This window comes from Bombus pyrosoma, linkage group LG9 (genome assembly GCF_014825855.1).
Source record: "Bombus pyrosoma isolate SC7728 linkage group LG9, ASM1482585v1, whole genome shotgun sequence".
In the NCBI taxonomy this organism is placed as follows: domain Eukaryota; kingdom Metazoa; phylum Arthropoda; class Insecta; order Hymenoptera; family Apidae; genus Bombus; species Bombus pyrosoma.
Window position 1 is genome coordinate 13,040,252 of NC_057778.1, and position 227,999 is coordinate 13,268,250.

At 41.7% G+C, this 227,999-nt stretch overlaps 4 protein-coding genes across 5 annotated transcripts; 3 read left to right on the forward strand and 1 right to left on the reverse strand.

The window, feature by feature from the left end:
• Positions 1–2,655: 2,655 nt before the first annotated feature.
• On the forward strand, positions 2,656–9,981 carry LOC122570645. The gene is made up of 4 exons (XM_043733223.1): positions 2,656–2,820; positions 4,228–4,406; positions 8,544–8,660; positions 9,873–9,981. The coding sequence occupies exons 1-4, from the start codon at positions 2,656–2,658 to the stop codon at positions 9,979–9,981; spliced, it is 570 nt and encodes a 189-aa protein (XP_043589158.1).
• Positions 9,982–14,045: 4,064 nt separating this feature from the next.
• On the forward strand, positions 14,046–15,495 carry LOC122570613. Its single transcript, XM_043733154.1, has 4 exons — positions 14,046–14,338; positions 14,899–15,092; positions 15,169–15,279; positions 15,357–15,495. Exons 1-4 carry the CDS (start codon positions 14,171–14,173, stop codon positions 15,493–15,495), a joined length of 612 nt encoding a protein of 203 aa, XP_043589089.1. The 5' UTR covers positions 14,046–14,170.
• Positions 15,496–19,650: 4,155 nt separating this feature from the next.
• LOC122570582 lies at positions 19,651–38,161 on the forward strand. Its single transcript, XM_043733080.1, has 5 exons — positions 19,651–19,704; positions 26,980–27,130; positions 27,371–27,711; positions 36,887–36,997; positions 37,921–38,161. The coding sequence occupies exons 2-5, from the start codon at positions 26,993–26,995 to the stop codon at positions 38,159–38,161; spliced, it is 831 nt and encodes a 276-aa protein (XP_043589015.1). The 5' UTR covers positions 19,651–19,704; positions 26,980–26,992.
• Positions 38,162–54,891: 16,730 nt separating this feature from the next.
• Positions 54,892–218,246, reverse strand: LOC122570483 (acetylcholine receptor subunit alpha-like 1). 2 transcript variants are annotated; one of them, XM_043732851.1, is made up of 7 exons: positions 215,911–218,246; positions 166,713–166,988; positions 124,514–124,558; positions 112,814–112,923; positions 92,825–93,005; positions 82,677–83,726; positions 54,892–72,003 (listed from the first exon to the last, which is right to left on the reverse strand). In XM_043732851.1, exons 2-7 carry the CDS (start codon positions 166,968–166,970, stop codon positions 71,800–71,802), a joined length of 1,848 nt encoding a protein of 615 aa, XP_043588786.1. In that variant the 5' UTR covers positions 166,971–166,988; positions 215,911–218,246; the 3' UTR covers positions 54,892–71,799. The 2 variants fall into 2 exon arrangements, with proteins under 2 accessions (XP_043588786.1, XP_043588787.1); XM_043732852.1 differs by lacking the exons at positions 124,514–124,558; positions 166,713–166,988; positions 215,911–218,246 and adding an exon at positions 119,924–120,024.
• Between the last annotated feature and the right edge of the window lie 9,753 nt (positions 218,247–227,999).

Here is a 227,999-nt window from a genome sequence, read left to right on the forward strand (position 1 = left end):
TGTTGATATATCTTTTGCAAAAGTCAGGTCCCAACGTGGTACCATATGTGACGTGAGTGGATTTTAATCGAACAATGATTGCTACACATGGAATGTTACTGACAATGAAGACAAAAGCATAAGCACTATTGCGTGTTACTAATGTACTCAATCGCGTGCACACACAGACACACACACACACACACACAAGTGAAATGTAAGTATTCTCAACATCTTTTAATAGACAATTTAAAATAGTCTTCCGGCTTCACAGAAAGATAATAAATGTAAGTTGTAATTATGTCTTGCTACAAATTGAGTAAAGTATGCCAATAGTCATGAACGGTATTGTATATTAAATGACAATAAAAACAATTACCTATCTCTATATGTGAGTATAATCTATTCAATGTCAATAATTTCTCTCATTTTCTATGCTGGTTTATCATTTTCCCTGTTTATAAAATTCCTATCGTGACAAGTTCCATTATTTTTTAACCACTATCCAAAAAGAAATCGCAATGCTTATAGAACGACCTAATTTAGATTGGTTTTACGAGGGTGTTAAAAGGAGATTACTACAATTATGAAAAAAACGCTAATCAAACTGGCAAAGTCCGAGTAATTCGCGACAACTCAGAACGATACACGGTAATACTACGGCAAACCTTGATGCTCTGTCGAAAGGAGCGAGAGGAAGAATTATATCGCGGTCATAAACAAATTCGCAATTTCGTACAGCTTGAACGGTGGCCGGTTCCAATTATATTTTTGGCCAGCGGTTCCAGTGTGAAATTTCACAATTTCCTAGGTCGAAAAGAGGGACGCCAATGCCCATCGTTCTAATTACTTAGCGGGCTCGCGGAACGATGATCTGGCGTGATCTTTCCTTTATTTCTATTAATCCCTCCTGGCCGTGGATCATATCGCGTAATTCATTTTCGCCTGCCAGTAGCCGCGCGACGCCACGCCACGCAGAACGGACAAGCTCTTTGCTCGTTGCACTAGGTGCGCTATTTATGCGGACGATATCGGCGAAAATCCATTTACGTTATTCATTCAACGCGCCTGCTTTTGTGCGCCGATGTCGATTAATATTTAACGGCCACGCTTTTTAATATTTCGCTTCTCGTAATCTATGTCGAAAATATGGATTACGCGAGCCTTTTCAGCGTGGGAATCCTCCTCCTTGCCTATTCGGGTTCTATAGTCCGCTGCCGTAATTAAAGGAAAGCAAGAAAGACAAGGGATGTAAGAGCGATGGAAGGGATGGATAGAAAGGGTGTGGTTCGTTCAGGGTTTCTTAATCAACTGATCAGTAATGATACGTAATAGCAATCTAAATGTTTTTCTCTAAACATAAATTTATTGTGCTAAAAGGAAACAGAATAGAGAAAGAACGAGGTAATCGAAAATAATCGGCGATTACTTGTATCATATGTTTATAAATTACTAGTGGATCTTATTGAGATATATGTAATTTTGTGTGCTACGGCGGATCAGCCGCGTAGTAGTGTTGCACATATATGTGCGCGACTACGTGTGTGAGTATGTATGTGAGTATGCGCGTGCGCAGCGTCTCGAAGAAGAAAAGAATGTCACTGTTCCGTGCGTATGGTAAAAGTGAGAACAGAAGAGCGCTAAAACACGTGTAAAGGGTATCCATGAATATCTTGTAAATCATATCTTAAATAAATACAAAACTATTTTATTATCATTTGTACACGTAATGAAAGTGTTTCTATATATTTATTTCGGCGATTACGATCCACAACTCTCAACAAATCTTAACCAAATTACTTATAATAAATAGCGTCTATTATTTATATTTAATATACACATTCCGTTATGGGAATGTTAAAAAGGTGTATCCGTAGAAGAAGATAGGTAACATACGATTTTTAAGAATGCGTTCTTCGACGTGTATTCCTTTGCAACAAATTGCAGATTTCGACAAGCGCGTAAGAAGCTGGAAAATTCGCAAATCTTGACAACCAATTGTTTATAGTTTTCATTTTTTTTACATTAAATTTATCATTGGATTATGGAAATTAATCATTGGATTAGTAACCAATGATTAAAGACGATACACATGGGAAAGTTAATAATACACTTCGTATCGTACTGTTCTTTTCGAAACATTCGAGCAAGTTCGCTGTAAATCTTGCGAGTGAAGTTTCGGGTACGAAGATTCGGTGGAACTTTCAACAAGTTGACACTTTTTCGAGATTAATCTTCCGTTAAGTAGATCTTCCCAGAGAGCCACCGTATCCCAACAAAGTAATTTATCTGCGAGAGATTGAAAAACGTAGTTTAGGGACAGAATCTCTTCTACGGTTAGTTGTCCCATAGTCCTCTCCGAGATACAATATCGTTGGAACACAGTTCCTTAAATGCACTAGTCCATGTCGCGCCGTAAAAAGTATATTCAGGGCTAGTTAAAATCGAGCACGATCGTACTGCTACATTTTAACGACTAATTTAAGGCGATTTAACGATGCCGCCTTAAACTGTCCCGCTAAACGACCGAAGAACGGTCTAATCACCATTACCTGTCATTATATCACCCGGCATTTCGAGTCACTTAACGTCTTCTTCGAAGCAAGGAACACGTTCACCGATTTCTCTTGCGTTGACCGAAGCAATTGCGCACTGTTTAACGAACCACCAAACACTATGTGTCTCTTGTTTTTTATACTCTGCATCGAACTTTTGTATTCTAACGCCTTAGTCTCTGGCGAGTGGACGAAGGGAGAGGAAATGAGGAACAAAAGCGTTGGAAGGTCGAAGAGAGAGTTCGAGGGCGAGTACCTGGTGTTTCCGGAAGGCAGCAATATTCAAGTGAGTCTACTTCTTGATGAAACTTCCTGACTATCCTAGAACATCGTTGCTTCCCTTTAATAACATCGTGGAAAACTCGGTTATAACGTTACATCCTGTGAATCACGCATACACGTCCGTTCTTGGCCGCATCTTAACTGGATAAGTTGCCGGAAGTTGCGCTGTAAACGATGCTCTGATAATTTCTAATAAGCGGCCTGGCCTGAAGCTGGCTGCGTTTCGGCCGTGAGTCCTTTAGCTTCGTGTGTTCGGAACGTTCCCATGGAAAATTCAAGCGCTAAAAGGAGCTGAAAGCAGCTTCTCCTTGGAGCGTCGGTAATTGGGTGAGATAAATTGTTGATAGGAGCGGAAATTCGAATGCGGGCTAACGTTTAACAATCAATAAAGCGTCGGTGTGACACGGTGAACTTTGACACAGTGGACCATCTTCCTCCACACTTTGCCGTTTCATTGCATGCATCTTTCCTCGCCGATAAAACTTCATTGCTTCCCATTCATCGGAGTACTCGAACCACATTTTATCGACGAACGAACCACTTCTTTCCATTTACCAATTGCTGTCGGCATCTTCTCACTCCAGAAATTACATCCACGTCTCATCCTCTACTTGACCACAGGCGTGTTTCTCCATTTCATCTTAAACAACTTGGCAAATTTCGAGCTGGGTGTTGCATCTAACATCCCAAGAATGCCCGTTTCTGCCCACAACGTTTGCCCGTATCTAGACATACAGTGTGTCTTTATATGTCAGCGAAATTGCTAAAACGTACTTTGAATCAAATAGATGGAAAAAGTTTATACGAATCCGTGATATATTACAGAATAAAGGAGATCTTTTAAGACATAAAAGAGTCTTCTTTTCAATTCAAATTCTTGTTCTTTTGTCATTAAGATTACTTACTTTTTTGATATTAAATTCGAAAAACACATACCTTCAACACTTTTGACATTTAAAATGTATAATTTATAATATATCAAATATATCTAATGGCACACTCGAGTCTTTCCACATTAGATTAGATAGTAAAAGAATTAAAATATAGTTATTACGATTTCAAATTTCACGTAGTCATGTGAATAATAACTGACACTTAAGACAGTAATAATTTCGTTAGGAAAGAAAGCAAGAAAAGTTTAAAGCTATGAAACCAAAAATCACATTCTATAAAATGTATACGGTGGATATGGCTCCTTCCAAGCTTTGTAACTCCGTAGTAAGCCATTTTCAAATACAAGTTCATATAAATCTTTTTCGTCCGTTCATTCTACACAATATGTTGCATTAATCTCACACCAACCTCTGTAAAGACATTTCGTAAATCCGCAAAGAAATCATCAAATAAGACTTGCACGTATCTCTCGAAAGAAATCATTCAATGACCGATGTCAAATGATGATTGTGCGCAGTTGGTGTATTGCATGACCATCACTACCTACGCGAAGCCTGAGGGAATGTTCAACATCGGATTGACGGCTGGCCAGGCATGGGAGTTGCCCTCGAAGAGCACGCTGTCGAACACGTTCGGGGATTACCATCGTCGAAGCAGAAGGCAACTGTACCGTAAGATGGAGCTTCTTTTGGGAAGGTAAGTGGCGGGAGAAAAGGAGAAGGAAGAAAAAAGAATTTCTTCCGTTTTTTGTCTACCCGTCTGTCTTTCCAGCCTGACGAGGCTTTCTCGAGCCCTTTGCACGCTTCGCCGCTCGATTTTCGTGCGATGAAGAATTCCAGACAAGTTTGTCGGTCGTTCCATGCAGTCCGCTCGAACGATTCCTGAATCCACGAAGGGATCAAAGAGTTATATTTACGAAACTGTTTGCTGGCTTTTGCAACGTGCATCTGCGCCGCTTTACCAATTTTCTTGCTGGCTTCTGGAAACGTGTTTTTCCTTTACAATTTTTTAATGAGTTTGCTCGCGGAAATTTTTCCACTCGAAAATATCGATCTGAAAATTTCGAGGTTCTGTGGTTAATGGAAAATGTAGTCGCGAATTTCTTCTAATCGATTATTTGACGAGAATTTTTTAAGAGCTCTTTTGTCAGTTTTCTGCAAATCGGAAAGATCGCATTGGAGAAAAGTTTGTTGGTTAACAAAATACTCGCGATCTTTTTTCTTTAATGGATTCTTTGACAATAGTTTTTTTTAGATTTTGTTCCTGATGACTTTTCCCAATCGAAAGGTTTAGATTTGGGAAATTTTTAGCCTTCCTGCTAAACGAAGAATATATACGCGAGTTCCTGTTCGAGAATCCCATAAGGGGGATGATTGTTTCGATGTAAATCACCCATTGTTAACGCACTGTTCTGAAATAGCTTCAACTTCTTTTCACTGATAACAGAGCGACAAGGAAAGCTCTTAACGAAGTTGGTCGATGTAGATTCGATGCGCTTTTACGCTCGCCGCGGTCACTTAGATAGCAATTTGGATATCGTGGCACTCTTCCAGAACCTGGTGCCGCCCTATGAAATTAAATCCTCGGCTATACAAGATTGTGAAGGATATCGAAAACGCGATTAAATCGGTCGCGATCTTCAAAGGGGATACTGGCAAAGGGCCCCATGCATTTACAATTAACCCGATCATCTAGAACGATGCTAGTCACTTTTCTATTTTATCAGCGAACACGGCGATACATAAATTTATTTGACGATACAATATTTATCGTAGCGTATTATATTTTAAATATTGTGAAAGAAATTTTAATGCAGCCAACTTATACGTAGAATGATAAAAAAGCAATGTATCATCAAAGTTTATATAAAATATAATTATTATATTACCTGTTCATTAAAATTTCTCATAAAAGAATTCGAACCTTTGATCACGCTGTTTGTTACGATTTGAAACTTCTAGATGTGAGCTCTATCGAATAGAAATCAGAATTGGGCATTATTCAAATGAAATATTTAAAAATTAATTATTTATTTCTGACCTGATATTTTTTATTTACACTATTCGCCTGTTAATATTCATCTCCATTAATCTGCAGGTAATTTCCATGTGAACTGCCCATGGAAATCGGTTTTACTTGCTTTGGCATTGTTTTGCCCCTACGAAAGGCAAGTCTTTCTTGCAGCGGCGTTCGAAGGGCTCGCGTCATTGTTCCTTTCCCCAGAGGGCCTGTTCGTTGTAGGCCCTGGTTAAAGGGGCGTTCTGGATGCAAAACAATTCCGCGGTCTCGAATTTTTACTGTCGATAGAGCCGGCCTTCTCCACAGCCACTTGTCCGATTCTCGCCGGATAATCGCGAAAAACGACAACGGGAAGCGAGGGAGGGTTAAGTGGCCGGCTCTCGAGCCAGGTGCTCTTTTTCCTCTCTCCTCGTCGTCAACAAACGTTGACCCACGAAAATGGCGAAAGGCGATCGCGAAACGTCAACCGATGCAACCTTCTCTGCTTTTCAGCTGGCTCAAAGCTCTCTATTTCCCTTTTTACGTCTCCCTTTCTCTTTCTCTTATTCCACCTCGACTACCGTTTCAGCTCTTTGGACGCGTCCAGAAGAAGCTGACGGACGGAACAAAGCACGGCGCTGCCAAACTGAGCTTTCGCCGTTCGTTTCTCTGTCGATGGAACGGAGGGAAAAGAGAAAGAGAGCGAGAGTGGTGAAAGAGCCGTAGGTTTTTGGCGGACGGTCCGCGATTGTGCGGTTCTGAATCGCGTTAACGATAAAGCGGCTCCTTTCTTCGTGGTTCGAGCCTTAGCTTGGAATTTCGACCGGCGAACGAACGAACGAGGCATCAGAGAACGTGGCTCGCTTTGTTTCCCCGCGAATAATGCTGCCTTAGACGTGTGATTGTGCACGAAACCTTAAGAAGTCGATTGAGCTGGAACTCGAGGGTCGATCAGCCGAACCAAAAGCTGCCGCTGATCCATTCGCCAATTGTTTCGATGTTTAGAATCCACGTGAAAATCTTCGAGTCATAAATGCCACGCGATTCCATTATTTATCCAAGAGCATCGCTTTTGTATCTTAAACCTTTCATTCCTGTTAGAGTTCGACGTTAGTCTAGATTTATGGCAAGAGACTATTTTCGAGACACAGATTTAGTTTTTCAATCATCTGGCTGTCGATATTCAAACGTTACGTGACTTGATACTGTCTACGTCCTAAGTTGAAACGCTTTTCAGTTTTCTTCGGTTCTGAAACCCATTACCTGGCATTTCAAAACCGAAGGAAGCTAAAGTATCATATCATATTCTTTACGCGATGCTTGATTATTTCTCGTTTAATCTAAACTAAAATAGATAAATTAGAAATTAAAATTAAGAAATGCTTAGTCATTAGAACTTCGTATATTTCAACAGATTTACAAAAATTTAAATAAATATCATTTTGAAGCAACTTGTACCGGTAAGCGAATCGAGTGCTGAAAACATATCCGATAGCGTTCCGGTGTTGACAAACGCCGGAGATTTCTCCGGATAAGCGAAAGAGGTGCATTACGCGGAAGCGTAACTGGAAAGAAGGCGTTATCGATCGATTAAAACAACCGTTCGACGCAACGGCGAGTCGTCGCGCGGTCGGGCATCGCGTGTTGCTTGCATAAATATCTTCGATTGCCCGATATTGGTAACCATTTGTCTAGTTGGTGTATCGGGTTCGGCGCGACGCCGACAAATGGTAGTCAAGATTAATTTTTATATTTATGCTCGTTTCATTTACTGCCTGCCGCGTTTCCAAATCGATTTCTCGTTCGTTCGCCTCGTTACCGGCTCCCAACGTTTTGCCCCTAGAGACAATAAATACGCGTGGTGAATCGGTAAACTGTCACAGGAAATGCTGTTCCAGCGTCGTTGAAAATTATTTTCCCGACACGTTTATCCTACCCTTGATCGTGCAAGATGCTACGTGGCAACGAATTTTCTGATCGCAAGGACAGCGTAGATATTCAGTTGCACTTGATCGCTGTTCCATTGTTCTCGAAGCTGGATGCTGCTAACCAGATGCACATGGTAGCTTCAAGCAAGTTTCTCTCGAAGGTAATGCGAGCGAACGACAACATCGACTGCATTAATTTTAATAGCAACCTCGGTGTTTCAAATATGCCGTGCGACGATTACAGAAGAGATCTCGATGTCTCTGGCAAAGATTATGGTTTACGGTCAGAGGTACAGGGTGATACAAAATTAACACGGTCACTGAACTTCGATACTCGATGGGGATCAGAAACGGCATCCTTCGAAAGTTTCATTCGGTAATTTTTTTGCAGTTTCCGCGAAACATTTTGTACGTATATTTCCATTTGTATCACAAAACATTGACAGATGCTCAACTAAAAAATAAATATCTTACATCGATTGATATCACAGTTGCCTCCAAAATCCTCCAAACTTGAGTCACCTGACACAGCTCGACTTTATCTCGAGATTCGCAGCAGGTTGCAACGCACAGCGTGGCGAGTGTACAGCATCGGATTATCCGAATCTTAATAGGAAGGTCGTGGTGCTTTATGTATAATCGGCAGTATTTACTCGCGGGGAAAACGGTGGCAAGGGCGAGGTTAGCTGGAAAGGGCGGAGAGAGAACGGTTGTAAACGTTCGCTGGTTTACACCGAGCCACTTCGTGCTCGGCCAGTATCAAGGCACGATGGTATTATTGCGAACTTAATGAATAGACCGCCGACTCACGGACAGCCAAGCGACGATAACGAGCCTGATAATGATAAACGATCCGTGTGTCCCTTTAACCACCCTCTAACCATCCTCTCTTGTTCTATCGTGCAAGCCAAGGCAAAGATGGAAAGGCCTGCGTCCTGAAGGCAATCTGCAACGCCTCTAGAAGGAGTCGGAGTGAGATCGGGAATGGCCATTTCCTCGCAGAGATCATGCACGCTGTGTTTTCGTGAGTATATTTTAACGTTTAAGTTAATAAGCAATTTGGATTTCGTCGGTCTCCTTAATGAAGCAGATAAAACGTAGATCGCTTAAATACATTCGTTGTAACGCCGAGAGGATCGATCAGTCTGTCGTCGATCGAAGATGGAAGATCACACGGGGCGAAGTGCGATCGACGGAGGAAGATTGATCGAAATAACATCGAATAGCAAAGAGATGACGGACCGAATGGAAAACGCTGATTAATCAAACGTTGATCGGCGTGAGGGAAAGTGAAAACGTCGAGAAGGTGATGACTAGAGTGAGCACTGGTGAATGGTTAAACGATGATTAGCGAAAAGATTGATTAAGGAGGAATATCGAGAAGCCGGTAAATAGCGGAAGACGAAGAAAATGAGATGCGTTGATTAATCGTGGATTGATCGATGAAGAAAACACCGAGTGGACAAACTGAACGGAATATAATTTTTCTTAACCATACTCGGCTTGAAGAAAATAAAGGAAAAAGAGGACGTACACGAAGTGATAAAAGATGGAAAGAAGTTAACGAAGATACGAGGGAAAGGAGGTGACGGATGCATTCGCTATCAAAGTGTCATCGTGTTCACGTCTTTCGTGAAGTTATCCTGAAGAAGCAGCTCGAAGCTGGCAGCATGACGGTCGCGTTACACTTTTTCGATAACACGTTGAATTTATTCATGACATCCGGTGTGACGTTTAACGTCGTCATCGGACCGGCTGCATCTAGGAAAAGTTCGAAAGCCCGCCGAGGCTCGCGCAATTCCTTTCCACAACTTTTCCCGTCGTTCCGTTTTAATAATCGTTATGAAGTTTCCGGCGCGGCAAAAATCCGCGAGCTCTTGCACGGCCCCGAGGCCAGCCAGCTTGTTGTTCTATCCGGAAAAAGGCTAGTTCGTGGTGTTGCTTCTGATAATTACCAAGGTGGTGCGAAATGTTCGAACTTCCCTAGATATTTCCGGGTCGTTTCGATTAGTTTCAAATTTCACTGAGCTAAAAGGCGAGCCATAAAAAGGCTAATCTTTTAGACTTTTACGATCCGGTGTCTTTTTCGACTTTTCGTTCTCGTGCAACTTCTCCTTCGGATGATTACGCGAATACTTTGTAGATTATTTACTCATCAAGATATACTCTTCCCTCCCTTTCATAATTACTCTCGCTCGCGCTGCACCGATAATTCAGCGAAGTTTCCTCGTTTCAGGTTACCAGCGAGCTACGACGACACTGATTCAATGACCGAGTACGAGAGAGCTTACTTCCTAAAAGAGAATTGCAACGAAGCGCAGCGGAGATGTCCGGATGTGTTCTAAGAGAGAACGAAATCCTTCTTCTTAATTTACCAAATAACCATGCCGAGGCTATGGTGTCCGAAGAGGTTGCTCGAAGACACTCGAGTTACATTTAATTACGTATACCGCCCAATGGCCGTAACTTGTGCACTGGCTATTTGATTAACGTCGAGAGCTTGCAAGTGAAACTAATCACAGTGCCATTATAATATTTTCATCTGTTTATAAGTAATGCGAATATATGGAAATTATACATCGACAATAGTGTTTGTTAGAAATCTAATGAAACTTTGCTTCGTTCATCAAATACAAATTCTATCACGAAGATGTAGGGTATACGTTGCACCGTTCTTGTGTCACAAGCCTTTTTGAAATAATATTCTTGTTTACAATCGTTTACATTTTCAAGTCTTGTAAAATATTGCTTATGAAACGAGAAATCAGATCTCATTCCAACTACTATGCTCTACAGAATGACCAGTGAATTTGACTGGTACTGGTATAAGTAGCCATGATACAAAATTACTTACATTTTAGAATGAATAAAACGAGATTAAAGTTTTTATTTTAATACCTTTAGCTATTCCTGCAAAAGTCATTACATCATTGCGGAGAAAAAATATAACATGAAGTGGGAATTTTAAAATAAAGCTGTCAAATCAGTCATTTTGACTGGCGTGGTAGTTCTAGTGTTAAGACTTAAACGATAAAATAGCTGATAATTTGTTCTCTTTATTATGTTATATAATTTATTATATAATTTAATTGTAGTATTTATTATTTAACTATATTATATAATCAAAATAACAAAATTTCGTACAAGCTAAACACATGGTTATTAACACATGCGATATATTAACATTACGATGAGTATTTTTACAATTTTGAAGTCAACGAAGAAATATGGATATATGTATAAAAAATATTTTCAAATATTTTCAAAAACCAAATAAAAGTATAAATTCGGTTACATGTTTATCATCGATTGACTGTACTGAAAAAAAAAAATAGGAATTATAATTTATGTTTCTTTCTCTGTAGTCTTCGTTTGGTGAAAACGAATACTTACATCTAACTACAACAAAGTTACTCAAGTTCTTTTCGAACATCGAACCACAAAACATCGATAATTAATACGGTAAGTCGCCGAAGACGATGCGAGTCGTGGGTATTCATTGAGTAAATGGTTATCGGCGGATTCATTAGTCCTACGACAACACCGCGCGTAAGCTGGAATAATACCGTGCCGTGTGCTCGAGCGCGTATCCTTCCGGGGATTGAGGGCTGGTGCATGGTTTCGGTATTTTGCTTACATGTACGCGTATCTCGCGTTCGACCTCAAGCGCTGTGTGTTTGCACGCGCACACATCCGCCATAACGCAATTCTCATCCTTTGAGAACGGTAACCGAGGCTTACGTTCCTATCACGCATCATTAACCCTTTTACTGCTACGGCTCACAATATGATACATTATACATGCGAAAAATGCCAAAATGAAAAAGTTTAAAATTGATTCATTGAAAGAAACCGATCTTCACAGATCTGGTCGGTACATCGTTGTTTAGCGATCTCGCAAAGCGAGCAACAGGATCCACGGAAATTTGATTAATCGCGCGTGTGCTTACGTACGCATTTAATGGCGTTAAATAACCGGTTGTTTAATATGTATGTTTAACCCACTGTACGTACCTATGTGTGTATCACACCCAAAGCGTACCAATTTTTCTATTAGGTTGTCCGGAAAGTGTCTTTCTTTTACAGACATATGTTTTACACATCTTTATACAAACATGAAACTTAATCTGTCGAACGTTGTGATCTTTAGTTTGATAGAACCAAATGGATCATACGTAATTCGATAAAATAATATAAAACGGAAAATGTTTTGCATCCATTATTTCCTTATAAAACGAAAGAAACTTCTCGGACGACCTAATACATTAAATTAAATTAAATGTTTCTGTGTATACATATTTGAATAGTAGGTTTCACTGAAATTTCGATTCAGGTAGTTCACAATTGGAACAAAAGGTTTTTAAGTCTTTGTCATTTAACGTTTGAAGTGAACAAATTTAAGAATGATCATTAATGGAACTCTTAAATCAGTGAAAAACGACTACGGCGTATAAGACAATGCTGGAACATTTTCATTGAAAATTTGTAAAATACCGTCGCAGAAAAACTAGCGAGTGTTTCGGCTTACAGGTCTTCTCGTGTGATAGAAGGATCAGCTAGAATCTGTGGTCATAAATTGGACGCGTATCCATAACTCTTATCTTAGAAAAACAATAGTATTCGGTTTCAGAATTGCGGCAATTGCCGATCTTCCTCGTGCCATTTTTCCACCGAATCTTCGATCGATCTTACTGTATTTTCCCTAAATTGCGTTCCATTATTGTAGAAATTTGTTCACCGAAATAGCTAAAGTATAAAGTGAAGTACTTTACGTATAGTTTAATCGAATCAAACGTTCGCAGTATCATAAGGCAGTTTTCCATCCATAGCCAGCTTACGCGTTTTCCAGTTCACCGCGGAAGAATTTCAAATTGACATTCTCGACTGTTGCGAAGAATTCCCCAAGGGGTAGGTGGATCTCCATCCCCATAGCTTGTGTCGTGCTAGATCAGGCTATTCCGAAATTTCGCAAATCTCCGAAAATATATTCAACGACGACGTTTTCGCGTTACCCAATCTTCAAGATATCCTGATCACTTCCTATGGTTTCCGTTTATGAGGTAATTTCACTTTCGGGCCTTCTAGTCTCTATTGTCCCTTTCTTTTCTTTTTCTTTCCACCGGAGAGTTCCACGACGAGTGATTTATCCGACGTCCGAGACGATCTGATTTTCCCGCCTTCTGTCTACCCAGTGACTCCTAATTAGACGAGTCGCTGCATTTTAAACGAGCAAGGGGAATCTCCGAAATTACAGTCAGCCTATATTTCCGCGAATAAATGAATGGCCGATGCCTAAACGGGCCAACGTCTTTTATGCGAGAGGTTGTAATTATGAACGAACGTTCCGCTCCTGTTAATTACTTGACTATTTTGGATGCATGAGCCAGCTATATTGTTTCCATTGTTGATTATGCCAGGATAATCTTGTTATTATAACAATAACATGGCAACCATGGTTGTTACACAATTCAGTACATCCTCTTGGTGTTTGAATAAGTAATAATTAATATTAATAATAGTCGGTAATGTTATATACGTTCTATTATTATAAATTATAGGAACAAAGAAAACGGAAGATACTGTAAGAAAGTGTGAAGCTTTCCAAGTAATCTGAAGGGTCGTTCGTTTCCTCTTACACACTGTGTGAAGAGAAAGCGACAAATACTTGAGGGTGCCATGAATTAGGTGCTCCACGGCTCTGCGTCGCATCGTGGACCGAGGAGATCGACTGTTTTGCGGCTACGAACAGGACTTGCTCGGATGTTTTTACGTTAATCTCACACGCCTTAGGTAACAGAGTTCCTTATTACGAAATGTATCTATCGTCTACGAAATATACGAATCTCCTAAAAGAGTACCTCGTAATATTTTATATTTAACCCCCGTTTCCAATTATTTTCCATCTAATCGTATTTCCATAACGCTGAAAAATATCTCAAGTTTGAATAAAATATGAAAAAGTCTCTCATTTCAATTCTATGTTATAAACGTTTTCTGAAAATATAAGAAGTTTCTTTTGTTTGCTGAAATGAGAATAAGATTGAAATCTATGAATCCACAACTTTAACATAATTATAATTATAATTAGTTTTACGATATATACGAAGATGCTGATGTTGATTTTACATTTTGCCAATATTTATCCTGATCCGAAAGGAAAGGAGTAAAAGGAGTCGACGAATTATCTTCACGCAACTTCAAAATCTTGTTATTCGCTATATTGGAATGAACCGATCTATACGACGATCGAGAAGTTGGAAAAAGTTCACGGTCCACGGCAAAGACAAACCGGAATCACGTAACAAGAGACAACGAGCCAAATCTGCTAACTGGAACTTCAAACAAACGTAGTCAGCGCGAGGCGTATTCGCAGCGTGGCGAAGCAATAGTCGGGCGACGCGTACGCAGGTCGACGTAACCGTGAAGGATGTTGCTGGCTTTTCTGAAAAACTTGCTCCTCCTGTTCCTCCCGGGAGAGGTCTGAGAGCTCGTTCACCATCGTGAAACGCTGATTTCAGCCCGTGATTCGAAGAAATGAGGGCCCCGTGGCTGCTGCTGATTCTCGCTAGGATCCTCGAGATGGTCCTCGGGGACCACGTGTGTCACCGTAATCACACCGACATCAGCATTCCCGATCAAAGATCATCGGAGATTCTGTCCAGACGAAGGCGACTCACTTTTCCAATGGGCAGCACATTTGTGGTAAGTATTGGCTATTTCGTTTCGGTCATTTAGGGCTGGTCAAGGAGCGCGTTTGCTACGGAATACGAAATGAGTCCCTCGGACTACATGGACCTCTGGTGGAAAATATATCTTTCTCCACGGAGTATGAAAGAATGGTGAAGTGGTCACTTTTACAGATCGTTTGTGATTTATTCTTGAAACGAACATCATAGATATAAATCCCTGTTTATAAATTACTGCACACTTACTCACTTTAACTCTTTCAACTTGGCAAGCATTTTATTATTTCCTTACAACAACTCAGTATTTAAATATTGACTTTAAGGCGAGAAAATTGACTTTATCTACGTTTTCTTGATTAGGAAGTATTGGCAAGAAGTATGAGAATAAAAATGTACGCTTGTATAATTTATACGTGGATGTATTACCTAATAATTAGTAATTTAGATTTTGTGTTCTAAAGCGTAATATCATTCGATCCTGGAGAAAGGATCATCAATTATATTATACAACAAACATTCAACTGTACCAAATATTCAGTATATTGTACTAAGTGTATTTATATTCTTATCGTTTAGCTGACGCTGTCCATATTGCAACCGATTCAAATTAAACTACCCAGCAACTGGAATCTCGATTTCGAGTTCGATGTAATTTGGCCGATACCGCAGCAAGAGAATTTCCGGAAAAAATATCACAAGAAGAGGCCGTGGATGGTGAAACGACGTCATCGTCGCGAATTGTACGGCACTTTTGAGACCGCGTTGAATAGGTATGTTTTGCGTACATTCGCATTCGATGGCGCGTCTTTTGTTTTCATTTTGAAGCACCAGAGCAACTTGTTTCAGTCGGAACCTACCAGGAAAACAGTGCATTCTCAGGACGATTTGCGAGGCAAAAACGCTGTTGAGTCCACGAGGAGTGTCATTTGTGGAAGACGTTATTCGATTGATATTAAGGTACAGTTTGGGTAAAATGTTGTATGAAATAGGCTTCGTTAGAATTTACCAGAATATATGTTCCTCTTTCTTTTCAGCAACGTTGAACGTGTGAAGGAAGTGGATTCCTACGACGTTGCTTACAGAACAAAGATGCCATGTGACGTTATTTATCCTTGTCCATTTTCTCTCTTGAAGCTGTTACTCTTTAACTTGTACTCCGACGATCTAGGTTAATAATAAACTTTTTTACTCGACAAATTTTCCTGCATGAAAGACACCTTTCAAATCCAACGATTCATCAAGTTTCAGCTGTAAAGCAACGCACGATACCATTTTGCGTATATTAAATTTAACTCAATCGCAAGAAGTTCGAATTATTGCTCTTCGCCTGGAAATATCAAAAATGAGAAAACGATTAAATCTGATGTAATTGCAAGGCGCACCTACCATTCTATCTTTTACGAAATTGCCAAGAAATTAAAGAGATTGAATCCAATTCAACAATTAAAAGCACGATTTATTCTGTTCCTTGTGAAAGTAGCAGAAACTAGATTTAGATCGACCACAAGGAGTTTTCGAAACGTTTTTTGATCTGGATAAATTATAGAGAACTCGGTGTTTCCTATTTTCCGCGAAGTCGACAGGAAAATCGAAAGTAAAATTGGACGTAAATCAATTTTATCTTAAAATAGTATATGTTGTAATAGTAGTAGTAAAATAGTAAATGTTCGTGATAACTTAGACCATTCTATATCCCATGAAATCATCAGAAAAGCAAAATCAAATCGAAGGGACGAGTTCTAGGCAAATCGCGCCAGAGTCAGCATTTTCGAGTTGGTCGCAAGCAAAATTGCTTTGTTCGCTTCCCGATGGACGTAGAAAGGCTGCAAGACATTCAGACAACCGATCGGAAGACCAAATTATCCAAATACACCTAAATCCCTACGCTGTCATCGACGAAGTTCGGTTTGGTCCGTCGTGCAGACGCTGCAAGCCCTTGAGGCACACACGTCGCGTAAATCAGCGGCGGCTCGACCGGTGAACTGATTAATACGGATTCGGTCTGTACTCGACTGATCCTCGTGGCATGAGCCCCCTTTAAGCGGTCGCGACAACGCGACGCGATGCACGTGTCGTGCTCCAGGTGTTTCTGACAAGAATCATTGCGACGCTGGAAACGCGACCGACGGCGATTATTACCGCGTTCACACCACAGCATCGCTGTTATGCTTCGATTTGCATTTCTTACACTTTTCTCGAGTTTTTCGTTCGTGTCTCGTTGTAAGTTGAAGTCACATTTGAATATCTCTAAGACGACTGCGATTGAAAAAATCGTAATCTTGGATAGTTAAATATGAATTTATGCAGCCAGATTTTTATTCGAGCTTTGGGGCTGAATAGCTTGCAGGTTGTACCGATTATTTCAACGTGCTCAACCGCGTAATACGTACGTGGTCCTTGACGGCAACACACCATGTGTGTCCTACGTGATTTAGCCGATACATTCGACGATATTACGCGTGTGTCCTGTGATTCAGCAGACACAACTAACGTTATATACGTCTTGGAAAACAATTGACAAGAATCGGTATTCAGGAAGACGTAGATGTAAAAATGACCGCAAACGCGTTTTGATGTTATTTGCGATGACTTTAGAAATAATGTCGCTTTCCTTTTGCTTGGAAGTGATAGAAGAAGAAACAGCAAGTTCCATTTTGCACGGTACGGCGGACAAGTTTTTCAGGACGTCGAAGTTCTTTTTTAAAATTCTCGTCAACGTAATTTCGTCTTATACTCCTATTCCAGTCGACAATATTAACGTTCCCTGTGTGTACATCGATTCTCTTTTATATCATATGCCACTAATGGTGGATTAGGGACGTTGATCTCTTCGAAATTCATGGCACAAGGACTGACTAATTTTTTGTCTTGGCGAGCGCTAATTTTTCTCAAGTTCCTCCTTAAAGTGTTCCACTGTCTTCTCGTCGTGTGGAACTTCGAAACGAGTCCCGACGGGCTTCTTTCCACCGCTACGCGACCTAATTTTCCAGCTTGCAGACGTCGCTATCGACAGCTCCAAGAAACCGTTCGCCACCATATCTCCCTTCCGTGAATAGTTACACAATAACAAGACGTCCATGGCCATGCTTGAAATCCAAAGTGGTCATCTTGAACATCTTCTATAAAGATAATCAGGGTTTTTTTCTACTCAATTAATACGAATAGAGAAATTTTACAAATGACGTTTTCGAAGTTATTAATTACGAATATTAACACGTTTAGTAACGAAGCAAATGTAACTTTGCAAACGAATTTTACAAATTACAAATTAAACGATTACATCGTTTGATTGCTCTATTTCACATAAAATTATGATATTATTAATTATTCAATTATTCTGAAAAAGGATTCGGATAACAGATAAGTTGAAATATATTCGATAAATTTTCAAATTCGATTCTCCCAAAGACTCGAATACAAAATTTTATTCTACATTTTCGACTTATTCTTGCACGTACAATCGCTCTTTAGAGCGACCATGTTGTGCGAGGATACACTGTATATCCCTATAGTAGATTATTTAATGAATTATTGAAATTAGTATTTATATTCTTGTGCAAACAAGTCGTTTTTAAAGAAATCTTGAATTGATTTTCATTACCTGCCTACTTATTTTCGTTCCCTGTATGTTTAAACTGTATGTTTAAATAAATCTCTTTCGTGTTTTTAAATCTTTATAAATCTCAATAAATTGTTTCAAGCGTATAGTTAATTCGTAAGTAGGTCCGATATATTACGGGACACTGTATATTCTTCCTTTCACGTTGGATCGTCAAATTCGAGTAGCCAAGAGTTCACGGTGATAATCTAGAAATTAGAACGCTGAATACACCGTCAAATTAACCTACACATGGTAATCAAATTGGGTCTGTTTGGCGTCGCCGTTCGGACTAGCGTGCAAAGTCGAGCAAATTATCGTTTCGATCGAATTATCACGTTAACGAGGAACACTGTGCTGGATTTTTGTCACGGTCTCCTTCCCAATCACACCGTTCAATGTTTGTTAAATTCATTCGTTTCAAAATATTCGTTCAGCTACGTTCTAAATGCACGTCGAAATCCTAATACGATCCGCAATCTTTTCTTTCGTAAAAAGTTCCAAGTTTGGGAGTACGTGGTACGGGATCCTTTACGTCGAACGTAATCGACACGTGAAACCAATGGTAAAGGTATCGTGAAACGTAAACCTGGAATTTTCTAAAATTTTCGACGCTACGTTCTACAAGCTTTTCTCTTTCATAGTTTTCGCAAACGATAATTTAATATTTTACGGGATGTTAAAGTAATTACTTCAAGAAAAACTCTACACCTTTTCTTTTGTATATTCGTGACCTGGGCATCGCTGTTGCGAAGAGAGTAGAATTTAGTGAAAAAATTGAAAATAAGCAGAGGCCCATATTATCGTGTCCTTGAATATAAATTTTGTTTTGGGTTACAAGGTCTAGAAACAAAAGAGCCATAAGTAGATTTCTATTGCTGTTTCTTGTAACCTTCAGCTAGAGCTACACACCAACTAACTCAACTTTTTAGTAATGTCCTTTACTATAAATATAGGAACGTGCTCCTTATCATACTCTTCCTATTGTATTGTAACACTGTAGGAGTGAAAATCTGGATTAGCATACACTATACTTGTACTTGTACTTGTACTTATACCTATACTTATTTCAATATATTTTTCTATTACAAATTCACCCACTCGTTCCTCTATCAGTGAACATATATAGTTCGTTAAATTATTTAAAAATAATTCTCATGAACCAGGGTTGGTTACTGGTTTTGTAATAATTTTTCTATGTACACACTTGTCTATATGAACATATATTTTTCTTAGGGTTCAGTGAAGCTAAATTCTCAAAACAATTTTCTTTCACCTCGATAAATTTATCCCTCAAGAGGTCCAAGTTTTTCGCAAATTGCAAACGTAACGCCATTTCAATCTCTGTTACAGCATCTAATATCAGCGTCAAATATTAACAAGAACACAGTTTCACGGAGTGAACGATTCCTGGACTTTCCAAACTCAAATTTTCCAATCTAATATTTTCTATTAAATTGCGAAGCCTGAAGTGACGTTACTTTCCCCTTGATCTCGCGTGGCTCGCAGGTTCTAAAATTCTGATCGAGCCAGGCGAAACGTACGAGCAAAATGTCAACGCAAACCAATAGCGGTGGCAGCAATTAGCACCCTAGTCTGCTTACGGTCGTTCGACCGTCGGAACTCGTTAATTGTTGGGCAAACAAGGCGCCGTGGCGCGCGGTTCGTTGCTAATAAACTTGACAATGGCCGTTCTGCTCTCGAAATGCAATGATAACGGTCGTTTGACACGGGACTGAGTGTCATTCGTCGGTAAGACATCACCAAGAAGCAAGTGGGTACCGGTGAGTAAACTAATTTCCATAAGATTGCGTCGCGAATCATCACGGCCGCCTTTTTTCCGTTTTTACGCGTTCAACCGCGGTGAATGGACGAGAAATGAGGTTCTACGATCGCTCGTGGCTTTCGACGTTTCTCCGCGGTCATTGTGACTCGAACTACGTGGGATTTGCTTAACAGGCAGGAAACGTAACGTTTCAACTCTGTTTCATGAGGTAGCTGAAACAGGAGAGAGGATCGTTGTGTTTTTTTTAGACTGGTTTGGGTCAACTTTCAATGGCATTGAGACGAGACGGAGGAACAAGGATCGCGTCTACTTGGTCAATCCTGGAGACAGATTGTTTAACACTAGAACTACCGATAGTTAACACGAAGCTATTTTTACCAAAACCAGTCAAAATGATTGGTCTTTAAAAAATACGTAATAATAGAATACTTTTATATTTATTGATTTATTGCTTTCTTACAGAAGGAATTCCATGTTATGTAGTACATTTTCAGTATTATTAATCCATCTGGGACCATGATCCCTAAACGAGGGTTGACACATTTATAAAATTGTAGAACACTTTGACTAGTGTGGTATTCTAGTGTTAACATCTAGCGATCTAGCGATCGATGCGGAATTTTCCTGATAACTGATATCATCATATTGAATGATACGCAATAACAATTTTAGAAATGTGTGGGAAATTGTACAAAACGAGGAAACTGGTTAATTGGGGTTCGATAAACAGATTGCAGGGCCCTTTTACACTTTGAAAGTACCAGTCATTTTGACTGCTATTGGTATAAGTATCCTTGATTATCCAAAATTATTTTGAGTTTGAATACATAAAAAACAAAATAATATTCATTATATTATTCTTAGTTATCGTTGAGAAAGTCATTACATTATTGCGGAAAAAATATAACATGAAGTAGGAATTTTAAAATAAAATCGTAAAACCAGTCAATTTGACTGATGTGGTAGTTCTAGTGTTGAAACGCGAGAATACACGAGAATTTGGAAACATTTTACTTTTTGCTACGGTATCTTCCGGTAGACAATTTTTTGCACCTCCTGGTATATTACAATTTACATATAAATGCTTTGTTATTTGAATAATTATCAGAATATCGCAGCTGATGCTGAGAGACATAGAAAGAAATTACATAGAAAGTCGCATTACATAGAAAGAAAAGATTAAAGGAATTCCATTTTCTAAATTACGACCTTCAAATTCGTAAAAATAACAAGTTTCAGATTCGTTGTTTTTGCAATTATCAAAAACATATACACCGCCTCTCGAAGTTTATTCTCAGTGAAACTTTGACATTAGACTACGAATGCATTGTCTGCACATTTGAATGAAATTGTTGAATGAAAATGTTAGACGTTAATAAGCGATTGAAAAATTACTCCTTCGAAAATGAACGGGTTGATGAGGTTGACGAAAAAAAGGGAAAAGGAAAAATACCGAGAGGCGTGTAATCAGCGGCGACGAGTATCTTTATCAATTTCGTCGTTTCACGGCCGGCTCCCGTAAATTGAATTCGACGAATGAGCGGTGAAATGGTTGCAATATCATATTTCTTCGCCGGTCCTTAACGATCCAGCATCTCCGTCGTGGCGGAGAACGAAGGAGAAAGAAAAAGGGGCTTGGGAGTCGATGCCACGGTAATATGGTTGCCCGATAAGCGAGATCACGTCGTCGTTGCCATCGTTCTTGCCGAAAGGCTACCCCCGTGTTTTCCAGTATCGGTCCCCGTCACCTATCGATCATTTCCTCCGCCCACTCTTCCACGCCGGACTAACAATTTCCTGTTTCCTAAAGAGTTTACCGAACTGAGTTACAAGATACTTCCACTGGGAGGATCGATCTTTCCTATCCTCTATGCGGGAGAGTCTATTCTCTGTATTTCGCGACCTCCTTCTCTTTCTCCGTTTCTTTCCTCTCCTTATTTCCTTCTTTTATGTATTTTAAAGAAGCAAAGAAGATTTTACAAAGCAGCTTTTTTTTATTGTTGCTGAAACATTTTTATTTCAAATTTGAGCGATGAGGCATTTAAACGCTTCTTTCTTCATTTCTTTACGTTTCTCTCTTGCGAAAGGATAGACGCTCCTTTTGCTTCTAAAGTGAATTTCCCACTTTCATTTGCCATAAATTTGAAGAGATACGCGATCAAATGTTTCGTTTCTTTCGTTTCTTCGTCTTCCACCGTTTTCTTTCGAAGAAACTAGAAGTTTCATCGGGTTCTAGAATAAACTACAGGTTTTCTAAATTTCTTTCGAATTGGAGGAGAATGGCTAAACGTTGCTTTCCTTCTTTTATTATTTTCAAAGAAGAGAGAAAGTTTTCCAGGTTCTAAGACGAATTCCCATTTTTGCTAATTTGTCAGGAATTTCAGGAGAGAGATGCTCAAACGAACGCTTCTCCCTTCCTTTTTCGTCGCTTTCTTCGAAGGAAAGTAACAGATTCAGTGAGTTGCAACACGAGTTCTCGGTTTTATCAATTTGCAACGAATCAGAAATAAGAGACGTTCGAATTGTTTCTTCTCCTTCTTATTTATTTCCTCCTGAGGACGATAGAAGGTTTTTTACGTTGGAAAGTTGGTTTCCATTTTTGCTAATTTGTCACGAAAATTCGCAGAGACAAATGCTAAAACCGTTTGAAATACACGGTGATGTTTTCCCTCACGCTTCACGGATTGATTTATAGCGGGATACTTCGTCGCTGGAATTTCATTTAGAAGTTTACTTGTTAGTTACTCGTTGCTACCTTAAAGGTGGATCCGCCATCGAGCCGGAACGAAAGTCCTGCCGCTCCATTCTCACAGAGGCGTCGCGTCCTACGCATGGCGAACGATCAATCATCGATATTGTTTCCTCGATTGCGTGTTCGTCCATCAGACTTTCGGTTTCACGTTTGTTGTTTAGCCTGATTCTTCAAAAAAAAGGACAAAGAAGTAATGATAATAATAAATAAGAAAAAAAATGAAAAAAGGAGAAATGAAAATGAAAGGAAATCGTGGAAATTTTGTGCGAAATTTCATTGGTCAACGGATAAACGGAGAAAGATCAGTGGAATATTTGAAATTCATGCAATAAAAGCTTCCATCGCGCTCGAAAATCATCTGGTTTGCGGGCCGTGGTTCGTTTATTGCATCGCTTAGCGACATTTCGCCGTTGCTCATTTTTCTTCGCCCGCGTTTTTGACGGATCGCCGCGACGATTCACGAAATTGTTTCATCCCTTGAAATATAGTCGCTTCCCCGTGAAGCGAGGATCGATATGACCGCGCGTGTCTACATATCAGAATCAGGTCTCCCATAACTCGGCATCAAAGTAGAAGTTTGCGCGATTCGGATCTAAGTACCTACTCCAGATTTAGCTAAAGTGAACCAGCGGATCTTTCCGATGGAACTGCTTTCTTTTTCTCCCGTTCATTTATCTATGCTCGTCGCAATTAAATTTAGAATCGATTTTGCGACAATGTAGAAGCGAGCTGTACAGGATTTACAGCCTATTCCAAATGGTCAATATTTGTACGCCCTTACCGATCGACAGAAACATTTTTCCACATACGATGAAATCGCGTGTGCAGTATTCAGATGGTACGCGAAGTTACATGGATGGTAAATCGAACGATCGAACGATCGAACGAACGAACGAATGAACGAACGAACGAACGAACGAACGAACGAACGTAGGAACGAACGAGGGTGGAAAGTGGTTGAGAAATTTCAATCGTTTGTGTTGACTCGTCTAATAGATTCCGAAGAAGGGGCAAACCTGAGCGCCGTTCTGATTCGATCAGACGGGACTTTCATTCGATTTGATGTTCGCCCTGCGCTCGTCCAAATTTAAATCGCAGCACATGCGATTGGATTCCATTGTTTAAGTTATCGAGCTTGCCCTCCCGTCGATACCGCCATTTTAATCTTACTTCTATTTATCTTTCCCTCTTTAACCTTCTTTTTAAAAGCAAAGGCATTCTCAATTACGTTGCAATTACGTTTTTCGCGTTCTATTTACAATGACCAACTTGAGGGAACAAGTATCCGCGACACGGATTTGTTATCTGAGTTTTCAAGACCAGTGCCTTACAAAGTGTCGATCGATTTTGTTATATTATCCGACGTTTCAATAGCTTTCGGTAAATAAACTGCGATAGAATCGAAGGTTTTCGAGCGTCAGAAGCGACGACAATTTTCACGTTACCGATTTGGAACGGAATGCATATAAAAACCGATGGAAAATACAACATTTCCTCCTTGCTATATATATTGGTTACGTTTCCGTTGTGGTTGGTAAACCATTTTCACCTGTAAAACGATAGAAAACTAACTTCCTGTATCTGCAACATTTTTTTTTTATTTACAAAAATCAAATTTGAAGAGCCCAGGGCAATTCGAGTCTGCTTAATCGGTTGCAACTAATACTATAGAAGACGAATCACAACAGAGATGTAAATATTATAGAAATCCGGTTAAAAAAATGATATATCAATGATATATTTTGTTCACCATATAATAAATTATGTTAACAATACAGATTTGCAAAGATGGGCATGCGTTGCTGAATTTAATTCAGATTCTAAAAATAGCATACGCTGGCTGATGAAAGTATTTGAATATTTAGCATAGAAAATTTGTATGCTTGTACTATATATGGTATATTTTGAAATGTACTTCCATGTATGAGGATTCTCGCGTACATTCTAGGAACATCTCTTCACAATCGATATTCTACACTCTACATTGTGGACTAAACGTCCAATGTCTTCCGCTTAGTAGTCGATCACGAACGTCATCTGCATGAATTCTCATCCGCATGTTATGTATCGTCGCGTTTCCAGCGACTGTTCCACCATTATGACAAATTACCGAGTGTATAAATTTCCGAAAAAGCTTCCTGTCTCACCCAGTTCGATACGATGGACGATAAAACACAAGGTCCAGGAAGTTATGCAGTGGTCCTTTTCGAACGCAAATCTTCTGGGATTTCGCTTGTTCCTCGCACTAGGACAATGGAAGGGAAATCCGGTCTGTCTGGCACTTGAAAAAACCGGCTGCTCATGAAAATTCACGCTTAGGGGACTAAAAAAGGGCGGATAAGAGCGGAGGAATACGGAATGGAGGTGGAAGAAGGATCGAACATTCAGAAGAATGAGTGGCGGCGAAGAAACGGCTAAAGGAGGGTAAGGAAGACGAAGTAGCAGGTCGAAGTAAAAGGCTGCAGTTGCATCGTACGAGCCATTAGGAGGATGGATCGAAGTGTAATCGCGCAAGAACGCGTCAATCCAGAAGACATACGCTGCCCTCTCGTCTTCCTGTCGCCGGAGACGTCGATTCGCGAATTAACGTCGACTTCTCGCGAACTCGCACATGCTAGTTCATCGACGTCGAACTGAGAAATCGCGGTTCGCCCGTGAAATATGCAACCAGCCAGACCGACTGCTTGAGAATTCCCTGGCGAAATATACTCGGACTGAATTCCAGGCCCCCGTTTCAATCTTCCGCTATTGTAACGTGCTCTTTACAATATTAACGGGTCCACTTATCGAGCGGTGCCGCTGAAGTGTGACAAATTATTGGCCCAAGAACAGAGCAGCACCTAGCTGCAGAGAAGAGGAGGAAACGCGAAATCTCGCTGGGAGGTTTCCATCATCGTCATGGAACCGCTGCTTTCAGCATGTATCGGACCTAACTATCGATCTTTTCCACTAGGTCGACGATGACTGTCCCCATATCTGAACCACTGCTGGGTCAAACGTGAATTATCTAACGTCTGTTGTTAAATTGTCCGATCCCTTGAGACGTTCAACGAGTACTACGGAAAATCTTTGACGTGAGACGCGTGAAATATAAACACACGAGAGGAGGTTGGAAAAATAGTAGGAAAGGTTCCAGATTCATCGCAAGCATGAGCTTTCGCAAGGAATTTTAATTAATCTTCGCGTCAATGATTCAGAAATCGCTTGAAACAGTCTGATACGGCTCTGCTATCGAAATTTGACTGCCTCAAGTTGTAACGAGATATTCGTCTTACAAGAACTTAATTAATATAATACGAAAACGATAGAAGATAGGAGCTACTAATTGACTTAAACCAAAGTTCGCCTAGAGATCATTTCTAATTTCTACAAACATAGTGAAGAAGATAAGGCAGATAAAGTCGTAGAAATCCACTTTCAAAAGAAAATATGGAGGAAAGAGTCGCCCAAAGCAGATAACGGCAGTGACACAGACTGAATCAACAGTCTTAGGTTAAAGCAGCCCAGTGATCAGTCAAGTTAAAAATCCGCGAGTCGTGGGTTTTCCATGGTAGAGTTAATCGAGTCTCGAGCTTCGGCAGTCAATTCGGCGATCGATCCAGGGGGGTTAAGCTCGTTCATCGTTCAAGATTGTTTCGAAAGTTAGCGTAAACCAATCTTCCACCGACGATCCCTCTTCTTCGTCAGCCATCGTTGTTGTTAGAGCGGACAGTACTTACGATTTCGGTGGTCACGCTGCAAGACCATTGTCAACGTACCTCGTATCTCTCTTTCGTTTCTGGCAATGTCGTTGAGCAATTTCCCAGCGAAATTATAATGAGACTTTCTCGTAGAGAGTTAATAATTAATTCCTTTACAATTTGTCACGGGGGGGGGGGGTGGTTCCCCGTGAAGGTTAATCCAGTCGACGGAACAAATAAAATAATTTTCCTGTGACTCGAAAACGTTCCGTTGACTAGGAAGGAAAATTGCTTGTTCGTCGTTTGCATCACCACTTGAAGCTCGGGTTAATGAGATGTCCTTCGACGAGAAGGGGTTATACTTCTCTTTGGCCTGACTCCGCGTCAACTTGAATCTCGTTTCGCTAAATCACCGACAGTTTATTTCATTCTTCGTAAACGATTGATGTGGAAACGGACGAAGGTTGCTTTATTACAGTTCCATTACTCGCCTCGTCCGTTGTTTGTAATTAGAACGCAGTATGAGACGGCTAAATGGAGCTGAATGTGGTCGATGTAGTTACTGGAAAACAATAAACGAGGTAGGACGTGTTATTGGAAGGGCGGGATTTGTAGAAAGGCAAATGGGGTCTCAGTTGCTTGATTTCACGCTGATAGTTTCGGTACCGCGGTTCGTTTGCTCGGGCTATTTCCTTCTCCCACTTTTCAATGTTAATAAAGTTCCACTGGGACGATGAGTACGTGTACGGGCGGTGGCGCGTGCGATGTAGGTCAGTCGCTTCGAGGAATCTTTAAAATGTCCCAACGACCAGGCAGTAACGTTTCACCTCTTCTTTTGCAGAACCACGCGAGACATGAGTCGAAACGAACGTTGCTTCCTCCTTTTAATAATCTGCGTCCTGCTAAGTGATTATCAAGTGAACTCGGACCGGGACGCTCGTTTATCGAGGAAAAAACGATACGTCGTTTTCCCCGAAGGCTCGACTTTCTCTGTAAGTTCAATAAATTCTTCATCCTCTGTCCCCGTCAAACTTAGTTTGCTAGTAATACAGCGACGATGGTTGCGGTTTCCACATCCATCGTGACCAATTGTATGTTAAAATTTGCAATAACGCCAATCGTTGTGCACTTCGTAAATAATGTCACGTGGGTCTGTTCATCGTCTTAATTATCACGATGTACACGACAAAGTGATAGAATATTCACATCGATGGTTTTGCTGTTATTTGCAGATCGCTCTATGTCTTACGGTGCATACTCTGACACCGGACGATAACATTTTCACGGAGGGAGTCAATTGGGGTATCTCGTATGACCTACCAAACGAAAGCAAGCCGGCTCTAGAACCCCTTTTGCAATTAAGACACGATGAGATTAAACCTCTGAAGAAATATGGTCATCATTCGACGGTGAACGCGATCAACAAGAACATCGTGAAATATTCCGGATGGAACAGAAACGATAAGTATTACGTGAAACCAGGGAAAAGCAAGTACCACAAGTCAGACTACTATTACTTGCAACGTAGACATCGCAGGCAACTTTACAACAAACTGGAGACCATTATGAACGCGTAAGTTGCTGAGCAGAAATTTTGTAGAAAGTAGCTGAGATTATAGGCAAGCAATCATTAAATGTAAAATAATAGGAATGTTGAGAATTGTGGATCTTGATAACCGAAATAATGTTATAGGAACACTAAATTTACACTTGGAATTTTATGAACGATTTCTAAGATATTCATCGATACACGCGTCTCAGCACTTTCTTCCATACCCGACTGTTAACCGACTGAACTGTTTACATTCATCTGTTTTCGAGACGCTACGCACACACATACTTCCACACACTGATACTCACATACAAGTATCTCTACTACGCATCTAACCTAGTCCAACACATAAAATTATACATATCTCAATACGCCTCCTTAATTTTTGTGCTGCATATTCATTTCCTTTTATAAGTCAATCAAACCATTTTTAGAAGTAATCCAAAATTCTCAAATTTGTTTCTCCCTAGAGCCTTCGTTAAAATATCAGCTACATTGTTTTCTGAGTCTACTTTTATAATGTCAATCTCTTTATTTTTGTAACTTTCATTCACAAAATGGAAGCGAACTTCAATGTACTTAGAATTTTTTTATTAAGTTTCCAAATTTTGATATCGTAATCGCTCCAGAATTATCTTCGTAAATTTTTATTGGTCTCTCGATCATTATTTTGAAATCTTTCAATAATTTCTTTACAAATTTTATTTCGCTCATAGCTTCTGATAAAACTACATACTCGGCGGCTGTTGATGATTTTGTCACGCTACTTAGCTTTCTCGATTTCCAGTAAATTGCGTTTCCGAAAAATCTTATGATAAATCCCGTAGTGGATTTTCTCCAGCCCAATCAGCGTCAACAAAACAATCAATAACTTCAGCATTCAAATTTCTTTTATAACTTAATTTTAATTTTCTAATTAAATACAAGTATTTCAGAATTCTCAATGCATATTTATAATGGGCCCTGTCGTAACTATTTTGAAATCGACTTAAATAGTTTACACTATAGCTAACGTCTAATCTTGTTCCAGTACTAATATATAATAAAGCTCCTATGAGATTTCTATATCTTATATCGTCTGATGCTGATTGTGCGGGTTCTAAACTTAAGTTTTGTTCCATTAGTGTAAAATATAGTTTACTATTTTCTATATCATATTGTCTCGCTAATGACTCTATATAACTACTTTGGTCTAAGTTCATCTCACATTTCTTATGATCGTATTCAATGCTTATTCCTAAGTAAGTCTTTACTTCACCTAAGTCCTTCATCGCAAATTTGTTTGACTATTTGTTTGTAATTTCATCGATTTTTCTTTTATTTTTTCCACGTACTAATAAGTCGTCTAGGAATAGAATTAAGTATGTAATATCATCGCTCTCATACTTCATATACAGACAATAATCACTCTCACTTCTTTGAAATCCTAATTTTTTCATATACTCATCGAAACATTCGTACCAAGCTCTTGAACTTTCACAAAATTCATATAACGCCTTTGATAATTTACATACTTCCCCGCTTTTATCGTCGTAACCCATAGGTTGTTTTACAAATACTTCCGATTTTATAATTCCGTTTAGGAATGCTGTTTCTACATCTATTTGCATAATCATCAAACCATATTGACAACAATAAGATAGTAATAACTTCATTTACATTTTTGCCACTGGAGAGTATGAATCTTCCAGTATTTCCTTTTGTTGGAAGCCTCGAACAACTAGTCGCGTTTTCTTACGATTACCAGATTTATTCGTATATATCCATTTCAAATCTAATACTTTTTTGTCTTTTGGTTCCTCTACTAATTACCAGGTTTTATTTTTGATTAAACTATTCATTTCTCGATCCATTGCTTCTTTCCATGAACCGCTGTCATCTCCACTTAAAGCTTCTTCGTAGGTTTGAGGACTGTCTGCGCTAACTACATTCACATAAATGAAATATGGGGTCGTTTGGCCATGTCTTTGAGGTTTCTTTCTTTCTCGTCCTGACCGTCTTAGATTATTTTCTATGTCCTCAAGTTTTTCTTCTGATTCGTTACTTAAATTTCTCTCCTTTTTTATCACAACCTGCTCGACCTTCTCGTCATTTATTTCACTTTCATGAATTTCGTTCGAATCCGAATGTTCGTCAAAATCTTTTTCCGTTTCATTATCTGATTCATCTTTTCCTTGAAATCCTACTAACTTATCATCTTCACCTATAAATTCTACGTGTCTTGTAATTATGATTTTATTATTAACTAAGATCCTATATCCAACGTTTTCATAACCTACAAGTATTCCAGTGTCTGCTTTTCTGTCCCATTTCGAATTTCTTTTAATTTCAGGCATTCTTACGAAAACTCTACTTCCGTACAATCTTAAATTATTTATATTCGGTTTCCTTTTAAAAAATATTTCAAATGGTATTTTATTTTCATATGTGTTCGTAATGGTTCTATTTTTTAAGTACGCCACGGCTCTAACTATTTCCGACCAATACTTAATATTCAGCTTTGAATCATGTAAAAAGCATCTAGCGGAATTCATGATTGTTCTATTGTAGCGCTCAGCTGTTCCATTTAACTTGTGAACATAAGGTGGGCATGGTTCTACGAAAATTTCCTTTTCCCTAATTAGATTGTACATGTCTTTGTTCATGTATTCTTTTCCGTTATCGCATCATAGTCTCTTTATCTTCTTACCAGTAAGATTTTCAACTTTGTTTATATAATCAAGGAAGCAATTGTCAACTTCATCTTTTGATTTCAAAGTATAAATCAATGCGCACTTACTGTAGTCGTCTATAAATGTTAAGAAATATTTAGATCCATCAAACCCGGTATTATTATGAGGTCCATTTGAATCGGTATGTACTAATTCTAAAATCTCGCGTGCTCTACTACGGTTATTTTGGAAACGTAGATTGTGCATTTTATTTTGGATATATGTACCACATTTTAATTGTACTTGCTCAAATTTTTCTGGCATTCCCCCAACTAATTTTTTCTTACACATTGTATCTAAATAATTAAAATTTACATGTCCTAAGATCTTGTGAAATTTTTCCTTATTTGTCATCTTTTCTTGCCTTTCAATGTAACTACTTATTTTATACAAACCATGATCTTTTAATGCGATCCCTATCAACTTTCTGTATTTGTTATAGGTCTTTGAAGTATTTCGTGCTGAGACTATCTTATTTTCATTCGTTACTCTCGCATAGCTAATCAAATTATTATCCATTTCTTTCACGTAAAATACATTAGATATTATAATTTTAATCCTCCTTTTGTTTACTTCAAAGTAAGTTAAAATTTTTCCGATTTTTGTTCCTTTTAGAATTCTATCGTCTCCTACCTTTACATTTGTCGGGTTTTTTAAATTTTCGTACTCAACAAAATAAGAGTCATCATTTACAATGTGATCTGAACATCCACTATCCAATATCCAATCTATTTTTCGCGTATCGCTAGTATATACTGTAATATCATTCATACTATTACCGTGCTCTACTCGCGTTAGGAAGAATCCAATTTCTTGGCCGTCGTAGCCTTCATTGTATGAATAATTTGCGTCGTGTTGACTTGTCCGGTTGTAGCGTTGTTGCCAGTCTCTGCTTCGTCCTCGTTGGCCAAATCCTCGTTGACCATATCCTCGTCCTCTTTGGCCAAAACCTCGTCCGCCGCAACCCCTATCCTGCTGCAGCTGATACGCACCTCCTTGGCATTGCGCTCCTCCATTGTTTCCGCCATTGTTTCCGTCTCTGCACGTAATTTCTTACCACGTGACAGTACTTTCCACAGCCATGGCACTTTATGTCCCTTTTTTCAACTTTGAATACATTTGGCCTTTTTCTATCACTTTTACTCTGGTTACGCGTTTCTCACATTGTAATTTTATTTTTTAAAAATTCACAAGTTCGATCACTTTCTTTCAATGAGTCGATTAAGTCATCAATATAGCTCAATGATTCTGGTAGTGTTTTCAGCATGTAGTCGAGTTTTTCACGTTCACTTGCGTTTGCACCAGCACTCCTTAATTCATTTATCGTTTTTTTCAAATTCCGTGAAAAATGAATTTGATTCTTCAAAGTCTTTCAGCCTCATCCTGCCGAGTCTACTTCTTATGCAAATTTGCAATGCTGTTGATTCCTTCATATACATTTCATCAAATTTTTTCATTATTTTTAAAGCCGTGTCTTGATCACCAACAAATTCTAATTGCTCATTTGTTATACTACAATAGATGTAGTTCATCGGCCATTGATTCTTTTCATTCCAGTTATCCTGCGCATCCGTATCCATTTTCTCTCGTGTAGCCGGTTCATCACATTTTTTACACTTTAAATACATTAATATTCTTTTCTTCCACATTTTGTAATCACGTCCATCGAATATTTGAAGTTTAATTTCATCGTCCATTGGCATCTTGATTCGTTTTTTTATTTTCACCCTTCTTTTTCTTTTTCAAAAATAGTTCTCTTTATTATCCAGATTCCTTTTATTTGTTCTGCCAATAGCCTTTTTATCTCTTCAGAACTTATTTCCAATTTTTTTTTAAATCGACTTTTATATATTCTTGAATCTCGGCAACCACGATTTTTGCAACCATGTTGAGAATTGTGGATCTTGTTAACCGAAATAATGTTATAGGAACACTAAATTTACACTTGGAATTAATATTAGAATAATTATATGTCGGAGATGTAGAGACATCGAGCATTTCTTTTGGAATACTTGGGCTCGAGGTGACGCAACTTGTCGCTGAACGTAGCCACGGTCACGGGATGAACGTTTTAACCTGGCAGAAGAAGTACCGATATTGAGGGACACGCTGTATTAACGGACAAGCCCCGGCCAGGAGCAATGTCGGCTCTATGCAGGACTGCCTAGCAACGGCGCCTGGAATTTTGTTGATATTCCTAATCAATATGTAATTGACAAATGAGATCCAGGCAGTCTTTTATTGTGATCTCCTTGGAGAGTTTACTGATATCGGAGAGTCAGTCTGGAAGTTACAGAGCGACACAGCTAACGTTATTAGCGATACAGAGAAAATATAAACTATTGTACAAAGAGTTACCCGTTGACCGTGGATTCGTGTGAACCCAAGAATATTGTTAAAAGCTTGAGTTAAACAATGGTAAATCCAAATGAAGAATTGATACGCGCCCAAAATTCTAATGATGATTCGGCACAAAATTCTGATAATAATTCGACATATATATTTATTTTATGGACGATTTCTAAGATATTCATCGATACACACTTGCACGCGTCTCAGCACTTTCTTCCATACCCGACTATTAACCGACTGAACTGTTTACATTCATCTGTTTTCGTGTCCACGCACACACATACTTCCACACACTGATACTCACATACAAGTATCTCTACTACGCATCTAACCTAGTCCAGCACATAAAATTATACATATCTCAATAAGGAACTATACATGATGTCCTGTTTTACGGTCCTTAGACCGCGGTTTTTTATGGAAATTCCGATTGTTGAGAAAATAATTAAACAAGAAGAACCTAGACAAAGCTCTGTGTTACCTATTAGATATAGTAATAGATACTGTAGAGTTCGAATATTTTATATATTTTTGTGTATATTTGATTCGCAACCGCTCGTCATTCATAAAAATTCTGCCGAATAATTTCGGTAGTCGTAAATTTGCTTAATAAGCCACAAAACGGAGAAAATATTTGACGTTGAGCTAGGCAAAGAGTGAAAATGTGGATGAAAAGTAGCTGCGGCTTGCGCGTAGTCAGGCAGCATAAAAAGAGGGGCGGCGCGTAGTCAACGAAGTAGAATAGGGCCGTCGCTTGTCAGACGGTCAGAATGGACTTAAGTTAGAGCGATGTCTAATGGTATAAAAAGACAGTAGAGTGCGTGATTCGTCGTCTAGAATGAAGTAGCACGTTGTTTTGCTGAGTGAAACGCTTTCCTACATCGTTGGACAAGCGCTGTATGACGTTTCTTCGCGTGCTCTAATGGGGTCGAAGAGAAATAAAAACACATGGAATACTACTTTGGCTGTCAAATAGCCGATGTATATTCCGTGCCAAAGCAATAGGGAGTTTTATTATTGAAAATAGTCGGATATTTTCGTGCGCTAGTAATACGTATTCACCGTAACAATTTCCATATTTGCCGGATTTGCTATACTACGATTGTTTTCTGCCGCCAGAAGTAAAAGACGCGTGGATAAGTTAGCTAGAAGAGTGGAAAGATGATAGCATACAGGATAAAAAATTAAACAGAGCCTTTGCTGACTCCTATAAAGTATCCTCAAGAGGATGTATCCATTTTGGCGGCGTAAAAGCGGCGATCTTCTCCCATTTGAAAATCGTAGAGACGAATAAATTTTCGCGCCGGGCTGAGTGGCAGCCTCTATAATAAAATGTAACGGCGGCTTTAGGAGTCTGGACGTGATCGAACGATCGTCGTCCGCCTTTATGGAGAGCCGTCGAGCCGTCTCAGTTTTTTCCCGTGTCATCTGCGATGATGTATTTCGGTCGCGTTAGTGTAAAACGTCGACGTATTGACGGACAGAAGGGAATTCGTCGGATGAAAGTGTCTAAGCGCGTCGAAATTGACGGTAAGACGAAGAAAAATATCGGTTCCATTGCTCTTGCCCGACTTGCTTCGTGAAATCGCAACTAAACAAAACCGAGAATCGTGTGCCAAAAAAATTCTATGTAATATTACGTCAAATACGTTCTATGATATTTTGTTTCTATCTCGGCCAAGGAAAATAATCAAACCGCCTCCCTCGTCTTCGTTGGACATAAAGTATCCGGTTATAAAAAAAAGAACACGAAGAAAGAAGAAAAATAAAGGAAACCTACTTCTGCTGTAGTCGTTGGCCCTGAAAGAGAGAAATGATCCGGCAGGATAATTCAGAAACAGCTCCAACTAGTATCCCAGCAGCGATTCTACGTTGAACGATGCGCCGTCTTCTGTCTCATACCAACCTTAACCAGCTTTAACACTACTGTGAACCGTCTCCTTGAAAACCACTGTTGCGTTATGTTACGCCAACTACCTCTATCCAGCGTGTAGAATCAATTTTGGGCGCAGGAAAATGGCTTCCTATTTGTTCGCGTATTCCGTGCTTTCACCTGGTAGTGGTGCATTTATCTTCAGCGAGAAAATTGTCAGAAAGCTTTTACTATCCATCGTGTAACTATAGGGTGAAATCAGAAATGTTATGAATTGGTTATTTCTACGCAGAAATGGGAGTGTGTAATTGTCGAATAGGAATTATGGAAATTAGCGTGTGACTGCGTTTGTGCGTTAATCAGATACTTGGAGTGTCTGTTGGAACGGCCCATTGAATCACCTTTGATGTATTATGATGATAATCGTACCAAATTGAAGGGCAGATGTATCGTATAGTATTGGGTTAATCGCAGTTTCACGTATGCATCGGATGGGCATGCGTTTTAGAAGGCAATTTACAAGGTAATTCCAATAAACTGGGCGATAGAACGTAGACAAGCCTCGTCAAGAAAAACCATAATATAACAGATGAAACAATTTGAAGAGAGAGGTAACACGCAAGGAGATCGCCTGCGCGAACTCAGCAACCATCCTAGTAGTAATCTCAGCCAGTTTCTTTCGACTCGTTCCTACAAGGCTCTGTTCTCCCTTTCAAGGAATCTTTCCGAATTAATGGCAAGCATTTATCCGAATTGGTGATCACAGGATACGACTTTATTTCATGCGGTCGTACGTTTCCTTCACGATATTCTCTTCTTCAACCCTCCGCGCTCTCAAATAAATATTACGCATTTCAATAAAAGTGAATATCGAAGAATATTTCGCAAACAGGGTAAGTCCAAGCCCCTGTTACAGTATCGTGAAAAAGTTTTACAAATAAATACAAAGATGCTTGGTATTAAAATAAGATTTCTGTAAATAAGTGCAAACAAGCTTGATATCGTTTTAAATCTATTTTTCTTGTTGAAAAAAATACGCCAATACGTAACGTTAAGAAATTAAAAAGTCATTGGGAATTTATAAAAAGAGATTAGGGCTAATTGTCAATAACCTTCTTCTATCGCAACGAATAACACCTTCGTTATATTTCTAAAAATTTAATTTGTCATTTTTTGATACATGCCGACGTGGATCATAGGTCGCAGGAACTTTCATACTTTATCCTGCACAATAACTTTCTAAGATCGATCGCAACTTGGCGACCACTCAAATCAAGGGTGAAATTATTGGGGAGCGCGCAACGAATTTTTGAAACGTTGCTTCAAAGGAAACTTTAATCTTTCTGGAAGAAGGGTCGGCCAGATGAGAAAACATCGTGCCGCCCCTTTTATCCGTCCCCGTGCAACCAGACGCTTGTTCATCGCCGAAAGGATACATTAATACGCGTTCTGCCATCCTCCACACTCTCTCTTTTCTTTCGTGTCGAGTAAACCTAAAATGCGTTACCTCGAAATCGCCTCCCTTAATTCTCACAACATTTCTTTCACGTTTCAATAGCTGAATGGCGACGAAATAAACACAGTCTGCATTTTTTGCTATTCTTCATTCTATTAAAAGGTTCACTGTCGATCTAATTTACATTTCTTATATTGCTATGAATATATTAGCAAATAATTTTGCAACAAAATCCATTTTTATATTATTTTATATAAAAACATATTACTTTTACATATACAGTGCATAACAGAAAATTCGAATTACTACGTGTTTTCATATGAGTATTAGTAAACATTTTACTAGACATTTTTCGCTATGCTGGAAATAATTATCTATTTTAAGATACATAATCTTTCTTATTAATAATAATTAATTCTTATTTTTAACAAAATACATTTTTATTATAAAAGTACGATTGAATCGAACAGCTACGACTCCAGCCTTTATCTATCACAGTTACGTACATCAGAAGATTATAACGCGACTAAATCGATTAACATAAAATATCTTTCATTTTTCTTCTTTGAATATTTTACTTACTTATCTATTTGAATACTGAATTTTTTATTTTATATTCTGCGGGTTCCTGCATCTTTAAATCTCTCACAAATGCACAGAAATCCGTAATTTACTCATCGTTTCTAATTTTCCTTCCACATCTATGTCGATATAACATAAGAATAGTCGGTAACTCGGATCACGATCGAGATATCTTCTCTCTTCCCGATTTATTTCTCCATTCTAATATTCCGGTTCTTTCAGGATGAACTTCGAAGGGAGAACGTGCGTGCTTCGAGCGCTCTGCGAGGCCTCTCAGCGGCTGATGCCCAAAGGAAACACTCTCATCGAAGAGATGATGAGGATATCATTCTCGTAAGGTTCACAGAGGGCAAAGGGAAAAGGAGTAAGAAAGAAAAGGAGTTCCAGCGGCGCGCGGATTCGAAAGGTTCCCCGCTTCCCATCCGCGATTCCTTTCTTCCTCTTCATTCGGATTCGAGGGAGTGGGCTTTAGTCGGGGATCGATGGGATTTCGGAATAATCTCGTTTCGCCGGAGAAAGAGGCGGACCGAGGCAATGGAGACGAATTTTATTAAGCAAATAAGGTTAAAAGGTTGCCCTTCGTGGATATTTCACGCATTTCAACCCCTACGTAGCCTAAGTCACGCTATTCTCTCGTTGCTCGTGCAAAAAATCACGTCGAATTCTATACATACTAAGATCACTTTCACGCATTTCGTTAGACGTTTCTTGTACTTTTCTCGTTTTTAGAGCAACTATCAGGAACTTCATAATTGAAACGAACATCTAGTCGTTGTATAATGATAAATTAATCAGCTCGGGCTAAACTTATAATTTGTTACGATCTAACAAACTAGTTAATAGATTGGCCAAACTCTGCTTGTCTTTTTCTGCTGGCGCTACCAACTAATCGGAGTAATAAATATTTACCGCTGCTACTGTGAAAACATCCGACTTTGGGAAGAACTTTCAAACGCCACTGTAGCGACATCCGCAAAAGGTTAAATACACCGTACAAAAGTATACAAGAAACAAATAAATATACATGAATGTTGAAAATTTTGCAGCGATTCAGTGCAATGAATATGTGAAAAAACACTGTCATTCTACCAAATTGATCATTCGAAAATTCCTGACATTGTTCGATATAAATAGTAGTAAGATCCCATCGATCCGCTTCGATTTCTCGTAATCCGCCACCGCGCGCAGTTGGCAAGTTCTTCGAAGTCGCAGAGACAATCGACAACCTTCCATTTCCTTCCTCCTGATTGTTACAGCTTCCCTTTGAAGCGGCTGTTCGCTCATGAGCCGGAGGAGCATCATGCGTATAGCAGAGCTCACAAAGCAGGCCATGAGGGCCATGATTGCGCCTCCATGTACGCCGGATGCAGTTTCTCCCTGATCGACATGGCCCTCGGGAAATACGACACGTCAGCGACGCGGCGATCTCAACTTCCGCCAGGATATGCCGATACGGCTGAATCTTTCGGAGACTGGGCCAGGTACAACATGAAATAACACGCTGGCTCTATGCCGCTAGAACTCCAAAGGGGTGTTTTCACGGAATATCTAGACGAGAAGTCGGTTTGATTTGCGAAGCACGTCTCGATATTAGCACGTTCCGTACTGCGCGACTTTTTCGTTCAAGCAGTTTGATATTTTGCCTATGGCAAGAAGGGAAGCTACGTATTATGTGTATTTTACTTTTCGATATGAATGTGTGTTTTCTCATGAGACGTAGAACTGGTCTATTCGCGTAAGAAATCGCAAAATTAAATAATTAGTAATTTGGCATTAACCATTATGGAACGCAATTTATTTAATAAATGTGAGAATTTGAATGGCGCAGACGGAATTGGCGCGGAACGTAATGTGTTAATGGCATCGAATACAAAAGCTTACAGTGATCGCTGAACTTTAATGGCACTGTAAATAACGTCGATGATAATATCCAGGAGTACCATTCCCCTCGAACGTTCTGCAAAGAAGTTGAAAGGAAGCGCAGCAGCAGGGGAATAGTATCGCGTGACGTGTAAGTAACGCGAGTTGGTCTCAAAAATAGCAATATCCGGAACGTAGTAGCGTACACAGCTGCATTTTCGGTAATTGGATGAGCTTACCTATCGGCAGAGCAAGAGCGGTAGATGGAATCGAAGCAAGGGATGAAATAAACGAGTGTGGATAAGGCCTGCTATGGCATCCGGCTGTGTTCAGTTCACCAGTTCCAATCGATAATAACGATTCTTTGTAATATTGTTACACCGTAGGTCAATATATTCGATATAACAGGATTACGTACTTCGTCGAGCCGAATATTACACGAAATCGGGAAAACTGTTTCGTACAGGCAACTACAAATAGATAATCGCGCGAATAAGTCGGCTTAGCTGGTTTCGTGGCTTTGCCGATTTGCGTGATCGCTAGGTGTTGTGGCGTACACGCCTGCTTCGATTTAACTACGATAACAGATGGAAACATTTGTTAATAGCTCGCTGTAGAATGCGTCGTAGTTCGTTCCAACCAAGCAATTAGAGATAAATATTGATACGAAAGTTTGAAACGAGGGACTTAACAAACCTGAATCCTCGTCGAATCCGTTACACGAATATCCTCTCGTTTTTTCCTTCTCTCTCTGTCTGTTCTTCCCTCTCCTTTCTTTCTTCTCTGGCCGTTTTCATTCCTTTCGGTTCGGTACTCCGCATGCACGCATCGATTGTCACTGGTTTCCGCTTTGCCACGCGGTGACGGCGCGTCCACGGTAACGATAAGAGATGAAAAATTGTTGTATGTTTCTGGCCAGCGACGCGACGCCGTTTCCAGCGATGAACAACAGCCAAAGCCCCGGGACTCGTTCCCGGAGAAATTGATTTTGGATTTATTCGGTGACGTCATCGGACACAGCCTCACCCTCGACGACGCACGATAATTCTGATACGTAACGGATCGCGTTTGCATCGTTGGACATGCGTGGGTCTTGGCTTTCTATTCGTCTTGTTACGCTCGTCAGAAAAGTTGTTGAGATTTTGTCCTCGTAACAACCGATACTCTCAACGTTCGTTACACAATGCTCCATTCGTTCGACAATGTTTTGTTCTACGCGACCACAGTTCCACGTATACTCGAATCGTCGCTCTGTTTGACGAGGAAATGGCACGAACAGAAGATAAGCTCAGTTCGTTGATTTCCAAGCAGACCGCGTAGAACGGATGGAGTAGAACGAGTCGGCACATAGTCAGACGTGAAACGTACGTAGCCTGTACGTTGACCCTACGTCGCTGAAGTAGAATAGCACAGTAAGTAGATGAGTGAGTAGAATGGTCCTATACGTGGTCGGGCGTTCGATTCTTGTAAAGCGACCGATACCCATGGATGGGAAACGAAGTGAAAGAAGGCTCATATTTTCCAGCTTAAGCTAGTAGAACGCGGCCCATGTAGTCAGACGCGTCATACAATGTTCTTAAATCGATAAGTGGAACGAATTTGCCCTGCGAGCTCGACTGTATGCAAGTCGATAGAAAAATGAATATTTGTCCATTGTCATTCGTGTTGTGCAACTTGTCTGAAAAGTATATAACCTGAAAAACTACTGTCTTAATCCAAACATTGACAGTATTTGTAAAAGTCCTTCATTTTATTCCAAGTATCTTCCTTTAGCATTCTTCTGGATACTTACACACTTGAAAGGTGTTTTTAGCGAACTTTTTATTGGAATTTCGAATCTCCGAAATAGGAGGAACGGGCGAGCACACACTGGCACCTACGTGCGTATTTCTTAATCGAGAAAGTCACATGCAGCAGCGGTACGATGAGTACATGAATTATACGAAACGCCGGACATATTAAATTACTGTCACATCGATTAATATGATTTACGTGATGTACAGTCAGCCACGAAAGCTTTTGATACCTCGTGAAAGAGGTCCATTTTTATTTAAATAAAAAATATAAAGACGTATATTGATTTACCATAAAAGTGATATTACCATATTGATTTCTTAATATATTTTCATAAAGCAATAATAAAACAGTTCTCAATTGTTTTGATATAGAACGCACTAATTTTGCAGTCAAATTTTATAGCATTTTATTCCAATTAGAAAAATTGCCTTTTTATACGTTTTACACAAATTTTTGTGGTTAACTATATATATATACATCAATAAGAATCTCTTAAGTTGACAGTTTCAAACACCTAACTCAAAAGTCAAATAATTTCTTAAGAAACATTCTTTCTTTCAGCCAAAAGTTAAATGGTATCAACGAGATAACAACTTAATGTTATTAAAAATGTAATGAATTAATTTTTCGTTTTTGTAAATAAAAGCGAAAATATTACTTATACATAATTCGTAAAATGTCATTGACCTGTGATCGTTATAGAACTTACTTAAAGCAACGACGAACTCCGCTATTTGCCAGTCAGACTGTGCATGCACGAAGAGCAAAGGGAAAAGAAGAGATAACAAAATGATCGGTAAAGAAGGAGTAGAGTTAGTCGCTTTTCTTGTCTCATCCGCGGAATAAAATTCAGTAGCAGCGAACAGATATCGATTCCGTGACAGTGACACCGCCCCAGTTCGCGAGCCAAGCCGGGCGTGGTGTAAGGCCGCTTATAACAACCCTCTTTTCCACGACACTACCGATTCCGTACGGTTAACCACAATTCCCCCGGGTGAAAGAAGCAAGAGCTACTTCTCTTCGTCCTTCCCTCCCGTCTCCACGGCCTCCGTCAGTTTTTTCGCCGCCACGCTTTTCATCCGCCGTAGCGATATCGGCGACGTCGTTTTTTATGTATAAGACGCGTTTCAAAGCACATTTTTGGAATTACCGGTATCGCCATTCGCTGTAGAAAAGCGGCGAGCACAATAGATCCATAATTTAAGGAAATCAACCTTTTGACCGCGCAACGTCTGATTTGCTTGTTGACAAATTCTGTCCTCAGCATCGCGTCTTTTGTTCACCTGTTTCTTTCTCGTCGTGGCTGAAACGCTTGAAAAATGCTGTTCGCGTTTCTCTCCTGCCACGACAAACAGGTAAACCATTCACGGAGAATCGCCGCGAGAGTTTGTTGGAAATGATTAATTTCTATTAGCAGTAAATCATAACCGATTATCGCCCCTATTACGGATTGGGTAGAATTTAATTTAGGAAATTACCCCCGGGACCGTGGCTAATGCACGATCCCGGAATCGATCGATCCAGGAATCATCGCTGTCAATGACGAGCTCTGTAGAGACAGCAGTCGCCGCCATTTCGCGGACTATGTTCGTCGTTCGAACAAATAATGGTTCTTTTGCCGCGAAATTATGAGATTCGATTGCCTGGCTTTTTGGCTGTAAAGAATACAGTTTTCTCGTTCGTTTTCGTTGTCACCGATGGAGAAAGTTTTCAGTGGATTCGAACATCGAACGCTAGCTCGAAAGAGCGCCCGTTGGAAAAGTTACCGACGTAACTGGCTCCTCCGATGAAAGTTCCGCATGAAAAGTTCAACCACGTAAAAGTGGTGTACCGTATCGAGACTGATCACACGATGAGAGACTCGCGAAATCGCTCGTTGGCAGATTCGTCCTCAAATCTACTTTCCTATCGCTGGAACATTTACATGGCTCGCGAGACGGTATATCTTTGAACTTTTATTTCCACATTAATAGTAGACATTCTACGAAAAAAAGAGAAAAAAAGACGATAGCAAATGTATTTTCCAAATCTACGCGTTACATCTCCATTTTATTACACTTCAAAGCCTGGTTTTGCTAGGAATATGCCAATTATTTTAGAAAGGGTCTTTCGTTGATTTTTCAAAATTCTCTCTTCGGATACCAACAGGTAACTTTCTATTGAATAATCCAAATATCAATACCAATTTCCAGTTACACCATGTATCTGCAAACAGGCCATATGGAATGGGACGCGTGTATATGCTACGGATCGCCTTCGCTAACATTCGATTAGCCTCTTTACGAACAATGGACGACGTGACTATCATACTCAGACAATGCGCGGCAGCGGCATGATCGTTCGAACATTTAAACGCGCGTAACGATATAAATCACATCGGGCCAGACGAAATAGAATGCAAACAGGCCGGTTACGGCCCCGCACGATACGACTTCCGCTTGCAAAGATGTCGCAACCGAATCAAGCGAATCTTGTCACTTATCGAAAGATTATAATCTGCCCTCGTTTTTCCGATAAGTAAATTCCAATTAATTTCACCGGGGGCAAGCAAATGGCTGTCGCGAATCAAAGTCAGGGCTAACATTAGTGGAACGAGCGTCTGTTTGATTATCTGTTCGCTGGCTGAACAATGACGCGACGAGATGGGAAGTTCAATCGGTTCTCTGGCTGGTTTCCGCAAAGTGCCGTCACCAGAATCGATATCTCGATAGGATTCGAACGTATGTGGGAGCACGTGAGAGTTTTCTTTATTTTCAACGCACGATGAAAAATTTCGCGGAGAAAATCAATTTTAAATCAGTGTCAATACTTGGACATAATTAATTAATATATACACGCTATAATGAATATGACGGTACAAATATTCTTTGTAGCTACTGCGTATGAATTTCGGGTGGATAATAATTTTCGTTTGGGTAGGAACCGTGTATATCCGCGGCCCGCGTTATCGCAATTTGAAACCGAGCGAGTTAAATTTTCTTTCAATTAGAGATCCCCTGATATTCAAATATTTGAAATAACAAAGTTATATATTCGTTCGCGGATTAAGCAAACTTAACCCAAGCCGACAGTGGTTTGTTAACCAGCATGGAAAATGGATCTTCTTAAAAAGGCGTTCGTGTTACTTTTTAAATTATGCTTTAAAACACGAAACACGTAGCTTCGTTTCTTGCCACTTTCCGCTTCATAAAGGATTAAAGTACTGCGCCCATGCTTGACTATTCCCCGCCGCTTAAGGTCCAAATTGAAAGGGAAAGAATTGCTGGCCGGTCGACGTGACGAGAATTAGAAAGAAACGCGAGGCGACGTTACACGTATTAAAAGTGATAATTAAGCAACGAATGCGCAAACGAGGCTACGACAACCACGAGAATTCGCTCTTGCCTCGCTACAGTATAATCATTACGATAATCAAATATTCTCTTTTGCTAATATATCCGTTTTGCTAATGGGAGAATTATCGAAGAAGTTATAGATATTGGATTTTGTAGATGTTAATAAAATTATAACACTCGTGCAGCTTAACACTTCGACTGCAAAGTTGGTCATATATGACCGGCCACGGTTTTTCCTGTGACGCCACGGTGGTCATTAGTGACGGGAGCGCTTGAACTTTTTACAATTGTAAAAATTGTATGAAAATTGACAGTTAGGGCATTTTAAATATAACCGATAAATAGAAGGTACTGTGGAATAAAAAGTGCCCCACTGAATAATGAAACATTTTTATTAGAACATCAATAAAAAATAATGAGAACAAATCTTGTATCTAACGGTGCACTGTGTTTTCATTCATGCCTTTGAGGGGTAATCTACGAATATTATTATAAACACACCTTAGAAAATAATCGTAAATGCTCTTTTATAATCATATAATTGAAGTTAGAAGTGTGCACATACCTTACTATTATATATATTATATATATAGAATGAGCAAATACTGTTTATTAATATCTTCCACACGTTTCAACAATATATTCTGGATATTCTTCGTTTATTGAAATAAATTGAGCCTCGTTATAATATCTCGCTATCAACTGTTACCAAGGCGCCACGGTGGTCACCCGTGACCACCGATAAGATAAACGGTCCATTGGGGAGGAATGTTGTCTTACATCATCAATTTATTATTATTTTGCCATTATATGCTTTTAATAATAAAAATACTCCCGTGGCGTCCTGAGCGAAACATATGATTTCAGCGTGGCAGTCAAATTGTTAAGACACTCGTCTAATCGTTACAAGGAAGTACATGTAGTTTTAAAATTCCGTACCATGTGAATCAATGCTACGTTAGCGAAATTATCTTTATAACTACATTTGGAGCTAAATATATATCTTTTAATATCACTTACCTTTACAGCATCAATTACTGTCACTGTTCTATAATCCGCCGTTTTTTTTTCTTTCTTTGAAATTTAAGTTTAATGAAATTATATCCCCAAATATACTCTAAATTAAAATTCCTATTATCACCATTATCCGATACTTATATGTAATTTGTATTTTATTATTAATTCTCTTGGGCATATTCATTACACAGTACGAAGAACCTTCTCGAATGAGAATTCTTAATAAGAAAAGAATGCAGACAAAGCGAAGTGTTCGCATCAAACCAGTCTCATAAATTATTAAAATCAGCATATTACAGACAGGATTAAACTGCCTGAAGAATCTCAATCTAACGACGAGTTAAACCACACAACGAAATAAATTCTCCGGCAAACACAAGCCGGAGAGAAAGAAAGCGTGCAATAAACATTTTACTCCGATGCTGACGGTTTCTCGTTGTTTTCTGCAAACAACCCAGTCCCCGAATACACGGCCCGTATCCATCGTAGCCGTTTAAGGGCTTAATAATCTGTCTCGACGGGAACAAAAGGGCATGGCCGACCCGTTATTATCCGGCCTCCAGCCTCGACCCCCATGCCGCCACCCCTTTCCCCCGTGACGTTTGATTATTCATTCACGCTTCGAGCCACGGCAAAGCTGGAATCCACTTTTAACTCGCTATGGAACAAGCCACGAAAACGTTCATTGCGACGACCATGGATATTGATTCTTTCAGGCCTCACCGTTGCCGCAGTACTTCTTCCGACAAATTGCTTCTTTTCGATTAACTTCGTTTCGTGAGACGCGTATCGCCTCTACGAGCAACTCGATGATTGCCTTCGACCATATCTCCTTGCTATCAACCTAAAGTCGAACACCGGAGATCCTACATTTGCCACTTCCCTTCTTCACTACCTTGATTAGGTCTACGTGATGCTGCAACCTTATTCTTAACTAAAGCAGACTTCCGGTATTGCAGTGTGTCTTCTTGCGATACTATTAGATTTCTTCAGCTTCTTTAGCAGTCCCTGACGATTAAATTGGAATGTGCAGAAATTTCGTTTGTCTAGTATACTATGTTTGTCGATTATATACACGCACACAGCGATGTCAGATCGATGGAAATTATTCTTGATCGCTCGAATTGCTGCCAAATACGTAGATGATCAGGTATTATCGTTGCGTGTGTTTGATGGCGACAGTTAAAGCCTACGTGCTCAGCGGCAGAAAATCAACGAGGCGCTCGGTTCTCAACGATATCCGGGATATTGATTAAATATTGGAGGACTGAGAAATATTTCCGGAACTTCGTACCAAACGCATAATAACTGGCGCTCGTTATTCCGCATATTGTACCATAAGTTGTGATTGTCGTAAATAAATGATAATTAAGAAGATTACCAGCAGCCGCACATGTGCATACAATTATTAGCTGATTTATTTAATTTACTATTGCGCTATATCAAAGAATAGCCCGGTATTTTCATGACCCGGTAATTTACTCGAGTCGAATGTCAATGAAAATGTCTGGACCTTGGTTAGGATTTATATTAAAAGATTAACAGTAGAAGAATATGTTAGTGTCTTTGATACGTCCTCCGGTGGAACAACGAGCAGTTGGAAGCATCGTGAACAGGTCACAGGAAGACGAGACTTTCCTCGGTCGAAATCTGTTTGCATTTTCCTGACAATTGCACAGTCACCGGCTTATTGCTTATTGTTACCGCCGCGAGACAATGAGCCGGATCGTTGCAATCTAAACTTTGTCTCGTTTGTTGAACAGGTTACAATTTTATTGTGTTGCAGTCGAAGTTCACGCAGTTTCTAAGCGCTGTACGAATAGTGGTAGCTATTACTTTTATGTATTTAATTCGAGTACAACGAATGCAAATATTTCGAGTACTTACAGACAGACTGTAACAGCCATGACAAGTGAATTCTTCCAATTTTCCTATGACTTTAAAATCACCGAAAAATCTTTCGAATAATCGATAAGACAGCCGAATAATCGGAAGAAAAGGATTCATAGAATAGCTTAACCTTTTCCTAAAGAGTAGCTCCTTCAAACAAATACGCTTAACTCGTGAAGAGGACTCGATAGGTAGTTGGAGGGCAAAGAAGCAAACGCGTAGAACAACTTGTCTTGAAAGCAACATTTCTATTATTTAAAAAGAGAATTCGAATAATCACAAGAGCAAAGTTTTAAAGAACTACTCGAACAAGTTTCGACCAAATCTTTTCCACCGTTAAGAATCTCCTCAGACTAGCATTACCTCGTGAACCACCATCGCTCTCACAATGTGTTTCGTTATTACACCAAGTTGCACGCGCTAGGTGGAATTACTTACTCGCGAGCCGCGCATCAGTCGATTGTCCTCAAAGGACCGATTCCTTGGTTAAGCATAACGAGATTCGCTCGATGCTGGTAAGGTTACGAGTAATCGTCTCGCGATCATGGCTGTTCGTCTTGATGCTTCGTAGGTCGTCGTGAGTGCCGAAGTCTGCAAGTTTCAAAGACAAACGCCGTCAGTTTATTATGCGAGAGGAGAGAGAGAGAGAGAGCGAATGAGAGAGATGGAATTTGCTACGAAAGGGTGTATCGAGTAACTAGTTGCTCTTGGCTGCGCGGCCCTCCATCGTGGAACAGCGACACAAAAGGGAATCGCTTAATGACACCGAGCATCTTAACTTCGCTCGTAGCGGAATACTAAGCAGTGAAACGCAATAACGCATCTGCCGATTCTTGGTTCGATATCACGTAGAATATTCGAGTATCTCGCTGAGCAGCCGATTTGAAAGGAAACTGTCGGCTACAATGATAATACTTGGCGATGATTATCTCGTAATCGCTGAAGGAAATAATTCCTGATTTGGAAATAATTTTCTTCCTCCGGTTCTGTCAGTCTTTGTTCTCTTCCTACTTTGTATCTCGGATCAGTTTGACTCGGTTTTCCCAACTAATTCGTGCACTACGCAGCTCCTCTCTCGAGCAGACATATTATAATGGCGAAGAGTATATAAATAAGAGTATGTCGTTGTATCAAATTCAACAAATCTGGTTTGTAATTATTAAATAATTCGCAATCAAAATTTCTCCTTCCATGTCCATAGTGTTTGAAAGTACTATTGTCCCTTAAGAAGTTCGAAACGTGCAAGTTTTGATTCACCGGATAACTTCCCCAATTCGAGGTTTTAACAGCGAGCCGAGGCGTTTGATAAGAAAACATTTTACACTACAGCTCTAACTGTTCGTTTCGCGCGATTGTCCAAAACTGGCACGTTTGACGTTCGACAGAGATCAGCCAGTGAATCTGAAGCGGCGACACACGGCAATTTTGATAAGCCATCGAAGAAAAAAGTCGCCTATCGATTCGAACGAAATAAAACAGCCGCTTGCTACCAGTGCGAGGAATTACGAAAAATGATATGCAACGAGTTCGAAAACAAATTACCCTGAAGATCCGTTTTTATAGCTAGCGCCCTTTCCTGTGTCCCGTGAAACAATCCCCTCATAAAACCAAACCATCCCAGCACGAGCCTTAAACATGGTCCATCCGTTAGAATATTCCGCAAACGAGTATCGTGAACGTCCTCGATAAAACCTTCCTCGAGATGGAGAAGGCGCGACTGTCTCTGTCGGAAGGGGATATAAAGAACAAAAAACAGGGGGACAGAAGTATCCGGCGACGATTTAGCAACGACGGGGAAGGAGGATTCAAATTCGTGTCGGAATCCAATATTTCCGCGAGCTTGCAGGGAAGTCGCAAGGAATGTCGCATGGAACGATATTACGGCGCGTTGCTGTTGCCTCGTGTGAGGGATGGAAAACGGTGGTAGAAAAGGGAGGCAGGAGGAGTGAGGCGATTCGGCGTGTTGTACGAACGCCGTGGTGCAAACCGGCGGAAGCCGAGCAAGAAATAGAAGAAGTCTGGAAATCCAGATAACCGGGCTCCTTTAAGAGAACGACAAAGGGTCTCGAGCGGAGAAGTATGTTGGGAAAGCGCTCGAGAACGAAGAAAAAGAGGGGGAAAGCGTCCATCAAAACAGTTTTACAGCGACTCGGTTCTCGAGTGGTCTTCCTTATGCTTGATACTCTTGCCTAGATGTGCGTGGAGACCAATAGAGACCTTCGAAGAGGTATCTCGATATATCGAAGAAAGTGTGTATCGTTTAGAAAGAGAGCTAGTCGTTGGATGGACTATCGGTTACTCTGTATCGTGTTACTTTGGGGCAATTAGCGCTGCTTTCTTTGTAGAATCGAGAAATGTAGAGAAAGGTTCTTTCGGTTGCCATGATTTTTTTAACCGATCGGTTAGGTTTTCAATCCTTCATTCGTATGATTATTTTATTATTAGGCTGTTTTTCAATTTTGTCATTTTAATGTATATTGAAATGCTTTGTAAGTTCTGTCCATCGAATTTTGCAAATTGAAGAGGCTACTAGAGGCAATAAGAAAGGAGACTTCTCGGTGGTTTAAGCGAAGTGCCAAAGACAAATGCAACATCAGGATGAAAATCAAGTTGTTCAAACGTGCTATAAATACGTTTCAAATTTTTCACTATTGTTTCATTTTGCACGTTACACGGCACTATGTTACTTGTGTATTATCATTTCTCGTGTATGTTTTATATCAGTTGCAACGACAGTAACAGCAATGCGGATAATAATAAATTTATCGACTTTAGAAAGCATCGGGATAAAATTCAAACTGCAATGTTCAATGAGTGTCATCCAGGGCGTGAAGAAAAAATTTAACGATTCAACTAGTGTTAGCGACACAGTCGCGACTAACTTGTTTATCGCGCAACTTTTAATTATGTTTGTGCTTTCAGCAGACCCGTCCACCGATTTCCGATGAAACTTTACGAACTTCCGACTCATCCGTCTAAAAGTGTGAGGGATAACTGTTTAGATGACTTCCTGCCGATAAAAAGTGGCGAACGCCAACCTGGCAACCGTAACTTCGCGAGATAACGCTGTTGAAGTTTGCTGGGGACCTCCTTCGTCGATTATATCGTCATTTCTGACTGCGAATTTCTCCTTTCATCGTGTGTCTCTTCTCGAAACTGATCGAGCTCGTTAAAGAACGAGCAGTCTTATTCGCTTAGCAAAATCATTAGCGTGATATTTTTTTCGCAAATCGATCGATGAAAGATAAAATCGTGGGAATACCAGTTTTTCTGTGTCGAGATTTTTTCTGCGTTGACGAGTCACTCGTCGGATAAAAGGCACGATTTAGCATGGGAATCGACTAATAAACGGAACGTTGTTTGATTAATTGATCGGCTCTGGCCGATGGTTGTGGATTTCCAGGCCGAGTAGACGAGATAGAAATTATTTGCATATTTATATGGACAGCGCCGATCGTTTTGGGCGAAATTTATTCATTAGCAAAAACACGTTTACATAGCGTTACATAATTACGTGTGAGTAATCAGAGGTTGAACTAATTAAGTGTGCATAGAGAGTGTAGTAACTTGTTCTTTCGAAAGCTAGTTTTTCGAAATACCATTTGATATCCTTGTTAATGAAAATGATTATAAATTGTGAACGAATAATAATGGCTGCGAGTTAGCAAAGGCGAGAGTGAAAAGTGTATTAAATATTACGAAGAACTGCTTGATATTAATAAGATGCGAAAATCGTATACAACTGCATCGACTTATATCTGCGAGAGTGATCCTCTCCAAGCGGCACGATACTTTTACCGCAGAAATATTTTAAGCGAAATAGTTACGATGCATTCGATTAAGAAAGATCGGAAATGCATCGAATATTACGGCCAGGAACCTGACATTAATATCATTCGAGAAGCGCACTCTTAGAGACTAGCTTTTAAAAAAGTCTTCGTGTTTCCAGCAGAGAAAATATATTCGATGAAACCATTCCGATGTATTAATTTGAAAAACGTGCACGTATGTCGAATACAATGGGAATTAGTTGGAAATCAATGACACGTAAAAATTATATGTAACTGTATCGATCCGTACATTTAAAAATTGCTGTTCCAGAACGATGAAATACTTTCAATTTAAGAATATTCTCATAATAACTGCGTTATAATATTTCCATGCCGATATTCCTATTATAATTTCAAATCGATATCTCGTCGTATTCTACAGAAAATTCCATATCAGAAGATACATATAGGCGGAAACAATATTTTTAACGGCAGCATTTTCGGTCATTAAATTCAGGAAACAGTGTGCAATACCGTAAATGTTATACGGTAATCCGCGAGATACAAGAAGCGCATATGACTGTAACAACTTGTATTCTGGAAAAGTACCTTTTTGTATTCTCCTACGGTATCGAATATCGCGTGAATAAGATCCTACTTTTATAAAGTATCCCTTACAGAAGGAAATAATATCCTGAGCAGGAATGGTATTTTTAATGGAACCATTGCGAGGTATTAGTGTTAAAAATAGAGGGCGCAGGAACCACGGAACGAGTAGAAAATTTCGTTATTTTAATGGTCCCTTGGGGATGGTCTGGTTGCGACTTGAATATCGAGACACACACATTCTTCGGGGCGCGAGGTAAAGGAAGATCTTGCCAAGTTCCGTCTGACCAACACAAATCGTTCGCGAACGTTTCGACTGCAGGAAGTTGCTGGTAACTGCGCGCCAAACGAATATCGTCATAAACCTAACCCGCAAACTTCCATTCGTGCCGTTCCTTTCGCCGATACTCGAGCCAACCAACGTATTTGCCATTCTCGGCCAACTAGCGACCGACCCGGAAAAATTATTTACAGATGAAATTGCCGTAAATGGCAGCCGTAAACAGCCCTGCAACTTTTCCGTGGTTTGCCCTGCCTCTTTCTCTGCCAACGATTAGCCGATTCATGAACTCGAGAACTCTGGCTGTCATTTCTTCCGGTTAGCCGCTGTTGCGGTATCGTTTTGTTGACTAACTTTACGAGAGGTTTCTACAGCGTTTCTCGGTGTCGAGAAGTGCGATGTTAAATCGAATGTCGTCGATCTTTGGAAGAAAAATTCTCTCGACTTTCCTCCAAGAACTTTTCTCGCTTACCTTTCCGCTTCATTCCGGGTTCGCGACGCTTTGAAGAGAAATCTGCGAGTTCCACGAAAAAGAAAGGCAAAGCTATACAAATGGTAAAAGAAGGAAAAAGAAGAAGCGGGGAAGGCGGTGAAATGCGAAAGACGAGAAAGAGAAATACGAGAAAAATGGGGACGAAAGATATGGCGCTGTCTTAATAAGATTCGTTTTAAAAATCAGTAACTGGGAGTATGGTGATTTTCGTGGAGGGGAAAAGCACGGGGATTACCCCGTGAATGCCAAATCAGCGTTCGAGCAGGAAAACGCAAGGGACGTATTAATCTCGACGCCGAGAGGACTTGTTATCCGACGTGTATGATATCGTTAGCTTTTTCACGCCTCTTATAAACCCGGAAAAGAAAGGCGTATTTGATTTATTAAATACGTTATCTCGAGGCAGAGTCTGGAAAGAGAGAGAGAGAGAGAGAGAGAGAGAGAGAGAGTAAGGAAAGCCAGAGGAACCCGAGTAGCATGTTCCAGCTGTAGAAAAATATACTTAAATCAAGCGTTTCCGTGATGCAGAAAAACGCCATCCTGGGAATATTAATGCCGATGTCACGAAATTCCTCGGTAGAAAACTAGAACTTAGAACGATCCCAGTCTCTGGACAAATGTTTTCCGGTGAATTTTCTGCCTGCCACGGGTAGATTGTGAGGGACGAGGATTTCCACAGCGAAGATTGAACGCGGCGATATACTCCGCTTCTAGTTCGTTTTACCCTCGGACGATTACTTTGTAACCGCAGTTCAGGGGTGTTTCGGGGATAGGGAGGTTGTTCCGCCTCCATTTTAGCACGAAGCTTTTGTCGAAGGTAAAACGCAATATAGAAATTGAAATCGATTTCATCGCAAACCTTGATCGTCGAACATTTAAAAGCTTGTAATATAGTGTAGGTAATTAGGAATGCGGAGGAATATTGCATTTTCGCAATGTAACGTTCTCGTGGAGTATCGAACGAAATCATAACGCAATGAAACAAAGAATCTGCGCCGGTTTCCACGTAGACGCGCCGGACTAAGTATTATTCAAAGAGCCACCTTTGTTCTATACATTCTTCCGCCTAGGAGCATTTAATTAAAACGAAATTGTTCCTGTGTTGCGATTTCATTCGGCGCATAGACCTTCCATCTATGTAATGAGGCAACTTCCACAAGCAATCGGCTTTAATTAACTTAAATTTATTATCCAGGCGCAAAACAGCGAGAGAGTGGAAGAAAGAGGGAACGATAGGCGGCAGCGTGCAGCGAAGGGAGAGAGAAGCCGACTTGCGTTTCACTTAAAGGCTGGGAAAAAAAAGACTCCTTAATTGTTCTTTATACACTCGCGCCCCCATAGTTTTCTGTCTTCCGTTGCCTGGAAAACTCCATCTTAATTCTTTCGTCGGGACGCATTCCTCCGGATCCCTTTTAATTTCCGTTCTTATTCCGCAGAAAGTGAAAATGGAGCTCGATCGCGCTCTAAATTGAACGAGGAACGACGAACAAATATCGAAAAATATTGGAAATGGAATAAATTTCCGACGGTTGTTGAGTTAAATTACATTGTGATTAACGTAACGTTAATGCAACGTTAAATTACATTATGAGTTAATTTCGCCGTTTTAAAGAACGATTTCGGAGAAAGTGCAAAGCGCAGCTGGCATTATTGGATGACTTCCGATAGAATAGCCGTCGAGAGATGCATCAAAGGATGGGGGCCGGTTTCTTGAAGTTTGATCGTTAGCGGAGAAAAATGTTTGTACGGCTAATAGGTGGCCTTATTGGCTGTTGTTTAAGCTAACGCAATTATCTTTCCTACAGGATGCATGTGTCGGTCGACCTATCCAACTTAAAGTTCTTTCATCAGGCAGAAAGCGAAACAATTAGCTGGATGTGACTTTGTCGCGGTTCAATTTCGATGGAAACGGCGAAGCGTGCGATTGATAACGACGAACGTCTTGAAAGAAAATTCGTGTCACTTGGAAACTCACCTTATTGCTAACTTTTTCACTCGTTGAATGCATACGGAAAACAAAAACCAACAAATTTTTGTTTCCACTTTTACGCGTCTCGAACAAGCTTGACATAAAAAACCAACAAGTTTTGAGATACGTAGATTGAACTATTCTCTGTAACCCGTGTTTGATCAACACACGCAGTTTTTACTTCAACTTTACCCTTTGTTCTCTCATCTGCAAACTTTTGACTTTGGAACTTCGATGTTGCCTTGCGTCACACGTGAAACGTCCTCTGTCGCAACTGTGTACGGAACCGATGCTTCACCCTATTGCTGCGAATCTACCACATCCTGTGGCAAAGGGGAAAAATTGATTTGATCGTCGACTACGGAACGTCGTTTCTGCCGAGATATTTGCAAACGAGTTTCCTTCTCATTGATTCCATCCCCCTTGCTCCTTCTTCGGGGAAGACCAAGTTGCGGAAAGTCAGACAAACAAAGATCGTTCGGGGGAGTAGATGAAAGTCGACAGCGTTCTGTCGATCCATCCAACTTCTCGATACTGTACCATACCTACCCCCGTCCATATCTTCTATATTCTTCTGTCGACTAATTTCTTTCTCGCCCTCGTCTCTTCTGGGAATGTCCCCGCTCCAATTGTTTGCTCTGGCAACAACACGATCCAGGAAAACAGGGAAACGTGTAGAAAGCGAGGGAGCTGGTAGAGGAAGAGAGTGGATTTGTACGAGAGGACGAGCGAAATTGTGCGGCAAGGGATACTGGCGTGGCGTCGAATGTTTCCGCTCTCGTCTGTTCCATTTTTCGGCTGGTATTAGTGGTAAAAGCTGTCGATAATGGATCCTTATTAAATAGAAAAGAAAAAAAAAAAGTTAGGCGGAAAGTAACATGTCATACCTCTTGATGGTTTCGCTGGCGAAAATCGGGAGTGCTTTCTGCGCGGATGCGAAATTTCGGAAAATGGACGGCCGACAGGATTGCGTCGGTGCGATTTTAATTTCTTCAATTCGATTAACGATAATCGATGCTAATTTTCCACTACTCTCTGCCATTCGCTATTCTACGGTTGTTCTCGTGGAAAGGATATTTGGAAATAATAGAAACCGAAATTCGAAAGAACGAACAATAGAGAGAAACCGTGACAGGTTACATCTACGACGCCACCAATTTTTTCAATACGTTTATTATTTTTTAAACAATAATTTTAACCGCTCGTTTATTTCAATCGTTTTACATACGTGGATAGTTGTGTAGAGTGTAGACGTTTCTTTAGCTTACAAATAGGTTAGTTTAGTTTTTTTTATCCATACATAACGTGTGTATGTCTATGTGCGTGCGCGCGTGTGTATGTCGTGTGTACGTGTTTGTGTGTATGTACGCTGTGTATGTTCCTGTAACCGTGTGTACGTGTGTCTTTACGCCAGTGTGTACGTACGTATGCATGTATGCGTGTATGAGTCGTCACGTGTGTTCTCTGCTCTCAGAGTACTGGCTCTCCTCCATTAATTAGGTAATTAATATATTACATAGCGTCTCTGCTTCCGTTCTCTATCTCCTCTGCAAACCTCATCCCTCCCCGGAAACGATCTTTCATCCCCGCTATCGACTCTCTTCCCTCACCCTCGGCCTTCCGTTCATCACCCGGCCCTTCTCTCCCCTATTTCCCTCCCACGTCAGCAGCGGAATCGCAATTGAGGAATTGTAAGACGGATTTAAGTGCCATTTGCCCTTGCTTGACAGGCGACTGGAACGAGATCGAGCGCGCTGCGACGTCGAGCGTGTTCGTGGATCGACGATCGAGCGATGTCCGCGGGAGGAAGTCCGAGATAAATGACGTGTTCGTTTTTTTTTTTTTTTATGTACAGACCTAGAAATGGCTGACCCTCGCGAGCCTCGATTGCGTCGCCGGATGCGCGGAGGGGATCCACAGCTCGTCGCTGGACCGATTCCCGACTACCATTGCAGCTGATAAAGTAACGAAAAGAGGAAAAGAAGAAAACGAACGAAACTCGTACTCGAAAGACCAAAGTCGAGAGATAAATGACAAATTCGGGAGGGGTTGAAATTTCGCCGGCAGACAAATCGTCCAGCCATCGATCGCATCCCCTTCGGCTAGTCCGTTCACTAGGCACTACTGTCGCTGAGTGTGATGTACAAAGGGATTCGTAAAAGTTACTGTACAGTCTATCGTATGCGTCGGTGGCTCCGGGGGCTCGCGACGATCGCTTCGAGGTGGTAAATGATTGCCTTGGGCGCTCACTAACGGAGACGCAGCTCGATCGGCGGCCCCTGCTGAAAGATCGTAAAGATCGTTCCTCCTTGCAGCGTGTTTCGTCATTCTTATCGTTGTCGATTACGATCGTTTCATCGCCAAAGGAATCATCCAGCAGGGGCTATCGCGGAACGAATAGTGAAAAGAGAGAGAGAAAAAAAAGAAACGCACGGCACGACAATACGGACACGATGGGCAGGTGGCACTCGGTTTCGGAGACATGACAGACACAGACGCACGAGAAACAGACAACAGACAGACAGGCAGACGAACAGCAGGCAGACGGACAAGACAGACAGACAGACAGACAGACAGACAGACAGACAGGCAGACAGATAGACAAACAGATAGACAGAGAGATCGGCATTGTTAACAACGGAAGATTCTCGGTGATTCGTTGTTGTTTATTTAAAACAAATTTTTCATTCGTTCTCCGTGGATCGTCGGTTTCCATCCATTCGACACTTCACCCTGATTCTTCTCTTTATCCTTCGTTCGTCCGAAGCGTCGATTATCGGCGCACTTCGCCGACTCATCGTTACAGCGATCGTAACAACAGTCAGCGAATTGCTAACGATAATAAATAATCGTAACAGTCGCGATAACAATAATGATAAGTACAATAGTAATGATAATATTCAATCGCGACGAAGGATCCTCGTGAACGTACAATATTTAATGGCAACAAACGTTTCCTTCGACATTCTCCTCACTATTTCTCCGCCAACTTTTCCAATATTTCCTCCCTTCGTATGTACATATGTATATTATTAATCGTTCCGCCGCTTTCATGTAACGCTATAAATCTGCGAAACGCGTCGCTACGTAGCGACAACCGATCAAACAATCATGACAAATTGCGATTCGATTCCCATGCGCTGATTCAAGCCGCTACCAGTTTCACCGCTCGCAGCGACGAATCTCGCCGATGTCTCGTCGATTTTCGACTAAAAATTGTATTATATAAAACATTCGCAGTCTACCGAACACCGGTAGTTTTAAAATTCCTTTTCTCTATTTACGCCACGTTCTCTACCTTCTCAATGTTCAAACCACGCTTCGAATTTTCCATCAGGAGCAGTAGCTCGTGCAAAATAATCAGTTGCGGATTTCAAATGAATTTGACGACTCCTTTGACCGCAGCGTTCTCGATAAGATTGCTAAAATGTCGTAACGTTTCAACCGGAAGGATCAACGTGCAAAAAAGAAATGTTTCTGCAAGCGGGTTTCCAGGCTTCTTTCTTCCCGCTGGCGAATTCGTAATCCCTAATTCGAGAGGCGAATCGCGAGACATTAATCCCGCGAACGTGCTCAAAAATCCGACGATTATGAATTTCAAATGATTCCGCAATAAATCTATCGCCCCTGACTCCACGTCGAAGCATGGTTCTGCGATTAGCAAATTGATCGAGCTAAAATCGCGTCGATCCCTCGCGTTCTTCATTTTCTTTCCCTCCTCCCTTTCCGTCTGTCTGTCCCGTGTGGGAAAAAGCAAACTTCATGCACACGCTTAGGACGATATCGGCGATTCGTCGATAAGATCTCGTTCCAACGTGACGCGTGCACTCTGTCGACGGCGGGCTTGAAGCATCTGCTCGATCAATCGATACGTACATATACATATACATACGTACATACATACATACATGTATATATATATATGTAATTACGGACGAAAGCGGTCAGAGACTCTTCAAAACGCGAGGGAACGACCTATTTCGCCGAAAATAATCGACCAGCGATGCTTTACGGGGGCTCGAGCTTCCGGTGAGCCACGCGTCGCCTTCCGCTTCCACAGAGCACCAAAGGGTCGATCCTCGTGGTCCAGAGTCGCTGAATGCTTTTCGAAAATTAACCGAGACGCGATCGAATAAGAGAATTTACTCGCCTTCTGTATTATTTTCTGCCGCCGTCATTCTCGTTCTTCCTTCTTTCTTCTCCTCGTTTCTCATTCAAAGATACGATGCTCGTTCACACCTCTGTCTCTCGCACCATGCACACGCGCACCAGGTTAATAACTTACTTATCAAATTCTTCTTTTTTTCTTTTCTCTGTTTTATTTGCGTAATCTCATCGCTATGTGTGGTTTCATCGTACAATTCCGCTCACTCGCGGTCGCTTTCAGACAAACGGGTTACGTTCATTCGGCTGTCAGGCACTCGGTGTGTCAGGCATACAGACCGGTCGCACGTTAAATACGTATAATCAAATATTTATTCCAAGCCGACTTAATATAGGATAACAGCTTCATCTCATTTGTATATCTCGTTTTAGGTCGTAAATCTAGAGGATTGGCACGAGTCCGCCGTACGAATCGATTAGTTAGAAAAAATCTAGAATCTTCTTAATTACCCGTAATTTTATCGTAAACATTTAACTGTAGATTCGATACGTTTACTTCCTTAATAACACACGTTCGTCGTTCTACGTTCTTACGTACGGATATAACAAAATGTTCGTATGGTTTTTTTTTATTTTTTTATTTCATTTCCTTCGTTTCCACCCTCATCGGTAACACAACTCATCGTCATCGTTGATCATCGTCGTCAACATCGTCGTAATCTTCTTCGTTTCTCCCACATCTCCTCTTCCTCCTTTCTTCCTTTCCTTTTTTCCTCCGCTTTTTATACATAAATGGCCTTCGTGTACGTGTGTATGCGTATGTGAGTGAACCTGTAACGTATGCGTGTTTGCGCCCACCCTCTCCCCGTTTACGAACGCTCGCGACTTTTCCCTCCGTGTGAGATCACGGCAAACAGAAGAAAGGAGCGAAAGCAGGAGGCGACCACGGGAACGAAATCGAAAGGAAGGAGAGACGAAGCTCTCAACAGAGAATGATCTTTTCACCCCCGACGGAAGAACAAGCTTGAGGGTGGTCACTGAACGAACGAGTTCGATGTGCGCTCGTTGAAATCGATCGGCTATAACCATGCCTTTTCCACCGTTCTGTTTCGTGTTTTCTTAGTTTCTAAGGAGACAGAATACGTTCAACGAGGGAGGGCAACTTGTTTTCCCCCTTTCGGTCGCGGCGCGTATATGTATAACTGTGCACGCGTGCATAGTTCGTGTTTCAATCAGGAAATCGATCTAAGGAAAGTATTGGAGAGATTTTGCGGGCATTTGAGGATAGTTTGAATTCATTCGTGATTACACTTTCGTTTCTGTTTTTATACAAAACCTATATTTACAGTCGACGATCGAGAACGAAAGCGATGTCAGTCAGAAACGAAGCTTTCCTCGAACATACGCACGCGTACAACCTGTATAATTGTTTCTATGAGCTTATGTAATGATGCGTGTCGCGTATTTTGTGTTATTCGTGTGCGATCTCGTTATTTTACGTCGCTGCTTTTAACCACACCCCTGGGAAACGGGGTGCCATCTCTGTCGCTCTTCAGTTCCTACGCAACAACGTGGCTCGATTGATTCCCGCAAAAACTTGATGACCGCCTTTTGCGTGCACCAGTTCCCCTCTACCTCTAATATCCTTTTTCAATCTCTAATAATCGCTCCTTTGCATGCTATTTTTTTTCTTTTTTCTTTTTTGAAACCGTAGAAAATGTGAGGCGTAGAAAAAAATGTCCCGCGGCACACTCGACGAACACGTGCCGTGTTTTCCCTTCTTTCCCTGTCTGTTTCCCTTCTGATCGAGCCCCCTCCGACAATTTCGTTTCTGCATGGACGAGGGTGGGTGGAATGGGCGAATGCAGGGGTAAAAGCCGAAGGTTTCCGTCTATCTTCATCGAAACGTTCGTCACACGTTTCTTTCCTCTCGGTTTTGTTTCTATTTCTTTTCCCCTTCGTTTCTCTTACTCATTCTGCTACAATGGAAATTCTGCCCGTGCTACACCTTCGTCCTTCGTCCGGCTGAGAAGAGGCGCGCGACGATTCTGCTCGCACCCATTTCCTCTTGCTTCTCTTGTCTTCCTTCTTCGTCATTCTCCTTCGAAATTTTCCGAGGAACAAACCTCGACAACAAATATTCACGGATGGCCCTCAAGGTGGCCGGAGCAATAAGTGTCTGATTGTCTTAACAATACTATCAGTTTTACACGAATTTCATCGGGTCCTCCCTCTCGTCAAACAACGGTCGTTCGCTTTATATTTGTCCGCTTTTAATTTTCCATCACGTTCCGCCTCTCTTCTCCTTCTTGCTTCTTACTATTTTCTTGTATTCTTTTTTTTCTTTCATCTTTGGAATTCGATAACAATACACCGTATAACGTTTCGTAATCGTCGATAGTAGAGTTAGCGCTCGATATACTTGTTAAGGGTACTTTTTAATTAATACTCGATATTTTGTTATTTAGCGTTTATTATTTTCTCGTTTATTTACTCTTACGTTTAACGTTACCGTAACTCGTTTATTGTTAAATGGTAGTTTATTACTGCGTTTTTTACGTGCTATCATTACTCGTTATTACTATGCTTCATTTATCCTTACAGCGTTAGCGTCGTTATTAGTAAATCGTTATTTAGTTATCATTATTACTATTGTGTTATCATTAATAATCTACACACTCCCACCCTTGAAACTCCGCCATCTTCCGACTCACCGTCATCCTACATCGTGCGCATCGATGGTGTCGCGTTCCTCTTCCTTCTTCGCAATTTTTCTACAACATGTTTCTTAAAAAAAAAAGAGAAAAAAAAATAAATCCCCCGATATTCTTCGTACCATGTGAACACAACGAGAAACATCAACGGCAACGACGTGGCCGGAAAAAACACGAACAACCCACCCCTGTCCGCTTCAGTTAACACTATGTTTCAACACTAGACGATAACATCATCTTACTTTATTTTATATATAACACGTATGCAACGTTGAGCAAAGATTTCGATTTAATCCGTTCGAACATACGAAGAGATCCCTAACTACCACCCCTCCGTTACCCATCTCATCTCCTACCTCTTCCTGGCCAGAAACTTCCTGGCCGGTTTCAGCCATCGCGAGACGCTGTACGCGAGTTTACTCCTCGAATTCGATCGACCTGCTTTCGAGGGCTGTGCACGATCGTTGGATCTCGCGTGGCCAAGTCGTGTGACTTCGATGATTATTCCGACGAGCTCCCACAGGGGGTGAAGCGTCTTCGAAACAGACATTCGCCCCTCCCCCTGCCTGGTAGCTCCAAATGTAGCTGTCTTACGTGTATATATGCGCGTGTAAATGTGTTTGTATGTCTGTGTGAGTGTGGTACCCGCGGTCCACCCTGGTGATGGCTGTAAATTCGTGTCGTGGAATTCTTCCGGTGAACGTGTTCGACAAACGAACCCGTTTCGGTCAACGCGGTTCTAAACAGATCGACGCGGTGGCTTCGTTCGATCGCCGCGTTGTAGAGGAACAAGACGATGCCGATACGGTCGTTGAGATCAAAGACAATTGGAAAAGTATGAAATTACACGGTAGAAAAATACTGTGTGCCTCGAATCCAATGAAATCGATACGAGTCGAACGGAACTGGGGCCGATCAGCGTCGACGGGTTTCCGATCTTCACGGCAGAGCTCGGGCGCTGTCTTAACACGATGGCCACTGCTGCTAGAAAGAAGCTCGTACGAATATCGATCTTTGCTTTTGAAGTATAATGCCTGTTATTAAATTGATAATCCTATCTTACTGAACGTTGTTTCTTCTCTTAATTACTCTGTGTAAAATATTACGGTATTCATATTTTTCATTTAATTTACCATCGCTTCACACGTGTTCCTTATTAGTATACCATTTTTCTGTAAATCAGTCTGTTTATAGAAATTGTTAGTTTCTAGATTTGAAATTAAAATACAAACATTGTATTCGATTATAACTCTCTTCCTCGGAATCGAATATTCTTAGAGGTAAAGCGTAACACAATTATTAAAATCGAAACTTTCAGGCGTAAAGCGAAATTCCTTTGGAAGATTAATTTTAAACCATATCACACAACTTACATACGGTAGCCCTAATTCTAACAATTGTACGTATTTCGAAGTATTTAGTAATTCTTATTTACAAATACTAATAACATCGAATCGTTAGACCTTGCCATTTCCACGATAATATGTAGTGTGTTTCTACTTCTTTCTTTTGATCTGCTTTTTTATTTTATTCCGCGGCTATCTCTGTGCGGCTAATAGAAAAAGTACAGAATATAGAATAAAGATCAACGATCGTGCAAACATTAATTACAGCGCCGAAGCTTATCCGTGAGGACCGAAAACGCAACGCGCTCACCGCGGAAAAAGAGCCCGAAATGGTCTTTGTTCGCCAACCCTTTTGTTTCAAAAGACGATAATTCATTACGTGATCTGGAAGCCGCGCCCACCGTTCGTTCCGGTTATTCGCCGGCTTATTTCCCTATTCCGTTTTCCGACGTCTTTGCACAACATGGGAGTTGCGGCAAAACATAGCTGCCATTCCGCTGTGCCGTGCCTTTCATCGCCCGAATCCGCTTCGAACGTACGTACGAGCGCGGCTAATCGAATTTGCCACTTGTTTGAAACGCCTGCCTCTCGCGTAATCGTTTGCACGCTAGTACTACGAACTCCGTGTTGCACTTCAGAACGTTATTCGCAAACCGTTCGTTCTTTTTTTTTTTTTGCAAAAGAATTACTTCATTTTAACAGTGGAGCTACCGACGACTAAAATATCAAATTTGTGCCAAGGATAACGTGACGTAGAGGAAACAATGGGCCTTTATTCATATACTTGGATGAAAAATCATTGAAATCGTGAAAAATACATTGTTGCGAATGTGCGAAATTACCTTGAAATCTTATTAACTTGACAATTTGACGATTTCGATAGCCCTAATGTTAAAACAAATAATAGTTTGCATTAAAAGAACGGTCGACGAAAAACGACGAAAAGCAATTTTATAAATCTGCTATTTCCGAATTTTTGTACAAAGAAAAAGAATTCCAATGATACGCTTGGAAAGGCAGTACGATGTGTGTCTCATCTTCGAAACTCTCGTGTGATCGACGATATCTATCTATCGAAGAGAAGGGAACCGCACGTGTGCGCCAACAAAGATGAAAGAACGCATCGAGGGCGGAAATTCCTAACGTTTTCGAATGATAAAGGCAGATCGTCCAATTAGTTGCGCCCTTAACGCGTGTATCGCGATTTTTGTGTAAAACGTGGTTCGCGTCTGTTCTCCGGTTGTTGTCGACGGCATTTCGCGATCTCTTCGCGATCGTTCGTTACGTTAATAATCTACGTTTCTGCTCTCCCTTTCTCCTCTTCGCTTTTTTCTGTTTTTCCTTTTTTTTTTCTTAGTATTTTATTTCACGACATGGATTACGGTGTCTCGATGAAAACGTGAAAAATTGTCCCGTAGCAAAGAGATGCGGCCTTGTTCGATAGTGATTCAATGGTGAGGGTTCGCGTACGACTATGGAAACGTTCGATGGTTATGATTGTCGAACTGACGTTAAGAACGTTTTTCAACGGATATGAAAAATGAACGAAATGGAGAACGAAACTTTCACAATGCGAAAACGTAAATTGGTCGGATTCAAACGGATAGAAAAAAAGAAAGAAAAAAAAATAGAAAAGAGAGCGGAGGAATAAAATAATGTCAGTCAAACGTTCAGAAATTGAAAGCAATAAAGAATGTAAAGGGAAATTTCGGGGATTGAGGAAAAACGTAGAGACAATGGGATTATTCGATCGGACGACGCAGTGAACCGCGCACTGGATGAAGTACAAAATTCCCGTTCGCGAAACGGAAACGAAAAATCCCTGTTGTTCGTCGTACTTGTTACGTAAATTCTCTTTATGGACGGTTTAACATTCTTCTTTCACGTTCCCACGTTAAATCGACGGTGTGTCCACTGGACGACGTATTCGGCAAATTCTATGTATATATAAATGCTGGTTCGCCCGGTTTCCCTTTCATCGGCTTTCATTTGCGGATCACCCCGAGAAAATCGTCTTTCTTTGTCAGGAATGCCCCATGGAAGACTTTAAGCTTCTGACGATACACAGTACTTGATTTATTTGAGCGTTTCACGACTGTGACCCAGAACATGCGGTTCTGCACTCGGAATCGACCCATTGGGCATCCGGACGTAAAACGGACCGACGTAAAAACGGAGAAGCCTGGACGATCGACGAAATGTGCGGCGGCTGAGCCGCGCGATCGGCCGCCCGGTGATTTCAACGACCGGTCACGCGTGTCCATTTGCATTCAATTTAATTTCCAAGCGAGTATTCGTTGCCAAGCCTTTCGAGATTATTCTCGCCGACAACACTGAAATCTTCGAACTACTATTACTACAGCGTATTAATCGAAGAGAATTCGATCGAGTTTACGATTGTTCTTTGTAGAAAGAAGGTGCGTCTATCGAACGATAAATCGTACACGAGTAAGAAAGATAATCAGAGCGCGGCGTCGATGTGGCAAATAAAAAGAAAAACGATTTCTCGATCAGCCGATTATTAAATCTCTTTCTGTGTCGCGCTTCGATCGCAAGTCCTGGCACGAGGGTCACAATCAGAAGTGTCTACCTATTAGTTAATTAACATGCTTACACGAGATTATCACTTACGCAAAATTGTCGGGTTTGCTTATCAGGCTATCGCGCGCGAGTTTTAAACGTTTGTAAACACTTACTCTGTTAATCTACGCACAGTCACACGTTATGTATTAATCTCCGATCCAACGGTGTAGTCGGTGTAACCATGTATCCGAGTACGGACACGCGAGAACAGCGAGAAACTGGAAAAACACGAAGACAGGAAGACGGATTTTTCATTTTTTTTTCTTTTTTATATTATATGTTTTTTCGTTTCTGTTGGAGGCACGTTTTCCGATCATGCGTTTTCGTACTTCTTTCTTCTCTTCCACGTTCTTTCATTGAAAATCACGAGAATTTGGAAAGGAGAATTACGATCGAACCGGCGAACACGAACGAATGGAAGAATAAGGTGACAGAGCTGAAACGCAGTCTCAAATTTTAATCAAACCTCTACTGGCTAGTTCCACGGAAACGTGGACACGTCCGTGATAATCGAGAGAGTCTCCTTCGTCCCGTGAGAACCGGCGCACGTTCACCGAATCACAACTCGCTCGCTTTAATCCATTTGCCTGGCGTTCGTTCGCTCGTTTACCTTACATGCCCGCCCTAATTTCTAGCCTCGGGGTTTACACTGCTAATGAATCGTGCGTCTACGAAGGCCCGAAGCGACTGAAAAATTCAATTACGACGCCCGGTTCAGCCTGGCCGACCATCCTTTTCAAGCCCTGGCCAACCAGGGTTGTTCAACGTCCACAGGCTGAAACGACCGACGGAATAACCTGCTTCAGGATCTCCCACACGGACACCTCCGTACGGCTGAAACAGAATTATTTCGCGTCCCGGATCGTTTCTATTCACCTCGAGAGATTATTCACGTCCTCCTCGACCGGTCTATTCAACGGGCACGTTGGAAAGATGCGAGATTTCTCGGTGATACGGCGAAAAATCCGCGATCCACCGGTAGAAACGGATTCTTACGACACTAGCCTGGGGTTTAAATTAATCCACTGGTAAACGTTAATAAACGCGGTTGATTCAATGGTAGCATGCAAATGAGACTAAATTCCAGAAACGGAATGATCCTGATATCTGGCATTCTGTCCGACGATTCTGTTTTAAAGCATTGAATAACGACTGCGTGATAAGCTAAACGAATGACCGACGAATACTCTCGCAAATGAAGTAATTACATTTCCCTGGCTTCTATTTATTTATCTGGTTTTTCAAGAAAACGTGTCGAATAGAGAACGAAAGATAAAAGTATAATCGCGGAGAAGAAAAACCGGCAGCGTAATTAGAAACGCCATCGAGTCGGATGATAATATACGATAAACCATCTGATTCTGTTCGTTTCCGCTGGTTCGCGAGAAAAACGCGTGATCGGAATCGTTCGACGATTTTTAGGGTGAAAATTCGCTGCGCAAGGGACGAACAGGCACGACAACGTTACGAGGCTTCGACTCTCGTTGGCGCACACGCGCACTAAACGATCGAACAACCCCTCGATCAATGGATTGTAACGATGCGCGATTACGACGTGGCTAAAACATAACGTCTATGTTTGTAATGTTATTACAATGTACACAGTTTAACCTAATCTTTCGTAGTAATTTTTCAAGCCTACGTCATCGATCGATGGGATCGTAAAATGGAACCGGCGTGGATTGATCGAATCGACGACGACTGTAGACGAGAACTTTCCGTTGATCGTTCGTTTTATTCTTTTTTTTTTTTTTGTCTTTTTGCTTTTCCCCCGTGTTACGTTTCATTGTCATGGATCGATTATCAAACGTTTTATTATCAACGAGTAGCAACTTAACGTACGACAACAACTATCGTTTAATCATTAGCGTAAAACTCTTAAATCTCTTCGTTTAAACCGCGTCCTCTCTTTCCCTGTCCAACAATTTCATTCTCTCTTTTAAGCTTAACTCTTCTTTGCTACTTTTATTTTCACGTTTCTCCTGTTCTTAACGTTAATCGTATCAATTATTGTTGTCGCAATTGTCGAGGAAGCGATGGTGTGGCAGGGGGAGAAGAGCGGTTCCCGGCGAAACAATGGACGTCGTTGCGCCATTGTTTTGTTATTGTTGAAATTACGTTCGGTCGCGCGTTTCAGCGATCCGTACAGGCTGCGTCGATTAACTTTTCCACGCGTTACGCTATTCACCCTTCCCTCCTTCTCCCTCTTTTTCCACTTCTTTCTCTTTTTACACTTTTAATGGAAAACTAACATTCGAATGAAGGCACGCCGGTTAGCAAAATTAACGGCGAACAAAAAGAATCTCGAGATTTTCGTGGTCAAATTCTGCCCTCCCGTGAGGACAAAATTGCTTTAGAGTGATTAACGTAAAGTAATTCTTTAATAGCCAGGCGTTTACGGGATTTCGGTAGAAAACAATATCAGTGAAATTTCAATACGAGCGCGGTGCAAATTCATAAAATAAATTTAATATAACGGCCGCGGTAACGACAAACGCTCGTAGCGTCGCTCTTTCAAATGAAAATGCTCACCAAATGCGTCGTTGCTTGTTTAATACCAACACACCGTTACTTTGTAATCAACCAGGAAATCCGTAAATCCGTAAATCCATGTAATCGAGTGTCAGGTGAATTTTCGTGAAAATCAATCGCACGACAATCGGATTGAACGAGCTTTTTTAAACGCAGTTTCTACCATTTTAACGTTTGTTGGTGGAAAAAAAAGGGTTTTGTCGTTGCGCGTGTAATTCTGTGACTCATTAGCCCGAGGTCGCACCACATCGTACATTACGTAGCCGTGTGACGTTCGCGTAATAACGTCACAAGGCTGGCTGCGTGGCTGCGTTTGAAGTCTGATTTAAACCGGGTCGTAAATTAATAACCCGGAACAGGAAGTCAGAGACGCGGCCGGCGAACAATGGCGAACAATGGCGAAACACTGCCGAAACACTGCAACACGACAATTTCCTTAAATACACAAAACTCGCGAATGGATATAATTACATTGGCAACACTGCGACAAGGACACGCCCGGCCTTACCTTTCCACGAATAAACTTATAAAAGAGGAATCGTGCAACTGCAATTCTCCGAACAAGTCCAGGCAAACACTCAAACACGACATCCAGGAAAACGTCGAAGTAAGAAACGAAGACCGTGGAACGCGATCGATTCCTTGCAACAAGCGAACAACTGTCAAAGCTTTTGAAATCAGGTAAAAACCAACTTGGATTGTTTCGATAACGCCAAAACATACCTCTAAAAAATCATACATCAAATCGTTGTAGTTTATATTACGTCATAAATCATAAACGTTTGCGCTTGATGGCAGTTTACCGAACTCTCGACGAACAACGGTTCTCACGTAGGAAAGTTAATCTCCGCAACGATGGCCGAATGGCGACCGAAATCGCACCTGTACGACCTGTACTCTCGCGTGTTTCTTCTCTTCCACCCCTTGAATCCTCGGAACACGTATCACTTCGATGATCGGTGAATCGGGATCATCGCGCCTCCTGATTAGCACACTCGCGTGTTCACCGTGTCCATGGATTGGCGTTAATATTACGTCCCACACTGCACACCATTAGCAACCACCACCATCAGCATCACCACCGGCTCCCACAGGCTGCCCGAGTGAATCGTCCTCGGTTATGCGATTTATTAGTTTAGTTTTTCGTATGATTAATCTTCTGTTTATACCTAATATGCACATATTAAATATATTATACCGTTACCTTTACGTGAGCAAATAAATTGATTATTATACCGGTTCGCGGAGAGAGGAAGTGCCTGGGTGGCGTTTCTTTTTTCTTTTCACCCCCTGGGCTGCTCCCGCTTCCACCTTCGTCTCCTTCTTTTCTTCATTGTCAATATACAAACAATGTCTCTCTGTGTGTGTATGTATCCACGAGTGTACGCGTTCGACGCGCTCGCGCGCCCACCCACGAGCTTCGTGTGTCTCGTTTCTTTATTTTTTTTTTTTTTCTGCTTTTCTTCGTTTTCTTTCTGTTCCTTATAGAGCACGTGGCCAAACGATGGGCGTTCGACGGTGGATTATTCCGTCAGTCGATAAAGTTCGAGTCGAGCACGCTTTGAGCGTTGCGTTCGAACCGGAGAATGGTCGATGCTTCTGAAAGACTAAATGGCTTAAGCGTGAGTTCGTAGAACTTTGAAGTTTGTTTCTTTTTTTTAATCCGGAAGTTCTGGATACATTGAAAGACTGCTGGAAGTTTACGAGACGTTAGAATGGTTGCTCGAGGATAACACGGAGGACTCGCGTGAACGTAGAAACATGAATGTACCAAGGTTGTATATCGAAATGAGGTTCTCTGTGGTCGAGAGAAACAATGTTTACCGGTAGGTCGAGCAATTCTAACGTCTCGAAACGTTTGGGATTTGTTTATTCATCGGACCAGCTGATCCTATCGCATATTCCCAGAAGCAAGTGGCTTATCATATGTGGAATTTCACGAAAGGCGATCTCAAACCGTATCTTTGAGTCTATCAAAGACGAGTAATCGTGTTTCCGTTTCTAGATTCCAGCGTAACAGCTCTGCCGCTTCCGAACAGCATCCGACAATCGTGTTTTCGTTGGAACACAGAGCTGAAAACACAGCGTTCACCCGTGTTGAATCTGCTGCACCGTCTTCATCTGTCGTCTGTTGGTCGTTTCCCCCGCCGTGTTATTCGCATCGATTCGCTTGCACGAGCCAACTGTAAAATCCATGGAGGAAGTAACGAAAGCTCGGCGAATCTCTGACTTCGTGCAGGCAGTAACGGTGAAGAATGGCAGTTGATGGTGCTTCCTAGTCTTTGACCTAACTTTCTTTCGTTTTCTTTTCCCCGATCTTTCCCAAGGTTTCCTCGATCGACCATGGAAATTAGGATGTAAAACAAAATCGTTGAATGAGCGAGGAAGCTCGAACGGTGAGTTCGATGATGGAAAAATCCTCCGATAACGAAAGCGCATAGACAAAGTTCATCGGAGATTTGAACACAGTCGATAGAATCACGGATGGAGGTAATCGATTAGCTTGTCTACGGTATCTCGAGAGTTCATCGTTTGGGTAGTATCAAGATCGGCGAACGATGCTGCAAGGCAATTAGCGGCTAAAAATTCGCCGAGTTTTATCGCCATCATCTCGAAGTGATTTTCAGCCATGCGTTCCACCGCACCACACATGAGATGTTCGTTTATCTCACACGATAAAAAAGAAGCACGGAGATGCTGGAATCTTAATCGCTCGTTCTCAAAGAAACGGAGATATAATTCTCGTCTAAAATTCTCATTTTATCAGACTCGGTACACTCTGGTACGGCGAGTCTTCCTAAGGAACATCCTTTGCTTTGTTTTCTTCTCTTAAATCTATCGATAACGCTTGCTCGCTTCTAAGAATCGATCGGATCGATCAGGGTCCGTTGCTCCTAAAGTTGGCAGTTGTTTGCGAGTTTCTATGCTCGCGATTCTCTCCAGTGTATTTGTCGAGAATACGCACGACGAAGGAATCGCTTGTCGGATGAACGATTCGTTGGTCGAGAGAACTATTTGAACGGCCGTTTGATTTCTGGCTCGAACGACGTACCAGGCCGTGCGCTGGCTCGCGATTGAACATCCGAACCACGGGATTCTGCGTTCGATCGAATCATTTGCTTTAGTAACTGATGAGGAACTTGGCGGTGATTAAAAATAGGATTACAAGGAACGAGTTAAAAGAGTTTAAAAAGATTTCGATAAAGATTATGCGCGCCGTTACTTGGTTCGACGATCGGGTTGAAAGTAAAAAAGGGGGAAAAAGTGTAGGAAAAGAGAAGAGTGGAAGGAACGAGGAAATTTCCAGTTTTTTCTTTCTCCGAGTCCCCCGTTGCTCGGGCGAACAGCACACGTTTCCTGGCACGATAATCACCGGCTCGACGACGACGACGACGAGTCTCGTTCTTTATCACCGTTAGCAATTCTCCGGCCCGAAGAATTCACCTTCGTCGTACGTTTCTCCCGCGAGGTTCCCTATGGTTCCCAGCTCGGTTCGTGTGCTCGGTTGTGCGTGTGGCGTGTGTCGTGACCGCGCGAGCGCGGCGCACTCCCGTGATTATACGATGTGTCGAGAGATACATGCGGATGAATATCGCGTTGAATATGCGTGCTCATACGCTGTGAGATCGTCGAGTTATATCTACGCACGTAATAGATGTATAATTCTTTTTCTATATACCTATGTACACCGCGTACACACACCTTGAACGGATACGCACGCATGCGCGTTTCTCTACCTCGTGTTTTTTTTCTTTTCTTCTCCCGATGCGTTTTCTTTCTTCCTCTTCTTTTCCTTCTTCTCTCTTATTTTTCCTCGTTTTAACTCATCTCGTTACGTATAAATGTTAACACGCTGGATCCTGCGCAAGTGTGAACCCGTATGTGTACGTGTATGCGCGTGAAGATGTTGTCTGTACGTTCGTGTGTGCGCGTGTATATGTAAGAATTACATGTATACGTTTCCCCTCGTAGCTGCTCTTAGTGTACGTAGATGCGTGCGTGTATATAATGTGTATGTGTTTGTTTTAAACGTCTTCTTATATAAAATCGGCAGTTCGGGCAGTTCGACGTCTCGCCGCACGACTCTAGCCTTACGTATGAAACCAGATTTACAAAAATACGTTGCGCGTGTGTTTCGCGTATTTGGCACTTTTTCTCCCCTCTCTTGCCCCCAATTCTCTCTCTTCCTCGGTCTCGTTCGTTCAATCTCGCTCATCCCTCTCGCACCCATTCGCTCCGTCATCCTCTTGCTTCCCTTTCACACGCTTCCGATCACACGTCCATGCACAGGATTTTCTCTATTTTTCTTTCGACAAAACTCGTACGCTCCATTTCGTTCGCGTTCTCCCCCCTTCCCTCCTCTAAACCAGTTCGCGCCCCACTCTCGTCTCCCGTTCAAAAGAGTTTCAGTATCGAAGTCTGAATATCAGATTTATCCATAATTCGGAGAGGGAAAGATCCACGCCATCTTCCTGAATCCTCGTTTCTGCCACTCGTTGCCTCCTACTTTTTCCTGGCCGTGTTCTTTAGGAGGTCTCATCATCTCTGGCAGCACCGATCGAGAGAGGGTCCTCTTGCATGTCGACGCGAAAATCGGCAGTTTCGATGATGGGCGGCGGCCGCTGAACGACAACAACGACGACGATAACAATGACGACGACGACGACGACGACGGCGACGACGGCGACGACGACGACGAGAACGATAACGCGTGCAACGGGAACGACGACGCCGGCGACCGCGGTGGCAACAACAGCGACGATGATGCCCGCGACGACGGCGACGACGGTGAAGCAGCTGCCGCTGTGAACGCGGCACGAAGCCGCGCGGAATCGTCGACTAGTCCTCCTCGGGACCCATGTTCATCAGCATCATCTTCTTTTTCGCGATCTTGCTGTACTTGATGTCGATCGGCTTCGTGGTATCGTAGAGACTCGGCGCTTGCAGGATAATCAACACCGTGCCAAGCACGCAGGCCACCGTGAATATGAAGAGGAAGATCCGGTCGAGCACCATCGCCACGTATTTCCAGTCCTCCTCCACCTAAAATCAGAAATTTGAAATACAGTAATTCTTGTAACTTCAAACAGACCAAACGAATCTCTGCCTAACTTTTATTTCTTTATCTAGTTCGTAGAAATATAAATTTCAAGTATATAATATTAGGTTGTCCGAAAAGTTTTTTTCGTTTCATAAGGTGATAATAGATGAACAACAATTCCTGTTTTATATTACTTTATTGAATTAGGTATGATCCATTTCGTTCTATTTTTATTATTATGTTCGTGCATAATTCAACGAACTAATATAAAACAAAAAACATTGTGCGTGTATTGTTTCCTTATAAAACGAAAGAAACTTTTCGGACAACCTAATATAATAGTAATTCTACTTTCTCTTATAATATTTTCAATTTTCAAGTCTCTTTTATCCCCCTGCCCCTTTCTGTCTTCTTTTCCCTGCGTTTACGTAACGGAGACATAATCCCATGCGTAGAGATAAACGACGTACGTTACTTGTGCGCTTGGCGAGACTAACGAGAGAAAGAAACTACGCGAGGAGATAGTTGAGAATACCGTGAGACCTCGTAACGGCACGAGCTTGCCAACATTATCGTAAATAAAATATCTCGTTCGACAAGTCGATCATCATCCTTCCCATCCAGCCAAGCACAACATTCTTTCGTCGTTTCGAAGCCGGTTCAGGGAATGAGAAACATTCTTTTCAAGTTTTCTTCCTCCGTTGAACGTCCAACTATCTACTCTATGTAGCAAGGATCCATGTGGCTCTTCGTCATCGAGCTCTCTATATCTAGCTAAAAGATGAGTTGTATTTTCGAACTTTCAATCGAGTACCCTTACGACTTGTAGGAAACGTTGAGAAGCAGAGAGGACGAGAAATAGAGTCGATCTCGTCCGTCCTGGAAACTGGTAACACAGACTGGAACTGATCCCTCGTTCCATGGGTGTATCGACTTCTTTCGATTCCCTCCGTGACAAGGGAGGAAGTGGACGATAAAACAGACACCCGATACTTTTATGATATCTTGCCCAGGAACGTCGCTCGGTATATCGTTCCCTTTTCAATTCCGTACAACCTTTTCGTGCGTCGTTCCACGTCGCTTTCTTCGGAATCGGTTCACGCACGGCGCGCTTTTATCTCGATAAACGAGCTTACTCCGCCTACAGTGATCCTATAACGAACTCGATCCGATCATTCCGATACGATACCTTCGCGATGAGACAAAGATCGAATGATTTACGCGGATACCAAGGGATGAAAATCAACTGGGGTCAGAAGAGAATATGAAGGGAGGAAACGAGATATACGAAGAGGAAGGTGGAGGGAGGGAATTACGGTGATCTAGAAAGTTTGTTTAATCCAGGATCAAGGTGGGTAAAGTTCTTTTCGCTGGCACCCTCATGACATTTACCTTTGGCGAGCGGCCAATTCGCTGCTGGCGAAGAAAGCTCGCTGTTGGTTATATCGTAACGCGTCGAGATCGTGGACCAGTCACAGAACGTAGTTTGTTTCCTTAGGTTACTGCAAAAGGTTTGTTAGGTCGGCTAAAATGTTCTATTTCTTTCGGACAAATCAAAAAATGATTTGCGGTCGATTGCTTCTCCTCTATTGAGGGAAATCAGCGAAATGAAGCTCCTGTACCTGGTGTCCACGAGGTGGAATTTAAGATTCCTTTAGGATTCGCGAGATATTCGCGAGATGCGAAAGAATAAGTAGCTTTCTAGCGGGGGAGAAACAAAAAAAATGAAAGATAAGGAAAGAGATTTCGTCTATCTACTCGCTATCTCTGGTTGGTTGCTTTTATTCCCAGCTTCGTTTATTCCAGTTGTTCTCAGCCATCTACATTCCAAAATCAGCTTCAGATTCGCCAGATACCGTCCGATCATTGCAAACGTTTCCTTTTCCCGAGACTATAGAGGGAAACTGTTATAGAATGCGAACGATGGAGTTCGGTCGTCTCGTTCTATCTCGCTATCTCTGCTCATAGACCAGGCAGCCTTAAAATTTTCCCGCAGTTAAGTTTAATGTAAGAAACAAAACTGAAGCTATGGCGGTGACAATCGAAGTGCAGAATATTCGCACACGGTGACGTAAGCGGAAAGAAACACTTTTGTACGAAAAAGTAAGTAGAATGAAACTTTTTCGTACGAAGTTTCGCTTAGGGAAAAACTCACTTTAAATATTTGCCTCATAAAGCGCCTGGTATCTCCACTTATCTTTGTGTTTATCGTGTTATGTAATGAGAAATACACGTTGAATAGGATATTCATGTACGATCAATTTTAGTCCCTTAGAAATTATTTTCCATTTATACCCTTTGTATCAAGGTTCTTCTATCATAAACTACTAAAATTTATTGTCCTGTTTCGCTGCGTACCCTCTTTCCATTACTTAGACACGAAGATATTCGTCTATAGCAAGAACCGTCGACACTTTTCAAGCAAATCCTAAATTTTCTCGAAAAATCGCCACGTATGACAAATTTCTATTTCGTGTTTTCATCCCTCCTCCCGGCCTTTACCTCCGGTTGCGCCATCAGTCACAGAACATCCTGTACATGTATAGAACTATACATAGGTGCTTGCAATGCTTTCTCACAAAACACGCGCGATAAATCACAAATGACGAAGTACACTTCAGCCGCGTAATTCTACGCCAATATAGTCAGGTTTTGCATGGATGACGAATCAAATACGCAAGCATTCAGCGGTGCGGTTTTTTTTTCTCTCGGGCTCGTGCTTTCTCGAGGCAGGATATTAACCGAATTAAGCACGTTTAACACGGGTCATGCGGCCAGAGGGTTCAGCAGCCCCGAGAATACAAACTCACAAAGCCCTTTTCATTCGTCCCGAGACCTTCCGTTCGGTCGACCACGAGACGTTACGTTTCCTCTTTCGGTTGTCCCGTTCTGACGAATTCACAACGACGGAAAAGAACACGTCACGAATCACGATAATTTTCTTTGGCGGATTCGCAAATGAAATTGACCCAGAGTACGAATATACATCGATCGGATTGATTCGGAATACGATTTTTTACATGTCGCCGAGGATTGAATTTTTTAAACATTTTACTATGTACATTCAGCTCTGAAACCTAGACATGTAGTTGCAAATCACGCAGTACTTAAACTTTTGAGTGTCGTTTTTGTTACCTTTTGTTCATTACGAAGGCATAACAATAAATTACAAAGGCGCGATAAATATAGTTTTGATTATACAGTTTGTTCTATAAATTGAAAAGTTACGAATCTACAGCCTTAAATATACGGTTTTGTACGGGTCTTCCATTCAAAGATAAGCAATGAGTATCTTTTGTCAGTTTTTTGCCACCACATCAAAGGAATGCTACGATATTCAACTGAGGCAATTTGGGCGGAGAGCGTATCATTGTTTCGTCGTTCAATTATTTCTGCCATGGACGCCTCGTGTTTGAATTATTTCTGTTGTTACAAAACCGAGTTCTCTTTATCAACGAGTTAGGAAGCTTTAGGTCAGATTTATTATGCACATATAATTCCGCTGTTATTTCTGTGTTCTTTCAATACGCGTTCTTATTTATTTCCTTCCTTTTTACTTCTTTTTACTTTCGGTGATGATTACGAGTCAAAGAGTTCCTAACTCTTCATACCCCAATATTGTGCTGGTAAAACATTTATTTTAAAAATGTGTCAGAAGCTTTATGTGAGTAATATGTAACCTTTTCCGGTAAAGTTCTTTCGTTTCACTTTTAACCGTTTGAGCCCCAAAGGTCTTTGAAAAAACAGGCTCGAAAAATCGCGAACAGCGCGATAGCGTTCGTCATATTTGTTATTTTATGAAATATATCTATATTATTATATATGCGTACTTATTAATTTATAAATATTTCAAGTTTTGTTCAATCAAAATTATTGAGAACATAACAACGAAATACAAAATACCGTCAGTCGTCCGTAGCGTTCGAATGTACTGGGACTTTTTGACACAAAATCCAAACAGCGCGATCGCGCTGCTTGGGACTCAAAACGGTAAATAAAGATCTATCGTCACAGAAATTGACATTTTCTCCTTATCTTCCAAGGTTAGTTAAGAGTTACTATCTCTTCTTCTCCTTAAGCATATAATAAATTGATATGTTTCTGTAATTAATTGAAGCGTTGAACTCATTGCACATAGTAGCATTTATCTTAACACTTTGACTGCCATGCCGAAATCACATGTTTCGCTCAGAACGCCACGGGAGTATTTTTATTATTTAAAACATATAATGGCAAAATAATAATAAATTGATGATGTAAGACAACATTCTTGCCCAATGGACCGTTTATCTTATCGGTGGTCGCGGGTGACCACCGTGGCGCCTTGGTAACAGTTGATAGCGACATATTATAACGAGGCTTCGTTTATTTCAATAAACCATTCGCATTCGTTATTTCGTCGTAAGCGAAACATTCAGAATATATGGTTGAAACGTGTAGAAGATATTAGTAAACAGTATTATGATTATTTTTATGATTTCGACGAAACATTCCGCTGAAATGGTAGAATGGCAGGTCCGTAAAAAAGATTATGTTTGTGATAAACCAATGGTAGTGGTAGATCACAACAGAGGAAACTATGCTGTAGATTTATCAGATCAAATGATAGCATATTCTACACCACATATAAGAACCTTCAAGCGGCATATAAAATTAGATTTAGAGTTATTGTTAAATACATCAATTTCAAACGCGATGATACTCTATAAACAAGCAACAAAAAAGTCAAGGTATCAGATTTTAGAATGGCACTCACAATGCACCTTACACAGTGCCATTCACCAGAGCCGTCAAATATACTTTTCCGACAAAAATTGCGACACGAAAATTTTGCAGAGAGTGCTACAAAAAAATTGTTAAACAGTTAGGATCAAAAATTGCTAAAATTCGGACCAGGAAGGTGACCACCTATTGTTCAGATTGTATTGATGAACCACATTTATGTTTAAAGTGTTTTAACACAGTGCCCCGTTAGATACAAGATTTGTTCTCATTTTTCGTTTATTGATGTTCTAATAAAAATGTTTAATTGTTCAATGGGGCACTTTTTATTTCGAAGTATCTTCTATTTATCGGTTATATTTAACTGTCAACCCTAACTGTCAATTTTCATTTAATTTTTACAATTGTAAGAAGTTCAAGCGCTCCGGTCACCAACGGTCACCGTGGCGTCGCAGGAGAAACCGTGGCCGGTCATGTATGACCAACGTGGCAGTCAAAGTGTTAATATTATTCAGTGATAATACAGGAATAAATTATCTGTATATCGTTTCATTACATTATATCGCAACTGCAGTATATTTATTATCACAACTGATACGCAACGATAATAACATACGAAAATACCGACCTTAACGAATTCATGGACGCAACGGACGATGCACCTGTTCTCTCGAAAGTTACGAGTTTGACTGTCGACCCATGAAATTCGTTCAAAACACTCGTCTCGCCGCATTAGGAACAGTTAATTCCTCGACCGTTTGCGGTTCGTCCTTCGCGTGCACACGAAAATATGGAATACACTTTGGTCCGACCGTTTTAAAGGCTTATTTGGAAATTAAACCGCGTTGAACAACGGCGTTTAAATTGAATTCTTCTACGATTTGACTGCCGATTGATTACAGGCATTCATGCATTTTTCGTTTATCATTGTTGCATGACAGCAATGAATTTTCGATGTTTCATTCGATACGTTTGATGGTATCTGGGAAAAATATCGAAGCTTGCGAGGATTTTTCTGTGAATAACAGAACAAAGAAAATACGTGGGAGGGAGGAATAACGGAGAAAGAACCGTTCCATAAAGAAATTGAAGAATGGCGATTCGATCGATGATGCTCCCCATAAATTCCAATAAAAAGCGAATACACGATCGGAAGATCGGCATCGCGTGAGATATAGCGCGATACCAGACCAGATTATTCGACAGTTTTCACTGAATATAACATTTTCCTTACCACTTTTCTCCCGCCATCTGATAAAGAATCGAATTTCAATTAAGAATTTCAAACTACGTTTGATGCTATCTAACAGTAGCACTACCGGCACTTAATATGTCCACTTAGACATACTAGGTATGCATATACATAGAAGGTATATCCATGATGGCAATAAAAGTGATACGGCAAAAATGAGACTCGTAATAAAGTATAATAAGTGCAATAAAATAAATAGTATAATAAATGCTTTCATATTTGAACTAATAGACAGATAAAAATGTTTGGATAATGGAATAGAAAAGAGCTGTTCTATTGTCAAGTAGAAAACGACGGTTCTAGTCGGGCCATAAATACTGTCAATTCAGCAAACACGCAGAGAATCAAAATCTGCGGACACAAAAAAGCAAAATCCTCTCTGCAATGCGCACAGGAAATCACAGTCGCACGCACAGGCCGCATTTTAATCGCTGTAGCACGCGTGCATTGGCGTGAATGCAAACGCACATTTGGCAGCGAGCGGAACTTCGCCGCAGTGCGTCCGCGCGACAGACAGTTCCCGTCGATAATTTATGAACGCCAGCGCTACTTTCCGCGTCCCTGAACAGGGCAACCCCTGTACGGGGTTTGCTCCTCCGAAGCAACCGGAAGTCACCGGGTTGATGCGGCCAGCGCGCGGAAATCGAGGCATCTCCGGGATCGTGACTCGAGAAATCGATAGATTGAATTTCAGCTTGGCCCGACTTGGCTCCGTCCAGATGTGGAGTATCTTGTTGAAGATACTAGATGGTCCGAGATAACTATGCGGCAAACCGCGCCACGATATGCTCGAATATCGAATTTCGGGACAGCGAAAATTCTACAGTGTGTTTAAAAAATCGCGTTACGCAGGATACTTTGTGTAAACTGAAGACAATTGTAGAAATGATCGATGAGATTTTCAATCGAACGCAGAATGTGTCCATGTCGTCGTGATGAGCTCTCTGGCGTTTATAACTAAATTATACGACGACATTGATATTATTTATTTTATTAGTTCAGTCTTAAACCTTGAGTGATATTCGTTAATTGAATTTATCATGTAATTCCATTTAATTGTAAAAAGTAAAAGAGGTAAAAAGTAGAAGAAGATGAAGAAGAGAGGAGGAACGACTATCTACGATAGTTACTGATGATAGGCTTACCGCGTTCGAGTTTCGTGGAATACGTTCGTATTATCGGAAAAATAGAGAATAAGTCTATGCTACAATTTACAGTATAATTAGAATTTCTAGAAACAGCAATTTTTCTTCCCAGTGAATTATCATACTTTTGTCTGTTGAACTTTTGGACAAACTTTGCCAACCATGTAACTATAAAGTGTACTAAAAACTACTCAAGAGTTGAAAACTCCGTCGTCCACCAGCCTCGTCCTGTCGAAACAGCCAAGCTGCAACTTCCGATAACCGCTCGTTTCCTGACGAACTTCTTCCTTGGAATAACAGTCACGGACGACAACTTTCTGTCATCGATGTTTTAACGGAAAGAAGAAGAAACCGAAAGGTACCGCGATCCACGATGAAATTTCCAAAGAAACGCGGAGATTTTGCTAGGTAAGGGAAGTCCCGGAGGAACGAGAATAAACTCGATACAGGATGGATGCAGGAAAGTGTGCCACGCCGCTCGTTCTGCGCAAATACGAAATAGTAAGCATAAATTCGTTCGAATTTACGGCCGGCCCCCGGACAAATGTTTCAACTTGGAGACGCATTCTCCCCGTGCTGAGACCGCGTCAACGTCAAAACCAATTTTCGAAGTTTTCCATCCACAGAACTACTTTGCCACACTACAGAGCCACGAGCAACTCGCCGAAAGTTTCTGCTAACACGCGCCCTATCGTCGCTCCGCTTGTAATTTTTCGAAAATTTCCTGCAAGAACGCCGTTCGTATTCGATAACTTTCTAACTTCCATAAAATAGCTGTACAAACGGTATAAAAGAGTTAATGAAAAAATATAAAGGATAGTGTCTTTTAATCGTCTCTGAACTTTGCCCTCGTTTCTTCCGGTAGAATATCCCATCGTAAGTCAGACAAGGTGCGAAACTTTTAACCAGCGAATGGTAGACCAATTTTCTTGATTTATTCAACGATTTCGCTTGGAATAAGTTGCTGCTTTTCGCTACAATGTTTCTTTCAAACTTCATAAAAAATACACCTGAAAATATATTTTTTCAAAGGTTCCATGTATCCTGCTCCCCTTCTTTCAATTTCACAGTAGCAGAGCTCGCTGCTTGGCGAGTCACGCGTTTCTCACCACCCTTTAACAGGCTTTCCTTGCTGCCTTACGTACGTCGAGAAGTTTAACAGGTTGCTAAGGGTGTATAGTATGGAGGAAGATTGATGGGAAACGATCGCGACCGACTTTCCACCAGCTTATCGAGACTCTTTCTCCTTTCCACTTGGTCGGATGACAGCGTTGCCTGTCAGGACTTAGCGCCCAAGTCAAAATGGACAGGCAACTGGTTTACTCATCCACTCGTGACAGCACACGCAGTGCAAGATATTTACTTTCGATGGTAAAAGGATTCGCCGGCTAATAGAAAAATGTGAACCAGCAGAGCTGAAGTTTTTCTTCGAAGATCTCGTCATTTGTGATTTTCTACTTTCATTTTACGAATTTCGAAATATACATTACGAAACTCTGATTAACTTTTCCGATATGATTACTCTATCGCGCACAAATATTCATACATACATATACACCCTATAGTAACATAGTGCAAGAGATAAAGTCTATCTGTCGTTGTTCAATATATTATTATTTTAGGTGGTACAATATTTTTCAGGAAAAAGCCGATATAGCTGGCTGAAAATCCTAACTGAAAACTTTTTTCGACAATGGCAATGAAGCCTGACAATGGCCACCTCTATGAAAACGGTTGTTCGAATCTGACACTTGCGAATTAATATCGATGACGGAAACCGAGTTGGACCCAATCGTTCGATATAACGTTCGGCTATATGGTTGAATAAGAGTACTGTACATAGTGAAACACGATTGATTTGCGACGCATCAGCCATAATTCGTAGCGTGGTAACAGGGTACTTGACGTACTTCTTGTTTCGCTTAGGACAAATTCCTGTGTTAAAATGCATACGCGTAATTGCTAACTGCAAGTTGGCGACCGGTTATTCCTTCGCTGAAAGATCATGTTTGGTATATCTTCGTTGCGGTTATTGTAAGTATCCATCATTTAGGGTTCTATCGACGAATTATTAGTTCGTCTCGAGAAACATAGTTAGCAGGATTCTATCGTTGGAGCAATACTCGACGACGGAAACATAACAAGGTCGTAAAGTCTAAGTTGGTGTTATAGTTCACGGGCTTGAACGACTGGATGAGTAAATTAACCAAAGTATTTTACACCTTTTACCTAATAAAGTAACACGTGAAATATCTATTTACACGATTTGGGTTGTAAATTGTACCTAACTTTCAACTTCACCATTGTATTAGGTTGTTCGAAAAGTTTCTTTCGTTTTATGAGGAAATAATAGACGCACAACGTTTTTTTGTTTTACATTATTTTGTCGAATTACGTACGATCCATTTTGTACTGCCGAGATAAACACTGCGACATTTCATAAACTTGGTTTCACGTTTCTATGAAGGTGCACTGTTGTAAAAAAACACGTTTGCGAGAGAAAGACACTTTCCGGACAACCTAATATTATAAGTTTTATTATTGCGCTATATGTTTACGAAGTCGTAGATCTTTCTTTCTTTAATATTCTGCGTATTTATGAAATAAAAACGAGAGTGTGTATTCCACGATGTGACTTTTGAATTAATTAATTTAGAATCACTCGCTGAATGAGATCTCGATCATTGCTGCATTAATCAGCGCGTGAAAGCGAAGAAGTTCTACATTTTCCAAGCGAAATGAATTCGATCTTGATATGTTTGAATTGTTAGTTTCCACGCGAGGATATTCGCAGCGAGGCACAAGAAAGCGTATAAATCCAAGCATTCGGAACTAAAGCTATTAACAGCAATCGGATCCTGATGTGTTTCCTGCTGATTAATACGATCTGATACTACTGCTGTCGGCCTATCAGATTTCAAACCACGGTTCTTGTAAATGATTCGTTATAATTCGCTTTCACTGACCCTTGCCTAGTTGCCTGCCCCATGATCACACCGAGCGAGCGGTGATTTGCACGCCCCATTACCGATCCCGTCACGTGGATTACTCGTAAAGATTAAAGAGCGTTGCCCGATCAGGCTACCGTCCAGATCAATACGCTTCTCTTTCTACTCGATATTCTTTCGGTAGGTTCACGGGAACGAACGAGCTGGTATTATTTCACGCGCACTCTCCAAAATGGAGTATCGATCCCACAGCAGTCACGATTCGTGTCGAACAGTTTCTCAACCTCGAGAATCATCGTGAAATCGGTAAAATAGATATGGAACACGAGACTCGCAAATGAGAGACAAGGCCAAGCCTTTCAATTTCGGTTTTTCTTTCAATTTCGTAATTGTAGATATTTCCGATTAAAAGGGCCCAATTGAAAAGATCAAAACTTAACTTGTGTTTCGGAACCGGCAGTTCTAATATTTACTTGCGAACTAGCCTGCGCGCGTTAGAATAAACTATTATATCCTTGTAATAGTAATTCATCGATATTGTACGAAAGACCGTAGTATCATATGGGAGAAGACTGAAGTAGGAAAAGATGGCGATAAAATATACTCACGCTCTCAAACTTGTCCTTGTTCTTGGCATGCTGAGCGATAAACCTGGCATCGTCGACGGTCTTCTCGATCTCGCGTACCAACGGCTTCTCGAATGTGGGGCTAATGTCCTCGTGAACGTATGCGGGGCTGGCCGGGCCGAACAGATCGTCGTCAGCCCCCGGCAGTGGCAGCGAGGGTAAGGGTTCCTCGAAACAGGGCGCTACGGTGCCTACGGTGGCCACGGCACCGAGGTCGTACCTAGTCGCTGATGGTGGCAATCCGTGTGCAGGTATCTCGTACTCCCCGCTGAACCTGTTGCCGTAGTACGTATCGTACTTATCAGTCTCTTGTACATGGAACACATCGGTGAGCATGCCTTCGGGCGGTTTCCCGTTGGTCGCTTCGACGTCGTCGTCGTCGTCATCGTCGTCGACGGGCTCGCCGTCGGCATTCACCACGGCGACACCGACGCCGTTTCTCCCCACCACCACCTCCTCGTCGTCGTCGTCGTCGTCGTCCTTTTTCGGCCTCTCGATCAGAAGGAACCGCGGCAACACTTGTATGAACACCACCCGCACCCATTTCGCCATACGATGAGTGACGGGCGAGCGAAAATTCACGTTCAACACGGCTATCGTCACCACCACGGATAGGGTGACCAGTACCATCGTGAACAACAGGTACTTGCCGAGCAACGGTACCGTTAACGACGTGGGCGGTATGATCTCGGCCAACAATAGGAAGAACACCGTCAATGACAGCAGAATCGAGATCGACAGCGAGACTTTCTCGCCGCTGTCGCTCGGCAGGTAGAACACCAGCACCGAGAGAAAAGATATGCCCACGCACGGTACGATTAGGTTCACCGTGTAGAAGAGGGTCTTGCGGCGTAGGGTGATATTGAACACGATATCGGGGTAGGGCTCCTCGCAGCATATGTAGAACGCCTCGTTCCTCTCGGCAGGCACTTTTATGATGTCCCACTCGACGGAAATGTAGTAGTCGGTTAGGTCGATCCCGACCTCAATTTGGTTCGAGTCTTCGGTCTGGGCCAGGTGTCGTAAGTCGACCTGCGGACATACGTTCGACTATCAGTTTCTTTGTCTACGTCGGATACGATGAGACGAGATGACGCGAAGCAAAAGGAAAAGAAAGAAGAATAGGAAAAATGAGAAAGGAAGAAGAGGAGGGGAAAACCACTGATTTTGGATTATGCTATTATGGTTAAGCGACTAACGTGATTACAATGGTTATCGTTGAGAGCGTAGTTGCATATAACAGTTAAGATGAGGAGAACGTTGTAGTCTGAGAAAAGTCTACGTTGTCGCTAATGTTATTTGTCGTTGAACATAGTTGGATGATACAGGCAACTTTATCTACGGTAGTTTTCTGCAGCGATATAAAAGAGTTGCTTACTTCCAAAAGACCTTTTGTAGAGTAAGTTAAATCTTCCGGCACAAATACATTCCTAAACAACTGCGTTTCTATACAAACTTCTTGACAATCGGATCAAACTAGGTAGACTGATGTTATTATGATTGTTCCTTTTGGTCGCAGATAGTCGAAACAGCTAGAAGATCGTCTACTTAATTCTTCCTATCGCATCCTAACATCGGAACGTGCAAGTAAATTATCCAAGGTACGGGGAACGGTAATTGGTTCGTTTAAAGATTATCATGGCGCAGTGTACCGTCTAATTGAGGCTTCAGATAAGGAGCGTTACGCGAAATCAGCCATTTGACAGAGGGTTACGTATATAGGTTCGCGCGTGTACGTGCCTGAGAGTGAAACAGGGGGCGAGAAGAGAAGGACTGACGAATAATAAGGGTATTTCGTGAGATGTTGCCTAACTGGGAAACGAGGGATGCTTAAACTAAAAATAAAACGACTCCGAAGGACGACGTCTGTTTCCTCTCTCGCCGTTACAAATGTCTCATCGAAACTCTATAAGACTCGCGATGCAGAGTATCTTTTTGATTTTACTTTCCGTGGCGAATCGGATTGTTTAAAGACGAAGACGAGGAAAGTGGACGAGGAAGGAGCAAGGATCAGCCGGGAAGAAAAGTCGGAGTTAGCGAACGAAAGAAATTGGATAGCCCTAATGGGTCGCCGGGATAGGCGGTGGGTTTCACTCGGAGTTGTCGAATCTGAGAATAGGAATAAACTCCAAATCTCTCTTCCATCGAACTTCCGCCGCTAGCTAGACGCTCCTTGATCCTCTCCGGACCACTTCTGAGATCTTCTGATAGCTTCGCGAGGACATCTCCGCGCGTTAAACCACACTCCTTTCCTCCGTCCTCTTCCTCCTGCCGTATCATCTTCCCGCCACTGATCGAACAACAGGAACCTAGCCACTGAGCTGTGTCGTGTAATTCCAGGAAGAAAGCAGAACCTTCTCGAGTATTGCTTTCGATGCTGCTTTTTCTTGATACCCCTTTATGACTTTTAGTTTTAACATTTTGTCCTTTGCTTGGTCTGTCTGGTCTGAACGAGTCTAGTTCAGTGACTTAGACTGTCGCTGTTATATTTTACTACTGAAATTCATTCCGTGAAAGTATCCTTTACTCTCTTGAAGTTTTCTAATTATTTGTTGTTGAATTCTGGCGGTTATTTTCGGCGCTGACATTCCTCCTTTCCTCTTGGTATTTTCTAGTACGAATTTTTTAATCCCAGGAATTCTTTCTAATGTTGGAAATCCCCTTCTTATGTCCTTGTAGTGCTTTTTAAAAACTTGCTGACATTCTTATACCTTGTCTTTTTCTACTTTTCTTTTCATTATCATCCACTCTCGTGCTATTAACGTGTTTCTATACGAAATCCCAGACGAATTTACGTTAGAAGAGTCAGCTGGCAGATTACAGAGAGTTCTGCAAACATCTCTCGAATCTCTCGATTCGATTCCTTAATTTACGATCTACAGACAGATAATCGTCACTAATGGGAATCGACGTCAGGAAGGAAATGCGAAGAAGCATCTTAACGATTATCTTCGGTCTTCTAGAGAACTTGTTGAGCCACGATTGGCCGTCTTGAAGGAAATAAGGAAAACGATGCCATCGATATGTCCAAGTAGGTCGAGTCTTCTACTCGATGTCCTGTACACTTCCTTTCGTCCAACAGATCATCGTGAAAAGCGAGTAACGAGTTATAGATTTGCTCTGTACGGATGAGATTTCGAACAAAAATAGCGACACTAGGCGAGGAGATTCAAAAGGAATTCTGCTATTATCATTTCCAGTAATATTTCTTTCACGATATCTAATAATTCCGTTGTTACTAGGTCAAAGTTCAACGTAGAATTTTTACCTTGGAAAATTGCGTTCCAGTATTATCGAAAAGTTGCTCACCTGCAATGCGAACGCTCGTATTTCGTCGAATGTCAAACGCTGTTTACGCGTTCGACGTATAAATATGGAAGGAATCGATAGCTCCGACTACGCCAAGTATTTGCACCATTCGGTCGCAGGAATAGACGCGTAATGCACTTAGCGATAGCGTTTATGAGCGGACACCTTTACTTTCGATAAAATTTCGGTCTCGATATTGCCATGCCTTTATCGGCGTCAAATTGCAAGCCGTAAACGAGTCACGATATTTCTCCAAATAAAATGTTTCTCGAGTTGCCTAACCTAACCCCAACCTAACCTCAATTAACGAACCTTCTTTCTCGCGAAACAACCTGACATATTAGGTTATCCGAAAAATTTCTTTCGTTTTATAAGGAAATAATACACGCACAATGTTTCTTGTTTTATATTAGTTTCTTGAATTATGCACGAACATAATAATAGAAATAGAACGAAATGGATCATACCTAATTCAATAAAATAATATAAAACAGAAACTGTTGTTCATTTATTATCACCTTATGAAACGAAAGAAAATTTTCGGACAACCTAATATTTCAAATACCTTTCGAATAGTTTTCATCTTTCTATCCAATCCATGAATTTCATTCGCGACACTTAAAATTGGTTAAAATTAAATTTATTATTAAATCAACCATCAGTGGCATCGTTGTTAACACTATCCGGGAAATGTAAAGCAAACAGTCTACATGTATCTTCGTATGTATTTGCCGTGCACGCAGATTACGCGAGAGGTCAGGAACCTGGATGGAAGCCGTAGGATACAACCGCGAAACCAAGGAAACTGGAATCGAAACGCGAGGAGCGGAAAGCCGCGCTCGAGGGGGCACGAGCGGCTAGAACGACGAGGCTGCCGGAATGGACGTTCACCGGCGCTACAGAACGATTTTATCGTTCTAGACGCGGGATTTATTTCCGCAATGGTTGTTCAGCGGTGAAATCCACGAACAGCTGGATTTGTTGGGATGGGATAAATCTGTCCATCCACAGGAAGGTGCCTTGGTCAACGGGAGTCCGCAGGAAGATGAGAAAAGGATTTCGATCTGGCTGAAGCCCTCGTGATCTTCCACTATCGCAAAATTATTCTTCCCTTTTCTTTACCTTTTTGTGTCCCTCGTGGAGAATCTCGAAGACTACGCGTCCGAGAATATCGAGAATCACTTGCAAATCCATTGGGTACGAGAAATCCTCGACCACGAGATGGTCAAATGGAAACCTTTCTTCAATGACAGCGATAGATCTTGGTGCTGGCGTTAATGCACACTCCCAGTAGAATCTATTTAGGATTTGAAATCCGGTTCGTCATTTTAGTTTTCGTCAGTTTTAATGGAACATTCAGCGCTTTAGTCTGCCAATTGTTTTTTTTTTTTTTTTCATCAATCGATCTGTGACACGAATAGACCAACGATGATTCTTGCGCCTCGATGTCCTTTAAACGCAAGTTTATATCGATTCAGGCTTGAATATCGAAGGCAATCGATAGGGAAAAGGGAAAAGGATAGCTCAAAAGGCACGCATCCGTCAACAGGCGAGAAAAAGTTTCATCAGAGTCCTGGGGGAAACGCTGGCGAAGCGAGAAGACTCGTCAAAAGCAGGGCCGATGAATCATGACGTTTTCCCGATGCCTGGCTCCACGCTGCAATCCAGTGTTGAGAGATTATACGTCTACACGAGCGAGCAAGGGCGTGAAATATTTCACGCGGTAGAAGCGCACCCCTTTTAGGCTGCCGGAGATGTTTAAGACACGGACGGATATTTCGAAGCTGAAGGCCGCTATGCGTAGGCGATCAATTATGCCACATAGTCGGCAGATTCTCCCTTCCAATGATAAAATTTTCAACGACCATGGGAAATTCCATGCATCCGTACGATCGAAGAAAACGTTCGATTAAAGAAAATTTCGTGTATTCGTTAAGTTGTTCCACTGGTTTTTCGCATTTTTATCAAAAATTTGGTGGAAGAATATGGAGAAGCATTGTGAGTTTAATAATCAACGTACTCTTTGTCGTTTCTATTATTATTACTTAAAGTTATCACTTAGAATTTGATGAAAATTGTGTGATAAAAATTCCCCTTCTGCAACTGCAAATAACATTTTCGTCGTATTCTTGCGTCTAAATCTTGTTCTCGTCTATTCGTTAGAATGTACGCCTACTGTAATCATAATGGAAGAAACAATTTGATAAGTAGAGAAACGATATTTGATTACGACTGGATTACGAAAAAACGGATAACTTGGAACGATCTAGCAATGAAAGAAAAATGTTCGAATTTCAGCCATCGCGAAAATTATCATGGGATACTTGGAATCTATTCTATGTACGCTACTTTGCCAGCGAAGCTTCAAAGAAAGCACAGGAAGAAAAGGTTTCCAACAGTTTCCTCGAAATGGAATCGATGAATCGCAGCGTTTTATTGACGTCTGTTAGCACGTGCCAACTGTATCGAGAGACAGTGGAAAGAAAGGCAGCGATATTCTGCGATGGAACAAGGTTTCTCCGCCAGAAGGAAGAAAGCTGGCGAAGGTAATCGATGGATCGGAAGGTTTCATCGAAAACCGTTCTCTTTCTTTTCTCGCGTTACCACACGTCGTTTCTTCTCCTTTAACCAAATACGAACAGTCATTTCGAACTGGAGAACTCTAATCATCCGGATGATCCTCATCGATTTTTCCAGAAGAGAGAACATCCTGACTATAAGTACAGTCGATCAATTCGCTGGTACTCGCGGTTCATTCACTAGTCAGTGATGGTCGATCGCTCGGAAGAGATAAACACGAGTCATAGCGCGCTGATGACAAGAAGTGTTCTTCTCTTGCATGAACTTGCTTCCGTCAAGGTAGATGAAAACAGCTGAGAATGAATTCTATTCCAGCGAAATCTTTGATAACTCTTTGTCTGCCAGATTCCTTCGAAATGTCGCGCTTGCTTCTCGACTTTAGATATGTTTCCATTATTGCACACGGGCTTATCAGGATCCAGAACGTCGCTGGTACTTTTGACGGCCAACAGCCGTTGAGAGGGGTTGAAAATTAACGTCGTGACTTCGAAACTAGCCGTCTACCGCTAAAGAACAAGTCAAACTTCGTACTCGACTGCTTTTAAGAGGCAACGAAAGAAGAGGACAATTTTGAGTCGAAGATCGCGCAACGATCGCCATCCAACGAGGAAAGATACCGGAAACTTCCACTTCCAGATATCTAGCTATGGAAATCTGAGTTCCATTCAGCATCAAGTAAAAATCTGCCGCGCAGAGAAAGTCGTTCGAATTAATCACGTTATTTTTAATATAGACAAGTATAGAATGAGAAATAAGAGGAAATTTGGAATTGCTATTTGTATGTATATTGGTATCAACAATTCTGAAAACTTTTTAAAACATCGAATAGATGCAGACTGGGGTCGCCGTGAGTCACTGACCTCAAGTATTTTCTCCGGACCAATTTGCACTTTTATTTATATCAGTTAAAATTAATTACCCTTTTTATTAGCATTTAATGAATATGTATGGTTTCCACGGCTATAATGAAACGCTAATATTACATATGGACGATAGTGTATGTGCTCTCGCTTGGAGAAAATAAAGTGGACCTTCAAATATTTGCACACTTCTGACACTAAAAATACCTCGGCAGATAGCTAGAAACTATTTAACTTTTTCTTCTCCTACAAATTTTTGCTTATTTTCCACCGTTTCAACGCTACAATCCGGACTAACTACGATTCCAACATCAACAGTCTAACAATTCCTGCCACGTGCAGTTGAGAGAAAGAAAGGGTCGGCCGACCATCGGTTAAGTAATTCATCGAAGATTTGCGGTAGCTCTGCAGCGGCATAAATTATTCGAACGCAGCGAAACACAGAGAGCATTCGAACCGCTTCAGAATTCGCAGGCTCGCAGCGGGTTTACGCGGACCGGAACGGAATGAAAGAAGAATCGCCGGGGAATAGAACTGTCAGCGTAACTTCTAACATAATAAATAGTTCAGACGCGACGTGATAAGTTCGGAACAACGTTTTCTTGTCCCGATGCGAATGAGCTTCAGCCCGAATTCTATGACCCTCGCGCCTTCCGGTTCATCTATATTCTACGCGATAAATGTGTATCGGCTCGCTGCGGAGAGGCTTGGTAGATTGGGGCTTCCGGATCCGTGACGTTGGATCGACGAACTCGAAATCGCATCTAACCTAAGCAACGACGGACTATATGCAGCATTTTAAGGAAGTCGTGTTGTCGTCATTAACATTTTTAACATTACGGAGTTTACGCATTTATGGGAAACTTTAAAAAATGTACGAAATGCATCGTCCAAAGTTCACTATTCGTTGTATTTATAACATTGTAATGTTTGTAATATATTAGGTTGTCCGAAAAGTGTCTTTCTTTCGCAAACGTGTTTTTTACAACAATGCACCTTTATACAAACGTGAAATCAATTCTGTGAAATGTCGCGGTGTTTATCTCAACAGAACAAAATAGATCGTACGTAATTCGACAATATAAAACAAAATAATATAAAATAAAAAACGTCGTGCGTCTATTATTTCCTCATAAAACGAAAGAAACTTTTCAGACAACTTAATAATATTCAGTAGATATTAAAGATACAGATCTTTGAAACTAAAATAAAAGCATGAAAAACCGTGGTCTACTTGCCAGTTTTGCAGGTATTGGAAAACAGTCGGAGAAATAATATTATAGAGACTATTTTACCAGATTAAATAAGTAATTTTCAAAAGAGAAGAAATGATCGATAATCACGACCAAGATCGGTACTTTGAGTTGAAAGTGTTACGTCTAGTTCGATTTAAACCTATACACGTGCGACATGATGTTTCTATTAGGTGCCTTATTAGCGATGACCGCGTTAATTTACTCGCGCAAGTACTGGCAAATTGTATAATTTTAGGAATCTCCAATATTCTTAATATTCCTTTTGGTGATTGCCTACTGTACGTGAATCACAGTACCCAACAGAATGTCAGGTTACAAAAAATCTGCCAGCTAATCTCTGTCACGAATCCTTTTGAAACATTGAACTTCCCTCGTGAATGTATCTTTCGAATAATCGACACTAGTCTGGGGGATGAGAAATACGATTGGGTGTACGGTGACCCGCAGAAGAAATTTTTATCGAAACAAAACCGCAGCAAAGGTTGAACGTGACCGGATTTACAATTCGATCTCTTTCAAGAAATACTTCGTTGGACCGTAAGTGGACTTGAATCGAAATATGACCGGCTGCTTAATGCAGTGAAATTCTCCAAGGAATATCAAAATATCATCGGATCTGTGACGTTGTCGGTCGAGAAACTCTTGCAGAACGCTATTGGAAGATTACAAAACGTTCTTTCGCTATAATCGAAACCAAAGAGAGATTAGCTATTGGAAGATTGATCAATTTGATTAAATCACGAGCCCATTTAGTAAAGAGCTCTATAAAAACGACATTGTCGAAAACGCTGGCGAAATAGCAACGAAGGAAGAAGCAAACGAAGTAGATCGAAATATAAATGTAATAAATTCATCCGACAGAGGGAAGCAAGTACACGTTGAACATCGGTGGGGAAGCTCGTGTTCTAAGGAAAACTCGGTCGACGTTCCATTGATGCGTTCTTGCATATCTTGGTCGCATTGTAACGCGATTCAGCGAGCTAGCCTGCTTTTACTCCCGCTCTTCTTCAGTTCTCTGCTCCTGCTTCAATACAACCTGTCCACCGGTGCAAAGAAATTTCTTTACTTTTTCCCGATTTCCCATCCAACCTTCTCATCGTAGAAGCATCTTAACAATTTTTCCACGCTTCTTCCGTTCCGATGCTACTGCTTTACGTATGAATCCACAGAATGTTCGAGTTATTTGGACAAATTATTTTTAAACCATGCACATTCTCTGGTCTGATTTACCGGCACTTTTTACTCACGTCACACAGTATTTGGGAACAATTGTTTGACTAGGAAAAGGTCATAATTTTCATCATTTCCTACAACCTAATCTTCGTTTCTTCTTTATGTTTTCAAATCCTTCGCGATCTTTAATTGCAACGTCATTTATTTATGAAAAATGTTTACATAGAGTGTGTGTACATCGAAGTGAATAATTTTCACTGGTTTAAAAAATACTCGTCATAGAAGCACGCGACGCTCTGTTAAATTACCCGCAGCCAATTTGACGTTATGAAATTTGCTGCTATTAGTTCCGCAGTAGGTTTCCATTGACTCGAGGGTATCGAAGGAGAGGGTGACAGTTCTATTTAGCATAAAGCTTTACGTCCAATCATGAATCCCTAGTCACATTTTCTGCGCAGTAGTATGCATAACGATTTACTCGGGGGAATGTTTAATGCAATTGGAAATGGTTGGCGAATTTCGATAGACCGATCGGTTTTTAAAGGATACCATATATACATCGCAACATCAGCAGTCGACGCGAATGAAAAGCTCGTGGAAGAAAGGAACAAGAAGCCAAATTCGAAACAACGTTACGCAACAAGACCATTGTCATTTACGAGCATGACGAAAAAATATACGAATACGTGAAAGGCTGCAGTCATTGATACGCGTGATTCCTTGTTTCAATTTTATACCGAATAGCAGCAATAGGGTTAAAATGAGGCGCAGCAAAATTCATGGTGAGTTTCACGTTGGCCTAACAAGGTAATCTGGCTGATTAAAAACTGTTTTCTCCCACAACTGCTTATATTGTAAATTATGATATTATGGTTGGTTTTTTGGTTAAATACTTGGACGATGATTAATCGAGGGTGAAACGAGGGCGAATCGTTGGTTGAATCTTACTCACCGTGTACCCGTCGTAAGTCCAAGAACCAAACTTCATGAAGCAAGTCTGCTCGTCAAAGGGGAAGTACTCCACGTTGATCTCACAAAATGATTTATAGATCGCTGGCGGTTTCCACACGACCAACCCCGTATGGTGCAAAATTGCTTTGGTCATAATGGTCACCTCGTAGTTGCCATCGGCGCTGAAAACAAAATTAATGTCCATCCTGATTTATGTTCCGTTTTTCACCGGCTTCGTTAGGGGCAGTTTCAATATGGAATTCGCTATATCACGTATCCTCGCGTTAATTAATCACTCAATTCTACAGCTACTTGCAATCTTATCCGAAGCAATCAATAAAATTCTATTCTAATTTTATTCTTTCATTCCTTTTTCTTTCTTTCTTTTCTTTTTTTATTTTTTCTCTTATAAAGAATAAATTTTGATTCGAAGATTAGAGAAAGCAGAGAACGAAAGAAAGAGGTTTCAACGGTATCAGAGGTAAAAGATAGGAAAATCCTCGAGATAAACAATAGAAAATAAGTAAAGAGGCATAGGTTGTAGAGTGTACGGTCTACACCGATGTAATAGAACTCTGAAGGAATAAATTCGACGAGATAATGCGACCGGATTTCTAATATAATACGTGCGGCTGTTGTAGCTGCAGCTGTCGTTGCTGCAATTGCACTTGTTGCGCTATTTTCACTCCGGCGTTCTACCTTATTATTACCCGCTCTGTCGATTACTTCACGTAGAATTTTTCGTAGAAATCACGTCGATCTTCGTCGTTTTATGGCCAATCTAAACTAACTCGAACGCGAATATTTCTTACATCTTGGCACGCTATTTCGATATTCAAACTTCGGTTATAATCGAGTTATATATCGAGTTAGATCGCAGAGCAGCGTATTCCATTTGTCATTTTTATTCATCCTTCATTCGTAATAATGATATTTAATAATGATCTTAAACGTAGCCGGGGCATTTTGCCAAACTATTAAAGCGCCTCATTTAACAAATCGTTGACTGGCCACGACACCTTGCACGTACATTAATCTTCGCAATTATTAAATTAGATCGGCTGATAAGTTCATTCAATTAATGTGTTCAAGAAATATATTCCATTTTTTCATTTAACGAGCAGGTTTTTAATGTTTCAACAAAATCTCTGCGACAAAATTAGAACGAAAAATCATGTACGTAGATATATCGATAAGGATAAATTTTAGAAATTTGCGAACCGTAATAAAATGTTATTAGTTCGTTGATTATGCAAACAACTGGTGACACATATCGATTTTGGATGAGACACTCGGTAAAAGTCGTGCGTGCTAATATTCCATGTTTTATTGAAAGTTTCCTTGATAAACGAATCAAGCTTTTTTCAACCGAGGAAGATAGTACAGAGATACGATGATGAAAAATCGCGATGAAATATGGAATGCGATTCCCTCGACGTTGTAACAAAGTAGACAGTTCAATAAATTCACGGACGAGAAAAGGGCGGTCGTAGCAGTAGCGAGTAGAATATTGAAAGTCAGAAAATCGCGTTTGAATCTTAATATGGGTGCGGTGGAAGCGCGGTAGGTCGGTGGCAGGTGCGCGTGCCTCGAAGCAGATAGCTTTGAGGATGAATGAACGCTACTGGGAATTGGAGTTGCACACGTGCAACGAGAAATAAAACTTCGTTGTAGCGAGCTCGGCTTTTTATCCTAACTGAAAAATATATATGGCCGACGAAAGCGTGTAAACGAATTGTTTCGATACACGCTTGCGATCTTATGGTTTTCTCCGGGACTGACGTTGGTCAATCTGCCAACCTTTTAATTTCTCAATAGATCGTTAATTGCAAGTGGAAGGAACCCTGTGATTATCGTGTTTAGATCGTGTAATGTTGCAGGGAATATTGGTTTGGTTGAAAATAAGTAAAACAGAGGATTTTAAATTATGTTCTTTGCAACAGACATATATTTTATTCATCGTGGTAAACTCGTTTTGTGGCTGCAAATAGATAAACATTTTTGCAGTTTATTCCGACGATATGCGTAAATAAAGAATAAGTAAAACCATAAATAGAACGGATATGCAAAACGAAGAAACTGACAATGAAATGCAAAATGTACAAGCGTTGGATGAATATTAAATTCGTCGAGCAAAAAATATGGTGCAACGGGTTGTTTTCATTTAAGAGGTCAGAGAGTGCACGATGCATCGAATATGGAGTTAAATTCAGCTAGGATTACATACTTGTCTACGACTAACGAATGAAAAGCAGACTATTGTGACAGGGATAAAAGTCACAGTGGTAACTTCGTCATTCTACTTGCAAGTGATTACCAGCAGCGAACGTCATTGCGCATTCGAAATCGCGCCGAGCGTAGAGAATAGTTTCGCACTGCCGATTCCGGTTGTAATCCGCTTTGAAGACACATGCAAGCGGATTTGCAACGTTTAGCATTAAACCGGGACCTCTTGATCGCTGCGCGGGCTTTGTTTGCTACGAAACTTCAGTATCGGATAAAGTTTCCTTCCCTCTGTCCCGTTTCATCCCTGTAATCAGGTTACGCGAACCTGGTTGCGTTAGTGTAGATCTTTCGCGCTCTGTCGTTCGATAATAATCGTACCTTTCATGTCGATGCTACCCTTACTCTGCTCGTCTTTAAACAGTGTCAATATTTCGATCGTTTCTATCTATGAAATCATGGTCTCTCTATCAAGACGGAACAGTTGTAGGGATTATCTGACAAAGGAACCTGCGATATTTCGATACCACTGTCCCCGGTTACCTGCACGGCTATGATTTCTTGCCGCAGGGCGATCCGATATCGCATTGTACCTCGTCATCGATAAATAGTTGGCCGGGCTCACAGAATTCACAAAGCATCCTCGACCTAACGTCCCTTCGTAAATCTATCGACGATTCGATCGGGTGTTGCAACTCTAGCGAAGCTGCGTCGCGACTATATCGTTGATTATAGGGCTGAATGGCGAATGGGGACGTTCTAATTCGCATAAGCACGGCTCGATACACCGAAAATTAGCGAGGGCAGGTCATCGTGGCGGGGGTTTATCCGTGCAAAATTGCCTGCAGTCCGACCGGAAGTCAATGCTCCCGAGCGGCCGCTACGCGCCCCCCAAAGAGAACAATACGTTCGCGTGGCAATAATTCCATGGCGAGGGCACGAAACTGACGTTCTAAACGCACCGCGTCTCCGGCCTGGAATCTACACAGCCTAGACCTTTGTTCGTCTATTCGTTGCCAGAGGAACTCGTTGCCTTAAGTGGACGTTGGGTAATTACGAAGCTGCAGCTTGCGAGGAGATTTCGTGATTTCGAACCGTGACGTGGATATTCTACATGTTTCCGACACTTGGCGGAGACTGGTTAAGTAAATTGTAAAAATCTCAAGATGGTGCGAAGTGAACACGATGTCGAATCAAATGAACTAGTTCCGCTTGCGTTCTTCTCTTCTTCCTACTACAATTCACATCAATTGTCTTATTCCGTGAGTCTGCAAACGTGTTTCAGCATCTTGTCGGAAGCCTGTTGAAGCTTGTTTGAACCCGATCGTCCATTGATAGTATGTTCTATCTTGAAAGTTGCTCGGCCGAAACGTGGTGGAGACGGATATCTGTATTTTTGATCGCAGTTGCGTTTTCATGGATGAACAAGGCGAGGCGTTTGCGTAAATGTTTGTGCAAACGGATTATTGAGATATGTGTAATTTTGTGTGCTACACTAGATTATCCGCGTAATAGTGACGCAAACATATGAGTATGAGTGTGTGGAAGTATATGCGTGCACAGCGTCTCGTAAAACAGATGAATGCAACTGTTCCGTTGGTAGTGTGGTAAAGAAGATGATGAGACAAAGAGAGTGCTGAGACGCGTGCAAATATGCATCGACGAATATCTTGTAAATCACATATTAAATAAGTTTGAAACTATATTAACACTTTGACTGCCACGTTGGTCATATATGATCGACCACGGTTTCTCCTGCGACGCCACGGTGGTCATTGGTGACCGGAGCGCTTGAACTTCTTACGATTGTAAAAATTGAATGAATATTGACAGTTAGGGCATTTTAAATATAAGCGATAAATAAAAGATACTTTGAAATAAAAAGTACTCCATTGAACAATTAAACATTTTTATTATAACATCAATATAAAAAAAAAATGAGAACAAACCTTGCATCTAACGGTGCACTGTGTTTGCATCCATATCTTTGAGGGGTAATCTACGAATATTATTATAAATACAACTTAGAAAATAATCGTAAATGCAGCTTTATAATCATATAATTGAAGTTAGAAGTGTGCACATACGTTACTATTATAAGTAGAATGAGCAAATACTGTTTACTAATATCTTCCACACGTTTCAACAATATATTCTGGACGTTTTGCTTACGACGAAATAACGAATGCGAATGGTTCGTTGAAATAAACGAAGCCTCGTTATATGTCGCTATCACCTGTTAGCAAGGCACCACGGTGGTCACCCGTGACCACCAATAAGATAAACGGTCCATTGGGGAAGAATGTTGTCTTACATCATCAATTTATTATTATTTTGCCATTATATGCTTTGAATAATAAAAATACTTCCGTGACGTCCTGAGCGAAACATGTGATTTTGACGTGGCAGTCAAAGTGTTAATATCATTTCTACATGTAATTTGTGTGTTCCTGTACATTTATTTCGCCAATTAAGATCCACAATTCTCAACACGGATATCTGCACCTAACGGAATTTCCCATGGAACCAAGTTTGCGACGTTTGCTTGCACGTGGCTATCGGTTGGCCGAACCTGGCGTTATACCTTCTACATCGGGAAAATCTGGATAAGAGATAGAACGTTATTGTAACTAATCTGAGGAACGTCAAACATAAACCCGTGGCCCGGCGAAAGAACAGGACATTGAACGGTGGAAGTCGTGCCAAAGAAGTTGGGGATTTTCGATTAATCATATCTTTTTTTCGTGGACAGCGTGTGTCAGTTCTTGCTAGTAGACGCCGCGTAAATCTTCAAACTAGACGTCCCTTTTAAGCGTGGTTGTCTACTCGACCGACATCGAACACCCATCGAAAAAACTACATTGTCCTCCCCATTGGTGGACGCCGGCGAGGACATTCAATTTTTCGCCACCCCTTGCCTCGGCATATTCCATTTGTTACTGGAACAGCGTCTACGCCACCGGATAGTTCGATCTATCTCATCCTTCTATTAGGTAGATATATCTGTGTGAACCTTCAAAACACAGCCTTCCTGCTTAGAAAAACTTGGGAAGTCTATGCTCCCTTCCTCGTGTGCTTAAAGTGTTCATTCGCGCTTCGATCGTATCGCTGAAATCGATTACTCGTTTCACGAGAAGATAACCGGAACCTTCGATTTTGCTTGTTGCTGAAGTCACCTAGCGAAAGGTGTGTAATTGTTACCACGATGAAACAGCTGAATTCACATTTTTATGAACACAATCTAAATGAGTAGAGATTTGTTTCGCCCATTTAATATTATAATAGTTATTAAATTTTGAATATTTTGGTCAGGTGGAATGTGTTAATGTAATTCTAATCTACCTATCTTTTATAGATCACAATCTTTTTCCATTACGATTAAAGAAGAAGAGATGATCTGTCACAGAATCGATGTTTCTCGTTAGAATCAGGAGAAAGGAACAAAGTTGGAGAACTTGGTTGCTTCAGGGGGTTAGCCTCGTGCATCTTCCCTTAAACCTTGAGATTCAGTTTGCCATTGAGCGTGACTCTTGGGCTGGAGCCACAGGCTGAAACGTTCCCAGTAACGTGGCACACTGTTCCTTACTTAGACCTTTCTTTGTACCTCAACTTCGAAGTGAATTTATCAAAGTTCTAAGCAGTATATGTTCGAATGAAAATTAATGGTTTACGAGGTGGATCTAAATGTATATGTGAAACGGCTGCGTGTAGGAATTTATCGGCGAAATAAAATCTTAATTTTCTTTTTAAAATGAGCGGCCTCATAAACGGGAAATTAAATCTCAGCGTTTTACATTGCCCGCTTATGGCACGCTTGTGTAATCTCATTATCTGGAGAACAAAAGTAATTAAGAGCCCATTTCCGCTGTTTACAAATTTAGAACAAACAACCTTGTTTTTTCTCTATGTTCAGCAGAAGCTGTGCGTCTTTTAGATGGCGGCAAAAAATTCTACACGCGAGTACCGTATTCGAGATTCATTTTTCTTACATCGATATCGAAAGAATTCGCGAAATCGATGAAATTTCTAGCTGAGTTGTGCGCGCTGACTTTGTACGCTACTGGAACGCGCCGCGAGAGATGGGCACGGTCGACGGATCGATATAAGTTTCAGTAGTACAACGTGATATTCTGCAGCCCGTTTTTGTCCTCCCTCCGCCGAGCAGGCTGATTCTAGCCAATTAAAATCGAACGAAGTCGATAAATTCGATGTTCGCAGCGACGTAAAATACGTAGAACGAGACCGAAGAAGATGAGGATTCTTTGCGATGAAACTTACATTTTATTAAAGCAGCTTTTTCTTACGAGTTTCTGAAGTTCATCTGCAGCCATACGAAAAACTTACAGAGTATACGTAAATCTTCATACGACTCAAAATTATCGTTCCTTAATTTCAGAAGGTCGTCTTTCCTTCACTCACAGACGCAATCTTTGATTTTGGCTCCTAACGTGGTAATAAGTTCATGTTTCGCAGATTATCAGTATATGTCCAGCTCTAATGCCAATTAAATTTTGTTTCTCCCTCCTTCTGCTATGTGTGCGTTATGCGATTGAAAAATAACTAGACTGCGGATATTTATAGAAACATACGAAATAATAAAGATTTATTTCGTCTGCCAAGTATTATAACGAGTATTACGTACATTTTCACATACTACGTGCATCTGTGCATTGCCCATAAACACACAAGTTACGATTTAGTAGAAAGAATTTACGTTTCTGTGAAGCATATACGTTGCTCGAAGAATGACCAACAACAGTTAGTCGTTGCAAGCATATAAAAAACCGAGGAACGATATAAATCATAGCAAAGGTTAATACGAGGTATGAAATACAGAAGATCTGCCTTGATACGTTTAAAGACAGCCTCGAAGCACAGGGTCAGGTAAAAATTCTCTCCTGCTGCTTCGGTTGCGGATGGGTTCAACGACTGGCGATTGCAACACGTACCCTTCCGGTCGGCTTCGTACATCTTTGCGAGAACAGAGTCGATATAAATCCCAATGAACGATGTCAGGAAGCACGTAGCAGCTCCCCTTCTAACGTAGAAACAAGAATTATTGAAGGAAATAAATCGTTCAGTAGCGAATCTTGGATCAGTGATCCCTGAGAGTAAGCGAATATTAGCGTTCAAGAATTTAGTGCGCAGTATTTCTCTGTTAAAAATTACGCGAATGCAAAATACATAGAAATAGGCGTTATTTTTATTATTATGTTATTATATCCTTCTTATTCATATCGGAATGGGTTATTATTCGAACGCTAATTGAAATAATCGCTGATTGTAGGTAGGTATAATTTGAGTTTCTATAATAATACGTATAAAACTATTGAATTCGGGGCACAATGCGGTTCGCTGGCCAACCCGCAACAGTCGTAACCAGCGGAAAGGGTGGTCGTTGGCAATTTTTAAATATTCAGTAGGGACCCGAGAAATTTCTATTGCCTGCGCCACCGTTTTATGGAAATAATGTGGATTCGCGTAATTTCGTTCGGCCGACTGTAGCGTGCGAAATTGAAAAACGCGAAACCGCATCGGCCGAAATGTTCAATACCGTTCAACCAAATCTAAACCAACGAAAGATAGGTCATCAAAATCACAAACGGAAAATGCAGTCCTATATAATTTTGTATACTCGCTTTATGTTGTTTCAAAGAGAAAAGAAAAAGACGGAAATGTATAAAAAGAGGCGACGTATTGTATTGGTTGTTCCATTTTCAAAATCTTCGAACACGGACAATTTTATTATATTCTTTCCTTTTTTTTTTTTTTTAGAAATGGCGGTGTTTCGCCGATACCACGGCACGGCGAGGCAAATAGGGTGAAGGAGCGCAGAACGTTTGAAAGCGAATTGAAACTGAGAATACAGAAACGAGTGGCTCGTCGAAAGAAGACAAACGGGCCGGTTGTACGTGATGGCCTCGACTGCAGTTGGTTCACCGGCGAGCCGAGTAAAAAAGATTATCGTGGATTTCGCGAGAATGGTCAGCGATCTGTGACAATAGCGGTTTGTTTCCTCGCGGCTGCCACTCTATTTTCGTTCACCGACTCGAAGAAATACCCAGAGGCAAGTGGCGAGAATTGCATCGCGCAGAAAACGCAATTCCCTGCATCGTGAAACGCTTCCTTCGCCAACAGAAATTCTATTTCTCGCGAAATTTAGAAACCAACGAGAGACCTGCGGAATTCTTTCTCCCCTGGGAAAAACCTTTCGATCTACGCACCGTGGCGCGTCCCATCTCGCGTTTCACACAGTCTTTCCTAATTACATAATCACTCGAAGAAGGCACAACAATGAGTTTCTATCTCGAGCTGCAACTCAACAACAACGTTCAAACAACGCAGTCGTCGCCTCTATCCGAAATTACTCAAAGAGAATTAGCTGAGTTCGCTGCGAGCCCGGCTAAGCACTCGTTTCCCTTGCCCTTCCGTAATTTCTGCCACATCTGCATCGTGTTCCACCCCACGCGAAACTTCAGCCAGCAGCGAAATAACCCCTTGCAGCTCTCAACCGCCTTCGATAACGGAGTTTCGTACTTAGAAACCGAAACACACCAATTAGCAATCAACGTGTATCAGCTGGCATCCAATTTACGACGGCGAGACGCTTGTGTTTATGCGAGAAAATGTATAACGCAGCGACGCGTTTACTTGGCACCGGAGGCTGGTTTCTGGGGAACAGCAGAGGGTGGCAGCCAGGCTGCAGGTTCGGGATCCTAACAGGGCCACGTGTACTTGGCATATTTTAGGTCAGTCGGCAGCTAGGCCGCTATGATGCGGCTGGATGTCGGGGCGAGCACACGACGTCGACGTCAACGACGGGAACACGCCGTCGGGAGGTTGACGAAAGCACCGACGAAGGAGAGCGCTCAGAGATACAAGCGACAACCACGACGATAGTCGAACAAGCGTGTGTTTTCCCGCTCGACGACGAAGATAATTCCATTTTGTACAGCAACGAGCACGTTGCAGTTGTTTCGGGATTGTTCTTCTCCTCTCGGGATCATCTACTATGAGCAAGATCGAGTGAGAACATCGTCTTCGGGTAGTTGGAGGTTGGGTTAGTGGCGTGAAAATGGAAGGTGAAACCGTGAGAGATATCAGGTGCACTGGCACAGCTTTTTCTTAGATAAAGATGTAATTACGTAGTGTATCTTTCGGTGGATTTATATAAGTGTGGTTGATTTGCTAGAAAACTGACGCGATTGGTAAAAGTAAATTTTTTAGGAAATCTCAAAGGAAGTTTCAAATAAAAAGTTTTAAGAGAAAAATTATTACTTGCGAGCGTCTACGTATTTGTAGGATATTTCAACGTGCAAGGATACACAGAATGCATGAAATGTTTAGAAATATCTAAAATATTCTACATAGGTTTTATTTCTTGTGTATTTTATTAATCCATTAAAATCCAGCTAACTATTACGGTTAAATAACATTTCATTTATAACTTTGTTTCTTTACACATTAGTGAATTTTGTTTTTTAACGGTATGTTCATGGAACAAAATTAAGAGAGTTTGTTTACTATTTTTGTCATCATTGTTTATCCTCGATCCGCTTCCTATAATTTTATAAAGTTCGAAAAAATTAAAATATTTCTAGCACGATAAACTATATTTCCTAACATTGTAGGTATCGTATTCCTGATTTCTGCAGCGGACTTTTGCAAAGTATTTGCTATTTTAACTAATTTTTGTATCTCATAGGAACAATATATAAATTACTGAATTTTAGATTTTCCTTTCTTTCCGATGTTTCAAATATCCCAAAAATTGTATTTTCTTAACAACCCTGCGACATTTATATTAAATTGGCGCAGAGAGAACCAAGGACATTCAAAACATTTCAATTTCGATTCGATTCAGAAGAAAGGCGATAAATCACAGATGATAAAGCGTCGATCGATTAATTCGAACGAGGGAAGAGGAAACAACGAGAATGCGCGGACTCAGGCGCGATCCTACGAAATCGTAAGTTTAGTTAATTTACACAGTGAAAGCGGAAGTCCGTAACGGGGCTGACGCGTGACTTACGAGCATTAAGTCAGAAATTTGATAGTCTCGCGAACAGTTCAATTTCCTCCTAATTTAACACAGCTCCAACTACGCGCTTGTCTTATGTTTCAAACGTTAAATGTATCACTGTGTACGATAAGCCGTCGGTGTTTAGGGGATTGTCGCGTGCCTCGAGTCATCGCGCACCTTATGAATCATAAACTTAACGGCCCCGTGTCGTCCCGTGGACAGGACGACTTCACCGAGGTAAATTCCAAGAAGAAAGGAATAGCAGTGTAATTCTGAAAACATATCCTATGACATTACGAGCGACAGTATTGTTTCACTGTTCATTGATATCGTTGTCACACGCCTGGTGACTTGAGAATGTATTAGGTTGTCCGAAAAGTTCCTTTTGTTTTATCAGGAAATAGTAGACGTACAACGTTTTTTGTTTTATATTATTTTGTCGAATTACGTACAATCCATTTTGTTTTGTCGAGATAAACACCGCGACATTTCACACACTTGGTTTCACGTTTGTATAAACGTGCATTGTCGTAAAAAACACGTTTGCGAAAGAAAGACTTTCCGGACAACCTAACACTCTGCAGAATGGCGACGAGTCCATTCTCTTTTCTCTCTTTTTTTTTTTTTTTTTGCATGGAAATGATCACGGTATATGAAACACGATTTGCGCAAGATAACAGAAAATTAGAACTGGATAAATGTATGATTAAACGCAGCACTCGTCAACTTGCTTATTATTTCAAGAATCAAAAGCTTGTTTGTAACTCAACGTACAATCCGGCGTAAAAATAAGTGGACAGATAATGGAAGTAGATATGAACGAATTATGCTCGAACTAGTAGATACTAATGTTATATAATAAAGTATTGTTTCTTATATCTGCTTATAGTACATAGATAATTTGGTAAATAATTGAAATTAATATTTACGTTCTTGTGTAAGCAAGCAGCATTTAACGAAACTTCGTTGCTATTCATTTTCACTACCTGTCCATTTATTCTAGTCCCGACTGAATCTACAGTCTATCCACATCTCAATACATATCCGAACTTCGTGCTATCTATTTGCCATGTAGCTGCAAACACCATTAATATTCCTTTCTGTGTTTCTAACAGCTTCGAAAACTGCAACTGTATCACTTTAGATTTCGCTTTGGATCATTGTTATACCGGTAATCAAGCTACGAACTTATTCGAGGCACATGGGGATGCGTTCAGTGTTAATTGAAAATCCGTCTGTTACAGACTTCGTGGTAGGAACTGCGGATGAGGTTTTAAAGGTTAAACGCGTGACTGGAGGAACTGGGAATTGGCAGAATATGCGCGAGGCGAGGAAAGTTGTATCTCGCGAGTAGGTCCGGCGTGGTTACTTTGAGGCCGCGTTACTTCGTTAACGCGCGTTCGTGGCGCGCGCTGCGACCGGATTACCGCGTCTGGGACGAGCTGCAGGCGCAGTAATCCGGCGATAATGGAGTAACGAGATTCCGGCTCACGTACGTTCCCTGCATATTTTAACTTTGCATTTCGCGCTGTCCGCCCGCACGTACGCCGGCGGGTCATTGTACCGAACCCTTTTGCCCGCTTCCCTCTGACGACCGACACCTATTTACTCCCGTTGATTACACCGAGTGTACCTCGACACCTGGTATCGGTCTCTGTTGCCTTTGTATCGTTTCCTTGTGCTAGCAACACTCGTCCCTCTCTCGATCGCCTTCTGATTACTGCGTTTAAGCTAAAACGATGGTTTGGCAATTTTAAACAATCAATACGAATATAAATTATTTAACACATTACTCACGGGTCACGAGATATCTCGTTTTCACGTTTTTTCGATTGAACCGATGACTTAAGCAACCAGAGACAAATGTTTTTGTTACGTTACCAGGGTAATGAAGCCTTGCGCATTCTTGTGACAATTGATTAGCAAAACAACTGAATGTTGACATTGCAAGCATGTAGAAACAATCAATCAGTATAGCCAGTACATCGGTAGATCTGTACCCTATAAAGTGTTTTATTGTTGTACATTTTGTTATTTCAAAGTTCGTGTTTTAATTTGTAAGGAAACAACTTTTTAAAAATCATTTACATTTTCAATCTGTTACTGATAAGTTATAACAAAAATTATTTTATGAAATAGGTTCTAACATTATAAAAGCAGCAAAATGACACATAGATGTAAAGAAAATGAAAGTCAAAGTGAATTGTTGTTTGATGATTTATCTGATGCACCAAACAACACTTGCGACGAAAATGAATTCAGTGATAGCAGTAACATTCTTGAATTAAGTGATGCGATCAGACATGGAAGAAGATCGAATAAAAAATATAATACCGAATGCAAATTAAAAATTTGCATATACGCACCCTATTGCTTGCCAAGCATGCTTCTGGAGCGTAAAAAAATATGCGGGGCCTGGGAGCGCTTTGAGCGCGCAGAGCGCCGTGCGCAATGTGTTAATAACAAAAGCACGGAAGTAGTGAAAATAATTAATTCGTAATTTCTCACAGAAGGATATTTCGTGATTTCTTATTACACGTTTCTTCTATTATGTATTTTTCCATACATCTTTCGTTCTAATTTCGTTCGTATCAGTTTAATATGTTTTCCGTCACTACGTAACATAATATACTTGACAGTTGTATCTATTCCGTACAGTTAGTATATTTACTTGTTCCGTTTGTTATTCTTTGTTTTTTATCAATCATAATCGCATTTGATGTTAAATCCTTTCCAAGCTTCACGACGATTCGCCTTGAATATTTCATCCATTTTCATTCTGGCCAAACTCCTTCTGTAGCGAGAGACTATCGGACAATTAATTATACCGCTGGCGGAAGGATTTCACGTGCGCGCTTATTCTATGCAAAACGAAGCCCTCGTATTCCACTGCAACCTAGATCTAGCAGCTAGCGCTGATTACATTCACGCCTGTGTCATTTCCATATGGGATGCCTGATCGAAAGTTCCGTAATCGCGAGGAACCCGACGAACGAGAACGAGAAGGACGATTGAACGAGCGCGTGATACGGCACGTAAAAAAGGGCCGCATACGAAAAAACACTTTGCCCACCCTTTATGCGGCTTTCTTTATACGGACCGAGCATTTGCATCGTTGATTGCGCCCCGACGCTTCGCCGAGTTTATTGGATCCTGTCCTATCTGTTTCGAGCCAATACAAGAGCCGCGGGTCTGCGCTTTTTCGCCCGCTATTGGATCACTTTCAACGAAAATCGTTTTTCCTCGATACAGGGCCGAGATGGAGCCGCCAGAGAAATAGTTTCCATGTAATTTCAACTTTTCCCTCGGTGCATGATCCCCTTCCCCGTGAAACTAGTTCCACTGTGTCTGTCTTTCCATCCCTTTCCACGTCTCCTCGGCACCGATCTCCACCTTTTCGATTCTCTAATGCGCAATTAACCACGTGGATCAGTTCGTTCCATAAATATTCATCGATCTTCTTCGACACGATTAAACGACAGCGGCGTTGTACCATCATTATCAATTCAACGTCGATATTTTCATAATGTTGAATTGTTAATCATCTCGAGTTCCGAACGATTTAACAACTATCGTTAGTTGCTTCATCTATCGTTACTTCTGGATGAATATCGCAATTGCCAGCGGCCAGGCTTAGGATCTTTCCCTACAATTAATGAAAATTAATGTGATAGCTGGAATTGGAATTTTAATCTAGAAAGTAATGAAAAGTAAGAAAAGAGTCATACGCGCACATCGCGATCTCCACCTAATATTAATTATTTCTAACAGGTGGATAAAATTATTACGTACCGATCGACATCCTAGTCATGTTCGTTTCATTTTCATTTTCCAGCTACTCGGGTATATCCGATACGGCCGCGTATTTCCAGGTTTTTCGATTAAATCCGCTGGTTCTCGATTAACCACGAATATTGTTACTGCTATTGTGCTGCTTCGACGGACACAAACCAGATATCCCGGATGCTTCTGTTCATCGGGTTTATCTTGGCCCCGAATGAAAATCGTATTTAACGGCGCGAAGAAATTAAGTTTGATAAACGAGACCGGATTTCTTGTTCCAACACCTCGGGTCAGACTTTCACTTAGTTACCGCGGATATTACGTTCGCTGGCACGTGTATCTTCCAGGAACACGAATCTTCTAATATAACGCCGCAACTTTGCCGTATGTACTTCAATTAAAGCGATGGAAACTGAATATTTATGAGGGAACCGTACCTCGGAGACGTTCCACGAGAAGAAACCGATAATTTCATGAAATTTATGTATACCTATTTGATACTCCGAGACTTGAAATGCTTGCAACTTATTCCTTTTTCTATAATATATGAATCTCACGTTATGGAACGCCCTACAAAAATGTAGCATTATATTATATCAAGTTACGTATCTTTACGAATGAATATAAAGACACGTGATATTGCTTTCACTGCGTCGTTCTTACAACAAATATTTTATTCAAGTTAGTAATTGCCTAAAAAATTTCTTGATTAATTTGAAATAACTAATATCTTACGTGAATTCTTTCGCTCACTCAACAGTAACAATATTTTGGAAGGGACGCTACTGCGTATATTTTTAATAAACTTATCTCTTATTTTTAACAATTCTCTTTGCAACCTTTCAAAATACCGACTCGTCCTTTTCATTTCTTTTCATTCTCAACGTTGTGAATTTTATTTATTACAGTATTTACAACAGATTTTCCAACCTGGAAAAGGTGTACAAATACTATCGTCAAACACTGTGTATTTTATCTATCGCTATAAGATAGTGCGGATGGTCCAGGGCTTTAGCACAGTGCTGTATATTACACGGTATGTCCCATAATCGATAAGTTCAATTATAAACGGAGCCGCGAAGTCGCGCGGTACGCCCATCGACAGCGAGTCGGAATATCGAATTCAGATTTATCAAGGTGTTAATATTGAATGCAACTCGTACAATGACCTGCGGTTTTATTTATGACAACGTCGACTGCAGTGAAACGCGTTATAGATCGGTCGTTTCTTAATTAAATTTCATCCGACGATCTGTCCTGGCCCCTCGATCTCACCAACGTACACCCTCAGCCTCGTCGCGACTTATCGATTTTCCGCGGCAAAACTTCGCCACCCTACTCCCTTCCACAACTTTTTCAGTCCCCTGAAAGAGCCTTTTTCGGCGGAACTTTTCACCAAACTTTCTTTTCATGAAAAACTCCCTGCCGCTAATAAATGTCTCCATCCAATGGTATCTAATTTACATGTGCGCATATAAATTGCTTTCATAAGTTCTAAATTGTAACTTCAACGTTCTCCAACGATACGGACCCTTGCGTTATTGCGATGTCCATCGCTTTAAATCGTGTGTATATTTTAAAGAAACGTATGGCAAACGAGAGAAATCGTAGAAGCTTTCGTTACATCAGGAGGGATTTTTTAAAAGCCAAAAGACATTACACGAGCAGACGAATACCTAGCTTATCATCTTTAATATAGGATTACGATTCACACGTGTGGCCAAAAGCACTGTTCCTCTGCTAACAACCCACGTTAAACATCCATTTAACAAAGACATTTATTCTCCTCGTTCTCTACAAGCGACTTTTTAGTCGTTCCATTTAAGAATCGTTCAAAGTTTGCAGGAAACTTGGCGAATAATTCGCGCCCACTGCCACCGCTTGAGAATTCTTTAAACATCGCGAAACTATTCGTCAAAACTGCACTTGCCGCTACGTGCTCCGTTCCTACCACCACTCCGCCGTTCCCATAATTCACACAAGCCTCGTGTTCCGTTTTTCAAAATTATAGAACCGCTCGTAAACTCTCGATTTAGTAATAAAGTACGTTACTACGTATAAACGATTGCCTACATTTTCAATGATAATTTGATAAACCAAACACAATTGGGAAGCTTCCTGAAAAAGTCGTAGCTAAGATAATGACATTTTTACACCTGGTCTTACTTCAATAATCGAGACCTGCATTTGTGTAAATGTACCTGAAAAGTTTCTTGGTATTTAACCCTTGAAATTGAACGAGATTATTAGCCGTTCCGATATCGCGCATCTTCAAGCTTCTCGTAGAGTCTGAAGAGTCTGGGTACACGGGAACGAGTGCTATGCACGTCGAGTGCGCGGCTCTTTGGTTGAAAATGTTTTTATTCGTCGTTTTAGAAGAATGTGTTTAGCCGAAGGGCAGCGCAACCACGCGCACATTCATAAGAAATAGTATAACAATGAGAATTTGGAGGCGCCGCCTCATCGACGATTAAGTCGATTCAAAGATAACGCCGTAAAACTTATCGCAGAGGAAACTAGAGAAATGAGAAACGTCAGACGACTCACAGTCAAATTTACCGGAGCAACTTGACTCCCATTTAATTGATACATCGTCTAAGCTTAAGGCAACCTTCTCACGCTGGTCGGCAATGGATGTTGACCTCGAACTTCCATCCGAGAACTTGCAAGTACGAGTGGATTGTTCGAGACTCGGTGTCTCGCAAATTCAGGCTGAAACTTTCGTGTCTTATATTCTTCACGCTCGATAATTCATCCTTTTTCACCGTTCCCTCTTCTAAAAGCGGCTGAAAGCAATCAACAAACTTCCATCCCTCGTTCCATCTAGACAATAAAGCCGTGACCAAGTTATTAAACAGCGAATTGCCTTCGACAGAGGGGTTGAAGTTAAAATTCGATAAAATGGTCAAAGAGGGGCGAGGAGAGGGAGCGAAAGGAACACGGTCACCAGGTCTCGGAAACGTCAAATGGAGCGAACACCATCAAAATTCATCTTGTAACAATATCCGCATTATGCGGCGTATCTCGATATCACGAGATCACCGAGGAATCCCTTTCAACTCTTCACGACCACGTTTCCTTTGACATTCGTTTCAAACAAGCCGCTCCCCCTTCGTCTGGCCCCATCTTCAACGACGACGGTGAATTATTAATAAGATTCGAATATTCCATACAAATTACTCCCACCTTGGTGGCAGAGAAGATCGAAGAGGCGGACGACAAACTCGCTCGTAGGATACATTTGCATGCTGTCGGGCTGCACAAAGCCCCGATACTTTTTGAGCCTTTCGAAGCGCTGCGCCGTCGGGACAATCGATTCGTCCCCTCCACCCCTGTTCTTCTCTGCCGCTGTTCGAGTAATTGAAATAGCGTAATGTATGTCGAGAGTTTCGACTTTCGAGAACGTTCTTTATGACTTAGCATTGAACGCGTGGCCGTGCCGAAGCCACTCCAGTGCGTAATTGAAAATAAAACTCGTGGAAACGCCGACGCGTCTCCCAGCAGCCGTGAGACCTCGCGTAGGAGAAAACGCTGCGCGGCTGATATAATGAGAGGCGCACTCGTCGGCGCAAACAGGGGGAAAAAGTTTGATCGTACGTTTCAGCAAAGAGGGAACGATCGGGCTCTTCGGCCGAGCACGAGTCAAGCACGTTGCGCCTTCGGGCTGGAAAATAGGCGCAAAATTTCTGCTCACGCAGTTTGCTTTCAACTTCAGAAGAGTTAACCTTCTTTAGCTGAGAAGCATCGGTAACGAAACGGTTTCGAAAAGCCAAACGGTTTACTCGAGCTTGACAATTGAATCGTGAGAGACACGCGGACATCGATAAATAGAAAATGCCACCTTCGTTCAAACCAAGTTAACTCGAGTTTCATCGACGACACTAGTATCCCGTAACTAGCGTAGAAGCAATTAAATTCTTGGAAAAGTACGAAAGAAGTGGATTCCTTCGTTCAAATTACTTTGAACGTGTAGCAAAGTTTGGGAACGTTGTGTTGAAGTGGAATTCAATTTCTACTTGGGACAACTAGCTGTAACTAAACTAGCTTCCATTCCATCACTTGTATCATCGTTCGCGCTAACATCTCGTAAGATTTTCAGACGAGATTTCGCGTGAACTGCTTATATAGGAAAAATATACGACTACATTTGTTAAATGATCATGAGCGGGATTTGAATTTGAATACAAATTCTCCTTTCTAGGTATGGCAACGTGCTAAGTTAATGCATATAAAACGTCGCTTCTCTAAAGCTCGAATTCGACGGGGCAATACGCATTACGTTTTATTAAATTTTATCCTATCGTCAATTGCTAGATTTTTCGAAATCATTTGCACCGTTTAAAGAAATTCATAAGAATTTTAGTTCACCGAGTAAGAATCTTCCTACTTACACGCTCGTTGCTATACGCCATAATCCAGATACGTTGATACAGATAACCAATAAATACACCCATAGAAACGATCGAGACCATCTTAATTTTACCTGAATTGGCTTAAGAGCACTCGATTTCTTATCCTACAGATACAAGGAAGAATTCGGTATACGATAGTCGAGCACGAAGTCGGCCGGGAGCCATTTAGGCTACAAGAATGGCGTCATGACGACTCGACCCTACTTCCTCGTAAAAGTGTCGTCCTTGGGGCGAAGTACATCCTATTTCTCAGCGTTAGCTCGCCTCGGTCAGGATACGTGGAGCTCGTGTGTGTCCCGTTTCGGTCGTGGATTTTCAAAATGGCCTTAGCGGGCTCTCGGCTGAAAACGTCACGTACTGGCGCGGAATATTCCACCGCGGTTTACGAGATACCGTGCTCTGCACTTTCCACTAAAATCCTATGAAGTATGACTGGACCAAGATGAAGGACGCCGCAGCGTACCGTGACCGTATCCCAATACATTGGGACCAACGTCCGAAAAGAATGGGCAAAAGAGGATCAACGTGGGCCAGATTAACGCGAAAAACCGGCTGAAATATCCTCAGCCCTTTTGGATAACTGTCTCTCCCCTTCTAGACGATAATTCGCGCGGTATTTCTTAGACTATTATAAAGCATGGGTCATGTCTATACTTCAGAGGGTAAATCTACATACTAAAAAGTAAGCAAATAAACATCACATAAAAACATGTCCTACGTATTTCAGTTTTCGTGTTATGGATGATTAACTGTTCAAAGTATCCGAAGCTTAGCTGTAATTTCAGCGAATGTTTTTCATGCTTTTTTATCGATTGCTTCTCTTTCATATTGTTATGTATTTGTTGTAAATTATACAGTCGGTCGATAAGTTCTTATCAAATATGCCTGTCATATACTTCTCCTGTGATCATCATTGGCAATAAGTTGATTAACCCGTTAAGATAAATAAGTAAATAAATAAATATATTATACTCTTATCTCGCGACACTTTTTAATTTGAGTATCCGGTAAAATTGGAGTATCGTTAAACGTGAACGTATCGTCTTTATCGGCGTGTTTTATCGTGCCCCGAGCACGTTTATAAATTGCAGCGAAAGGAAATTAAAGGATGGTTAAAGCCGGAAAATCGAGCACGTGTAATATCGTACGCGACATCGAACGTATCGAACAGCTGTTTAAGCTAGTCCTTTCCGGTTATAAAAATAAAATCGTTTGGACGAACAAATTGCATCCGCAGTCTGGCTTGCACCCGGTTTCGTGCAAGACGTCTTGTGGCAAATTGCTCTGCTCGGTCACGGTCGTATATTTTATCGGTTTTTATCAGTGAACACGACGCCCGGTCTTGTCGAAACGGCTAGCGCCATTTAATGCGCTTAATTTTGTCGTCCAGCCGTTAAAACCCTCGAGACGTCTCTAGTATTTCTCCATTGTTATATCTCGAAATAAACCAATATCGAAATTCTATCTCTCGCAAGAGTATCAATTTCACCGCTATCGGATTTAATCCGGTGAAAAAGTCGCGTGACCAGACGTAATTAGATCGACTTACTTGTTGTAAAGAACAATGTCCGGCAACCATATATGCTCCGACGGCACGTGGAGGGTGTCGACACCGCCATAATCATCCGGGTTCCACTTCAGCTTGTAATCGTTCCACTCCTGCAAGCAGAAACAACGCAAAAATAAGTCTCGTTTATTTTCGTTCTTCTACCATGGTAACGGATACAGAGTGGAGAAAATGAATACAGCGAGCATATTTTAAACAGGCGATCAATCTCGATAATCGCACAGTGCTTCGACATTTTTAATTACTTTCTACCAATTCCGATTATAACTCACGAGTTAAACTTTTGTCTGTGAAAAATAGTAATTGTTCGGATCATGCGATATGTACATAACTGAAACACTTAACAGGAGGTTAAACCAAAATTATGTGAAAATTAATTAAACTATTTTGGATCGTAATTGAGGCAAAGCGTAGGTAGGTCTGTGTGTGCAATTCATCTCGAAGATGAGGTCGAAATACGTCAATAACTATATAATAGAAGGTGTACGAAACTTTGGACAAATCCTGATTACGTTAGACTCTGCCGTTTGGTGAACTAATAATTCCGTTTGAAGCCAAGAAACTTGCTACTCTGGAAAATAGCAATACAGCTTCGCACGTCGTCCAAACTTGCCTCCATTGACCATACTTGCACTTCGAATCGAATTATCGTTCGCTGTACTTCAAATAATTACTCTCTATAAGCTCTCCACCTGATCTTCTTGAGAATCCTTCAGATAGAAACCTCTCCTTGCAAATACTGGATCATTCCCATTTAAAATTTACGTCTCCAATTAGACTTTGAACGATTAAACGCCATGACAAGATGAAACGTGTGAAATTCTCGCGAACTCTCCATCAACTGTCCCTCTTTAAAGTAATCGTTTCGATAAACCAGCGCATTCGTAACAACTTTCGCACAGTTTCACGTAACATTAAACAAAACTGACCTCCATTCGTCCATTCCGCGTTTCTATCGAGTTTTCGCCGCGTTCAATATTCATGTCGTTGTCGGGTTATGCGTGTCAATAAATGAAATAAATCGGGTTTTCCTTATCGCTGACTCCATTTCTACGCTTATACACTACAACTATTGGCATCTCAATACGCTAAAATAAAGTACGACCTTAATATCAAAAATACCGAAATATCGTTTACGTGAAAAATATTAAAATATTAAATAAATGTAGCGAATTACTATGCGAACGCGTGCGATGAATAGCAGGTCGCGGTTGATTCTTTGCCGATCCGAAGACCAAGAAGCGAGTTATAAGTGGAATAAAGAAACAATTTCCTTCTCTGACTAACTTCGCGAATACTTCGTATGATAGAAACGAAGAAATTGCGGATTTAGTTGTTGGATTGTAAGGAATTTTCTGGCAAGAGGTCTGCTCGAGACGACAGGTCTTGTATTTCCTGTATTTTCCTCCAAAAAATCTCGAAACATGCGAACTGCAGTTGCCTAGAGGTATCTCGAGTTATGGTTGACAGCATACTGACGCTAGTTCGTCGTTTTCTGGAACGGTATCTAGGAACCTTTGAAATCGAGTACCAACGATAAGCGACCGTTCTTTCCGTGATTTTTCTCCACGTTGCTACAAGTACCATCGACAAACATAAACGAAACATAGACAACGAAATGTTATAGAATCGATAATTTGCCACGTTGGTAAAAAGCAGTAACGTACGTTTCATGCGTAATTCTAATTCATCAACATCACGCGCAACGATCGACGGAAATCGTAACAAACGATCGTTGATTCCCAACCGCGCGTTCCACCGAAACGATATCGATCGTTACGAGGTACGTACGGTGAGTCGGTGTCCAGTTTGCCATCCCGTTGGTCGATGAATTCGATGATTGTAAATAATTGCATTTGCGCGGACGAGCTGCATGGTCGACGAATTAAACTCCGCCGATGCGTTCTCCGATGACTTCGGGCGGTTCGCTTGATTTTTAATAACATTTCAACGCATCGAAACCTCCTCTATTGATATTCTGTTAACGAAGCGAAACGTTCAAGGCGTTTCATCGACCAATGGTTCCAAACTATACAGATTCTCATTATGTAGATTGCCATGTTTCTTAGGCAAATTTTCCAAGCAAGTTGGAGAATTCAATAAAATCGGCTTGGTCCTCGCTTGAAATACACGAGAAGGAATTAGGAGGCTCGTAAAGGTACACACATGTGCGGAACGATCCCGGAGACGTATCGATTCCCACGGGCATGAATTATTCCGCCTACAATTAGCCAAGTTTCGTCCTATTCGGCAAAAATTCTGCGCACGATTCGCCTAGCTCCGTTTAAATCAATTACCGTTGCGTGAATGCCAGCGAACCATTTCGAAGATTTTTAAAAAGACACAAATAACCCGTAACCATTTATTTATTTATTTTTCCGTTCTTTTTTTTGGAATATTACTTTTTAAAAACCATACAGGTTATGACAATATTTTACACGTAGAAGGGAACAAAAGAAATGAAACAAGTGAAATACGTAGCGATGACACGCTGCGATTGAAAAATAACGCAACCTGAAAATGATTGTCAGGCCAATAAACCCTTTGCTCGGGCAAACGGCGGACCATCATTGGCGGAATATATTCGCTCGATTATAGCGTGCACGGCGCGGAGTCGATTCAATTGCGCTGAAGCAATTAACACTTTGTCCACCGCGGCTGCCACGCGATGTACTCATTAAATTGAACGACCGAAATTTCCTCAGGAAGCTACGACCCCGTCGTTGTTTCACGAGGCCCGTTTGTTAGCCTCGTCGGAAGCGGTCGCTCTTCCTCCTGCCAAAATTTCTGCTGCGTCGCAAAGTGGCAATAGATCAGACATTATAACCACCTTTCGGACGCACCGCGACGCTTTAAACAAATTAGTATCTGCGCCGGAAATATCAAGCAGAGGAATGTCTTGTTTGTGATTGTACAACAGGCACTCTCCTTTCGTATTTTATATACATTTTACATGTATGTTTATGTATTTCCACGTGCGTTCTGCGTACTTTTGCATATTCCCCATAAATGTCCAACTTGATGTGCCAATTGTCCGACTTAGGTCCTGTTTAATCGCTGCTAAACTGTTCCCGAGACCAGTACGCGCACAAACTATTTACGACAGCTGTTAAAACTTTATCGAATCTGTAAACGTGCAGCAATTGTAAAAGTCGTTGGCTCAAATCGTCCCTTTGAGTCGTCGGCTCTTAAATTCCAATCGGTTTCTTTGAGACAAGGAAAGTAGATTAATAAAAATCCGGCCAGTAAGACCGTTCGTCTGAAAAGTACGACTCGCTGGCCCATAAAAATTTCCTTTTCTCCTCGGCGCGGCGATAAATTACGCGAGGAGAAGCACGCCGATACAAGAAGGACCGTACGAGCTCGTAAAATCGCGACCGGTCGCGGCGACACTCGGAAAAAACGATGCCAATTTGACGCCGTCGCCGCGAGGCAAACTACTTTGGATATCGCTTTTGAAACTGCTTGACAAATACCGCTTGTTAGTCTTCCATGCTAGAAATGGATATCGCTTTCGGGCTACCACGGGGTCGTATTTTATTCCTCCTTAGCCTCGTTCAGTGAAATTGGGACTGTCAACCGTTTTCAGAATGTTTTGTACGCGTTGATTCAACGCCGGTGAATTTCTTGCGAGTCCAGAATCTGCTATAATAAACTTTGTAACGCGAAGATAGAGGAACAGCGCTCGGTTATATTCGACGGAAAGTAATGGCTCGACGTCTCACTTAAAGGGTGGATTTAATACGTTCCACGTTGGGCGTGTAGATACGCCTACGAACTTTCCGTTCGGTTGGTTACTTTTATTACTAAACTAAGCGTGAAATATTTTATAAAATTACACACCAACCATTGAATATAGATAATGATGCTTTTACGACGCATTTCGAACGTTATACATAGTTCTATAGTATTACGCGTCTGTGTATTTTAAATCTTATTTTATCAATTTACCGTTACATTGTATTTTGTTAACGCGTTACACCCCTAAAGAGCAATTAGTTTATTTATAGCGACTGCTAATTCGTAGATCTTAGATTGAAATTAAAACAAGACCCAAGGTATCAATTCTTCTTCCCAAAATCGAACATTAGCAAAGTAACGATTATTCATACATGTATTTTCTTATGTTAAAGTATATAACGCATGCCATTAATTGCTACGTTAATGAAACATTATCAACCAAGTATACTTATCTATGATAATTATACATGGCTATTATGAAATACGTAATGAGTAGATATTTTAAAGAAAATAATAAAACTGAAGCCTTCTCCGATGCGTCGAAATGTTTTAATAAAGGGCGGCAATATGAACAAAAAGGTGATCGATGAACAAAGAATCCTAAAAATCGATATGGCAAGGGATGCGTTAATTACTGTTCACAATATCTCTGTTCAAAAATAGCAACTGCGAACGTAAACGAGATTCGATACGGACCAGAACCTAAGTTAAACTGTTTGGTTGGCGGTGGCCTTATCGTTTTCAGCAAATGCTGTCGCGTTATATCGGAAAGTCATCGGCCTCGAAGGAGAAAGCTAGTAGCTCTCCGTGGGGCGGGAAACTAAAATTGCGCTCGATTTAGAACGACAAGGACGTCGAGCTGTCGTGTAACCCTTTAAATTCATGGATATCTAGAAATTTTCGTATTTCCGCGGCAACGTCACGAGCCTGTTCCCTTAGTCTGCTGAATTTTCGATGGATTCGCGAAAAGAGAGGGAATTCACAGCCGCGGCAGCCGATGTACGAAGATTGCCAGCTTATTCCGCCGTCTGACGATGCCAACAGCACGAAGAAACTGACTCACGCTGGCACAACACGTTCCATCGGCTTTTACAACGGTTATACGCATCAGGCGTGTTTCGATCGATTTGTCGAAAAGAATGCGAAATAATAGCGCGAACGGCGGATCAAGCGATCTTAAGTTCAGGGCAAATCTACAGCACTGTTTTCGTTAAGAAACTGGAGGATTGCCAGTAGAAGTGACATTAATTTTCATGAAGCAATAAACTCTCGAAACGAGATTATTCGAAATTGCCTTTAAATATCCTTTCACCGTCGAAATTATGCGACTTGGATCGCAGTTCTTGCAGCGTTTTTAGTTCGAATGGCGGCTCGGTTACGCGAATAGAAAAGTAATGGAATTTATGCGGTAACGATATCTGCAATTAAGTTCGATTCTTACTGTGTTAAGCATCGAACGATTCGGATTCTTCGCTCATTCGTTATTCTTCCAAAGTTTTCGTAGACAAAAATACTACGTGTTATGAACAGCGGAACTTTTCTCTGCGATAAGAAACCACGCTGGTTCGAGGAGACAGAGAGAAGGGTGGGATTTTAATCGAGCGAGTGGAACAAGACTGTTTGTGGTCTCACTGTTGGTGCTCAGCCCTACAATCGGTCGTGAAAGCACCTGCAAGTGCTAGATACACCAGCTACTACCAACAATGCCGAGATGCTAGAATAAATGCGGCCAATTTTACAGATATTCGGCTGCCTGCTTCTTCAGGAGTTGCAAGAGTCGATGGTTATTCGTGTTTAACCAACCGCCGGGTTAAACGTCATATCGAAGCGTTCCTTTCGGATTACAGAAACGAAATTGAGGAGAATTAAAGATAAGAATTGTTGGATGAAACGATGATGACACGTAATCCACCTGCCTCCTTTGAAAAATTGACTTTGAACCAATATTAATATTGAGATATGTGTAATTTTGTGTGTTACACAGGATTAGTCGCGTAGTAGTGACACACATATATGAGTATGGTGTGTGTGTGTGAGTATTTGCGTGCGCAGCGTCTCGTAAAACGGAAGAATGCAACTGTTCCGTACGCATGATGGTGAAAAGATGGTGAGATAAAAAGAGTACTGAGGCACGTGCAATGTGTATTTACGAATATCTTGTAAATCACATATTCAATAAATATGAAACTATTTTAATATCATTTCTACATGTAATGTGAGTGTTCCTATACATTTATATTTATATTTATATTTATTTCAGCGACTAAGACCCACAATTCTCAACAGCTAATTTTCAGTTTTTGTATATACTTTTCTATTATCTCACTTTCGTACGACGTAGCATCGCGATGGTTATTTGAACAATATCAGGATACGATACGTCGCCGATCTCCATTGAATTTGTTATTTTCCCTTTATGTTACATTATCGTTGAACGATCATTTCAGAAACTAACCAAACAAGAAATAAATATCAGAACTCTGGCGTACCCGTTTCAAAAGCCTTCACCGATACGGAGAAGTGAAAGAAAACGAATTCTCGCTACGTAATTTTAGCAAAGTCCCGTTTCTTCTGTATTCCAATTATTAAATAACCGCTACGCGAGTCAGCAACACAAGCAGCATGAACACTTAGTTGGCCGAGCTACCCATTCTATTATTAAATTCACAGTCGTTCTACGGTCAACGATAAAACGAACAAAGAGGAACGTGGAGGAAGTTTTCCGTCGAATTAAAAACTCCTCTTTCTGCTGTTTTTTCTCGAACCGTTCGTTTCAAGGTATCGCGAGTAATCTTCTAACCGCGCTTTCCATCGTAAAAACATAAACGAACTGCAAATACAGAGTCACAAAGGGCCAAGGAACGGAAAACTTGTCGAAATTGTATCCCTATGTAAATATCATCGGGGCAATTTTCACGATGCAGCATCCCCTTTGACCGCCAAATATTGCCGGAACAAACGGGCCTGAGAATCGAGATGCAACGACCTTGATAAAATCGAGCACGAGGCTGGCAAAGTGTATCGGAAGCCGATTTTCATAAGAACCGCGATATGCTCACGGAGAAAGGCGTATTCAATGGAACAAAACTTTCCACTTTTCGTTTCAGCATCCCTTTGACCATCCAACGAATTTCAATTAATTCTTGCACTTCATTGGAATTGCCTTTGCCTGCGTTTCGTCTGAACTCCGCCAGGAAAAGTGATTCACTTCAGGAAAGTTATTAAAAATCGATACTAGCCCGATTAACGCTGTGGTGCTATAACTATTCACAATTCTGTTCACGTTATGCTGGGAAACTGTATACTCCACGATCGTAATTTAATTACTGAACAAGCTTAAGTTATAGTTACATTGAATGCACGTTCTAACGAACAGTCGTTCCGGCAAATGAAACGTATAAGGTTCGAGATGCATATCCCATTGACTAAGGATAGACGTGTCGTTAAATGTGTCTTCGAGTCTCACGTTGTGAAATGTCGACTGGGAAAAAAACAGCGCTCTCCGCGATTTATAACGTCGCGATGATTGCAATTAGTCCGTTTAAATGCGCTCCATTTGTTCGAACACGACTTGAGTTGGTGCCCGATTAAACAAACTTCTGGTAAATGAATTCGCCTATCTGAACGTGAACTATTTACTATTACGCGAATTAAAAATTGTAAGTAATGAGAACGTAAGTATTTTTCGCACGACACGTTCAAATAAACGGAATTCTGCCGTACATTGAGTACAAATTATAGAATTTTTTTATCAAATTACATTATTAAGTAGAATAACGTAGGTAATTAAACGAATAATTGAAGTAAAACAGTACTTCAACGTAATTTTATATTAGAAAGTAAAATATAGATTGCGCGTGTGGAAACATATTTAATTTATATATTTAATAATTAATTGTTGAACAATGGTATATGCTAAGAATAAAGTTAAGAAAATGTATAGATTGTTATAAAGTATTAGGATGGCTTGTAAAAATGAAAAAACAGCCGTCAATTTATAATAAAAATTACAAAATTGATAAATTTGATTGTGTTATAACGAAAAAATCATTTTTCATGATATCGGCAGAAGTCGTTAACTCTCGATCAACCATTCCAAGTGCTGATTCGAAAAAAATATACCGTTAATATAAAATACGTGTACCACTAATTGAAAACAATTCCACTGCTGATTTAAAACAATGTGTTATTCATTTCAAACAATTATACCATTAAAATTTTTTACGTAATTAACACTAATTGAAAACAATTCCACTGTTGATTTAAAACAATTTGTCATTAATTTCAAATAATTATACCGTTAACTTAAAACAATTTTGCTGTTAATTTATATTTATAACAATTGTGCTGTTAATATATAACCGTTGTTTCATTAATTTATAAAAATACACTGTTAATTTAAAACCATTAACATTCCATTACTTTTTAACAGTCATTCCATTAATTTAAAACGATTATACTCTTAATTTAAAAGAATGATACCATTGATTCGAAACAATGTCACTATTAATTTAAAACAATAAAAGCATCAATTCGTAACAATTAAATTAATGATTTATTTTATTTTATCTAATATTAACTACATCTTTCAAATCTTTTAAATGGTACTTTATTTCTATTTAATTCTATTTTTTTATTTTAAATACAATACTTATTTTCTCGTTTAACTGCTTCATATAAAATCCTTGCCAATGTAAAATGTAACTATTAAGTGACTATGCATGGAATTTAACTCTTGGTATTCGCTCAGAGACATGGGATCGAACCATGTTCGTAGATTTGAGGAAGAAAACGCAATCAAATCAAAGGCAACGAGATCTCGTCATTCAATCGTGCTTGATATGATTGATAAGTCGCATGGTTTAGTTATTTTCTTTACTTTATTTCTGTTAATGAGTTCAATATTGAAATATAGCTACTTGAGCGCAGGCACGAACTTAAATCTCGCAATATGTATACGTGTAACATTCACGTATACTTCAATAACTAATAACATTCGATTTATTTCTATTGAAAGATACTTGAAAGATATCTCCACGCTCGTATATAAACTCGATAGAGTTATTTAAAAATTCTATTTTCCTTTTAATGAATTTCAATCTATTCTCATAACTTGTAATATTTTCTGGTTTTGAACACATAATTAATAAAATTATTTGAGAATCAATACAACGCTATTAAATGTGTTTAACAATTTCCTATATGCTGTACCCTGTTCCCTTTAGGAAATTAGACATCACATTTTAATTAACAATAATATATAGTATTACGTCAACGGGTTACATATTGTATGAATTGCAACTTGTACGATAATAATCTGTACTGTCGCGCGCTTTATATAGATAGAATATCATATAGATAGAAAATCATATTAAAATCAGATGTTCTACAAACCTTCTCAATACCAGCAGATGCTAATTAATAAATTTCAATCTCTCAACTCGCTACTTCTTTACTATCAATTACTTTCACATCTTCTGCTTCCAATAACAAAAATTACAATTACTCGTGAACTAAATATAACACAAGCATGTTTAACAAACTTTCATATAATCTATCCATTTCTCCAATTGTACATTAAATTAAAACAGACAAAATCAAGTATAACGTAGGATAGATATTTTATCGATAAATAAAATTACTGATTTATGATGTATAATGGAAGCCCAGTGTTTCGTACCGCGACCCAGTCATTACACACTCGTCCATTTCTTCATTCGCAACAGTCTTTCGAGAAAAGCAGTTTCTAATATTCTAAAGCTGCCATTTACCTTCATTCTCTGTCAATGCTTCTCCTCCTCATTTAATTTCGGGTGTATATTTCATTTCATACGCCAATGTATTATCTAGAGGCTGAATACTTACATTCAGAATTAATGAACAAACCCATAGCAGAAGATATTTCGTCTAGATAAAGAAACAGAGGTTCAGTTGTCCATCATCAACGATCGAGGCAACAATGAGGGGACTAAAACGTTGCAGCCACCCCAGTAGCGTACACACGATTGTTTACTCCGGCATCGGTGAACTTCCAAAATAAGCAACGGGGAGGTTCGACTTGCCTTGCCATCTCCAACAATGGCAAACAATTTCTCGCGACTGATAAAGAACAGCCACTTCGCTTGGCAGATGATCCTGGCCGACGGCATACTTTTCCCTGTCGGTGTGTTACGTACGTGTCCCTCCCCTGTCTTTCCACCGGCCAGATGCAAGAAAAAGAGGCGCGAGATCTATTGACGCGGACAAACGACTAGTGGCCGGGCCAAAAGGAAAGAATGCCGGCGAAAAACCAACAGGCTGCCAGCCAGTTGCTTGCCGATTCCAGCAGACGCTTTGAAAAAAATTCCTCCAGACTTGCACCCAATTTCTTGCACCCTCTTTCACTCCCGAAACACTACGGGTCGCGATTCATCGCTCAACTCTCTGCTGTGTTGTCTGAGGATAAAGAGGAATCCCAATTACAATTCTTGATTCAACTTCAACGTCGACTTCTTGTTTTGTGTGACAGTGTTCGTGGATGGTTCTGAAGGGTCATTCGGATATGTAAAAATTCCAATGTACACCTACTTTCAGAAATACTGTGACATTTAAAGAAAAGCAGAGTAAGTAAACTTGACAAATCGTTAGACCTTATCTAGAACACTGGACTGTAGATAATTTGTATGTTCGATATCACCACTCATATATGACAAGTCGAATATCTTCTTTGTTTATATATACTGTTTTAATCAATTTTGCAAATAATGTCGCAGTTTGTTGCCGCGTAATTGGAATGATCATTTTGTACAAATACGAAATTCGAAGCGACTAATTATCTAAAAACTGTAGCAGCAAGCTCCGGAAACAGCACATGTTGAAACCGTGTCACAAATCGCGCGATTGAATTTTTTAACATCGTATCTGAGATTGAAATAAAAATTGCATAAAGGCGATGGAAGTGTAACACTGCTACCAGCATAGAATAATGGTGCTATTCGCTAGACACGCGAATTCTCTCTGTTATGGTCGCTGAATTCGTGAAACGAAACGCGAAGTGAAAACAGAAGAAGAAAGCGGAGAAATGGCATGGATAAAAGTGTCTGCAGACATTGAATCGCATGGAACGGGAAGAGGCCTAAGAGGGAGAGAAGACTGGCAAGAAGTGGTATGTCAATAAGGATCGACTACCGTTTCGCGATTCCGATTTCGAATGTAGTCAACAAGCACGAAATGAAATTCGTCTGCTTTGAAATTCCAAACCTAGCAGAAAGGAGAGATATAGCAGCTGATGGTCAAAGTGACGCGCGTCCTCCTCTTTCGCAGCGATTCCGAATTTCTCCCTGTTTCCCCGTTCTCTCGTCCGGCTATAGTAACGGCAGAGGAAAATCACGTTTCGTTCTCATCTTTCTGGCGATCGTTTTCCACCGTGAACGACCGACTTGCACGGATTTCGCTGGCATAAGGTCCTACGACCTATTCCGCCGGCTCCTGGGAATCGTTTCGCGAATCGGCAACGGTACGGTTCGTTAAGTTGAGTCGCGGCGTTTTCGCTCGGGGACAACGCCACGGAAATGGAAACGCGGCCATATATTTAATTCCAGCGGCGCGAACGAAACCAGCCACGAGTTTCCTGAAACCTGCGCGTTCAACCGTCAAACAGAATTTAGTTCTTTTTCTTTCTTTTCTTCTTTTTTCTTTTTTGCTTCCCATAGTTTGTTCTTTTGGCCACTGTTGTGCGCCCTCGGCGCGGTTAATTTAACGAGCCGGCTTTTTAAAAGCGTATATTAACTCGGCGAGTTTCAATTAATACACGGCTGCGCGAACCGTGGTTAATTAGCATGTAGGCAGTATATTACCAGGGCATAATGTTCGAGGGAATGAAAAGGGAATCATTCGAGAATGATACTTAAAATTGCGAAATTAAAATTAGATGTATATTGGTAGAAAGTGTGTGGTACTCACTTGTTCCACCCAAACGTTCGTCGTCATGATCTGGTTCTTCAGGTTCTGAAAAAGAAAGCAGAAAGAAGACACTTGAGGATCGGATGTCCAGAAGCGTTCTACGGTCTTGAGGGTTTCTAGTTACCGGAGGACGGATTTATTGGGTTTTGCAGATATTGGAACGATAGGCGAGCAACGAAGAGAGGAGAAACGAGCCTCGAGCAACCCAACAAATCATCTTACCTCCGGTGTATACGCAGGTTCAATTTCTCGCCGCTCAGAGCTTCGAAATTTTTCGTGAATCTTTCTTACCATGATCGACAACGTCAACTGCAGTTTGGAATAAGCTCAAAAATAATTAGATGCCGATTTATTTGGCAAAGTGGGATAGATCTCGGGCGTGATACTGGCCCATCGCGATAATGAGATTTCCAAAGTGTTCGCAAAGAAGTTTGCTGAGTCGATTAACGCTATTCTGAGATCAATCTGTTTGATCTTTAATCCATTAATTAATTAAAGAGTGAAATAATATGCAGAAGATGAGTGAGCGCACAAATATTTTTTAAATAGTGTCGTACATTTTTTTTCGGAAATATAATGTTCAGGTAGTTTAAGAGTATTACGAGGAAAATACACGACACGGTTTCAAAAATCCAGATGGCTTTAATTAATACCAGCGAATTTTTGTTTAAATACTTGTTTGTTAAATTATCAGAACCGACTCAAATATTGTGGCGATACTATTTATTGTATTAAACGCTATTACTTTTATTGTTTCTATTTTATTTATTCGTCATTAAACACATGTGTGTTGCCAACTAGTTATGTCCGGTTGTATTGGTTGTCCAAAAAGTTTCTTTCGTTTTATTAGGAAATAATAGACGCACAACGTTTTTTGTTTTATATTATTTTGTCGAATTACGTGCGATCCATTTTGTTTTGTTGAAACAAACACTACAACATTTCACAGACTTGGTTTCACGTTTGTATGAAAGTGCATTGTTGTAAAAAGCACGTTTGCAAAAGAAAGACACTTTTCGGACAACCTAATATATCAAAAGTTGGTAGTAGAAAGGTAATTTCATTGGAACAGCAGAGTTAAAGAATACTCTGTATCGCTACTGTTACATCTACTATTTCAATTTTGTTTATTTTTATTGATCACTGAACACGTACCATCGCCAATTACTTATTCTCCATCTCACGTCAAAAATACGTAGAAGGAAAGCAATTTCAGTCGAACAGCAGGATCAAAGGGCTCAACGATCCTTGGTGATCGACGCTCGATCTTTCTCTCTTGGAAAGGCGGGCGTCGTTAAGAATGCGCCGAGCAAATCCCTTGATCCGGCAATTAGATTCCTGTTTTCGACAAACGTTCCGTTTTCCTTCGAGCGGAGCGCGAGGTTTTAGCGAAGACACCGCCAGCGAGGATTTGCCAGCGTGATCCGGCCGCGCTTCTGCCTCCTCTCTACCCCTGTTTTCCCGGAAAACTGCAGTATAGGAAGAAAAATAAGAGAGGAAACGAAGATAAGCCGTCGCGTAACAAAACCTACGACCGTTTTCACAAAGGGGCGAGAATTATGGTTCCAATGGGGACGCTGTCACGTGGATTAGAAGAGATTGGTGCTGCGGACGCCTGGCGCAATTACACGCGGTAATTCGGATGCTTTTGTGCGCAACACTAATCGTGAGGTATAAAAATTTTGCCCAGTGAACAATTATTCGACATTTTTTCTATGTAAATCCCCGATAAATTGATGAAAAGTCAACTCTTTCTCGTTTCATTCCGTTTTGGAATTGGTGGTCCGGATATAGGGAATATTTGGAATTTCCACGATGGGAAAACCGGTTCGAACACAGCCGTCAGATGCGATCGCGATCGTATAAATCGTTTTTATACGCGAGCGTCCTGCTTCAAATTACAGCGGAAATTGTTATTCCGAGCGGGGCCGAGATACGGCCACTGTCTGTATGCTGCAATTATGCAACGTAAATGAATTCGCCGTGTTGCCGCGGGCACGGTTTATCTCGCGTGCTATTTAAAACGTTAAGAAAATTTGCGTTATTAACGTAGAAATATGAGACTTAAGTATTTCCAACGTGTCGTGAACGCGCTAGTTTGCTTAGCTGCCGCCTCAGCTTTTGTTATGCGGTGAAATATGGATAACAATTTGTTGAAAGACGCTAGAAGTGTTTTTTAGAAACCTGAGAAGCATAAGAACCAAGAGACAGGCAGGCATAAGATAAAATTCACGCAGATCTTTGTACGTTGCAAGGTAAAGTACGTCTGACAACGAATCACCTTATTTTGCTGTTCGTTTCACTTGCCAAACATTGTTACGGCGCGAACAAACGATAGGTCAAGTAATAATCTTCAACTACTTTGCGAGTGTTCGAATGAAACAAAACTCAGGTGTCGAGCATTAATTATAGTAGAACTTCGTTCTTAGAATATATAATTCGTTCTATTGTATATTATATATATTATAGTATATATAAACGATATTTTTATAGAGAATGTGTTCAAACGTTTGTTTCTAATTTGAGTAAATTACACGTGATAAGTATTGAGGTTGACTGATAGAGGAACAAGTTGATGAATTTGTAATAGAAAAATATATTGAAATAAGTATAGGTATAAGTATAGTGTATGCAGATCCAGATCCTCACTCTTACAGTGTTACAGTAGAATAGGAAGCATGATAGAGAGCACGTTCCTATATTTATAGCAAAGGACATTAGGAAAAAGTGAACCTTAATGTGTATCTCTAGCTGAAGGATACAAGAAACAGCAATAGAAACCTACTCATAGCTCTTTTGTTTCTAGATCTTGTAACCCAAAACAAAATTTATATTCAAGGGCACGATAATATGGACCTCTCCTTATTTTCAATTTTTTCACTAAATTCTATTCTCCTCGTAACAGCGGCCTCCAGGTCACGGATATACAAAAGAAAAGGTGTAGAGTTTTTCTTGAAGTAATTACTTCAACAATAAGAAAGGAACAGCTGAACTGTTCAGCTTCAGTTTTGCGAACATCAGCTCCTATTATCCGAATCAGATAAAAAGAAGAAGAGCTGGAGAGACTAACTAATGGAGCTCTATCATCAGAATTTCTCGACTATCCCAATTTTCGTCCCCTAACTTGTTCGGATATATAAGATTATGCTATAGATACTTTATGATGTAGTGAAACATGTAGTCACGATATCTCAACCAATTCTGATAATTCAACGAGAAAGCTATTTTTCTCAAACTCAAACCAATATCCATTGATATTCGGACAAGATCTATTAATATACAACAGCGTTCGAAGGTATCTTCTTTCTTAAAAAGTAGAAACCACCTTGCGTTTCAAGTAATTTAAACGTTTTCGCTGGATGTCGAATGGAAGACTGGAAAAAAGGAAAATGCGATCGTTCCTTATTGTCGCACCGTTATCCTCTAAAAGAATCGCGCTACTTCGGCAACGATACGTGACGGCGTAAAGAGTCGAGCCTAGGTTGCCTCGATACGCCCAGGTTATCTAAAAGGTCTGACGTGTAAACGCATTGCCTGGCCCCGTTCATTGGCTGACGATCCTAAACGAAGCGCTGCAGAAAACAGCCGCGTCGGTTTACGTGTAGCCGGTCTAATGTTATGGAAATTGGATGTCGAAAGAAAACAGAGGGGTCGGCATCGAGCTTACTCCGGAGACGTACGAATAGAAGAATACGAGGAAACTGTGTTTTCCCGGGCCACCCCGGTTGCGATCCATTTTCCGCCCGTTACACCCTATCTTCTTTTCCCTCGCCTTCTTCTTCCTCCCTCAGTCGCGTGTAATTTCAAGTTTCACTTTCCCCGTCTCAGCCGTCGTCGAGCCTCTCTTAACCGCGTTTTCTCGCTTTTCAGTCCCTTATCTACCGTTCCACGACTCGACCCACCCACTCACGCGACCCCTCTTTCTCTCGTTTCGATGTCGTATCGCCGCTATCTATTTGCCAGTTTACGCGGTACGTTCGGGTCGATTTCAAGAGCACGCGTGTGGCCAATTCCAGCCGTTTAACGACACCTCGGCGAAATTTTGGGGACAGAGACGCAAGAGGAAAACGACAACAGGCGGAATCATCTTGCCGGGGTCATTACTTTCTCTGCAAGCGTTCGAGCCCTGAAGGCCGTGGAAAATTTTCAAGCGACGGATGCTCGACTTTCTTCTTGCCCGAATACAGAAATTATGCACCGGGATGTGCATAATGCATTCCTCGGTACGAAGTAAGCCGGCGGACTTGGTCACCGGGAGGAAATATGCAGAAAGGGCGTGGTGCCTTTTCCGGCTGCTAGCTTTTTCCTGCCGTTATTAGCGAATGAAAGCGTACGTCGATCGTGAAACATGATTGGTTTTTATACTCTGCGCAGGAGATATAAAAGAACCCTTGCATCGAACAAAAGCTAAAGTTCATATGTTTCCAGGGTTAAAATGAAAGTTATACCTCATGTTTTATGGAATATATGTATGTAAGCGACTAGATCCTGGTCCAGAATCATACGATGTCAATTTGGAACTATCTTTCTATATCTTTCAAAAGTATAGGTGTTAATTTTAGCAATTACGAAGTAGTCTTGGCTGATATGGTAATTGGTAAAATAACTGTTGAATAAGAAACGAAGGAACTTCAATATCGCACGATTTTAATAAAATAGAAACAGAATTTTAATCGAGCACTCTCCCAATTGTTTCTCACTGGCTATCGATATTTTGATTCGTTCGATTCTTTACTACTCGCCCGTATAAATTCTTGCTCTCTCAATTCTTGTTTGCTCTAATATATTAGGTCGTCCGAAAAGTTTCTTTCGTTTTATAAGGAAATAATGGACGCGCAACATTTTCCGCTTTATATTATTTTATCGAATTACGTATGATTCATTTTGTTCTATCAAGATAAAGATTGCAACGTTCGACAGATTAGATTTCATGTTTGTATAAAGACGGGTCTGTAAAAGAAAGGACACTTTTCGGACAACCTAATATTTAACCAGCAAATCGGATGTATGGTATTCGTTAAATAAATCAACTCTACGAAGTTCGAGGGAGCCTACGCAAATTTTTACGTATGCATGGGAAGACTAACAGTTAGGAAAAATATAAAAACTTATCTGATATAACCCATATGTTCGTATAGTATGGTTTTCTATAACGTAGAACATATCGTACGTTGTACAGGGGTCCACTGTATTTTGAATATTATTGCAAAGACGTCTCTTGATCCGTGTAATAAAGTGAGACCCGTGACAATTCGACGGCGACAATAGCTTCGAAGCGACGAGATACGAAAGCGTGAGCACAAAATTGGACATGGATTTATTTACATTCGAAGGGGGATCTCGTCCCTTTGACAAATCGAGCCTTATCGCCTGGAACAGCGAGCGTAAGTTCGTCGCTTTCGCAAGGATCACCGGCGGAAGAGCGCTATGAGAATTCCTTGTAACGTCACCAGGGCACGTCGTTGTGTCTTGAAAACGGAATCGTGATACGAATCGCGGACGAGGAACGCATCGTCTAGATAAAAGGAGGAGAGAGCAGAGGCATCCTTGATGTTCAGCCGACGTGGAAACCTACCAGCTCTTGTGGCAATTTGTCCCGAGGAATTTCATCGACACCACTTTCCTGCTTAAAATGGCACACGAAACACGGCCAATAGATCGTTCTGAGAGCTCTTTCCTACACGAAAACTGAAATTTCTTTCACAAGCAAACAAGGAACACCCGGCAACTTTATGATTTTCAATATTCTCTCTTTGCCTTCGCTTTCCTTTCTATCTCCTTTCCAACCAGTCCTTCAGCTGTTGTTTCATAGGCGAAATAAGAAACGCAGAAAATGAGAAGCTTTTGGTAGAATCAGGCAGAAAAAAATGAAATGGGGAAACGGAAAACAGAATCAGCCTGCCTAAAGTATCTGCGTAATGGGGCAAATATTTTCTGAACGACCGTGGAGAAAAATTCTATTAGTTAGACACAAACGAGTTCCCCTGTGATATTACACGGAGGATAAAAAGAAGCTATCACGAGGGACAAGGCCGCGGAGGGCGTTCCCTGGCTGTTGTCTGGAAATTAGGAGAAGATGAGTAAGAGCAAAAAGTGCGCCATACGTCAGACGGATTCCCTCCACGCCTATAAAACCGTCGCTCGATCTTTATTAAGGCAGAATGAGAAGAGATACGCTCTGGTTACAAAGGGAATAACTCTGTTTCTTAAGGAAACACTTGCCGAAGAAGCGAATCTCTCTAATGCTCGAATTAACCCACTGCTTTTAGCAGAAGGCAAAAAACGTGTCTTAAAATGACACCAACAAAGGAACGAAAATCTGGGTAGCAAGAGGGCAGAACGGAAGTTCCATCGTAAATCAGCCCGTGGTTTCCCTTATCGACCGCCTATCTACCAGGGCTAAGCGATTTTTGAACATCTCGCCGGCAAGAACGGCACCCAGACTGCTGATAAAAAAGGCTGGCCAGCTGGCGCGAAGGAGCTTTTTGTTCGGCCCTCCTTTCAGCCTTTTCCACGGCGACGCCACGACGCCCGCCATCTCGTTCGCATATTCAGGACTCGCTGGCTGTCTCCATACTCGTTCCCCGAGCCGTGAATTTATTCCAGGCCGAAGGAAAAAAAATCTCTATTCGTCATTCGTGGAAAAATTCGCGTATACTGAAGAAACCAGCTCGCTCGAATATTCGTTCTATTGTACCTGCTTCTAGACTCTTCCACTCGGATATTAAAGAATAACTTTAATTTCCAATGTCCGATGCAATGAGTTTCAAATCGTTAAGATAGCGGCGTACTTCTATTTTCATGGAAAAAATTTATTTCGTGTTTCTGAGAAACTTTCGCGTCTTTGATAAGCGTACAAGAAACGATATATTGGATTGGCAACTAAGTGATTGCGGATTTTGTCATTAGGTGGTAATAAGAAAATCCGCAATCACTTAGTTGCCAACCCAATAATTCGTTACAATAGGTTTCCAGAAAATAAAATTCATAAAGAATATTTGATATTTCGCTCGCTGAAGGAAGAAAGTCTTGCTGCTGGTGCACGCGTTTTTCAAATTATTTCTTCATGTACTTCTGTAAACTGTGTTCAACATTTTTTTAAATAATCGATAATACTTCGCCGAAGCGGAACACTTTCCATGAAATCTACTCTTCAACTTTTCAAAGCCTTTTTACGATCCCGCGACTACGGAAGAATCTATAAAACAGTACGGGAACACCGTAAACTTTACGAACAGCACATCCGACGACGTGGATAGTAATTTAATTCCAAAAAGTACAAACTGACCAGCAGAACACGGATGCAGAAGACGAACGTTAATTGTTTAAAATTTTGTGCTGAGATCGACTTGATAATCGATAAATCCAGTTTATTGGAAGAAGCATCGAAATGTTTTTATATCCGACGGTTATGTCTTTTTTCATGTTATGGCTTTTAATCGTGTCTCAAAATCCCATAGAAATCTTTCCTGCTGAGACATCACCAATTTTTTCAATTAATATCGTTGAATTCTGTTTTGTGACACATTGCAGAAGCCTAACACCCACATTAAGACCACAAAAATCATTTGTAATATTAACAAAATAATTGATATATATATATATATTTATCAAATACTTCAATGTTTTTAAATTTCATAAAAGTATAAACCCTAAGCGAAAAAGAAATAGTAAAGAAACGAATATCAAGCGAGTTCTTGAAATTCCTTTTTATGCCAGTAGTAATGTAAATTCAATAAAATTCAGTAATATAAATTTATAATAGCGCAAAGAAATTACAAATGAAATTTTGCGGAGACGCAACTGATGCTTGTGTCACGATTTACACGCGAGTATGCGTGATTCGATGCAAGTTCAGATCGCGGAGAACGGAAATTCTTGGCGTTTCCGATCCCGTGAACTGCCACTCGACGAACGTCCCAGGAAAAAGTATTACGTGTCAGGCAACTTATCTCGCGTCAAGGAACTTCTATTGCACTTGGTGAATCGCACGGTGACACTGAACAGCCGGCTCGCGTGCTAGAGGTTTCCTCTGCGTAAATATCGCGGAAATATGTCATCCGAGAACGGCCTTCGTGACACTTAATTGCTCACCCCCAATTAACCCCCTAACGCGTGGCTCCACTCAGCGCGCAATCGTGTCCTTCCCATCCTCCTGCTTTTTACTAAATTCATAGCATCCGAATGCTCAGAGGTATTCCATCCAATTTTCATTTCGCCGCAGTTTATTCCTAACCTATTTCGATGCTGATTCTTGCCTTTTCTTCTCCTTTCGTTTGTTTGCTATGCTCCGTATTCCTTCACTTTTCCTTTTTCCTTTTTTTTTTTGTCGTTTCTTTGATGTTTCATCGGAGCGAAGAGAACCTCTCGTCATGCGAGTCCGTGTGCCTGATCATCGACGAAGTAGTCTACTGAACACGCGTGATTTGATTATACCACCGTTTACGAGTACTAGAAGGATTCTAAAAGACACGATTAATTTAACGAAGGAGGAATTAAGGTATCTTTGCGAGGATTATTATTTTTTTCGAAAGCGTGTATTATAAAAATCCGGTATATTTAACGCATTCTCTGTGTTACTGTGTTAGAGAATCGAAGCAACATTTATTTGCTCGTCCATAATTTCTCCATAACTCTGACAAATCATTTTTCCGAAACTTCATTACGTGTTTCGAATCGTTATCTATCACGCATAAAATATTCCAGTCGACTAGTCAAAAAAATATGGCTCAGTCGTTATATTTTTTACGAGATCGGCGAAACGTCAACTTCAATGAAGATGTATGTTCCGCCACATTCTTATTTTCATACATATGCGACAATTTTAATAAAAACGATTACTTTTGTTAAGTAAAGCGAATAGCGATAAACTAGCTAATGTTTAACGTAAAAACTAGCTAATGGCTAACGTTTGCAAGCACTCTCGGTGTTAAACAAAAATAAGCAACCGATCAAAGGGACCCGCATTCCTTTGGTCGATCGATTGCGACCGAAAAGCCAACAATTACCAGAGCGCGAGGAAAAAGGCGTTGTTTGCACGTTGCAAAAGGCATCGGCGAAGCAAAGCTGTGCCGGAATGGCGTGCGAACGGGGTTTCGTAACAAAAGGCAGAGCTTCCGCCGGGTTGGGGCAACAAAGACAAATTAACTGGCGCTAGTAGAAAAGTTTTAATTGCATTCGGCCACCGAATCAACTCGATGCTTTGACGATCTCTCATTCTCCGCGACCAAGCCGTTCTCCTCTCTCGCCTTTTTGTCTCTGGGTGTTTCTGTGCCCGCGTACCAAGTCCGATTTAGTCGCGATGGAAGGCGACACTTTCCTCGTTGGTGTGGGAAGATCGGCTTGAAAAAGAGCAGATAAAAGGGCGGAGGGAAAAGGGATCGATTCACGATGACCAGCTGCGACGGAAGTTTTAACTGGAAACCGAGGATCGAGCATTCTCCTTCATCGACCACGGAACACGTTCAAGAAGATAACGACAAATGGTAATGACGGATTATTTTTATTTGCACCCCTGTGAAATATCTGTAGCCTGGCACGCTAACGACTCTTTAAATAGAAAGCTGAACTCGTTAAATAGATTTACTTCGAGAAATACAGATTCTCGATCTCTGCAACGTGCTAGTTTTGGTGACACGACTCTTCTATCTCTTCGAGTAGCTCCCACGGCTCTACCCACGTCTCAGCCGCCAGGAATAATCAATAAGGAGAAAAAAACAAATTTCCACCATCTCGAAACGATTTTTATCGATAATCTGGAATAATAAACTCGCTATTATCGACCAAGACCATCTTTTTCTAAATTTAACGTCACGTTAATGACAAGGTAACGTTCTGAATTGTGAAACTTTTGCGATATATATGTATATATATATATATATATATATCTGATATTACGAAAATAAAGAGTTTAGCATTCTACTTCTGAGAAAATGTTGAGCTAAAGGAAAATGTTCTCAGGATGAATATAGGAATCGTTAAAACGGTCACTCGGGAGATGGATACAGAGGTAAAGAAATCGGTAATTTTCCGCTGGAGAATGAACCAATGGAATCAGTCAATCGACGTAAAGTGCAGGCTCTTTGTGCGAAAGTAAAATTTCATTTGCCGTAGCGAAAAGAGCCCCGCTCCTGGAAGACGGCAAATCCAATTAAACCTCGGCAGAAGGAACAAAGAAGCCAACGTAGGAAAAGCAAGTGAACTTTAACTACTTTCTGGATGCCGCGATGGAGATTGGTATCGCGAACCACGTTATGATCGCCAACTTATCAAAAATACCACATGCTGTCGTCCGTAGACACAGAGCGAAAGAAGAGAGCGGAACAAAGATAGAAGAAAATACAGGCGACATTTGGCCAAAAGTTTCTCGTTGGATTTTTCGTCGAATTCTGCGACGGCCGTTTCGTGGATCAGCAAATTCCACGAAGACGTCTTCGTCATAGTCGATTCCCGGAATAGCGCGGTAACGACCGTCGGTGAACTTCCAATCGATTCCAGCGAATCGACTAGCCGCTGAAATGACGTCGCGGCGTCGCGTTTGAAAATTTAGCGGCGTCAAAGCGCCGCGTCGCCCACGAGAAAGGACGCGGGCCACAGAGAAAAGCAATTTGCCAGTTGTTACAGGGAATACCTACGATTTCTCATTTATAGGACCGGGTCTGAACGATCGAACGCTGCTCCGCGCTATCGAAACTACTTTTCCCTTTCGTTTTACTTTTTGTTTGGTCTATCGGAAGTTTTGCAATCTCGTTCCACGTTACCGAGTACCACCAATCGGTGTGAATTAAGAGAAACGAATATACACTTTAAGTACCGTTACGCTCGCCTATCGTTCTCGCGTATCGAATAAATTTCTCCGAGTTCTATAATTGTGTGTTGTACAAAACGTAACCATCTATGTGTTGACAGATAGCAGAGAAACTATACAACTTTTACTCTTCTAACCATATTATGAAACTGGTGTAACATTCAATTGTAAGAAACACGATATCATTTTTCGGAAATTATTTGAGATTGCTCTCGTGCTTCGCATTCTTTCGTTATATAACATGATCTTTCAGTGACTAACGACAATATTAATCGGACAGTTACAGAGAACTGCAGCTAATCTTCCCTTATGCTTCCGCTGGCTCCGCTTAACTCTCGTAAGCCATTTACTACTAAGGCGGAGTTGGAAACTTCCTCCGACTCGGACGTGCACACGCGTTTCCCATACGCAAATACGAACCCTAGACCGATTACTCGTCTATTACTCTACCGCCTCGTCGCTGTCATACTTTGTCGAGGTTTTATATCTTAGAATAGAGAGAGCAAACGCGTGCATGAATGTATTATAGAATTCCTTTATTCAGCAATGTTAGAAATTAGTTGATTTCATTTACTATATTTACAGATATTTTAAAATGTAGAATACAAAGTCATTCCTAAGCGTTGCTCGCCCGATGCTATTCGTTATAAGATTGCGCGATATTGCAATACTAATACTAATTAATATGCTGATTCGTTCAACTGATGATCTCGATGATTCGATACTGATACTGATTCGCGCGACTGACGATGTCTGGAGAACATGGTCGTCTGTTTATACTGGTTGAGTAGGAGGCGGGGGGAGGGGGTACCGGAAGGTTCGAATTTATCGCCGGTTGTCGATTGCACGTAACAGTGAAATTGCTTTGTCCAGAGTTTGTTTATTATATTATGTGCGTCGTACAGTGTTAATCCTCTGTGGCAAAATAACTACGTGGGCATCTTCGAATCGAAACGTCCTGTGACGCATGTGCCGCTATAGTTTCTATCCCATATGGTAATTTATTGATAAATGGATTTATTACAGTGGATTACACAGAAAACGATGATTATTTAACTTGAACTTAATGCAATAGTGTGCTATCACAACTCTCGATTAACGACTCTTCACTCTCCGGTGGCTAACTGAACAATTAACGACTGCGGTGTCGAAATATTAAGCTGTCCGAAAAGTATCTTTCTTTCGCAAACGTGTTTTTTACAACAGTGCACCTTCGTACAAACGTGAAATCAACTCTGTGAAATGTCGCGGTGTTTATCTCAACAGAACAAAATGGATCGTACGTAATTCGACAAAATAATATAAAACGAAAAACGTTGTGCGTCTATTATTTCCTCATAAAACGAAAGAAACTAACAACCTAATATGTTGATGGCCGTTAGGTCTATTGAAGTTCTCCGACTTTTTCGACTTGTCGGCATTTTCGTTTTATCGCCGATATTGTCTGTATGTCGGTACTATAATAAAGGCGAAAGAAGCCGCCGTAAAAAGAATCGTTGTGCCAAAAACTAAACATTAGAGAAGATATGGAGTTTTCTTAGAAGCGAGAACCACTTCAACATACTTTACAGAAGAATGTCCAGTTTTGATTAATAAAGCTATCTATGGAACGAGACCTGTTACCATGTAGGCATCCACATCGATAAGGAAATTCGGCTGAAATTCCGTTGAAAACTGGTAGACGAGGCTTCGACGAACAGCTAATGGAACCTTTGACATCGGCGTCTGTACTGCGAAATGGAAGATTCGATGGAGCTTTACCGGCCGGAACACGATCCCAGTCACAATTTCCATGAACGTAAGAAGGAGGATTATCGTGAAATTTATGGCAACGGACACAAATCCAATTAGCCCGTAGAACACCACCAGTCCTAAGAGGATATATTAGTTCGCTTCGGCACGGCTGAGCCTGCTTCGCGCCCTCTCATCCGCCTCTCCTAAAGATCTATTTAGCAGGGGCAAGGTGAAGTTTCGCGAGTGTCCTCGAAACTCGCGGAATCGCCAAGTTCGTCCGTCGTTTACGCGGCCCACTTCGATCCACCGTTCCGTCGAGTATCCACCGTACACCTGGCTGTGCTTTGTTATCTGTTTTATCAAACCCCTAAGCGGCAACGAGGTCTACCGACCGTGCACCGCTTCGAGGCGCGCTTGTTACTTTGCTCTGCCTCTCTATCTCTCTCCCCCTCCCTCTCTCTCCCTCTCTCTCTCTTTGTAGATGTTTGCGTATTATCCCAATTACCGTGGCGCGTTTCGTGTTTCCTGTGTCGATAAACACGCTGAAGAAGCAATCCGTTTCGTGGAATCTCTTGTGGTATACCTTTACAGGAGATCGATATTTATCCGAATGGCTTTTAACCTGAAAATTATTCGCCATCGCGTGATACTACACTTGCAGAGTTCAACTTTCCTCCATTTTACCTACTATTCGATCCAGCAGCTTCTAATTGAATTTCTGTTTGTCGTATTCGCTTTATTCTATGCCAAAGTTTGTCTTCCTCTTATTAGTACTGCGTGACTTGTCACAGAGCCATAAATTAGCAATAGAAAAACAACAATAAAGTGGCCCAGGGTCAAAAGACAGTAACAGCATGGCCACCTTTGACCCGGGCCCTGACACCCCCTCCATAAGAACTAAACCCATAGTATATAAACTTCTCAAAATCAGCTCTCGGCACTCTGTTCTAACATTCTTAACCGTCACTCTCTTGGGTACACATGATAAACTCTGCCACCATATCTCATAGCGATAGAAAAACCAAGGGGGTCTAACATACATCCCGCAGGCCATCGAAATAACAACGTAGGGAGTGTTCCAGTGTCAGAAAACAGCAAAAACATGGCCATCTCTGAGCTGGGCCCCGGCGACACTCCCTCCATAGGAGCCAAACCCATAGTATTAGGTTGTCCGAAAAGTTTCTTTCGTTTTATAAGGATATAATAGGCGCACAATGCTTTTTGTTTCATATTAGTTTATATAGTTTCATATTAGTAACCTAGTATATAAACCTTCCTAAAATCAGCTCTCGACTCTCTGTTCTAACACTCTGAACGGTCACTCTGTTGGATTCGTACAAGAAATTTTACTACTAAATATATCTAAAGTTCAATTCTTTACCTTATTTGTGAAACGTTCGAACTGCGACGCTAGGAGATCACCGGTGATCTGTCAATTTCGTGATTTCTTGTGTCTCCTACGTGACACTCGTGAAACGTTTAAACTTACGCGAACTCGTTCGAACGACGCGAGGAAACGACCAGTGATTTCTTGATTTCACCACTGCCCGTGTCTTCGACGTGACATAATCGTGCGAATGCGTAATAAGTTCATAAGAATAATAATAACAGTAATAACGAATGCAAAGAAGAGGATGCACCAAGACATTCGAACGAGCGTAATAAAAGTCAAGCAGCTACCAGATGTGTAGCACAGAGAAGCTACAGGGGAAGATCCAATAATCCGTACTCGATTTCCCGGTGGCTGTTTATCGGCTTCGCCTCGAGCCGAGTCGTTCGACACACGGAACGGTCTTACGTCCAGTCACGTAACAAATCTGGCGCGATTAAGGAGGACAGAATTGGGTGGACGAGCGCGAGAAACAATTGCAAGTTTGCGCCATGTTGCAGGATACAGACGTATTTAAAATATCGGAAAAGCACTTGCCGTTCAGTGAACGCTATTCAATCGAAGCGGCCCGATCAGAGCCTACTTCTGTTCTCAATTCCCGATATATCGTTTGCATCTGTCAGCAACTACTTCAAATAAATCGACGAATTGCTTCGGGGAATCGGGCGCGTGGCCATTCGGCAGAAAAAATAAAAAAAAAAAGATAGCGGAGAAACAAATACAACGACTTCGTGTCGGCGACAAAGTGATCTACGAGCCGATCGATCTTGTCGATCCATTCGAAAACGGATTATTGGTTCGTTAACAAGCAGCCATTCGTTTCCGCGTCGCATTTCTTTGTCTCTGACACAGCCTGTCCTCGCGTTTCGTCTTCTCGCTTTCGTTCAGCTTTCCGGGGCGAAATTGAAATTTCCGCCCCGACGAGCATCTAAACGTCACGGATCTTGGAATATTTTTAACCGAATAAGATTCACCAGTCCGTAACCTTTTCTATCTGTCGTTTTCTACTTTGTCGTTTTTCGCGTCGAAACAAATTTCAAACGAAGCATCCGAATTTTATCTGCTTTTATCTTTGTCCGATGAAGAAAAAAGGGAATGGAAATACGTTTGGTCGAAAAGGCAGACTCGTATCGATGGAATCGTTCTAAAACTGTGTGTCTTTGGCTCACTGGTTCGATTGTAATTATTCGGAGGCACGTACGACGCGGAATTGGATCGCGCGGATCGTGAATATCGATTGCAGTTGCGTTTCGCTAGAATTCGATTTGGTAAACGCAGCTCAAAGGCGAAACGCAGCTTTTTGTCTAGCTTACTATACCCCGTATGCCTCTTCCCCCTCGTTGGAAATTTATCGAAAGCTACAATTCCGTGTCGCTTTTTAATTAATTCCAACAATGAAACTTTCGCCTAACTGTTACGTCAGTTTCTATTTTTTGCGTTTACTCGCTGTTTGTCGTAGAAGTTAACGAAATCACCGACGCTGTTCCCACAATCACATTTTCTTTCTACGAAACTGGAATTAACGCTTCGTAGCCGAAGATTCTTTATGGATTTCGCAACGGAGATCGAATGGTTGCCAAGATCGTTATTAAACAAGCAATCTTGCTCACTGAACTGTCTCTTAAGCCCAATATTATACACATTATACACGACCGACAGCAAAATACTGACATTCGCGGACGACACGGCTGTACTAGTCAGACATACTAATCCAGAAACAGCAGTCACATTACTACAAGAGCATATTACAAAAATAGAAAAATGGCTACAAGATAAAGAGATAAAAGCAAACCCCAGTAAATGCAACCATATTACATTTACACTAAGAAAACGGAAACCACCAAATATCCAATTGAATGGCACGCACATAACACAAACGAGGCAAATTAAATACTTAGGACTCCACTTAGACACACGACTTACATGGAAACAACATACTAAATCAAAAATAAAGAACAATAGTCATCGCCCCATAGTATATCTGAAACGAGGATATACGCAAAGACTTAAAAATACCAACGGTCAAAGAAGAAATCGGTAGATACGCAGAGAAATACAAGGAAAGAACGGCAACACATCCAAACCAGCTGGCTGCCGAAGCGAGAAAAATTCTCATAGAAAGAAGACTAAAAAGAAAACACCCCACTAATCTCACTAAAGAAATAAAATAATCAAACTCGAAGATGGTATCCCGGTAGGGATAGCCATCCATATGTTATTTAACAATTAAGTTAGAGAAATTTACCAAATGTCCAGCTGGACAAATTATAGAGTACAAATTAAATAATAAAAAAAAAGAAAGAAACTAAACTGTTGGCAATTAAAGGTACCAATTGTCTACCAATTAGCTATCAATTAACGCTGCATGAAACCCGCAACCTAATTCGGATAAACGATCGTTTCTACAAACATCCGCATTTACGAGAGGATGTTACCGTGCATTCAACGTACGCCGACTCTTTCTTCTCTCTCTCTCTCTCTTCCTCTCTCCTCCCTCCTGCCCCTTTGTCTCCATGTGCACCCTACGATAATCTTATTATACGTATGTCTCGCGGTCGAAAATACGGCACACAGCACGCTACCGAAAATCGTCGTATAGTTTCCCGCACAATTAGAAATTCTATTTATTCGTAAATTTCTCCCTACCACGCTGCTTCGTAATTCGTGGACCTCGCATAGGTTGATTTATTAACACGTTGCAGAGCAAACTTCAGCCGCGAATGCAACTTGCTATGAAAAAAAGAGGAATATGTATATCGCTTATCACGATATTTTTGTCTTTTCACTTTTTACTAGATTTCGCTGCTTACGAAAACTTGTTTCCGCCTCTCTGTTATTTCACTTTTTCACATCACTGTTCAGTCAAGTAATTTTATTATTTTTCATACTTTCCAAAGCCCGCTTTTTTCGACCTACGATCCACTCGTTCGACTGACGATAAGAACTGAATAAAATCCATCGGAAAAATATTCTTTCTGCTGAATCTAGTCGAGATTCTAGATCCTAGTCCCTGGACTCGTTAAACAGACACCGCTACGCACTGCGCCACCTCGTCATCGATCTTCTTCTTCTTCTTCTACGTATTATTCTACACGAGTAAGTACATACTTCCATAAAAGACAGACCGCTATTAATCTACGAGTGATTAACGACATTTCATATGTACCAACCTGATATAATCCACGATACGACCTCTTGTAAATTTCCAAACGATTTAGTCTACGCGATAAGGCAACCATTATACTGTTCACGAATTTAAAATCAGGGTTGCATTTCCTTTGATAAATGAAATCTTGTGAACAGAAAACAGTGGAACGTTCGATGCACCAACAACAAGCCTATAATCCATCATCGGCAAAATGCTATGCGATACATGTGACGATTCGCGAATCTTCGTTGCATCGATACGGGCGCATTGACCGAGAGAATCGAAGCGAAGAGAAGACCGAGGGTAAGCGAGATACAAAAATATAAAGTGTCGGTAAAGTTTGATGGCGCTAGAGAGGGTGCGCGCGTTATATAGACCATGATACGCCCGAACGAGCGCGGCAGCCACTAATTAACCCGGTCTTTAATTACTGCCGGCGCTTAGCATCTCGACCGCGGATGTTCGCCGCGTGAAATCGGCTGGAATGATGCCGGTCGCGGCATTAGCCTCTGCCGCATCGCCACGACATACAAAAGAACGCGCAGCTCTGTCAAGGCGAAAGTAAAATAGAAACATACCATTTGAACGCTGTGGATGGTAAAATGGTCGACGAAGAAAAGGGAGGGAAGATGCATAAGGATTTCATTGACTTCTCGCTTCGATGAACAATTCGACGAACAAACATCCTTAAATACGGCTGTGGTCGATAGATGATGAGAAGGAAATGTCGGTAAACGCGGCTGTAAAGACGTAAATACCAGATACTTTACAGAAGCTCGTTACATAGGAAATAATTTCCATGACCTAATGAAATATAGTTTATAGCGTTGCTATAAATATCTCTGTTTACCCAAGCTTCGTTAAAGCGTAGAATTTCGGCGGAAAAGGAAATAACAAGAAACACATTGGCACGTAATGGATTGAAAAAACGATACTTTTCAAGTTTTGCAAATAATTTTCTTTCCTGAAATATTGGAAACAAGTTTCATGATCTTTCATTCTTTGCTGGAAACGCGTGTTTATTGTAGAAAATTGCTTTCGGCGTAGAAACGGCAGGATTAACTCTTAGTAACCAAAATGGCGGATAAATCCTGTGGGATAGAGGATGGAGCAGGGAGATCGAGCCGTCATTTTGAAAAGTCCCTGACGGAGACATTGGCGGAGCAGATAGAGGCAACTGGGAGAGTCGTATCAATAACCGAGCATGACGGCCGCTGGAAAATACGTTGCGTATCGATCGCTGATCCCTGGAACGGATTACCGTCAGATAACGAGGTTAACAATAACCGATCGCCACGATTCCTGCTCTCAATTTGCACGGCTGACAGCAACAGCGTAGCGCGTGAATATGCAAATGAAAAAAGTTTCGGCGCCAGCCAAGTTTCCTCTGTTCGTTCGACTATTGTCGAGGGGTAGAGAACTTAAAGGAGGAAATGTTGAAACGCGGCCTCGCTCTTTCGCGGTAGACACCGTTAGTTTCGCGAGCGTTTCCATCACAGAAAAAGTTACAGAATCCTCGAAACTGTATCTTGGAAGAAATTCCTGCCTGCATTTTTCCCCCATTTTTTCTATGCAGATGCAACCTAGCGCAGCTCGACGTTGTGGATTTATCGCGAAATTACTCGCAGAACTCGATTAAAACTACTATCTCGATAGTTACACACGTTAGAGTAAGCTATTCGTAACTGTAATACCGCGTGTAGGACGAAGCACGTATCCGAACTGCGTGCAATAATTCTCGATTTTAGATAGAAATTGCAAACGTAGTAGTAGCCGCAATTAAAATTTACCATGAGTACAGTTAATTATTTTTCTCATCCTATCCAAACGTGTGAATGTATAATCGTTACGAGTCGGAAAATCGGGAATGCGGTTCGATGTACAACGGAGTTAGTCAATCGACCCACAATCCATCGTAAGACTCTCCAGGCGATAACGCTGTAAATCGCGCACGTTACCCGCCAACTTGGCCACAAAATCCCAAAATACGTTCGAGTAAAACTGGAAACACACACGTGGCAGTGACGATCGTGCCTTTCCACTCACATCTATCAGCGCGATCAAACCTACCGCGACGATCACGGTGCAAACACGCGGTCCGCAAAACTTTCTGCGTCGATTTAATTAGGACAGCATCGAGCCAACGGATTGAAAATATTGTTGGGAACAAGATCAACGATATAGAGGAGAGAGGGAAGAACAGAGACGGAGAGAGATCGTTACCATAAATTGGCGAAACGTCCGGGTCCGAATAGGGGGCGCGGTCGTGGCGCCACTCCCCGCCAGTGTCCGCTCGCGCTGATTTAAGGGTTGTGCGCGCTTTGGAATAACGCGTCGGCGGCGACGTCGGTGGCGGCGAGTCGCGTCATTATCGTAGTTAACAGGCATTATCGTCTCTAATCAGAAGTATTTATTCGATGGCCGGATCGCGAGAGGATGGTGGGTGAAACGGGTAAGCGACGTAAACGCAGAGGATGGAAACGCGGCCGTCACCTAGTCGCCACGCCCGTTATTATTTCACCGCGGGGCGCAGTTGTAAAAGCGACGTGCAGCTGCAATAGCTGCTGCCGTTTGGCTGTCCGTGGAGTCGTTGCAGCTGGGAGTGCAGTAGTAACAGCAGCAGCAGCAGCAACCACGGTTCGATGACCCTCGGTCGGATTGCAGCGGCGACGCTCTCGCGCATCGATACGCCTCCATATTCTCCCGACAAAAGTAACGTGGAAACGTCTGCCTTGCTCTGTCCCTCTCTTTCTTTCCTTTCGCGAGCTTCCTTCGTCTCTCCGCCTCTCTATCGTTCGTGGCCCCTTCCTCCGGTCACCTCTCTTTCTGCCTTTACTCTTTTATTTCTAGCCGGCAAATTTTCCAGCACGCTCGAAGCGTGTTAGGAGCCATTACCAGCAAGAACGAATAAAGGCTAACGTACGAGTATTACCGGGCTACAACTCACGCAGCGAATTCACGATAAAGAAAACAAACTGTTGGCTCGCGACTTTTGTTTGTTCCGAAATTTCGCTTTTCATGTTGGACAAAACTCGCGGAATTTTGCGATTTGTGTCATATTAAGTTACGGTTTTTGCAAATGTAAATTACATTAAAAAAAAAAAAAAAAAGAACGACCCGAGGTTAAATAAATTTTGCCTTCCTTAATTAACTACCGCCATTTGATATCTCGCGGCAGCCAAGTTGAGAGTGTTTCACGGACTCGGATACGCAGCTTATTTACTGGGTGGTTTAGAGGCTGCTCCACAAAGGTAAAAAACATGGTTCGGAGAGGGAAAAACTGAATCCGATGAAAGTTGGTCGTGCGAGGAAACGGCATGTATAAAACGCTTACTGTGAACTAGTGTTCTTACAGGGCGCATGGCGCGTGCACTATAAAACAATTTTCAGGGAACTACGAGGTCACACTATAAAACGATTGCTCGTAAAAGCGGCGGAAAGATATCGCGGCAAATGTGATTTCGTAGCACGCGATATGCAATAATCGCTAACGAAATTCTTAACAATGGGACGACACGGGTCGGCTGAATCCTCTTGTTTCATCACTTGCCAACGATGTGTACAAAAAGGGAAAGAAAAATTTCGACGAACGTTTCAAATGCTCGCTGCATTTTCTTCCCTATCGGCTCTTAAAATGTTCGTGTTCCCCATCCATTTTGTCAGCGATGACTAAAACGAAGTTTTTGAATTTCATTAAAGATAAGTTTCTCCGCGTCCTCTCTTCTCTGCTGCATTTTCCATTTTCCTGGAATTCATGGAGCGTAAAAATGGCGAACATAGAGCCGCGACAGTTAAAAATCTTGTTACCACCAGCGCTGTTCCGCGTTATTTTCGAGAGTATTTCCACTCCCGCGATTCTCTACACGGTTTATCGTCGCGTTTAACTTTAACACAAAGCACTTTACACTTGCCATCCTGCTGTCACTTCGACGACAGTATTTCGCAATCGTTACATCGTTAATCGCTCGGTAAAATCAAATCAATCCCTTGAAACAACTTCTGACAACTCTCCAATCGATATTTTTCTCTAACACAGCTTTATTCTTATCAGTTTGGACGCAATACTGTCGCAACAAACATTCCTCCGAAATCCTTTCTTCGAAATATAAAAAGCAGGGAGAAACTAAGATGATACTGAAAAACCTGGCCGATACACGAACTGACGATTCCAGTCGATTGCACGATCCGAATGACTAATGGGATCCCAGCACACACACACCTATGCCCCGATCCCGTGAACCCGTTATTTCTCTTTGTTTTTGTTTTTTTCGACCTCATCCAGACCTGGTTAATATCCCAGAGTAAACAAAACCATCGGTGCATAGGGTAATGCGATGGAATAAAAGTATTATGATGAAAGACCCAGTCTAGCACTCCCAGGGCGCTCGGTACTTTTTAAAATTCATTAACAAATTAACCCTCCGCCGTCCTTCTCAAGTGAGGGAAAACTGATGGAAGTACGTCGTTGCACACGCCCTCGACATATTTCCGGGAAAATCATTGTCCACCGTTAAAAGCTACTTGCTCTAAATAACAATATTATATTATTACATTTTTATAAAACAAGAACATTTTTAACAGTTCAGAAAATTAAATAATTCAAAACGATATAAAATTAATTTATATTCGTTTAAATCAAACGACAATCATGACAAGAGTTATGGTTTAAGAACAAAAGATTTTGCGGGTTTTTACGTTCCATTGCGAAGATCGTAGAATGGTCGAATTTTTGTTCTCAAGCGAGACAATCGCTCGACATTGCCCGATTCAGGGAGTTTCTTCGAGGACCTCGTCTTGTATCGAACTTTAGTGTAACTGCGTAATTTCGAAGGCGTAGATATCTGGGTGAACTGTTTCAAATTAGACGTTTGGAAAGGGATTTCTTTCCAACGAAACGCGTGCAGCGTGTGACGTTTCGTCAAGAATCGCAATAGCGCAAACACTGTGAACTCGAAATGCAATTTCCCAGAAAGTTACTCCTCTGAAACGTGCCGCTGTCGCGATGTCGTTCCGAATCGACGATGTATCTTGTCCTCCGTTCTTTCCCTTCTATTTTCTTGTTTGCCGACACTGCTCCCCGGCAAATTCCTTCGAGTCTTGTTTACCCGATCGAACAAACATTCCCCGTTGATCGATAACACGCGTAATTGTAACTCGACTCGTCACCGGACTCGCACGTTTCTCGAAACAATGCACGTAATTATTTAACAGGTCGACAAGCTGCAGATCCCCGAGATCCATAATAATGCCACGATCCATATGCAGATTGTTGTTTGACGCGTCAGCTTAGAATTTGAAATACATATGCAGATTACGTTCCATGGCTCGAAGGATGGAGCGGACTCGTTTAATATACTGTACGTGCCGGCGACCTCGTGCAATACTCAACACATCCCTGTGAATCTTAGTGGAAGAGGTTGCTCCTTTTCATTATAGCCACGTGCACGTCTTATCGAACAACTTTTTGAAATATCCTGTCTGCGTCGCGTGCATCTCCGCTGTCTGAAACATCGACCACGATTCGCGTCTTGCTTGAAAGTTTACAGCATGCCAGTTAATAAAGGCTGAAATTAGTAGTTACTATCCAACAATTAGATTACGTCAACAGGACATAGCGTGCAGAACTTTCTCCCGCTCTGCCTCACGGAAATCATGCTGAAAGCCGAAACTCCAGATGAACGTTGACCGACCAAGCGTGTGCATTCGGACGACACGGCCACCCTTTGAAGACAACCCTTTATTCGGTTACGCTAGCGTACAACTTGCTGCAACTATTACGGATCGACCAATGCCGGTGAATCTCGCAGCAGCGCGAACGACGAACTCGAGGAGAAGCTTGCCACGTTGTCAACGTCGGTATTCGAAGAGGATTCCCGTTGCCAAGGCTGACCAATTACTCGTAATAACGCTCCGAGTTACGATCCGCAGAAGATTTCGGGCTGCGCAAGGCCAATTATTGCTGCCGGCAGCAATTTGAACGATGTTGCGCGACGTGCATATTCAGCATCGTCGCATCTACGTATACGAGTTTCTTCGGTTTGGCTGTGCCTCCGCCAAGCGGAAAATCTTTCGTCTGCGCGTTTCGTCGACTCTGGAAGATTCTGGCGACAGCGAGTCCGTTCACTGTAATCGTTTGCATGTAAATCGTGGACCAAGGAATTATACAATTCTTTAAAAAGCAGGGGAGCTTTCGTACGTGGAAAGCAAATTTTATATCGTTGCTTAAATTTTCATGCTACGCGTTCTATGATTTTTCTTCTGTATCTTCCGCTCCGGTAATTTTTTAATATTTAAACATCAGGTGATTCCTGCTTGAGCAAGGGTAAACATCGATGTATTTATTTGAAAAATAAAAATCAGCCAGATGAGATTCCATCGCTGCGCGTCCATCAGTTTAGTTTGCGGAAACTGTCGGCGCAGCTAGCGCGGAATATAAATCAGGTATAGGTAATTTAACGGAAGTCACCAGCGCAAACAACAACGCCCAACTCGATACAATTCGAAGAGATTCCTTATCAAATATAAGCAAGCCCTGTTGCAACCCACGAGTCTGACCGGAATGCGAAGTTCACCAATGCACCAGTGTACACCGATTCGCTCAAAGGGGCAGTTAACCCCTTTCCATCGACCTTAAGAGCCGGCGAACGTGCATGTGCGATGTTCCTCCGAGAAGGAAATTTTTTTACGAATTAAAACTTCGAACGCGATCTTTTTCTTCCTTTTACTGTCTGCGTTTCTTCGTTTTTCATGTATTATCGCATTCATGAATCATCCATATAGTATTTGAATTTTCTTTATACTTTTTGACATATAAAATTGAATTTTACGTAGCAAGTGAGCTCATACTGTCCACGCCTTTAACATTAAATCAATAAGAATATTTTGTAACGACATAATTATATAATATTTTATATTATTCAGACAAGAGGTTACATTTACCGGTACGCGTTGCTAATTAGATTATTCGTGGAAAATTCGTGGAAAAAGAAGAGTTAAGAATACGTAAAGAGATTGTGCTAGGTTGTCCGGAAAGTGTCCTTCTTTCGCAAACGTGTTTTTTACAACAATGCACTTTCATACAAACGTGAAACCAAGTCTGTGAAATGTCGCGGTGTTTATCTCAACAGAACAAAATGGATCGTACGTAATTAGACAAAATAATATAAAACAAAAAACGTTGTGCGTCTATTGTTTATAAAACGAAAGAAACTTTTCGAACAACCTAATACTTCATCGAATAATCTTTTGCCATCTGTAACTTCACGAGTTGTCCGAAAAATTGATCGTCTTATTCCGCAACATAGTAACAGTTATTTCAATAACACGCGGGATACACATACGATCCACGTGTAAAGCCGATAAAAGAAACCAGAAAGCTAGCAAAGGGTCATAAAACGAGCAGGCGTCTGTGCATCGATAAGAAAACTATAATCAGAGACGTACACCATAAAATCCAGGGATCTACGAGCGCGTTTTCACCCTCGTTTCCGTCACGCGATCGCTATCCAGGTGGCCGGTGTCGTTTCACGCCTCCAGACGCGTCGTTTCTTCGGATACTTATCCGCGATAAGGAAAGAAATCAACCTGGTTGAGTTTTCGCGGCGAACGGGGTGTCCAACGAATCGGTAGATCACCGCTGCACACGAAGAAACTTCGTATTCTTGGCTGTCAACGCCAAGATACCGTGGCAGGTTTTATGCAAAAATCGATATCCTGCCCCTTCCTCCGCCAGTCCGATACACAGACAAAGCGGCGCGAGTGATGCGCGCTCATTGCTGAGATACGCGTCTTATCTTTAATGCGCTTTTCCTCCTCGTTTTTTCACCCGACTATCCTTCTCCTGCGCCTAACTACCGTGTACTTTACCGCCGTGTATTTAGCACAGGTTCCTCTTTGAATCACTCTAGGGTTAAGAAGCGCCGGCTACGAAAACGTATCCGAGACACGGTCGCGACGAACGTCAGCTTGGCGTTTTAAACCAGACGATTACCGCGCATCTAACTCTGTTCTCTGTAAGCTTCGGATATTCTTTCCTTCCGTGGTTAATATTCTTTCCATTTCCAAGGCAGAGTAATGATCTCGTTTGAGAAGTAAGTATTGCACAAGGAGGGGAAAGACGATACGCAAATGTTCGCAGAAAGGATTGCCAAGTGTACGTGCTGCAGCTGAGACGATGTTGCGAGAGAAAGTCGCATTTGAGAGAAGTCGTTAACCTGTTAACCGGGACATTCCGCCAGCAGGAACTTTTACGATCCTGGAATTAAGAATAATTAATAAGGATCTGGCGATTTCAGTTTGGTCGATTTTAGTCTTGCAAATGAAATTCCACATAATTTATTCGCAACAAAGACGAAGCGACATACTTCAAGATAGAATAGAAATAGAAATTGAAAAATGAATTATTAATTCATCCACTTCGGTCGACAGGTGAAGAGGTGTAAATTTGTATTTGCGGTAAGTTATCATTTTTAATTGTCGATTTATTCTATGTTCATATCATATTAATGTGTTCTATATTTTCCATAATATTCGACGACACAAGGACTCTAGAAACATAGAATTGATACAGGTGATGATTAAACTCGGAACGAACGAAGTCAATTGCCATCTTTGTGGATACATCTCCATTTCCTCTAACTTTTCTTGTTACCTACGATTACTAACCGCTCAGTTTGCTTTCTCCTTTCCATTCGTCTGTCTTTTCCTCCTATACGACGACGCTACTAATCGTCGATTGTTACATAGCGATTGCAAATAAGCGTGTTCTTATTGCTCTATAAACGTCTTCACGAAGCGTGCTTCAACTTAAGAGAAGCATTTTATTAACAAACCGAGAAGCAAAGTTGGCTCGACGGAATTAACAGAATTTTTCGCAACGTGGCTGGGAAACGTGGCTGTTTTCTCTGCACTTGAACGAGGGGTCCATGATAGGGAGAGGCAGAGAGAGAGAAAGAGAGAAAGAGAGAGAGAGAGAGCGGGTCGAGCTTGGAGTCACGCAAACACAACAGGCCAAGGGAAGAAAACGAGTGGACGCGTGGAGGATTTTATTTACAGTCTTAATTTCGCCTGGCGTGGTCCATTCAGCGTGTGCACGAGCCGACGAGCAGCCAAGGTTATACCGATAATTACGATTCCATTCTACTTTTTGTTGGGCCGAGAGGAAGGCAGGGGAATAGAAAGCAGGATACAGCAAAGAGCGCACAAAAGTAAAGGATTTGCACGCGTATCATGCCGGCCGCGAATCCAGAAACATAATCCCGCGGGCGGGCATGCGGAATGCGCGGCACGTCCAAACCGACGCGATTCTCGAATAGAGCCGCTCGTAAATCCGCGGAGATTATTACGGGCCGGTGAAGGCGACCCTCAGGATTGCCGACGATTGCGCAAACACTGAAAAATCCGAGCGTCGGTTAAACCAACCACGTCGTATCGAGCCGCAAGCGTCTCCAGCCGAAGAAGCGTTTTTCTTCTCAAGCTCGTGAGAACGATTCTCGAATAAAATCCTCTGGTGACTAACACACGCCCGCAACCTCGCTATATCCGCCCTCTTTTGTCTTCCACGCGATCGCATTTCGGTAATTAATCGAGTCGATAAAAGCTCGGCAATGGGGATAATCGATAAAACGTGCAACGAACGAGATTCCGCGATGCGATCACGTCGATGTTCTGGCGTTAGCGAAAGAGTCTCTTTAGATTTCAGTTCTTTTTTTAGGATTAAACAGCAGGATTTACGTATACGCGCAGTGGAGGACAGCGTACAATTCGTGGCGTTGTACGCATGTCTGACCCGCGCAACTTGTTCTACTTCGGTCGGACGCGATTCTAAATAGAGAAAGCATATTCAGATCATGGTTTCTCTATATTGAGTAGAAAAATCCGTGCGCATTGTGTGACTGAAATCGTAAAATGACGTATAACGCGTGACTCGGTACGTGCGTCCGACTTTTATAGCTTCTTCTGTTTGATCTAGTCGAAAGAGAGAATATAATGTAGTGCAGACAATGTTAAATGCGAAATTTTGTATAAAGACTGAAGTGCGAAATAATAAAAAAGCGTGTCTGGTGTACGCGAAATTTCTTACTTGATTCTTACACAATTTAAAAGAGACCAATCGTACGCAGACTATAGTTTCATAACAAGGAAATTCGCGTGCTTTATATCATTGACATAATACGTATATCGAACTTGCGTGATATTTTCCACTTAATTCGAATACAATACGAAAAGAGAGGTATTTAGACGAATTATTAAAACTGTAAAAAGTCAAATAAGACGCGTGTCCCGACGTGCATGATCTTTCCTATTCGAGTACTCGCATAACTAAATCTGTAGCAACAACCGATTGTAAGAATGCAACTATAAATCGAAGAAAGATTTTTAAATACACAGTGTATGCTCGACTAACTAGAGTTGAATAACCTGATCTCGGTGCAGAATTCTCGTACGCAGCTGTGCAAGTGTTTCCGAGACGCAGCATCGAACGAATGGCACAGAAAACAATTCCATTCTCTGCCTATTCCTTTGGACAGCGATAATAACTCCGACTTGTGGGTCACCGGCACGTCGGATGAAAGGCAACGGTAGCAGTGGGATACAAGGCAACGCTAGATCGAATGACGCTTATAAAGAGAAGCAACGTTCCCGTTAGGCTCGATGACAAAGCCGGTAGAATTGAAGAGGCAGCTCAACCAGTACGGATGTTGGTCATGTAATACCTGGATCGTTCTATTGCTTCGTCGTGTTCCCAGGGACGAGATCAAGACGCTTCGAACGTACCCGGCAAAGTTTCTAGTTGCTCTGTTGCGCACCAGTTGACTCGGTCGTACGAGGCAACAACTTAACTTACGAAATGAACCATTCGCCTTGACGGTTGCAACGTTAAGTCGTATCCCTAGCTATTTCTCTTCTAATTTATTATATCTGACTGCAACTTTCATACTTCTCTTCTGGAGTCTCTGTCGTTTAGTTTTCGGTGACATCCACTGGATTAATAGTGAGATAAGTTACGTCGTTCTATTTAGTATTTACATTAGCTTACGAAAGTATTCGAACAGTTGTAGAGACCAATTATGAATACATTACGCGTGTTACATGAAACAATTTGAAATTTGATCGCCATGGTAATGAGGTGCAATTGTCATAGTTGTGTTGGTAAAATTTGAAACGGATCAAAAAATGTACATAGAAGTGTACAACAGAGTATTTAGTGCAAATGTATATTTCACGGGGTCACAAAAGTCTACACAGTGGATTATCCATTATATGGATAAGCCTCGATATTTAGTGAGGCCATTTTTAACACTTACTATACCGTCGTCCTAGTGCTTGACTGTTCTAATTCCATTTTTCAAGAAAATGTAATTAACCAACCTATATACGTCTCATTGGTATAAAGAATACAAATTTATGAAAATATGATGAAAAATCTAATTGGAAAACAACAAATATTCTTTCAAGTCCCAACCCCACACAATAATATTTAACTTCATGAACTTTAAACTCGGTTTTCTCAGTTTACGAAGTAGCGGAGATAGAACAGTTAAGAACTAGAGCGATCATATATCTATGCTACTTTTCTGATAAATATATATTTATAGATAGTAGATATACTGTAACTTCTACAAACATTTCCAGATTACTTAAACATTTTTTAAATATAATCGTAATTGTGACTAGTAACAAAAATTCATATATCTTGTTTTCGTTATTATATGAGAGAAGACTGACTTATTACACAATGAATAACCAAATTTACCTTCCTGCTAGTGTAGTCGGTACGATCAGGATTTGTATGCAAATGGGAAGGATTTGGTCTCGAGGACTTGGTTTCGATATACATATTCCGTATGCTTCCTTCGTCACGCTATATCCAATTATTAGATATGACACTTCCGTTCGGTAACGAAAATTTCCATGCTTCTTCCTAATAATTTTCAGAGAAAAGATGGGCTTACCGTACATTATCATTTGAGGAAAAAAAAAATAAACATGAACGAATTTCAACCGCTAGCAATCGACTACATGACATCGCTATGCATGTAACGAGGTAAATTTGCACGATATTTCTAGCTACCCTAGTTTCAGTCATCTTTTCATCTCTGCACAGAAAATAATAGCACGTCTATGTTCTATTATTGAAACAATTACACAGTGGCGTTGGAATTGAAACTCGGTTGCCGTGGCACGGAAAAAATGAAGAAGAGCGAAGGGTTCCGTGTAACGCGCAGCTAATTTCCGCGTGGCCGGAATCGCTGGATACTCGAAGGGTGGATACAAGAGTTGCGGCCGGTAGTTACGGCAATTGGATCCCGACCAGGCCATGGCTATTCGCCTGTGAAAACTACAGGGAACTTAATTACCCGAAGTGGCCGGTAACAAGGGAGAAAGCGATTACTCGTCGCGTTGAATCCGCGTCGATCTGTCGGTACTGTCATCAATTTGCGTATACGGGGCCGCATGTAAACTCGCGCACCTTATGCGCGAAAGCTGAGCCGCGTCGCGCCGAAAACAGATATCGATCGTGCATTGTTGCTGCCGCGGCCAGCACAAGCAACCGTTTTGTTTCCTCGACTCGATGCGACCTGGTGGGATGCGCGTCTCCCTTTCGACGCGTGTCGACGATTGGTTTCAACGGAGGCTCGCCTAACAGGAAATTACTGATGCTCCGAGAACGTTCACCGATAACTTCTAAACTATCGAACACGCGGTTTCACCAATCTCTGTCCTGCCGCCTCATTGCTACCCGATCGCACAAAAAATCTTTAGATTGTTTTTATTTAAATTCCGTTGGCGGTTGCGACTACGTGATGTTTATGACTCGTTCTGAATAACTGAAGATCCCTCGAGCTAATTACGGGGTGTGACAACTTTCCCGAATGACGTTAGGCAAAAATCACGTTCGCTTTGAATTCTCGATTTTCGTTCTGTTTTACACAACGGACCGAGTCGTCGAGATCTTTAACCTTTGAACCGGGCAGTTCGTTTACCGAAAGCACACACTGTACATATCTAGTGAGCACAGTCTTCAAAGTTGTGCAACCAGTTAAGTCGTCTTGCAGACGCATTTTCCAATGACAAATGAACTCGTCATTCCTAGTTAAGGGGTTAAGTTTATAGAAACTCGCAAAACTCCGGCTACGGAAATTTGTATAAACTCGATTCACAAGAGGATAGGAAGCGAGAGGAATAGAGAACACTTGAAGCGAAATCGCTCAAGTTCCACGACGACGTCCGAGCCAGCCTCCGAACGAGAGATCGCGAGACAAGTGACTCTTCAAACGGAGAATCAGTTTATCCAAGAAACTGGCCAAACTTCCACCGATCGATCACTGTTCCGATGTAACCTGATTCGATGGAAATTATCGGAGCAGGCGATCGCCTGTTCCTCGATGTCACGGAAATATCATTAACAGGTGATGGTTTTAAAGGCGTCTCGCGAGAAATCGATGTGGGAACTGACAGAAGAATCATTAACCAATTCATTTGACCTACATCCTTCCATTCTACCGATGGTTGCTATCAAACTTTCTTGCTGCTGATCCTGGACTTTTTACTCGAACTTCGCAAGTAGCTGAACCATGGATGAACCTCGATTACGGATTCGTTAATTGATTGAAAATCAAAGTTGCGTTAGTTATAATTATCGCAAACAATGTTAATTCGTAGCATTTTGGATGCGCGATGAATCATCCGAGCCACTTGCTAGAAAAGCGAAAATTTTCCAGGATAAATGATGAACTTATTAATACGATCATCGTATTAGGGATTTTATTATCGAAAATTCGGCGAAAGCCATGCGGAACTTAATTACACGTAGAGCATAATCCCCGAGGTTCGATCCTATCGGCCATCGCGTTCTCGTGAAAACTGAACGAAACTTAATTAGTCGAGAACAGATCAGTCCGGTCTCGAGGCTTTTAATCAATAGCCTTTTATCCAGCTTTCTGTAAATAAATTAAAGGAAGATGATTAACCCGATGACGAGTATCTGAAACTGGAGAAACGACCACCTGGTTTCCTTATTTCTGAAGAAAGTTCCGACTCAAGTATGAAAATCACTTGACTGCGCGACCAGGCTGCAACGTAATATCCTCTCTGCTAGAAATTGCCAGAATTGCCAGCTTAACTATCATAATTACTCGGAGGTTAGTCGACCGTGAAAACCTAAAGGAAAATATAATTATTCAAGCAAGGCTGTAGCAAGAAGGAACATTATTTCCTGGTCTATCGATTTTCCACTAAAACTGAAGACACTCACCGAAATTGTCGATTGTCTTCCCTTGGAACAATTTCGTCGTTCGTGTACTTCTATCCTGGTCTACCGAGGTACATAGTAGTTAGTTATGCAAAGTGTTTGGAACGCGTTAACTTTATTCCAGACTGAAGAGTTCTCTAATCTGTCCAACGATCGTCTCGGCGCATGCCGTGTCAGAAATTATGCGAATCGCGCGTTTAATCATCGCAATTAATCCGAGATCAGTCACCTATGAAGACTGAAGGAAATTGAATTATTCAGGTCGGTAATAAGGCAGGAAATGACTATGCTGGCTGTTAATTATGGGTGATTTAGAAGCATATTCGTGAATTTCCTGCTGCAGATCGTTATCGATACATTGAATATTTTAAAGCGTTTGTAACCACCAAACTAGTGAATTTTCGGCTGCATACGGTCCAGATAATATTAAGCTCTGTAGGAGTATCCTCTGACGATCTTTTAATAAGCAACATGTATAACGATAAGGAGAAAATCAGGAGAAATATAATTGCGGGATTCAAAGAGCAAGCGATAGCAGTGTCAAAATTTGGATTTTTATAAACCTGTAAAGAAAGTGAGCCTTTAATACAAAAAAATGAAAATTATTTTATATTTAAATGGCAATTAATTTAACTGAAATTGATTCAAGCGTGATCGATCCAAGATAATATTAAACAAGCAATGTCTTCGCTATGAAGTCGGTTTCACGCGATTCTAACCGACGTCGAATGATTGGCAATCACTCATACGACATTAGCAGACGTGAATCTAAGTACTTCGATGGCGGTTCCTTTGCTTGGCTATTTTATGCAAATTTTACGCTATCCTCGTCGCCGCGTGAAACTTAAAATTGACTTGGAAACTACGACCGGGGAATGACAAGGTTCCGAACAATATTTTGGAAACTTTCATGAACTTTGATCGAATGTTCTTGGCTCGTTTTAAGCGATACTAACGTAAGAGGATTTTCAAGTTTTATTGGATACACGTAACTTCGACGAAACAATTTTCAAAGACCATGGATTAAATTTTGCATGACGGCATCGAGATTATTGACATCGTCGATGAACTTTACGTACTATATAAAAATCTGTATCTTAAAAAGTATCTCTTATTTCGTTGGATCTATAAAGCAAAGTTAATCCTTTGCACTCCGAATTTTATTTCAATTTCATTAGCGGCAGCTGCCAACGCTTTTTTATTTGAAATTTACTTTAACTAAAAAATAAGGCAATTTAAATAAATAGAGGAAGAAACAAATTCGCTTAAATACCAGTTTTATTCACACTATTGTTGTATTTAGTAATTGTTAAGTGTATGATATATCTTGAAACAATTTCCAGGGTGCAATCCTGCTTTTCTTTCGCACGCTTCACAAAAAAATGAAAGAATGGAGAGTGGGACTCGACAAAGGAGCTTCTCGGATAAAAACTGATATCGAGTCACGCACGACATAGCAGTGCAAAGGGTTAATGATTAGAAGAGAGAATGAATTACGAGATCGTTAAAATTACTGATGATGACGACCACCGTATAAAAAGTGGATTTTTATGCCTTTATGAGAAATTTAAAACTGTACAAATACATCAAATGTATATTAGCATATAAGAATATACGAAAGCCACAAGTAGAAAAATCGATAAATCAATAGCTCGTCTTCTATAACGAAAAATATTTCTTTTCGGTCATGAAGCGTCAGAAAATTCAAAAAATAAAGTTATCATATTTCAGAATATCTCGCATGTGAATAAAAACTGTGACAAACTCCTATTGCTTTAGTTACGCAAATAAAAATATAAATTTGTATATATATCCACAATCTACTGATGATAAAGGGTATGTATATGACAAACGACATTACTAGTAATACTTTGATGATTAACATTAGAACTACCGATAGTTAACACGAAGCTATTTCTACCAGAATCAATCAAAATGATTGGTCTTTAAAAAATACGTAATAATAGAATATTTTTATATTTATTGATTTATTACTCTCTTACAAAAGGAATTCCATATTATGCAGTACATTTTTGGTATTATTAATCCATCTGGAACCATGATCCCTAAACGAGGGTTGACACATTTATAAAATTGTAGAACCAGTCACTTTGACTGGTGTGGTATTTCTAGTGTTAGTATCTAGCGACCTAACGATCGATCCAGGATTTTCCTGATAACTGATATCGTCATATTGAATGATACGCAGTAAAACTTTTAAAAACATGTGGGAAGTTGTACAAAACGAGGAAACTGGTTAATTGGGGTTCGATAAACAGATTGTAGGACCCTTTTACACTTTGACAAATACCAGTCATTTTGACTGGTATTGGTATAAGTAGCTTTGATCCAAAATTATTTTGAGTTTAAATACATAAAAAACAAAATAAAATTCATTATATTATTCTTTTAGTTATCGTTGCGAAAGTCATTACGTTATTGCGGAAAAAATATAACATGAAGTAGGAATTTTAAAATAAAATTGTAAAACCAGTCAATTTGACTGGATGAGTATTATACTCCAACTTATAGCATCTCAGACAACAAAATTCAAATCCATTTATATAATCCGGCAGCGGCAAGTAGTATAAACTTAGGATAACATTTGAGAAATACATTTTCTCGAAAGGACTTTTAAACTACGCCATTATTCGACACCGTGTTCAAGGAAACCACATCGTAAGAAGGTTCGAATCGTTAGGAAGGAAGTTTCTCTACCCGATCCTAATGAGCAAAAGTCTTCGTTATCGCGAAGCGACTGATAACGACGGAGTAACGCGATCCTTGTAACACTATCTTAAGAACCGAGCACCGCGACTGTCTCTTTAGATCGCGATGATGTATTTCGCTTTCCGACTGAGAAGGATTGCGAGAAACTTGTTCGCGTCGTCTAATTGTACGATGAAACTCGAGCTAATTGACAGTGATAAAAGAAGAAATTAAACAGGGGCCGATGCCTGGTGAAAAACTACAAGCAAACTTCTATCGCTTGGAAAACCAAAAAAAAAAAAAAGAAAAAGGAAAAACGACGATGCACAGTTCGTTTTACTTGGTCCGTGATGAGTTAATTAAATGTTACTGTAAAAATTCTGAAATAATGAGAGAATCTCGCCTGAGTATTATAAAACGCATAGAGAATGTTTCAGAGCAAGGCAGAAGTAAAGGAAAGGTGAAAAATGGAAATTAGCCTTTCGAAGTGCTGAAAACAGAATAACGAAAAATACGAAATGAGTTTGTTAAAAAATTACTCGACAGCATCCTCCGGAGAATTCCTTTCGCAGCCGTTCAGCAGCTACTAGTCACGCGGAATATCGGTTATTTTAAATTAAACAACGTTTCCCCGATAATTACCGAAGCAATTACAAATCTCTAGATAAATTAACGAAACAATCTCTTTTGAGTAATCATCGAAGATTCTTGCAAACCATATCGCGCGTCTGATTACATCACGTGCAAACAACCTACCGCTCAAAAGTATTCGGACACTTTAGATAGATTTGTTCTAACAATATATGAATTTTACCAAAAGGCACAAATTAGAGGCAAATTAATAATCATACGCGATACATCCTGCCGTATCACAAACTTATCGCATTATAAATTTGAATTATTTATTTAAAAAACTACCAATGCTATGTACGTATACCTTTTACAACTGAATACGCAATATTTTTAAACGGCAGCGTACATCGGCGTGTATTTTTCAGTCGTCGCGTCGTGGTGGTCCATTCTGTAACTGTCGCTAAAAGAAGCAAAACGTAATAGCGCGATCTCGCTTATTTGCATTGTATCGTTCCGCCGTGTATAATCCGCCCCTCTCCCGACGAGTTCGTGTAATGGGAAACGGCGCGTTTCGTTTACCTCGTTCAATTTAACTCCTTCGAGAAGCGTAATTTGCCCATTCGATTTAGCCGAACGAAATACCGAAGTTCCGCAGCTGCATCGTTAACGTTGCGCGATCGACAACAGAGGTTCGGCTTAATTGTTTACCCGAAGGCATGCCGATTCTATTCAAGTAATCCGATCAATGCGGAGATTAATTTAGAAAATCGTCGAGATCGTGCCGACTAATCGACAAGACCAAAAAGTTTCATGCCGCGAATTTTCTTTTTTATCTGGCGATTGAGAACCGTATGAATATTAAATACGAAAGACTGCCTTGGTAATTATCGCTGAAATCAACTTGGCAATTCTTCCCTAAATTCCGAGGAAACAGAATCAAACGCTGAATACGGCCAATTATACGACGTTTAATTAAACTACCATCCATCGAGCAACGGTGCTCGCTCGCTTCTTAGAAACGACGAATCGTCGTAAATTCTGGTCCAAAAATACGTCGAACATCGTGCAATTAAACGCGGCGAGCTCGACGGCGTTGGGTATCTAATTAAAATGCTCTCGACCAGCCAACTGGCCGTCATAATCACTAGTTAGCTGCGCAATTCGTGTCTAAAATGGCGCGAGAAGAATCGAGCCGTAGCTAGTTCTCGTTCATTCCCAGCTCCTCGGTTCCCCGCCCAAGATAGCCAGAGCTTCGGCTTAATTAGAAGAAACGAAGAGAACAGCGAAGGGTCGTGTGCCCTTCGAACCGTCAAATCGTTTTCCTGTGCAGCTTAAACTCGACGAGACTTAACCTTTCCCTTCCATTCCGTACCGTACGTGCTCTTCAATTACACCTGTTTCGGAATGCTCGATTTAATTGGATCTACTTCGATCACTGACGCCCATTGCTTCCGAATTAGCCGCTTCTTCCTCAACGGACCTCTACTCTACTCTGCTACGACTTTGCCATCGAATCGCGATCTTTCGTTTGATATGACGGACTAAAGATTGTTGGATTTGTTGGAAGTTCTTCCGAAACCAAGCTGATCCAATAGAGATAGATTAATTAGGATCAGAACGTTAATAACGCGTATTAAATTAATAAAGTACAATTGCAATTAAGGAATTTTCAGAAAATAAAGTTGAACAGTTTGATTTCTAAATGGTTCATATATATATTATTGTATAAACTGCACAATTTCACTTGCTCGAGTCCACTGATTCTACAAATATTGGTTGATCGATGGAATTGCACCGCAGGATCACCGGTGAAACAAATAGCACCCATACTCGAGCTACGGATTTTTCGCTTTTCACTGGACGATCGAGCGTTTAATTATCGTTTTTCCCCGGCTTCTAAATTCCGAGAGCCATATGAAACGACAATATTTGCCCGATCACACGGAGCGTCTTCTTTCGCTCAGGGTTCTGTGTGCTCTTTGCGCAAATCCTCTCGCAATACAAACAATAGCTAGGTCCGTGATTTCGTGGCGCGGCTACTTGTCTAGCTAAAAGTCAATCTCGCCCAGGCCGTGGCTCGTAAATCTCTATAAAGTCGAAGGCCGCTGTCCCGTGGCGAACCACCGTGAGTTCAAGAAGATGCTCCCTTGAAAAGGAGGCCGTGTAAATAATGGCTGGACGTTGCTACGCTGTGAGAGTCACTACTCCTCTTATGGCTCTTCTGGGACATCATTCCTCTGTGACCAGGTCCGCTCACTTGCCACATACGTTAACCCGTTGCCGCTCGTTTCGCCCCTCCGATCGTTTCTTCAACGAGATCCTCTTCAATTCATTCCACCTGACGTTTTTAAATTTTTCGCCTTTACGATGCACCTTGGTAGACTTCCATACGCATTATTTTACCGAGTCTTGGCAAAGGCATCCTTCGAGAGATTTTGCAAACTCTTCTCGAGGATCCTCCATGTTATACTCCAGGGACGATTCTAAAGATTCCTGTGATCCTTCGACATTTATATTAAAATAGCCATAGTCGTCCATCCAATATACATACCTATGACTCAGTTTAAGCTACAGACCTTCTAAGTTGCCTTACCATTGAATCTTTTAGACGGCCTCAGATGAAACACTCGCCCCTTTATTTTCTTCTTTCTTCACCTCTTCCTTCTCTTGCTTACAGGGTTGCAGTAAAATCGAGTGTTTGAGATTAACGCGCTTAATTTGCCTAAAGTGTGTGAATTAATTGTTGAACGGTGAATTGTTTGCTTTTCGTTGCCTTTCATTGCGTCGTGCTTGTACTTTCACGTATTATAATTATTTGATATGCAATCTAAGGATAGCGGTTTTTGATAGCGTATGAGATACAAGCAAGTCTGTTTGCAGGAAGATGTGTCTGTATACTTGAAAGTGTCCTTATCCAGCAAATCCGACAACGAGCCTCCCGCATAAAAGCCGCGTGTGCACGAAGCGAACTCGGGGAATCACACTCGACTCGAAAATCAGCTTCTCATCAAAGAGCTTTCGCTCGAGTGTCTGCCTAACCGAAGGGGGTACTAAGCCAGCCCAGTCAAGCAGTCGACACCTTCATTGTTTCAAGGTGTGCGCCATCGAAAGGAAAGCTGCCGCTTCTCTTCCGTTACCGTTAAACGTGCATCCACTTACGCGTACCAAACAATTGGCTGGTTAGCCTGTGATTATTGATCGGATTGCGAAGCTTTCATCGGCCGTGAAAAGTGGGCGTTGGCTGTTGCGTGACACGAGAAACTAGCCGGTTGAAAGAAGGAAACATCGATGCTAAGAATCGATTCGACGAGATTCGCTATCGTCGTTGATCCAACAGGATCGTACTCGGAAGTTTCACTGCTGCTACGTTCAATAAGCATGGCGAACTATGAATTCCGATTCAGAGGAGAAGAGTGGATCGTATCCTCGGAAGGACGCGCGTCCCACGACCATCGAGCATCGATGTTTCTGTTATTTTAATCGTTTCGCAACACTCCACCAAATGGGTTTCGCATGTCGTCTAGTTTACGGATCGTTAACTCGCGAGTGCAATCCTCCCTTTTTTTTTTTTTTTTTTGCATCGCACGCGTGGCCTCTTTACGTTCGCTCGTAGCAAAGAATACAAATGGTGACGGTTATCGCCGGTCTCCCCTCGGTTTCCTTGGTTTACGACGCAATCGCTATTAAAATATGCAATCGAGCCGACACGTTATCCTTCATCAGGGTTTCACCATCCTCTCGGGAACGAGAGACGCAGTTAACGAGCCGTTTGTACCCGACGACGTTGAATATTTTGCATGAAGCTCGCGACGTCGGGAAAGATATCGCGCGTGTAGAAAATTCTTGTCGACTTGCACGCTGCAATTTCGATCGTTTAAACCGACGTTACATCACTCTCGCGTAATTCCGGCTCTTGTCGGACTAATTAAACTGTTCGGAAATACTCAGAAGGTATGTCCTCCGAGGGGAAATCAAACGGAATCGGCTCGACGTTTTTCAACAAAAACGCTCGCTTGCCTAGAGAAAGTAAATTCCCGATAATTTCAGAGTATTAAATTTCCCGACAAACTATTTATCGCTTGGAAAGCGATTAATTTATTATTGCTCGTTTAAACGATCTCGGGCTTTCATTAAAGGAAACTCCATCAGAGTATTCCGGCCGTTTTACATAAAGATATTGAAATTCGCGTCTCGATAAAATGTTGCCCGAATTGCCTCGATACGTACCAACAAAATATTCCTGTTTTTCTTTTTCTTTTTTCAATTCTGATAAAATTTTTCTCTGTCTATTTATTACGCGATACGAGGATATGGTAATTCGAATAAAGCAGCGCGTACCGTGGTTGTTCGCGCTCGGAATAAATCCTTCTCTGTCCAGTGGGCTAGAAATTTATTTTGTGCTCGAACATTTCCGACCATCTCGGGTAATTTAGGCTTGTTGCCGCTGCATCGTTGTTGATTCACGGCTTCTAAGTAGAATCAGCCAACAAAGCGTGGACCGGCCGAGTGTCATTGAAATCCTGTGTTCGCGCTGTGGTTGCAAGTTCAAGGAGTCGACGAATGCACACAGTTGCACGTGATAATTACTGTTCGTGAGAAGCTCGCGGAAAGTCCGCACTCGACGCGTGCCAAGTCGTAACTCGCAAACGTCATTCACATGCCACTGACGTTTATTCGTTATACGGTTTTAAACGATCTTTGAATAGGTTCGAGATATTACTTAAATCGATAAATAAATTAGCTCCGCCTTTAACTTCGAGACACGTAGTTGGAAGCTGCCTGTTCTGCTTCATCGTTGCACCGATAAACTTTTTGCAGTGATCGCAGTCGAACGAAACGCGCGCCATTCTCATCGATCGATTTTAATTCAATTGTATAGGCCAGCACGCCACATGAAACAGCAAGCGCCGCGCAAACAACGATAAAGAGATTTAATCGAATAACGCGGACATCGCTGAGCTTTGTCGCTTTCGAGTTTATAATAACACGCGGCCGACAATTAGATTTCATCTTCCTTCTATTTAGGACGGGGAATTTATTTTCCGTAACTGCGCTGCTTTGCATGTAGTTTAGCGTGTCCATTAACGCCTCCTACACATTTTCGTCCAGAAACATCGAACGTAGATGATGCATTCCACGCGAACTAGGCACGATGCACTGAAAATACATTTTCTGCAACTAATTCGTGGCTAGAAATCTTTTTTAGAAATATTTTCCTTTCGCTTCTCTTCTCTACGATTGGATATTTTCCAATGCCCTCTTCATAATTTTCCTTCGCACGAAACAATTTTTCCATTGCATACGCAACCAGTGTACGATGTGTCTAAGCGTTTTTCTTGCGTGTTTCTCTTGTATTGCATATTTTCAACTTTCTTCTTACCTGCTTCGTACATTTGCTTCTTTCAAGTTTCCAGCGTTCACGGGTTTTGTGTATGCCGTTCGCTTTCTGCTCTCAATATCAGCCATAAAATCGGGAGAAGAAAGAAATCTCGGCTGTTAGGGGATTCCAACTCGACACCTCGTGGTTCAAATCGAACCACGCTCCACCATATCGAATGATCCCGACATTGTCTTTCTATTTCTCTAAATTAGTCCTCTGTTTCTACAGCTAAAACTACCTTCACGCGTTTAAAATTCAGTTCATTCCACTTTTAATCTTCCTTCTTACAACACAGAACCACTCACTTTGCGAATCATAATACGATCGGACCATCAGGCCAAGAACTGTATTCGATCTGAATCGAAATTACGATCGTCTCAAGAAACATCTGCATTTTCACGATTTTCACGTATGTGACGAGGAACATCAAAGCGTGTCAACGAAATTACAGAAGTCCTAACTACAATGTTTCGTTAATATGCAAAAGACATTTCCAGTAATGTACGTACCAAAACATCGCAAAATTTGTATTATCAAACGATCCTTTGGACCGCGTTCTCCTCGCAGATTACACCGAGGAAAGAAACGGCATGCGAGCCACGAGCACGTACGAAACGAGATTTGGCGAGTCCCAGCGCGTACCAAGCAAATCCGCAGTGGAAAGTGGTCGCAGTGAAATTACAGTGTTGATATTCCATTGATAATAGCCAACGCGACGGTCAACCAAACCGGCTGGCCAACCGATAACAAATTAATTATAGTTTGAACGGAGGTGAACACGTATTTAGTCTATAGACATCCGTGATCGAGGTAATTACAGCTGAAATTCGGACCAAGCTACATAAGCATGTAACACGAATGTAATAACCAAGGAGACAATGCGGCCGCGGAGGCGAAATGGGAGGAGGGTATGGTCACCTATGACAAGAAGGAAGGGATAGACAATCGCGTAATTGTAGCACATTGATCCGTCGAGAAGATGACCTCGAGTGTGTAGGTAGCCGTTCGAGATCCGGCAAACCTCGAGCCGAGACACGATTGATTGCTTGCGATCAGATTATGGCAATTAATGGCTCAAGTGCTATGGATCGAACCCGCTTGTAAATTAGTTCCGGTTCCGGGCAGAAACTCCCGGAATTCAACTTATCACCGCAAGTACGTGGACGCGCGGTGTATCGGTGCCTGTATCTGCTGCATAATCCATACGCCATGCCAGTTCGGTGCGTGTTGGCTCCAAACGAATTTCCAGTTAGCCGAACGCTTCCCTGCCGAACGATCGTGTTCGACGAGAATGCAGAAACAAATATTCCGAGCACCCAGTTATGTATGGATGCGGCGAATTTCGACCAAGTATTGCAGCTCGGTGTGGATCTCACGATCCAATGTAAACGCGCCTGAATCGCGAAAGGAAATGGCAGATTTTAGCGATGCAACGTTCGCCAGTTGCCTGCGAGAACGATTATTTCGTGCTTTCCTCGCGTCAAATTCATCGTACTGCTCTTGTAAATTATAAATAATGATAAATAACATTAGTAATTGTGTATATAGAAATGCGTGCAGGATACTGCAGCGTAGGCGAATACAACAAGACTGCAAGGCTCATGTGCAAAGATTATAAAAACGAATGCTTAATTTCTTCTAATTGAAATATCGAAAAATTCAGATTCAGCGACATTTGCTTTTCGATGTAGTATTCGAGGGAAGAATTTTAAACAAAAAGCAAATATTACAGCGAAGCAGCCTTTCAAATGAAATATTTCAACCATCGATAACTATAATCCGCGCCCTCTACACACAGGTTAACTCGCGTCCTCCTAATTCATTGCGAAACGTCCGTTTGCCTCCTTAGAAAACTCGCGCTTCGAATGGCGGATGTTCCCACAGGCATTCGCGATCGTTTTCCCCGCTCTTGCTATATTCTCTCCATGCATTATCACTAATTTGTATAGGGCGTACAGTATTTGCCTAATAAATTTCCCGTTACAAATAACGTTCCACTGCAGGACTTAATAAATTACCGTGACGAGACAGGGTAGAAGCGCAATTACCCGCGCAGGGTGAAATCGAGGCCTGGCGAGGGGGAACAACCCGATGTCAGAAGCCACCGCTCTTGTTCCACATATCTCACCGGCGTTCTACACCGATTCTATAGTTTCTAACGCTATTCATGCGCTACGATAATGGGTTAAGTGGGGTTTACTCACAACGTCGATGAGCTGGGAGAGGCGTAGTCCCATTTTGACAGTGAGGCGATCGCTGTTGTTGCCAACAGGCCGGATGAGGCGGTTGTAGTTCGACAGCAGGTCATCGTAGAGACGCTTCGCTTCCGGATTGGCCGAGGCACCCGGAAACGGAGCAACAAGACAGGAAATGGCCGTCGCCATCGCCAGCAATCCGCCCAACCTAGACCACCATCGCCACCAGCCTTTCCCACCGTTGTTCGACCAAGCATCCCTAAGCATCGTACGCCTTGTCCACCCCTGAAATCATAGTATTAAACTCAATATTAAACGTTACTCATTTCATCCATCTTCTTCAATTATATGGACATATATTTTTGTTGCACCGTAGGTGAAAACGTTATAACGTTAAAAGTTTCGTGTAATACGCGTAATATATTCGACAAAATTTGTTGTCATAAATATTAAAATATTAGGTTGTCCGAAAAGTGTCGTTCTTTTGCAAACGTGTTTTTTTACAACAATACACCTTCATACGAACGTGAAACCAAGTCTAAAATATCGCGGTGTTTATCTCAACAGAACGAAATGGATCGTACGTGATTCGACAAAATAATATGAAGCAAAAAACGTTATGCGTCTATTATTTCCTCATAAAACGAAAGAAACTTTTCGTACAACCTAATACTTTGGTGAGTTAGTGTCGTTTAATCGTGGAATTAACGGCGAGATAAAGTTTACACGTTTCGATTGCTGAGATTCAAATTGTATAGGACAGAAACTTAATACCTTTTAATGAAATATTGTAAACAGGATATCAATATGCAAATGTCTTTTGCAGTTCAAGGTTCAAATTGCTTTTACAAAACGCGTACAGTTCTGGGCGCAGCTACATCAATGGGTGTCTCTTGTTAATCCTTTAATTTATCACCGCGCTATATCGTTTCCACCGAGCGTACGATAGATACACGTTCGACTCGAATAGCTGTTGTTAAATCCTTCACTTTCTGCTCGACTTCTCCAAGGTCTTACAAATAGAAAACAAGTTATCGCGAAAGAAGAAAATTTCCTGATTCCCTGATGAACAAGTAGTTTTAGTGACAACAGCCTGAAACATAGTGGAGCGGGTGTACGGTCTTTACGGGACACCGAGTATGTGCGCAGAAGACACGTGTTTGTCGGCATCTCATAATGCTTTGACGTCAACTTTTCAAGCGAATCATAGTACATAGTAAGGCGTAAGTTGGTTGCCAGACGAAGTCATTTACTAGCCGTGGAGAAGAGCGTAACCGGCCATAAAGGAGGGCTTCAACGGCATTGTTGTGTCGCTGAAAGGAAAGGGGAAGGGGAGGGAACCTCTTGAGCAACTTTTATCGCTTCGTTGCTGACCTACCTGCGGCCATTATCAGCGTACCTATATGCCTGGGAAAGCTACTTTCCCGCATTATCCGGCGATATACATTTCTCCACGTTCATTCGTTGATTCTGAATATAAATGAGCTCGAACCTAACGCGAGCACGTTGAGAGCATCAGCTTTCAATTTTTGTCAATCGCGGCCAAAGTGTCGGTACGTTATCGTCGTGCCAGTCAAAATCTTCGCAACGTGAAAAAAAAGTAACAAGAACTCGGGATATCGATGGACATTACCTTTTCTCGTGACAGATTGATAAATGATTTTGATTTCGTCCGTCGCTTCCTTTGCCATTAGGTTAATCGATGAATTACGTAAAAAGGTATACTCGCTATGGCTATGTAAATGAAATTTATATGTTTCACCGCGCGCCATCCAGAGAATAAATATGCCCCGGATACGAACGGTTTCATTGATGTCTGCCATAAAATTACAATCGGTGCCCGTTCAAACTGCACATCCGCAAGAACCAGCCTTGTATTCATGATTTTATAGTGGCGTGGTATCGATCGGCTCGTTGAGAATTCGCTCAACGCATCGGTGAAGAACTTTAACGCGCGAAATTATGCATCTGCGATATGTTTCGTTCGTCGACAGGACGTATTCACAAACCAGTCACTGACTGAATAACTTCTTTGAGATTCGTAAACGTTGACAAATATTCCTCTCTCAACACACTTATACGTCGTGTTATTAACGGAAAACTACTGCCTTTCTTTCCTTTTTTATTTTTCTTTCGATGTCGATTTTTATACAGCGTCAAAGAATCTGTTTTATTCGTGGAAAAGTTCGTTCGGCTAGCGGCTGTGGCACGCGAAATCAACGTGCGTATTTCCGCGTTCTGTCGAAAATTTACAAAGCCGAGCGTCGCATTTAATCATCGGCTTCTATTTTAACGCCACATAGGAAACGCCCGTGCTGACGTTACGTATCAACGTTCGACTAATGCACCCAAATGCGTCGATTCATTGATTTTCCCGCAGTCATTTGCATTTTGCGTGTCCGCGAAGCGACAGTAATTAGACGTAGCGAGTGGGCGCCTGATGGAAAAGTGAAACGAAACCGCACGATTGCACACCGATAAAATTGTCAGGATATCGTTATCGGTATCGCTTAACTAACCAGATATACGAAAAATCGTTTCATTCGAATCGATGCATTAGCCGATAACAGCCACTTTGTTAATAATTTATTAGAATAATTTATCGATCAAATCTTCAACATAAATAAATTATGTTAATGTGTACATATACAAAGACAGTCGCACGTAATATCAACTATCTGCAATTTATAAAAATCTCAAAATAAATCTACAAATATACAAGCAAAACTTTCCAATGAAATTCTAACACCTTCGAACGACACACGACAGATTAAACGAATAATAATAATTCCATCGTCCGGATATTTTTAGGATGAACTAACGGCAAGGTCAATAGCGAGCCACAGGCCGAAAAACTTTTATCGACGGTTGCTGGTTTTTATCGGTCGACCGACTGATGAACTATTTCCACGTATTAGAAAATGAAAAATGGCGCTGGGCCAAGACGACCCAAGTCGGTCAGAAACCTCACGGGACCCTTTCTACCTATCTGGGCTGTGTCGGGTCGCCAGATAAGACGACCCTGTGGTCATTATCAATCCCATTCGTTTCCAGCCAGCCTCTGGCCACCGAGTTAATTACACCGGAATTCCGTACATCCCTGGCTTTTCCTTCGTTCCCTATCGTTGCACCTTCTTCGCCCCTGACCATCCCTTCGTTAGCCCGGTTCTTGTAACGAACCCCGTAGCGTACTGTAGTTTTCGAGTTTATCGTCCCCTGTCAATCTCTTGGGAGGACGAGGGTGGCTGGTATCGGGTTCACGACTCGATATATACTTACGGGAATTTAGTAGGGGATCGTTGTCATTCCACGATTCTCTAGCGACACACTTTGAGTGATTTATGCCTGCTTAGCTGTCCAAATGGTAAATGCGCACGCGAGGAATAATTTAGAAGGCAGAGGCCGATTTTCATCCTTCCTCTGCTATCGAAGGCGGGATTAATTCTTCGTAGGAGCAGATCAGTTCTTATTGACGTGGAAGAAATACGAAACGTACCTGCGTTTAAGTATTTTATAGGATTCGTTGATTAAGATGTGTGTCGCGTACAAATTAACCCAAACTGATTAATAACTCGTGTTATTTACGCTAAAAGAGTCGATTATTTTTTTACCGATCTACGAGTTGCACGCGCTCTTCGTGCAACAGCTACAGAAAGGAAAATGAAATCTGCCTGCTATCGACCTAATACTTTGTGTAAACTCTTGCTCCAGCTGCAGCAAATCCCAAAGACAACTTCATACCTTGCTTGAGCACAGAGTGACCTAGCAGATATGTTGTTTAACAAGCAATCCGTTGTATAAACGCAAAGGAAAAATCGACCATTGCGACGACACTCGTTCGTACACTGTAGCACCAAGCAGGGTAAACGATACCAGGTTGTAGTCGATCGAGTAGTTGGCGCTATCGGGCCGTCTGCGACATAAGGAAACGGATATAATGGAATCAATAATGAGCCCTGGTTGACACGTTCATCAATCTGGATCAGTCAGCCGTCGTTATCCCCTGTATCTTGTCGGGACTACGAAATAATTACGAGGATTTGCTTCCATGTGTTTGTGTATCGATCGCGGTGAACAAGAGGGTGAATGGAAAAATATGTGACAACCGGTTTATTCATCGAACGAATGAAACGTATCAGGGAAAAACACGAAACCCAGGTTTATTGGTAATTCGTCACAGTTGCAGTCGCGCAAGATTTCGCCGCGGATGACTGGCAAGCCTTGATCGTTGCCCGATTAATTTCGCTCGCAATTTGTAAGGGAACGCGCGATGTAGTTTACAGTACAGTTTTCGATATTTTCAGGAACGTTCATTTCCTTGATGATCGAGGAGTACAGAATGGATGGATCGTGCCGTCGATTATATGACAGATATATTTTTGATCCGAACGACACCAGACGCGAAGTCTGGAATGTGTAATATAACGTGAGTATTCCGTGCTGCCGAGAGCTGTGAAAAATGTTACAGCTCGATGAAGTATCGCCAATAGAGCATTTTGATTCGAGCTTAAACCACGTATGACATGGTAGGTATAAAAAAAAAAAAGGAGACGGAATTAGGAATGTCTAGATGAAATATCTTCTAAAACGATGAAAAATAAATGTTTAAGCGCTGATCGAAGATAAGCTAGCAGTAACGGATAACAACAAGTAATCGTCCGGTTTATTACATTCACGGAAACTTTGCGCGCATTTATTGAAAGGAGACGTGGCAATGGAGCTGTATGAATGCACATCGTCATCGTTCAGTGTCCCGACGACGCAGCTCGAGCGTTGCAACTGGGCTAATCGAATCTCGCGCCACGTACAGTCGCTAACTAAGCTTTTATATACACGTTCGGTTGGCGCATTAATTGGACCGACTCTCTATTTCGTTTCAGCTGGTGTGGCTGTTAGGAAAGCGCGAAAAGCTGGAAAGAAAATAAACGTCTTAAGAGCGTAGAAAGAGGATCGGCTGAAATACGAGTGGCTGCTTTCCTTTCCATACGATCAGAGAGCGGACCTTTAAATTTCTAACGTTTCTCCCGCGAATCTCTTTCGTTTGTACGAAGAATGATTTTCCGCTAATAATACATTAATGATACAGACACGCGGCCGTAAAGTATGCTTTCAAGTTTCCGCTGGAATTACAATGAGCTATCGATTGTAACAATTAACGAGGAGCGAGCGTGAAGAGGTAAGCAAAGCAACGAGCGTCGCCCCAAGGCGAACGAACTTTCCCCCTGACCGCAGGACATCGAGGGATACCGGGTCGGCTAATTAAAACGACACGGGCGAACACAAAAACGCAGGGGTTGAGGCTTAGGGTGTGGGTGAAGGAAGCGGAATGTAAACGACACGACAATAAAATCAACGTCTGCCGTAGGCTTTTCAACGTTTTTATAAGGCAGTCAGTGTACTCTTTTTTAGCCGACGAGACGCGGCTTAATTTAGAGCACCGACCAGATTTACGGGGGCGGTTCTCCCTCGAGCTTTGCAGGTTATGGATCGTGTACCGCTTGACGCGTGACAACGTAGGAGGATTGGAGATTGCAAGGACCAAAACGATGTGCTACCACGTGTGTATTTGTTCTGTTCGTACGTGTGTCTAGATGTGTGCGTGTCTACATACACGTATATACATATACATAAATAGATAGACGAATGAGATCGCGCGTGCGTTCGAGGGAAGGGATTAAATGAAAAAAAAAATCAATCTTCTCCTACATCTGTCTCTAGCAAATCTTCGGGAACAAAGCTTTTCACATAAATCGAGGATCGATGAATCACCATGGCTAGTCATACATACACCCTGCTTCCGATACAGTAGGGAACACGCCGATTCAGCCAGTTCACGATCGATGATAGTTCCGTATCGTCGATAGCAGCGACGAAAGTAGCGAAGATTCAGCTGGAAATTACAGCCGGAAAAATATGACCGGTCTGGACAGCGCAGCGTCGCGAATTAATCGACGAGCCAAGAGCAATGTCCGTGCGCGACAGAAACATCGACCAAGTGTTCCAGTTTTGTGATCGAGCGCCCCATCGACCAGAACACGATACCCGACAAGAACTCGCGACTCGTATTACGATTTTATTCGGGAAACGTTTTATTTTACAATATCCGTGTGTCAACGACAGTTGTGAAAACACGAGACACGTTTAAGCTTGCGAACAGATATATAGTTATGCGAATATGTAAATTAGAAACTGGAATAATTATTAGAAAATTATTTAAGTCTTTAATTTATATTCATTTTAGACTGCAAAAGCTTCTTAATTATGTACATTAACGTATATCGTGTATCACACGTATAATCATTATGTTTTTACCTGTTTACAGGTAATTTTCAAGCAATATCGTCGTACCATTAATTTATTTATGGTATTTATTGTTGTTTGCTTTCATAAATATTTACGATATATCATTTAAACGAATCAGATTCACATTTTGAGCAACGAAATTTCAACAAAAATATGTATCATCCGAATTGTGTTGTATGTTCAGGATCGTCATGCAACAGGATCTACAATTTTTATCAGCCAATTGTTTTTCTAACGATCTAGGTCAATTATTGCGTTTCTTACTAAAATCGGTGTATTCTTAGTAAACGTGTACACATATACATATATGTACTTTTCTAATAAAAATGAGAACGTTAAAACAGGAAAGCACTTCGTATGATCTCGCACTTCGTCATCATCAACGCAGTCGAATTTCGCAGTCGAGACGCAGATAGCTGGAGTCGTGGGAACAACAACAACAGGAACACGCAAAGCTGGCACGGTTTTCCACTAGCTCGCATTTTCGCTGCTCCTAATGACCGACACTTTTTACCGTCTCGGAACGCGAACCTTTCTCGCAAAAAGTCTGGCAACCGCGAGTTCTTGCATAAATTGTCGCGAATGAACGCTCGCCAAACGCGGCTTAATCCTCCTTGGCCGTTTGATAAAAAAAACTAAGCTCAAGAAGAGCGGTGTAATTAGTTCGAAAAGCTGGCAAAGCGCAGTTACGAAACGTTCGCACGATTCTCTATTTTACGATTGTTCAAATGACGCGGAATTGCTAACGCGAACATTTTCCGTCGTTTCGTTCGCGCTGCGGGTGAAGCAACGGTTGACGAGCTTCCCTATTTAGTTCAAACGAGAAACTAACTATCCGTGTAATTGTTGGCGTTACGACGATGAACGATAAACGGTCAATCTCGCGTATGATACTTTACTAAGTATGTCATGTTGTTCATAAGCGAACTACAATAACGTTGAAGCCCGATCGATTATAGCTTAACCAAAAGCGTAACAAACGCAGGTCAGAAATCTGATCCGTCTACCCGATTCCGATAGATTTTCCATCTGAAAAGTTTAGTGGGCTGTTATGGTTTCGAGTTTGTAAACGACGCGGTATAATGGCCAGTTGAAATAGCCGGCCGTGATCAGCGAAACGCGTCGATTGACCAGTTTCCAAGGGATTCGTAAAATCGTCGTCGTAAAAGTTGTTTGGTTCGTTGGTAAACGTGTGATGGGAGCGACGCGGTTAACGCTTGCCATTTTGCCCAGCTGGTTCTCGTATTAAAAATCTTACAAAGGGGGGAAAAAGCGCGGACGGGTGAAAAGCAGGTGAATCGTTGAAAACGGCATTCGCGTGTCAAGTGTAGGATAATTCAATAATAGCGGGCGTACGAGAAGGGCTGACAGAATGGCCGAGAAGCAGAGAGAACGGAGGCATTCAGATGCAAACTGAAGAGAATGGCCGTGGGTCGAACGAAGAACGCACAATGGAAAGCAATCCGAGTGATCTACGAGACCCGCGCCAACGACGATCTCAATCCATATGGATAAACTAATTCAAGACGTCGCTTTATATACGTACATCCGCATCACAATGAGAAAGGCTTCTCCAGAGGGATGTCGATTCAATGGAAAACGTCCTGTGACGTCGTCCCTATATCTTTCGTGTGACCACGGAAACCGAGACCGCCATTTTCGAGCACGTACTAGACTCTGAAATGAGCTCGACTTTGTCCAACGTTTTCAGAGTGTTAAATCTTCACGTTCCAACTAGTTACGGAATTATTTTTACGTCCCTTTTCGTCCCTTTTCGTCCCTTTTCGTCCTGACATTTTCTACTTTGTTTTTTTTAAAAAGTCGATAACATTAAACTAGGAATGTGCGTAGAATGTCAAAAATTGTCACGTGTAAATCTTCGCAGCTTTCCTCAATGGTACCGGAAAACGTTTCACGCGTGCGAAGAAGAACAATTCACCAAGTCGACATATTAGGTCGTCCGAAAAGTTTCTTTCGTTTTATAAGAAAATAATGAATGCACAACATTTTTCGTTTTATATTATTTTATCGAATTACGTATGATCCATTTTGTTCTATCAAAGTAAAGATCACAACGTTCGACAGATTAGGTTTCATGTTTGTATAAAAATGCGTTGTTGTAAAAGACGTGTCTGTAAAAGAAAGACACTTTTCGGACAACCTAATACTATGGTACATCCTAGCAGAGCCGAAAAAGTCGACCAAAACAGATAAATATATTTTTCAAATTTCCTTTCAATTTATGTTGGCGCAGATTACGTTTATACAGAGACATCTATGCACTCGTTTAAGGCATTTCTAGCACGAAAATATCCCTCGAAAGTAAAACACACTGGGACTCGGCACCATATTCTTCACGCATGTCCCACATTCTCTCCATACAAAGAAATTTCTTGGCTGTCTGTACTTTGTACGCGCTATCAAACGATTCAGAAATGGACAGAACAGCAGCTTTACGTTATAATATACGGCATTTTCAACGCTGAAATTATCGACGTTATGTATTTGACATTTTCTAAATGAAAGCTTTTATTCGAAAACCCTGTGGTCGAAGCTGAATTTTAAAGACAAAAAAAAAAAGATTCTTCTAGTCGGTTTACATAACGCATTCATTTTTCATTAATCAAACAGTCATTTCTGCAGCGGCTTACTACAGGGATTATGCGTTAAAACTTTCAACTTGAAGGATGTATACGTCCAGTACGATAAAGTTATGGCTCTTTAAAGATTGAATCGTACACAGATAATACAGGAAATAATAAGGAAGAAAGGATGATCAAAGTTTCAAAGAAATTGCAACAAAATCGATCTACGCTGCAAGCACCTTAATTATCCGCGTAAATCGTCCAATCATACATCAAACGCAATGCAACCTGACAACGAGCTCGAGAACGTTCAATGTTCAGGCCGTCTGCTGTCAAACGCAGCGACGCTGGTCAACAGTTGCCACGATATCTGACAAACGTTCGAATATCTTTTCGTCGAGCGTCGTCTTTTTAAACACAGCCCGTTTCTTTCGAGTTATCTAAAATTCCAGGAAATTAGAAAAGATCTAGACACCGAGGAAACGCGATCGTTTGAAAAGAGCGGACGAGTATCAGGAGAGAAGCAGGAATTTTCAAACGATTCGCACGGTGAAACGGTGAAAAATCCTGCAGCGTCGAGATTTAAAGGCCGCTGCAAGTGACTTTAGGCGATAGGAATCAAAATTCGGTGGATCCGTGGTGCAGCCGGGAGGGCGGGGGCGTGAAATGGTCCTTTTACTCGTGTTTATATGCGGCACCACTGAAATATCGGCTTTGCAACTGACGCGCAGCATATCCGGCGAAAGATATTTCAACGGCCCTCAACGTCTGCGCGCGTACACGCGCGCTGTATCGTCGAACGCGCTCGAATACGCTAGCAGGGGATTTTCAGCCTTGTCAAATGTACGCCAGAAGCGTATTTTTCCGACACAAGTACAGTTTCTTCTATGAGAAAGAGAAAATCATATTCAACTTTTGTTTTCTACAAACATATTTTTTCTATGCTTTCTCGCTCTCGAAAGCAAACGTTCCGATGTGAAATTTCATTCTTCGAATCAAATTCGAAAGAAGCGCCATTTCTCATTCAAAAATATAAGCTTCCATGCGGTACGTTATTTAAACCGAGGCTCGAAACCTGGATATGGTAAAATTCATAGGTAAAATCCTATTTTCCATCTTATCGTTGTCTCGTTCTTCCTAAGATTTTAATGCCACCGTGAAACTCATTCGAGTATCGTATACAAACGTGGAGAATACCTGTCGTTCCTCTCCTTTGCCTAAAAATTGACCGATGGTCTCAGTTACGATCTTTAGCCCGCGAATCGACGGAATTCGGGCGAAAAGAACGTAGCAGGGAGAAACACATCGCGTTTACAGCATCGTGGGCGGAGACTTTACCTAATGAATTTTCCGGAGCAGCGGGTCTTTCGAATAACGGCTGCCTATCATTTTGTGCGGAGAGTCCATCGCCTCATTAACCCAATTAAGCAGCGTAGCTTAATGACACACGGCTTCTCTACCTTCTTTTTCTTTTCCTTCGCTTTCTTTCTTTCACCGTTTCTCCCTTTACCTTTTTCTCCCTGTTCTTTTCCCCTTCTTTTTTTTTAATACGGCAAATTAGCGAGCGAGCCTGAAAGAGTCCGTTGAACAAGCGACTGTGATCATACAAGAGCTCAATTCAAAAGCTTCTTGTTCCCTAAGCTTCGTCTCCTTTCACGTGCCGCGAGGAGGATCCGCGTGGTTAATGGATCGCGGCCGGTTTACGACACGGGCACTTCGACGCAAGTCTCAATTGTCTACTCAGTGGCATCGGTATTTTTGAACAGGATGCGAGGGCAGCGAATGAAAGAAGTCCGCTCAAGGAGATGCGCGTCTTTCGACCGCGTGAAAAGAGCAAACATTCAGAGACAGGCCACGGCGTTTAATTGAAAGGCACTAGTCCGTAAAATAGTCGTATTAAGGAAAACTTCTGTATAGCAGATGCAGAACTCGTGCTGATTTTCAGTATGTCGTAGTTTCCACACCGGAAAGACAGGAACGAGGCAGGTACAACGACCGAATGAACGTGCACCGAAAACTGTATCGAGGAAGAATTAACGACTACGAGAACGAGAGAGTTTCGCCCAAGCAAAACGTTAACGCGCGCAAGGTAAGGCGTTGAAAACGTCTAGTGAAACATCGAGCTCTGAATGTTCGCTTGTGAATTTTTTTTCTATACGACGTCTTACGACAGCCGGTGAATAATTATTTCGCGGCATTCACGTTCACCAGCAGTTACTTTTCATACGATACTCGCTGACGTAATTTCTGTCGAATTTAATCAAAAAGGGAACGAAAGTCGAAGGCTTTGAAAAGCGCATTTAGCGGCGAGCTACTCCTTTCGACTCCGTTTCCGACAAACGCTACGTGAATTATAAATATAACTTGGGTGGCAAAATGAGATTCAGTTTGAATTTCGTCCAACTTTAATTTACCGTTCGACTGAAACTGAAACTGAAACTGCGTTCGTACGTAACCCGTGAGAATCTTGAACGAAAATCGCAGTGTATCCGACGAAATGAGTTGAACTGGTCTCGAACGGTTTAAACGGATTAAAAGATTACGCGAGACGAGCCCGATACGCGGCCGAACCGAGAATAAATCTTAGAACGGTTGCCGATGCCCATTCCGCAGACAGGCCGCAGCAACAATTAACAACTGTGCCGTTTCTACGGCACACGGTTGATTGCCTGCTGGATTCCTCGGCCGATCGATACACGCCGGCTGTCGTATTTTACTCTTTTTCCCATGCCGGCGAACGAGTCTTAATGTGAGCTCAACCTATCGATAAATCCACCACGGTTACTTGGATCTACTGGGTGTCTCTGGTCGTGAAATATTTCCTGCAGTTTTTCACAACGGCGGAAAGACGTCGATTGAAACGAACGTTACGAGTATCGATGAAAACGTCGCCGTTTATCCTCGTCGGATCTTGATTCCGCGAAACGTTATATCAGTATTTAGCGATGCCAGACAAATCCTCTGCCCGTTAATCCTTTACACTCAACTCGTTACGTTTCACATATAATAGCACGGAAGGATATACGTAAAGCAACTGTGAAACGAACAGCAGAGTTTAAGTGGAAACGAACCGACTTTGGTCAGACGCTTCCGCTTACGCTACTGTGACAATCGTGTCTCTCTGTAGCTCTAAAATACGACGCGCTGTTTTCAGAATTGTTTGCAGCAACTATTATTCGTAGACCGTAATGGTCGACGTTTTCAATATTTTGTTTAATTCGAAGAATCGAAGATTTTAGTTAGCGTACGATCAACGAAGACACCCTGTACGTATGCGCATGTATCCAACCGACAGCTCAGCCAAACTCTTCTTGTTTTTTATTGGAGTTGAGCCGGTTGCTTCGGTTGGTCGAACTCTAATCACCAGAAAACGCTCTTACCGTCCGACCCTCGTGGAAAATCCCTTAGCTCGTTTCTCTTCCCATCGACCAGTTCGGCCCTAGTAATTTTCGGGAACAGACCGTCACGATAAATCCCCACTTGGTGGAGTTCATTTCCAAAGTTTTTCTAGCGAATCCAATTCGATCCGCCGCGATATACCTACCATTCGTTTGTCCATGTACTTTCCAGCATTCCTTGATAACAATTTAATCCGGTTCATCCAACTTGGCACGTTCGCGTTAACGATCGTCCGGGTGGAAAAAAGTTCCAAGAAAATTAGTATCGTAACGCTCGAGTACACGTGTGGCAATCTTGTTAATTTTGTCTATTTTCGAATCTGTTTCGTCCGAATATCTGGTTATACACAGAGACGAAATGAAACATACGTGAGAAGTACTCGACAATGGAGAACGGTATCCGCGTGCTTCGCAGCCTCGCGTTTCGCTTCTGCTAAATTACCTCGCCACTTGCATTTTTATGTGTCGAGAATCAACTCTCTTTTGTAACAATTTGCAGGCGATACGCAGCCAATTACCCAGAGAAAATAAGGCGAGTTCTAGCACACTGCAACGAAGCTTCGGGTAATTGCAGCCTTAACTCAGCTGCGTTGTTTTTGAGTTATTTTTCTCCTAATCTTGAATTTCTCGATAAATATTTCAGGATTAATAAACTATCAGATTTGTGCACTCATGAAAAAATTAAACACACAAAAATATATAAAATTCTGAAAATATAGTACACACGAGTTTAGGCCTCGTTCCTCTAACTGTGTTCCAGCAGTAGAATTGTTAATGTAATTTTGTTAGGACACGAAGAATCTCCTTGTCCATTGAAATGAGAGCGGGATTGGGACATAAAAGTTTGAGAACCTTAACAAGACTTTACCGAATTTTACGAGGAGAAAACGATGCTTCGTGTTCGTCGTATCGTTCGAAGGAATCTTTATTAACGATACCTGGCATACCAGCAGGAATCGCACGAGCCACGTAATCGCGTTTAGTGATTTACAATCACGGCCGTCACTTCAGGTGGCAATAACGGCCGATACATTGAAATATTGCTCGTTATCGACGAGACAGTGTAATATCGTGGTACTATTACGAGACCAACTCGTCATTAGTCGACGATTCACGAGCCGATTTATTGGCACCGTTCACGTCCATTACAATATTTTCTCCGCCAGCCTCCGATTGGCCACGCGAGCAAATTCACTAGCGCGCATACTGTTTGTCCGGCGCGTATGTGTACACTGTTCACATATGATTCGGTAACTCGCGTCGCGGTTTGTATGCTAACATTTCACGAATTGCTCAATCCGCTCACGGTAACTTAATATCGTGAAAGCTATTAGCTTTATCAATTAATATGACGAGATGATGGATGATTTACTATTTTACGTTTGGACCGATGTACAGCTGCTGGCCATCGAATTAAGATCGCTTAAAACTTTCGATATTTTTCACATTTTTTGTACAATCGAAATGTTAATATATATGTTAATAATTTGTGTCTTTTCTCATTTCCATTAGAGCTCATATTCTTGCAAGCGTGCACGAAGCAAGGAAAGAAGAATAAATTTTGGTGTAAATGAAGTTTCATTGGGATGGCTAGTTTGTAAGATTCTCAGAACTTCGAGTTTGTGGCTGATTTATAGTTTCACGGTCGTGCGTTGTTCGATTTAGCTGTATGACCGAATATACGCTACTGTCCAAAAGTTTCGCTCATTCCGGTTTGAAGCTCGATATCGCGGCACAAACTCGCGATATGGCGATTGCAGGCAATTTGTGGACTCGCCTGGTTCGCATGTAGAATGAATAGAGTCGGGGCAACGAGCACTGACTTGCGAAGGAATAATAAGAAGAAGAAGAGATAAAAGGAAGAAAGAAAACGAAGAGATTGCCCGCGCAAAACTACCTTTTTCGGCAGGTTACTCACGTACCCACGTTATTTATAACTGGAACACCGTACAGTGACGCGATCTCCGGGCAATTTGCCTTTAAGAAGACGTATGCCGAGCCGCCGACGAGATAGCGGATTCATTTCAGGCATCCAGACCACGTTCGTACATGGATGAAACGTATAACGAGAGTTGCGACCCTACAGTCAGCCAGATTCCCTAGGAATATGTAGTGGACTCTTAAATAATTACGATAAAATCGCTTCGAAAAGAATGAACATAGTAAAACAGCTAGAACAGTGGTACAAATCGTCGTTTCTCAGGAGCTCCAGTAGCACGACTCAACGATATCGTCGATGTTCACATATAACCGTGTAAGTTACTTGAAGATAAGGTGAATTACGAATCGTGCAAGCGAAGTTTCAAATCTAGGAAACGTATCAGCTCCATTATTAACTCTTGATCGGTACTGTGAAATGAAAACGCATTGACTACTCGTGGAGATTATGAGATATTTCAATTTAAAAAAAACTAGAAATCTAATTTATAATTATGAATTATAATTATAAATTTGGATCGAATCTGTGATTATTAAGAGACTTAGTCACTTGAGAGCGCAATTATGACAATATTTGTAATACCTGGGTTACTCGAGAACCCTACAGAACCAGTTAAGATGTTTGTTTCGTTATTGATCAGATATGTAATTCTTCTTGAAGAGCGTTGACTTTATGCAATCGTGAATGAATTGTGCGAACGCTGACGAGATTAAACAAAGGCGATAGATATAGATAGGGTAATCGCGAATTGTTCGGATTGGATAAAAAAAGTTGCGAACCCATCGACTAAGTAACAAAGTAGTAGAGAAGGGGATTTTAATTAACACGTCGATTGTCGCATACCAGGCAGGTGAAAGTTTTTCACGAGCAATCATTGACTCCGACTATTAAACGTTTCCCAGCGCAGCGAACGAGATCAACGTATAATCAGTGTAACGAACATTTACGACATGATAATGTTGGAAGGAAAAAAGTATACTCTGAAAAGCGTGAAGAAAGTTGAAGCGGTTTAAGCAGGGTAAAAGGAATTAAAAGGAAATGGGAAAAGAAATTCACGAGCGTTCCTAGACCAGATACATAGTGCGTGCATAACTAACGTAATTTGATCTGAAAGTTTGAGCAATCCTAATATTTGATAACACAGCGCATTAATATTAATTAAAGATTAACATTAAAACTAAATATTCATGGCAGGGTTAATCTGTTTACTTTGTAAATGGGACATACCCCGGTGAAAGTAATGATTTTCTCGATTAGGATGCAAATTAATGGCTTCCCAGGGAAATCCTTTGCACGAGTATTTTGTAGTGTATCGCGGAAAATAACAGCCAGCAGAATTTCCCATCTATGGAATATTTCGTTTCGCGTTTAAACCGTAGTTCGTTGAACCACGAATAGGGCGAAACAACTCTTACGTCTTCGCGAATAGGTTATAAGAAAAATACATTCGATATTTCTCCTCGATGGAGCGCAAACCTCGAATAATACTTGGAACAATTGGAAACCGGTGTTCTTGGTTCGCTCCGATGATTACATATTGAATTTCCAACAGACCACATGTCTCATTGTCCAGTGGTTTCCATTACAAACTGCACTCGCTAGGTTACCATTGGCCCCCTCCTTGCAGTTTGTTAAATTACTGCGGTCAGCTAGTGGTGGCGTCGCATCGGTCTACCTCGCTTCGTTTCTATTGCTTTATTTCACGATGGTCTAGCCACTATTACGGTGCATTCTAACTATCGTGCGGCAAATGCTTCGATAAACGAGCAAATCAGGAATGCAAAAAGAAAGGGCTATTTAATTGTAATCATCGCTGCACGAAAATAGCGAATTTTGATAAAAGCACTGAGCTGCGTATGGGAAATTACATGGTATTTAAACCTCTACCTGTAAAGATACCATTGCATACAACAACGTGTATCATTTTTTAATCCTAAAACTCTTATATACAGAATGCTCGGCTACAGATTTTCAAAAATTTAAGGGGTGATTCTTGGCACCGAAATAAGACGAAAATCAAGAATAAAGAATTACGTTTTCGGTCTGGTTCTCTAGTTATTGACAATTAAACATCGGCCAAAATACTCCTGCACGCGAGCAAACCTCCTTACACGAATGAAAGGAGGTCAGCCTAAGCAGCGGGGCGCACAGTGATCCTCAATTCGAACGACACATGGGCAACAGTTTACCTTTTACTAGTCGTAGAGAAGAAGTCCACGGTATTCGGAGACATAAACGATCCCGCGTGACGTTTTGCAAATGAAATTGTACATTGAACACTAAATTTTATTCTTGAATTCCGTCTTATTTCGGCGTCAAGAATCGCCCCTTAAATTGTGGAAAATTCGTAGCTGAATATATACTTCGTATATATTTTTGCTCATTGTTCGAAATAACAAAGATATTTCGGATGGATAAAATAACGATTTAATTAAACATTGTACGACTGTGACAATGTTCCGAGAACGTTCCGTTCAAATCTCGATAGGTCTGAACTTTTTAGAAAGCAACTATTCTATCGGTATGATAAATTACGAAGTGCAAGCGTTTACGCTAGACTGAGGATTCAAGTTTAATCGCTTGAAATACAGTTTAAATCGAGGATCAGAGATAGATATGGGGCAACGTCGGGCAAGCTAGGCGAATCTAATTAATTTCCGATAAATTAAATAACTACAAATCCTGTCTCGCGTGTTACACCATGAACCGAAGTTTCGCAAATCGGTAAACGGAAATGATAGATGAGCCCCCACAAAATTTCGCGCGCAATACCTTCGGACAACCTAAATTCTTTTTTAGGACAGCAGCTGTATCGATTAAACCAGAGAAAATGAATCCAATGTTTGCACTGTCCGGATCCCTGTAAATTTCATTATAAATTATACGACGAATCCTATTAGTAGTTAATCAAAATTTAGTGGAAACCAAATTGCCATCTCCTCTACATCTGCGCTCTTCTAAACTCCTACAATCAGTCCGAGTACATCCTTCGCGTTTCAGACCATAAATTTTCAAAATCTAAGTCTTCCTTAACGTCTATATCACAATAATTGCAAGAAACGTGCATGTATATACATAATTAGAATATCTGTTGTTTAAGCAGTTCCTAGGTTAAAATTTAAGTATATAAATTTCAGTAAAAAGACAGCGATGATGTAATTGGTTGTTTTCACGGTAAAACCACTTTTTGTTTAATTATACTTCACATGCATACGTGATACTTTTAATTCGTTTATGTCTATATCATTATGTTTTATAAACTAAAAAATTACGTATATACGCGGAGCGTTGAATATACAATTTCGCGTACGTTTCACCTAAATCGAGTAATCCGAAGAAGACTTGGGTGTTAAAATATCTCTCACGCTGCTAAGATATAGGAAAGAGGCGTCGTTACGAATAAAGTTTCGTCGCCTACGTTCCAAGCGTATTTCACGGAGAACGTGAACGGATGCTACGTTATCGAATAGTATCGTTTCCCACGAACATTGTTATGTTTCTCAAACATACGTCAAACGTCGTAGAAACGAATAAGCAAACCGGTCGACACGTTAACTCGTATTTGCTCGCTAATAAGTATGCGAATGTTGAGGGACAGCCGCGTGCGAATCGCGTACCAACGCGTTCTCTCCGTCTTCGTGTCAATTTACTCCGCCACAACGAAACGTCGGAGAACGAAGGTGCGCGTACAATATACACGTAGCTGGGGCAAAATGCGCCAACGTGTGGCAGATACGTGCACCTCTGTGTTCCACTTATAACGATAGAAATTATGCAAAGCGGGAGCTGGTGCGCGAAGCAAGAGAACGGACGATGGCGCTGCCTTGGAAACAGATGAAAAAGAAGAAAACCCTGCGAGAAATGGAGAAACGAGAAGAGCTCGACTGACAGAAATTTGTACAACAGGCCGCTTTACAACTACTGTTCGGAATTGTGAAATTGAAGTTCCCGCACCAGGCATACAAATGGAAAAAGAATAATATTCGATCAGTAAGGATTTATGGCTCATCCGTTAAACGAGTACGACGAATTCGTTAGATTAAAAGAATCGAGTTTTCTGAACGTAGGCTGTACGGTATTCGTTATATAAAACAGCCTATATGGCGACAGAAGCTGCGAATACCGAGGAATTAGCGACTCTCGCGGTTCAGTCAGCCATCGTGGTCAGCTAGTGATTCTGTCGACGCGCCTAACGAGCGAATACGCGCGATAACGATGGTGAAGAGTGAACAACTGAACCGGAGACGAAAGTGTGTTAAATTGAAATTAATCCTCGCAGCGTAATCTCGTGATGAAACAGGCGCGAATGTAAAAGGATCACTCATGGTGAAATTAATGGAGAGTTCCTTCGTCTTTTCTTTTCACTCGACTACTCGTTACGCCGAGCTAATCGGGAGATCAAGAAGAAAAATTACTGCTTCAAGTTTATACGTAGTGGAAGTTTATTTTTTATCCTTTACCGTACAGTGCTAATTTTCCTCGATATTTTCGAGCGGATTTTTAAAGTATTTCTCAGAATCCTCACGTACTACTAATAAGAAATCGATTCATGAATTTGAGAAAATGCCAATCGCAACGCTAAATTAGTCACCGCTTTTCCCAATCCATGTGAATTTTATATATCGTTTGGTATCGAATCGTTTTAAGTGAGCAAACTCTACGTTTGACAGGATCGACAGATCAAAAGAGGCGGTGCTTCATTACTATCTTTGGTCACGATGTCTAGACAGTTCCCATCGCCGGCAGCTCATTAAAATGATCAGAGATGGTGTCGCGTTCTATTTTCATCGCATATCGAAGCATCATCGTTTAAAGTAGCCGCTTTATTAATTTGCCCTGCGCCACTGTAACAAAGCTAACGATCACATTTGCTGTTTCCTCCTTTCACCGATGCTTCAATTATTCAACAAACTCGCACGGATCGCAACCCGTGGCACGTTTATTTCGACTAACGGAAACTGTTCGAACTTTGAAGTCACTTGAATGACGAGCGTGATACAAGTGTTACATCTGCTCAACCATGTACAGTCTTCAAGGACCAACGATTCGTCGAAACTGTTTAATTTACGAAAAGGTCTTCCTTTTTCACTTTCTTCCTTGTCGTGACTTACGATAAATCGTCCCACATATATGAAAAACCTGCGTAACACTAAAAGATATAGATACAAGATCATTATCATAAATGACCCGACACTTTTACACAGCATCGCACACTGTTTCTCACTCATAGTCTACAATTTTCAGTTGTTGTATCGCATAACCGTATCATCGAAAACTGTGAATAAATGAACGGGCGAAAGATGTGACGGAGCAAATGATAATAAATAGGAATAAAAATGTAAATAAACAGCCTGAAAGCGTAGGAAACAGACGAGAATGTAAATAACACGCAAAGACTGAACGAGATAATCGCGAGAAAGCAGTTCGGCTTTTTACTGCAAGTGAAAACCGGTAACAAACGGAAACGTCGATTCCGGCCGCATTATCCGCGAATTTTTCTCCTTGTTGACCGCCGAGAGTGGCGTATAACATTGCTTTAATAAATCGTCGGGCCGATTGTCACGCATAAAAGTTCGCGGCGAACAATAGCGCGAGTTTATATTAAATTTAGGATACGTCCTCGTGCCGCGAGCTTCTCGGTGACACCGCGTAAAAGCAACATTATTGCGCAAACTAAATCTGTCGCTGGCGGCTATAAAGTAAATGCAACAACGCCTATCTAGCCACACCGTCAACGTTATAACTGCCGGCGAGTAGAAAATTCTTGATAGTATACTTAGCTCGTAATGCCATTCTCTCTCTGGCCACCACGAAAATTACTTTCAAACACAGCAAACATCTCGCGACGCGTTCTCGTATAACGCGTGAACACGAACCTTCTTTCAACAGGAATATTCGGTTATACTGTTACAGCGAATGATTTTAACACTTTGAATATGGCAATCGTCAACAGACGGTAATTTCGTGAAACAGGGCAATCGTGAACGAGTAATATTCAGATTATAATCGAGTTAGAAATGTGAGAATCGCTTGTCGGCAACTCTATCTGCAAGAGATAAACGTAAATGGAAATATGTAACAACTTCACATTCTGAGAACAAAGTGGGACTTTGCGTTGGACGATGTTACGAAACGATAAAAATCACACGGGAAACAAATTTTGATAGAGCTTCTGACCGCAAGTAAAATAAACAGCGTGCTATTTTGTATTGTATATTAAACATTATTTTCTACAAAATAAACATTTGTGCTTGCGTTTCAGTGTGTATATTTACGTACGCAAGTTCGTAGAAATTTGCGTGAGAAGATTAGGTTCGTTTACTGACTAGTACGATATTAAAATAAATTTCAATTGAGCGAAGCACAAAGACGATAGAAGGAATTTCATTTTAGAAATTTCATTTTCCTCGAAATACTAAGTAGAACAATAAGGAGAACAGAACGTAGCCGATTGCCCATCAACCGTAAACATTTTGGTTGCCTAGACACAAGATTTAATATCGAATTGTCTGATCCGTCATCTCACAATTTCAATCAACAAAATTCACGCACGCCATTAAGTTAAACTAAATACAATGCAGGAGAATTGAGAAACGTTAACGTACTTAGAAACCGCGACGCAAGTTACCGAGTCGCATGGAATATTACAATGGGATAACGTAGATCTGTAAAAGGGGTGCATAGCTGAAATATCTAATTTCGTGGAACACAGATTAACGTAAGAGAGGGAAACGACGCGGGCCACGTTGTACTACATACTTTCTTAAACTATCCTTTCATTTGGACGAAAACACTTGGAGGAAATTACAGCTGCGTCGTTGGCGGTAAGGGACAATGCAATTAACCGATACCGTTGCGACTCTCACTACGACATACTCAAGGCCCAAGCTAATTTCCACGGAAAGAATTTCAGCAAACGGTTAGTAATATCGTTTGCCGAGTTTTCTGAAAACGTAATTGCGCCTTCCTAAGGGCAACACAGAAACACAGCCATGGTACTTAGGCAGGTGGTCGCGTATTCTCTTCGTTTCTCTGCAACTGCTCGTCAAACGTAACCGTTACCACGTTACACAAAGCTTCTCGGACACACTATATCAGGCCGGGCATGCGGAACAACGGTATCGTTATCAGCGCTGCGTTACAGAATCTGTTTAGTGCCCCCTAACTTGTTCGTGTGTTTCAATTCCGGATCGGTGCGGTTATCGGTGATTTCTAGCAGAAAAATGTCGTCAGAAATGATACCGTGTCGTCGATATTGCCCTCTTGCCTGCGCCGACACGCTTTTATCGTCGCCGATAGTCAAAGACCGAAGAAACCTCGGCAACCTCGATGATAATATTTACCATCTCGCGACGGGAATTTTATTTTATTGATACTCGGAAGCAAACTACATCTCCTGCACCTTCACAGGCAATACGTTTTCACGCGCAAAGGAAGAACCTGTGGCGTCCTTAAGTTTATATTCAGTACGTTGCTCGTAAAGGCAACAATCTTCGCGCGATAGAAGGCACGATGTAAACGTTACAAGAAAAACGCGATACTTAAGGGAAGAATAGAAAACTGGGGAGACGTTTCGTCGTTCGTACGTTCTCACACAGGCGCCAAGACAAACGTTTAGCAAGCCGGGAACGAGTAATCGACGCGTAACGTTCATCGCCACCGGGCTGAAAGCAGTTGCGATTCCAATGATCCTCGACGATCGCGCTGAATGTTTTCAACGTGTTTCTCCACCACGTGTGCTATGACTTCCACTTTTCTTATCTTGCTTCGCTAGCATAGCATAATACGCGTGAGTGTCGCGTGTTCGTCGAAACGCGAAACAATGGCTGGTTCGTGCGACGATACATTTTCAACATTCGCATCGAATCACTTTGGACGCTCCTATCGGGTATCACGTATTCGACAAATGTATCACGGAAAATGATTTCGCGAGATGGATCGTTTCGCTGTTAGCGACATGAACTCGTGGAAGTTAGACGGTAGAGAAAGCAACACGGAAGGAAACCTCCTGGCAAGAATTTCATTTCAGACTTGCTGGCTCGGAAATACAATAAGCGGCGAAGATGAATGACGGAAAAAATGCTGCCTCGCGCTAAACGAGATTTTTATTGAACGGTTAATTCGAAAGCAGAAACTTGGAAATTGATGATTCGTTGTTTTATTCCAACGACCAGTTGCACCTGCGTTTCCTCTATGTTTCGAAGCTCGTTGAGCTTGTACAGGATATTTCATAGGAAGTTGTTGAAACTAACGCCCGATACTGACGAGTGAATTTTGTCATGCGAAAGTTTTATCAATTCATTCGATTATATGGAGAAATACGAATGGGAAAACGTATACTCGTTGCGGATAAAAATTGACACGTACTCGCTGTTGCAGATATTGTGATCTGTAATCATTCGCCTATTTTAAAAACGTGTATTTGAAAATATCCGAAACAGCCGATTAATTTCAGCCACTTGCTGCCAAACACTTTGCACGAGCAGAGTGTCTCCAATATTTTTGCGTTTCTTCGATGAAACGGATGTGAAGTTTACGAGCCATGAATATGTGTGTGAAATCTTCAGAACCCTGATAAAACATCAAAGAAATATCAGCAAGCTATTTCACCTGATCGAAAACCTATTTCGCGATAAGTGGCGCTAGCTGCAGTCGTTGATGGCTTCCTTCGATGTCACAAAACGATCCTAACCTCTCTATTATGTTTGTCGATCGACAAGAAACAACTCAAGTTATCTTCTGAGGGCGGGACCTAAAAACAAAACTGACTAAAGTCGTACAAAGACGCATTTCCTCAGCGATTCGAAACTGTTAAGGAAGGAACTTCGAGGTGATGGACAAAGATTGCAGTACAGAAATTGCTGTAGCAACTGTGCGAAGAATGAGAGTAACGAAAATGGAAAACGCTACACGAATATGTCGCTTCGACATTTAACCCGTAACTGCTATAGCGGTCATTTCGTCACGTAGATGATACGTTTGCAAATTTGCAGATGTTTAAAGGAATAGAAAACAGTAGTATTGTGTTTTATCATTTACTAGATACTACAAAACTATTAGTATTAATTAATATTGATTTCATTCATTTATGGATTACCGTTGTTGATACACAAATATTTCACCAATATGAACGTTATCAGTTACAAATAAACGGTTAAATTATTCAGAGATATCTTGCGAATGGAAGAGGTCCGAGATGGGCATGGAAACTATCGTGCAATTCATAGCTGATAATACCGTCTCAATATCCACGATATGCTCCATAGGGAAGTCCACTGTAACCGAAAGATGTAAACGTGGAATATCCGACTAATCAAGCCCTATGTCTAAAGCTTCCTGCTAATATTGATGTTCGAGATTAAGGGAACACCCGAAAATCTCACTGACCCATCCATTCCTATTACTAGTCGTATCGAGGTTAGGCTCGATCTACCCCTTCATTCGATACTCATCTCGATATTTTCGCTTAACCACGCAGGATGTTTCGAAAAGCTTGAGCCAAACTCGAAAGAAGCATTATCCACGAAAACAAGAAAAATATGTACGTATTAATATAAACATGGGTTCAAATCTTGCTGGTTTCCGAATTACAAGACTCGGGTGTATTTAGCTACTCGATTGTATAACTTATCGAGTATAACACCATTTTGTAATAGTAGTAGAAGAATGTACTTGGTCACTTTATCGCTGTAACTTTCACGCGCATGAAGAGTTTTCCTCCACACGCTTTTATACGTACGTTGTACGCAAGCTAATGAAAACTTCAATAACTTTAAAAGCAACGATGTTTCGAGCTATGTTTATCAGCACTGATTGCTATGATCAGTGCTGCACCTTCTTCAAGTTTGAAATATTCTGTTATACGTACTTTGTGTACTTGTATATACGTCGCTACAATTAAATACAATTACGTGCTATTTCTGAGTATTTGGTTTTAACTGGAGCACGTGATGCGCGAACAACGCCATATTTTCCAGGAACTTTTTGCATTTGCTAAACTTTTTCCCCTCATCTAAATCGCGGATCGCTCGTTTTCTACATCGTTCTCCATCGTTCAGCTAGACAGCAAGAAAAGAGACAATTCCAGATTAACTTTGCCCATTACGAACGGCTAGCAAGCCATTTCTGCATGAATCGAGACACGAATCGCAGACCAAGTTTGAAAGGACTTTGCAAACGACACCGCTTGCCTGCCTAGTGGACCGAGAAAGCAACCCAACGCGACCAGTTCGATCGCTCCTACTAACTGATAGTTGTAATATCGCGTAAACACTTACATTTTCGATTATCGCGTTTGAAACTCGCTTCTTGCATGGAAAGGAGTTCCCAATTGACTCGAACTCGTATCAACAACAATATTATTCTAAACAAATCAAGTTACAACTCTAATGAGTTTTAACACGCCATTTCGGGTTTTTAAATTCAGCCCACATCTATATTCGTGAAAAGTGCCACTACGGATCCTATCAGCCGTGGGGCAATTGAAATAAAAAGTTTGAAAACAGTCGGTCGTATACAGAGAAGTCAATATGAAGATAATCGTGAACGATTACCTTGCTTAAAACAAATGAATGAACCGCGACGAAATTCACCGATATTTCTGCTCGGCACAAACAGTCACGTATCCGCTAAATATTCCTAGAAATGGACAAAGAATGATCGCGGTGCGAACGAAACTCGCAGTCGGCTCGGCTAAAGTGGAAATTCCTCGCGACCTATTTCTACGGTTTTCCTCGATTTCAATTCCGGCCGGAAGAAAAACCCGGCCGCTAAGTATTATTTAGTGGAGCTGCAGTGCGCTACGGTGGAATCGAGTTTCATTAGGAAGTCGAGGAAGATAAAACCTTCGGCCGTTGGCCGCAGCTGTGACCGACTTCGATTTACTACGATTCGAAAAGGAAGGAACAAGGGGGCGGCGATAAAAAGACTATAATAAAGCCGAAGGAGAGGGGCGAGAGAGAAGAGCAGATAGAAAGCCAGGTGAACGCAGGTGGAAAACAGAAGAGACGAGGCTGACGCCTTGCGGGGTGCATGTTTTAACTGCAATCAACGCATGCATGCAACGTACGCGAGTGGAAATCGATTAATGCGAAATTAGGACGAAAAGTCAAGTCCTCGTCGGATGAAATGTCGCAGCATGGCCTCTCTGTGATTCGTACGGGAACGATTTTCACGCGCCTTCGCGAATCGGGTCACGTTGCTCGAGTTTTCACGAACCCATCTCCTGGCTTCTCTCTCGGATTTCCACTGTGACGCGTAGAAATTATAATGGTACATCGAGTATCCGAAGAATCTGCACTCAGCCCGACACCGAAACAAAGAGAAACGTTTCGTTAGGAGGAACCAATGAACTTCTGAATAACGAGAAACTTTCTCTGTTTGATCAGGGCCGTGATCAGAGACAATACATCCTTCTAGCTCGAGATTTCCAGGAATTTACTCGAAGTTTTGACGCGTTCTGCGATTTTAACGATTCAGAAGAACGTGCAGTCCGCTAGAAACTGTTCGCCACCGAAGAATATATCTTTAGTTTCCAGTCCGATCGACAGAACTGTCCAAAATAAAATGGCATTTCATTGAGCCGATCAAGTTTTCTGGAAATCGATATTTCTACTTAAGCTACGACTTTTCATACTCCCTTTCGATATTTCCAGGCTATAGGTCGTGTACTTTTAGAAGACAAATTTCGATGTTCCGCCGGCGTTGTAGTTAGCTTACTGACTCGTTATTATTAGTAACACAGAATACACACACAGAGTTATATCGATGTGTCGTTCGACCCTTCATGAACCTACCTGCAACGCTGGCGAAACGTTGAAATTTATCTTCCAAATGGACACAGCCGACACCTGTGAGTTTTCATTTTGATAATTCCGAGATATCCAACTACCAAAGGCTCAAATCTTTCACCCTCGAATGTTTCGAGTGTAATCATATCCCTTTCCATGGAACTAGTTCCATTGGTATGCGTAGAATGGATGTTTATAGAAGTGGAGGCAAATGATAAGATTTAATCGTTGGTCGTCTCTCAAGAGAGTAAGGTAAGGTGGGGAGTTAAAGGGAAGATAGATTCGCGGGCAAAAGAGAAACGAGCTTTTTTCGACGAGGAATCGCGACAATCGATAAAACTTTCACGACGCGTCAATGGCATCTTCGGGTGCATTTTTGTGTCGAGTTTTCAAGCAGAGCGAAACGAATCTGATGCGTGTCACTGGGTCAGCTGTCGGGAGCGGCAAAAATCCTGCTGCCTTCCTTTACGTGGCCGCTTCAATTTTCCATCGCTTTCACAGCCACAAAATAATCCACACGCGCCACCGAACGATAATCTTCGTTATTAGTCGTTCTTGTTCCATCGTTCAATTATGGGGCGGAAGATTCAATTACAGCTCATGTACGCGGTACCTAATGCCTCCGATGATACACGTACCGAATAGGACATTTCACGAGCTAACTGGAAGTTATTCGTCGTAGTAATTTCGACTCCACCATTAAACCTCCTAAACGCACTGACGTTAGCTATTTGTTCGAGAGAGAAGGAGAAAACATAACGAAAAAGGGAGTGCAAGTTATATGCACGGTAGACCTGGACAATGGCCTGGAATCCGCGATAAGGGTAGACAGGGTCCACAAAGCTGTTCTTCCTCCCTTCTTCCCTCAGCCTTTACTTAGAAATTCAAGCAAGCGTGAGGAAGGCGCGATGGCGAAGTAAACGTTGAAAGAATTATCCATCTTGGCTCTTCCGAGTCCGATTTCGCTGCTTTTATCCCACATATATTTGCTCTGTGATTCGCTCGTGAATTCGACCGTGCCGAATCCTAGTAAAATCCGACGAATCTTTGCCACGAATACGTTCCAACAAATGGAACAAAGTGCGCCGCTAGTTTTACTTGAACCAATAGCAGGTCGTAGGTCGATCCTCAAAGACGATGACCCGTCTTCCACGCAAGTCATTTCGCAAGTGCCAACCGCTGAACAACACTGTGCCCGATCCCGTCCCTTCATTTCCATTGCCACACGGAAACTCGAAGGCCGAGAGCTCGGGTCGAACTAATTCCCCTGCGTCCTAACGACGAGAGAGCAGTTAACCTACAGGAAGCGATATCGGCTTGGTGATTCAGAGTCCTTAACCCTTCAAATGTATGGGCCGGTGGAAGATCCGTCGATAGGTCGATGCAGTGCCGCGTCGAAAGCAGCTAGTTGACGATCGTTGACAGACAGAGGAACGGGGGAGGAAGGGAAGGGAAGGCTGGTACTAATTGTACGTCTCGTCCTCTCATCCTGTCTTAGGCAGCCTGCAGCATCCCCTAAAAAGCAACCAGCTCGGTTGCTAGCAGCCGCCCTCATCATCCTGGAAAATAATACAGGCTGGATGTTTCTGCTTCTTCTTTTCCATCGTTCCTTTGTCTAGCGCGTCCACGTCGTGTCGTAGTTCCTCTTTATCCTCTTCGTGCGCGCTTCCTCCCTCCGTCGCTGCTTATACGCTTCTCTTCATCCTCCCCTACACCATCTTTTCCTTTCTCTTTATATCCTTCTTTTTTTTCTGTCGGGCAAACATGACACAAAGCTTCTAGGATTTTAGACGCGTGCTCGCGTCTCCGCCGACAGTTTTCTTTTTGTTTTGTTCCCTGCACACGCCTCATCCCCTCCCTTAAATTCCGACGCCGCGGTGACGCCCACGTCATTAACCTGTAGCCACCGCCTAATTAAGCGAATTACCAAGTGGCCGAACCGAGAGACCTTGATTAACCTAAATGGACGGGTGGGAGAGGCGAGTGAGCTTGAATGGGGTCGTGTTGGCCACTGACTGCACCTACGTACGTCCATGACTCGGAAACGTCTACGATCTCGCGAATCGTAAACAGGGATCCGACTAACAATAAGAGAAGAGACCGTGGTAATTCGTAGTAAAGTGAACAACTGCGAAAATCGCCGCGGAAACACAATCCTTCGATTTGCTACATGAATATGCATTGATTTCCGAACGAATAAATATGCGTTGCAGACGATAACACGGTGGATTCGTTGGGAAAACAAATCGAAGAATCCGACACTACGATCTGACACAAAATTGCATTAAACAGAGGGGCGCGCGTGTGCGGTAGCGCGTGATCAATCGTTCTAAACAAATTTAACATTCCAGTCGGATTTTTCACAACTAATATTTCCGGTTTATTCCGCTGAGCGTTGGAAAGTTTCGAACAGAAATGAACTTCTCGGCTAGTTTGCCAATATGGTAACTTTGTTTTCTGTTGCTTTTGGCAAGTACATTTATTAATCCCGATTTTATCCGATACTGATCGATCAACAGAGAGGCAGCAGGAATATGTATAACATTACAGAACGTTCCAAGTGGACATAGCACGACGATTCAACGATCGTGAATTTCTCTTGACTCTTTGCGAATTTTACGTCGCTTTACTACACCGTTAAAAGTGGCCAGATCCTTCGGTTCTAAGGCTTTGTACGTTTCTTTTCCCCGTTCCAATTCCAGACGAGATAAAATTACTCTTCTGGCATGATTTCAACGCTCGTTTTCTCTTAGTGGTCCCCGGAAGCGTATTCTATTTGCCCGCTTAACGAACCTGAACAGCGCAACATCACCTTCTTCGTCGACCGTCTTCAAACATGGCGCGGCGTATCGTAAAGACAAACAAAATCTGGGTTGGATGTTTTCCCGTCCGCAAAATAGTTCCGGGAGGATTTGCACTTCCGCGTGACCAGCATCAAAGCGCGCGATCAGGATGACTCACGACGAAGGCTTACCTCAAGCAAGAAATCAAGACGAAACCGTGGAGAGGGCGGTGTTCAAAGCGCGCGGCTGGTCGATTCAGCGTGACGAAGGGCAGGACGCCAGCGAGCGACGAGGGGTCCAGGGCTTCTCGGTTCTCTCGTTGGAAAATAAATCGCGCGTGCATGTGCAAACGTCACTTCCGGCGGCCGCGAGATTCGCGCAGTAAATCTGCAAGGAGCGCTTCGCGCCGACGAAATGAACAACCAGGTCAGATTTTGCAACGAGGGCGAACTACCTCGTGCCCGTTTTCTCCTTTTCCCTCTTTTTTTTCATTTTTAATAAAAAATAAACCTAGAAAAATATACGATGACGTAAACGAAAAGTCATAACACGAGACACGAATTTCCCATCCACTACGAATGGATACGTCGACCAAATTGAAGGAATATCGATCGCTGTACTCGAACGGAGAAACAACGTGCAATTAGATTGGAAATTTCACGTAATAGGAGCGACGAAGTTTATTCCGCTAAAGTATTGTACGGTTGAATCGCGGCGCTGGGTAAACGAAAGAAAACGACGAAAGGACTGAATCGAGACAGGCCATTGAATATCCCCAGGAACCGGCCGGGTCGATCGATTCGTTTGTCGATTGGATTGGAAGTTTGTCAAAAGGAGCGTAGCTTTTGTAGGTAGAATCTTACCGGGGAAACCGCAGAATTTGTCCCGGGGTAAAAAGCTCGGAAGCCGGCTTCCACGTGCGGCGAGTGGCCGTTGCCTCGAATCGACTGCGAAAACGTGTCAAGGGGGTTAAAGAGGAGCACTGCTACGTCGAACAAGTATTCTAGCGTGCGACCAAACTTCAAATCGCTGTTAAATTATAGAAGGTCTCGATGGACGCCGGTCTCCATGGCAATTCTTCCCAAAAGTCTTTTTTCAATCTTGCGTGTTCAAACCGTACTGTTGCTCGATGGAACTTCGTTTCGATTCAATTTTCTCCTATCCGGAGTTCTTCGACTACAAACTGTGTAACTTTCGTCGATTAACAATTCTCTGGAATTGTGAAAACAATCTATCGGGACGTGAAAAAGCTGTGAACAGATCGCGGACGTTTATGCAGAATTGTATTTTTACGAAGAAAACTGAAGAGACAGAAAATTGAAGATTTATCTAATTTAATTAAAGATTTATCTCACTCTTTAAATATTCGAGCATTTAAATATTACAACCAATATTAGCAATTCAATACTTTGTATATTTTCGCGCAGTAAGTTAGTGGGATTTACATACTTAAATCCTTTATAAAATAAACATCCGCAAGAGCTTGATCTTTCGAGACGTATCGATACGCACGAATATTTGCTTTCTCTTTAATTCAATCGTATTGGGCTGGCAACTAAGTGACTGCGGATTTTGTCATTATCGCCTAATGTTCCAAAAGCTGCAAGAATGTCTGCGAGCACTGTATCCCTTTACATTATTTTATCTACATGGTACAATGGTATCTACAGGGGTCCATGTTTAATTCGATATTTGTAAGTCTATGCATACATATGTATATATACATGCGCAAAAAGTAAGAGTAATTTTAATCCCCGAAAACATGAAAATATTACTAGCAACTCGTTCGTAACGTTTATTGTCAGAGTCGCTGCTATAATACAAAGTGACAAAGAGTCATGTAAGTTTAAACATTTACTTGTCAGACACCCCCTCCAATAAACCTGATCTCCTAAGATGGATAACGAAGGATAGAACTCCGACATCGAGCTTCTACATACCGAGAGGCGCAGTATACCGCATCTTATCCCATCAATCTTCCAACATCGCTTATCTCCTATTTCGTTTGCCCCTGCGCCACTTTAAACCGCCGACGAAAGAGACCACATTAATTAGTCGAGGTACTTTAATCCTTTCGTATTACAAAAAAAAAAAAAAGAAAAAAGGAACCACACCGCTGTCTCGCAATTCTTGTCTTTGGTATTTCGCGAAACACGACGCGTGTACATGTGTGCGCGCACGTACAGGATATGCGCACAGAGGTGTACATGCAGTTTGAAGCGCTTTTAGTTCACCTCGGCTGCTGCAGCCTGGGGTATTTTCCCTGGAAGCTCGTCATATTTCCACCCGCACGCTGGCATGCCCCCATCAAGTATCCCTGGGCTATGCATAGTTTTACAAATATTCTACCCCTTGTCAGCGAGCCGTTAATATTCCTTGCGGGGGTGGGACAGGAATGGCACAAGTACAGCCATGAATTAAAATCATCCGACAACCAGTGGGTAATGTCGGTGGAAAGGGCGTGTTGCAAAGGGGTGGTTTAAGTAAGTAAAAGTTTGCGGCAAGTAAGCTGCCAGCGTGGTTGGTAGGAGGCAACTCATACACTGGATACACAATTTTGATAATTAATTATCCCGCGGACAGCTATTGTTCTCGTCCTATCACGGCTGCGTTACGAGGGACGGAAATTTCCAAGACCAGCGCCCGGTTCGATTCGCTGCCCCGATAATTCGCCAGATTTGCACACGAAATTGCGATCAAGGAGCAAATGAGACTTGTAGCGCAAACGCGAGCGAGCAGTACGTGCGAGCTGCGATGAACGCGAAAACTTACCTCGCCGATTCGAGGAATTTAATTAAAAGACGAGGGGAATATGTTCGTTAAAAGAGTAGAGCGATGAAATCTTCGGCGCGATCGATTCGCACGGCATTTAACGCGTTCCGCGTAAAAAAAGTAATTGGAAGTTCGGCGCTACGAGAAACGTAGCAGGGGCTAAGCAGATTATGTAAAACTCGATTTAATGCGAGGCGTGATTAATCGAAGCAGGCAAACGCATAATCCGGTTCTATTAATTGTACGTTAGTGCGAATGTTGATAACGATTAACCGGTCGTTCCGTGATGTTGACGAAGTATCGAAATTTTTCAACAGCGTCCGTTCAAGATTCTAAGATAGTTTCTTGGCCTGGTAAATTTATACGACTGCACACGTGGCCAGGACTTTAATAAGAAGCCGACAAGGAGCGTCGTCGAAACAAACCATTCCATCTCTATCAATTCGAAATTTCAAGTTACTCCGCGGACCACCGATGGCAGCGGAATCCTTCAACAATCCGTAATCTATCATTCTTATCATAAATAACAACTATGTCGACTATCTACAAACAGCCGAACAACAAACGTCGTTTAATCTGATTTTACTGACGCACTTTGATATACAAATTTCATCGCTTATATCATTTAATACTAACACGATTCAACGTTTACGACCAATCTCTACGAGCAAACGAACGACAGATCGAAATGGAGAAATCCATTTGCACGAAAATATACGAAAGGTTACGCACCCTTTATTCGTGTACCACGCCTGGCGCATCGATCCGTTCGACGCCAAGTTGCAGTAGGAAGAGCGCGAGAGAGTGGACGACGTGGCAGAAAGCAGCGAAATAGCCGATGATGGAATTAAAAAGTTTTCCAATGGGGACTGAATTAACCGCAGAGATATGCGTATGTTTGTATGCGAACAAGGAAGAACAGGAACCGAGAGAGGGAAAAAATACACGTGGCAGAGCAGATAGGAAGAAACAGTGAAAAGGAGGACAGCTGTGTATTAAGCAAATCGCGCTAGTTCGAAAACTTTGTTCAAATCGGATGTGAATTATGAACGATCCCGGCGGGTAACACACCTACAGGGAGTTTCAGCCAAGTGACGCGAGTGGTAGAGTATTTACGAGGCCCCAGCGGCGCGGCTTACTTCCATTGATAAATTTCCCAAGCTAGGCGCTTTTTGTCCACCAGTGGCTGCTATTCGCTAAGAAAACGCCGAGACTCTCGACCAGCGAACTACGATTTCCCGGAAACCCTCTAGTTGGGGTATGAATCATCCTCGTTCATCCAATTTAGTTGTATCGTGTATGCATAATGTGCTGGTGATCATGTTAGAACCGCAGGAGGGACGCGAATATCCCCTTTTGTGATATATACGAAGATTTTTATAGGAGGGACGTGACGTAAGATTAGGTTAAGAGGATGTTGTAACTCAAATTTGTAGATGTATATATTTTGACGATCGGAAGTTATACGACAATCTAATAATTGAATTTGTATACGCAACACCATGGACTGTGTTTCGAATAATTTCCGTATTATTAACGATCTTGAAAATTACGTCACTTTTTTTACGATATTTATGCCGGAAAATATTTCGAAGACAAAACTTTGCACGAAAAAGTTTTAGTCGATATCTTCGTCTCGATTTTTCTCATATTAGAATAACTTGCTTCCCGATTGTGCCAATATTACTAGGACATCCTGCGTAGTGCTACTAGTTTCAACTTCGAATTCAGTGTTTTGGTTGCTTAAAGGAACGCCGGGAAAAGTTCTCAAACACAAATGAATCGCCAGCCAACGCCGTCGTTAAGGACAAGCGTGAAAATGGCAGAACCGATTCAAATCCGTACCATGGCTGAAAAGAAATATTTAACTAGATTACAGAAGCTTTCACGTAACAAAGAAACCATGCTTGGAGTACGATAGCATAACAAAAGTAGTCGAAGGAAAACCACTTTTCCTTGCTGCACTTGCCTCCAAAGACCCAGACTTTCATCCGCTAAAGTGCACTGAAAAATGCACAGTCGGAGACAACCAGGCTCGCGATTGTGATCGAATACAGTCACCGGTCCTTAATCGTGAAATTCGATTTTACGAGAAGTTGATCGACCCTACGCGTACAGGAACCTAGCTCTCTTACCTTCCGCGAGCACAGAATTTCACCGACTAAGGTACAACGAATACAAAAAATATGATCGCTTTCGTCCGAGCAAATCGTGCCTTCTCGATGACTTCAACTTTCACGACATATCTGCGATATCATAATAATTGTACACCAACAATTATTAAAAATTTGACTAATGTTACAGAGGAGCGTCGATCGGAACATTAGCTCGTCGAAAAATGGAACCAGTGCACCGTAGGCGATACGACTCGCGAGGAGGCGAGGAAATAATTTATCCGCGATATTTTCTAAAATAGATGATGCGTCCTATTTCACGTAGCACAACGCGATATGCTGATTGCGCGAATCCGATTTCATCGTTGCGCGCTATTTCCTCAGTGCATTCGTTCGCGGTATGCAAAGCAGATGTATTTCGGTAACCATGGGGGACAACGATTTTTTCAAAAAGTAATGCAAAATTCCCGAGGATGAAAGAACAAAATCACGTGATGACAAAAATAAAATCTAGGGTGTGACGCGTATGCGCTATCAAAAAGAAAAACCGAACCGTGTCACGCTCGACAGGTCCGTAACGCGATACATCCAAAGCGAAAGAGGAAATAAATATGAATGCAGAGACCATTAAAACGTGCGTACTACACGGAGAATAGAGAAGTGAGTATGACTTTTGGGTTACATTTTTGTTTCGTTATGTTTTGAAAGGAGGCAGGAAAAATCGAAGCCTGAAGCCTCGCGATATGATCGACGAATACAGCAACGAGTAAACGTATTTGACCGGAGAGAGGAGATTCTGCGCGGTTCTTCTCGTTGATTAAAAGGCTTTCTTCACTTTTCTAAGACAAAACATAATTTATTTAATATTCTTTGGACAGGAACGTTCGTAAACTTGTGGACGTCTTGCAGGATTTTATTTCAATGTGACGTAATTGTATATTTTATCTTTGATTAATAATTCAACGCGTTAGCTGGCCAGTGATCGAGTACACTAGATACGATAAACGAAAACTGCGAGAATATTCTGTCTGTCGGATTTCTTCGGAATTTGTTTGAAAATAGCCCGATCTGAGTAATGAAACAATCTGAGTAAAGAAATTCGTACAACGCTGTGCCTTACTATAAAATAAGCGAGTACGTGTGCATGAAGAAATCAGAGGGGATGAACGAGGATCGCGATTCTTATGAAATGAGCAGCAGAGAATCATCCGACAGCCGACATTTCTATAGTTCATCAGGAAAGTCTGCCACTTTCTTATTCCCTCGAATGGTTCCCGTTCATTCCATCGCGTGAAACCAGCGCAAGACTCGGTGCCACGGTGATTAACTGACAAAAAAATTCAAACCATTGAAGCTGAATGAAAAAATGGGCGGAAAGAAGATGAAAAGGAAGAACATTCAAGAGTAGAAGAAAGGACAAAGCAAAAGTACATGAACTTTTGCAAGTTTCCTCGAAATCGCTGATTTTTCTAATTGTTTTACACGAATTCAGACTACTCTGGATGTATGCTCACTGAGTGAATTTCTTCTGTTATAGAAAAGATACGGAGGGAAAGATAGATCTTGAAATGGATGAAAAAAGTCCAAAGAGCTCGATTAGAAAGTAACTGTGTCTCTGTCAAAGCTGACATATCCGTCGATATCCGTCATGGAATTTATCCAAACAGAGCATCCGCTTTTTATCAGAGGGAAAGGTAATTTCCTAAGAAAAAGCGTGGTGTCGGCGACATCGCGGGGAAGTTTCGCGACGAGCTCCGAAAATAGATGACGGGTTTAAAGATCGACGGCGATTTATGAGAGAAGATATCGTGGTTGCCGAGTCGATATCGAAAAGAATGCTTCCGCGTGACAACGAATTCACTGGGCGGAAAAATGACAGGAATTTTCGGGACCTGACGTCCCTTCCAACCAACCCTGACGAATTTTTACGACCGTTGGAACCTGCCAAATGGAAGAAAAGAAGCCGAAAGTGTAGCCGTTTTATTGGACCGGTGCCATATTTTTTAATCTAGCAGAGTGTTTTTGCCCATTCACAACGAATTCGACCACGCTCGTTCGTATCACACATCCACGAGGATCCGGTATCGTATTTGGAATGGGTGACGAGCAGCAAATACGCGGTCGGCCAACGAACGATTCACTGGAAAATTGTTATTCAAAATTTTGAAAGCTTGCCATGGATGTGACGCTAATTCCGACGTTAATGACGGGCGTGGTTCGCGCGACATCGCAGAATTCTCATCGTTCGACGACCCGAAACCCGTTGTTATCGATAGTTTTACAGAGAAATGATTTTGCACAATCGCTTTTCCTGGTGTACGCTGAGATTTGATCCTGGTTTAACCGCATTTGAACGTCTCGCAGTACCAATTTATTTTAGAGAGAAAAATATTTTTCTTTAAGAAGGTACTGGTACGTGAAGCGATGGTTAACGCTAATAACTTGGAACTTGATCGTGATACCGCGAAATGTAAATAAAAAGGCTGTACAGGGTGAAAGCGTTGCTTCCTTTAATGCAAATTAGCTATCAAGATATACACAGTTGCAGAAATTCTCTGGAGATTTTTGTCAAGAAGACAGAGCACGAGGGACGTGTCCCGTGGAGAGAGATGAAAGATGACTCCGGAGTCGTGGAACTCTTAAAGAAACAAGAGAAAAACTATTTGAATGGTAACTTGGAGCGAGATCCAGTTGGTAAATGGAGTTTCCTTACACACTGGACTTTCGAAACTTTAACAGGCTCATGGAAAAGTCCTTGTGAAAAGTTTCTTCAATGTTTCAAGCCCGATGATCAACCTTCGAGGGCTATTGTGCCCTCTATGCAAACATACGGGTAATCGAGAATAGGATACACCGATCGAACTATCTTGTTTCGCCCGATGTCAATCCGCTGCTATTCGAAGGAACACGACTTTTAACGTTTAAAAGGCACAGCTCTTTTTATTAGATCAAATTCTATCGCGATTATTCAGATTACCGCTCTGTCTTGCGATGATCGAATATACGATTACGGTTAAATTAATATAAACGAAAATTACATTACCGACGTTGCTATAACTATTAGGTTGCCCGAAAAGTGTCTTTCTTTTACACACCCGTCTTTTACAACGATGCATCTCTATACAAACATGAAACCTAATCTGTCGAACGTTGTGATCTTTATTTTGATAGAACAAAATGGATCATACGTAATTCGATAAAATAATATAAAACGGAAAATGTTGTGCATCCATTATTTCCTTATAAAACGAAAGAAACTTTACGGATGACCTAATACGTTTAGCAAAATTACATAACTAGGTTGCTATAAGTATTAGGACAGCTACCCATTACATTTATTGGAAAACTCTAATAAATTTTACTTCGCACCGTAAAAGCGAATGAATGAAATTACAATGACGCGAATAGAGTAATAAAGTTATAATGAAACAAGTAAAAAAGAAAAGTCGTGGGACTCGTTCCATTTCACCTAAATATCAGTAGGTGTCCTAGTATCTGCTGTTTTAATTCCAAATTTCATTCCTATTAGAATAATATCTGCGCATAGTATCTTCCATGATTTTCATAGTATTCAGCGATATAAATAGTTAGATTTAACGAGTGTAATCGTCAAAAAAATAGTAGGATAAATAGTTAAACATTGAACGTTAGTATTCTTTCTTAAAATCTCGTCGCATTTCGATTTCCACGAAGAATTCTACGTCAGCCTGTGTTTTTCGAGGTTATTCGCTCGCGCTATTATACGGCTGCGTTTACTCTGCCGCGTTTAAAGTACTTACTTTCTTCCTATGGCGCGGACGTTGAGCGCCGGATTTGTGGGCCACTGCGCTGGCTAATTCCCTTTTTCCGTATCCTTCGACCGCCTTCTATTTCCAACCCCTCGAATCTTGCCCCTCTCCTCTATATCAACCCCTGAAGAAAGCTAATTCTTTTTTCCTTTTTTATTTTCGGCGCTGTCCGTTTATCTGACTACGCGCCTCAAGTTTTCTATTCCTTCGTTCTTCCAGGCCGCTACTCTGCTGGACAATGGAAAAACCGTGCAATCATTCGCGTTTTGTTCGCGATCGAGCCCATGAGTTTTGTTATAAATTGCAATTACAGGAGGGAAATTGAAACCGACGTTCTTCCGCGAGGCGTTTGTTCGTTCGTATACGATGAAATTCTGACCAGACCGCGGAATTAAACGCGATGAACCTTGCACCGAAAAATATTTGATACACAGCGTCGGCCTAAATTCGCGATACTAATGAAATCGCACAGACTACGGTTCACAATGAAACGTAAATCAAGAATAACGTAATTGCATTGGGAACTTCATCTACGAGAAAATCAAGTTCAACAGCATGATACACGTACACTTGGCAACCTTTCAAATTAAATTGTAACGCGATTAATTTATTCCTGATTTTTCTTCTATTTTGGCCCATCTAATCTTCTCTGCTATCGCTTGTAACACAAATGTAGACTGTACGGAAGAAAGAAACGGTCCATCGGAGATCGATCAGGCATCGATTTTTGATCGTTTATTAAAAATAATTCAAGGCCTGAAACAGCCCGCTCGATGGCCATAAAATCTCTTTATAGCGAGACAAATGGAGGTCGTCGTACTTAACGAGCACAATTTTTTGCAGCTCGTTTTCTCCTCTTTTCTGCCCCCTTTTTCCGTCCCTCTGTCATCGCTCAACCGGAAGGCTTTCTTCGAGCGTTCAATGAACCCCGTCGATTCCGGGGCGTCGAATAACAATCTAGACGCGTATAAAGTTTCGAATCGTTAAGCGATTCGGACCACGCCATCGTCACGGCGAAACCATAAGCGGTTATCGTCTACCGTGGCCCGCCATTAAAACCACGCGGCAACTGAATTCAACGACCGAAAGTTTTCATACCCGCGGACCTTGGCGTACTAGCAATTAGAAGGTCGTGACGCGTCCTCGCATCTCTCTTTAATTATTCTCCGTGTTTCGTTTATCTATATCTATCAGAAAATTGGAACACCACTAGCGAAAAGTGAGTTTCATGAACGCAAGTCAACGAAATATACGCATAACATATAATTCAATCGCAAATCAATCCAGTTATCGTTATAAATTCTAAATTATCACGATATCACGATCTACATTAACGATAACGAATCGTTTCATATTGACGAGGGTAAAGAACCTCGTTCAAGCAACAGAGTAAACAATCGAAGAACGAAAGGGTGAGAGTAAGGGTTGAAATGGGATCAGAAACGTATTTTCGACAATTTCAGGAGGCAAAGGATCCTTTAAAATGTTTGAACACGCGCTCATGATTTAGTGTTTAACCACGGGATCAGTAATACGGAAAGCAGAGGGTAAAATCAACGAGAAGCGAAAGACGGACGAGCAGAGATCTATGCACGTGCGTTGCAACGATAGCACGATTGAAAATTCTGAATGAAAGTACAGCCACGTTCGATCTTCTCGATTAGATGAATGTAAATGCGTGATACTCGGGTAACCGGAGAAATTAGCAGCGAAGGTAGCATTTATTATTAAAAATGGAACTCCATGTTCTTTTTATAGCGTTGTCAATATTTGCGCGTTAATACTCCGACGGTTGCACCGGCGGCGGCCCATTTTAATAAAGCAACAACTTTCTACGCGCAACACCCAATAACATCGGTCGACTCGTTTTATTGAAGCGCGATCGCTCGATGATAAACAATAATCGAGAATATCTCGTTTTTCCTGTCTATCGATCTACGGGGGTGTCCTGTAACAGGTGGTACAGCGATGACTTTCCGCAACAGCAAATAAATTGAAAATAACATGTGAAAACCTTTGCCGTGTACGCGCGGTTCTGTTTCCGAGAAACTCAATTTTCAAAATATTCACCGGCTGAAATTAGCGAAATTGGAAATCGAGAGGAATGAATTTTGAAGACGAACATACTTGCGCAAACATTCGATTATTTACAAAGTGAGTTTGCTCGGGAGGCAAACACTGCTAAATTACTACAATGCTGCGTCAATTTTAATTCGCTAATTTTCGCCAAGGCTTCGCACGAACTATTAACGTTTTGTAGAATCGCCGAATATCAAATACGAATTCGGCCACGTTGATTCTGAGAAAAAGTGGTGTCAGAGATAACGCGATATTTAAGTCGGTAAAAACTGTGTAAAGTATCACGGTGAAGCTTCTATTTAAATAACAAATCAACCACGCAGAGTTATTTCCACCAGAGATTCTTCAAGGCGAAGCACAGCTTCCGCAGATTACGAACGAACACCCGTCAACAAGTCCATAATTGAACTACCTTTGCTTAATTCCATAATTCTTATCTCTCGTTGATACAAAAAATATCCAGAGGAAATCAGAGAAGGTCGACTAATGGAGGAGAAATCTCGTGGACGATCGTCAAGCTGAAATTTCTCTGTTAACAACTGTTTAAATGCTTCATGTAACCATACGAAGAAGTAGTTCACGGTTTAAAGTCACCACTGGACAAGCTCATTAAAAAATAACAATCGCACAATTTCGCCGGACGAGTGTATCTTACTTTTAGCGCGTCCCTCGTGCATCATTCACGAATATGCACCAGTCAGCAGCGTGACCGAGTGGTTTGCAGGAGAGAGAGGCTCGCCACAGGCTGTTCTGAAATTCTTATTTTCTAATTTCCTTGCTTTCCCCGGACTCGGTCACCGCGGTGATACGTGCTCCCTCCCCCTGCCCATTTATTTTCTTTCTCCTTCTTTTTCGCCCACTGGCTAACAACATATACGACGTTTAATACTCGCCGTAGAGTGGCCATGTTACGGAGGATGCATGGATGAAATTATTATTGCGAAACATTTGCATTACAAAGTGATGTCCATCGGTGTGCGCGGGTGGCCGGTGGCAGAGAACCGGCGAAAGGAGAGAAAAATGGAGCAGTGCCGTGGATACGGGTTCTCTTGGCCTCGGAGTGCAACACTGCCACTTCATAGCGAGGGGCCAACTCGGTCGCTTTAACCTGCATTCGCGACTGCGCCGGCAATAGCCTCGAAATGAAAAATGCAGTCTGTGCATACTTTCCACGACCGGATGAAAATCAACGTCCTCGATACAACCGCGATCAACCCCGTCTTTATAGATTCTTTGATCGTCGTTCGTTTGTCTACCGCCGATATCCTGCGTTTTACATCGAATTCTTGTAGGTATGCAACTATTGTATTAGGAGTGAAGATACCGCAACAGATGGAAAAATCAAACTACCTTTTTTCATTTCCTGCAAGACAAACGTTTCAAGAATGTTCTCTCCAAATCCTGCGAAGAGTCGTTCGTCTTTATTTTTGCACGTTTGTCGCGTACAATTAAAGGGGAAAAGACACTGCAAAATGCCAAAGAATCGATTTCTTTTGTCACATTTCTCAAAAGACGGGAGTAGTTTTACTAAATTTGGTCAAGCGTCGATCCATCGATCGGTTGAGAAACGACAAAGTATCTAATGATCTCTCGTTCTTAAATGTTAGGATAAACGCAAAAAAGAAACTGTTAAAACGTATGTCAATCGCAAGCTAAGCACGTGGCGATAGAAGAATTAATTTGTATTCACTCTAAATGAAACAAATTACAATTTAGTAAAAAGTAGGCCACAGAGACAGCCGAAAAATGGCACGCAACCGTTTAAAACAAACGTTTCGCACGGTGGAATTTAAATGGCAGAGAAAACCACGCAATTTCACAGCGCAATGTATTGCAACCAACGATACTAGCTTCGAAAGCAGCTTTAACCTGCAGTCACCACTAAATCGGTACTGACCTCAAAATGAAAAATGCAGCCTGCTTCGTACTCCCGTTTTCCTACGCGGGGATTAACCTGCTCCATCAGACGCTAAAACATGTCGCAGATCTCTGAGCATGTTACCGTTTGCTCGGCATAAACGATACCGTGATCTTTCTTGCTGATTGCAAGAATTTCAATCGCGAGTTTTTACTTTTCTTCGCAAGCTCCCAAGTCCAATTCTCGGGTCGCGCTTTTAACCAATTCGCAAAGACAAGTATCAGGCTATAGCTCCAAAACAACCAACAGGAGAACAATGTAACATGACCAAACATACGGTCGTTAGAGTGAAGTTTGTTGATCAATTTCAGCAGCAATAGAAAAAATTGTACTGTACTTTTAATATATCATTTAATAATATTTTAAATAAACAATTTAAATTTCACATGATATTTACATCTGTTGATTCCTTAAGGAAATAGTAAATGTTTCTTCCGATCGTTAGTTAGCCATTAATTTGTGTATTTATTAAATTATTTAAATTGACATTCGTTCGTTATTAACATTCCTTGTCGATAATACGAATCGACTAAAACTTGCATGTGAGGGATAGTATGCAATATTTATGAATCTATATTTTTTTCTCCCATCAGAGTAGAAAATGATTAGCAACTGTAGATCGCGGTAGGACGTTTCAGCCAAACTAAACGGTTTGCATGTAATTCGCCACATTTCGTTATGGGGAACCTTTTGACGATTTACATCTGAAAATAAACTACTAAATGCGCTATTAGAGACGTAATTATCATAATTCTATAACGCGCTTATATAATATCATGGACAGAGTAATATGTAATACGTAGAAGCTGAAACGAAAACTATGAATTTACCATGAGCAGTACATTGCGACAAATAGAAATGAGAAAAGTTAACTACATGTACTTAAAAATGCCACAGAATTATATATGAAAATTGTCATTGTCTGTAGAAATGTCCAAGGAGACTTTAACGTATCGGCACGTCACTTGCTTCGTCTGAATTAAACGTCCATATGCTTCTCCTAAAGTAAAAGTAAATTTAAAGCAAAAAGAGAGACATTGCGTACTCGTAAACAGTTAATCTTCGCTCTGGTGAATAATTCCGTGTCTGTTACCTATCTGGAAACCTTAAACCTTCTATCGAAGCGAGTCTCGGGACGGCATTTACACAACAGGAAGAAAACGCAGAATGTAACGGTGTGTTGTCTGAAAGTTGCCACCACTTCGCGTCACGTTCGACGAACGAACGGGAAGTTCGCGTGAATAGCACGTAGCCGCGGCCATTCTTTCCCTCGGGACAATGGAAAATTGGATTCGAGCTCGTAAATTCGTGCAAGTCCTACCGAGCAAGCTCAATCTATTTTAAAAGGAACCGAAGGTCGAAATAATTAAAAGTACACTGATAATTCGTATAGAAAATATTGCCATGATTTTCGACGATACAGACGCAAGTAACGGATAATGCGAAAGTTTAGCCCGTGGCATCGCGAGTCTTGCGCGAGCAACGCGAATTTGAATACTCGCATTCAGATACCGGTTCGAGTGCATTGCTCGAGAGCGATCGATAAAAGGAGGCAAGGAAACGAAGCGCTATGTACACACACTCGACTCGTTAAACAAGCAATTTGATGATTTCGCGGCGGAGTTCCAAGAGCTCGCCATTTCCCTCGTGTTTTCGCGACTTCTTTTTTGTTGGACGGTGCAGCAATCTCACGAGCGAGTCCCAAGTTCGCGATTCACGACATACACCGACCAGCCACGTTGCGAGTTTGTACGAATTTCGAGGAATCTGCTGGTAGTTGCGCGCGAAACACTTCGGCTGGCCTGCGCTGTTACTTCCGGCGGAAACGTTTGGTTGCCTTCGGCCATTTCGATCGTCCAACACGAGTGAAATGCGGCGTGCGTAACACTCGATACCAAAAATAACTACGTTTGGCATGTGCGCGTTTAAACGGAGAATTAAATATTTTCGCGGACGTTTAATAATCTTGATCGTGTATCTCGCTAATTATAACGCCAACAAGTTAAACTATATAGACACATACAGCCGTATATACGTACGAATGTGAACGCGATGAAATTAAATCATTGGAAAGGTGCCTGGAAAATGTTGTTATTAAAATAATTGATTGGAAAAATGGTGTACGCTTACACAGCCGTTAAAATCCATTCCATCCCGATGGGTTGAGAGGACAGAGTACGTACATATAACAAGATTTTCGGGAAACGGAAACCAGGTGAGATCGAAAACGAAAGTTTATCGATACCTACAGCCACGCCCAGTTTCAAATGGCTGTGATTTTGACGCGGATTGCGTTAAACTAAACGCCAATACGATTCGCAAACGGCATCAAATGTTTCGTTACCGCGATGAAAATTTCTACGTTATTGACACCTCGTCACTTCAAAACAAATTGTGAGATTACAAATTTAAAGCATGTACGACCAGTTTATGGCTGAACATTCAACGCGGTATCGAACAAGTTGCACGAGGAAACAAACGGTTTTGAACGGAAAATAAGCGAAATCGTAGGGAGCCAGACAAATTTTCCACAAGCTTTTCTCGAAAGAAAAACTCCGAGATCTCTGTTACAAACCTGATCCACGTGATTAAAAAAAAAAAACGAACTGTAGGTAACAAGCGTCGGTCTGTTGGTCTGTTTTCTTCGTTTCAGGGCATGGAAAAAATTAACGAAACTCTGTTTCTCTGTCTGCAGGATGAAAATCCATCGGAATATCTCGGTTGAGTTAGAGCTGCCGCGTATTCCAGCGTCGCACTCTATTACTCAATTACGTTCGAGTAAGAAAATGGAGCAGTGCGGTGGGTGCGGTTCACTTGGTTACGTGGTAACACCACCACTTCACAGTGACCGACCAACTCGGTCGCTTTAACCTGTATCCCTAGCTGCACCAGTCGCTACCTTCTAAGTTAAAAAAAAAAAAAAAGAAGAAAACCGATAAAAATGCGCCTCGATTATTAATTATTGGCAGCCTCGTTTCCCGTCATTAAATCGCCCATATTATCACGCAGGATCGTTTCCTCGTTTCAAAGAAGCACGGCACGATACACAACTCAGCTCTAACGAACGTCTCGCGATATTAGTTGCGACAAGATTGCAATCTTGCAATTATAATGAGAAATTATCTCGTTATATTATCGCAAGGGAAAATATTGACGACGTGCCGATGAGATTTGCGGAACAGAATTACGTCGCGAATACGTTTCAAAAAGATCCGAGAGGAAGAGCAAATTGATTCGCGATCGAGCTGGACTCCATTAATTTCAATCGCGTCAAATTCGGATTTAATCGCACCTTTGTTCTGTCCGATCCGTGCGCTAATTCTACAGCTCGTTCTATGTATAAAGATAGTGAGCGTAATTCGGCATAATGTTGCTTCCTCGATCGAATTGAAATACATAGAAACTCGTTACTTAGGTCTTTTACTATATAAATTCTGTACAGTAGTCCTGTCTTTCCCGCCATATTTATAAGTAAGAGCGTGAAAGAAACAAACGAAATTCATTCTTAAGAATATTAATTTCGCGATTCTACCTGGATGAGAAATTCAACGTCAACTTTGTGGAACCGCGAATTATACGGACGATGAAACGGAAATTCGAAAGGTTTCAACCCGGGAATGTTCGAGGGGAAAAAAGGAGAAAAGAGGATAGAATCGTAGTCGTTCCGGATTATACGATAATACGGCAGTGTTAATCTACTGAAATAGAAAATCGAATCGGAGAGCAAGCGATAAAAGTAGGTGTTACAGGTTGGTCGCCTGCGTGAGCAAACAGCACGATCGTAGAAAATTCGAAGCCGATTAAAAAATCATCGTAAATTCGACGTAGATTAGCCGGAGTAGGCCACGAGTCGCGAATCGATTCTTTTTTCCTTTCTTCTTGCTCGTCCCGTACTGGCTCGATTTTTATCCGCTGGTTGCCAGCCGGTAACCTGATTAAACGCTCCATATAACTTAACGGTGGCTGCCAACCTATGGAATATCTGCTATCTTCGATTTCATGTTAAAACGTACGAATGAAAGTTGACACGTTCCACGTTCACGGAACCTGGTCAATCGATAAGACTTTCTAATTCTGCGTTTCTGCTTTTCTTCCTACTAATACGACGATGAAATTATTGTTAGCGCGTTTTATCCTACACGTTGACATCTAGAAATTCGTTACGACAACAATTAACGTTGGCTAAAAATTGTCGACTTATCGACAAAGAAAGTAACCCCGTTACGAAAAGCTGTGAAATTGAATGAAACGCGTGCCTCAGCGTATTTCGGCGATTCGCGAGGGAAGATCCTTCTCTCTAACGCGATTCCACGGTGAAGAAACACGAATGGATGACTTTTTGTACATCGACCTGGTATATAGGGTGGAATTAATATTCGCGCGGTAAAAGGTGGAAAGTTTGAAGAATTAATTCCAAGCGCAGCCGGATAGTTCAGCGTTTTCCCCGCGAAATACCTGGCATCGGGTCAAAAGAAGAAAGGAAGTTTCACGTCACGCAAAGAACCTTGGCGAACGTGACGAGCCAACGGGAAATCTGAACACCGCAGAGGTGCAGGCAGATGTTAATTCGAATGTAAATTTCGTCCCTGTATGGAACCATGACGGGTAGATCATAAATTTGAATAATATCAATATATCCCGGCCGCTAAATCACGTTCACGTCATGCCTAGACGAGACGATTGACTGACGATGACAGTCCTCTCGCCCTTAATGGTGTTTCTTGCATCGACATTTTATAATTCCTATCGTCGTCCTCTGAAAAAGTTGCGTTCTTACGAAACGCTTAATCATTTTGTAACTGAATAAATTCAAATTTCACTTGTAATTCTCCAATACGTAGAGATACGAATGTTATTGATTAATCATTTTCTTCCAAATACATCCTTTACGTTGCACTTAATTGTGTAGGATTAATCAATTTGACCGCTTCTCCGTTTGTAAGATATGCCATGAAGCATAGAAAAACAACGGACCAAGCAATGTAACGTATTGAACGAATGAAATCTACGGTTGAAGATTTATACTGGAAAAAAAAAGAAAATGAAAAAAACGATAAACGAATATCTTTCGTCGCGGATATACGATAATACCGGCTTCTGAAAAACCGATGTTTCATCGAAAATTGAATGGTAACGCGCTAGGATAGAGTGCTTTAATCAAGGATTCGCCGATAAAATGACATCGAATCGGGGCGCTGCGGAAGTGCCACCACGTCAGCAGGTTTTGACCATTCGCTATTCCTGCATATCTATAGAGACCTGAGTTCGCCTGACACGCCAGGAAGTGTCAGGCTTTATCCGGAAACGTCGCGGTGACGATGAAACGCCCCTCCACCCCAAAACGCTGATCGAACGCTTTCGATCCCTTTAACTCGGGCTATCGCGAAAATTTCAAAATCACTATAGAATTCGAGTCATTGTTGTTTCCTAACCGGATACGACGCATCTTGCTCGTATATACATAATTCTGACGCGTAGTATCGAAAACCACTATATCAAGGAGAAGGAGCAATAGAATAAAATGGAAAAAGAGAATGGATTTGTTTCACGAGCAATGAGATTCATGGACATCCGAACGAAACATTCGGGTGCGCCATCAGCTCGTATTTATTGGTCGCATAAATGTTCGGTGGAACGTTTGCACGGTAGATTTGATGGACATTCCGCGGATAAGGCATAGAAATTTCGATGAGCAGACAAACGGCGATAGAATTTGTCAATGGCAGCAGCGTGTTGTTTTTGAAAACAACGCACGACAGTAAGGGGAATTTGTTTACGATAGCAGTTAATGATTCGCATGGAAAGATCGATATTAGGAAAATGACGGGTGATTGGTAGCACGATCGGTAAATCAGTCGCAATAAACACCGTTATCGACGATCGTGATTCAAAATGTTATCTTACGATAACACGAACAAATGAGAGGATTAAAGCGCGCTCACCGAAGTATGGCCGGGTTAATTTAGCAGTTACAACGGGACACGCGCGCGATCCCGTTCGCCAAGTTAAAACACAGTTTACATTGCAGAGGAACGTGCTGTCAATGGACCAATGAAAAATACTGTTCCGCAGATCGCGCGTCAATTCACGTCACACGAATACATCGCAAATATTGTCAGCAAAGCAAACGGAAATTTTAATCGTGACGGATTCGCACGTTCAAAAACTATCTGTTCGACGGCTGTGTGCAGCCGTGTCGCGTCATTTTCACCGCGCAACGTCGCAACTAGGAGGACGGAGTCGCAACGAAACAGTGGGAACGATGGTTTGTTGCTTAAAAAATTTCGCTCGGATCCTTTCCATTTAGAAGTTGACAGAACGTAAAGTATCAATAAAATATCCGAAAGGAACGATATACCCAGAGGGAAAAGGATACACGAGAGAAAGACAGTAAGAGAGAAGGGGTGGATGGTGGGAGAAAAAGAGGAAGAGAGAGAGAGAGAGGGAGAGAGAAACTAGAGGACTACGCCCAGGACCACGGCACCCCTTGAAAGCACTCCGACGTTTTCGCGCGATTCCATAGGAGCTTTCGGATGGCTTTCCTTGGTAAAAGTTCGAGAGAGGAAGCAATTTATTCGTCGTCTTGGGTAAAGACGCGCTGCAAATAAGAAAAAATATTTCCACTCTGTATTTAACTAGGGTTTCGAGTCGATCAATCGTCTGTTCGTTTTCCGAATTAATTTCTTTCCAACGAAACAAAAAATTGATTTCTTTCTTTCCCTACAGCGATACGATATTTTTACGCTTTCGCTTTCGAGTAGTAGCGTATACATCGATCTATAATTAGAAGAACGACAGAGGAATAAGAGTAGGAAGCTCCTTAACGAACAACAAGTATCTACGGGAAACGCTAATTTTGTTTTTTCTTTGGAATGACAAGAAGGAATGTTACCTTAATCCGTGCACAAAATTCTGTTATATTTTAAGATTGGCGTTACAAAAGCGATTGTACAGGCGAATCGGTAACGGACGGGAGAGTCCCGAAGAATGCGATTATTTGTCTATCAGACGAGAAAAGTTACGTTTTAACGTTCCACCTTATCAAAGTCGAGGGGAGAAGAATTTAATTATACGCTTTTGTTTTACTCGCGAGAGCGAACACGTGACAACAATAACACTCTTAATTATTCACATCGACTAATTAAATTAATTCACACATGCGTTCTGAGCATCTCACGACCGTACAATTGTCGCGAAATTTCCGTCGTCACGACTTTTTCATTTATTCGTGTAAGTGGAACGCTTCTGGCGTTTTACTATTGTTACATTAAGGGCAATTGCTTCGCTTTGGACATTGTAAGGGGTTCATTGACACGTTCCAGCGAGGACGATAATATATTTCTACCTATGAAAATAAGAAAACAAAACGAAAACTGAAAGTTTGGTCGTAAAAAACAATAACGAAAATGTGTTGTACGAAGAACGTAAACACGTACGTAAATATACATAGACAGCGTCATTCTATACGCGAACAAAAACATTGTAAATTTAAAACGTTCGCGAAGAAGGCTGTACTCTTGGATTGAATATTTCCACGACGAACTAAACAAAACCATTATTAGGAAGATGATTAAAAATCCGAGTTTAAAAGGAGAGTAGAAATGATCGAAAAACACGAGCCTGAAGAAGGTGCGCGATGGCGTGTAGAGTCGGTTAAACACGCGAGGCTTAACGAGTCCAACGTGACACGGTGCAAGTGGAACGTCTAAAGAGAGAAAAGTAAAATAAAGTAGACTCACGTTGCTCTGCCGGCGGGTGGGCACATTGCCCGCGGGCGTCGATGAGGAGTAACGGTGAAGGACGAGCTACCGTATCCCAGGCTTGCTGTGTAGGGAGCACGAGGACTTGGTGCGCCGTGCCGATTTACCCGCAGCAGTCCCCAGTCCTCGTCGCGTGGCCGTGGCGCACCCGCACATATCCCCCACGTACTCGACGTCGTGGTCGTAGTGGCTGCTGTCGCCGGTGCCGTCGCCGCCGCCGCCGTGACCGTCGTCGCGTCGTAGGTACTCGTCGTCGTAAACGCGTCGCGCGTCAAGCCAAAGACGTAACCGCGGTTGTCGTCGTGGTCGTGGTCGTGGCCAGTCACCGGGGGACCGTCACCGAGACGCGCGCGAATACCAGCCCTCGTAGCTAGCCGAGAGTCGACCGCACTGCGGGTACGCGGCTATCGAAACGAGGAACCGGCCGGCCGGCACTAGCAGACCTGCTAACCCGTCACACGAGGGATCGGTAGACGGCACATCAACACACCAACACCCACCAGAGGACCACGCAGCACCACCGATAGGTAAGATAGACGATAATAGCCCCGAGAAGAGATCCGGACGGCACAACAACAGCACTGATACTAACGAGTAACGAGACACCGTACGACACGCGTTACCTACGCGCTACCAGGCCTTCGATGACCCGAGACCGTACGAGCCAGCTACTACGGCACCGCCGTCTACTACAACTACTGCCAGCATGAGCGTACGAGCTAGAATCATCATCAACATCGACTGCAAGCCGCTAGCGATAATAAACTTTCCCTTCCCCATCAGGCTCGTCGTTGTTTTCATCGACTGCGTTGTTTTCCTCTGCGATACTTCTGCCACGTTCTTCCTCGTCGTCTTGGTCGTACTCGTCGTAATCGTCAGCGTGCTGCGAGTCGTTGAGACCGTCGTCCTGATCACGCTCGAGCCGTTCGTTCGCAACCTGTTCGATCTTTTGGGCGACGATGCGTTCGTCATGGTTCTACGGCAGAAATCCGACGGTACGATCCAACTTGCCATAACCGGCGGGATCTAACGGCTCCTACCAGCCGCCAGCTCCACGACTGCGGATTTCTGCCTCCTCCGCCTCCCCTTCTGCCTGCTTCTCCTCGTATCCCTTCGACACGAACTTGCACCTTGCGATGCGATGCGACAACCACGATCCCGATTCGAGGATCCACCGGATCGCTGCGAACCACCGCAACCACGACACCCTGCTCCTTCCTCCTTTTCCTCTTTCTTTTCTTTCTATCCGACCAACTTTCTATCGCCCGCGGACTCGAATCATTCGCTGGCGATGATACAGCACGCGCGGCAGCCCGCATAAGCGGCGACCGCCTCTTCCACGAGGCTGACGACGATCATTCACCGCTCGGAGCACCCACCACTACACCACTACCACCACCACTACCATCACTATCGGCCACCGCCACCCTGAAGCCACGCTGACCTCCTACCGACTTTCGTCTCCTCGACACACCTTTCTCTTCCTCCTTCCTCTCCCTCTCTTCCACCTTTTCTGTCCGTTTTTCCGCGATATATACGTACATACGTGCACCGCGTCTAGCCAACCAAACGGAAGGCTGCTATTTCAGCCGTGTCGATCGTTTCGACTAGCCTCCAACACCGCTCCGACTCTTTCATGATTCTTGTTCTCGTCGTGCTTTCGACTTTGCTCGTTCGTCAAGAATCCCACCGTGTTCCACGCCACCGTACTCTCACCACACACTGCTAACAACAGTAACGGCAGCAGCAGCAACAGCAGCGACAGCAGCAGCAGCAACAGCAGCAGCAGTAGTAGTAGTAGTAGTAGTAGTAGTAGTAGTATCAGCAGCAGCAGCGGCTTAGCCACCGAAATCTAGCGTCTCCTCACCGCGAAGCTGCGCTGCCTCCGTTCCTTCCGTTTCCTCGAACACGAATGCTGGCAGCTGGCTCGCCGTGTTCCCGATCCCGTTCCCGATCCCGTTCCCGTTCCCGTTCTCGCTCCCGTCACCGCACGTACGTCTGTATATGTGGCCGTTGCTCCGTTTCCCTTTAGATCTTGCTGGCGTGCGTGCTTACGCGCGTGTACGTGGTTAGGCGCGTGTCGATCAGTCACAGCATAGTCAGTCACTTCACTCACTCACTCGATGCGCGCGTTCTCTCGATCCTTGCACCGCTGCGGGTCCTGCACCAGGGAGTCGTGTCGGTGCAGCAGGCACTCCCAGGACGTGTCTCTCTCTCTCTGGCAATGTTCCGACCGAGCAACCCACCTTAGCACTGACGCTCTGCCCGTTCCGAGGGTGGAAAGAGGAGGAGGAGAAGTGGGACGGGGGGGTGTTGTGGCGAGCCGTATCTCTCCCTCTTGCTTGCTCTCGTTCGCGCATTCGACCCTCTTCGCTCGTTCTTCTCCCTCCTGCCGTGCCCGCCGCTTCTTCTCTTTCGCTCGTTCGCTGCCTCGCTCGCTATACTCGACGCTTAGAGTCTCTCTCCGGTTAGAGCCCCACCGCACAAGCCACCCTGCGCCCCGGGAGCCAATACCAACCCATGTGGAAGCCCCGACGCGAGACGCTGGCGATGACTTGCGAAGTCGACCGAACGTACCCGAGCCGCCGCCACCCCTGCGCGTAACCACCGCCGCTCGCTGCTATCCTCTCTCGCTCGTGTTCGCTTCCGTCCTCTCTCGCGCGATCGTGTACAACGACCGTGATCCCCCACCAGCCAGGTGCCGCCCCTGAAAGCTTGCGAAGCCCGCAAAACACGACGCGCGGCCATGTGGCAGCACCGACAGGACCGGCTACGAAAAGCTCCGAACTATTCCGAGCTTCCACGAGCCTACCCCGAGAGAACGCGAGACCATGTGGAAACCTCGAGGCGGCGACGCGCGGACAGACTCCTAAGCTACTCCGTTCTTCCGTCCTTTGGTCCTGTTCGCTATCCAGATTCATAGCGAATCAAAAGCTTATCCAATCGAAACTTTTGATAGAATGGAATCTCGATTCTAGATAGCTTCCCTTAAGCTCTATTTCTCCCTCTCTCTCTCTCTTTCTCTCTCTTGTAACGATGAGGAACGTTATTGTTATCGTTATTCTTATATAAATAGCCAGTGATGTGAAAGAAGAAGATGCAAACACCATAAACATCGATTGTATCCTATTTAATCTGTATAAATTTTAGGATCCTGAAGGATCGGATAGAGAAGGATCTCTGCCGAGAATTTTCTCGAAATAGATACGTCCGATGCACGGCACTGTGCACGACCCTCGCCGAGCATCGACGAACGGCCCTGTCTCTCTCTCTCCCCCTCTCCCCCTCTCTCTCCCTCTCCACTCCCTTCCCTATCTGCCCCGTGCTTTTCGCTCCACTTGTATGTGTTCAGCATCTCGCCTACCCTCTGTCCTTCCTCGTTGCTGTTCTCTCCACGAGGTATCCCAGTCGATACTGACACTGGCGGTGCGAGGTCGACTCGTCAGAGGGTGCTGAACGGAGTGCAGAAGCAGAAAAGGGGCTCGGGGTAGTTAGGAAAAAAGAGGGAATGCTTTACGTTGCTCTCGTCGTTCTCTTTTCCCTCCTTTTCCCCATTATTTCCCTTCGTTTCTCTGGTCCTCTTTTTCTCTCTCATGCGCTATCCCTTCCTTTATTCCTGTTAAAATTGTACAATAGAAACGAAGCCTTATCCGATGCGGACATATCGGACATAGCCTCCGCAGTCTCTGTCTTCCTTTCTTCGCCGTATTTTTGCCCGTTTCTCGCGTCTCTGCGCCCTTCCATCCTCGAGCCCTTCGCCGTTGACGAGCTCGAAATTGTTACGTTTCGTGAAACGGTGAGAGGATTTTCCGAGATCTCCGCCGCTAAAGGGCAAAGACGTTAATGGGTCAGCCGTATGAATGGATATCGTTATCGATGATCGTAGCAGAACGCGTAATCGTCCGTGAAAGCCGACGCTGATAAATAAAATTTCTAAGCATCCACCGTAGACGCGGTAGATGAAAACTGACAGATTTCGATAGTCGCGTTAACGTCGAATTAAGGGATAACGTTACGATTTAACGCGTTTGGGTGTAATTCTTTCGATTTTAAGCCCCTTTGTCGAAAGCGGGGAAAACTGAATCGTGATATCACGGCCTGGAATAATATGAAATCTACGGAGCTTTGTTGTACACGCGAGGCAGAGTAATGAAACGATACGCAGCGGCAATTTGCGCGGATTAACCGCTGCCAGAAGCACGAGATCTTGTCCCGCGCAACAAAGGAAAAAAGAAACGAGAAGGGAGAAAACGAAACGTTTTATTGAATTATTAAGAGCGCAAAAGGAAAGTGCATTAATGCCGCGTCGGTGGTGAGCTAAGACCGAAATGAAACGATACAAATCGAAATGTACCGTTGTAACTTGTTGAGCAAGCGACGAGAACGCGTCAAGGGGCTGGATATTGACTGAGATCTGTTTACGCGAGGACTCGAGATCTCTTCCACGCGTTTCACCCGCCCCGAGAATAAAGCGGCGGCTTTCCACTGCTTTTGCTTGACCTGTTCGATCCTCCGTGGTCATAATATACATTGTATATTATATACAATGTATATTAGCGGTGAGTTTCGGAAAGGGCAAGAGTCTTTTAAGTCCGACACCAAATCCACCGAAACTAAACGATCCCGTAATTGCGTTGCACGATGGATACAATGGCTAAAAGTAAATAGCGAGAGGGTGGAGAAATAGTTGACGAGAGTTTCGCCGTGATATAAGGGAAGCATAAATGCGAGCAGGCAGGCGGCGATCGGTTCTCGATACGTTTCAAATTTTCCAGCGAAATATTCGCGTAATCGTGGATCGTAGAGGCTACCGTTAATCGGAGCGAAACGGGTCAAATCGAGGAAAATATGTGACAAGCGCGTACACGTAAATGCAGCTAGGTACGCGAGACAACCTCAGATATGCGGTAGTCCGTTGTACGCTGGTCTGATGGGGTATGTGTAAGGTATTTCCGGGAACCTCCGATCTACAGGGATTCTCCAAAATAAACGGGTATGCGTGAAGTTCTTGTTTCGGGGCGCAGACGCCGGAATTCCTCGAGGGTTGCCGCGTTCTGCATTGCCTTTGGACAACGCGAACACGCCCTATTCGAGGCTGACTAGGCTGTAGTAACGAAAATTCGACGGAATTCGAAACTGTTCGCGTATCCAATAGGCATTCGCGAGTACGTGCACGCGAGCGTAACGCTCATGCAGGCTCGACGAAACGAGCATTACCGATGCACATGGCGATATCAATAATTCATGCGACGGATAGCCGATCGGTGACCGACTGGCATGTGCGTCTACGGTCCATAAATTGATTCGTTATATTTGAAGGTGTTAGAGGATAATCTAAACGATCTCCTCTAGTTATGTCGTCAATTTACGCATCCTAGGAATCCCTCTAGAACAGAGCAATTTCGCTCTATGATCCCATTAGCATCAATTGAGGGTTTCATGACAGGATACGCGATTATTGTTTTCGATAGATATCATAAAAATGGAAGTAAGTGCCGCGTTTATTACTTTCCGAATGGAAATAGGAATAAGAATCGTAAAATATTCTTTTGATTTCCCGGGGAAAAACAATCGTAGACGAGAGTTTTTGCTTCTTTCAACGAAGAGAAAATATGCATTTGATTCCCTCCTTCTTTTTCTTTTTGGATGGTTACGGATCTTCTTTAGTTCTGCCGTGAATTTACGGACTTCAAGAGTCTCTTTAGAATAGATCGATTCCACTTCACAATTTCAATTGCAGCAACCGAGAACCGAATATACATATTTCCCTTCTTCTTTTTCTTCTTCCACCGGTACGAGTATCTTGTGAAATTTCGCTTGTGAAAAATCCCGTATATCCCACTAATGCCGATGCGTTTTTAAAAGAGTACAGAACATTAAGGCGCACTATAACCTCCTAATGTCTTGCGAAAATTGAAACAACGTTACTACTACACGCCACGTGCCAACTACTGGACGTATTTCCCAAAGGTGTTCTCAATCCAAAAGACAGATAACCTGCCTCCGAATATCGACATCCTAGGATTTGCCCACGCATTCGATATCCTTATCTGAAAGTATAGTCACTTAACCACCTCTGGACAATTGTATAAGACTGCAAGAAACTATCTCTTGACGTATCATTCAGTGCACATACATATATTAGGTTGTCCGAAAAGTTTCTTTCGTTTTATGAGGAAATAACAGATGCGCAACGATTTTTGTTTTATATTATTTTGTCGAATTACGTAGGATCCATTTTGTTATGTTGAGATAAACGCCGCGACATTTCACAGACTTGGTTTCACGTTTATATGAAGGTGCACTGTTGTAAAAAACACGTTTGCGAAAGAAAGACACTTATTAGTAACAATACAGATAATTTAGTTTTGTCATATAATAATAATAATAATAATAATAATAATAATACATGCACAACTTGGTGTAATTTATAAGTTAAACTGATCTTCTAAATAATTTTTCTTAGATACGATACTTATTACTGCGTATTTCATTATCGGTACGCGATATAATTAACAAACGTACAGTTGGAAGTGGCGCGATGGCAAGTTACGATAACAGTGTTACTAAATTTAGGCGAAACTTGTGGATTAAAGAACGGCACAATGTGACGCTAATGTATAATATTGCAAGCCGTATACCGTCGTGCCCCACTTACACAAATAAATTCCTTTTGAATATTGATTCCTCATTGCGGTCGTTGCGGTTCTTGTACACCACTGCCAGATAATAGAACCGTGACTGTTTTCGAATTTGCCTGGCAGCATCAGGCAGACGTATTTGCAACCACTAACGAGCACACGAATACGCCCTACACTCCCTCGTTTAATTTGTAATATATAAGTTTATAACAAATCCAAACGCCAGGCAATCGCGTATGGTCGGAGCTCGTACATTAATTCCACCACAATAACGAGTAATCCCTATTAGAATTAATTAAAAGGTAGCCGCTGTCATTGGAAAATAGCAGCTTAACAGAAATTTCTATTCGTCGATTGTTCGTTCAGCATTACTCCATAACTCACGCATTTCAGTTTATATGTTATTATATAATATTATCGCGAATATCCAAATACTACCGAAATGATATAATACCGTGAGACCACTTTGTCAATTAAAATTGTGAGGCGATGAATTGGACGAAAGAGACTATTTTATGTTTCACATACTATATAAAACAAACGGAATTTCGCAACTAAATTTTACAGATTATAAGTTATTTAATTACCTTATTCGATGAAAACGTTACGCTGTCACATGAGATGTATAACGTATGATGCAGAATAATTGTTTGGAAGCGAGGAAAGTAGAAGGCAGAAATTAAAATCTAACATAAATGGCTACAAGCCGAAATCGAAATCGAACGAATGAATTTTGTTAGAAAAAAGAAACGAATGTTGAAATAATTGACAAAACGTTTACTTCAGTAGAGTGGCTAGACCGTAAGTTTTTTCGAGATTCAAATTCATCCTGGTTTATGGTTCCACGATCGTTCGCTATTCGGCTTAGCTATATCGGCAAAGGACGATCGATAACCCTCAAATTAGATGCACCGTGTAAATAACGATCTCTCGCCTGCTTTATCCACGTATACAATTACTCGCGCAATACGATAACGTTGAAAGAAGATATCGCGAAAGAAATGGGCATGGAAGAATTATTCCAGGCAAAGAATAAATTTGTTATTCTATGATATACATTCCAACGCAGTAGTCGGATTTACAAAGCAGCTGGTCGTGCGCCCCACTACCTCATTCCACGTACTTGCACCACATTATTCCCAATGCGGCTACGAATCTCCCCTGCTTCTTGTCTCCCTCTATAATAATGTTTCCTGGGGCTGCAAGTTTTTTTCTCTACTCCCAGTCTTCGCTTTGTCTTCTACCGACCGCCAGGCCTCGTGAGACTCAACATCTTGTTTCAACGTTACTGGAAGATCAGAATTCCAGCGAACGATGTGACAGACGGACCGAGATATTCTCGCGGGAACTCGAATGGACAAAAAGGAGAAAAGTCGACGACTGCCGGCTGGAGGTAGGCTGTGAGAGAGAAAAGACAGAAGGTGAACCGAATTGGTTCTTCGCCTGGCACATTCATTTTTCTCGTTCTGCACGAGTCGGCGCTTAAAACGAAAATCCCCGAAATTTGAAGGAAAAACTCTTCCCGATCAATTATGGTACCATTACTCTGTTACTTTTTACTCTGTTACAATATTGCTCCAATATTGCATCGTATTCGGTGACGCGAAGACGCATCGTGTCGCATCGGTTCCAAACAATGCGGTAAAAGGCGAGGGGGCCGAACTGTGCTCGTGAAATTGTAACTGGCGTAGTACGTATTATGTACAATAAAGTACCGACTAGTGCAAGTTATATAGGAACATCTTGGAAAATGACAACAACAACGACTCGGTTTGACACCGGTACGGATCGTACGATGGTCGCTCGAGATACGAAACTCGAAAAAATACGCGGTTCTTCGAAAGTTCTGCGACATAGCTGCACCATGTACAGCGATGGGAATAATACGAAACTAAAAGTTCATGGAAATTTATGTCGGTTTCTATCTCCCTGGCCGCGAATCATTCTTCGGTCACTGGCAATATTTATCTGCTGCAAATCACAAGAAGAACGAGATACGTGTCGCGCGATAGATGAGTAATTTCGCATTGAATCATTTAATCTTTATTCTCGGATACGACGGTACACGGGGTCGCGACGATATACACGTTCGTTATACTTTCGCGATTTATGTACTAACAGGTCAAGCGTTAATTATCGAGAGGAGGGAATCCTACGAGACCGGCTTATGTAGAGCGGCCTGAAAATCGCCGATGAAATTAAAGTAGATAATCTTCTATGGATAACGTAAATTAAAACGACTAAATAATATCTATTTTGATATTTAACGAATACGCGGCTGTTATTAACCTTTGAAATCCGTGTTCTGTGTGCAGCGATACGCGTACTCGTCCGTAACAATCTCTGAAAGGAATTCCAAAGAGAATTCCTGCCGGCGAACGAACAACGCGGATTGCAACGATGCCAGAAACCCCTGGCTTCGGCGCAAGCCGGCAAATTACAAGAACAAATGTCGTTTCTTGAGCAATGCGGCTAACAATTCCTACAGAAAGATATAGAGATACATATAGATAGAGAGAGAGAGAGAAGTGTGTGTCTGTGTGTGTGAGAGAGAGAGAGAGATAAAGGAATAACTGGTTCAAACTAAGTTCACGGGGGCAGCTAAGAATTAAAAGTGTTATCACAACACTAACGCAGACTAGGGGAATATAGAATGATCAGCCGAGCATGAGGCGTAACGACGAGAGTGTAGCTTCTGAATGGTGTTGCTATATGTATACCGGGTGTTCCGAAAGGGGTCACCATAATTTACAGAGCGCGCGCAAACACTCATTTAAACTTCAACACGCCTTGACCATTATCCTAGGTTTAGAGACGTGGCAAAGGGAGGAAAGCGAAGGAAGGTGGTGGTAAAGACAAGGAACAAGAGAGGAAGTGCGAAAGAGAGAGAGAGAGAGAGAAAGCAACGACCAACTGTTCACAGTGCGACAGGAGAATCTAACAACGAACTATAATGGGATTTCAGCTTATCTCGCGGCCCTGAGAATTTTCCCGTAGTAGAAAAGCGAGGGAACATGTAACAGGGTAAAGGATAGAAGGTTGCTTGATGCGTGACACCACATTAATTACTGGTATGTTCCAAGAACCAACCAATTTCGAGACTCGCCCATACACTAGCTACCTGCCATTCGATCCCTTCTCTCTGAACTATGTTCAAATTGTGTGCATTGCATCCCCTTTTACTTCATCGCTATGATATCCTTGTTCTCGCGCTTCTTCTTGTCTCTCTCCCTCCCTCTCTCTAAACCTCTTGAATAAGGAGGAAGTCTCTTTAATCCTCTTTCGTTTCTCCGGTATAATCTGCTTCGCGTAACTCGCAGAAATTTCAAACACCCTCTTACATTTTACAACATTCGATACGAATAACGAACAAAAGGGGAACTCAACGAATTGTTACTTCTACCTGTACCCGTACGTGATCAACGAAAGGTAGCAAGAATACGAGCAGTAAAAGCTAGAGTGTAGGGCGACAAAAGAACAGCAGGTAAGAAAAATACGTTGCATATTAAGGGTAATTAATATTAACATAAACTGAATCGTATTATTAAATGAACACAGGAATGGTTCATTAATAAAACTGAGAACTTGCAGAAACATAATAAAAAGCAAACTACGGAAAAAGAAGATTGTATGAATTATATACTGCATTATTCCATGATATTTCTTAGAAAGAGGAAGAAGAAGAAAAAGAAGAAGGAAAGGGATTGTATCTTACTCAAGAAACAACATCTCTTAGACATTCTTATTCCACTCTAAAACAGTTGTAAGAAAGCGCGAAGCATATAGCGTAAAATACTTCGCAACGCCTTCGGATAAGATCCTGTGTTTGGGCGCGTGTACGTACACATCCATACCGATGCTTTTAACGAAATGCATGTTTCACGAGGAACACGTCATGACGTGGGAGCAGACTTTTTTCCCACCGGCGAATAATTATTAGTCCTCTATCCCGGGCTGAGGAGCTTCCATCTCGGCGAATTTCCTCTAACGCGAGCTACCCTTCGGTTCTTATAACCAGCCAAAATAAATTCCGGATCATCGACCGGAAATGCCAATGCTCCAAAAAGTCTGAAATGCATTCTGCCTGGTCAGGTGTACGTTCGGTGGCGTACGACCGAATACGTACGCAGAACATTTCGAACGGCCGGCGCTTTTAAATCGTCCCTTTTCGTCGTTTCTTTCCTTTTACCTTCTAGCCACAGAGTTCTATCGCCGAACAAAAATATAACGTCATAAATTTCCCTTGGTTTACTGCTACAGGATCTTGGCATTAACACTTCAAGTAGCTAAGTAAGGGTGGAAAACGAGTAGAAAGAGCAAGAAAGAGAGATGCGAAGGGATCTGCAAAGCATTTCAATGCACCTCGGTGCAGAACATATTCCTCAACACATCCATACGACCTGCTTCCAATACACGTGCAATAAGCCACGCGTGTTTCTGTGAGCTTACACGATACGATCGTGTAACTACACGACTGTACGTGGCCGCGCACGTGCACGCGTCTACATACAACTTCTACGAGGAAGTTATCCTCTTTCCACATTGAAAAGTAGCACAGTTCGTTCTGCCTTCCAGCCGGTGCTTCATGACGAAGGATCCCGGAAAAACAGTCACGTTTATCATCGAGTTGGTGCGAGCGCATCGGGGATGAACCTACCGGGAGATATAAGCGCAGTAAGCGCAAGAAAACGGCTCGCGTGTAAAGATAAGATGCTCTAATGTACGAACGTATAATGGTTCATTTCAGTCTACCAAGAAAAATGGTATCGGCCGATGAAAGCGGCCCCTGCCCTAACGAATTCTCGTAAACATACGAGCATTTCCACTACTTGCCGTGCGCGAATCTCACGACGAAATGTAAACGCGCAGCCGACTGAAAAATAAAAGGATTTCGATGTAACGCCAGCGTACGTATCTGCTGACGCGTTTTACGCTGCAATTCAGGATACCTGCTCTCTCTCTCACAGAGCAAAATTGATTCTCGTTACGAGCAGAATGTTTATTTTCATTCTTAAAAGCATGCACAATTTTATCATCCAGTTTCTGTTAAACGTGGTCTGTTTAAAAAGTAACAGTCGCGAATTTTACGTCAGCACAGCGACGTAAATATTTGATCTTTTAGTGTCCGATATCTTGCTGTCTTATCAATATTAAAAAAATACTTAAGAACGAACTCTATAAAATGCATTAGCATACGCGTGCATCCGTACGAGGAGACGAGGGCAGTTACCTCGTCTCTGCCACTCGAAAGTGGTCCCCTAGCACGCTTGCTAGTGCTTCGCAACAACGAAACCCGGAATAATAATCTCATTTATCATTATATGCACGAGCATTGAAAGAAGAGCCGGCGGTAAAAAAATTTCCATAGAATGAAATTTAAAAAATTAAAACTCTAATAAAACATCTAATAAATCAGTCGCTATAATA

Coding starts and splice junctions, on each gene's coding strand:
- LOC122570645 (XM_043733223.1), top strand. CDS start 2,656: ATGTGTCTCTTGTTTTTTATACTCTGCATCGAACTTTTGTATTCTAAC. Junction 2,821..4,227: donor CGGAAGGCAGCAATATTCAA/GTGAGTCTACTT, acceptor GATTGTGCGCAG/TTGGTGTATTGCATGACCAT. Junction 8,661..9,872: donor ATCATGCACGCTGTGTTTTC/GTGAGTATATTT, acceptor TCCTCGTTTCAG/GTTACCAGCGAGCTACGACG.
- LOC122570613 (XM_043733154.1), top strand. CDS start 14,171: ATGAGGGCCCCGTGGCTGCTGCTGATTCTCGCTAGGATCCTCGAGATG. Junction 14,339..14,898: donor CAATGGGCAGCACATTTGTG/GTAAGTATTGGC, acceptor CTTATCGTTTAG/CTGACGCTGTCCATATTGCA. Junction 15,280..15,356: donor GTTATTCGATTGATATTAAG/GTACAGTTTGGG, acceptor CTTTCTTTTCAG/CAACGTTGAACGTGTGAAGG.
- LOC122570582 (XM_043733080.1), top strand. CDS start 26,993: ATGAGTCGAAACGAACGTTGCTTCCTCCTTTTAATAATCTGCGTCCTG. Junction 27,131..27,370: donor CCGAAGGCTCGACTTTCTCT/GTAAGTTCAATA, acceptor TGTTATTTGCAG/ATCGCTCTATGTCTTACGGT. Junction 36,998..37,920: donor ATGATGAGGATATCATTCTC/GTAAGGTTCACA, acceptor TGATTGTTACAG/CTTCCCTTTGAAGCGGCTGT.
- LOC122570483 (XM_043732851.1), bottom strand. CDS start 166,970: ATGCTTAGGGATGCTTGGTCGAACAACGGTGGGAAAGGCTGGTGGCGA. Junction 124,559..166,712: donor TCTCCCAGCTCATCGACGTT/GTGAGTAAACCC, acceptor TTTCTTTTTCAG/AACCTGAAGAACCAGATCAT. Junction 72,004..82,676: donor ACAAGGACAAGTTTGAGAGC/GTGAGTATATTT, acceptor TTCTGATTTTAG/GTGGAGGAGGACTGGAAATA.